General features: G+C 41.8%; 4 protein-coding genes across 13 annotated transcripts; 1 reads left to right on the top strand and 3 right to left on the bottom strand.

The window, feature by feature from the left end:
- Window positions 1-20,774: 20,774 nt before the first annotated feature.
- LOC140726245 (cyclin-dependent kinase-like 2) lies at window positions 20,775-73,286 on the bottom strand. Its single transcript, XM_073042356.1, is given in 14 exon segments — window positions 20,775-23,538; window positions 24,668-24,827; window positions 32,516-32,609; window positions 36,432-36,757; window positions 38,425-38,560; window positions 48,991-49,079; window positions 49,277-49,416; window positions 55,506-55,618; window positions 58,679-58,719; window positions 58,721-58,858; window positions 60,091-60,285; window positions 69,628-69,818; window positions 73,026-73,056; window positions 73,163-73,286. Coding segments are annotated over 13 exon segments (1,737 nt in total). The 5' UTR covers window positions 73,036-73,056; window positions 73,163-73,286; the 3' UTR covers window positions 20,775-23,434.
- A 10,340-nt stretch (window positions 73,287-83,626) lies between these two features.
- g3bp2a (G3BP stress granule assembly factor 2a) lies at window positions 83,627-122,423 on the bottom strand. Of its 3 annotated transcripts, none has more exons than XM_073042354.1 (12): window positions 122,114-122,423; window positions 118,709-118,827; window positions 100,278-100,359; window positions 97,909-98,082; window positions 96,889-96,976; window positions 94,709-94,811; window positions 92,369-92,549; window positions 91,883-91,984; window positions 91,413-91,515; window positions 88,906-89,034; window positions 87,797-87,915; window positions 83,627-86,590 (listed from the first exon to the last, which is right to left on the bottom strand). In XM_073042354.1, the coding sequence occupies exons 2-12, from the start codon at window positions 118,801-118,803 to the stop codon at window positions 86,321-86,323; spliced, it is 1,446 nt and encodes a 481-aa protein (XP_072898455.1). In that variant the 5' UTR covers window positions 118,804-118,827; window positions 122,114-122,423; the 3' UTR covers window positions 83,627-86,320. The 3 variants fall into 3 exon arrangements, with proteins under 3 accessions (XP_072898455.1, XP_072898454.1, XP_072898456.1); XM_073042353.1 differs by having other exon boundaries at window positions 122,207-122,422; XM_073042355.1 differs by lacking the exon at window positions 91,883-91,984 and having other exon boundaries at window positions 122,207-122,422.
- Window positions 122,424-143,746: 21,323 nt separating this feature from the next.
- On the top strand, window positions 143,747-251,730 carry uso1 (USO1 vesicle transport factor). 5 transcript variants are annotated; one of them, XM_073042344.1, is made up of 27 exons: window positions 143,747-143,903; window positions 156,693-156,779; window positions 158,910-158,974; window positions 164,084-164,163; window positions 170,374-170,388; window positions 172,398-172,501; window positions 175,657-175,759; window positions 176,668-176,723; window positions 181,852-181,972; window positions 186,075-186,253; window positions 191,040-191,180; window positions 195,697-195,785; window positions 202,894-203,048; window positions 205,590-205,795; window positions 211,059-211,079; window positions 215,389-215,499; window positions 215,892-216,010; window positions 218,959-219,140; window positions 220,753-220,874; window positions 221,234-221,369; window positions 224,242-224,420; window positions 227,248-227,328; window positions 231,752-231,838; window positions 233,976-234,092; window positions 234,771-234,986; window positions 242,855-242,952; window positions 251,478-251,730. In XM_073042344.1, exons 1-26 carry the CDS (start codon window positions 143,838-143,840, stop codon window positions 242,924-242,926), a joined length of 2,910 nt encoding a protein of 969 aa, XP_072898445.1. In that variant the 5' UTR covers window positions 143,747-143,837; the 3' UTR covers window positions 242,927-242,952; window positions 251,478-251,730. The 5 variants fall into 5 exon arrangements, with proteins under 5 accessions (XP_072898445.1, XP_072898444.1, XP_072898446.1 ...); XM_073042343.1 differs by lacking the exon at window positions 251,478-251,730 and having other exon boundaries at window positions 242,855-243,987; XM_073042345.1 differs by lacking the exons at window positions 170,374-170,388; window positions 251,478-251,730 and having other exon boundaries at window positions 242,855-243,987.
- A 171-nt stretch (window positions 251,731-251,901) lies between these two features.
- LOC140726243 (uncharacterized) lies at window positions 251,902-280,190 on the bottom strand. Of its 4 annotated transcripts, none has more exons than XM_073042348.1 (11): window positions 280,054-280,190; window positions 274,326-274,462; window positions 268,992-269,030; window positions 267,028-267,633; window positions 262,509-262,683; window positions 260,496-260,617; window positions 259,065-259,182; window positions 255,837-255,973; window positions 253,604-253,752; window positions 252,570-252,718; window positions 251,902-252,458 (listed from the first exon to the last, which is right to left on the bottom strand). In XM_073042348.1, exons 2-11 carry the CDS (start codon window positions 274,383-274,385, stop codon window positions 252,418-252,420), a joined length of 1,596 nt encoding a protein of 531 aa, XP_072898449.1. In that variant the 5' UTR covers window positions 274,386-274,462; window positions 280,054-280,190; the 3' UTR covers window positions 251,902-252,417. The 4 variants fall into 4 exon arrangements, with proteins under 4 accessions (XP_072898449.1, XP_072898452.1, XP_072898451.1 ...); XM_073042351.1 differs by having other exon boundaries at window positions 262,539-262,683; XM_073042350.1 differs by having other exon boundaries at window positions 274,326-274,395; window positions 280,054-280,140.
- Window positions 280,191-288,358: the final 8,168 nt, after the last annotated feature.

Here is a 288,358-nt window from a genome sequence, read left to right as displayed (position 1 = left end):
TGTGTGGATCGTCGACACAACCGATGCGTTTCGATGTCCAAAGAACAGGTGACAAATGAAGTTCATCTCTCTTTTCCATCGGTTTATTATTGTCACATGGACTGAGAGCGAGCGAAAATCTTTAGTTTGTGCACGATTTGGATGGAGATGTAACGTAAAGGTTTTTACTTCTCATGTATTCGAAGGACGTAACTAATAAAGTCAATTCAATTCAATTCAATTGATCCAAAAAGATCACGTGACTACATTGAGGAAGTAAAAAGGAATACAGAATACAGAATTCCGCATTACTGTTACGGAGGAAGTGCAGAGCAGCTACAGAGACTAGTAAGGTGCAAGAGCACAAAGAGACAGATTGGGTACCGGGATGGGATCTGTCCTTGAGCCTGTGGTACGTATATTCATGCTTTTGTATCTTCTGCCCGACTTGGGAGGAGAAAAGAGGACGATTGGGGAGGGACGGATCTTTGATTATGTTGGCTGTTTTTCTGAAGCTGGGGGAGGTGTGGAAAGAATCAGTGGCGGGGAGGCTGTGTTTTTTTGATGGACTGGGCTGGATCCAGAACTCTCGGTAATTTCGTGCGGTCTAGGGCAGAGCAGTCGCGTTATTTAAAACAACTTCAGTAAATGTATAAGAGAAAGAATCAGAATCAGAATCAAATGTATTTAACATATGGGCATCGAAATATGCAGTGAAATGTGTCATTTGTGTTCATGTGCGTGGGGCTGCCTGCAAGTGCTGTCACAAGTACCGGTGCCAACATACCATGCCCACAATGCTTGCGAGAACAACACAGAACACAACAAGACAACATCAACGCAAGTCCCTTTCCCCTCTCCCACACTCCGTGTCCTCCAACTCCAGTAAAGGCCTCCAGGCCTCCAGTTTACAGTCTTTGGGCAACAACTTCTAGACCTCTGATCGAACACCAGGCCTCAATCCTCGGCATCAACTCCCGGACTAGCCAATGGTGGGACCCTGAACTCCAGGATCAAACACCAAGTGATCTGACTGACCAGCACTTGTGCCCCCTCATTCCTTCTACTCACACAGACAACCACTGACCTGGAGCAGCCCATGGATGTTCTCTGTCCCAATGTCCAGATCTCTGGCCCCTCAAGCTCAGGGTGGATTCTGGACTCTGGATGTCCTTTGTTCCACGTCCACGTTGTTGAACTTTGCAGTGCAGAACATAGGCCTAGACTGTGGATGTCCTTTGTCACCTACCCACTTTGCTGGCCTTCAAAGATGGAGAATGGAGCAGAGCGGAGGCCTGACTTCTGTCTTCCCCACATTCCTGTCCACGAACTCCAATCTGACCTACTCCCCACATTCCTGTCCACAAACTCCAATCTGACCTCCTACTCCCCACATTCCTGTCCACAAACTCCAATCTGACCTCCTACTCCCCACATTCCTGTCCACAAACTCCAATCTGACCTCCCACTCCCCACATTCCTGTCCACAAACTCCAATCTGACCTCCCACTCCCCACATTCCTGTCCACAAACTCCAATCTGACCTCCCACTCCCCACATTCCTGTCCACAAACTCCAATCTGACCTCCCACTCCCCACATTCCTGTCCACAAACTCCAATCTGACCTCCCACTCCCCACATTCCTGTCCACGAACTCCAATCTGACCTCCCACTCCCCACATTCCTGTCCACGAACTCCAATCTGACCTCCCACTCCCCACATTCCTGTCCACGAACTCCAATCTGACCTCCCACTCCCCACATTCCTGTCCACGAACTCCAATCTGACCTCCCACTCCCCACATTCCTGTCCACAAACTCCAATCTGACCTCCTACTCCCCACATTTCTGTCCACAAACTCCAATCTGACCTCCCACTCCCCACATTCCTGTCCAGGAACTCCAATCTGACCTCCCACTCCCCACATTCCTGTCCACAAACTCCAATCTGACCTCCCACTCCCCACATTCCTGTCCACGAACTCCAATCTGACCTCCTACTCCCCACATTCCTGTCCACAAACTCCAATCTGACCTCCCACTCCCCACATTCCTGTCCACAAACTCCAATCTGACCTCCTACTCCCCACATTCCTGTCCACAAACTCCAATCTGACCTCCTACTCCCCACATTCCTGTCCCTAAATGCTAAATTGAACCTTACCTCTCCTCTCGGTTCCCAAAACTTAAACCACAGCAAAGTCTGAGCCACGTTCTCGATGGAGACCGCAGCTTGGCACCATCTTAAAAATGGAGAGACATGAAGGAACAGTTTAAGGTTTCCCTACCTCATGCAGCTTAGTACGTATTGTGGGCAGTGTGCCCCTACACCAGCGGCCTACATTATGACAGCTCAGCAAGTGGGACCTTTACTCCACAGTTGCACTTGGTGGGATTGAATGAGCACAATTTTCTCAGAGGGAATACGTATTCTGCTGAAAAAAGAGGATGGTGAACAAGATTTCTGTTTTTACCTGTTTTCTGCTAGACAGTATCCTTGTATTGTGAAGGAGAAAGATAAACCGTTGGAGGAACTCAGCAGGTCAGACAGCATCCGAATTTTGGACTTAGACCCTTCAAGACTGGACTTTCTCATCTTTTTTTTCCAGTCCTGATGAAGAGTCTTGGCCTGAAGTGTTGACTGTACTTTTTTCCATAGACGCTGCCTGATCCGCTCAGTTCCTCCAGCATTTTGTGTGTGTGGCCTCTTCCATTAGCTTGTGCTTTGCTCTAGATTCCAGCATCTGCCGTCCTGTGTGTCTTTTAGTGCTGTGAAATTGAAAGGGAATTTTCAGCCAGGGGCAAAATTCCTGACACCACAAGAATGTTGAGAGTGATTGTTACCTGTTATAATCTACTTGTCTCTGAAATGTGGCATCTATTGTGACTGAAAATGCATTTTGCTTTAATTCTGAGTCTAGTCTTTTGATGTAGATAATTGTAATACAGTATAATCATTGCCCGATACACCACAACAGGTTTGCAAACATTCTTTGTTTCTGACTTGTCTGATTATGTGTCAGTGCCAGTGACATGTCTTTTATGAAATTACGTACAGAGTCATCAAGCTGTACAGTTCAGAAACAGGCCGTCTGGTCTATCATGTCCATGGTCACCTTCTTATCCATCTAACTAGTCCCATTTGCCCATATCCTTCGTCATGATGCAGTAGATGAGACCATTCAGCCCATCTGTCTGATCAGTCCAGTCACCCTGGTCACTCTTCACTGCCCCACTGTCAGTGTTTCCTCAGACTCCTCCAGTGGAAAACTGGTGTTAAACCATCTCCCCTGGCATTTCCAGCACTGCGCTCCTGATCTAATGATATTCTCTGTCAAGGGCCATGCAGCTAGAATTATAAAGGGGGTTGCCTGTAATTACAGTGTGGAGACTGTGCCACCCTCACTCCCCTATCTTGAACTATTAAAGGCATCTAATCATCGTCACCGGGCTCAGTGGGACTGCTCTCCTGCTGGCACATTTCCCCACGGTAAGTCTTCTGAGAACAAACCCAGGAATGAAAGGGTTACTATATGAGGAATGTTTGATGGTGCTGGGCCTGTACTCGATGGAATTTAGAAGAATAACGGGGGATCTCATTGAAACCTATTGAATTGAAAGGCTTAGATAGAGTGGACATGGAGAGAATGTTTCCTAGTGTGGGGGAGTTTAGCACCAGGGGCACAGCCTCAGAATAGAAGGACGCCCCTTTAGAACAGAGATTAAAGTTCAAAGTTCAAAGTAAAACTGATTATCAGAGCACATATATGTCACCACATACAACCCTGAGATTCATTTTCCTGTGGGCATACTCAGCAAATCTATAGAACAGTAACTGTAAACAGGATCAATGAACAACAAACTTTGCAAATGCAGATATAATGTAAATAAGTAGCAATAAATAACAAGATCATGGGGTGTGTGATGGTTCCTCCCTGTTCTGGTGGTCAAAGTGAGCTGACTCAGAAGCGAAGCTCTGACGTCCCCTGTATCGGGGTTGATAGTTGCTGAATGAATTTGTGAACGTAGTGCTCAAGAAATCAGTATTTGTGCTTTGCTGACAACTGCTGGCTGGATATTGAGAAACCTCCCTGTACGTTCAAGCTTTGTGACCCCTCCCCCCCCCCAGTGGTGCAGTTAACTGCAAGACAAGAACTTACCCCCTCCCTAACAAGCCATGTTTGAAACCCACTCTCAGAAACTAGAGGAACAATTGTGCAATCACCAACAGCCATTTATCTTTGGAAATATCACTCCCGCAGACTGGAGCAATTCTGTAATTCAAGTGTGGCATTACTAAAGGTGATCAAAACTGAGTCACCCACCCACCACTTAGCACCACATGCACATGTTGTGCTTACTTTCGCTTATATGCTGATTACAGGATGCTGGAGCGCCTTAATAAGATGTAAAAGGGGACAACGTCATTCAATGTGTCTACAATTTTAAACGGGTTGCCATGGTACTTTGGGGAGGGTTGACAGCTTTAGATCCAGGTCACTTAGTAACTGAAAAGCAAAGGGTCGCTTGATTAAAGATTCAAGAGCCACATCGAGATCTGAGTGGCTGAGACCCATTATGTCTGTACTGGAGTCAGAAGTGCAGTCTTTCTGGATGAAATATTAAAGCAAGGTCTGAGCGGGAAAGAGGGAAGGTTCCCCCTGTCTTATCTGAAGAACAGATGGTCACATTAGTGACCACTACACTTTCCCCAGGAACACCCTCAGAGCCATACTCTACTGGCTCAGCTGGTTGCAGATTGCTTTCCTTGGAGCAAAGGAGAGGGAGGGGTGATCTTACGGAGGTCTCTAAACTCCTGAGGGGTGTACACAGAGTAGACAGTCTGTCTTTCCAGGTTACAGAAGACTACATGTAGAGGACACAGGTTTAAGGTGAGAGCTGAAAAGCTTACTGGGAACCCAAGGGGCAAGTTTTTCACACAGAGGGTGGTGGGTATATGGAATGAGCTGCCCAAGGAAGGGGTAAAAGTAGACACAATTACAACATTTAAAAGACATTTGGACATATATATGGATATAGAAGGTTTAGAGGGACATGGGCCAAATGGGACTGAATCAGGAAGTCAACACATTTGGCCTGTACAATTCTATGACTTTGGTCAAACTAATTTATATGTAACTTCATAGTAATCTACTTGCTAGAAAGTTATTAGACCCTGCAGCAGATACTGAGGTCAGCTGGGAAGATCTTTGGGGTCTCTCTTCCCACCATTACGGACATTTACACTACACGCTGCATCCACAAAGCAAACAGCATTATGAAGAACCCCACGCACCTCTCATACAATCTCTTCTCCCTCCTGCCGTCTGGGAAAAGGCACTGAAGCATTTGGGCTCCCACGACCAGACTATGTAACAGTTTCTTCCCTCAAGCTATCAGACTCCTCAATACCCGAAGCCTGGACTGACACCTTGCCCTACTGTCCTGTTTACTATCTATTGTAATGCCTGCACTGTTTTGTGCACTTTATGCAGTCCTGGGTAGGTCTGTAGTCTAGTGTAGTTGTTTTTTTTCTCTCTGTGTTGTTTTTTACGTAGTTCAGTCTAGTTTTTGTAGATAGATAGATAGATACTTTATTCATCCCCATGGGGAAATTCAACTTTTTTCCAATGTCCCATACACTTGTTGTAGCAAAACTAATTACATACAATACTTAACTCAGTAAAAAAATATGATATGCATCTAAATCACTATCTCAAAAAGCATTAATAATAGCTTTTAAAAAGTTCTAAGTCCTGGCGGTAGAATTGTAAAGCCTAATGGCATTGGGGAGTATTGACCTCTTCATCCTGTCTGAGGAGCATTGCATCGATAGTACTATGTCATGTAACACCATGGTCCTGAAAAACATTGTCTCATTTTTACTATGTACTGTACATAGCAGTTATGGTCGAAATGACAATAAAAGTGACTTGACTTGACTTGATTACATGTTACAATCCAGTTTTATTCCTTTGCTTCTTAGAATTTGCTTGGCCAAAGGGCATTTTTCTATGATGCATCTTTCTAAAACAGCTCAGGAGGTTACTCACATGTGCTGGTGAAACTCAATGGGTCAGGCAGCATCTATAGATTCTGATAAGCTATATGTCTGGATGAAATGTCCTGACCAGAAATGTTGACTGTCCATTTCCCTCCATAGATGCTGTCTGACCCTTTGAGTCCCTCTGGTGCTTTGTGTGTTGCTCCAGGTTCCAGCATCTGCAGTCTGTCCTGTGCCTCCAGCTCAGTAACGTATCTGTGGCCTCACCATTCCAAGGTCTTTGATGAGTATTGTTGGCTGTGGATGAGGCTGGAATAATTGATCAAAAGCACATGGGCTCCTATTGCTCCACACCTGGAGAATGGTGTGTTGTAGCTAGATAATTGGGCACCAGGGATACACCTCAACACTCCTCCAGGGTAAATTTATTTATTACTGTCATATGTACTGAGGTGCAGTGAAAAACTTGTCCTTTCTACAGATCAATTCACGACAACAGTCATTTGAGGTATTTCAAGGTAAAACAGTAACAGCATGCAGAATAATCTGTGAGAGTGCAGTGCAGTAGACAATAAGATGCAAGGTAGATTTCAAATCCAATTTGTCGTACTAGGAAACCATTCAATAATCTTACAATGATGGGATGGAAGCTGTCCTCGAGTCTGGTGGTATCTGCTTTCAGGCTTTGGTATTTTCCGCACAATGGGAGAGGGGAGAGAGGTAATGTCCATAGTAGACGGGGATCTCTGATTATGCTGTCTGCTTCACTGAGGCAGTGAGCAGCAGCGATAAGAATCCATGGAAGGGAGGCTGGTTTCCATAATGTGCTTGGCTGTGTCAATGACCCTCTTGCAGTGATGTGTAGAGCAGTTGTCATGCCAAGACGTGATACGTCCAGAGAGGATGCTTTCTGTGGTGCTCCAACGAACATTGATGAGGGTCAGAAGGGAAGTAGAGGTGGTGGTGAGATTTGCACCAATGTGGTTGGACCAGGACTGGCTATTGATGTTCATTCCTACGGAATTGAAGCACTCAACCCTCTTGACCTCAGTACCTTTGGTGTAACCGGGAGCACGCACACTGCTGCCCTTTCTGAAGTCAATGATCAGCTCTTCTGTTTTGACGACGTTGAGGGAGAGATTGTTTTCGTGACACCATATTACTGGACTCTGTCTCCTTCCTGTACTCCAACTCATCATTACTTAAGGTATGGCCCAATACAGTGGTGTCTTCTGGAAGCGTGTAGATGGGATTAGAGCAGAACCTGCCACACAGTATGGTAGCTCAATGCTTTACAGTACAGGCGATCTGGGTTCATTTCCCACCGCTGCCTCTAGGGAGTGGGTTTCCTCCCACAGTCCGAACACCTACTAGTGGGTAGGTTAATTGGTCATTGTAAACTGTCCTGTGATTAGGCTTGTGTTAACTCAGGGGTTGATGGGCGGCATGGCTCAAAGGGTTAGAAGGGTATACCCTGTGCTGTATCTCACTGGTGCCCAACAAGGACACAAACCTCGTTGAGCACCAGTGTTGAGAATAACCATGGCAAAGGTATTACTGCCTATCCTCAGTGACTGTGGTCTAGTTGCAAAGGGAGCCATTGTTTCTGAAATCATGGAGTTTGATGATGAGTTTGCTTGAAGGCTGAGCTGTCACCAGTAAATAATCTCTAGTGTATTCCAGATGCTCTAGAGATGAGTGTAGGGCCAGTGAGATGCCATCAGCTGTACACCCACCTCAGTTGAAGGTGAATTACACTGGTTTAGGATTGTCTAGGAGGTTCAATGTACATTTATTACCAAAGTACGTGCTCAGTATACAACCTTGAGATGCAGCTCTTGAGAACAGGGGAGGGGAGGGGAAGAGAAGGCGTAAGAAGGCAGAATGGGGAATGGAAAAAGAGTGAAATAAAACCACCAGCTGGTTTGGGACTTGATTTTGGACTGGTACTGTCTTTTGGCATCCCTGATAGCTCAACGGAGGTTACCTTGATTTCTTGTAAAGGTAAGGATCATCTGAATTGAATGCCACAGTCCTAAACTTCAGTAAGGAGTGGATCTCCCAGTTTATCCATGGGTTCCATTTTGGGAATACCTGGATGTCCTCTTCAATACACAGTCCTCAACACACTTGCTGATAAAGTCCACGATGGTGGTGACATACTCATCTAGGCTGTTCAGCATGGACAACACCTCACCATAACACATTCCAGGTGATCATGAGCTCGCAAGGAATGCCACGTCCGAGCTCCACAATGTGTGGATTAGGACACACACCCTCCACTTCTAACTTTGTCAGAGTACATCTGGTGAACTGAGAAACAGGTAAGGCACATTCCAGTCTCGTTCCATGCTGTACGGCTCTGTGACTCTATGACTATATGTATAGTCCTGCCTGTTTTTCCTCCGTCTGATAATTGTCGGAGTATCTTTCGATGACATTCTGTTGAGATCACACACATTCCGACAGGCAGTGTGGTTAACTTCTCAGCACCATCACCCTCAGATCACACGGTCTACAGGACACTGGGCCACTGAAGTCAAATGGCACTTCCTCTCACAACCCCTTCACCCTCTCTCACTTCAGAGAGCCAACGAAAAGATCAAGGAGCAAAATGTAAACTGCAGGAAGAGCTCAGCTAGTCTTTCTCCCTCTGCAGATACTGCCTGACCTACTGAGTTCCTCCAGCGGTTTGGTCTAGATTCCAGCATCAACTCTTGTGCTTTCATTAAGGAGATGACACTGCCGGAGGCTGTCTGATTACTCAACCACATCCCAGATCTGCATTTGGCTGCAGGGAGAGCGAAGTAATGGGTCTGCTGGTTTAGGTAATTACTGTAATGATGTTTAATCATCCCCTTGCATGCATCAATCATCAGCTGAAGGTAGTAGGGAGACCACAAGACTGATGTGTTGCTCAGCTCACGAGCAATGTGCTGTGCAGGGCATTAATCATCTGTACGTGATCATTGTGCACAGAACAGACACATCTGTCTTGTGGTCTCAACCTGGAGCAAAGGGGCAGGGCTGGCCCCATTAGTTTTAATGACAGTACTAAAAGCATTGGCCATGAATACAAGAGTGAAAAGGCATTGTACAGTTTATTCTCATAAATCACTTTTATTTGGAAAAAAGTTTATTTTTTTGTTTTAATAAAAAAGGGGGGTAGGCATGGGGGTAATTTCCCCAAAGCCATGGAGTCTCCACATCTCAGCTTCGAGGTGAGAAGCACTGTCCCATAAAAGGAGAGAGATGAGAGAGGAGGAGGGCTGAGGGAAGAAGAGTGAGGGAGATGGAGAATATGGGAGGGTGTGGGCGAAGGAAGGGAGAATACTGGGGGGAGGTAGGGAATGAGGGCTGAGGGAGGTGGGGACTGAGGCAGGTCAAGGATTTGGAGAAAGGAGAGGTGTGAAATGAGTGAGGTGGGGAGTTGGTGAAGGAGAGGACTGAGAGAGATGGAGAATGAGGGAAGCGAGATCTGAGGAGGGAGAGGTCTGAGGGACAGTGAATGTTTGAGTGATAGGCTCCTTTAGCTATCTGAATGCTTCAGCCTGAGCCTCAGGGTAGGGAGTCTACACTCAGGGTCAGTCAACCAGCCTAATGGAGCAGAAGAAATATTCCACATATTTCCACACCCAAGACCACAGCCTCCCCTCCCCTCCCCTTCCCAGTCTGCATCTCACAGTTCTGCAGCCTTCCAATTCCTCACACACCTCACCCCATTCCTCTCCCTCCTACAGCAGCACCCTGCCCCAGTATCACACTTTCAGACCAGGGCAACTAGTCCTTGACACAATCCTGACCTCCACTGTTGACTGTGTGGAGCTTGTACTGGTCCTCAGGTGCTCCATTCCCCCCCCCCCCCACCCCCCCACACATCCCAAAGACTCAAAGAGCTGTTGAGCATACATGCAGGCCAACACATCCATGCTGATATTTTTACATTTCTATACTAATCCCATTTGTTTGCTTTAGGTCCATGTCTTCTACACCTTGCTCATTCAGTATAAATTCTCTCCAAATATCTCTTAAACATAGTGATTGTATCTGATTCCACCATTTCCTCTGACAATGAGCGCTGGATCTCAACCACTCAGTGTAAAAAAAAAACTTGCCACTCAGATTCCTTCTAAATCTACCTCTCACTTTTGTTTTTAATAGCCCTACCAAGAGAAGAGCTTCTGACTAGGAGACACAAGAGGCCGCAGATGCTGGAATCCGGAGCAACACACAATCTGCTGGATGGACTCAGGGTGTCGAGCAGTGTCAGTGAGGGGGAAAGTGAATTGTCAAGGTTTTGGGTCAAGAGGATAGCTAAAGAAATTTTGACCGTATCTTATTTATACCTTCCATTTTATATTCCTCTATCAAGTTACCCCTCAGCCTCCTTTCCCCAGGGAGAACAAACCCAGTCTATCCGACCTCCCTCTCCATAACTAAAGTCCACCAATCCAGGTAACATCCTGATGAATTTTCCTTCTCTCTCCAGTCTAAACTCAGCCTCAGAGAATGTTAGAGGTCTCTTAGATTTGGCCACCCATTATATGTTCATCTCCTTGACCTTTCTGCCCCAGATCCTAATTGATCCACATTATGACCACATGCTGTCTTTCTATGCTCTGCCTAGTTATGCAGCTGTCTCAGTTATGACAGGCTCTGAGTCACCGGCAGCTGATGGAGAGCTCAGGGAGATTGAGAGGAACGAGCCTCAGTGGATCATGCTCTGCCACACTCCACAGCAAGGTCTCAGTTGTCCCATTCTCACCCACTCTCCCACTTGTACTACACATCGTCATTGGGTCCCTTGTTCATACTCCCCCTTACTGGCGATTCCCGGTCCTGTGCTCTCCTGACACTCGTGGAGGACCTGGTTCCCACAACCACCTGACACTCACCAGAGGCCCTGGAGTTCACTGGAAAATTTATTCACTTATGGCAAATGAAAATAGTGTTGCATTATTAATAGGGATAACATCAATAGCATGGAAAATCTGCCAGCATGGTTCCACAGTGTCCTAAGCCTGCTGGATTCACGTTTCTGCCACTAGAAGATTCCATTTTAAGGAGCATCTCAAGGCAGATTGAGATTTTGGGGGGAGTTCCAAGCCTGGGGGCTAAGTAGCTGAAGGTGCAGCCAGCAGTGTTAGAGAAACTACATTCAGGGAAGAACACAATACACGGCAGGTAGAGCTGCTGCATGCTAGCTCCAAGCGGTCGCAGTTCAATCCAAACCTCCACTGCTATCTATGTGGAGGATTCATCTTTCCCTTGTAACAGCCTGGAATTTCCCCTGGTCCTTCCATATCCCAAACACATGCGGATTGATAGATAAAATGCCCATAATGTGTAGGTGATCAAAGCCCTCCTCCCCCACCCTCCCCCGCACAAGATGATGGTTGATGGTCAGAATGGACAGTTTGGGCCGAAGGGCCTGTTTCTGTGCTGTGAGATGCTGTGGCTTGGGGGACTGGAAGAGTGGATTAACTGAGAGCAGGACACGTCCGTACTCAGGGATCCGTGCACCTTAGTGCTTGGGTCCACTTTGACTGAACCTCTGCTTGTTCCAGTTCATTTCCTGCTGTGTCTTTGTTCCAGATTGCAGTAACTCACTGGGCAAAGACATTCCCCTCCTCCTCCTCCTCTCAGATTCTTCAGCTGTTCCCATTCACTCTACGTCCTCTGGTCACCTACCCTTCTGGGAACAACTTCACCCCATTATTCCCAACAAAACCCTGGTGATTTTGAACACATTCATTCAATCTCCCCTTAACTCTTCCTGCTTGGAGGAGAAAGCTCACCTCTCTGGTCTGTCCAGAGCTGAAGGCTCTCAATCTCGGGGGAGTTTTTCCAGTGAATACCCCCTCACCCACTCCCACAACTCTTCTAGACTTTGCCCAGAACAGGTGGCAATCCATTTTAGGTTGAGATAGATTTCACCCCATTAAATTACAAGGAATTACATAGACATTTTCAAATTGGTAATGAAATTGGCCTCATACATCAGTGGGAAACCAGAGCGAATGTTTTGGAAGATAGTCTTCTGCTTAAACAGCAGACAACTTAGGCAATTTATTACATTTCCCACACCAGGTATCAAGTTAAAGTCCAATCCAAACAATAGTTCGCTCGATCACAAGTTGACGGACTAATACAAAGAGGATGAGCTGAACAGGGGTGGCTGGGATATCCTGATGCAGGCTCTCAACCCCAAACCTCAGTTGACACCTTTCACCTCCACAGATGCTTCTCTGCTCACTGAGTTCTTGCAGCACTTGCTGTTCGCTCCATATTCCAGCATCTGCAGTCTTTTGTTTTCAGAGCCTGTCGTACAGATGTGCTTTGACAGAGATCAGGATTATTAATGGACTGTTTGGTGATGGTCTCCTAGCGCTGAGAATACACATCCTCAAGCACCACAGGGACTCCATAAATGTGCCATCCATGGCCAGGGAGTGTCAGGTTGTGAAGACATTGCTCAAATTCTTTTTGGTTATGAAGGGTTCAGGCTAACCTTAAGCACTCCTTGTCAAGAGGGAGGGGTATCTCATGGTAGTGGTGAGACACAGGGAATGGGGAGACAGAGGCTGTCATAGAAAACAACAGACGGTCTGTGCAGGAATATTAACCTCCTCCGACAATGCAGAGTCCAATTTTGCAGTGAACAGAGATTCCTCGGGCCGTAAAGGACCCCTGTCCCAGCGAACAGACAGCACGCATACTCCCAAGAGGGTAAAACTAGCTTGGCCACAGATCCGTTGTGTTCAATGGGAACACTATGGGAAGCTTGTGACTGCGCTGGAGAGGGCGCAGTGGAGATTCACTGGATTCAACACTGATTGAATGATGGACCAGACTTGATGCTCTGAGTGGCCTCATTCTGCTCCTGTGTCTTATGGCTTTTAGTAACAAAGGGAGGTTGGATGTGCTGGGTTTGTTTTCCCTGGGGTGGAAGAGGCTGAGGTGGTATGGAAAATTACCAGGGGGTTGGATATGGTAGCTAGTCGGGATATTTTTCCTCCGGTGATGAAGTCCAAATCAAGATGGCACAGGTTTAAGGTGAGAGGTATGAGATGTCGAGGGGACCTGGGGGGAGGAAGGCATGTTTTCGCACAGTGAATGGCTGAAGTTGGGGTGTCCTGCCTGAAGAAATGGTGGAGGCAGAGACTTTCACAACATTTGGACAAGCGCTTGGATTGACAAAGCATGGAAAGCTGCAGTCCTGCTATGGGTAAGTAGATCGGAGTAGATGGATACCGTGGCCAGCATGAACACGATAGGTCGAAGTGCTGAACTACTACAGCTCTATAAGAGGGATTTCAGGCATAGATCCTGCACCTGAACAAAACAACTGACACTACATTGAATTTTCCAGATGGGTAGTCTACAACCCAGTTTCAGTAACCCATTCCCACCTATCCACTCAGGTCTCTCTCTGCTTGTTCATCTTTCCCATTTACATCTCCTCTCCACCCACACACTTATCCGCCTGTGCCCTGTCCCCTGACCCACTCCTCCAACCTTTCCCCCACCACTCCATCTGTCCATCACCCCCTCCACCTATCCCCTGCCTCATGTTCCCTTCACCTCTTTAAACTGACTACCACCTCCCGACACTGATTCAAGGTCTGGACCCTAAATGTTGACCATTCCCTCTGCCACCACAGGTACTGCCTGACCCAATGAATTCCCCCATGAGTTGTGCTTTGCTGCATATGATACATGCCGGTCCTCCTGCCCAGGCTCTCAGCTCGAACACACCCTGAAGTCCAACTAAACATGCAAAAAAAAAACAATTCAGAACAATCGAGATACATCTTCATTTCTCATGAACATGCTATATTTACTGCAGTTGATGCTCTACAATTGCCAGTTGTGATACCATTGATATATAAATTGAAGAGTTATGATGTAGTTGTACAGGAGACTATGTTCAATTTTGGTTGCTCTTTTACAGGAAAGATGTTATTAAATGGAGAAAAGTGCAGAAAAGGTTTACAAGGATGCTGTCAGAACTTGAGGAGTGGCTTATAGAGAGAAGTTGTACTGGGCAGGATTTCATTTCTTAGAGCATAGCAGATTCTCGATAGGTGATCTATCGAGGTGTATAAAATCAGAGAGGCATAGACAGGGTGAATGCACTTGTCTTTTCTCTCCCAGAATTGTGGAATCAAGAACTGGAGGGCATAGGTTGAAGATTAGAGAGCTAAGATTTAATAGGAGCTTGAGAGACTGTATCCATGTGGAAAGAGCAGTCAGAAGTGGTTAAGACAGATAAAATGACAACAAAGTATAAAGGACATTTGAACAGGTGCATGGATTGTAAAGGTTTAAAAGGTTATGGACCAGATACTGGCCAATAGGACTTGCTTCGATGGGGCATTGTGACCAGCATGGACCAGCGGGGCCAAAGGGTCTGACTATAATGATTTAGTATAAAGAGCAGACGAATGAAAGGTTTAGGTTAAAAGACCAGGTTTCACAGAGCACCCTGGGGTAGGTAAACAGAGAGCAGACCGAGGAGGTGAAGATTGGTTGGTGGGGTGAAGGGGAATGTATTTCCTCCAAGGTGGTAAGTCCAGAGTCCGACCACCTGGTTAACATCAGGACTTTACGAAGTCAGTTGTGGAAAAATGCATCTCCACAAAATCATTTTGAGTCTTCCCCAACCAGAAGCTCTGGATGAACAAAGAGGACCACAATCTGCTGCGGGTTAGGTCAGTGGCATTCAGGTCTGGTGACCAAGTAAAATGCAAGATGTCCAGGTACGACCTCCGGAAAGCCACCTCACATGCAAAGTGGTAATTCTGGACCAAACTGGAATCGCAGGAGAATGCTCGACAACTGTGGCGGAGCTTAAATGCTATCACCTCCTACAAAATGAAATTAAGTGACATGTGGCAAGAAGGTTTCATTCCCAGCTGAACAAAGTTCCTTCAATGCTTGCTTTGACTGACAAAACATGGAGGAATCGTCACAAACTCCGACAGACCCGATGACCCCTGTGATTTCAGTCTCTGAGGCTGATGTGAGAGCGTTCTTCAGGAAGGTGAACCCATGGAAAGCATCTGGCCCAGATGGGATACCTGGCCAAGTGCTAAAGACCTGTGCTGATCGACTGACTGGAGTGTTCACTGAGATCTTTAATCTCTCACTTCAGTAGTCTGAGGTCTTCAACTGCTTCAGTTATACCAGTGCCCAAGGAGAATGTGGTACCCTGCCACAGTGATCATCAGCAAGTAGCATATACGTCCACAGTGATGAAGTGCTTTGACACGTTGGTGATGTAACATATCAACTCCTGCCTGAGAAGCTGCTTGGATCCATTCCATTTTGCCTACCATCACACATCTACAGCAGATGCCATCTCATCGGCTCTTCACTCAATCCTGGAACATGTGGACAGTGAAGACGTATACGTCAGGATGCTCTTCATTAACTACAGTTCGGCATGCAATACTATCATTCCCTCAAAACTAATCAATAAGCTCCAATACCTAGACCTTAATATCTCCTTGTGCAACTGGATCCTTGAGTTCCTCACTTGCAGACCCCAGTCAGTTCAGATTGGCAACAACATCTCCTCCACAATCTCCATCACTCCAAGGCAGTGTGCTCAGCCCCCTGCTCTACCTGGTTTCTACTTATGATTAGGAGACTAAGCACAATTCCAATGCCTTATTGAAGTTTTCTGATGACACTATTGTCGTCGGCCAAATCAAAGGTGGTGACAAGTCAGAATTTAGGCAGGAGAATAACCCCTCACTCAAAGTCTGCAAAACCAAAGAGCTGATTACAGAGGCAGGAAACTGGATGTCCATGATCAGAGGATCGGAGACAGAGAAGATCAGCAATCTTAAATTCCTCAGCAATCATTATTTCAGAGGATCTGCCCTGGTCCCGGCTCATAAGTGCAATTACAAAGAAGCACGGCAGCACCTCCACCTTCCTGGAAGTTTGCTAAGATTCAGCATGACATCTAAAACTTTGACAAATTTCTACAGATGCACAGTGGAGAGTATACGGACCGCTTGCATCCAGCCTGGTATGGAGGCATCAACGTCCCTGAATGGAAAATCCTACAAAAAGTAGTGGATACGGCCCAGTCCATCACAGGTAAAGCCCTCCCACCACCGAGCATATTTACAAGGAGCGTTGTCGCAGGAAAGCAGCTTCCATCATCAAGGACCCCCCCCATCATCCAGGCCATGCTCTCTTCTTGCTGCTACCATCAGGAAGGTGGTACAGGAGCCTCAGGACCCACCCACCAGGTTCAGGAACAGTTAATACCCTCTACCATCAGGCTCTTGAACCAGAGGGGATAACTTCACTCACCCCATCACTGAACTGTTTCCACAACCTATGGACTCACTTTCAAGGACTCTTCATCTCATATTCTCCATACTTACTGCTTATTTGTTAATTATATTTTTTTCTCTTTTGCATTTTGGCAGCTTGTCGTCTTTTGCACACTGCTTGGGTGCAGCCTTTCATTGATTCTATCGTGCTTCCTTGTATTTACTATGAATACCTGCAAAAAATTGAATCTCAGGGTGGTATATGGTGGCATACATGTAATTTCATAATGAATTTATTTTGAACGTTGAGAAGCTCCCCCTTGCTGCTAGGGAAATGTGAGTCCAAGGTTTCTGCTGCAATGGATCTGTGGGAAATGTCAGAAATTTTCAAGGGAGGCTGCTGATTCTTGAGGAAATGGGGTGTGTTGGAAAATGGTGGTCAGGGTCAGTGAGATGGGGAAGCAGGGTAGAGAGAGCATAGGGTAATTAGGTTGGGTGAGGGTTGAGGCTGGTAGGGAGGGCGGGAGGAGGACTGGAAAGAATGAAGGTGCCAGAACCATATTGGATGGGAGTCCAGTGGATGAATAGAGAATCTGCTGGAGCTTTATTGGGTGAGACAACGTAGGAAACTGGATCTAGGCTGGAGTGATACAACTCCTGTATCGGTTACACTTTTTTCTGTACTCTTATATTTTTTAAGCTCACTCTACCTCAATGCACTGTGTAATTAATTGATCTGTGTAAACAGTATGCAAGAGAAGCTTCTCACTGCACCTTGGTACATGTGGCAATAATAAACTCACTCGGATCAGCCACACCTCATGGAGCAGCAGGCTGAATGGCCTCTTCCTGCTCCTCTGCAGTTTGACCAGGTTTGGCTTTGGGCTTTAATCTGTAGCGAGGTGATGGGGGTTCTGCCTCGGACCATTAACCCTGGATTATCTTGGGGTGTTTTATGCCAACAAGGTGCAGTGAAGATTAGGTCGACCCCACTTCACAGAGCTGAGGACAATACCCCGGTTGGATTCTGATACAGGACTCTGGGGTCACCCCGACAGAGATGTCAACTTCCAGATGAGATGCTGAACCGGAACCAATCGGCTCTCTCGGGGAGACAGAACTATTCCCAAAAGGAGAAGGGGAGTTTCTGCATGTCCCTGACGTGAGCCCTAAAGCAGGTTGTGTGCTCATTGTCACATTTCTAGGTGTGGGATCTTGCTGTGCATTGTGGAGAGCCCAGCACTGGCTTGAAGCACTGTGCAGTGCCCAGGCATGGCCAAGAGCAGCATGAAGGCAAGGGCCTTCTTCCTTCCCTCTGCATGGGCTCTGGCTGACGGAAAGGGGGAAGGACAGCCCAAGCAGCTGCTCTGGTTTTGGCCCCGAGGATGAGGACACTTCTGAACCTGTCCGGGTTATTGAAGGAACTGCGGTTCACAAACCACTGGTAGCTGTCTCCTAGGGAAGTGGTCACAAGCCAGGGAAATTACCCTCGGCACCTCGACTGGAGAGTTAAAGGAGGTCTGCAAGAGAAGGGATGAGAATGCATCAGTCTGTATGTGGCCCAGTCCTTCCTCTCTGCCCTTAGACACTACCTCACTCCTGCCACAGGACTGGAGAAACCAAACCCCAGACTCTCCAATCCCTGCTCAATGTCAGCAAAACAGAAGATAAACAAACCTCAGCCTGTGGCCAATCTCTCTGTCTGGGTTTCCATTTCCCAATCCAGATTCTGAAATGGAATGACTGGGCGTAGGTGGGGAGCGTGGTCACGCAACCCTTCTGTCCCCAGGTGGTTGTTCAGAGTTTCAAAGATAGATGTGGATTTCAACAGAAATCAGCGTGTCCCAAGGCTCCTAGTCCTAGCATCATGGAGTCAGAGTTTTACAGCACATAAACAGGCCCTTCAGCCCAACATGTCAATGCTGACCTTTTCACTCTTCTCATCTGCACTAATCCCATTTGCCCATATTAGGACTGTATCCTTCTCTGCCTTGCTTATTGAAGTGTTTGTCTAAATGCCTCTTAAACATAGTGATCGCATTTGGTCCCACTACATCCTCTGGTAGTGTGTTCTAGATATCAATCATTCTCTGTGCAAAGAACAACACCCTTCAGAATCCCGCTAAAACTCTTGGCTCTCACCTTAAAACTCTTCCCACGTATTCAAAGGTCGAATTTATTGTCAGAGAAATGTATACATCCTGAAATGCTTTTTCTTCGCAAACATCCACGAAAACAGAGAAGTGCCCCAAAGAATGAACGACAGTTAAACGTGAGAACCCCGAAGTCCCCCCCCCAGCAGGTAAGCGGCAGCAAAGGACAATCCCCCCCCCCCCCCACCACCAGCAAAACAAAAAGCGCACCAGCTACTGAGTCCAAGCGTGTGCTAAGCAATAGCAAAGACACAGACGAAAGTTACCCCAAAGGCTTCGCATTTCATCCAGCATTCGACAAACCACAGGTTCTCTCTCTCCCTGGCAAGGGAGAGGGAGGAGTCCCCCATTTTCACAGCGAGCGAGAGACATAACAACAACCTGCTGGCTTACAATGTTAAAAGTTCATTTCATCATTTTTTTCGAGCTGTGTCCAAAGATCGCAAAGACCTCAGATCTTCGGGCCCACAGAGAAAGATTTTCCGGCCTCCCCAACGACATAAGTCTCCGGCCGTTACACTGACCCTCGACCCGCCCATCTCCAGAACCCTGAGATCTTAGGCTTCCGAACACGATCGAGATTCTTAGGCCAAACCCTTGGCATGTCGAATAGCAGCCAGTCATGGAACCCCGAGAACAGGTCCCATTAGGCGCCATTATCCCTCCTAAGCTTTGCCTTATTTTGATATGTGCCATGGGAAACGATTTTGCCCAGCTACATACCTGTTCCTCTTGTAATCTTGTATACTTCCATCAGATCGCACCTCAGCCTCCTCTGCTCCATGGAGGAATCATTAGCCCATTTGGTCTTTCAATGCCAAGGTGTGTTTTTCACCAGCACTTCCCTTCCCAATCCCCACAAGCACTGAACCGCAACAACCCCTCAAGTCCAGCTTTGAACATTCCCATTGACCAAACACCAATAGCCCCTGAAGAGAGAGAATTCCAAATCCTCCAGCTCCTAGTGGAAAAGTTCCTCCTCTCCCACTACTGAATCTCTCAGCCCTCATCCTGAAGTCTCACCTTACTTGAGGGACCGACACTGTTACGATGTGGTAGATAGGGCAACTGACCTGTGCACAGCCAGATTCCACAAACCAGATCTCACCTGTGACAAGTGTTGGCTTTAACCTTGTTGGCTGATGGATTGCTATTGGCCAGAAAGGTGGTTTGCACTGGGTTACTACGTCCTTGCACTATGTATTTGGAAAAGCTCATGTCATTGTTCACTGCTTGTGGGAAAGAAAACCGAAATGGAAAGGTGATACTTTGGTTTCACAGGATATTGGTAGGACCACATCGAAAGAACGAAGTCCAGTATTGGGCTCCTTAAGGAGAATCTCCATCTGCTGGAAACAGCTCAGACAAAGTTTACTAGATTAGTACCTGGAGTGTAAACGAAACATAAAATACTAAAGCTGGCTCGTCAGGGTAGGTGTGGAAAGCATGTTTCCTCTGATAGGAGAATCTAAGAACAAGAGACAAAATTAACAGGGAAACACATACAAAATGCTGGAGGAACACAGCAGGTCAGGCAGCATCCATGGAAATGAATAAACAGTCGACATTTCGGGCCAAGATCCTTCTTCAGGACTGAGCAGGAAGGGGGAAGAATATAAAGGTGGGGGAGGGGAAGGAGGTGATTGGTGAAGCCAGGTGGGTGAGGAAGGTAAAGAGCTGAAGGAGGAGGAAGCTGATTGGACCATGGGAGAAAGGGAAGGAGTAGAGGCAGCAGGAGGAGGTGACAGGCAGATGAGAAGAAAATTAACCAGTCACACATTTAGGATGAAGGCCACTGAAACTTTTTGCTTCGGGGCAGTCTTTCGGAACCAGGAACACCGCTATCCGAAAGGCAGAGGAAGCAGAGCGTTAGAATATCTTTGAAAGATTCCTGCTACCATCTGGATCAACCTCTGTTCAGGCTGGATCTGGAGCACCGCATTCAATTCTGATCACCCCACTACAGGAAGGACGCGGGGGCTTTTGAGAAGGCTTGGCAGAGGTCTAGCAGGATGCTGCCTGGATGAGAGGGCACGTGCTTCGAGGAGAGATTGGACAAATTTGTGTTAATTTCTCTGGAACCTCAGAAGCTTATGGGAAGACCTGAAGAGGTTTATAAATTAATAAGAGGCATAGATAGATATCTTTTCCCCAAAGGCCAAATGTCTAACTGTAGAGGGCATGCACTTAAGATGAGAGGGGAGGTGGAATGTTCATTGGAGATGAAACAAGATTTTCACACAGACTGGTGGGTGCCTGGAATGTGCAGACACGGGTGGCACTGGAAGCAAATACTTCAGCAGTGCTTAAGAAATTCTTATGTAGGCACATGAATGCAATAATAGTAATAACAATAATTTATTTATAGAGCTTTCTTCATACAATGTAGTTCAAAGTGCTTTACAATGGCATAAAGTACAAACATGAAAATTAATGACAAAAAGATGTTAGTTAAAAGCAAGTTTCAATAAATCAGTTTTGAGCTGGTATTTAGTATCAACTGAGTCTGCATCCTTTATAGTTTCAGGTATTGAAATCCAGAGTTTAGGGATGGAGTTAAAAAAACTGACCTGCCAATTATCTTTTGAAGAGATTGTTTAAATTTAAGAGGCCCGTGGAAGAAGACCTGAGAGCTCGAGCAGGATTATAAAACAAAAGCGACTCTGTGATGTACTCTAGTCCCAGCAATTATAAAAATTACAGGAAGACAATGCAGAGCAGCTAGGACGGGAGTGATATGCTCTCTCACCCTGGTTTTAGTTAAAAGTCTAGGTGTGGAGTTCTGAATGAGTTGAAGTTTGTCAAGAGATTGCTTCAGAAGGCCAGTAGAAAGGGGATTGCAGTAATCTACTCAAATCTGAATCAAGGATAAGACCCAAACTTGTTACTTCTGATTTTACAAGGGGAGCCAAGTTCCCAAGTTGATCTCTTCTGGCTTTGGGTCCAACCAGAAGTATTTCAGTTTTATCTTCATTTAGTTTTAGGAAATTATTGCTTATCTATTTGTTTATTGTTGTCATACCAGAAGTCAGAGAAGATAGAGTGTTATCATCATTAGGCTCAACCAAGACATACAATTGTGTGTCATCTGCATAACTGTGGAAATGAAGTTTATGCTCTCGAATGATGTCTCCTAAGGAGAGCATGTGTAAGGAGACGAATGGGGGACCAAGACAGTTTCCCTGAGGAACACCAAAAGGTACATCATATCTCTTAGAAAATTGGTCTCCAAAACAGACACAAATTTGTCTCTCTTAGATGCATAAACCAAATCAATTAAGGGCATTAACCAAGAGGCCAAGCCAGCTCTCAAGGTGATCTGGGAGAATGTGGTCAATTGTGTCGAAGGCAGCTCCCTAGATCTAGAGGAATTAGAACTGAGACTCTTGGCATCAGTGGTGAGCCTAAGGTCACTGACAATTCTGTAAGGGCCATCTCCATTCGGTGGTTTACTCTAAAACCTGACTGAAAGTTTTCCATAATAATGTTCTCATTCAGAAAGTTGTTGAGCTGGTTCAAAATGAATTTCTGAAGATTTGATATCGGCCTGTAGTTAGCTAGTACCTCACTATCAGGGTTTGGGTTTTTAAGTAGGGGCTTAGCAGTTGCAATTTTGAAGTCATCTGGAAAAATTCCAGTTTCAAGGGATGTGTTGGTAATTTTCCAAACAGAACTGAAAACACTATTAAATGAGTCCTTAAAAAGTGTGGTAGGGACAGGATCGAGACAGCAAGTAGACTCTTTTTCACAATCTGAATTGGAAATGCTTGCAAATTTTGGCACGGTTACCGTTTTTTTTTTTACAAGGTTGGCTATAGAGGTTGCGAGTAATGGTAGCTATACTCTCCCTAATGTAAGTAATTATGTTGATAGAAAATGTGAAGAGGATGGAGGGATATGGACTTGTGTAGGCAGAAAGGACAAGTTTAGCTACGCGTTTAATCAATAGCGTAACTGGCTTAGAACAACAGCTTGTTCCTGTGCTCTGCTTCCTTCTACGTTAGGTCACTGAGGGTGGCTGAGAACGTGCAGCTGAAACTACAGTCAGCCACGATCATATTAAGGAGTAAATTGGATGGCAGACTGTCGTACAGCCGCACCTCATTCGTGCGGACGACTCTCGGCATTTGTTTGGAACAGTGCGGGGATCGTTTACAGGACTGCTCCAGTGGGTGGGAGAAACTCCAGCCGTGCCCTGCACCCTCAGAACCTCACAGGGGCGATATTGATGTCACAGTGATGTCATTACCGCCCTGGGATTGCGGCTCTGTTTTCCGGAGCGGGACTAGAACCTCTGGCCCCCTGACTAAGCAGGGAAGTGCGCCCCACTGAGCCACAGTTGGAGGGCGGGGAGCCATGGCCAGTCCCAGTGCTACTGGTCCAGGGTCACAGGGACAGAACCTGCCAGTGTGGGGGTCGTGAGAGTTGCAGCCTACCTCTGCGCCCCCATTCACTGCATTCCCCACATCACTGCCCCTGCAATGGATCAGGCCCTCCGTATGGAACCCTAGTGAGGCCACAATATGTACTGAAGCAAATACTCACTTTCCTCCCCATTAAACCTAACAAATACACCTTGACATCCTACAGACAGTAAAAAGAAATCACTGGTTAAATTGCTGCCCACCAATCCCTCTTCACTGAGTCAGATTCCCCCAACATTAGCATTTTAGTTAATGTAGGACTCCATTTCCACTTCAGTATATTGTGTACAAGTTTAAGTGTGCCACCGTGTATTAGTGTCTCAAAGTGAGCAGCTGTTTTTGCTGGACACGTACGTGCGGAAATTGGCTCGAGCTTTCTGTAAGAGGGAATGAGCAGATGACAGGATGTCAGACGGGATTCTGTGCAGGGGGTTGTGGTGTCTGCGTGTGTGGGTACAGAGGTGGTTGTGAATCTGGGAGTATGGTGCTGCTGGCGTATTAGTCTGGATGTGCCCATATGCACGCCTATGCGTGTGTTTGTGTGCGTGTCTTGTACACAGCGCCGTCCACCCGTGAGCTTATGTTGGACGGGTGGGCAGGTGAATCAACTCCACAGCTTCCAGGGAAGGAATTTTGGACTCGCGATGTTTCCAGGGGTCCCTCCTCACTCTGGAGTATCTGGCTGTAAAAGACGACACATCAGTTAGATTCACTGAGCAGGCACATGTCCAACTATCAGATGGCACGGTGGGACAGATGATAGTGAGGGAGTGCCGTGCTGTGGGAGGGGTGGCACTGAGAGAGCTCCTCACTGTGGGAGGGGTGATGATGAGGGAGTGCCTCAGTACAGGGAATGTCACACTGTGGCAGATCTGGATCCAAGTTCAGTAGATGAAGACAAGATATTGACCAACCATTATTGAATTAGTGAGAGTAGGGTCAGGGGTTGAATGACCTCCCTCTCGCCCCAGCCAGTCTTTGCCTCCTGTACCCGACTGGCTGTTGAGTTCAGGGGCAGGGAACACTGCTTTATTCTGGAGACCGTGATTGCCCAAGTCATATGATACGTCCCATAATGACGGTGATGGCCACACGAGGCCTCTCTGTACGTGCCCTGTTGGAATCTTTGTAATGTACATTTCCTCAAGCTCTTGGTTACAGGCAACTTATAAAAGCAGTTTATTAAATTATTTTTTTGTTTAAAATGAATTAAATTATTAACAAGCAACGCACACAAAATGCTGGTGGAACGCAGCAGGCCAGGCAGCATCTATAGGGAGAAGCGCTGTCGACGTTTTGGGCCGAGACCCTTCGTCAGGATTAACTGAAAGGAAAGATAGTAAGAGATTTTAAAGTAGGAGGGGGAGGGGGAAATGCGAAATGATAGGAGAAGACTGGAGGGGGTGGGGTGAAGCTGAGAGCCGGAAAGGTGATTGGCAAAAGGGATACAGAGCTAGAGAAGGGAAAGGACGTCGACAGTACTTCTCCCTATAGGTGCTGCCTGGCCTGCTGTGTTCCACCAGCATTTTGTGTGTGTTGCTTGAATTTCCAGCATCTGCAGATTTCCTCGTGTTTGCTTCTTAAATTATTAACAAATCCATGTCAAAGTGACCTGGCGAAAAACAAATGAAATAGTTAACTCATCCTAAAATAAAAGCTGAAAATACTGGAAACACTCAGCAGGTCAGGCTGCGTCTGTGGAGAGAAACAGTTATGGTTTCTGGTTGATGAGCTAACCTTGAAGAACTATACCTCATCCTCTGACAGGACACCCTCCAGTGCACAGGGCTCAACACTGAACACAACTTTACCTTCTGTGCTGATGGACTCAGCAATGTGACACCTGCTGCTGAGATCTGGGAAGTGGATTCGCTCCATCTCAGATCTCCAAGCCTCCCGCTGCTTCCTGCCCGACTCTCCCATTCTCTCCAGCTGGGCATAATTATCTGCCTTCTTGTGTTGGAGCTGAGACTAAGGGCAGAAGGTCAGGGAGGCAGGCATTAGTGAGGGAATTTACCCAGTAATCTCCAGCCATTTTGTGCACACAGCGTCCATTACACTACAGCAACACACTGACGAGCAGGAATGCTGTGAGGTATAACCCCACGCATGGGGAACACCAGCAGTACACCAAGGGGAGGAGACGTGTTCGAATAATGTATTCAGATCTCAGAGAGGGTGAGGAAGAGACTTACTGAGGCTATGTCCACATGACACTGGATAAATCTGTAACCGAAGCTTTTACTCTTAGTTGTTACCCTCCGTCCACGCTAAAACGACGTTTTTGTCCCCTGAAACCAGACCTTTCAGAAACGCTCTCCAGGGTGTGTAATTTTGAAAACGCTGCTTGGGCAGATCAGTGTGGACGGGGTAACCGGAGAAATCTAAAAACACTGTCATGTTGTGCTGGAACAGATGGTGACGGCAGCCGCCATTTCATTGTTTTCTTGAATACAACCCAACAATTTCAGAACAGACGGCAACGAGACTGAAGCCAGAAGAGTTAGAAATGTACTTACCAAATACTTTGACCCATAACTTACTGAATAAGTAAGTATAATCACTTTGCCCTGTTTTCAGTCCTTGCTTGTATGAAGGTGGTTTACCTATTTATGCAAGTACTTCTCTGACAATAGATGTGTAACAGCCTAATGTAACATTGTATGGAAATACAAGATAATACTGATGCAGACATGTTTTATACATTTAACAAGGTGCTTTATTAATGCAGAGTCAGCCAGTTTTTCAATGTTTGTTGTCAGCCGGGTCAATCTGTTCGTGAACTCCCTGTCAGTTGCCTCCATATGCTCCAGTATTTGTTTCTTTTTAACTTTTAAGTTCTCCTGCGCGAGAGCCAACAGCTGCTCGTCGTTTAAGTTTTTCTAGTCTGTAACTGAACAAACACGCACCATCTTTCACAGTGAGATTCGACACCAAACATGTCGCATGTTTTCGGTAGATGTGTCCTGCACATGCGCAGTAGGAGGAGATTCGCCAAAATATCCGTTTCAATGTGGACAGAGATATTTTTAAAAACACCTAATATGGACGCCTATCGTTTTTACATGAAACCGGCGTTTTCAAAATTATCCGGTCTAGTGTGGATGTAGCCTGAAACTGTCCAGGGTTGAGGGATTCTGGCCCGGCAGTGCTTGGCAAAACTAGGGATGTCCTCCTTTCCATAATCAAAGGAAGAGGCCATTTGGCCACGAGTGTATTCCACCTCCCAGAGCAGTCTAATTCCACTGTTAACTCTCCTCAAATTCCCACAAACTTTCCCCAGATTCTAAACCTCGTCGAGTGCATCTGAACAGCGAAGACACCTATATTAGCTTATTGTCTATTGACTGCAGCTTTGCCTTCAGTACTAAAATTCCAAACAAACTCGACCCCAAACTCCTCCATCTAGGATCGATACCTCCCTTTGCAACTTCCTGGCCAATTAATCACAAACTAAGGATAGGCAGCAGCACCTCCTTGGTGACAGTCCTCAGCACTGGCACTCCACCAGGCCCCTCAGCTCCCTACTCTACTGCCAACTCACTCACAATTACATGGACAGATTCTTCGCCAACTCCACATACAGGTTTACAGATGATAAGCACCGCAGTGGGCCGTATCTCAAGTAATGATGAGTTGGAGTTCAAAGAGGAGGTAGAGGGCCTAGTGACATGCTTTCATGACAACAGAATGGCAACAGAAGAACTGGTCATTGGCTTCAGGAAGGGAGGCGGTTCTCATGGTCCTATCTACAACATGGCTAAGCTCAGGTTCCTAGGAGTAAACATCACCAATAGCGTGTCTTGATCCAACTACATTGACTATGAAAGCATGCCAGAGTTTTCCTTCCTCAGGAGGCTAAAGAATTTTGCCATGTCCTCTTTAACCTTTGGGTGCTTTTGTGTGGAGTTTGCACATCTCCCTGCAACCCTGTGGGTTTCCCTCACATCGCAAAGGTGGTCAGGGCCAGAGAAATAAGCGGGCTCTATAAATTGAGGCCCTGATGTGTGGTTGAGGAGCAGAATTTGGGGGGGGGGGAATGTTAGTGCAATGTGGGGAGGAGAAACGTGTAGAGCTGTCACAGGTACCATGGAACAACTGGGCTCCTTCTGTGCTGCCCAAACGCCAGCCTGGTGCCCAATATTTGTGGAGCTGGCACCACCTGCTGGCTGGCTGAGATACAGCAGGTCATCCCGTTAACATCAGGGAAACGGGCTGATGTTGCCCAACTGGGAGGTAGGATGGAGAAGATTTCCCCTCTCACAAAATGGGCAGTACCACTCTGCTGCTTTAGGAAGCAACTTCAGAAATAATGCACCATTGTAATGACAAATTAATAAAGAGAACAAGTTTTTATTTTACTCGGGTACAAGTAGACCTTGTGTTGAGGTCCAGAACATTGAGCTTCATTTAGCAGTGCTTGTTTATGGGGTGACTATCCCAGTGCTTGTTTATGGGGTGACTATCCCAGTGCTTGTTTATGGGGTGACTATCCCAGTGCTTGTTTATGGGGTGACTATCCCAGTGCTTGTTTATGGGGTGACTATCCCAGTGCTCAGACCCACTCAATCAATTCTCAATTGATGGCTCGCAAGTTGTGCACAGGTTGACAATGGCCAAGTGTACAGGAGCTGGCCACTCAGCTCCTCAACCCTATCCCACCATTTAATGTTATCGTGATCTATGCCAGCCTCAACTCCTCTTTTGTGCAATTTCTTCACACCCCTCCATTCCTCAAATATTTCTCCACCTCCACTAAACACTCCTAAGGTGCAGCTTCTGAGAGCAGAGAAATCCAGAGATCCGCCACGGTCCGAGAGGAAGAAACTTCAGTTTTAAATGACTGGCCCCTTGTGTTGTAACCACGTCCTCTTGTTTGAGACTCTCCCTGGGTGAAAACATCCCAACATCAATCCTGTCAAGACCCCTTAGAATCTGATCTGTTTGAATAGAGTCACCCCTCATCCTTCTAAACTCCAAGGCATACAGACCCAAACTATTTAGTCACTCTCAGTAGAACAACCTTCTCATCTCAGGATGTAGACTGGTGAACTTACTTCGATCTGCCTCCAAGGTGACTATATCTTTTTTAAATCAGAGGAGTCTAAAACTGTTCACAGGTGTGGCATCTCCAATCCCCTGTAGAATTACAACAGAACTTCCCGCTTTTTTAACTCCAACTCCTTTGCAAAATCACTTTTACAAAACCAAAATCACTTTTACCTTAACTGCCTGCTAATTGCCTTGTCAATCTTATACCGGAATGTCTTGAATGCTTTGTACTTCATTCATTCACTTTACCAAACTCTCATACAACGTGAGGGCTTCTCAATTCTCCAAATGGACCATGCAGTACCTTCGGCCACAGCTGTAAGTGGACGGGTTTGCCTCCTAAACAAAACCTTGTGGTGTCTGCACATGAAGTTCCTGCTCACCCAGCTTCAAAGTTCAAAGTAAATTTATTATCGAAGTACATGTATGTCACCATATTCATTTTCATATTCATCACCCTGAGATTCATTTTCTTGTGGGTATACACAATAATTCCATAATAGAATAATAACCATAACAGAATCAATGAAAGACGTCAGTACACATGAAAATAATTAACAAATTTACCAATTTAGCGACAATCACCCTTTTGTTTTCTAGAGAATGACTTGTGCTAAGGACATAGTGATCCTGTACTGATTAGTCATTTCCTCTGATTGCAGACTCTAGCACCACGTCAACAATATCTATTATATCTAGAATATTATATCTGCCTTCCTCCTTTTCTGAACAAGGGGGTCATACTGTCTGTTCTCCCACCTTCCAGTTAATTTCCCCCCCCCCCCCCAGACTTGAGCGAGTTATGAAAAATTTCATCCAAAGGCTCCACCATCTCCACAACCGCTTCCGTTAAAGCCCAAACGTGCAGTCCATCAGATTCCGGCAATTTGCCTGCCATTGGCCCTTTGTTAGTTTCTCCAATACTTTATCCCTGATCATTGCGAATTTTGTAAGTTCTAGCATGTTATTTGAAGTCAGCCTATCAGATATATTAGGGATATTAGCAAGTCTTCTATGGCGAAGACTTATGCCAAAAATGTATTAATCATATCTGCCATTTTTTCTCCTGTTTATTTATTAATTTAGAGATACAGCACAGAACAGGCGCTTCCGGCCCAACAAACTGCACCGCCCAGCCACCCACCTATGTAGCACTAACCCAATCACAGGACAATTTACAATGAACAATCAACCTATCAACCAGCAAGTCTTTGGAATGTGGAAGGAAACCGGAGCATCCAGAGGAAACCCACGTGGCTACGGGGAGAACGTACAAGCTCCTTACAGACCGCGCTGGAATTGAACTCCAGACTCTGACACTCTGAGCTGTCATAGCATTGTGATAACCACTACGTTATCATGGCGCCCCAAGTACAAACAAGAGTAGGTACCAGTGATAGAAAACTAACACAGATTGGTAGGATTAACATGGATGGGTACAACAGGTGGCATGGACATGAAGGGTGAAGGGCTTGTTTCTATGTTGGACAACTTTATGCCTCCCTTGTTTACAAACCCTTCCTGTGGATATGCCCCCTCTTAGCTCTACGAGCCCCTGCAGCTCTTCAATCCTTGCAGGTGTCTGCATTCTTTACCATCCCGATTGCCGTCTCCTCAACACCAGCAGCTCTGCCCCTCACTGCCAAGCCCCCAGTTCTGGGCTCCCCTTCCCAAGCCCCTGCCCCTCCGATTTCACCCTTGGGTCCCTGATTGGAGCCAGACCGTAAACATTGCCCCATATCATCTCCCTCTGAGCAGGGACTGAGCAGCCTTTATAAGTACAGACACCCCTCAGGCATGTAAGAGTTCTGAGAACTTACACTGACCTAAAGTTTCTCTGAATCAGGAATGTGCTTGGCTGAAATCCGCTCAATACCCCAGTTGTATTGCTGGGTTAATTAGCTACAGGTTAGAATAGATCTTAGTTAATTTTCAATCCATTAACTAGTGTGGATCTGCAATACATATTCTAAGGATGCCAGAGCATGGGAGTTGCTGGACAGAGAATATTAGACCAGAGTTTGGTTCTGTACACACATAATGTGCTTATCCGTGACACAGAGACGTGACCTGCTTCTCTAATTCTGCCTGAATTGGTATATACAAGAACGTGAGACATTTCCTCTTGTAACAACCTGCTTAAAAACTATTTCTGTTTCGCTCAGTTTCAATGCTGAGGACTCTTGACTTGGGATGGTTTACATTGCCAATATGCATTTTTCAATTGTGATCAGTTTCTGTCACGCTGCTTTAGGAAAGATATTAATAACTTGGAAAGAGCACAGAAAAGGGTTTACAAAGTTATTGCCAGGAGTTATAAGGAGAGATTCAACAAGGCTATGGTGTCTTACATTGAAGCATAGGAGACAGGTAATCTTACAGAGGTGTATAAAATCATGAGGATTCAGTCTTTTTCCCAGGGGTGGGGGAACTGAACAGTACAAGTTTAAGGTGAGGGGAGAGATTTAATAGGATTTTGAGGGGCTGACGTTTTACAGAGGATGGTCCGTATACAGAATGGGCTGCCAGAGGAAGTGGTTGAGGCAGGCAAGTTTTAAAAAGCAGCTGGGCAGGTAAACATATAAGGAAAGGATGAGAAGGTTATGGGCCAAATGCCGGCAAATGAAGCTTAGATGGACATCTTGGTTGGCATTGACCAGAAGGTGCTCTTTTATTCTATAGTAGTGTTGATACTGTGTCTTGGTTGTAGTTTAGCACCTTTACAGCAGGTGGTGCTAAAGTCCACAGTATCTTCTTGTCTTAACCCTCTGCCCTCTAGTTCCTGATTTTCTTACCCTAGGATAAAGACTGCGTGCAATCACCTATGTCCCTCATGATTTTATACACCTCTACAAGACCATTCATTCTCCTCTGCTCCAATAAAACAACTGCGATCTGCTCAAATGCTCTCCATAACTCAGTTCCAGCAACATCCTCAGAAATCTTTACATTCTTTCCGGCTTAGTGGCAACTGCCCCACAGCGGGGTAACAGATGTATTCATTTCAGAGGGAGATGGGGTGCTGGCCTTTAGATGAATGAGTCACCGTGAGGCTCTGGGGCCAACATCTCTGACTTAAACAAGATTCCTAAAATAAAGACTATCTGGTCCTTCTCACCATGCTGCTTATGGGATCTTGTTAGTGAAGACTAAATGTTTACAGGGCTGCTGTGGCAGAATTAGAGTTTTAACACAGACACCGTGGTAGATCCTGGTGAAAGGAGCCTCAGGAATGAAGTGCTTCCTGCTGGGGAGTTGAACCCACAGTGCTCCCTGAGGAGTTGTTGGCAGCATCAGAACTTCATTACCATGGCAACCTGTGGCCAGGTTTTCCTTCATCTCCTCAGCCCCACACTCTGTAATATCTGGAGAGTGAAGATAGTTATATTAGACAACTGCTTATTCACTACAGCTCATACTTCAATACTATAATTTCAAGCAAGCTCACCTTTGGACAGCTGGGACTCAACACCCCCCTCTGTAAGTGAATCCTTGACTCCTCACCGACAGACCTCAGTCGGTAAAGATAGACAGCAACAACTCCTCCAGAATTATCTTCAACACCGGTGCTCCGTAGGACTGATCTGCAGCCCCCTACTCTACTCCACAGAGTCTCGTGACACTGTGGCCAGACTCTATCGCACTCCATCTACAAGTTTGCAGTAATGAGCCACAACTCAAATAATGTTGAGTTGGAGTTTGGGAAAGTGACAGAGAGCCCAGTAACACGGCGTCATGGCAACAACCCTTCACTCAGTTATGACAAAGAAAGAGAGCTGGGCATTGACTTCATCGGGGGGTGGGGGGCAGTGCAGAGACTCCTATTTGCATCCTGAGGTCGAGAGGGTTGAGAGCTTTGAGTTCCTAGGAGAGAACATCGACAGCCTGTCCCGGTCCAACCTCATGGCAACCAAACCAAGAGAGTTCACCTGTGCCTCTACTTCCTCAAGGGGCTAAACTTTGGCATGTCCTCTTTGCCCCCTCGACATGGAAAGCATCCTACCATGGCTTGGCAGGTCAAGTGTCTGAAACTGCAAGAAGCTGCAGAGAGTTGTGGACACATCACACAAACCAGCCTCCTGACCACGGCCTCTGTCCACACCTCTCACTGCCTTAGTAAAGCAGCCAACTTTATCAAAGGCTCCACCCACCCCAGACATTCTCCTTTCGTCTTCGTCCCATCAGGCAAAAGATACTAAAGCCTGAATTGTGTACCACCAGGCTCAATGGCAGCTCTGTCCCCATTGTCATGAGACCATTGAATAGTTCTCTGGTGTACGATAAACATAGAAATCTACAGAACATTACAGGCCATTCAGCCCACAATCTTGTGCCAACCATGTAACCTACTCTAGAAACTGACTTGACTTGATGCTGTTGGGTGCATCTTTTGTTGATTCTATTGTGTTGAATCATCTGATCACAATCCTTGTGTATGTATGTGTGTATATGTACATATAACAATAATAAACTAATTTACCAATTTACCTTTCTATTCTCCTTTACTTGGCAAGTGTGAGTTGAGGTCATGCATTACTGGAGTCAGGGGTTTGCCCATGCACTTGGTGGGGTTTGGCTAACTCCCCTGGACTCCTTGAAGATCTTACCTGGCTGTTTAAGAGCAGGTCGATGGGTCTGGTGTGAGGCAGCTGCTGAAGACTCCCCTGCAGGTTTTTGTGCCTCTTCATCTTAGGGTTGGACCTTCAGAAGAGCAAAGAGAATGAGCACAGTCATTGTGGCCAATCAGCAAAGCCCATTCATCCCACCCCTTCACTAGGTTCACCCATGTGACAACAACCCAGTCACAAGCACAGCTTCAAAGCAGAAAATCCATGGACATGATTAGAGAATTTGATTGTGCTAGAGATCATTCAGCCCATTGGACTTGTGCTGGCCCTTTACAAGAGCTCCCTAATCTGTTCCAAACTTCTCATCTCCACAGCTAGGTAAACTTTCTTGTCCAACTCTCTTGTGGAGGATCCTATTGAATCTGCTCCCTCCTTTCCCACAGTTCATTCACCCGTTCCTTTTGGTCACCAGTCTCCTGCCACAGAAACTCCCTCACCTCTACTTTGTGAGAAAGCTCGTGATATTTCATTTTGAACACCTGTAACAGAGCAGGTCTGCCCCAAATAATTTCTTCCTCCCCCGCCCCCAGGAGCTCTGTAATCTTCATTTCTGCTGTAGATGACCAGACACCCTCTCACCACCCTCAAGATTCTATGTACCCCCTCCATTAATGACAAATCTATTCCCAGTCTGGAAACTTCCAAGCTGGAACTCCTGGCCAGGCCACCATTAGGTAATCCGCAAATCCCTCAGACCATACTCCCACACACATTCCCTAGCTATCCGCCCAAACCATTTTCCGACTCTGTTAGTAACCCATTAAATCTGAATACATCAAATGGGAAGTTCCCCCACCCTACCATGGAAGCCCAGCACGCAAGGCTCAGTTTTCCTCTCCGCAGGACAAGAGGCATCTTGCCTAGTTCAACCCCAAGGCATCTCGAGGTGTGGTCTGGAATGCTCCACTTCAGATGCTAAGTGCCGTGGCCTGCAGGACATCCAACTTTTACAAAACTGAATGAGCTGCCTCCCCATGAGTCATACAACCATAGCCCAGACAAGAGTGCAGTAAAGCTTGATAAATTGTCAACAGCATACCCCAGAAGCTCCCCACTCATACCCAGCCAATCACTGCAGGAGGTTAATGACCAGCTTACATTTATCCTCCAAGAACTTTGTGTTCTCCAAGTCAACCTCGCATCCAGCCATAACCCCAAATATTTAAAGACGAGAGCCCTGGACAGCGAACACCCATACATGAATGCTATCCAGCCCATGTATCTGAGTATAAACCATATATTTTGACTTAGAAACAGAAAATTTAAAACCCCAGTTCAAAGATCATTCTTCCATTGCTGATAAGGCTGCTTACACAGAACTTACCATATAGGCAGCATTACAACCCCTTTTCCACAGAGCCCCATCATCAGCATACAAAACCAATCCAGATCAATGCCCAATACCATCAAAATATCATTGATCATCAGATTAAACAATATTGGACTAAACAATACCCTGGGGGTGTGGTCCTATTATCCACTGCAAACTCTGACACACTTCTTCACCCACCCTCACTCCAATCAACCCACCAAACAAAAAATCCAAAACCCAGCTGTAAAGCCTTCCGATCAATTAGCTTAATCAAAAGCCCCTCCCTCCATAGCATTCTATAAACTTTTTCTATGTCCAGAAACACTGAAACTACTGACTCTTTTACAGTAAAAGCTTTCCAAATTTCTTTTCCCAATCGTACAAGGGCATGATACATATATCTTCCTTTACGAAACCCGCAGTGGCAGTGACTAAGTAACTGTCTCTTCTCCAAAACAAACATCAGCCTAATTACTATCATTTTCTCCATTATTTTACGTAGTGAAGAGGTGAGAGCATAAGGCTGTAGCTTCTTGGCAGTGTCAGATCATTCCCAGATTTAACAAAAGGCAACACCACAGCCCTTTTCCAATCTCAAGCAATTTCTTCAAGACTGCCTGGGGCAGATGCTGGAGCTGATCATATCCTGTCCTGGGCCCTGTAGTGCTTGCACTATTGACAGCAAATTTCAGGTAAGCCTACATAAATTCATCATCCATGGCTCTCTCGAATGTCTCGTTTCTGACAAATCTTCCCATTCTTCATCAAAATACGTTGTTGTCTCTCAATATACTCATCCCCTACATTGTCTAGTCTACATAACTTTGTAAGCATGTTTCCCAGACATTCAGCCTTTTCTTTATCCATTGTAACCAAATTTCCATTCTCCACTCACACTGGAATCTGGTTATAAGGTCTGACACCATTCATTTTCATCACCATTCTCCACACCACTGTCCTGCCAGTTTCCCTCCCAAATGATGAGCAAAATCCCCTCCACACTTCCCTTTTAGCATTCCTAATAACTCTCCTGGCAATCACTCTTTTTTTCTGAAAGTTCAACAAGGCTTCTTGGCTTAATCTACATTTCAAAACATGAAAAGCCCATCTCCAGTCTCTGATAGCCTCTGTACATTCCCGTGGCCACCAAGGAACATATTTGTTACCAGCTCTCCAAGACACCAAAGGAATGGCTTGATGGGATGCCCCACACAAACTAGAAATTATACTCCAATAGTCTTCTTCAATGGTATCACCCGGAGACAAGTGATCAAATGATTTCTCACACTCAACAGAAAATGTTCCCCAGTTTGTCCTCTTAAAACACAATTAAATTATCAGAACCCAAATTCTGACAGTGAACCTTGATCCCAACAAATACACAGTACTGGGAAATGATCACTCCCCATACAATCAGTCATTAAAATCCCACCTACTAAGTCCAGCAAGTGGAGCAGAGATAAAAGCCAAGTCTAGACAAGAGCTCCCACTTTGAGGAATATCCACCTTGTCTTTCTTCCATTATTTAGACAAATTCACTCTAATTCTTCCTCTACTGACTTCCCATTATCATCTGTAGTCTTACTGCCCCACAAACCACTATATGCATTAAAGTCACCACAAAAAATAATTTTACCAGAATCATTTCCCACCATTCTCCCCAACCCTTCAACAGACTGGATTATAAAAGTTCACAATTTTGATTACACCCTGTGGATATAACAATTCAATAATTACACAGTTGGTATTCTCTGGATAAGGCAAAATTCTGGACAATAAACCCTTCTTCACAAAGGTGGCACAGCCTCCCCCACAGCTCCACGTGTCTTACAACCTCATCACGTGAATCTGAAATGATAACCCAGTTCTTTGTGCACAAATAACACTCGAGGGAACATGCCCATTATGTCACTGGTGGTCAGGGCAGCAATGAAGATCCTCAATCTCTGATGGTGTTCAGGGCTTCCTTCATACCAGTAGCTTCCTCTTGATTTTTACTACTATCAGTCATGCAAATCCCAGGTGGAGACTCAGGAATACTATCGAACTCAGATGCACAGGAATCTTCATTGCTGTTTCCATAAAACTATTTTGGACAACTGGACAACCGGTGGACCGCTCTTAGTCTGGCCTCTGCCCTTTGACCTGTTTGGCATTGGTGACCCTACCAAGAGCCAAAGCATAAAGCCCTGCTCCAGCCAACGTAGCTCTCCAGGTCATTGAGACACACAACCATATGACAAGGTTGTGGTTCTCTTGGAGGGTTTTACACAGAGAGTAGTTGATACCTGCAACTCACTGCCAGAGGAGGTGGTGGAATCGCTACATTTAAAGGATATTTGAATTGGGAAGGAATATTAGGATGTGATCCTAACATAAACAAATAGGACAAGTCAAAAAGGTCAGGATGGACAAATGTGTTGTACATCTCTATAACTCTGTCACCTCCCTTCCTGTAAAACCTCCTGTAACACTTGTCAACCCTTTGTTGCCAGTGCTGGGTGCTCGCCACATTAACAGAGCAGTAGAGATGTGTGGACGCAGCTATTTCCGAGCATACAGTGGCCTTTTGCTTAGCCTTACCAGAAGTTGGGTGGTCCTGAAGCTCCAGTCCAGGGGCTCCTTGCTAGCCGCAGGGCAGAGGGGTGACCCTGGCTAATGGGAGGGACGATAACAACAGCCGATGACTTTTGATAGTTGCTTGAAGTCGGCTCCTTGCCCAGACCCGGAGAGATGAGTTTCTGTGTGTTCTGGACACAGGGACTCCCACGGCAGCCAGCATCCTGACTCACAGCATCCTGGGCTCTCTCCAGTGTGGCAACTTTCTCACAGCCAGTTTGTGATGCTCTGTTCCTGAGGTCTTTACTGTCAGGTTTACCATCTCTGGTCTTCGGCTCTGCGTCTTCAACCTGTGCTTCAGAAAGGAGAGGAAACACCCTTGAGTTATCCTTCCTCAATTTACCAGAGGCAACAGTGTCCTGCCTCACACTCCACCATACACACACACAAAGATTCTCTAATGTCCTGGCTCTATCCACTAGACCTTGCTGGATCTAGAGACCCAACACCACATGCCACCCTCTGCAGGACTAACAATGGTGGCAGACCCAAGCCAAGCTTAGAATGATCAATGAGTCCGAACAAGGCAGGATAACTGCTGGAGCAACAAACACAGTGCCGGAGGAATTCGGTGAGTCAGGCAGCATCTGCAGAGGGAAATGGACATCAACATTTCCGGTCAAGACCTGTCCTCTGGACTACAGTATAAAGGAAAAGGTGAGAGAGCCAGTTAAATGTGGGGGGGGGGGGGGGAGGGGTGGCACAAGAGCTGGCAGGTCATAGATGGACACAAGATCTTTTACAGATGCTGGACATTCAAAATGCTGGAGGAACCCAGCAGATCAGAAAGCATCTATGGAAGAAATGAACAATGTTTCGGGCTGGTCATCAGAAAGGGATTTGGCCCAAAATATTGTCTGTATTTCCCTACATAGATGCTGTCTGACCTGTTGCGTTCCTGTAACAATTTGTGTGTGTGTCAGATTATATGGATCAAGGTGAGGGGGAATGATAGGCAGTTGGGGGGGGGGGGGTGAATGTGGAAATAATGACAGAGGCTGTGATACGTGGTGGTGACAGAGGGAAATGGATAATGGAATCTGATTGGAGAGGCAGGTGAAGCATGGAATCGTGAAGGAGGAGGGATGACAGATGGGAACTTCAGGGCAGAGAGACCAATGGGAGGACCCAATGTGTGGGTGATGGGCAGATGGAGTGTGTGGAAGAGGGTGAGAAGCAGGGTAACCGGGGTTGGATGAGTGTCAAAAGAACAGGGTAATTCAGGAGGAGAGAGAGAAAAGAGATACAAGATGGGGACAATTTACCAGAAGCTGGAGAAATCAATGTTCCTGCTTTTGGGTAGTAGACTGCAGAGGCAGAATATGTTTATTTGTGTTTAGCCTCACCTTTGCAGTGGAGGAGACCAAGGACAGGCAGTTTGATGCGGGAATGGGGAAGAGAATGAAAATGGATGGCCACAGAGATCTCCAGGCAGCCATCATGGACGGAATGGAAGTGATCACTGAAATGCTCACCAAGTTTATGTTTAGTAAATGCTAGATCATGAACAGAAAGTAAAACAGAGGGCGATAAAGCTGGGATGCAGAAATAAAATGCAGAGAAGTAACATTTTAATATTTAGTAATTAGTATCTGAAGATATTAGTACATTAATATTAGATACTAGTGTTGAGGCTGCATTTGGAGTACTGTGTATGGTTTTGGTCACCCTGTTATAGGAAAGATGTGGTTCAAGTGAAAACAGTGCAGAAAAGTTTGAGGATTTTGAGCTAAAGACCCTGCATCTGTGTTGTATTGTTCTATGACAAGGCTCATTGGCGGCTGAAGGTAACCGGGCCCCGGGTTCTGGGATGGACCAGGGCATTCCATAAGCCTCACTAACGAGAAATGACAAATTAGCAACAAGGTTTGGTTATATACTCTACATCAGTTAGTTGGTATGGCAACCACATAAGACTGACTGTGGCCACCGAGTCTCTTCACTACGTCCGAGTTACCTTTGAATCCACCTCAAAACTCTTCTGGCTTTCCATCACTTCCTCCATATCCTTCTTGCCAGTTTTTGATTTGTTTGGTATCGGAAGGTTACCTTTCCAGTCCTGCAGAGTGCGAGTCCCAAAGTCCTGTGCGAGTCTGGTCTCGGGCACAAGAGCAGAACAAGTGACTTTCCAAGTATTCCCTGAGAGCTATCACCACAACAGTCTGTAAATGCCAGACTCCTCTCCATCCCACACCTTTATCCTCCCATCATCTTCCCCTCAGCTCCTATTGCCTTCTCCCAGTGATGTGATGCTGGACAAAGTCCCCATCCGAGCTCGCGTGGCACCACTTTGAAGATGAACAGATGCCATTTTGCCAATGGATGAAATCGTGCAGAGGAGATTCGCCAGGATGCTGCCTGGACTGGAGGACTTTAGTTCCTTCCATTATTTTGTTTTATTTAGAAGTACTGCATGGTAACAGGCCCCACCAACCCAATTAGCCTGTGCCACTCAATGCCATGTGACCAACTACCCCACTAACCCATAAATCTCTGGAAGTATGTGACGGCCTACACTCAAGGGTTCTGAAAGAGGGCGGCTGAAGAGATCGTGGAGGCATTAGTAATTATCTTTCAAGAATCAATAGATTCTGGCATGGTTCCAGAGGATTGGAAAATTGCAAACGTCACTCCACTCTTCAAGGGAGAGAGGCAGAAGAAAGGAAATTATAGGCCAGTTATTGTGACCTCAGTGGCTGGGAAGATATTGGAGACGATTGTTAAGGATGTAGTCTCGGAGGTGCATGATAAAATAGGCTGTAGTCAGCATAGTTTCCTCAAGGGACAATCTTGCCTCAAAAATAACAAGCAGGATAGACAGAGGAGGATCAGTGGATGTTGCACACTTGGATTTTCAGAAGGCCTTTGACAAGGTGCCACATGAGGCTGCTTCACAAGTTAAGAGCCCATTGTATTATAGAATCAGAATCAGGTTTATTATCACTGGCATGTAATGTGAAATGTGTTAACTTAGCAGCAGCAATTCAATGCAATACATAATCTAGCAGAGAGAAAAAATAACAAATAAAATAATAATAAATAAATCGATTACATATATTGAAGAGATTAAAAAAACGTGAACAGACATAGTGTATATTTAAAAAAGTGAGGTAGTGCCCAAAGATTCAATGTCCATTTAGGAATTGGATGGCAGAGGGGAAGGAGCTGTTCCTGAATCACCGAGTGTGTGCCTTCAGGCTTCTGTACCTCCTACCTGATGGTAACAGTGAGAAAAGGACATGCCCTGGGTGCTGGAGGTCCTTAATAATGGACGCTGCCTTTCTGAGACACTGCTCCCTGAAGATGTCTTGGATACTTTGTAGGCTAGTGCCCAAGATGGAGCTGACTAGATTTACACCCTCTGCAGCTTCCTTCGGTCCTGAGCAGTAGCCCCCCTCCCCATACCAGACAGTGATGCAGCCTGTTAGAATGCTCTCCATGGTACATCTATAGAAGTTTCTGAGTGTATTTGTTGACATACCAAATCTCCTCAAACTCCTAATAAAGTATAGCCGCTGTCTTGCCTTCTTTATAACTACATCGATATGTTAGGACCAGGTTAGATCCTCAGAGATCTTGACACCCAGGAACTTGAAGCTGCTCACTCTCTCCACTTCTGATCCTTCAATGAGGAGTGGTATGTGTTCCTTCCTGAAGTCCACAATCAGTTCTTTTATCTTACTGACATTGAGTGCCAGATTGAAGCTGTGGCACTACTCCACTAGTTGGCATATCTGACTCCTGTACGCCCTCTCGTCACCAGCTGAGATTCTACCAATGATGGTTGTATCATCAGCAAATTTATAGATGGCATTTGAGCTATGCCTAGCCACACAGTGATGTGCATATAGAGAGTAGAGCAGTGGGCTAAACCCTGAGGTGCACCAATGTTTATCATCAGCGAGAAGGATATGTAATCACCAATCCACACAGACTGTGGTCTTCTGGTTAGGAAGTCAAGGATTCAATTGCAGAGGGAGGTACAGAGGCCCAGGTTCTGCAACTTCTCAAACAGGATTGTGGGAATGATTATATTAAATGCTGAGCTATAGTCGGTGAACAGCATCCTGACATAATTGTTTGCATTGTCCAGGAGGTCTAAGGCCGTGTGAAGAGCCATTAAGATTGCGCTTGCCGTTGGCCTATTGTGGTGATAGGCAAATTGCAATGAGTCCAGGTCCTTGCTGAGCAGGAATTCTATCTAGTCATGACCAACCTCTCAAAGCATTTCATCACTGTCGATGTGAGTGCTACCGGGTGACAGTCATTTAGGCAGCTCATATTATTCTTCTTAGGCACTGGCATAATTGTTACCTTTTTGAAGCAAGTGGGAACTTCTACCCGTAGCACTGAGAGGTTGAAAATGTCTTTGAACACTCCCGCTAGTTGGTTGGCACAGGAAAGATGCTAGCATGGATAAAGCAGTGGATAACTGGCAGAAGCCAAAGAGTGGGAATAAAGGGAACCTCTTCTAGTTTGCTGTCGGTACTCGCAGTGTCCCACAGGGATCTGTGTTGGGACCACTTCTTTTTACATCACATGTCAATGAACTGGATGAAAGAATCAATGACTTGTGGCCAAGTTGCAGATGATATGAAGATAGGTGGAGGGGCAGGTAGTGTTAAGGAAACACAGAGGCTACCGAAGAACTTAGATACATTCGGAGATAGAAAGGGTGTGCTGACATTGGAGAGAGTTCAAAGGACACTCACAAAAATTATTCCTGGATTGAACAGCTTATCATATGAGAAGCATTTGATGGATCTGGGCCTGTATTCACTGGAATTCAGAAGAATGAGAAGTGATCTCACTGAAGTCTATTGAATGTTGAAAGGCCTCGATAGAGTGGATGTGGAGAAGATGTTTCCTATGGTGAGAGAGTCTAAGACCAGAGGACCCAACCTCAGAAGAAAGGGATGTCCACTTATAACAGAGATGAGGAGGAATTTCTTTAGCTGGAGTCTGGTGAATCTGAGAAATTCTTTGTTAAAAGCTGCTGTAGATATACATTGGGTATATTTATGGCAAAAGGTTGATAGAGTTTTGATTAGTCTGAGCATGAAGGGTTATGGGGAGAAGGCAGGAGATTGGGGCTGATAGGGAAATGAATCAGCCATGATGAAATGGTGAAGCAGACTCGATGGGACAAATGACTTAATTTTGCTCCTCTTTCGTGTGGTCTTATAGTCACTGAAGGATGCTCGACAGCTGTGGCAGGGGTGAATGCCATCACTGCTTACAAAGTGAAACCAAGCAACATAAGTGACACCCAGGCTTTGCTCCCAGATGAGCTCAATGCCTTTTATGCTGGGTTTGACCATGAAAACATGGAGGCACCTTCACAACCTCCCACAGCACATGATTAGCCTCTGAGTTCAGTCTCTGAGGCCGATGTGAGAGCATCCTACAGGAGGGTGATCCCACAGAAAGCCCAGAAAAGGTACCTGATTGAGTACTAAAGACCTGTGCTGATCAACTGGCTGCAGTGTTCACCAATGTCTCTAACCTCTCACTTCTGCAACCACCTGCTTCGAGCAGGCTTCAGTTATACCAGTGCCCAAGAAGAATGTGGTAACCTGCCTCAATGACTATTGTCCAGTAGCACTTACATCCACAGTGATGAAGTGCTTTGAGAGGTTGTTGATGAAACAATCAACTTCTGCCCGAGAAGCGACTCCGATCTACTCCAATTTGCCTACCGTCACTACAGGTCAACAGCAAATGCTAATCGGCTCTTCGCTCAAACCTGGAACATCTGGGCAGTGAAAATGTGTACATCAGGATGCTCTTCATTGACCACAGTTGTTTAACATTCAATGCTATCATCCCTTCAATACCTCCTTGTGCAACTTGAACCTCTATTTCCTTACTCACAAACCCCAGTCAGTCTGGATTGGCAATATCATCTTCCGTACAATTTCCCTCCGTACAGGTGCACCACAGGCTGTGTGCGCAGCCCCTTACTCTATTTGCTAAGCACACAACCAATGGTATATTTAAGTTTTCTGATGATACCACTGTCATTGGCCAAATCAAAGGTGGTGATGAATCAGCATATTGAAAATTTGGCTGAGTGGTGCCACAACAACTCAATGTCAGGGCAATTATAGGTGGGGAGAGTCAGCAACTTTAAATTCCTCAGTGTTGACACTACAGAGGATCTGTCCTGGATCCAGCACGTAAATGCCATTACAAAGAAAGTACAGCAGCACCTCTTATGAATTTGCAAAGATTCAACATGTCATCTAAAACTTCAATAGATGTGTGGTGGCGAGTAATTTGATTGGATGTATCATAGTCTAGTATGGAACCACCAATGCCCTAGTGTGGAAAAGCCTACAAAAAAGTAGAGGATATAGCCCAGTTCCCCCCCCCCCCCCCACCACCATTGAGCACATCGACATGTTGTGTTGTCGCAGGAAAGCAGCATCCATCATCGGGGAACCTCACCACCCAGGCCATGCTCTTTTCTTGCTGCTGCCATCAGGATAAGGTACAGAAGCCTCAGGACCTACAACACCAGCTTCAGGAACAGTTATTACCCCCTCAACCATCAAGGTCTCGAATCAAAGGGGATAACTTCATTTGCCCCTTCAGTGAAATGTTCCCACAACCTAAGAACTCACTTTCTAGGACATTTCATCTCACACCCTTCATATTTATTGCTTATTTATGTATTGTTCCTTCTTTTTGTTTTTACACAGTTTGTTACTTTTTTTGCACATTGGTTGCTGTCAATTACACTCTGGCTCAAAGAAACGTTGTCTTGTTTCTATATACATTATATACATGAATATAATTAAATGACAATAAACTTGACTTGATTCTGTTGGGTGCATCTTTTGTTGATTCTATTGTGTTTCTTGTTTTTACTGTGATTGCCCTGAGAAAGTGAATCTCAGGGTTGTTTACGGTGACATTTATGTACATTACAAATAAGTTTACTTTGAATTTATGGGAGAGATTGAATCGGCTGTGCTTGTTTTACTTGGAGCAAATGAGGCTGAGAGGTGACCTGACAGAGGAATATAAGATTATGAGAAGAACAGAGAGAGTAGATAGTCAGAGTCTTTTCTCCATGGTAGGAGTATGACAAATAAGAGGACTCAGGATGAAGGTGAGAGGAAGAACCATCGAACCATAGAACATTACAGCACAGTACAGGCCCTTCAGCCCTCCATGTTGTGCAGACCCATATAATCCTTAAAAAAAGTACTAAACCCACACTACCCCATAACCCTCCATTTTTCTTTCATCCATGTGCCTGTCCAAGAGGTTCTTAAATACCCCTAATGTTTTAGCCTCCACCACCATCCCTGGAAAGTCATTCCAGGCAACCACAACCCTCTGTGTAAAAAAACTTACCCCTGATGTCTCCCCTAAACTTCCCTCCCTTAATTTTGTACATATGCCCTCTGGTGTTTGCTATTGGTGCCCTGGGAAACAGGTACTGACTATCCACCCTATCTATCTATGCCTCTCATAATCTTGTAGACCTCTATCAAGTCCCCTCTCATTCTTCTACGCCCCAAAGAGAAAAGTCCCAGCTCTGCTAACCTTGCTTCATATGACTTGTTCTCCAAACCAGGCAACATCCTGGTAAATCTCCTCTGCACCCTCTCCATAGCTTCCACATCCTTCCTAAAATGAGGTGACCAGAATTGAACACAATACTCTAAGTGTGGTCTCACCAGAGAAGTTTTAAATTAGATCGGAGGGATAGGTTTTCTACACAAAGTGTGGCTGATATCTGGAACTTGCTGTCAGAGGTGGCGGTGCAATCAGATACAATCACTATGCTTGAGACGTTTCGACTAGCACTTAAACAGAAGGAGTCACTCCTCATGTGGGCAACTGAGTTTAGTGCAGGGAGGCAAGATATCTGCATGGACGAGCTGGGCTATATGCTGGGTAGAGGCAGAAACATAAGGAACTTAAGAGACATTTAGATAAGCACATGAATGTGATGAAAATAGAACAATATGGATTTTGAGCAGGCAGAAGGGAAGTTTAGTTGGTACTTGGCTACTCATTTAATTGGTTCAGCACAACATTGTGGGCTGAAGGGCCTGTTTGTGTGCTGTCTGGCCCTGTGGCTCAGAAGGGTAGGGAAAGGAAGAGGGTGGCAGCAGTGATAGGGGACTCTATAGTTAGGGGGTCATACAGGAGATTCTGTGGACGCAGGAAAGAAGCACCGATGGTAGTTTGCCACCCAGGTGCCAGGGTCCAGGATATTTCTGATCACATCCATGATATCCTGAAGTGGGAAGGAGAACAGCCAGAGGTCATGGTACATATCTGTACCAACAACAAAGGCAGAAAAAGGGAGGAGGTCATGAAAGCAGACTACAAGGAGTTAGGAAGGAAGTTGAGAAGCAGGACCTCAAAGGTAGTGATCTTAGGATTACTGCCTGTGCCACATGACAGTGAGTATAGGAATAGAATGAGGTGGAGGATAAATGCGTGGCTGAGAGATTGAAGCAGGGGGCAGGGATTCAGATTTCTGGATCACTGGGACCTCTTTTGGGGCAGGTGTGACCTGTACAAAAAGGACGAGTTGCACTTGAATCCCAGGGGGATCAATATCCTGGCAGGGAGGTTTGCTAAGGCTACTGGGGAGAGTTTAAACTAGAATTGCTGGGGGGTGGGAACTGAACTGAAGAGACGGAGGAAGGGGCAGTTGGCTCACAAATAGAGAAAGCTTGGAGACAGTGCAAGTGGGTGGATAGGCAGGTGATAGAAAAGGGATGTTCTCAGACTGAGGGTTTGAGATGTGTCTATTTTAATGCGAGGAGTATCATGAACAAAGCGGATGAGCTTAGAGCAGATCAGTACTTGGAGCTCTGATGTTGTGGTCATTACAGAGACTTGAATGGCTCATGGGCAGGGATGGTTACTTCGAGTGCCAGGCTTTAGAGGTTTCAGAAAGGACAGGGAGGGAAGCGAAAGAGGTGGGGGCATGGCACTGTTGATCAGAGATAGTGTCACTGCCATAGAAAAAGAGGAAGTCATGGAGGGATTGTCTACGGAGTCTCTATGGGTGGAAGTTAGAAGGGGTCAATAACTCTACTGGGTGTTTTTTTTATATATAGACCACCCAGTAGTAACAGGGACATCGAGGAGCAGATAGGGAGACAGATTCTGGAAAGGTGTAATAATAACAGGGTTGTTGTGGTGGGAGATTTTAATTTCCCAAATATTGATTAGCATGTCCCTAGAGCAAGGGGTTTAGATGGGGTGGAGTTTATTAGGTGTGTTCAGGAAGGTTTCTTGACACAATATGTAGATAAGCCTACAAGACGAGAGGCTGTACTTGATTTGGTATTGGGAAATGAACCTGGTCAGGTGTCAGATCTCTCAGTGGGAGAGCACTTTGGAGATAGTGATCACAACTCTATCTCCTTTACCATAGCATTGCAGAGGGATAGGAACAGACAAGTTAAGAAAGCATTTAATTGGAGTAAGGGGAAATACGAAGCTATCAGGCAGGAATTTGGAATCGTAAATTGGAAACAAATGTTTTCAGGGAAGTGTACAGAAGAAATGTGGCAAATGGTCAGGGGATATTTGCGAGGAGTTCTGCATAGGTACATTCCAATGAGATGGGGAAAGGATGGTAGGGTACAGGAGCCGTGGTGTACAAAGATGTTGTAAATCTAGTCAAGAAGAAAAGAGCTTATGAAAAGTTCAAAAAGCTATGTAATGGTAGAGAGCAAGAAGATTATAAGGCTGGCAGATAGCTCAAGAAAGAAATTAGGAGAGCCAGAAGAGGCTGAAATTAGGAGAGCCAGAAGAGGCCATGAGAAGGCCTTGGCGGAGAGGATTAAAGAAAACCCCAAGGCATTCTACAAGTATGTGAAGAGCAAGAGGATAAGACGTGAGATAATAGGACCAATCAAGTGTGACAGTGGAAAAGTGCTTATGGAACCGGAGGCGATAGCAGAGGTACTTAATGAATACTTTGCTTCAGCATTCACAACGGAAAAGGATCTTGGTGATTTTAAGGCTGACTTACAGCAAACTGAAAAGCTTGAGCATGTAGATATTAAGAAAGAGGATGTGCAGGAAAGCATCAAGTTGGATAAGTCGCCGGGACTGGATGAAATGTACCCCAGGCTGCTGTGGGAGGCGAGGGGGGAGATTGCTGAGCCTCTGGCGATGATCTTTGCATCATCAATGGTGACAGGAGAGGTTCCAGAGGATTGGAGGGTTGCGGATGTTGTTCCTTTATTCAGAAAGGGAGTAGAGATAGCCCAGGAAATTATAGACTAGTGAGTCTTACTTCAGTGGTTGATAAGTTGATGGAGGAGATCCTGAGAGGCAAGATTTATGAACATTTGGAGAGGCATAATATGATTTGGAATAGTTAGCATAGCTTTGTGAAAGACAGGTCATGCCTTACGAACCTGACTGAAGTTTTTGAGGATGTGACTAAATACATTGCTGATAGTAGAGCAGTAGATGTAGTGTATATAGATTTCAGCAAGGCATTTGATAAGGTATCCCATGCAAGGCTTATTGAGAAAGTAAAGAGACATGGGATCCAAGGGGGCCTTGCTTTGTGAATCCAGAACTGGCTTGCCCACAAAAGGCAAAGAGTGGTTGTAGACAGGTCATATTCTGCATGGATGTCAGTCACCAGTGGTGTACCTCAAGGATCTGTTCTGGGACCCCTACTCTTAGTGATTTTTATAAATGACCTGGATGAAGAAGTAGAGGGATGGGTTAGTAAATTTGCTGATGACACAAAGGTTGGAGGTGTTGTGGATGGTGTGGAGGGCTGTCAGAGGTTACAGTGGGACATTGATAGGATGCAAAACTGGGCTGAGAAGTGGCGTATGGAGTTCAACCCAGATAAGTGTGAGGTGGTTCATTTTGGTTCATTTGACAGAATATAGTATTAATGGTAAGACTCTTGGCAATGTGGAGGATCAGAGGGATCTTGGGGTCCGAGTCCATCAGACACTCAAGGCTGACTCTGTGGTTAAGAAAACATACAGTGCATTGGCCTTCATCAATCATGGGATTGAGTTTAGGAGCCGAGAGGTAATACCAGATAGAGGTGTATAAGATGATGAGAGGCATTGATCATGTGGATAGTCAGAGGCTTTTTCCCAGGGGAGAAATGGCTAGCATGAGAGGGCACAGTTTTAAGGTGCTTGGAAGTAGGTACAGAGGAGATGTCAGGAGTAAGCTTTTTTTTTTATTATTACACAGAGAGTGGTGTGTGCGTGGAATGGGCTGCCAGCAACGGTGGTGGAGGTGGATACGATAGGGTATTTTAAGAGACAGGTATATGGAGCTCAGAAAAATAAAGGGCTATGGGTAAGCCTGGGTAATTTCTCAGGTAAGCACGTGTTCAGCATGGCTTTGTGGGCCGAAGGGCCTGTATTGCGCTCTAGGTTTTCTATGTTTCTATGTTTTGTATTGTTCTATGTTCCATGAAGGGCCCGTTTCTGCTCTGGATTGCTCTCTGACTCTCCGCCAAGGTGCATTTTTGAGTCAATGCCGCTGGATCTAATAAGTTAGACAATCCCATGATGTTTGCAAAGCAAAGTCTGTTAGGATTTTAATGTGGGTACTATTCAATAATCTGGGAAATGTGCCCAAGGATTCAAACAACTGGAGTTTTGCTGAGCACTGGAAATATAACAATAGAGCAGTCGCAATGATGAGGGCAGTGGGGGCGGGGGGTAGGGGTGAGCGGAGTCGGGGTGACAGTGGGGAGTGAGGAGAGGGAAGAGGGAGGGAAGGCAGGAGAGAGAGAGAGGTTATGGAGGTAGGAGAGAGATGTAAAGAGAGAGAAGGAGGGAGAGAGTGAGGGGTTGTCAGAGGGAAAGAGATAGAGGACAAGGGAGGGTGTGGAGGTGGGAGATAGGGCAAGGAAAGAGATAGAGAGAGGGAGAGAGAGAACCCAAATGGTGAGATTTTCACCCAGTTTCACAACAGATTGTTGTAAATATCAAATAAAAATTAACAGTAAACCTCAGAAAGAGACAAGTGACCACAGCTTGGTCAAAGAAGCTGATTTTAAGGAGCACCTTAGAGAGAGAGGTAGAGAGAAATCAACAGGGGATGAGGCTCAGGCGTTGAAAGACAAGGCCTCAAGTGGATTTGGGGGGAAGGAGGATATTATGAATGATCAGGGTAATATTAGAGGAGAACAGAAATCCCCAGGAAACAGAAATCGGGGCAAAGTGATCCCAATAGGAACAGATGTATGATAAACAGATACCAGAGATATCAGAGATCTAGGGTCACATGACATCCCAATGTTGTCATTCTCTCTAGTCACCGGTCTCCCAACATGCCCATCAGAATGATGCCATCCCTTCTTCTAGCTAATGAGTGAAATGAACAAGATTGTCATTATTAGAATGAATTATTCTTGAGGCTTAATCAAAAATTCCTCTCACCCCATGATCTCACCTCCCAGTACTTGAGTGGGAAAGCCACAATGTTTTCACCCGTGTAGTTTTCTTCCAACTAGAAGGAGTTGCAACCCAACAAAATGGACATTCACCTGTCAGGGAAGCTGTCCTTTGTGAAATACACATGCTCCAGCAACTCAGTACACGATGATCTTTTATTCGGATCAATGTGCAAACATTTCTGGAAACACATAAGAAACAGTTTGCAGCAATGACACAGTATAATCTACCCCTAGCAACAAGAACTAGAATCAGAATCAGATTTATTATCACCAGCATGTGACGTGAAGCTAGCATATGTATTGTGCCTTTAAAGACCAACTTTGAATGCCCTTGATCTTTGCCCTGTCCCTGACTCTAACAGAATCATGTACGTACCTTTACCAAATCAATTACCATCGGGGGTATTTTGGGATAGCGTTCTTCAAGAAGTTTGGTTTCCGTGATTATGGGAAGACGTAGTCCAGCAAAGAGGGGATTCTTGTAGAAAAGTTCCTGGTGTCTTGGAACTAAATTTCCTGTGACAGAAAAATTCCTGGAATTATTGGAGTAGGTGAAGGTTGGAAGTACAGGTGAGAGCCTCACTGGTATGTGTCATGTATGAAGATTTAGGAAGAGTTACCCTTTGTTAAGGACTAGAATGTGTTGTCTGTGAGCACGAATGCAGGTTCACAGGAAAGCTCTGGGCAACTATCACAGACGCCAGTCCCCAGCTGATTAATGTCACTCGATGGAATGTTTATTTATTTATTTATTTATTTATAACAAACTTTTTTAATTGAGTTTTCAAATAATTGCAGAAATAAAAGAAAATATATGAAAAAAATATATATATACCCTTCCCCCCTCCCCTTAACCCCTACCCCCTAACATCCTTATAGAAAAAAGGCAAAAGCAGGCAGCATCTGTAGCTGTCATACTGATGACCAGTTGTACCTCCAGCCAGGCTGTTCCAGGCCAGTTACAACACTGGCATCTACCCAGCAACGTGGTCTGTCACGTTCACCAAGAAGCAGGTCAAATCCAACGTGGCTATTCACATCACAATCAGTCGGCTCTCAGTAATCACAAAATGATAGTGCTATCCAGCAGCTTTTACTTACCCATAGCCTGTTCACCGATTGATACTTTGCACCTCACCAAGACCAGTGCAAACACACCCTTCCTCTGTCACCAGCGCAGTGGGGTATAGTGAGCACATCTACAATGTGCACTGCAGTTACTTGCCCAGAATATTCCGGCAACATCTTCTCCCAAATCCAGGACCACTACCACAAGGACAAAGGTAGCAGATGCAAGGGAGCACCGCCGCATGCAGGTTCCCCTCCAAATTCCATACAATTTCTGTCTTGCAAATATATCTGAACAGTATTGGATCAATTGTAAGAAAGTGACAAGTGTGTATGCGGCTGATTGATCACATGGTGAACCAATTGGTCTGTTTCGCACAGACTTTCGAGTGCAGGTTTTTGTCTTGGTGAGCTAGGTTAGTCAGTCCCACACAGTAAATTGCCCATGGCTAACAGGACTCAGTAACCACCCTAATGCAGTCATCTTCATTGAAGAATACACACAAAATGCTGGAGGACTTCAGCAAGTCGGGCAGTTCCGAGCCAATCAGGATTGGAAAGGAAGGGGGCAGAAGGCTGAATAAGAAGTGGTGGGGGAAGGAACACAAGTTGGCAGATGATAGGTGAAACCAGGTGAGGGGGGAAGGTGGGTGGGGGAGAAGTAAGAAGCTGGGAGGAAATCTGTGGAAGAGGTAAAGGGCTGAAGAAAAAAAAACAAATAGGAGAGGAAAGTGGGTCATGGAATAAGGGAAGGAGGATCTTCAGTGAACGATTAACACAACGAGGCTCCAGAATAACAGAGACACAAAGCACAGTCAGTCATGAAAGTTTAATGGAAAAGCCAGTAAATAATTAATGGGATATTAACGATTCAAGCAAAAGTTCAGCCAAAGTTGTTCTGGTACAAAATTAATCAGTGTTCATGTTGTGTCAATGTTGTGGTTGTCCTGAAGCTTGGGACTGTGTGAAGGTCAAGGGTGAAGCACAAGTTTGTACTGCTCAGAAGAGGTAATTTTGATCAGAACAATGGCCCAGAATCTTCCAGTGGTGCCCGAGGCGAAGCTGCTCTGAAACCCTCGTGTCACTGGCCCCATAGCAACATGTGGATAACTATGCTAATGCAACTTTAATACAGTCTCTCAGGCATTCTCTGACATCCCCCCCCCCACCCCCAACCGCCATTGTGCTTGCTCCACTGGAAGCTGCCAACTACAAAGCTTCTGCACGGCCATGCCAGTTCCTGGCCTAAACAAGCAGAGCTCCCTCAGCAGTCAGTCTTCAGTGTGCCCTCGCACCGAGAGTCCAGCCCGGGAGGGCCCACTGCTCTTGGCACCTCTCACAGAACCAACACCCACTCCACCAGGGATTGCGTGAGCAGGCTAGGCAATGACAACCCCACTCCGTTTCACCCATGAAGTGTAGCTCATCCCCACCCTCAAAGGACCACTCCCCAAGCTTAGAACAGCACAGGTAATGGTCAGTCAGTAGTGGTGGTGCTGGAAGCAGTACCTTTCACACACGTTCATCTCAAGTCCATCTCATTATCTGTCCCTCCTGACAAACACTCAGCATCCTCTCAGGCACTTTCAGATCACACTGAGCCATAGAGTGGCACAGAACAGGAACAGGCACTTCAGTCCCATTTGCCCATACCCACTTTACGTCTAAGACTGTATACAGGACTGTGTTTGTCAACATGGAGCTGAGCAATGGGAATGGTGAGGGGGGAGCACCGCAGGAGGGGTGTGGGACAGGTGGTAGAGAAGGAGTGCCAGGGGTGGGGGCGGGGGATGGTGCACACCCAGCCCTGAGACACCAGGTCAGGTCATTTGACTCCAAATAATAGGTTTATTGATTATTATAGGATGTCTCCCTGGTGCTTCCCACTCCCTCCTTCTTCCTTTCCCTTTTCTCATCCACAATTCCCTTCTCCCTGCCCCATTCCCACTCTCAGTCTACAACAGAGACCCATATCAGTATCAGGTATATCATCACTTGCATGTAATGAAATTTGTTTTCTTGCAGTACAGTGCAATACGTAAAATTACTACGGTACCGTGAAAAGTCTTTGGCACCCTAGCTATATATATGTGCCTAAGACTGTTGCACAGGACTGTACACCAATCCCATATGCCCACATTAAGCCCATTTCTCTCTATGCTTTGCTTATTTAGGTTTTGGTCTAAATATCTCTAACAAAGTGATTGCATCTGATTCCATTTCCTCTGCCAGTGAGTTCCAGATATCAACTGCTCCGTGGGTTAAAAACATAGCCCTAGATTCCCTCTAAGGCTCCTTCCACTCACCTAAAACTGTGCCCTCGTTTCTGATACCTCTGCTACAAAGCTGTAGAGAGATAAGGTACAGAAACAGCCCCCTCCGTCCACGGAGCCCACACCGACAAACTGCCAGCCATTTGCACCAGTCCTGCTTTCCCATCAACTTGCCCCAGGTTCTATCCCTCACCCACACACACAGGGCAATTCACAGCAGCCAGCTAACCACCAACTTACACATTTTTGGGACATGGGAGGAAATTAGGCATGGAAAAATGGGATAACATTTTTGTCCATCTACCCTATCTGTGTCTCTTGTAATTATATAATACCAACAGGTCACTCCAGGGAAAACAAGCCCAACATATCCAATCTCTCCCCATAACTAAAGACTTCCAATCCCGACAACATCTCCTCTGCACTCACTCAAGTGCAACCTCATCTTTCTCATAGTCTGGTGACCAGAATTGTACACTGTACTTAATGTGTGGTCTAAGCAGCAAGGTGCAACACAACATCCTAACTCTCACATGCTCGACACTGACCTGTGAAGGCAAGCATTCCATACTCATTTTTACCACCCTATAGGCCTGAGTTGCCAGTTTTAGGCAACAGCAAAACTGGACCTCAGGTCTCTCTGTTCATCAACAATCATTAAAGTCCTACCACTTACTGTATGTGCCCTACCCTTCTTTGAGTGTGCTGAGGAAGCAACAGCATATTGTTAATGCCAACAACAGATTCGACTTGCATAGTTCTTTTAACATTCTAAAGAGCCCAAGAAGCTTCATAGGAGTGTTGGAACAGCAAAAGGCAGTCTTGGTGATCTGCAACTTTTGGAAATTGAAGGGGATACAGTCCACTGTTCTACTTTTTGGAATCACACAATCCACAAAGGGAGATGGTAGTGATGGTTGGAAGTCAATCATGCCAGATACCGGACATCTCTGCAGGAGTTGATCAGGATAGTGTCGTGTGCCCAACCTACTTCAGATTCATCAAGGCTTTCATTCTATCATAAGGTCAGAGGTGTGGATGTTCACTGAGGTTTGCATAATATTCTATCCCATTCACCTGCTCAGCAAGTGAACCAGCCTATCCCTACATGCAGTAAGACTGGAGCATGGGTGTCAAGTGGTAAGTAACATCATAGCACATTACCAGGTAGCAATCATCTCCATCAAGGGAGCATCTAAACCATCAACATCCTGACAGGTTGCATCACATCATACTATAGAGTTTCCAGTACAAAGGATCACAAAATACTGCAGAGGATTGTCAACTCAGCTCGCTCCATCATGATGCAACCCTCCCCACCATCTATTGGAGGCTATGTAGTGTATATGGATTTCAGCAAGGCATTTGACAAGGTACCCCATGCAAGGATTATTGAGAAAGTAAGGAGGCATGGGATCCAAGGGGAAATTGCTTTGTGGATTCAGAACTGGCTTGCCCACAGAAGGCAAAGAGTGGTTGTAGACGGGTCATATTCTGCATGGAGGTCAGTCACCAGTGGAGTGCCTCAGGGATCTGTTCTGGGACCCTTACTCTTCGTGATTTTTATAAATGACCTGGATGAGGAAGTGGAGGGATGGGTTGGTAAGTTTGCTGATGACGCAAAGCTTGGAGGTATTGTGGATAGTGTGGAGGGCTGTCAGAGGTTACAAAGGGAGATTGATAGGATGCAAAACTGGGCTGAGAAATGGCAGATGGAGTTCAACCCAGATAAGTGTGAGATGGTTCATTTTAGTAGGTCAAATATGATGGCAGATTATAGTATTAATGGTAAGACTCTTGGCAGTGTGGAGGATCAGAGGGATCTTGGGGTCTGAGTCCATAGGACACTCAAAGCAGCTGCACAGGTTGACTCTGTGGTTAAGAAGGCATACGGTGTATTGGCCTTCATCAATCGTGGAATTGAATTTAGGAGGCGAGAGGTAATGTTGCAGCTATATAGGACCCTTGTCAGACCCCACTTGCAGTACTGTGCTCAGTTCTGGTCGCCTCACTACAGGGAGGATGTGGAAACTATAGAAAGGGCGCACAGGAGATTTACAAGGATGTTGCCTGGATTGGGGAGCATGCCTTATGAGAATAGGTTGAGTGAGCTCAGCCTTTTCTCCTTGGAGCGATGGAGGATGAAAGGTCACCTGATAGAGGTGTACAAGATGATGAGAGGCATTGATCATGTGGATAGTCAAAGGCTTTTTCCCCAGGGCTGAAATGGCTAGCACGAGAGGGCACAGTTTTAAGGTGCTTGGAAGTAGGTACAGAGGAGATGTCAGGGTTAAGTTTTTTTACGCAGCGAGTGATGAGTGTGTGGAATGGGCTGCCAGCAACGGTGGTGGAGGCGGATACAATAGGGTCTTTTAAGAGACTCCTGGAACAAGCACATGGAGTTTAGAAAAAAATGGAGGTCTATGTGTAACCCTAGGTAATTTCTAAGGTAAGGACATGTTCGGCACAGCTTTGTGGGCCAAAGTGACTATATTCTGCTGTAGGTTTTCTATGTTTCTAAAGTGGCATCCATCACTAAAGAACCTCATCTATCTGGGGCATGGTCTCTTCTCTTTACTGCCACTGGGGAGGAGGTAAAGCAGTCTGAAGACTCACACTCGACGATTGAGAAACAGCTTTTTCCTCTCCGCCATCAGAACCTATGAACAATAAGTGATTGACCATTTTTTAACTATTTATCTTTGTAAGTTTTGGTAATTCTATGTCTTTGCACTGTACTGCTGCTGAAAATTAAAAACTTTCACATCATATAATTTGCTGATAATAAATATGATTCTGAACCTGATCCTAATTCTTCTGATTTGGAAGGTAACCATCGACCAGAAACACAAGTAGAGTAGCCACAAAATTACTACAGCTACCAGAGCAGCTCAGGTCAGGATATCCTGTGGTGAGAGATTCTGACAGTACTTCCCAAAACCATGATCTCTACCAAAATGATGGGCAAGGGCAACAGGTGCAGGGAACACCATCTCCTGCAAGTGCCCCCTGCTGACCTGGAGATCAATCATTGGTCTTTCATTATCACAGAGTTGAAACTCACCAAACCGCACTGAGGGACACCTTCACCAGAGAAACTAGCTTGTTGAAGAAGGCAGTTCACCACTACCTTCACAAGGGCAGAAAGAGATGGGGGGTACATGTTGGCTTCCAAGAATATATATAAGAAAAGATGAACTGGTTTTAATTGTTTTAAATGACAATCCCCTCCACCAGCCAATGGAGTTGAATTATAACACTCACCAAGACACTTGATAATGAGATATAACTGATCAATATCAGAATCTCCAGGGAAAAGCGGCTCTCCTGTCAACATCTCTGTCACCAGGCAACCCACGGCCCAAACATCCACTGACCTGAGGACAACAAAATGTACTTGCATTTCACCATTAAACAGCAAGTGCAGATCATGTGATAGCTAAACGATTGGGATCCTCAGTTCATTATGGACCCAAGAGCAGGGAAAGTGAACTAAACCAGTACAGAACTCTTACCAGCCATAAACTGCACTGTAGTGGTTTTGCAGGGGTAGTTACAGGTGGTATAGATGGGGTGGGGGCATGAGGAGACACTTCTTTCTGCCACAACTGCCCAGTGAACCCCTGTGGTAATGTTGACCCCTTTCACATACCCCAGCATGAGAAGCAGGCTCCACAGCTGAGAGATGATGTGAAGCTACTGGTGTTCAATTTCTGGGAGTTGTTGCAACCACGACTTATCAGAACATTATATCCATGCAGGGAAATGGACAAAATTCTCACAGGTTTCGACAAGGAGAGCTTTTCTTCCAGCTGAGGAGACTAGAGCCAGTGTCACAATCCCAGACTAAGGATGTGTAAGAGCGAGGTGAGGAGAAATTGCTTCACTCAGGTGAACGTTTTGAAATTCCCAAGCTCAGTCACTGTTTGTCAAAATAGAGATGGGGTTTTGTTGATTTTCTTGGCAGGCGATCACTCAAGGCGCAGAGCTGGGACGGAGGTAGTTTTTAAATCAAAGTCATGGAGTCATACAGCATTGTTACAGGCTGGCCAAGTTACCCACCTGCACTTTCCCACTTGCACATTTTTGCTGCATATCCCAATAAACCTTTCCCATTATACTTTTCTATGAATCTGTCCAAATTCTTTTAAATATAAAGTTACCTACCTCTACCATCTCATTCCAAATATCCACCATCCTCTATGTGGAAACATTGCCCCACAGATCCCCTTTAAATCTTTCCACTCTCAGCTTAAACCTGTGCCATCTAGTTTTAGATTCTCCTGTCCATATCAAAGCATTACGAACGTCTAATTTAGATATGATCCCCTGTGATATTATAAACTTCAATGCATCACCCCTTAGCCTCCTTCGCTGCAAGGAAAACATGCATAACGCAAGCCCTCCAGACCAAGTAATATCTTCATAAATCTTTCCTGCACCATCTCCAGCCCAATCATATGCTTCCTATGCTGGCACTCGAAACTGCACACAATACTCCAAGTACTGTATGTTCTCACCAATGAGATGTCCACCTGTAATACGATGTCCCAACTCCTCTACTCACGTCACTGATATCCACCACCAACCACAATATTGTGACAATCCTGCACCCCGCCCTCTTGAAAGGACACCATGGATTCTCGGATAATGATCTTTAAAACCGATGTACAAAACATAGGAACTTTGCAGTAAGTGAAAAATGTGACATTCCTATAATTTTATTTTGAAAGAAACAAGACCTTTTGCATCATTAAGAGGGGCAGCTACAATGGGGAGAAATCTTGTTGTCGGAGTATTAATACTTTGTGGAGTCATAGAGCAAAGAATGCAAGGCCAGTCTAGTCCATTCCAAACCTGGTGTTCTGCCCAATTCCATCAAGTCTTCCAAACCCCTCTCATCCATATACCTATCTAAACTTTTCTTAAATTTTACAAATGAATCCTGCATCTGCCACTTCTTCTGGCACCTCATTCCACACTTGGACCACGCTGGGTGAAGAAGTTCCCACTCAGGCTCCCAACCTCCAGTTCCAGTCTTACCCAGCCTGAAGGGGAAAAGCCTGCTATTCACCCTATCTATATCCCTCATAATTTTGCTACTTCTATAAGATCTCCATTCATTCTTCTCTGCCCCAGGGAATACAGTCCAACTTACAATGAACCTTCATCGTTGGTGACCTCCACCCCCCTCAGTAACTCCAGTTGAAGGGTCAGTGTGTTCAGTAGGTGATGATCCAATTCAGGAAATGGTAGAGTGAAAGCCAAGAACTACCAGGGATTAGAATGAAGGGACACAATTTTCATGTTGGAGTTGTTCGCTGAGGGAGACAAACAAATAAAACTGAGTGTTTGCTTCTCAACAGCTGCTGTTCAAATAGATTCTGTTGTTCCACTAATAACCTTTACATTCTATGGTGATCTGCCCACCATCAACATCCCAGGGTCAATAAAAATCCAAAAAAACAAATTCAGGTTCTGAAGATCTGAACTAAAACCAGCAAGTGTTGAAAATACCCAGCAGGTCAGACAGCATTGGTGGAGAGAGAAACATATAATGTTTAGAGATTGAAGTCCTGTCTCTGCACCATTATTTGGTTCTGATGAAACATCCCTGACCTGTAACATTAATTGCTTCTCTCTCCATGAATGCTGCCAGATTTTCTGTGTATTTCCACCATTTTCTGTCAACCTCCTGGGGGTGGGGGGTCACAATTGACAGGGACTGGACACAGGAAGATTGTGACTGTAAGAACAGGTCAGAGGCTGGGGATCCTGTGACAAACGACTCACCTCCTGACACCGCCCATGCCTTTCCACAGCATTCAAGGAATGAAGCAGTTTCACACACACGGGGGGGGGGGGGAGAGAGACAAACTCTCTTCTACCATTCCTCATCTGTGAGTCAATTGAGGGGTTCTGATCCCAGTCTGACAGGAAGAGTCCAGTGCTGGGACAAAGGCAAAATACGAGTCTGGGATCCAAGGGCCCAGTGTCAGCATAAAGAGACATCCCTTTAAACTGTGCTGAAGAGAAATTTCCGCAGCCAGAGGGCGATGAATCTGTGGAATTTGTTGCCACAGGGGGCAGTGGGAGGCCAAGTAAGATCCCACTTGGAGTATTGTGCACGGTTCTGGTTACCTGCCTTTAGGAAAGATGTAGAAAAGATTCACAAGGATGTTATCAAGACTGGAAGGCAGAGATTAATGTTATTTATTGGAAAGGGGGTTAATGATAATGGGGAGAAGGAGGGAGAATGGGGATGGAAAAATATCAGCCATGATTGAATGGTGGAGCAGAATAGATGAGCCAAATGGCCTAATTCTGCTCCTATATATTATAAAGAGCAGCCATACTGAGCACACAGCCCTACTGGAAAGGTAGAATGGAACAGAGGTTTGAATACCTTCCCCCAGCTCCTGAATCATAATGCGTACTTGCCATACGTGGAGTCTCCCACTAGGAGTTCTGGTGCGCGGGTACCAACGGGTTGCTACGTACTCGGTGTGCGCCTCCCCCGGGGCTGCCAGGGTACGGGCAAAACCAAAGTCACACAGCTTGAGCACGCTGCCATCAGACACCAGGATGTTCTCCAGCTTGATGTCACGGTGTATGATCTGAAAGAAAACTTACAAAGTGACAAGGCAACAGCCTCCATTCTGTCCCCAACCCTCTCCGGTGAAGGGCGATAAACTACGTGAAACACACACGTTGCACACACTAACTGTGCTCCCTGTACAGACACCCAGGTGCAACCAGGTTACAAAAGGGACCTTGAAGGAAGAGTGGCAGAGAAGGAGGGACTGATCAAAGGCTCCCTCATAGCCTCATCCTGTGTGATTCTGCCTGGTGTGGCTAATGCAGTGTGTCAGCATGGAATCAAATCTAGTGGTCATGTAGAAAGCAAACGGTAGGAATAAATGGGTTCTACTCAGGCTGGAGGGAGGCAACGAGTGGAGGACCATAGGGATCGTTTCCTGGCCCTCAGCTATGTCATTCGAAACCACTAGTGCAAAATACAGCCAATGTACCTAACTAACTAATCCCAGTGGTCTGGAGCCAGCCGTTCCTTTCCGACATGCAATTCTTCTTCAATGGTGTTTGATTCTCAGCCTCCACCAGCCCTTCAGACAGTGCATTCTAGATTCCAACTACCCTCTGGGGGGAGTCATTCCCCCTCAGAACCCCTCTAAACATTTCGCCTTAAACCTGTACCCTCTTCCCTTAAGACACGCCAAACATAAGGAAAAGATTCTGACCATATACCCTATCTACTCCCCTTATACATTTTGGTCAGGTCACCCCTAGGCTTCCTTCAGTCCGAGGAACACAGCCCAGTCTATCCAGTCTCTCCTTAGTGACCAGCGTAGTTTCAAAGGCGTATCCTGATGCCATTCACAAACAAGAGACACAAAACGCTGGAGGAACTCAGCAGGTCAGGCAGCATCGGTGGAAAAGGGTACAGTCAACATTTCAGGCTGAGACCCTTCAGCAGGACTGGAGGTAAAATGCTGAGGAGTAGATTTTAAAGGTGGGGGGAGGGGATAGGTGAAACCTGAAGGGGGAGGGATGAAGTAAAGAGCTGGGAAGTTGATTGGTGAAGGAGATACAGGGCAGTAGGAGGAGGGGTCTGATAGGAGAGGGCAGAAGGCCATGGAAGAAAGAAAAGGGGGGAGGTGATGGGTGGGCAAGGAGAGAGGGGGAAAAGGAGATGGAGAATGGTGAAGTGGGTGGAGGACATTACCGGAAGTTGGAGAAATCGATGTTGATGCCATTAGGTTGGAGGCTACCCAGACAGAATACAAGGTGTTGTCCTGGTGCCATTGTTGAGAGGGTAGGTTGGACTCACGTTGTGGCTGTGACAGAAGGCCAAGCCCCGCAGGATTTGAAGCAGATAGCTCCTGACTCTGGTGTAGTCAAGCCCCTTGGGAAACTGCTCCAAGTCATCCAGGAGCGTGCGGTCCATGTACTCAAAGACCAGGAACCAGCGACCTTTCTTCTTGAAGACTTCCAACAGACTGACCAGGTTCTCGTGTCGAAGCCTCTGTTAAAAACAAGAAGAATAGTTGTCCTAGGTGTTACTGCAATCCCAGGCTACCAGCGAAGTCAGCAATTGTCGTCACACAGCCAGGCAACTAGCCAGATTTTATAAATAAAAGCAAGTCCTGGGAGAGAGTGGGACCTGGGCCCTTGGTGAATTCCACAGAGACTGAGACCCCGGTGAGACCTACGGGAGCAGAGGAATCTGTGTCCAGGTTTAGGTTGATTCACTTCTATGCAGAGATCCTTCCATTCAAATCATCCTCACAGGTTAAACACTTCTGCTGACTGGCACAGAGACCTGTGCTCCATCCTTTGAAAGGAGAAGGCCCTGTGGATCACCTGGAAGAGGTAGCTACAGCTCCCAGAGTTTCAGGAGAGAAGTGAAGATGGGAACAGAGAGCAGAAGGAATGTGGGACTTGCCACAGATGGAGGGGTCAAGGAGTGCAGTGGGGATGGGTTTAAAGAGGAGAGGGAGAGGGAGAGGGAGAGGGAGAGGGAGAGGGAGAGGGAGAGGGAGAGGGAGAGGGAGAGGGAGAGGGAGAGGGAGAGGGAGAGGGAGAGGGAGAGGGAGAGGGAGAGGGAGAGGGAGAGGGAGAGGGAGAGGGAGAGGGAGAGGGAGAGGGAGAGGGAGAGGGAGAGGGAGAGGGAGAGGGAGAGGGAGATATGGAGAGAAGGAATGGTTGACGTTAATGCTTAATGGAGGTCTTCAACCCCAAAACATTAACTCTGTTTCTCCCTGCACAGGTGCGATCTGAATCCTTCGAGTATTTCCAGCATTCACTGTTTTTATTTCAGTTTTCCAGCACCTGCAGTGCTTTTGCCTTTAGCAGGATGGGGAGGTATGGACTGGAATGGGAGGAGGTCACTGTGAGGTGGGAACGCCAGCACAGAGTGAAGGGTCTACTGACCTACATCAGATGTGTGTGAAATAAATCTTCACAGGAAGCAGCCCTCACTCCACCACGTCATTCAAGCACATCAAATACACAGGCAGACGTACATTTCCCTATCTCAGCAGGAACCTGAAAGCACGACTCTAAGCCAAAGCAATGGACAAGCTGCATTCCACAGCAAGCTCAGACTTGTCTGCTCACCCAAGGACATCGTAAACATAGGACTCAAATCAAAAACACATTGACCAGTGGAGGGAAGTCACTGGAGAATATTCACATATTCATTGTTAACAGAACAAAAGCTAATTTAAATATATCTAGTACTTTTTCATTTTTATATTAATCAGGAATTTTAATCATAGAGTGATTCTGCAGAGGCCATTCACTCCACTGAGCCAGTGACCACTCTTTGAAAGAGTTCCCAGTGAGTCTTCTGCCCATTCTCTCCCACAGCCCCACACTTCGTTCTCAACAATTTCTCTTGGCAGTTCCCACTTATTTTTTATTTTTTTAAGTTATCATCATCTGATTTTTTTGCAGGTATTTGCAGTTTGTCATCTTTTGCACATTGGATGTTTGTCAGTCTGTTTTTTTAGCAGTTTTCATTGATTCTAATATATTTCTTTGTGCTGCCGTGAATACCTGCAGGAAAATGAAGCTTAGAGTAGTATATGGTGATATACTGCAAATGTACTTTGATGATAAATTCACTTTGAATTTTGAAGATGCTTTGCCTTTTTAGGAGGTACATCCCTGATGTCCACCACACTGACCAAACCCACTCTCCTTCCCTCACTTCTTTCTGGAGTTACCAACCTACTGGTTATAATATCCCCTTTACACTTCTACTTTTCATTTAGTCATCTTTGTGAATGAACCATTAAGGCCAAAGTCAGCGTTCATTGCCCACCTTCAGTTGCCCTGAGAAGGTGGCGGTGAAAGGAAAATTATTTTCAGATTTGTTCTGTGTTCTTTTCTTATTCAGCTCAGGGCATTTGCATATGGATTCACAGACTAAGGAGACCTTGCACACGCGTTAAACCACAAGAAAATGCTCTACTGGGACCAGCATAAATGCAATACGGAAAGTGTCTACAGTATTAGCAGTACAGAAATCAAAATAATACTTGTTATCCACTAAACATGTCAGAGGGGTCCACTGACCCAACCATCCTACACACAGCCTGTTCTCCCCCAAACTTTAACTCAGACTTGAAGCACTTTTCCCTATCTTAACACCAACATGGCCGTAACCTAACCTAAGACAAAACTCTCCCACTTGCACGAAGAGAATGCCCCTTTTAAAACCCTTCGAAACCTGTTTCACAAGTATTTTTCTATTCCGTGGTGGTACCAGTTGCACCCCCTCATCTCTTACCACGCCAGACAACATCTTCCACCATTTCCCAGTTATGACTGTAGACTTGTATTTGCTTGACTTTCTCAAAACATTGCTGTGTACTGTTCCACTTGTACTTTCTCAAAACAATCCCACTCCAAGCTAACACCAATTTGTCTTACAGACTTCCATGATATTTTAGCATATACCAAGGAGGAATCATATTTAACTTTTTCCTTACAGGAGGTAAGCTGCCTTCATGAACTGCTTTAATCGTTCTGGTGAAGGCTGTCCCATGGTGATGTTACAGAAGGCGTTAGACCAGTGGTTCCTGAAGTAGGCAGTAATTTGGGCCATGGGAGTTTCTAAGGGGGTAATAAAGATAAAGGGGCAGTGGGGGGCACTCGATAGGAGGAGGCCAGCTGAGGAATTACAGGTCTAGTTTTAGAAATTAATGACTTCTTAGAAACATTTGATCCCCATTGCCTCATAAATGATTACAATGATCATGTAAGCACCTCATCTCCTGTTAACCTACTGTTCTCTTAGACTTTGCTCAAAGCATGACATATAGTTGAAAAGCAATGTGACACCTCTGTATTTGGCATATCATGAAAAATCTGGACTGAAGTCATCGTGTCACTTCCACGCTCAGTCCGCGCTCTGTTCCATTCACAACTGAACTACAGTGTTATCTCGTACCACCCCCATACTCTACTCACACAGTGACACGCCCCTGTGAATTAGGGCATGGCATTTAGAATCTGCTCTTTCTTGAATGTGATAGTAGCCGGCTTCACCACCATATCTTGTAATCTCATCATACCCTGTGATTCCAATTCTCCAATCAATGCCCTCACTGAGCATATTATGTATGAATTTATTAGCTTCATGGCAATGAGATTCGAATAGTGTGAATTGTATTATTGTGTAACCAGAACACTGACTGAAAACTCACTAGTATAGACTAATGGCCTAACTTGTCAGCAGAATACAGCCCAAGAGTACAAAGCTCCCCGTCATCCCTGCACATCATGTCCATTGCCGCCAGGTAGATATTCAGTGGTGATCAATTGGAGAACAAAGGGCACTGCTTCCCAAGGATCAGCTTTGCTGGCCATATATCCACATCGACATGTCTTAGGAATTTGCTGTGGTGTATTGGCGTAACATGCAACAAAAAGCAACAACATTCGACTATTATAGAGAATAAAGAACTACATTAAATAAGCTAAAGGTTAAAGTACAGATTCTGTCTGGAATAAGATGTTATAAATACATAAATGCCAGCAGATATTTACATTAACAAGTGCAATCTTCTTTTACTGAATCTGACTAATGCACCGGCTCACTTATCTCTTTACTGAAACTATTAGTCTTTCAGTAACCTGCTCATGATTTTAACTAACTGTTCTGCTTTAGGAGTTCTGACATTTAAACATACACCTAGACATAAACTGCTTACAATTTAAGAGTTAAATTAATCTCTCATTGTTGATTCCATCCAGATACCTCCATACCTGCTTTTACATAATCACTTTATCTCTAGGGATATGCACAGGTACGGCAATAATTCTTTATATGTAGCTACAGACCACTAGTTCACCATTGCCTGGCTCAACAAATACAACCCAGAAAGAAATCCAAGAGAAATTAAATTTTTGTCCCTTATGAACTTTCTATAAATGTAACTTTGTGGAATTGAATCCCACTTCTGGAATAATAAGACTAGAATATTTTCTCTGCCTTGGTCTTTATCATCTTATACTCCTCTATCAAGTCACCTGTTATCTTCCTTTGATCTATTAAGAAAAGCCATAACTTGCTCAGCCTATCCACATGAGACATCTCCCCAACTCCAGGCACCATCCTGGTAAAGCTCCTCCGCACACTCTCCAAAGCTTCCACATTCTTTCTATAATGAGGTGACTAGACCTGAACATCTTTAACCCTGTACTCTGTCCTCTTCATTTCACACTTCTCAGCAGAACAGAGAAGTGGGGGCCATTTAACATCTCTCACACCAGAGTCGAACAGAACTCCATCCCTGCTGCAGAGTAACGCCAGCCCAGGGTATGAGCTCTAGTCCTGGACTGGAACTCCTGCAGAGCTCTCACCACAAACACTTTTGTTACAGAAAGGAAGCAGGCAATGCTCATGTTTCTCACCTTTTGGTCACATTTTGCCCATCAAGTTCATACCAGCTCTCAGAGCATTCTCTCCCAGTCCCGGTCCCCAAATATTTCCCTATAACCTGTTCTCTCTCTCACAGGTCCATAATCTACCCTCCAACTCTCCTGCCAGTCACCTATACTAGGGGCAAGTTACAGTGGCCACTTTAATTACCAACTTAAACATCTTTGGAAAGTTCAAGGAAACGAGAGCAGCAGGTGGAAACCCACGCAGTCACGGGAGAACATGTGAACTCCACACAGACAGCAGAGGTCAGCACTGAATCCAGGTAACTGGATCGGTGAAGCAGCAGTTCAATTGCATATGCTGAGTGACTGTGTCTATAGTCGACCATTGCTTCTGCTCCTCCCACCTTCCTACCCTCCTTTCCCCTCACCCAACCCCACATGGACATCGTCCTTCCCCATTCAAGCTAATATTTATCCTATTTCACCCAAAGCCTGTGGAACCGAGAGACGTTGGGCTACAGGTACATATTTCCTTGAGAGTTGACACATGGGGCAAAGTGGCGAGGTGTTTGGCACGCTTGCCTTGATCTACCATGGCACAGAGGGCAAGAGCTTGTCAGAAGACCACACGTGGAGGGGACAGCTCCGATCAGCACACACTAGGAAGCTGGAGAACAGACAGGAAAAAAGTCACAAGTATGTTTGCCAAGACTGAAGATTTTAAATTATGAGGCGAGACTGCTTTCCCTGCAGTGTAACTCTACGGAGCATTCAATAGTCACACATGGTCAGTAAGGAATTACAGACCTGCTTCTGTGTATGTTCACGACTTGATGAGTTGTGGTGCCCAGGCTGGAGTCGGTGTTGCCGCCTGTGTTCGCTCGGCAGAAGACAAGCTGTACTGTGGTCGACTGCAGATTTCTGCGGCATTCATGGACTCGGTCCCGACTTTTTCTTTGCGTGGTTGCACTTCACATGTGCTTGCTACGCTGTTTGTGTGCTTTGTGCTGCGTGTGACTGTTGGTGCTGAGTATTGCACCCTGGCCCCAGAGGACACTCTCTAATTTGGCTGTACTCATGGTTAAACTTGAATCCAATTGAATGATGGATGATGTCATGCTGAAAGCATGTTTTAGTGTAAAGGGTCTCCATTAAACACAAAAGAAGCAGAATGAAATGGATCATTGAGGTTACCAACTCACAGTGTTCCTCATTCATCAAACTGTAGAGCGAAACTGTCAGAGTAATACAACAAAGGAAATACTGCCAATATTACAAATCGGAAATAAAGTTCAGATGAGAAGTCACCTTACTGAATATTTTCTCAGTTTGTCTCCCAACAGGTGCTGACTTGACTTGCTGAGTATTTGTTTTTATAATATGGGAATGTACAGATTTAATTTCTTCAGGAGGAAGAAGATGCAGGGCTCAGATGGAGGTCTCCACCTGAATAGCCGACTGTCCATTTCATTCCACAGATACTGCCAGACCCATTCCTCCAGCAGTTAGTTTCTTGTTTCAGATTCAAGCATCTGGATTCTCATATGTCTCCAACAGAGAAATAAAATTATCTGGGAATATATCCCTGGTAAGTGACACTAATTGCTCCACACAGTAGCACATCATAAACTGTCATTGAAATTTATCCCACTGCCCACTCAAAGTTTAAAACTTTAAAGAAGTATTTTCTGAAAATTGACAAACCAGTAAATCTTCTGCTGAGGGATTTTATTTAGTTAATGACACAGAGTTAACCGGTAGCAACTCAGGATACAATTGATGTGCTGGTCTTCTTTGCAAGGTGTGTTGAAAGTAAGGAAGCCATGCTAACGTACAGGGCTTGGTGAGACCATGCAGGAAGTAAGTTGGGAAGGTTGACTCTTTATCTGAAGGAAGGTTGACTGGTCTCAGAGTCAGTGAATCACAGATTCAGATTGGTTCACAAATTTGGCCCCCACAAAGCAAGAGAGATAGTTACACCCTGTAGTTTAGTAAAAAAAAATTTTAAATCACGTTGTTGTTCCCTTGAACCATCTCAAGACTGTTCAATGTAATGGACTGATGTGATGAAATAACCTGTATAACAAACATCTTCACTGTACCTCAGCTTGTAACAATAGTAAACCAATTTACCAAACACAAACAATCTCCCAGATGTAATAGTGGCCAAAGGAACTAGGGTAAAGGATGAACTGAAAGAAATTTATATTAGGCAAGAAACTGTGTTGGATAGACTGTTGAGTCTGAAGGCTGATAAGTCCCCGGGACCTGATGGTCTGCATCCCAGGGTACTTAAGAGGTGGCTCTAGAAATCGTGGATGCATTGGTAATCATTTTCCAATGTTCTATAGATTCAGGAACAGTTCCTGCTGATTGGAGGGTGGCTAATGTTGTCCCACTTTTCAAGAAAGGAGGGAGAGAGAAAACAGGGAATTATAGACCGGTTAGGCTGACGTCAGTGGTGGGAAAAATGCTGGAGTCAATTATAAAAGAGGAAATTACAACACATTTGGATAGCAGTAGAAGGATCAGTCTGAGTCAGCATGGATTTATGAAGGGAAAATCATGCTTGACTAATCTTCTGGAGTTTTTTGAGGATGTAACTATGAAAATGGACAAGGGAGAGCCAGTGGATGTAGTGTACCTGGACTTCCAGAAAGCTTTTGATAAAGTCCCACATAGGAGATTAGTGGGCAAAATTAGGGCACATGGTATTGGGGGCAGAGTACTGACATGGATTGAAAATTGGCTGGCTGACAGAAAACAAAGAGTAGTGATTAACAGGTCCCTTTCAGAAAGACAGGCTGTGACCAGTGGGGTACCGCAAGGTTCAGTGCTGTGACCGCAGCTGTTTACAATATACATTAATGATTTAGGTGAAGGGATTAAAAGTAACATTAGCAAATTTGCTGATGACACAAAGCTGGGTGGCGGTGTGAAATGTCAGGAGGATGTTATGAGAATGCAGGGTGACTTGGACAGGTTGGGTGAGTGGGCAAATGTATGGCAGATGCAGTTTAATGTGGATAAATGTGAGGTTATCCACTTTGGTGGCAAGAACAGGAAGGCAGATTACTATCTAAATGGAGTCAAGTTAGGAAAAGGGGAAGTACAATGAGATCTAGGTTTTCTTGTACATCAGTCAATGAAAGCAAGCATGCAGGTACAGCAGGCAGTGAAGAAAGCTAATGGCATGCTGGCTTTTATAACAAGAGGAATTGAGTATAGGAGTAAAGAGGTCCTTCTGCAGTTGTACAGGGCCCTGGTGAGACCCCACCTGGAGTATTGTGTGCAGTTTTGGTCTCCAAATTTGAGGAAGGACATTCTTGCTATTGAGGGAGTGCAGCGTAGGTTCACAAGGTTAATTCCCGGAATGGCGGGGACTGTCATATGTTGAAAGATTGGAGCGACTGGGCTTGTATACACTGGAATTTAGAAGGATGAGAGGGGATCTGATTGAAACATATAAGATTATTAAGGGATTGGACACACTGGAGGCAGGAAGCATGTTCCCGCTGATGGGTGAGTCCAGAACTAGAGGCCACAGTTTAAGAATAAGGGGTAGGCCATTTAGAACAGATGCGGAAAAACTTTTTCACCCAGAGAGTGGTGGATATGTGGAATGCTCTGCCCCAGAAGGCAGTGGAGGCCAAGTCTCTGGATGCATTCAAGAGAGAGTTAGATAGAGCTCTTATAGATAGCAGGGTCAAGGGATATGGGGAGAGGGCAGGAACGGAGTACTGATTGTGTATGATCAGCCATGATCACAGTGAATGGCGGTGCTGGCTAGAAGGGCTGAATGGCCTACTCCTGCACCTACTGTCTATTGTCTATTGTCATAACTTACCCATTTATCAAATAGAAGATGCAGCATTCAGAGAGGAACTGACAGAGTGGATGCAGAGAGTCCAGATTCACGGAGACACAAGATGCTAGGCAGGTAAGGCAGCATCAATGAAGGAAGGAGATATTTCCACGTTCCCCCAGCATTTTATCTGTGACAGCTCAGGTTAAGGGATGGGTCATCACAATTTAGATGAGGGAAATCTTTGGAATTCTCCTCCCAAGAGCTCTGGATGCTGTCAGCTACTCAGGGCTGACATCCATAGATCACTGGAATCGCTGGATATGGGAAGCAGAGAGGAAAGAGCAGATGGGGCAGAGATTCATGAACACAAGAGATTCTGCAGATACTGAAAATCTTGAAGTACGCACACAAATTGCTGGAGGAATTCGACAGGTGAGGCATCATCGGGTGAAGAATAAGCAGTTGACATTTTGGGTTGAGGCCCTTCATCAGGACTGGAAAAGAAGGGGGAAGAAACCAGAATAAGGTGGGGGAGTGGAAGGAGTGCATGTTGGCAGGTGATAGGTGAAACCAGCTAAGTGGGACAGTGGGTGGGTGGGGAGGGATGAAGCAACAAGCTGGGAAATGATAGGTGGAAAAGGTCAAGGGCTGAAGAAGAAAGAATCTGATAGGAGAGGACTGTAGACCATGAGAGAAAGAGAAGGGTGAGGGGGACCAGAGGGAGGTGAGGAAAAGAGAATGGGTAGGAGTGAGACAGAATGGGGAATGGAAAGGGAGGGGAGGGAGAAATTACAGGAAGCTTGAGAAATCAATGTTTATACTATCAGACTGAAGGCTATCCAGAATGATTACAAAGGTGTTGCTCTTCGAATCCAAGAGTGGCATTTGGGGCAGTAGATGAGGCCATGGATGGATATGCTGGAATAGAAGGTCGAATTGAAATGGGTGGTCCCTGGGAAATGTCACCTTTGTGCCAAATGGGGTCTCACCGATATAGAGGAGGCTGCACCAGAGATTCAGCCAGGACCTTATAGACGAGTAGAACAGGATGGAGGGGCCAAGTAGCCTGTTCCTGCTTCTATCTCACTTCCATCCCACCTCTGTAAAGGTTGATGCTTCTTACCATCTGTAACCAGACACCAACAGAAAGAGAACACTTACCTTTAACAACCTTATTTCCCTCATGGCTATTTTTTTCACAAATTTGTCATCATCACCCTCCAGGAATTTTTTGATGGCAACAATCCTTCCGTTTTCCTTATTCCTGCATTTTGTGACCATTCCATAGCTCCCTTCACCCAGCACGCCCAGATATTCGTACTTATCCATATTCCTTAATGTCCGTCGACGACCTGCACCAAGGAGGAGCAGATCATTCCGTTATCAGAAACTGCTGCAGAGCAAACCCTGACATCCAACAGAGAGCACAACAAACACAGCTTGGCCCACACCACACTGTCGTGTACAGCTCTCGTCCCATTTCACAAACAGGTACGAAAGATGGGAGAAGGTGCCGGCAATGTTTACAAGGAGAGTCATTGGAACTGTGAGATTAAACATCAGGGAAGGTCCGAGCAAGCTGAAAATAAAGCAGCTTCAGCAAGTCTGGATGAAAGAATGGCACCGCCGACAGAGCTGCCACTACACCGCTCCAGGGATGTGGGTTCAATCCTGACATCCGTGCTCTCCCCGTGACCAGGTGAGTTTCCTCCCACATAGAGTCATATAACATGTAAATAAGCCATTGGACCCAACTGGTCCATGGACTGAGACACCTATCTAAAGCTAGTCCCATTTTTCCAGTGTTTGGCCTATATCCCTCCAAATATTTCTTATTCATGTTACCTTTTAAATGCTGCTAATATACCTGCCTCAACCTCTTCCTTTGGCAGCTCATTCCATATACTAAGCATCAGTGTAAAAAAGCTACCTCATGTTTCTTTGAAGTTGCTCCAGATTCACATTAAACCATCCATTTTGTGATTCCTAAACCCTAGGAAAACAATGGTGATTATTCATCCTCTCTATTCCCTTTCATGGTCAGCAAGACCAAAGAGCTGATAACTTACTACAGGACAAAGAAACCAGAGATCCACGAGACAGTCCTCATTGAAGGATTGGGGTTGAAGAGGGTCAATAACTTTAATATTGTTGGTGTAATCATATCAGAGGATCTGTCCTGGGACCAGCACGCAACTGTAACAAGCCACAACAGCACCTCTACTTTCCTCGGTCTGTGTAGATTCAGCATCTCATATAACATTTGACAAACTTCTGTAGACATACTGTGGAGAGTATTTTCATTGATTGTATCATGGCCTGGTATGGAAACACCAAAGCCCATGAAAGAGTAACTCCTCAAAATGTAGTAGATACAGCCCGGTCTATCACAGGCAAATCCCTTCCTACCATTGAGCACATATGCAAGAGGTGCTGCCTTAAGAAATCAGCATCCATCATCCAGGACCCCCATCATCCAGACATGCTCTCTTCTTGCTGCTGCCATTGAGAATGAGTTGGAGGATCCTTAGGTCCCACACTAGCAGGCTCAAGTACAGTAATTAGCCTTCAACCATCAGACTCCTAAACCAGCCTGGTTAACTTCACTCACCTCAACCCTTGGACTTGCCTTTCAGGGCTCTACAACCCATGTTCTCAGTATTACTTGTTTACCTATTATTATTATGTTTGCAGTTTGTCTTCTTTTGCACATTGGTTTTTCAGTCTTTGTTTATGAGCAGTTTTTCATTGATTCTATCATATTTCTTTGTTCTACTATGAATGCCTACAAGAAAATGAATCTCTACATAATACATGGTGACATACAGTATATGTACTTCCATAATAAATTTACTTTGAACTTTGATACTTTTAAACTCATCTATTCATCAGTTCTGATTCTCCCAAGGCCCAATGAGTATCGCCCTAACCTGCTCAACCCCTCTTCATAACTCAGTTCCTCAAGACCTGGCAACAGCCTCAGAAATCTCCTCTGGGCCCTTTCCAGTTCTTACAGCAGGGTGACCAAATACAGAATTCCAAATACAGCCTCGCCAGTGTCTTGTACAACTGCAACATAATATCCCAACGTCTACACTCACTGCCCTGACACAAGCTTCTTCAACACCCTGTCTACCTGTAATGCCACTTTCAGGAAACCATATGCTTGTACTCCTGGATTCCTCTGTTCAACAATCATCATGTCCTACCATTCACTGTGGAAGTCCTACCATTTGTCGTCCCAAAATGCAACACCAGGCACTTATTGAGGATAAGCCATAAATAACCTCCCAGAATGCTCAAGTAGAAAATATTCAAAGGAGAGTTGATGGGCGGAGAAAGAGGAAACATTGCAGGGAGAATAGGGCTGATGGGATCATTCTCCTGGCTATCAGTGTGGACCCAATGAGCTGAACGGCCTCTTTCTCTGCCACAATTGACAGGTAGTATATGGATCAAAATCAAAGAGACTCTTTGTCCTGCAGAAGATACCAATAACCCCACAGAGTTCAGGAGAATGACAAACAAGAGAAAATCTGCAGATCCAGCAACAGTCTCAATGCTGGAGGAACTCAGAAGGCCAGGCAGCATCTATGGAAAATAGTAAACAGTTGACATTTGGGTCAGAGAACCTTCATCTGTACTGGGAGAGAAAGATGAGAAGTCAGGCTAAGAAGGTTGGGGGAAGGGAAGAAGAAGTAAAAGATGGTAAGTGATTGTTGAAACAAGGGGAGAAGTAAAGAGCTGGGAACTCGATTAGTGAAGGGCTAGAGAAGGGGAACTCCTCTGATAGGAGAGGACAGAAGAAAAGGAAGGGGAAGAGCACCAGAGGGACGTGATGGGTTGGTAAGGAGGTAAGGTGAGAGAGGGAATGGGAATGGGGAACAGGCAGGAGGGGGTGGTGGTGGCATGTTCCTGCCATCAGGTTGGAGGCGGCCCAGACAGAACATCAGCTGTTGCTCCTCCTGCCTAGGTGTGGCCTCGTCATGACAGTAGAGACAGTCACAGACTGACATGTCGAAATGGGAATGGGAAGTGGAATTAAAATGGGTGGTCACTGGGAGATCCTGATTTTTCTGGGGGACGGAGCTTAGATGCTTGGTGAAGCAGTCTCCAATCTGTGTAGGGTCTCGCCAATGTACAGGAGGCCACAACAGGAACACTAGACACGGTATATGACCCCAACAGACTCACAGGTGAAGTGTTGCCTCACCTGGAAAAACTGTTTGGGGCCCTGAATGGTGGTGAGGGAGGAGGCATAGGGGCGGGTATGACTTGCATGGATAAGTACCAGAAGGGGGATCAGTGGGGAAGGATGAATGGACAAGGGAGTCGCGTAGGGAGTGATCCCTGCAGAAAGGTGTCCTTGGTGGTGGGATCCTGTCGCAGAAGTTACGGAAAACTACGTATTGGACGCGGAGGCCAGTGTGGAACTGTTTCCTATAGGACGGCATGGGTACATAAAATCAACTGCATAAACTGGGAATGAGGATTGAAGGGATGGTGAGGGAGCAGGTGGTGTCGACCCTAGACTATCCCCACCCCTCCGGGTTACCCACCTGTTTCCATACTGGGACTCTACACAAGGCTCTGCAATAGAGGGAAATATCAGTTACCAAATAAAAATCAATGCACTTATGACAAAATATTTGCTTTAATGTGTACCGTCTGAAACACAAAGGTACTTTCATCTCACATTATCGAACACCTTCAGCACCACGGACTCCCGCTCTGATTCACGGCTGCTGCCCAGTAACATTCCAGACTGCGGTTGTTAGAAGGTGCAGGTAGGTACCAGTAAGTTGAAGCTCAGCCCGCCAGCATCTGAACGGAGAACAGGGGGAAATTCCCAAAGTTAGGATCAAGCAGTAAGGTCACCAGTGTGAGGAACTGGTGTGGGGACATTGGCCCCAAATACAATACAAAGTAGTGCAGAGATACGGAAGTGTTGGGGCCGGTGGGTGTTACAGAGACAAGCAGAGCTGTAGGGGCCGGAGAGGGTTACAGAGAAAGGGAGGGGTGTAGGGGCTGGAGGGGATAACAGAGATTGAGGGGTGCAGGGCCGGAGAGGGTTATAGAGACGGGTGGGGGAGTGTGGGCGCAGGAGAAGCTTATAGGAACAGGGAGGAACAGACCTGGAAATACGCGCAGTAACAGAGCAGGGTATTATAGTTATGGATTAAAACGGTTCACGTTTTCAGTCGTTTAGAAATATTCAGCGCAGCTGTAAATGAACTTGTCATTAGTTTGCAAGAAGGAAGTGTTATAGTTTGATGTGGCCCTGTGTAACTACGAGGTTTAGTTTGAAACAGATTCCTGCCCATCGTATCTCCTGTCTATGGGAGCGGCACCACCACAAAACATCAAGGCTGGAGGCTGAGTTCACTGACGGGAATGAACGACGTAGAACAGTCGTTTATAACCAAATTTTCAAACGGTGCTGAGTTCCCGCATTAACAATTACACCCTTCTGGAGATTGTTCTCAGGCCACCTACTCGGAGCTCAGCATTCCCCTTTTCACCAACAGGGGACCCTGGAACTCACACTCTGCTGCAGCTCTGACCGAACAAAGGGACTGACTTTCGGATGAGATATCAAACCGAGGAGTGAACAAAATTACCCCAAGAAAGATTTAATTCGGGAGTATAGAGTTGAGAGGTCTAGACAAGTCTACAGATGAAATTGATCTCCTCTGGTTGAGAGTACCAGAAGCGTACTGACAAAGGGGTGTAAAGGCTCTGCAATATGGGAATGCCATAGTAATAGAACCACGGCCAAATCTGTTCAATTCTGGGAGAGGGGGGAGAGAGGGGGGGAGAGGGGGGGAGAGAGGGGGGGAGAGAGAGGGGGGAGAGAGGGGGGAGAGAGGGGGGGAGAGAGGGGGAGAGAGGGGGGAGAGAGGGGGGAGAGAGGGGGGAGAGGGGGGAGGGGGGAGAGGGGGGAGAGGGGGGAGAGGGGGAGGAGGGGGGAGAGGGGGGAGAGGGGGGGGGAGAGGGGGGGAGAGGGGGGGGAGAGGGGGGGGGGAGAGGGGGGGGGAGAGGGGGGGGAGGGGGGGGAGAGGGGGGGGAGAGGGGGGGGGGAGAGGGGGGGGGAGAGGGGGGGGGAGAGGGGGGGGGGGGAGAGAGGGGGAGAGAGATAATTCAATAATACGTTTCCAGGACTGCAACGTGGGTAAATGAGGTGTGTTTTTTTTTCTCCAAAATAGCCTTGCACCTCCGTATCGCCTGGAAACCACAGAAAGGCAGGTCAAGATGGCTTTAGAATGGTGAGCATTTGTTTTCCCTGGGCTGGAGGACAGGAGGAGATAGACACCAGGGAGAACGCCGGGTCAAAATACACAGAGCGGTCAATCCGAGAACCGGCGAGTTGCGAAGGAGGATACTTCGGGTGGAAATCGCGTGTCTATGCTTCGTCTGATCCGTGTCGTCGCTCTTGCTCCAGAATCAGGGTCCAGTTTAAACCTTTGTATCGAATTAAATCTCAGCAACAATCTGCTGGAGGACTTTTTATGCTGAGCAGCAAGTGCGGGGGAAGGAGAGTGTCGAGATTTCGGGTCGGAACTCTATCGAGTCTGACCAGCTGACTTCCTCCAGCAGACGGAGGTGCTGCAGTATCTTGTATCACTCGGAGTCAACTTTTAACCCCACCATACACCATACCAAATCGGTGAGGATAGGACAACCTCCCACAGATCGCGTTGAGGAGCGAATATTCCCGGGAGTTGACCCCACGGCGGAATCGTTGCGATACTATACTCCTTGTCATGAACAAGCCCTCCCTCAACTTTACCTCCACGGTCAGAGTTCCTGGATTCCAGCGGCGCTTCGCATCTAGCTCCTGACCCATAGATAGCCGCTGCCGAACCTCTCCCCGCCCAGTCAGCCGGACATTGCGGTTGGTTCCATCGCCGGGAGAGGAAAGGGGACTTGGGGCTCTTAGATGCGGCACCGAGGACAGTTACTCGCTCAGCCAATGGGAGAGCCCGTGGCTCTGCCAGTGTCAGCCAATGGAAACGAGAGATGAAAGTAAAGCGCCTGTGGGACTGCCGGTCTAAGCCAATGGAAGAGCGTGACGCTGCAGTGCCCATTCTCGCCAGTGGTAGTAAGAATTAGGGAAAGGCGCGTCAAGTGTTAGCTCTGGAGCAATAACCCTAATCTCAATAAGAGAGCCCTATACTGATGTCTGGTACAGTTACAAGTTTGTCCCACTCCAACCCGGCAATAGAGGATCTAACCACCCCTAGCTGAGGGTCCATCAGAGAAACGGAGATCCTCCCCCCACAAATTCACACAGGGGATGTGGTTCCAGCCACAGCATACAGGGGGTTCATGGCCCCATCACCCATTGGCAAAGATGAACTTTTTTTGTCACATGTGCATAAACATACACAGTAAAAACCGTCCTGTGAATCAATGAGGAACAGAGCAATGATACGCACTTCAGGTGCTCCATAGCTTACTAGCCCTAACCCGCATGTCTTTGAAAAGTGGGAACAGACCGTGGTGGAAACCCACATGGTCACGAGAAGAGCGGCCATAATAACATCACGCTAACCGCTGCTCTACCGTGCCGCTCCACGGTAGGACCAGGAGCTTATCCTGAGGGGCAATTTTTATTCCGGGGGTTCAGTGTGTGGGTGCTGCAATGGCCCCACAAACATAGCCTGTGTGGTAGGAAAAGGGCTCAACATGGAGCTACTCTGCGTGAAGAGGTTTCCTCGTCTCTCAAGCGGATCTGCCAAGCTCCTTTTGTACGGTCAGCTAGCTGCTCCTGCTCAACCCACCAGGCTCCCCATTTGTTTAAGCCTCGAATAAATCTCTCTTTTGCTTTCACTTGCCTACACTCACCTAATTCAACTTTTCACACCCCAATCATTGAAAGCAGTAAATGATATCAACCTGTAGGAAATCTTCACGCCAAGTCTGGAAGAGCATCGACTTGAAACTGTTCCCATCTTCACAGATGAGATTTTTCATTACGTTGGCTTCTGTTCTACATGTTCAAATATTGGGAATTGATGGATTTAGACCGTGTGCAGACTAAATTGGCATCGTGCTTGACATAGATATATCGGAGTGAACAGCCCGTTTATGTGATGTACTGTTCTGTGTTCCACAGTAGTCTTACGGTTAGCGCGATGTCTTTACAACTCAGGATGTCGGAGCTCAATTCTGGCATCCTCTGTAGGCAAGTTTTTACGTTCCTTCCTGTGCGCGCGTGGTTGGCTCCAGTGCACCGGCTTCCTCCCACCGTCCAAAGATATACTGGTTAGTAGGTTAATTAATCATTGTTAATTATTCCCTGATTAAATCGGTAGGTCGCCTGTTATCAATCAATAAATTCCAGCACCCGCACACTTCGGGGCTGTAAAATTCTGTCTGCTCATTTCCAATGTATGGGACAGCTCGCAGCTGACGGATAGCCTCTAACATACTTCAGACACAAATAATCCAAGCTGTGACACAGCCCAGGATTATTAACTGACAACAGTTTCTCGTGCATAATCAGCCCCAGCAAGGAAAGAATTGGTCGTTGCTTCTGACTCGGGACTGAAAAATCTTCTTCGGTGCTGGTTTATCCTTTCACTTACCCTTGCGAATAGCCTAATTACCTATTGTAAATATTTCACATTTAAAAACTTTGATGTACCAAGTTGTAAATTTACTATTAGTGCTAATGGTCGGTAAATAATGAACATATTTATATTATTTTTCTACCATGTAATGAAGATTGCAGCCATTTTCCAAGGGGTTAATCTATAAACATTGACAAATATCATTTGTAGAACCTTGAGTGATTTCTTCCTCTTAATTCTCCTGCCTGTCCGTCCATCATTTGTTCTGCCCATTCAGTTACATTAATTCCCATTGCCAAACTGAGGGGAAGCTTCACTGTCACCTCTTCAGGTGAGATGTTAAGCCAAAGACCAAATTCTTAATTAATCACATTCTTCCCTTCAATTGCCTACAAGTCCTCACCCTGTCTATTTCTCTCAGATCCTCCTCACAGCCTGCATAAAATAATCCATCTATCCAAACCAATTCTATCTTGGCGACTATCCCAGATTTCCATCAGCAATAATCTCTGATCATCCTTAGTCCTAAAATACTTCTGCCCCAGCATTTGGCCAACTACCTTGTTAGTTTTTATGGCTCTGTATTAAAGTGTAATCTAAAGTGCTCCTATCAAGCTATCACATTAAAGGCCTTTTATAAATACAAGTCACTGCTTATGTTTTTGCAAAACCTGATCATTTTCCAGTTCCAGCAGGAAGGAAGGTCATTACATTGTTGAGTCTGGTCATTGGTCCAAAACGTCATGATCCAGCCTTGGACTCAGAAGGAAACAGAATTAGAAAGAAACAGTTTGGTAGAAGTTGGGATATTTCAGGACGGATGTGGCAGAAACAATGGAACTCAAAGTATACAATTGACTTTGTACTTAGTTGTTGAGTGCTGTTGAGTCATCGTCAACTCACAGCAGCCCCATGTGTGTTTGTCCATAGGATTTTCATGGCAAGATACAGTAGATTGCCAGGCCTTTCTTCTGTGCAGATACACTTGCTACCCAGGTTGGGACCCAGCCTGATTTGAACTCAGGACCATCTCCTCGAAATCCAGCATTGATGCCACTACACCACTGGCTGGCTTAAAGTACTTAGTACACCCCTGTAAACAGTCTCCCAACTACCCTGTTGCCCATACTCACATCAAATTCCATTCAGGCAAACCCCACTATTAACAACCCAGTCAATGCCCCAATTGGGTTGAATCCCAGACACCTCAAAGGGGACGCACAGTGACTTTGTCTCACAGCTTCTGGGTCCCAGGTTCAATCTTGAGCTCTGGTGCCGTATATTTGAGGTTGTATGTTCTCCCCAGGGGCTCCAGTTTCCTCCCCCAGCAGTCTGTTTTGTTACTGTAAATAACCCCCAGAATAAGAAGGTGATAGGAGAATCAGCATTGATCATGAACAAATGAGGCAGGCTAGGTTACAGGGAAATAAGTGAGCAAGCATGGACTCCCTATACCCATGTTGTAAAGTAATGTGATCATAATACAAAGTCCTAGAGCAAAATGTCCCAACTGCACAATTACAAAATGTAAAATATTTCTAATGTAAAGAAAGCATAATAGTCGAGTACTTCATTGAATTTTCTTCTGTCTGCAGATCACGGGGTTCTGGAAATTAGTCTAGACTCCAGATCAGTCCTAGAATGCTGGCTCTCTGTCCTTCCCCCAAAAACTGAAAGTCCAAGATTCAAAGTCCATCAAATGGATTGCAATCTCCCAGCAGGCTAGGATCTCAAGACACGACTTACTGAATCAACATCTGGGTTAACAAAAAACAAACTCTCACAATTCTCATATCTTCCTTAGTGACGAATTGTTGAAACTTCTCCCTTTCAGTCTAACCACTCAGACATCAATAATCCATATTTATAAAGCATCTTTAATATACCAAAATATTTATAAAGCATCTTTAATATAGCAAATCATCCAAAAGGGACTTCATAGTGGCATTTATTAAGCAATACCCAAGATGTGGGTCAAAGCTGCAGGTATTAAGGAGCACCTAAAGCAGGAGAACACACTAATGGCATAGCAGTTAAAATTTGGGCATGACAGATGTCAGAAATGGAGAGATGTAGTGTATGATAAAGCCATTAGCTGAGTTGTCTCCCTAACAAAGCAATCTCTGCTCAGTACTCCTCAATCTTTGTTTTTAATTCAGCTTTCTCACAAACATTCCCAATTACATTTTAAGAGTTGCTGACACAGTGATGTGTTGCAGCTGAGTACTGTGTTACTGCAAGGTTTCTGTCGTATCACTATGCACGATGATTCCAGTCTGGGTTTGTTGATGTTCACTAAGGGCTGCAGCCTGGCAACCAAACATCTTCATTCCCAGACGAGCTGTGGCGGAAGTGCTTAAGGTTGCTTTTAAGGAGGAGTAACAGCTTGGACTGTAAGATTTAATAAATTGCTAAGCATAACAAAGTTCATTTAATTACAGAATCTAGTTCCAGTACAGCATCATTTAAGTGGTACAAGGGAGAACTCTGGAACAGGCCATCTATCCATGTTTCTCCCCAAAATACTATCCTTTGACCCTCCCCACCTCCTACTCTTCACTTTCTTGGTCCCAGGGTTTATCCAACTTCTCCTTAAATTCCCCCTTTGCTGTTCACCCACATTCCTTTATCTCCCTGTGGAAGCTATCTGTGAATTTACTTGATTTTTTAAGTTCCCAATTTTTGTCTCCAACACAAGTTGAATCATCTTGTTTGTAACCACTGTCAAAACCCCTGTAGAATCTGCAAGCCGTGTCAGATCACTTCTGCAGATGAAATGGACCCATAGTTTCAGTTTTATCCTCAGTTATGGTATTATCTTTGAGAAAACTTTTGAACCTTCTCCAGTGTTTAAAAAACACAAATCGGGAATGTTTGGAGTCTACAGGTGATCTAACCAAAGTAATGTGTACCCTGGAGTCCATTTGCAGCAATAGAACTGATGCATTCAGTTCTTCAAGCCTATCTCTACTCAACGAGGCTGATGCTGACCTTGAAATTCCAAATTATATGATGCTCTGAGTAGAGAAATATCAGCCCCTTTACCTGAGGCAACCATTCCTGTTGATACTGGAGCCCATTCTGCTCTTAGTGTCCATGCCAGCTCCTAACAACCAATCCATCCAACCCTTTCATTCCAGACTGAGCCATTAAACTGAAAGATTAATTCTGCTCCAATCTGCAGAGATGGCAACAGTTGAGTATTTTCCACATTTACACTTGTGATGCACTGGGTGTTCATTGCTGGATTAAACATCAAGTCATTGTCCATCTTTCATCATTTCTACCACAAGGCCATTGAGTGCCTCCATCTCTTTACATAAAGAAATTTAATTAATGTTCAGCAAATACATGTGGAATTTTCCCTTACAATTACTTCAAGAAAGTTGCTCATTGGGAGGTCATTAACAAGAACCCAAGAAAAGACCACCATAAATGTGCCCCTTCATTGTTTCCTGTTAAGGATTTCAGTCTCGTCGTACTTTCATTGCCAAGTTCCAATGAGTTGCTACCAAACATCTTTTCCTTGAATTTTTAGTTCCAGTTCAAAAATAGTCAATGCAAACTATTTGGGGCAACATCGTAAACGCCTTGCCTGGTATTCCCATCCATTTCAGGAATTTGCACGTAGGGAGGCCATTTCAAAATCAAGCAGCAGGTGGGAGTCAATTCCACCTTGTTCTACAGTAAATGCATCACAGCAGCAAATTCCTCAGATCAGAAATTAAGAAAACAATCAGAGTAAGCATTTGGCCACTGCCACTCACAGAAATAAAATGCCTATCACTGTCTGAAACTTGCACAAACGGTAACGGGGCCGAACATGATTGCTGATTTGCTTAATGAATCCATTTCCATCAGATCACAATGGCACAATCCATAAACAGAGAGCCATTCTCAGTATAAAATTCCCCTCAGATACAAACTGATGCTGTAGGTTTCCTCGGAAGGCAACTGGCTTAAAAAACAGCCCTGTTGTCACTCCTGACTGCACGTCTTTACAGTAATGCAAAAATTTAGTCTGCAACTTTGTGATGAATGTTGGTTCAGTAACTGCAGACAAATGGTGAAAGGAGGACATTAAAAGTACGGGTTGGATATGAAATATAGGCAAGTGTAAATAGATGCCTCTAAGGTCTGTGTCAAGGATTATTAATCTAGAAAACACTGAGACTATGCAGAAAGTATTCTATACAATTTAAACAAGACAGGGGAAAATGTGCCTAATTCTTAAACAATTACATTAATTGAAATGAATTTTATGTAATTCAAGATCAAAAGATTGCTTTTATAGAACTATTAACACAGAACACTACCCCAAAGATCTTTCCAAAATCACAACATGAATTATTGGGAAACTAAGCAAGTTAATCAAAAGAGAATTAAAGAAGATTAAATGGAGAAAAATTCCAGAATTCAGGATATTTGTGTGGGCAAGCCATAAAACACAGAATCCACAAATGTTAGGGCTATGTACTTAATATATATGGATCATCTAACAGCTTCCTCTTTGCTTCAGCAGAAGTAATTTGTTTGCAAAGATTACATCAATATGCTTGTTTAAGCCTTGATCTATTTTTGAATTGTTAATTCCAACTTGTATTTAGTTGATCATTAATCAGGAGTAATTAGCTTTGTGGTCACACCTGACAAATATTTTAGAATTTTGCAAAAGGTAACTAAGGGGACAGTTGAAGATACACAGTGGATGAGTCTAGACTTTAAGGCCTTTGACAAAGTCAGCAATGGATGGCTGATCTGGAAGGTTAGGTCATATGGGATTCAAAGGGACTGATAATGTGCATTCAGAATTAGCTGAATGATAGGAAGTTGAAGGTTGATTCTCTAATTGGAGGTCTGTGACTGGTAGGGTGCCCAAGGGTCAGTATTGGGACCTCTACTCTATATACGTAAATGATTTGCATGTGAATGTTTACATGGCATCACTAGCAAGATTACAGACGATACTAAATTAGGGTGTCTTATTTTGAAACAGGCTACGACGAATTGCAAAGGGATTTTGATCGGTTAGTGGGGCGGGCAAATTAATTTCAATTTAGTATGAGGTGATGCATTTTGTGCATTCAAACATGGTGGGACTTTATACAGTGAATAAGGCATTGATAAGTGTTGTGGAACACAGGGATCTGAATGTACAAGTGCAGTTTGCTGAAAGTGGCTGTGGAAGTAGAGAGCGTGGTGAAAAGGACATTTAGTATGTTGGGCCTCATCAGTCAGGACATCGTGTTTTGGAACAGAGACATTGTGTTGCAATTATACAGGTTGCTGATGAAGATGCATTTGCAGTGCTGTGTACAGTTTTAGTTACCCTATGATGAGAAAAACATCATTGAGCTTGAGAGAGATTTAAGAGGATGCTACCTGAACTAGAGTGCCTGAATTACAGGGAGAGGTTGCCTCGATTAGGTCTTTATTCCTAGGGGTGTAGGAGAATGAGACGTGATCTCACAGTTAATAAAGTCATAAGGTTTGGATAAGGTGGATAGTCATAGACCTTTCTCCAGTGTTGGGGGTCCAAAACTAAAAAGGACAGATAAGACAAGAAATCAGAACTAACGTCTTTACACAGCGGATAAGTGAGTACCTGAAATGAGCTGCCAGAGAAGTAGTCAAGGTGGTTACAATAGTAACTTTGAAGCATTTGGATAAGTACATGGAGGGGAGGGGTTGATTGGAGTCTGGGACTAGCAGGGAAGATGCTTAAATCAGCAGACTAGTTGGGCCAAAGGGTCCGTTTCTATTTTGGAATGGGGAGCAACACCTCATATCCCATTTAGATAACTTCCAATCTGATAGCATGAACATCTATTTCTCCAACTTCCAAAAAGTTCTCCTCCCCATCTCTTCTTCAGTTCCTCACTGTGGCCTCTTACTACTTCTCTTCACCTACCTAACTCTTTCCCCTCAGTGCCCCCACTTCTCCTTTTTCCTCCCATGGTACGCCTCTCTTTTCTTATCAGATTCATTCTTCTCCAGCCCTTTACCTTTTCCATCTGTCACCTCCCAACTTCTTACTTCATCCCCTCCCACCCTCCTAGCTTCTCCCATCACCTTCAAGACTGTCCTCCTTCTGCTCTCCCCACCTCATCTTCTCCCTTAATTTCCAGCTCTGATAGCCTCAACCCAAAACATCAGCTGTTTATTCACTTCCATAGATGCTGCCTAACCTGCTGAGTTCCTCCAGCACATTTTGTGCATTGCTCTAAATTTCCAGAATCTGCAGAATCTCTCCTGTGTTTATTGTAGAATGTATGTATTAAACATTTATACTGGTAACTTCTACAAAGATGTGATTGAATTAATCTAGAATGGAATATATAAACTTCACTTTAACATTAGTTTGGACTTACCTCAGTAGGGTTCTTGTCATTCTTTTCCTTGAAACTTGCTGTACGTTAACTTGACCCAAAAGGGGAAAATACTGATTTGTTCAGCAAGTCTTTATTCACACAGAACGTGGTTTAACATACCTGTTCACACCTCCACCCCCCAACACAAGATGGAAATGCTAAATAAATGTAAATTGTTAAGCATGACACAGGAATTATAAAACTGAAAACAAATTTAACTGCTTCAGACATCAGTAGTTTATTGTATGTTTAGTCCAACACATTCAAAAAAGAAAATCAAATATGAAGACTTGCCACCTGCAACACGTGTAACTACTGTGCTCTAACAGCATAAGATGGCCAAACACAGATCAGCTTCTGAAGATGGCAAACCATTTATTATCTACAATACCCACAAAAGCTAAGGTGGTAAAGCCCATCTTATTGGTAAAAATGGAATGATATTGCTCCAAAAATGCAACATATCATTAGCTAGTGCCACCCAATAATACACATTCGTCGTGGAAAAGTCTACTAACTTCGCTTTGGGGGGTATTGAGTATTGTAGGAAGTAGGGAACCAGGACTACAGCGCACAATAAAATTCAGTGAACAGATCACCAGTGAGTAACCACATTCTGATGTTACCAGATTCAGTTTGTTTTTAACCAATGTTTATTGACAGTGAGAAGCAAGCCAGATCAAAAATGGCTCATCTGCCTTCCTCAAGTTAAGTAAACTTGTACCCAACACTTTCTGGAAATAGTCTCCAGTCTCCAAAGTGGTGTGAAATGAAATTAAAGTTAAATGCTGGTGAGGTGAAGCAATCAGCACAGCAGAAACTTGTGGAATTCTGGTAAACTACTTGGCAATGAAATTGTGCAAATGATACTGAAACCAAGTTCTGTGTCCAGGGGAGGGCTTCAAGTACATATGTGGGTGGGGGAGACGTTTAACTCTTCCTTGCCCGATGGAAACTTCAAGTACAATATTTCCAGGCCACATTAATAGATCTGATGTAGACATCAGTTGGAAAAAAAACTTTAAACAAGATTGAAAACACAAAAAACTGCTAATGTATCCCAGAATTTGAGAAATAGTGCAAGACTACCATCAAACAAGGAAGACCTCAGAAATTTTCAAACAAAGACAAAACCAACAGACACAATTATCCTTTCAATCAACGTCTACAAACAAGTAAACTTCACTGTCTCTGCTGGTTTTGCTCAACAGTCAACAAGTGACAGCCTCAAGCTGTGCGTGTAAACAAATTTCTGCTTCAAAAACCACTGCGCTACCAGTAAATGTGCATTGTTGCTAGAAGCTGTGACTTAATGATATTCCCACTCATCACCAACAGCTTCCACCCGTACCAAGCTAACGTGCGTATCATTACACTTTTGCTCCCTCTCAAAAACGGGGTCTAGGCCAAACCAACCAATGGTACGAGGGGAACGAGAAGCTGCGGATTTTGGCTTGAAAGCTGCAGTATCCTTGATGTTGGCCAACCTGTTTTATTTCAAAAAAAAAGAACCCGCAACAATTACTGTTAAGCTTTGCATAATGTAGCTTCCCCTTAAAGTTATATTTTATATGAACTGATCACAGATGACTACACATCTTTAAATAACCGTTTATGCAGTAAAGTATAGCCATAACCATGCTCTTTTGCATATCTCTCATAAAGGTAACAGTAATGGGTTTTAGTTTTTTTTTTAAACACCTAATTTTCCAATGTAAAACACAAAACACAAGCAAAGCAACCATGTGGTTACAGGAATGGTATAAAAACAGCTAAGAACAGGTGAACAGGAGATTGTGCAATTTTCTTTTCTATTTAATACTTCTGATTTCCCACACCCCCACACACAGAGCAAGGATGCTGCAGCTTTTTGCATCTTTGCATTTCATCAACATACTAGTGATTCCGTAAGGTATTACAGCTGTTCAGCTTTGTACTGAGTTAGTACAATCCATACAAGAGTTGCCAGCAAGTCTGGAATGACGTTATCAATAGAAGGCACCATCATGCTCTTTACACTTTGAAAGAACGAAAAACAGTAACATTTAGCTATGATTTTTCGCTGCACATTCACAACTGCACAGATCGAAGGGGAAGAAAACTGGTGTCAAGCAGCGAGGCATCCCTGTATTGCAGTGGGGTAGATAGAAAAAAGAGAGTAAGCCACCAAACTCTTGCGCTCAGGGCTGTTAATCCAAGTTCACAATTGCTTTTGTATATCAATTTTTAGTTCAAGAAAAAAAAAGTCCATCTCCATCAGAAACTGTTTCAAACATTGTCCATTATGGCTAACAGATGTGGGAAAACAGCGGTCACAGCAGGTATAAGATTCAAAGCCCACATCTGGTCAGTCAGCCTTCCCTGTCGAAGCAGACAGCACTGGATTTTCACCCGTCTCCTCCTGCAGTTGCCATGGCAAATGATGCTCTAAGAGTACCTATTAGTGCATTATGACGAGTGCATGAACGCAAGTTCTTGAGCCAAGTATTTCTAAAAGGAAAAATATCAAGGCAAGCTTCTCCAATTGCACCAATTTGTTTTCCTCAACAGAACTGGGCATAAACTTGACACATTTATAAAATAAAGCAGCCAAGTTGCAAAGGCCCATGGTTGTTTCTTTTTTAAACATATAAAGGGGTGGATCTTCAGACCTTTAAAATGGGTTCCAATTAAATTGAAGCCTTTTGCTCTATTTTCCAAGTCTTTAGACAATGGTTTTTGCTTTTTTTTTGCTTGAATCCTGTTCCAAAAATAGGGAAAAAGATCAACTGGTAAAAAGAAGGCTGTTTTCACAAAGAAATGAGAAAAAAAACAGGCCGTGTCACATTCCAAAGCCAAAATTAACAAAAATGCCAAAATAAACGAAGAGTATGGTGTCACCAGCAAGATATCAGGAACAATGAAGCCTTAGCGACGGGGTCCAGCAAAACGACCTTCACCAGACAAGCCCCCTCTGCCAGCCCCAGGGCCCGACTTCAGCGCCATACCACCTCTGGGTGGGGGACCCCGGGGATCGCGGTCTCGCATCATCCCACTGCCGATCATGCCTCGTCCAGAGCCCCTGTCGCTGCGACGGGTGTCCCTACGATCTTCACCCCCTCGGCGCTCTCCCTCTCGGAAAGCTCTCGTTTTCTTCTCCTCCACGTTCAGACGGACCTCACCACGGAACATGATCGGCTGCAGACAGAGATATCAGGTTAATAGGCTCCCAGACAAAAACACTCAAGCCCCTTTCTTTAGCTTTGGACTTTTCCCAGAAAGCATCAATGCTGGCTCAGTGGATGCCCCACCAGACTCAGAGTCATGTGTTTACAACATGCTTCTTCCCATTAACAAGCCAGTTATCCAGGCTGGTACTCACTACATGGCACTGTAGTATCAGAAATGCTGTCTTGCCGATGAGGTAACTAAACAATCCCCTGAATATTTGAGAAAAGGAGAAAAGATTTACGAGAATGTTGCCCGAACTAGAGGAGAGGTTGGCCAGGCTAAGTCTTTATTCCTTGGAATGTATGAGAATGAGGGGTAACCTTATATAAATGTTTAAACTCACAAGTGGTATAGGTAAGGTGAATGGTAACAGTGTTTTCTCCGGGGTAGGCGAGACTAAAACTAGTGGGCATGGATTTAGGGTGGGGAAGGGGAGGAAGAATATTGAAAAGACACCCAAGGGGCAACCGCTTCATGCGGAGGGTGGTGAGTATATGGTACAAGCTGCCAGAGGAAGTGGTTGAGACAGGTACTACAGTATCATTGAAGAAGCGCTTGAATAAGTAGATGCAGGTGCAGGACTTGAAGGGATATAGGCACAACACAGGGACTAGCTGCATGGGCAGCGTGAACTCTTTGGGCTGAAGGGCCTGTATCTATGCTGCACAGTGCTACAACTCTGACATGAATAAAAGAACAGCAATTCTTCACTTTCACTAACATCACATTTTCTAATCACATTATTCTCCTGGAAGTCTATTGTTAGCATATTGTTTCTTTTACAAATATTCATTCATTAGATTCAGGCCCTGCTGCCAAGGTGACAAATTTATTCGGCCTCAATTGATGGTTAAGAATTGTTAAGGAGGCTAACAGATCAGTAAACCAGATGGGTTTTCATGTCAATCTGTAAACTTCCTGTCAACATTTCCAATATTAGATTTATTTACTGTAATTTATTTAAATTCCCCAGCATCTGTGATGGGATTGGAACTCATGGCTCCACGTGAAATGTCTGGGTCTCAGATAACTGGACAAGTAATTTAACCACTCTACTACCCTTCCATGGCTTTCACCACCACAGCAATGACTAAATTTCAAAAGCATCTTAGCAGCTGCAAAGCACATTTATATAACACAAGCTTGAAGACTGCTAGATAGATTAATAATTACCTTGGCACTCAAGATTCTTTGTACAGGATCTGGATCATCAAACACCACAAACCCAAAGTTGGGCAGCTTCCCTCCACTGCTCTTTGTATTGATACGAAGCTCAACTACATTGCCAAAACCTACCAGGAAAAACAGATTTAAAACATCAAACTCTGTAACCAATCTATTTCAGAAAACTCAAGAAATAATTTGTAACTGACAAACACTGTACAATGATTTTGATTACCATCTAACTTAGAAGGATGTTTTTAAACTGAAATAAGTGCAGAAAAGATTCACAAAGCTGTTAGCAGGGCTTGAAAGAGAGACTAAAAGGGCTGGCTTCCCCTACCCCCTGGAGCGTAGGAGGTAGAGAGATGAACTTAGAGGTATGAGCCTCTCCAAAACTAGAGGGAATAGATTTAAAGTGAGAAGGGATACGAGGATCAACTTTTCCACACAGAGGCTGGTGGGGACATGAAAAAGCTACCTAAGTAAACAGGTATAATTATGATTTTTAAAAGACATTTACACAGGAATACTTTAGAGGAATATGGGCCAAACACAGGCAAGTGGGATAGGCTTAGGTAATAACCTCGGTTGCAATGTTCAAGTTATACCAAAAGGCCTATTTCAATGCTGTATTATTCTATGACAAGCAATACAATCACAGCAAGCAACAGATAAAAATCACTTTTGGCTCCCTCACACACCTATGCACCAAAAGAAGTTTGCCTTTCTCACACCAAACAAATGGTTATATAATTTTTGGACTGCTGTAAATGTGATACACCCTGACCACTTTATACCCTTCAATACTGGTTACCTGTCCCCTCTGCAAAATTAATACACAGATTACTGGTGCGATTGCACTGCGCTGGAGACTGATTAAGTGACCTGTGATGATTTGAACCTTTAGAGTTCTGGGACTAGGAGTAAAGAAGGAAAAATTAAGGGAATCAGATAACCAAGTGAATAAAATTAAATGAGGGTGTAACACAAAGATCAGCAACTCTTATTTCCAGGCAAGGTGGGAGATTGGTTATCCTTGGCTTAATTCCCTGTCCAGTTAATACTAAAAAGATATCTGGTTCACCCCCATGTTTACAGCTAATTCATGAAGTACTCACCCATGAAGAAATCTTTCAATTCATTTTCATCAATGTCATGAGGTAAGTTGCCAACAAAGAGCTGGTGACTATCTGGGTAACGAATGATTCTTCGATTCTCGACCTCATTTGTATCTAGATCTCCTCGACCTGCAACATAAAGATGGTATCTCAGTACAATTTTGAAACTAGTTTCATATTTTGGCATAGTTTACAGAGTTGGTGAAACAAACATTTAAAAATATATACCATAAATAACACACCTTCTCAACCACTTGTGTCTTCACGTTTCTATACTTTCACCATTATAACAGAGACTAGATTTTATAAGCATCTCAACAGCAAATATCACAGACTATATAAATTAATCATTACCATGTCAGTCAGGATTCAATGGATTATCAAATACCATAAACACAAAGTTGGGAACCTTCCAATCTGTAAGGGCCAACCCTCAGCTCCCTTTCCATCTGCACATCATCACTTGACCACAACAGCCAGAACTGAAGAGATTAGTTTCCATAAAGGCTGATGGTACCCTGTTTCAGCACTCCCAACATTCTGGCCCCTTCGCTATCTCATTACTGTCACACTGGCTACCAACCAAAATAAGCCATTGTCTTCCATCAGATAAACAGAAAATATCTTTACCCTTTTGCCATTGATTTCATCAGCATTCCTGGTCAATGACTCTTACACAGCTATATCTTCATTCTGTCTGATTCCTGTTTCATATTTCTTCTGTGCCAATTTGGTTATTGTTCAGACCCTCAAGAACATCTCTGTCATCTACAGATTAAGCTCAGTAATACTCTTTCTTTTAACCCCACACCCAACACAATTCTTACCTTCACATCACATAAAAATTCTGCCACGCCCTATACTTGGAGTGACCAAATCATGACTTAGAGTGACAGGCTGCCATTTTATGTTAAAAACACCTCTCAAATTTCACCACTAAGTACTGCTCAACAGATGACTATCAGGGATTTATGGTATCCCTCTGACCTTATTCCTGCAAGTAGCATCAGCCAGTGGAATGAACACATTTGGCATATTTGCAATTTCCCTGCAGAGTGTAGTGTCTGTGTATTATAATTCAAAATAAAAGTGACAGAGCCTCTACTCATTTTGAATTGTATAAGATCTTAAGAGAAAATGGCAGTAAGGATCATTAGAAGTATTTCAAGTGTGAAAGATCACTGGATTGAGGGCTATGGAGAAAGTTGTGCCCAGGGCAGACAGCCATAGCCATATTGAAAGGTGGGGCAGGCTTGAAATGTTGAGTGACCTACTCCTGTGTGGATGTTAATGACAATGGATTGTAAGAAACACAAGTATTGAGGAAAGAGCAGCTCAACCAGAATGACAGACAATTCTACAGTCATAGTAGAAGGCAGCACACTTCAGTGCTTTCTCATTACAGTTTTAAATGCCACAAGTTTTCATCTGATCATCCTCCTGGATCAGATTTGAGGGAATACAAGGTAACCATATTAAAATGGTGCCAAAGGTTGCTTCACAGGAAGCTCAGAGCTATCAAAGCTAGATTTGTTATTTCATGGAATACTGCTTATGCCAATCACTCATATTCCAAAGGGCAGTTGTTAAAAGTATTGCAAACCCTGGCTGCAATTCGAGATCCAAATCAAACAAAACTTCAGCACCTTTGTTTGCCAAAAGACTTAAAACCAGAATTGAGAATAACTAGGCTGTCAGCTCAAGCAGCAATTACCACGATGGATAGGTGGATTTCTATATTCCATAGTAAGCAATAAAAACTTAAACATTCTGTAAATTGGGCTGGTTTTGATCTTTTGAACGTTAGCACAAAATGATTGTAAGGGATCACCCCCTCCTGACACAACTGATCACCTAAATGTACTCTGGGACCCAAATCCAGTTCCAATTTATGGCATTAATCCAAATTACTCTTCACTTGCAGAATATCAACAATGGAGAACATCAAAATACATTTGGCTGAGGAGAGTGGTGACTCAGACCTCGCCATGGCCTTGCATCTTATTTGTCTACTTGCACAGTATTTTGTAACTGTAACACTATATTCCATATTGTTACTTTCCATTTCAACTACTTTGATGTGCTCACAATGAAATGATCCATCTGAATGACATGCACTTGAAAAGTTTCCACTGCATCGCGAAACGTTAGGGTGACATAATAGACCCATTAGCACTCCTGCCTTCCCATGTAGCCAGGATAAAACAACTACAGGACCAGAACAGAGCTATACCCTCCACCCCTCAGAGAGATGATCATCATCATGCATGAATCTGAAATGAAATGCAAGCCAATTGACCCATGTCAGTACTAAAATGGCACTACTTTAGTTCTCCTTGTGCTTCAATTTCACCAGATCTGCCAGGTTCCAGACCAAACTTTTCAGTTCTGTATCATCCTCCCAAGCCATCTCCCTCAACTCTCCCCCCCCCCCCCCCCCACACACCCCGCACCCTCTCCATTTTCCCCATACTGACTAGAAAACCACTTCAAAAATACATACACACCTGTTCTGGGTCCACGGGGCACAAAGCCCATCCGATCTCGAGGACGCTGGTCTCTCGGCCGGGGTGGCTGAGACTGGGTCTCGCTCTTTGCTTCACCTCGTGTCTGGAATGTTATTTGGGGGAAGGGGTGGTGGAAAGACAACAAAAAGAGAGTGAAGTTGCTACAATGGCTCATTGCACTCAATGTATACACATCCCTTTATATCTTAGTTCAGTGATGGAGAACATTTAACAGTTTTCACTACCTGACTAACAGAAGCCATTGCCCTGATTTTTGCTGACTGACAATATTACTTTATCAAGGGTTTGTGCTATGAGCTAACAATAACTAACACAAATATCTAAGCTTGTCATTTTCTTTTCAAATATAATTACCTAACCCAAATTGATAAACAGACAGAATTTCTAAGCTTTTCTTTTGAAGAAAAGCAATAAATATATATTAATAAGCAGGTCCATTCACAGATTACCTGTGAGGCTGGCGCTTTAACAACATGGGCAGGAATTCCAGAGGAAGCAACTGTACCACTAGGAGGCAGATTTTTACTTGTCACTGAGGCCCAGGAGAAAGCCTGCAGAGAATGCAACACATACCTATGCTACTATCAAGAAATAAAGCATTCCCTCAAATACAAAAAATCCTGAGCCTATGATTAGGGTATGTTTTTAGTTTGGCAGCATATTGGTGAAAATTATGTAGGCCAATTGCATTTAACATTTCTACTTCAAAGATGTAATGGTCAAATTCAAACTACAACTTACCAGTTTTCACTATGAGCAGCTACATTTCATTAGTAAATGTTGACTAACCCATTCATATTGTGTATGCATTTTTTTTTTGGAGCCCTGACTATATTTTACTACAAGTGCACTTCTATTTTTAATCTGGGCCAGATAAAGCCAGAAAGTATTGCCTGGCAATAAGAAACCTATATAGAGAAAATACTGGTATTAACCTTGGGAGGCTCTTGAGGTTGAGAAGTAGGTTCCACTGGAGTAGGTGATGGAGCCTTCTCCTCCAACTCTTCCGTAGTCTTCTCCACCAGCTCAGGTTCAGGCTTTACCTCCTCAGTTTTGGACTCCGGCTCAGGCTCAGGCTCAGCCGCTGCCTCCTCCAATGGTTCCTCCACACCATTACTTTATACAGAAACAAAGATGGGAAAATTCAGGACTAGCAAGATTTTAACAAAAGCCTGTGTGCGCGTGCATGCTTGCACTCAGTAGCAATTTACAGAGGACAAGTTGGAGAGGTAAATATATACAAGAGATCAGTTCATTTTGTATGCTAATAGTATCAGATTGTACAAACAAAAGCCAATTGAGAACACTGGAAGTAGCAGAATACATAAAACAGAAGCACAATATCACCCTGATACTTTCCCCACGGTAACTCACTTGGCAAACTACTTCACAACACTGCTCTATAAACAATATTAGAAATAACTTGAGACCGACAGGTGAATGGGCAGAGGGAACGATAACTTCAGTAAGAGTTTCAAAATAAATGGTAAAAAAATTTAGAGGAAAACAAACTTTCACCAGACTGGTAGGGATGTGGAACCCATTTTCTTAAAGGGTGCACAGGGAGAAAACACTTAACGCTCTTTAAGAAAGTACTGATTGAAAACCTGAGGTGCAGTAATCCAAAGACTGAAAGCTGGAAAGTGGGATTAATAGAATTTAAGAACACCATTAAGGCAATAATTTGAGGTGGGCTGGGGATGAGTTCTCGAAGATAGTCAATTTACTCAAAAATACAGATTCTATTTAGAGAACCACACTTCTCCCACAAAAATAGGACAGGAGAATGCCTCCAAAAGACTACAGTGAATGAAGGATGGCTAAATTATGTGCATCAGATCAATGGGTCACCCAAGTGTCGCCAGAAAGTTCAAACATCTTCGCTTTGTATGCGGCAGCCTTGCTTATTTTTGTTTTGACCAGCATGATTACAATAGGCTGCTCAACAACCTTCTGTTCTAAATTTCTTCTCATTAATAGTACTATTACCCCATTTAAAGAATTCTGATGGAAATGGTGGTACCAACAACTGCAACACAAGGGCCTCCATTGCAGCTGCATGTCCTTCAGCGCAAAGGCAAGTCACAACCCTGTTCCTCGTGCCAGTACAAGGAATGTAGCCCAACACGGAGCAAGGACTCTTGCATATTGAATTGTCATGCTTACACGTTAGGTTTTCATGGCTCATTGTACACTGTGCTCTGCAAAAATATTGGCTCATGCTGGCCATAGTGGCATTCAAAGTAGTCAACTTTAAACATTATCCTCTCCACCAATAATCACCTCATTCTACTCTCTGAAAACTTGAAGCCACGTGGAAGTCTACAACCTGCTAACCTATCACTCCTGTTCTTTGCTCTGCTGTAAAAAAGGAATGTAGTAAACAATGGACCATCAAGAATTAGGTTTATAATATCTCACAAAAATACAAAATCATCAGTGTCGTCAACTCCGATCCTCTCAACATATATAAAATTGAAACTGGAAAAACAAATAGGCTTGGAACAGGGTCATATTACATCATATGAAAATATTGAATAAATGGTCTCCATATCTTTTCAAATTTAATAGAAGTATCAAATACAACACCTCTAATTTTTTCCTAAATTTAGACATAACATAGTTTGAGAAAACCAATGAAATACGGTAGGAGGATTAATTTCTTTCCAATTCAACAAAATAGATCTTCTAGCCATTAATGTAAGAAATGCAATCATTCGACAAGCGGAAGAGGATAAATGGAGTGAGTCCATCATTGGTAAACCAAATTTTGTATTTTTGTGAGATATTATAAACAGCCCTTTTTTTTCCCCATTTTTTCTTTTGTTTTTTCCTTATTAGTTATTAGATTATTAGATCAGTTTTTTTGCATAATTTTTTTTCTTTTTCTTTTTTCTGTTTTTTTTAATATATATTATGATATACCTAGGTTTGCCTTGTTTATTTGTAAATTGTATCGTCCATGATTTGGGAATACTCATTTATACTGTAATCATTGCTTATGTATTTTTTCATGTTCAGTTGAAATGTGTATGCTTGTAATCCTATTATCTATGTATCAATTTTATTTTGTTGATATTAATAATAATAATAAAAAGATTGAAAAAGAAAGAAAGAATTAGGTTTAAAAATAACTTATTATTGCTTTCAAATATAATAATTATAAGACAATAAGATATAGGAGCAGAAGTAGGCCAGTCCGTCCATCGAGTCTGCTCCGCATTATATGTAATAGCTATCCTTATGTTGTGACTTACAAAGTGCAAGGTATTTACCTGACAGCATGAGCCTCATAATAGGTACTGTTTGTGTTTTCTTGCACGGGCTCGGGAGAAAGTTGTGGTTCTTCCGGTTCCTCCTCAACCTCCTCTTCAGATTCTATAAAGTGCAGAGAGATTTAAAGAGACAAACTAATTTAGACATACGTCAACACTGATGGCAGATTAAACCTCATTATTATGCTTTGGGAAGTAATATACAGAATAATACATCAAAACTAAGCTGCAACTAATTTTGAAGAATTAATTTTAGTTTATAATGAAGGATTATCCAAAGATAAGAGGTCAGCCAATGAATAAATCCCTTTCTTCATTCATGAGCCATAGACCTTTGGAACACTATACCAAGCAGTTGTGGATACTCATCCCTATTTAAGCTGGAGATTCCCTATTGCAAAACGTTGGCCATTTGACCAGCATTGAGCAGCACAGTATATTGCTGTGTCTCTGCAGCTATCATAACACTTCACCTTTGCTGGAGCCTCCATCCCCTTTGTATCAACTCCACCTTCCTCTCCCTGTAAAACTGAGTTCATCCACAACCCTACTGTCAGTAACACATGAACTTTACACTGCATTGCAAGCCATCACTAAAGTCACCCACTTCCACTTCCTTATCATCCAGCTATAGCTCATTAGTTGCTAAATCCATCATCAGTTCCTTTGTTACCTCAACATTTGATTATTCCACAGCTCCAGTCAACTTCAAATAATTTGTAAATCTAAGGTCATTAGAACTCTACACTATTTATGCAGAGTTCTGTCAACCCATCAACCATAATTTGATTGACCTACTTTAACAGCTAATTAGTGTTTTGATTTTAGCATTCTCATTCTTATTTTTAAATCCATGCAAGGACATGCCTTTGCTATCTCTAACCTACTCCTCGATACTTATTTTCCAAAATTGTTAAGTTCCTACTTCTTTCCAGATCTATTGCGTATCCATAACGGACAGGCAGGTCTTCAGCTGCTAAGAGTCTAAGATCTGTTATTTCCTCCATCAACCACATGTATTTTTATGGCATTGCTTACATGCATTCATAATCTCCACGTGGCTTGGGATCAACCCATGCTGAATACACTTCCATGGAGCATCATACAATGTTTTGCAATGTTAAAAGCACAATGACCTGCTGAACTAACTACACCTGAGAAAGTGGGTCACATACCAGAGGTGGCTGGATGCCTTCTCAGAGCTAGAGGTGGGAGGAATCGGAGGGTAAGGGCACAAAGGAGTGAGAGAGGAGGAGGAAGCAATGCCAAAGATAGAAGTAGGGGGGAAAGGGCCAGGTTCCAAGGAGAGAAGAAAGCACAACGCAAAGGTTTGATAATGTATGGGAGGATCAATATAAAAGACAGGCCACTAATAAAGAAAGCAGGCCTAGGACTGGAGGTATGAGAGGGACCCAGCCAGCCATGACAGTCTTCAGAAGCCGTCCTCAGGTTAAGTGTTTAAGGATGAAACATCAGTGTCCTGTTCTCTTATTCCAGAATTGATCTGGGAAGCTTTCTATACAACAGTTAGAGACTGTAAGTATGAAGATAAGCAGAAGCAAATTTTCTAGATGACAGATCAGACATTGTTTACTTGTTAACCCAAGTACACTACTGTACACAGTGGCAATAAATGGACAAAGAGTGATGTGTTGAAATCACCAAGTGACTACCCCTTAGATAATCAGCTAACAGTGACTGTGGCTGCTGTACAGGAAATGGGGCTGCAACTTGGAAGCAGGATAATTCCTACAATCTCAACTAGACCTTGAAAGAACTAACAAGTTTCATTAAAAGAAAGCTGCTATAAGCTGGAATCAGCAATTCCTAGAAAAGTATCTAGGCTGGTCGATCACTACTTTATACAGATGGATAGTACAAGCCCAGGGCACATTTAGTTTGCCTTTCAGAATTACAGGAAGTGGCACTGACTTTCATTTGGATATTGCAATGGATCTGTCCAAACATCTGTCCAAAGATCTCACACAAGCTGTGAGACATGAACAGGACCGTAAATTGACCCATTGCCAACTTCCAAGTAACAAACACCTTATTTGCAGTTGATATTCCAATGTTGAAAACTAATATAATTTTTGTTAAAAATGCAAAATGAAAATATTTCAGCTTGGAGCTTAAGTGACTCCAGTAAATTTGTCACCTACAATGTTTAAAACTCTCACCTTCTTCCAGTTCTGCATCAGAATCAAACACTTCATCTTGGTAGCGAAATATATCATTGTGGACATAGAACTTGTTTGGAACAGAACCCTGCAATTTTTAAAAGAACAAAATTTAGACTTCATGAACATCTTTAGTGGCATTGATGAATAAGAGTAATGTTAATAAACTCCACATGTATACTGAACAGCTCACTTTTATTTAGTACCAACATAATTTTCCAGATAAAACACTAATTTGTTCAAATGAATGCATCAATAATGCAAACAATATTAAAATTTAAACAAGAGATTAAGTCTATTTTAGAAATATTAGAATTATATTTAAATTTAAAGTCTCCGTTAACAAGAGGTCGAATTCCATAAGCGCTTTTTATCTGGTTGATTACAGTTATCATAGTCAGGGAAGGTAGTGTGGATAAGCTCCCACTACTTACTAAATGCATCCAACGGTGTGTATCTCAAATAGCCTCTGACAACTACAGGCCTTCACATGTGGCTTAGCTACCAAGCCCAACTGAAACATCTCTACTGACAGGAGAAGGGGCAAAGGCAGATTACAGCCACATTAAAACCATGAACTTCTAGCAGCCGGAACTTGTCAGCCATGATTGGCAGCTCATGTAGAAGGAAAACTCTGATTTCAAACCTCTAGTGCCTTGCAGCTATATCCACTAAATGGAAAGGCTTCAGGAGAAAAATACTGAGCTAGAGTCCCTAAGACAGTCCCTACATTGAGTTCAACGCTGACTGGCAACTTCTGCAACTCCAGTGGTACCGGACTCTGCCGTTCCTTTGGATTCATCAGCTGTGTAGAGAGGGCGGGCCTGCTACAAGGGCAACAACTTGCTCTCCATATTGTACTGCCTTGGCTTGCGGATCACGTAGGCCGCTAGGATGCAATATCCATAGGCAACTCCAAACAACAGAGGGCCTCAATGGTTGCAACAGAGTGAGTGCTACATCAACCTTGATTGCAATGCAACAAAACAATTGCCAGAAACATTTTGAAATACTGCATACCTCTGGTGCCAGGACAAATGTCTGCATGAATTTCCTCATTGGTTGACCATTGTTTGACAGCTCCCCCATCACCTGCACAACCACACCATCACCAAGGGTGGCATGTGCATCCACATGGCGAATCTTGGTATGGCAGTCACTGAACTGAAGGGACATAACCTTCTTGTGGATCTCCTGCAAGAAAGCAAGCACAGCTTATAATGAACTTGATGTGGAAATGCAGTTGCTGATTTGCTTAAATTAGCAAGATAAAATTTAGTAAATGAAAAGTTAATAGCAAATTCTGAAGCTTTATAGGAATGTACATGATCATTGCAAAAAACAGAACAAATGCATTAACTGGCCTGTCTGCTGATGCAGTAATTTACTAAATCAAAAAGGATTTAGAAGATTAATGGGAAGTACGTTTTGTAGCTCTGGTCACAGCTGTGAGGTGAGAGAACACAAGAGCAGGAACTGGACAAGTGCACCAAGACTGTATGGTTTTAATACTGGATTTTAACCACATAGATGAGAGCAAGCAACTATTTCACGTTAGGAAGACAGCAAAGTGCTTGGATGTTCTCGGGAATTTCTGCAAACAATATATCCTAAAACCAAACTTGCAGCTATGTTAAATTTAGGTGAGAATAATGAACTAGGTTTAGTTAGCTAAAAAGTACTTTAGCAATTATCCAGAAGGGATCAAAATGTAATTCAGCTCAGTGCAAAGGGAGAAGAACTAAGACCTTAAGCTTGGGTTTGAGTTCAATAGATACTGCTCAAAGTAAACCAGACAAATTTGTTTATGGGTAAAACAACAGAAAAATCACTAACAGGTGTATAAAAAAGAGAAGCTAACTATTTATACCTTGAGACCCTCTTCACCATTGCCGTTGACTTCAACCAGGCCAACTTCAGGAATACACTACCAAAATACTACCAGCATGTCTCCTGTCTCACTATGGGCCCTAACCATCTTGACCATTGCTACATAACCAAAGATGCATACCAAGTCACCTTCTCCCCACCCCCCCACCATCTACACTTGGCAAATCAGACATACAAATCACTCCTCTCTACATACAAATGGAAGAAAGCTGAAGATCCAGTACACAAAGTTGTGCTGGTCTGAGGAAATAGATAAGCTTCTATGTGACTGATTTGAGTCAGTAGACTGGCCCATGTTCGAAGACCCAGTTGCCAGCCTAGATGAGCATGTCACCACCACAGACTTTATCAGCATGTGTGTTGAGGACTGTATACAAAGAGGACGATCTGGGTGTTTTCAAACTGAAAACTATGGTTTATTAGGGAGATCCACTCCCTGCTGAAATCTTGATCTGCAGCATTCAAATCAGGTGAACCCAACCTTTAAAAGAAATCTAGATACAATCTCTGTAAAGCTATTAGAAATGTCAGGAAACAATACCAGTCCAAACTCAGTCCCAGACCAGCCATAATTGTGACAGTGCTTACATGTTTAATGGGCTACAAAATGAAGTTGGGCAGCATCACAGACAAGAGCACATCCCTTCCCAATAGGCTTAACACATTCTATCATGCTTTTAACAGAAGGGGATTAGAATGTCACCATATACCCCTACAGTCTCCAACGCACCTGAACCCAGTCAACATTGTAGATGCACTACTACTTTTCGCTTACACTCTAAACCTCATACCTACAACAGTCACTGTCCTGTGTTTCCATATGCCCTGATGCTGCTTAAGAGTTCCTCTTGCCAAGAGCCAGTTTGTCACTTTATCATTTCCTGTCAGTCTCCGAATGTTCAGATACTCCTGCGCCTAGCATCACTTTATGTACATACAATCAGTCCACATATATACAGTACACTAATCCTATTTATACATGGTCACACTCAGTTTACTCGAACATTGTGTCTCATTGGACTGCTTTTATATTTGTGCTTTTTATACTGTGTCAGATTAGGAACAACAATCATTTTAATCTCCTTTACACTTGTGTACTGAAGAATGACAATAAATAATCGTGATGGAAAAGTCAGCCCAAGTTTGCTTTCATAAAGATGGACATCACTGCAACCAGTATAAACATAAGCAAATTTCAGAATTCCATTAGACATTGAGAGACATACACTTTGGATTTAGATATGCCAGAACCTGACGTCATAGATGGAGAAAATTCAGAGACACTGGAGGTTTAGGTAAACTTGGGGATCCACATGAATTATTAATCAAAATAATACTTAGTAGTTCCTTTTAACTACTGCTGATGTGATACAAGACCAATTCACACCGCAATGAAATTGAAAGCAAATGTGCTCAGTGCACAAGTGTTTTGCATCAACACATCAACTATCACAATTATGTTAATTTTAATAATACTTCCAAGAAGTACAAATACTTACAGCCTGGCCATAAACTGCTTCTGTGGGTTTTCCACTGCCATCCAAGCCACCATGAACATAAGAGGAGGTCCTACCATAAAACCTGCAGGAAGAATTATTGAAAGTAAACAAACCTTCAGGGAACAAATTTAAGATACAATTTGGCACAACCAGGTTTCAAGGTTTTATGCAGTCAATTTCCAATCAAATTGCACTTAAATCATCCTGTTGTTCGTTGGATTGCGTCCACTAATATACAATTATATGGAATAAGATTATAGCTAGTCCCTCATGCTCAATCTTCAATGATTCTACATTATATATAAAATGACTAGTTTGCATCTGACTAGTTTACATCCATTACCAGGGATTCCATCTTGAAACTCTACAGGGACTGCTCTCCTCCATTAAACTCACTAGTCAAACAAAACCTTCAATGTAATGCACATGCTGCAAGTCTGAGATAAAATAAAATGCTGAAAACCCTTAACAGCATCTATGGAAATGGAAACATGAACACTTTCAGCATATTTTTCTCCACATTATCACTGATGCCAATCACAATTGCAAATCACAGGCTCTTTGACTTTATAACCAACTGACAGCAATCAGTAAGGATCGGCAACAATCCCTCTGCCACAATTATTCTAGTGCTCCACAAGGTTACAGCCTGCCCTACACCCTGTACACACAACTGCATAGCCAGATCCTGCTCTAACTTCATCTATAAGTTTACAGATTATATAACCATAGTGGGCCATATCTCAAATAAAAATAAGTCAAAGTACAGGAAAGAGATAGAGAGCATCATAAAAATATTTCCCTCAATGTCAACAAAACAAAAGAGCTGATTATCGACTTTAGGAAGGGGGGTGGTGCATATACTCCTGTCTCCATCCACAGTGTTGAAGTTGACAGCTTCAAGTTCCAAGGAGTGGACATCACCAATAGTCTTAGTTCAATAATACTGATGTCATGACCAAGAAAGCTCACCAGTACCTCTGCTTCCTCAGCAGGCTAATGAAATTTGGCATGTCTCCATCGATCCAACAATTTGTTATCAATGCACCATAGAAAACATTCTATCCCGAGGCATAATTGCTTGGTATGGCAACTGCAATACATGTAAACACAAGAAACTGCAGAGAATTGTGCTGAGCAGTGTTTGCGTCGTGGAAATCAGCCACCCTTCTACGAACTCTGTCTAAACACCTCACTGCCTTAGTAAAACATCACCGGAATAATTGAAGATTGCACCCACACCGGATATTCTCTCTTCTCCCACTTCCCATCCAGCAGGAGATAAATAAAACATGTACCACCAGGCTCAAAGACAGCTTCTATCCAAGTTTTCAAATTGTTGCCTAGATTGGGGAGGATGCCTTATGAGAATAGATTGAATGAACTCAGCCTTTTCTCTTTGGAGCAACAGAGGATGAGAGGTGACCTGATAGAGGTGTACAAGATAATGAGGGGCATTGATTGTGTGGATAGTCAAGAGGCTTTTCCCTAGGGCTGAAATGACTAGCACGAGAGGGCATAGTTTTAAGGTGCTTAGAAGTATGTACAGAGATGTCAGGGGTAAGTTTTCTTATACAGAGAGTGCTGAATGCGTGGAATTGGCTGCGGAAATTATAGGGTATTTTAAGAGACTCCTGGATGGCTACATGGAGCTTAGAAAAATAGAGGGCTATGGGTAAAGCCTAGGTAGTTCTAAGGTAGGGACATGTTCGGCACAGTTTTGTGGGCCAAAGGGCCTGTATTGTGCTGTAGGTTTTCTATGTTTCTTAAAACAGACCTCTTGTACAATATGATGGACGCTTGACTTCACAAACCACTTTGTTATGATCATGCACTTGGCTTACCTGCACTGCACTTTCTCCATAGCTTTTTACACCAATTATGCATTGTTATTGTTTTATCTTCTTCTACCTCAATGCACTGCAGAATGATTGATCAGTATGAACAGTATGCAACACAAGCTTTTCAGTGAACCTTGGTAGATGTGACTATAACAAACCAATACCATACAGGTTTGATATAAGTTTATCCTTCTGGCACTAAATCAGATGCAACCCTTCAGCTAAATTCTGCACTGTACTGGTTACCTTGGCCCAAATACAAGTCTAATGAAATGCTTCATTTATACCTGTATAGAATTTTTAGAGAGTGCTTGTTCATGGTAAGAGAAGGAAAAGGAATCATACGAGAGATTTAACACTAAAAGAAAGGGAGAGTTATTTCAGAATATCGAGAGGGTGAGGGGTGCTTAAACAAATATGAGAGCAAAAAGGCTCAATGAAATATCACAAGTGAATAAGATTAAGGAAAACGCCATGGTACTTTATAACTGTATCAAGAGCAAAAGGGTAACCAGGAACAGAATAAAATGCACTATGGATCAGAGGAGAAATACATGCATGCAGCACAGAACGACTTGGTAAATCTGGCAGGAACAAAGGATGCTAGGTATGACAAGGGTGGGGCACTGCAGGAGAGGTGCGGGACAAGTGGCAGAGGAGAGCCAGGAGTAGGGGCGACGCCGATGCAGGCACACCCAGCCTTGAGACACCGAGCAAGGCCATTTGATTCCAAATACAGTTGGCCCTCCTTATCCATTAGGGATTGGTTCTGGGACCCCTCTTGGATACCAAAAAACGCTGATGCTCAAGACCCTTATTCAACCTGTCACAATGAGGTGGACCTTAGGACCCAGCGGAACCCCACACCTTATTTAACCTGTCTCAGTGCAGTTGGCTTTAGGACCCGGCAGAACTCTGAATCCGCAGTGTTTCTGTTCACGAAAATAATCATGATTGAAAATAAAGTGGAAATAATAAAGCGACCGGAAAGAGGTGAAACACCATCGGTCATAGGAAAAGCATTAGGCTACAGTCGGTCAATGATCGGAACAATTTTAAAGGATAAAGTGAGAAAGGCCCTGCCGCAATGAAAGCTACAATTATTACTAAGCAACGCAGCGGTTTAATTATCGGGTTTTGGGTTTTTGATCCTCCGCATCAACCTGGCACGGTGGAGAGTGTACTTGATAGCGGTCTGTCACTGGATCGATCTCGGGAACTTCTGTTCCCGAGCCCGGCGCTAAAACATACATTCTTAAGTGTTTTATATGCATAGAAAGGTAAAATATATACTATATACTAAGACAAACATTTGACTGACGCTAAATAATATCAGGTGTACCTGTTCCGACTTACTAAGTAAGAGAACTTCTGATTTTTTTCTATCCCGATCCATGATAACCTATGCACATCCTCCCGTATACTTTAAATCATCTCTAGATTACTTATAATACCTAATATGATGTAAATGCTATGTAAAATAGTTGTTATACTGCATTGTTTAGGGAATAACAACAAGGGAAAAAAGTTTGTACATCCTTGAACAAGAAGTGCTGGAAGAGCACTTCCGGTTTTCGTGATTTGTGGTTGGTTGAATTTGCGCATGCGGAATTTGCAGATAAGGAGAGCTGACTGTAATTGCTTAACTGATCATTAGATTGTCCTTCTTGTGCTCCCCACTCCCACCCCTCTCCTTTTCCAAACCATGATTTCCATTCTCCCTACCCCCTTGTCAATCTCAATCCACAATAGAGACCCATATCAGAAACCAGTCTGTCACTCACATGTCATGGAATTTGCTTTTTTTGCAGCAACAGTGCAATACATAAAATTACTACAGTACTGTGCAAAAGTCTTAGGCACCCTAGCTATATACACATGCCCAAGACTTTTGCACAATACTGTAAATCTTCAGGGCTAGACAAGATGTATCCCCGATGCATAGAAGGCAAGAGAGATCACTGAGGCATTGACAGAGATACTTAAATATTTGCAGGTCACAAGCAAGGTGCCAGATTAGTAACTAGAGCAAACATGGTATCTTTAAGAGCAGCCTAGTGGTTAAAGCCCACATATCTATTGCCAATGGTAGAAAAAGTATCAGAAAAAAAATTGAGGGAAAGATTAATCTATACTTGGAAAAGTGGATATTGATCAGCAGTTTTATTGGTGGGAGAACCTACCAGACTAATATAATTGAATTTTTTTGGAGAGGTAACTAAATATATTTATATGTGGTTATATGGTTTACTCAGGCTTCAGCTTCACGAGGTCCATGTGGGTGGCTGATCTATAAAGTTACAGCTCATGGAAACGGAGGCAAGTTGGCAACATGGGTCAAAAATTGGCTTGGTGATAAAGAGCGTGACGATGGAGTGTTGTTTTTGTGATTGGAAGGCTCTAACAAACGTACTTCAAGGGGTCAGTGATGGAACTCAATTTTTATCATATACATCAACATATATATATAAGGGTATTCTTGCAAATTACATGAAAATTGGTGGTCCTATTGATAGTGAAGAGGGCACACTTGGAATGAAGTATAATACTGATCTGGTGATAAATTAGGTAGAGCAATGGTTTGATGGAATTTAGTTCTGGCAAGCATAGGTGATATAAATTGTGAGGAAAGGTGTAATAGGAATGGACATTTACCAATAATAGTAGGGCCTTAGGGAATACCAATGAACAAATACTTGGTGGAAAAGTGCAATGACCCCTGAAGATAACAGCATAGTTAGGATAGGTGTGAAGATAGTATATTTCCCTTCACTAGCCAGGACTTAGAATACAAGTACAGGGAGATCATGGTACAACTTTATAATACACCAGTTAGGCCCCAGCTGGAATATTATGTGCAGTTCTGGTTGCCACACCACAAGAAGGGCGTGCAGAGGAGATGTTGTCTGGGATGGAATGCTCCAGTTAAAGGAGACTGGACAAGTACCTGATGTGATGTACAGAATTACAAGCAGCAAAGGACAGGGTAGATAATAAGAAACTTTTCCTCATGACGGGACAAAATAGCTTTAGGTGAGGAATAAGAGGTTTACAGGAGAATCTGAGAAAAGATTTTTACACAGAGGCTGATTGCATTCTGGAACGCACTGCTTATGAAGGGCAAATTTAATCATTTCGATGAACATTTGAATTGCCAAGCCACAGACGTCTATAGAACCAATGCAAATAATTGTCTGCATAGATATGGTAAGCCAAAGAGCCTCTATTTACACTGTGTCTATGATACAATGCTTCATTCCAAATGTTTACGTCAGTGTTGATATTGTAGAGAACCACTGATAGCAACACGGTTAGTGCTTGAACAGATCACTTCTTCTGAACAAGCAGCAAAAAACCTCATGCAGGAAATCCAAAATTAAAAAACACATGAAGTGTTGGAAGCATTCAATATATCAAGCAGCAACGAGAAGCAGAGTCAGCATTTCAGGCTAAGGACCCTTCAACAGAAATGCAGGTGATAAACATTTTCTCACTTCCCCATTGACTCCAAAGGTGGTCAAGATGGTCCAAAATGTTGAATGTTTCTCTCCCCATTGATCCCGCTGTGTTTACATGACTTTGTTTTTATACTTCTGCACAACTTGGCCTCTTAACAACTCAAATTTGTATAATGCCCAAGGTGCTTTAAAGGAGTATCCCAAAACAAAATCTGACCGACACACAGGGAGGTATCAGAAACAGAGATTCAGAAGGAAATCTTAAAGCTTGGGGGAAATCAATAAAGTGGAAGCACATCTGTAAATAGTATTCTGCAAGTTGTCAGAAATGGAGCAGCAATGAGTTCTCAAAGATTATAAGACTAGGATACATTGTCAGGAAAAAGAGCTCGATTTCAGAAAGATTGAAGGATTCACAGAAGGAACAGGCCATTTGGCCCTTCTAATCTGTTTCAGCATTGAATGAGCTAACGCTGATCTTTTAACTGAGCACCAATTCTCTGTGCAACCTCCATATCCAAAGCTCGCCTTTTCTTAGAATCTCCACAGCATAGTTATGGCTGATCTCATGGATGGCATAAGATGGGGAAGCCAGCTAAAACTAGAATGTGGCACAATATAATATTTCAACTGTAGAGAAACAAAAGCAGGAATTAAAATGGTTTACTCTGGAAAACTTTTGCTACAGATAAACAAGAAGCAGGTAGGAATAGAAAAGGACAACAGCTCATGCTATTCAATCAGGGCAGGAATTCGCATGAGCAATATTGGAAGTTAATGAAAAGGATATCACTATCAACAAATGACAAGCAGTTCATACAATGAAAATTCAAGGATCAGCTACAACCATGTCTGATAACAGGCTTCCCGGGTAACAAATAGGTTCTGTTTTTAGAAGTACCTACAAGCTGATTTTGTCCACAAGACAGAAAATACGCCCAACTGACTGGTGTGACCATACCCTCACTATATTGTAGTAAGTAGCATCAAAAGCAAAACGACTGATAAAAGAAATTATTAAGAGTGGTGAGGAAACTAGCTCTGCCATTCATAGGAATAAACATCTGCAAGTTGGGCATTCCCAACTCAGGGATGATCTACGTTGTAGGAGTAGTTTCTGAAGACATTTAAAATCAATTACAATTTGTAGCTACAAGGAGCTTCTGTTTGTATGCTGCTGAAAAGAATGCTGGACATTTATTCAAGGGATAGAAGCACTAAGTCCATTGAAGTTACACGACTCCTGCCAGAACAATGCATTTGAAAAACCAAAAAAAATTCTGGGGTTATAATGTGCAACTTGTCTAACATGTATTGCAAAATATGCCAAATAACAAGGGCAGCACAAAATTAACCAACCAGGTACTGGAGTAGAATTAATATTGGCACAGCAGAGACAGTCTTGGCAAACATTAACTGATAATCACAAATAAAAAAAGACATTAACATTAAAGCTCTTGCTTGTGGTACAAAACAATTGGTTTCTTTGAAGGGGTGAAGCAATGTTTTTAAGGACAGCACATTCCAGTCTGCAATATCTGAGTGGCATTACTGAAAACGGACAGAGTTGATGTTGCTCAGCTCAACACTGTTACAAATCACATTTTAATGCAGAGACATTCTAGTTCATCACTATGGAAGACTCAAATGAGAGCAACTATAGAGAATGACAAGAAAATTTATGCTCAACAATACTACCGCTGAGGTCATGGAGATTATACAGGACAATAGATGTGATTTGCTGCAAAGGTATCGCAACTACTGCAGTACACTTACTTTTTTAAATACTCCATCATTGTGAAAGCAATTGCTGCACAAGACTCCAAAAGTCAGTAACATTAATTGCTAGGATAGCTTGGATCAATAAATTCAGAAGGAAGATAGGATTGCCCTTTTCAGAACTACAGCACCCTCTTTGGTAAGCTCAAAGTATGATCTTGTCATTATATTTTGTCTGTGAATTGTACACTATGAAAAGATGGAGCTATTGAGTTAACAGCCCCCCCCCCCCACCCCAAACATCCTGGCAAAATTGCTTTTGCATCTCAATTTTGCTCAATCAGGAAGAGGCCTAACTCAGTCACAATAATTTTTCCAGTTGATTTACACCAAGGAACTACACAATAATTCAACCTCAAATAAATCCTCATGGATGAAGAGAAGAAGACTCTCACAAACTTTGTATCTGTGATGTCATTTACACTCAGACACATCGAGTTACTGCTCGTCAAATTTATCCACACACCAAATGTGAGACAGAGTGACAGAGAGATTTTAAACTGGGTCAATGTCACAACATAGATGGGAAAAAAGAGAAAGCACAAAGGTCAAGTCCATTAGCAAACAGGAGCTAAACAACACAGGAGATGCAAGAGGCTGCAGATGCTGAAAATGTAGCGCAATGCAAAAAGCTGCTCTGATGAAGAATTTTGACCAGAAACATAAATTTTCTAAATCCCCTCCATAAATGTTGCCTAACCTGCTTAGTTTCTCCAGCTTTTTGTGTTACTGATCAACAAAGGCACCTGTTGCACTTCAGAAAGAGTCTAGCCTACATGGATATTAAATACCAAATTAATTTGGCATTCAATCACGATCCAAAGTCCTGGAAACCTGTAGCTTCCAACCACTATTACTCAAATTAGGTGATGTCAAAGGAACAGACAGATGGCAATGTAATATCTTGCTGAGTTTCTCCAGCTTTTTGTGTTGCCAATCAACAGAGTCACCTGTTACACACTTCAGGAAGTGTCATGGACATTAAACGCCAAATTAATTTGGCATTCAAGTTCAAGCCAAAGTCCCTGAAACCCGCAGCTTCCAACCACTATTACTCAAATCAGGTGATGACAATACATCTTGGTTGAATTCACTGCCTCACAAACAGAAGCATGATACATTAAGCAAAGTTCCCAAACAATTTATAACATTCAAACACTGTCCACATACAATGCCTTTCAGAAAATATTTGAGTCAATGACACCTTAGCAATAGAATCACAAGGCAATTAAATAGCTGAAGAACTATTAATACTCAAAACTCATAAATGGACATTTCTTCTCCAGAATATTGTTTTTTTTTGCAGTAAACTGTTCTATGTTCTATATTGCCTGGAAGATTGGAGCAGTCTCTAAATGACATACAAACGGTGAATTGAAGAAGTAAGCAAAAACATGATTGTAGAGAAAGAGTAATGGAATTTCTTTCAAGCATCCAGCACAGGAATGAAAGATGAAATGGCCCCTGGTTGTGCTGTGATTCTCTATGATTCTAATAGGATCTACGTATCTGGTAATTACAAACACAGTAAACTACACACACAACACACACAAAAAGGCCAGGCAGCATCTATAGGAAGAAGCACAGTCGACATCTAGTCCTGATGAAGGGTCTCAGCCCAAAACGTCGACTGTGCTTCTTCAGCTGCCTGGCCTGCCGCGTTTCACCAGCATTTTGTGTGTGTTGCTTGAATTTCCAGCATCTGCAGATTTCCTTGTGTTTGCTGCATTACGTATAAAGGTTTTTCCCCTCATAAATTCCATAAGAACAGACTTACGCTCTGCATCTCAGACTCCTTGATAGTAATCTGTGAATTCTACAAGGGCAAATTTCCATTATCTAAAATGATGTAATGCAGGGATTGGCCGTACTCTGCACTTCAGCTATTATAGAATAACATTCCAAAACTCCTTCGATCCTCTATAAATCACTCAACATCCTCCAATTTTATTCTACATTTACTTGCTATGCAATCCCAAATTCACTTGGGATTAATTTCCAAGTGCCACCTAGTCTAAACATTTCCTTCTCACTATCAAACAGAGTCAAATCTATTGTTACCTTCAAATGTCTTTATAATCCCCCCCCAAAAAAAATTGAGTCATTATTATAAAAAGCTGAGTATTGAGCCTTATGGAACCTGTTGGTAGTAGTTTTGCAGTGACATGTACATCCATCAAAAGCTACCCCTTAATTCTAGCCACCAAGGCAATTTGTGTCCAATTTCTCATTCTTGCTTGGATTTCACGTGGGTCTTATCTTTTTAAGAGAAGCTTGCTATACACAATCTTATCAACAACCTTCCTAAATGTCCATATAGATTACTAAAAACTGAAACCCTTCATCTACTCTAGTTACTTCCTCAACTTATTTTAGTTAGTCAGACACTACCTTCTTTTAACAAAAATCAAAAGAAAAATGCTGGAAGACTCAGCCAATCAAACAACATCTGTGGAAAGAGGAAGCAGTTAAGTTTTGGGCGAGGGACATTACAACAGAACAGATCTATTTGACTGGTTGAGTTCTTCCACCATTTCTCATTTAGTTTCCAGCCTCTGCATTTTTGTTTTCTTCTTTAATAAATCTATGCCTTTTCAAAGTAAGAGACATAATGTCCCTCAGAAGTGATCCTATTAACATGTCCACTAGAGGCTCTAGGTTTGATAGTCCCATCTGTGAAAGCATGTTAGCCCTGAACCCTTTAAATATATTCCCCATGGCTTCATGATGTACATTCAAGTTCCAGTCTGCTGTTATTAAATCAAATCTTGATCATACTAATATTAGTCTTGCCCCAATTTTAAACCCTTACCCATAATTTATCTTTGTCCCTTGTCATGACTAAGTTATAAATTATTGCACCAAACCAGCTTCATTCCTAAAGTTTTCACATCCTTCCTACAATGAGGCAACCAGAACTGCCAAGTGTTGTCTAACCAGTATGTTATAGACCTGCAACATTACTTTGTGGCTCTTGAACTCAATCCCCTGACTAAAGGATGCCAGCATAACATATACTTTCCTAATCACCTTCTTCCAAATCAGACCATCTTCCTCCAAATGCTCAAATTCTACCTTGAAGAGTCCTCTCCATTAATTTGCCCACTACTGACATAAGACTCAGTTGTCTACAATTCCCTGGGTTATCCCTTTTTCCTTTCTTGCACAAAGGAGTAACACTTGTCACCAAATCTGCTGGTACCACTCCCATGGCCAAAGAAAAGAGGATTCAAAGATCATCGCCAACGACACAGCAGTCTCCTCCCTCACTTGTTGTAGTAAATTGGAATATCCTGTCCAGCCATGGGAGATTTATCCATCTTAATGTTTTTCAACAATTCCAGCACATCATCTTTCTTAATATTGGAATATTTACACAAACATCTCAAACAGACATCAAACATCTCAACATCAAGACTGAAGCAAAATAAGTCATTAAGGACCTCTCCAGCTCTTCTGACTCCAGGAACATGCCCCTTCTTCTATCCCTGATTGGTCCCATCCTCACTCTAGCATCCTCCTGTTTTTCTATCTGTAGAATGCCTTGGGGTTTTCATTAACCTAAATTGCCAAGGCCTTCTCATTCCCCATTCTAAAGCCCCCTTCTTGGCTACCTTGTAACTAACTCTTGCTTCCTAAACCTTAAGAATGCTTCTTTCTTCTGCTTGACTAGACATCTGACATCTCGTTAACCTCTTCACCCTATCACCTTCTCCCTACCTCAATGGGTCAAACCTATCCAGAACCTCATGCAAGTACTCCCTAAATAACCTCCACATATCCATAGGGCATTTTCCCAAGTACATCTGTTATCAATTTACACTCCCAAATTCCTACCCAATACCACCAAAATTAGCCCTGCCCCAATAAAATAATTCGAGAATTAGAATCTAATACTTAGAGAAATTTTGTTTTGTAGTAGCAGTACAACACACAATAATAAAAACTATAAATCACAATAATTATATTAAAACATACTCATATTGTATGTATATAATGAGTGCAAAAAGAGAGCAAACAAAATAGCGACAGTGTACACTGTCCATTCAGAAATCTGATGGCTGACGAGAAGAAGCTGTTCCTGAAACAAGTGTGTCTTCAGGCTCCTGTACCTTGATGGTAGCAATAAGAGAGCACATCTTGGGTGATAAGGGGTCCTTAATGATGGATGTTGCCTTTTTTGAGGTATCGCACATTGAAGGTGTCCTCAATACTGGAGAGGCTAGTGTCCATGGAGCTGGCTGAGTTTATAATTTTCTGCAGCTTTTCCCGATACTGTGCAGTAGACCTTCCACACCAGATGGTGATGCAAATAGTTAGAATACTTTCCATGGTACATCTGTAGAAATTTGCGTGTGCTGTGACATACCAATTGTTCCCAAACACCTAATGAAATATAGCTGCTGTTGTGCCTTTCTTATAATTACAGCAATATGTTGGTCCCCAGGATAGATTCTCAGAAATGCTGAAAAACAGGTATTTGAAAATGCTCACCCTTTCCACTGCTGATAGCTCAATGAGGCCTGGTGTGTGTTCCTTTTACTTCCCCTTCCTGAAGTCCACAATTAATTTTCTGGTCTTACTGACATTAGGTTGTTGCTGTGACACCACTCAACCAGCTGATCTGTCTCATTCTTGTAACCCTCTTTATCACCATCTGAAATTCTGCCAACAATATAGTTGGGTCCTTGGCAAATTTATAGATGGCATTTGAGTTGTGTTTAGTGTGGGTGCAGAATAGTGGGCTAACCATGCATCCTTAAGGTGCGCCAGTGTTGACTGTCAGCAAGGAGATATTTCCATCCGCAGACTGATCTCCTGGTTAGCAAGTCAAGGATCCAGTTGCAGATGGTGGCACAGAGGCCCAAGTTTTGGAGTTTGTTGATTAGAACTGGGGGCATGATTGTGTAACATACTGAGCTGTAATCAATAAACAGCAGCCTTACTATTTTGGTGATATGCAAGTTGCAGTGGGTCCTTCCATAGGCAGTTGATTCTAGCCATGACCAACCTTTCAAAGCACTTGATCACAGTAGATGAGAGTACCACCGGGCGATAGTTGCTGACGAGCTCACCCTGCTCTATTTTGGCATTGGTTTGATTGTTGTCCTTTTGAAACAGGTGGGAATCTCTGAGAGGTTGAATATGTCCTTGAACACTCCCGCTATTTGGTTGGCACAGGTTTTCAGAGCCCTACCTGGTACACGATCAGGACCTGACATTTTGCGAGGGCTCACCCTCTTGAAAGACGTTCTGAAGTCAGTCTTCGAGACAAAGGTCACCAGATGCTGCACAGGTGTAGTTTTATTCCCTCTTTCAAAGTGTGCATAAAAGGTGTTAAGAACAACTGGAGTGAAGTATCACAGCCATTCATGTTGTTAGGTTTCACTTTACAGGAAGTATGCAATGGCCTGCAAACCGTGCCAGAGCTAACCTGCTGATTCCCTCTCTAAGCTCAACTGGAACTGTTGTTAAATAGCCTTCTGTAGGTGGTACCTAGACTTCTTATATAGTTCTGGATCACCAGTCTTGAATACTACAGATCTAGCCCTTAATAAATCATTGAACTCTGGTTCATCAACGGCTTTTGATTTGGGATGTCCAGTCTGTTCTCAAAGGCACACACTCATCCACACTGGTCTTGAAGAAGTCAATGACAATTATGGTGTAGTTCACACCTAATTCCGCTCGATCTAAAGCTTTTGCGCTGAGGCGCCAATCAATATTTGGGAAGTCAAAGTCAAAATAAAAACCGTTACATTTGCACCTTTCCAAAACTACCTCCCGACTACCTACCTACCTCCTTGGTGTTTCCGTTTCTATTGGGGAGGAGGTGTCTATAGAATACACCATATCCTCGTTATATGCGTCTTCAGACTATTTGGATTCATAGTTATGCAAGTAACATATTTCTAGCAACATCTCCTTATATGGTTCCAAAACTCACAATTATGCGAGGAGCACCGCTTTCCCGCCAATACAAGTCAGGTGTGCGCGCCTCACAATCTCACTCCCACTAGTCTTGCATTGGTTTTGGCAAGGTGTGGATGTGCGATCTTGCGCTCTTAAACTTTTGTTGCTTTTACCTACAGAGCAGTGATTTTGTGCTTGAAATATTTAATTATGCTTCCTAAGCATCTGACGTCATGTCCTGGGTCATCAGCTGAGTGGCAGAAAACTACTTTAACACTTGAAAAAAGATTGGAAATTATAAACTGCGTGGCATCAGCTGAAGGTAACACAGCCCTGGGACGCTACTTCCAGGAACGGAACCTTGCCTTTAAAGTTCTTTTGTTGCTTGACAATGCACCAGCCCATCCTAAACATTTGGACAGCATTCCTCCTAACGTAACCTACCGCCTCATACAACATCACTGATTCAGCCACTCGACCAAGGTGTGATTCACATTCAAGGCGTATTTTTTTTTACGGCGAACTATCTTTCAGATGCTGCAAGGAACAGACGATTTTGAAAATCCTGGGAGTTTACCAACGGTGAGGGAATGGTGGAAGTTGGAACACTTGCCACAAATAGCAATGGACATGGACCCAAGTTTAGAACGGAGTCAGCATTTCCGTCGTTCTCTGCCGTCAAACCTTCCCTACAAGCAAATTTATGCTGAAAAACAAAATGCTGCCAAGCAAACAACCCTCACCACTTTCTTCAAACCGGTGTCATCTCCTGCTGCCGGCAGTTCTAAGAGTTCTGTGAGTCTTCCTTCACCCCTTGCTGTGCTTGATATGATCCCGACACCACAACATCCACTCATCTCCCAGAGCGAACACACCTGCCACTGTTGGTGAGTACTGTACACCCTAGTATGTTAACTTTCTATGATTTATTACATTGAATATTACCTTAAATTGATGAAATACAATACAAATATTGCCTTGTGGTACTGCTTTTGTGTTGTATTGGTAAGAAAATGTGAATAAATTACAGATAAAACATATTTAGGAAGCCCTCTGGATCGCATCCTTATTTTCTCCATTTAAATAATTATTCACATTATGCGCCGACTGCGAGGAACATATCCCCCGCATCTGACGAGGATAGGGTGTACTCCCTATAGAGTGAATGCTCCTTTGCACCTAAGAATGTGAAGAGGGTAAGGGGTACGTGTAGAAGGGGGGGGTCGAGGGGTAAGTGTAGCAAAGTATGCATACCAGACTGGAGACAGAGTATGTCATTGGGGAAGTGTCGGAGGACAGGGAACATGTAACTAAAATAGGATGCCAGATGAATATGGCAACAAGGAAAGGGGAACCTTACCACCACAAGACAATGTGTTTGGCAAAGTATCTGAGCTATATACCTATTTTGAGTGTTTTGCTTGTGTCTATACTTATTCCAAGTATTTCGCTTGCATCTATGCTCATTCCGAGTATTTCGCATGCTTAACTATGCGATAGCCAATCAATCGATGAATTTGAATCGGTAACATATTTGTGAATGTCGTACCCTGCTTTTGGGTATAAGTATGACCTTTGTAAACCGACAAATTGGGAGTTGGCTACCTTACACCCGAAGTGCGTGTGGCTGCAAACTCCTCTCTGAATAAAAATCACTTCAGAGGTAATTTTGTGTCTCTGGTGTTTTTTCCTCAACTGAGCAGGTTAATAATTTCAATTGAACACACCCACACTGACTCAGTAGACAATCCCTCCACAACAACTTCCCCTTCTGATTTGGAGTACCACTCCCACACCTCTTACCTCTACTTGAAACATCTAAACCGCAGAACATTCCTACCTTTGAGACAGCCAAGTATCTAATGGCCACAACTTCATAGTTCTTTGAAGTGATCCATACTAAGTTCATCACCTTTGCTCTTGGTATTTCTTGAACTAAAATAAACACTTCAACCTATCCCACTGACTGCAATTTTGCTCTATCCATTGCCAATCCTTCCTCTCAGTCTTCCTACATGCTGCATCCACTTTTATACAAATGGCCCATCTCCTGGCCTGTCACTCTTGTTCCCATACTCCAGTCAAACCATTTTTAACCTTCCCCAACAGCTCTAGCAAACAATTACACAAAGATATTGGTCCTCCTTAAGCTCAGGTACAAACCATCCCATTTGTACAGGTCATACCTTTCCCCGAGGAGATCCTAATGACCTAAAAACCTGAAACACTACCCACCTACATCAATTCTTCAGCCACACATTCATCTGCCAAATCAGCCTATTCTTACTGGCGCATGGCACAAACAGCAATCCAGAAATTACTACCCTTGAGGTCCTGCTTTTCAGCTCCCTATATTTCTCTCTTCAGGACCTCATCCGTTTTCCTACCAATGTCATTGGTAGCAATATATACCATGACTTCTGGCTGTTCACCATACCCCATAAGAATGCTGCAAATCTGATCAGAAACATCCCTGACCCTGGCACTTGGGAGGCAATATACCATTCGAGCCTCTATCGTGGCCACAACATCTCCCGTCTGTTTCCCTATCACCAACACTCTCTTCTCCCTACTTCCCTTGAGCCACAGAGCCAGACTCAGTCTCTGCAGCTTTCCCCTGGTAGGATGTACACCCAACAATATCAAAAGTGGTATACTCGTTATTGAGAGTAATGCCAGAGGTGCTCTGCATTAACTGCCTATTCCCTTTCCTTCTCCTGACAGTCACCCAGCTACCTGCCTCCTACAACTTACTGGTGACTATCTCTCTGTAGTTCCAATCTATCAACTCCTCATTCTTCCAAATGAGTTGAAGGTCATCCAGTTCCAGCTCCCTAACATGGTCAGATATTATATGCATTGGATTCTGTGCATTCTATATGTTTTTGATTGTATTCTATTCAGACTTTGTTAGAGAGCTGCCTTTCTGAAAGTAGATATCACCTGCCCCAAGGAGGCTTATTTTTCCCCACAGAAAATAAGCCTCATTAGTACTCCCAGTAATAGCTTCCAACACAGCACCTAACAGAATCAAGGCAGCTTAACAGCAAAACAGATGGCTGTTCACATTTATACCGCACTGACGGAGTTACTTGATGAATTAACTTAGATTTTGGATAAGCCACTAGAACAGTCAAAAATTATCAAGACAGAAATGGCTTTCATACCAAAGGTGCCCAGGGCATGAGGTACATGCTTATTGAAATAACCATTCCCAGTCCACATTTGTTAAACTACCCAGGTCTAGTAAATGTGGACACTGAACTAGCTAAACTAGCCGAAACAAATGGATATCTCTCAGGCTAGTGTCAACTCTATTAAACACTCAGCTGAATATAAAAGTAGGTTTAACAGTGTCCAACCAGCTGATGAATATTAAGATAATGCAAAAAGCAACAAATTTCTAAATCTCCAGATCTTGTTCATTAACCATGCTGATAAGATAAAAGATTTAGGAGCAGACCACTTGGCTCCTCAAGCCTGCTTTGCCTTTCATCAAAAATCACAGCTCATCTTCTATTACAGTTCCATTTTCCTACATTATCCTAACATCCATGTATTCCCTTAATATCCAAAAGCTTATTGACCTCTGTTTGGAGTTAACGCATGGCTGATTTCTACAGATTTCCAGAGTAGAGGATACCAAACTTTGAATAAAGAAACTTCCCATCTCACACACAAATTACCCTCCCATTATCCTAGGGCTATGACTTCTCAACATCTTCCTGCACCCTCCCTGCCAAGCCCTGAAAGATTTTGTTTTGAAGTTTCAGTGACATTACTTCTCATTCTTCTAAACTCTAGAAAACACTTCCCTCATACATCACTTCAAGAACCAAGCTAGCAGACTGGTGGACCTTTCTTGCACTCTCTCTTTTGAGACAAGGATACCAATGTGTCCAACTTAAATTAAGTCATTTGCTCTGTCTGTCTCAGAACTGGCCTTTTTTGTTGCAACTCAGCCATCCTCAATTTTTCCTCTCTCCATCAGCCCACCATGAGCTGCTGCAATATTTGCAACACGCTGTCACTCAATGTCAACAAGCACAAGGAATTGATTGTGGACTTCAGAAAGGGAGGTTGGGAGAACACACACCAATCTTCATTAAGGGATCAGCAGTGGAAAGTATGATCAGTTTCAAGTTCCTGGGTGTTAACATCTTAGAGGATCTGTCCTGGATCCCACACACACTGATGCCACACCAGTAGTTATACTTCATTGGGAGTTTTAGCATGTTATTAAAGATTCTTGCAAATTCCTACTGATGAACGATGGAGAGCATTCTGATTAGAGCCTCAGGCAGCAACACAACCAAGGTATACGGACAAAAGAGCCTGCAGAGGCTAGACTCAACAAGCTCCATCCTCCCCATAAGAGCATCTTCAAAAGGTGGTGCCTCAAGAAGACAACATACTCTCACCATGTGGGACATGCCCTCGTAACCAGTACCGTCAGGGAGGTGATACAGGAGGCTAAAGACACACACTCAACATTTTACGAAGAGCTTCATCCCTATACCTTCAAATTTCTACATGACCCATGAACACTACTTCGCTGCTACTCTTTTGCAATTTTTATGTCTTGCTGTCTCACAATGAGAAGCATTGATCGTGTGGATAGTTGGAGGCTTGTTCCCAGGGCTGAAATGGCTAGCACAAGAGGGCATAATTTTAAGGTGCTTGGAAACAGGTTCAGAGATGTCAGGGGTAAGTAGTTGTTTTTTTTCCCCCCAGAGTGGTGAGTGCATGGAATGGTCTACCAGTGGCAGCGGAAGCAATGGGGTCTTTTAAAAGACTCCTGGATGGACACATGGAGCTTAGAAAAATAGAGGGCTATGGGTAAGCCGAGGTAGTTCTAAGGTAAGGACATGTTTGGCACAGCTTTGTGGGCTGAAGGGCCTGTATTGTGCTGTAGGTTTTCTATGTTCTATGTTTCTACAACAAATATTGGTGATAATAAACCTGATTCTGTATAATCACCCTAAATTCCCTTTAACTCACTTAAGTGGAGCTGCAACTTTTAAGATTTACAATTTATTGCCACGCCAATCATGGCTTCATAAGATTGCAAACATGCTCTCCTTTCTGCCACCCTTCCCTGTCTTCTCTGCAATTTAATAATACTTGTTTTCTTGTTTCAAACCTGAAAACGTGACCTGAAAACCTTTGTTTCAGAAAAAAACTTTGTTTCTCCCAAAAATTTTGCCTCATTGCTGAATGATTTTAGCATTCAGTTTTTATTTCAGACTTCCAGCACCTTCTGTTTTTACTTGATCTTGGCTATAAAAATGGTGAGAGTTGCTATAGAAATACAAGTCCCCCCCCCCAACAGGAGAAAATAATGGAGCTAAAACATATGGCTCAACTCTGTAGCATTCAGCATTATGGAAAATATCTTTTGAAATAATTCAGATAACAAGAATAAGTTAAAAATAAATACCTGTGCAAGAAGTCTGGTGCCTTGTTCAGCAAGGTATAGTACTGCCTCACAAACTCCCGCCCGACAAGCAGGGGACTTGGCTTCTCCATCACCATTTCTTTGGTACACAATGACGCTTACTGAAGAAGAAAGGTGTTAATTGTTTACTTCCTTTTCCTGTAAATGTGCAACAAATCAGCATGGTTATCTCATTTTCCCCATTCTATGTGCCCTGAAACCCATTACAGAGACAAAGAAAGCACATCCTCACTGATGTTCCAGTCTGAAGACATCTCTATTCTAAACAAAACTTATTAACAATGTGAAACAAAAACGGAAGGGTGGACCCAACAAATTCAATATACTTTAATATGTATTTAAAGTGTAAACAGAAACTACTGCAAAAGCTCCCAATAACAACATTTAGAAAAACGCTGCAACAAATGGAAAGCAGTTGCAAGTTATGAAAAGAAAATCCATGCACAATTCTCTTTAGTGGTCCCTTGAGCTGAGAGTGAAGTGCTTCCACTCCAGTTCCTTGGTCACTGAAGTGATAAAGCTCATATGATACCCACAGACTCAGGCGGTTGGGCTGAAAGTATTAGCATGACAAGGGAGCAAGATGGTAGCATTTACAGTGCGCTTCTCTGAACTCCAAACAAAAGGACTCAACGTTCAAGTGTTAGCCCAAATGTTCTTTCTTATTTGCAATACTCATGGCCAGTGATTCCCATCATTCATTGCCTTTGGTCTACATTGCCAAGAAAGCTTTGACCAATTTCTTCTGCCACCTAAAAAAAAAGTATAGATTAGGGTATGTACGTTAAGAGTCCAGGGTCAGGCATATGAATAACATGGTCTGTACATCTGAACCAAATTAGTGTAATATTGTTTAGGAGAGGACACTGACTTTGTTCTATTTATCCGGCCAGTGGATTTGGAAGATTTAATGGAACCACTGTTGATGGTATTTCCTTAGCCTTTTAAGATGCCTGGCTAGTCCATCTCTTAAAAGCATATTGGATGGCAAAAATCAATGTTGCCTGATAGATTACAAGTTTTGTACCTGACCTTGACCTACAAAGACCCCATTTCTCAGACATCCAAAGACTGCGCCATGCCCTGAATGCAAGGGTGACTTTCACCAATGTTTCTTTGACTTAAAGGCAGCAAACATCAATTGATCTTGATTGAGACTGGGAAATAGTCCAATTTTTCAGGATCACATCATGGATCTTTAGTGAAGGGCAGTGCAGTTCAGCAAAGGGAAAATTGATATAGGATTTTGTTTTGCAAATGTTAAATGAAAGGCTCATTCTCTTAAACACTTCAATCATTGATACTGGCTTGAGGCTTGGCCTCCAAGTTTGCACACACACATGCAACTATAACTTTCATACAGCAGCTCAATGGGATTGGGGTGTTCTTAATCCAGGAGTGAAAATGTTATAATTTGAACAGTTTCCCATTGTTCTATGGATTACATCCACTATTGGCAATCGTATTGGAGAGGTACAGTGTTGCAGACAGAGAAATTGTGGAAGTTTCAGTGATGGTGCACCCTTGCTGAATATAATCTACGATGAGCCGGTGTCTTCTGTCGACCAGGTCTAAAAGACTGCAGTAAACCAAAATCCTTCAAGCAATAACATATTGCCAACCTAACTGATTTTGATTTTCCATTTCAAAGATTATCTAATTTGATACACACTACACAAGATTTAAATTATTTTAATTATACGACCTGAAATAAAGTTTACACTGGACAAGTAGACAATGTCATGGATGTGAACCGAACTATCAGTTCACTTTTCTTGCAAAATGCACTTCATAACTATTGATGATCTCACTCTTCAAGCACAGCACAGTCACAAAAGGTAATTGTCCATTCAAATTCGGTGTTATGAGGTGATAGATAAAGCTAATGTGGAACCTAAAGACAATGGGACAGATGTGCAGGTACTTAAGATGGTGGGAAACCTGATGGTTTGGCAAATCACACACTCGCGTGTCTTTTACACTAAGCTTCTGTATGCTTTTGACGCCTGGACTTCAAGTTCTTAGACCCAACTCAGACTCTTTCGTCAATTTATGGGGTCATAGGCCAAAAGAATGAGTGATGCGTTTTTTCCAAAGAGGCTTTATGTATAACTTTGAATCTTTTCCTCTTTCCATCAGGTATACTCTTACTATAAAAGAACTTAGAACAGAGTGTCTCTCTTTAGGAGTCTAGTGCCAGGCATGCAAATAACATGGATGCTCAAAAGAGGCAACTGACTGTAATTAAGGTCTGTGCTGAGAACATTGGTGCTAATTTGCTTTCCTACCAGTGGATTCAGTGGGATTTGGGAAAATTAGCATTTGTTCCCTTATGAGTCTTGACACCTGCTGTTGTCAGCCCAAGAAACATTCCTAAGAAATGCACAGCAAGTACTAAAGTCCTAACCAAGGAGAAATAAATAGGCACATGTGCCTACCTGTAGTTTACAAAACTAGGCACTGGAACAATTCCATAAAAAATCTACTTATTACATTATTTTAAAAACACAATGAACAAACTAGAATTGCTCCACATGGGTTTCCCACTGTTGGGCAAGATTGTTTTCACAAAATTATTCAATACGTTTTCAAACATTATTGAATCTGTTTCCACCATTCTTTCAAACATCACATTCAGATCACAAATCAATGTGTTTTATGCAATTTACAAGTCTTCTCTCTGTTACATATTATGAGAAACATTTCTCATTTAAAAAAAACAAAGCCCTATATTTGGAAAAGATTTATTAAATCTCTCCTTAAGCTTCAATGGTTTAAGAATACCAAATTTTATTTCCTAACGCGTTCACCTCTAGATTTTATAGATAAATGTAAGCACTGAATTCAAATAATTGTAGCACAGAAAGAGCCGACCCTGCTGCAGGCGCGTCTCCACACCTCTCCCCCCCCCCCCCCACCCCACCCCACCCCATCACCCTCGTGTGTTATCCACCTTTAGTCTAACCTTCCGTTCTCCCCAATCCCCCCGACCAGGAAAGAGACCCACATTGGGAAGGGGAAGTATCTGCGGGTCTAGTCTCTGCAGGACTCCACGCAAGGGAGAGGCCGCCCTCATGAGGGAGAGCCAGAGCTGAGGAGTTCCCGCCGAACCACTAACTACTCATTCCACCGCTGGTCGGGCTACACGCAGGGGCGAGTCGGTGCGCAGGGCTAGGCCAAGCACACGGAGGGGATTAAGCTGCGTAAAGCCTTGGCCCGACCACGCTCCCGCCTCATGGCCGCCCAGCACTGTGGCTAAAGACCGCCTGCGATCACCGCATGTTCCCAGCGCCGTCCAGAACCAGCCCGCCTCCCGTCGAGGTGGACATCGCGGCATAGTCCGACCCCGGCCCCTGACCGTCTCCCCGGCCCTCCACACCCACGCACCGCGGGGCCCGGGTCTCAGGCTGCGGCAGGCGAGGAGCGGGCCCTCCCGTTGGGTGCGGCCAAACCATTTCCGCCACCGGCAGCCTCGGGTACCTGCGCTATCCGATCCGACCGACCGACTGACTGACCGAGAACCACACCGGGAGGCCGCCGTTGCCGTGTGCGTCACCAAAAGAGTCCGACTGGTGTCCTCGCAAAAACTTTCCGGATGCGTGGAGTCCCTGTCTATCCGGTCCGGGGACCTAGTGTAAACGATTCCCGGCGGAAGGTATCAAAGGGTAGCCGATCCTCTTGACTTGCTCCTCTGATTTCTGTCATGGATGCCCAGTAGATCGCCTCTCTGAAGTAGCCAATCCCTGACCCAGTCAGCTGATTGACCATGAGTGAACCGAATGGCAATCATCAGTGGCAGTACACACAAAATGCTGGAGAAACCCGAAACATTGACTATTTATTCTTTTCCATAGATGCTGCCTGACCTGCAGAGTACCGCCAGCATTTTGTGTTTATTGCTCTGGATTTCCAGCATCTGCAGAATCGTTTGTGTTTACAAGGCCATAGTACCTTGGAAATGTCCCACTGACTGTGTCTGCGAAGCAAGACTAGGCAAGGCATAACACCAAAGATGCTGGAGGAATTCAACAGGAATTCAGCATCTGTGAGGGGAAATAGACTGTCGAAGTTCCAGGATGAAATTCTTCATCAGGACTTCCTCCAGATCTATTTCTAAGCCAAGAGACGCACCCACCTGACCACATTTTTGCTGGTCTTCATGTGGTAGCAACCACGTAGTAGAACATACTTTGAATGGTGGGGCACTAAGGAGTGTAATGGAAAAGACAGACAGACATACTTTGTTGATCCCGAGGGAAACTGGGTTTCGTTACAGCCGCAGCAACCAAGAATAGTGAAGAAATATAGTAATATAAAACCATAAATAATTAAATAATAAGTTAATCATGCCAAGTGGAAATAAGTCCAGGACCAGCCTGTTGGCTCAAGGTGTCTGACACTCCGAGGAAGGAGTTGTGGAGTTGTAAAGTTCGATGGCCACAGGTAGGAATGACTTCCTATGATGCTCAGTATTACATCTCGGTGGACGAGATGTAGAAAAAGAATCTCGGAGTACAAGTGCAAGGATCATTGAAGGTGGCATCACAGGTAGACAGGATGATGAAATCTTATATTTAGCATACCAGCCTTCAATCAGAGCACCAAGATAAGAAGCTGACACATTATGTCACACCTGTGAAAGTAGTTGGTGAAGAGACACTTGGAGCACTATGTACAATTTTGGGTCATGTTGTTGTAGGAAAGATGTGGTTAAACTGGTTAGAGTGCTGAGAAGATTTACAGGGATGTTAACAGTACTGGAGGGACAGGACTACAGAAAGAGGTTGTACCCCTAGTTTTGGACCCTCCTACATTGGGGAAGAGACTGTCACCATTCACCTTAAGGATGACTGTCATAATTTAAACATTTCTATACCCCTCATTGCAAGAAATAAGAACCCGAGCCTGGCCAAGTTCTCCCTGAACCTGCAGTCACCGTTATAGGTGTAACATCAGTCTGCAGAGATTCAACCCGCAGGAAGCATCTGTCCCTGCACAGGTCAGCTGGTAGGTGTACTTGTATCTCCCTGCCTAAGTCTGTGGTTCTCACCTGCCTTAGGAAGACCACTATCATCCCGATACCAAAGAAAAACAGGGGTAACATCCCTTAACAACTACAGGCCACTAGTTCTGACATCTACCACCATGAACTGCTTCCAGAGGCTATTAATGTACAGCCTCCCAGACAACCATGATCCACTGCAACTGCTGAAACAAATCTATGATTGTCCACATCTCCACTCACATTGAGGCATCTGAACAATAAAGACACCTATATCCACTCTTTAAGATGGGAGGAAGGCAGCAGAAAGGAAATTATAGACCAGTTAGCCTGACCTCAGTGATTGGGAAGATGTTGGAGTCAATTATTAAGGATGAGGTTATGGAGTACTTGATGACATGGGACAAGATAGGACAAAATCAGCATGGTTTCCTTCAGGAAAAATCTTGCCTGATGAACCTGTAAGAATTCTTTGAGAAGATTACAATTAAGATAGATAAAGGGAATGCAGTGGATTTGGTGTATTTGGACTTTCAGACGGCTTTTGATAAGGTGCCACACATGAGGCTGTGTGGTGAACTACATATACCTGTCTGGACACGCCCCCCCCCCCCCCCCGCTGACTGCTCCTGTGGCTCCTCCCACTGACCGTGGCTCCTCCCACGGACCCCGGTATAAAGGCGATTGGAGACACAGCCCCAGCCTCAGTCTCCAGGATGTAGTGTGGTGGTCAATTGCTGCTTGTTCTTTCTTCCAGCCAATAAAAGCCGATATCTCGCCTCACGTCGCCGAGAGTTATTGATGGTGCATCAGGCTGCTTACCAAGTTAAGAGCCCATGGTGTTACAGGAAAGTTACTAACGTGGTTAGAGCATTGGCTGATTGGTAGGAGGCAGCTTGTGGGAATAAAAGGATCCTTTTCTGGTTGGCTGCCAGTGACTAGTGGTGTTCCACAGGGGTTGATGTTGGGACCGCTTCTTTTTCTGCTGTATATCAATGATTTAGATGATGGAACAGATGGCTTTGTTGCCAAGTTTGCAGATGATACAAAGATTGGTGGAGGGGCAGGTAGTTTTGAGGAAACAGATAGGATGCAGAAGGACTTAGATTAGGAGAATGGGCAAGAAAGTGGCAAATGAAATACAATGTTGGAAAATGCGCGCTCATGCACTTTGGTAGAAGAAATAAATGTGCGGACTATTTTCTAAATGGGAAGAAAATCCAAAAATCTGAGATGCAGAGGGACTTAGGAGTCCTTGTGCAAAACACCCTAAAGGTTAATGTGCAGGTAGAGTCAGTGGTGAGGAAGCCAAATGCAATATTAGCATTAATGTTAAGAGGTCGAGAACACAAGAACAAGGATGTGATGCTGAGGCTTTATAAGACACTAGTGAGACCTCACCTTGAGTATTGTGAACAGTTCTGGGCTCCTTATCCAAGAAAGGATGTGCTGGCATTGGAGAGGGTTCAGAGGAGGTTCACAAGGATGATTCAGGGAATGAAAGGGTTATCATATGAGGAACTTCTGATAGCTCTGGGTCCGTACTTGTTGGAACTTAGAAGGATGAGGTGGGATCTCATTGAAACCTTTCAAAGGTTGAAAAGCTTAGACAGAATAGATGTGGAAAGGATGTTTCCCATGGTGGGGGAGTCTAGGACAAGAGGGCACAGCCTCAGGATTGAGGGACATCCTTTTAAAACAGAGATGCGGAGTAAGTTCTTTAGTCAGAGGGTGGTGAATTCGTGGAATTTATTACCACAGGCAGCTATCATTGGGTGTATTTAAGGCAGAGCTTGATAGATTCTTGATTGGACACGGCCATCAAAGGTTACGGGAGAAAGCCAGGTAGTGGGGCTGAGTAGGGGAAGAAAGGATCAGCCATGATTGAATGGCGGAGCAGACTCTATGGACAAATGGCCTAATTCTGCTTCTATGTCTTATGGTGTTATGGTTTTATATCAGACTATTGGAAATGAATAAACAGCCAATGTTTCAGGTCAATAACCTTCATCAAGATTGGAGAGGAAGGGGGAGAAAGCCAGAATAAGATAGTAGGGAAAGGGAAAGGGGGACGAGTACAGGAAAGAGATAGAAGAGAAAGAGAGCACAGTAACATGGTATCATAACAACCTTTCCCTTAATGTCAGCAAGACAAAAGAGCTGGAAATTAACTTCAAGAGGAGGGGCAGTGCACATCCTCAAATCTACATTAACTGTGTTGAGACTGAGAGCTTCAAATTCCAAGGAGTGACCATCACCAACACAAAGTACACTGCAGATGCTGTGGTCAAATCAAGACGTGGGTCTCAACCCAAAACGTTGACTGCTTCTTTCAACAGATGCTGCCCAACCTGCTGAGTTCATCCAGCTTTTTTGACCATCACCAACAGCCAGTCCTGGTCCAACCATATTTATGCCATGACCAAGAAAGCTGACTAATGCTGCTACTTCCTTGGGAGGCTAAAAGAAATTTGGCACATCCCCATCAAGCCTTACAAACTTTTATCAATGCATCATAGAAAGCACCCTGTCTGGCACCTGGCTCAGTATGGCAACTGTAGAAAGTTTTGGACACAGCTCAGCTATAGCACTCTGTCTACATTTCTCTCTGCCTCAGTAAAGCAGCCAGCATATCAAAGTCCCCAGCCATTCTCTCTTTTCTCACTTCTATTGGGCAGAAAATAAAAAGGGCTAAAAGCACATACCACCAGGCTAAAGGACTGCTTTTGCCTTACTGTTATAATAGACTATTCCCTTGTATGGTAATATATAGACACTTGACCTCACAATCTACGTTGTTATTAACTTACACTTTAGTGTTTACCTGTATTATGCTTTCTCTGCAGCTTTTACAAGTTATTTTGCGTTATTATTGTGTTACCTGTACTACCTCAATGCACTGTTGAATGATTTTACTAGTATGAACAGTGTGCAAGACAAGTTTCTCTCAGTATCTTGATACATGTGACAATAAACCATTTCCAGTTGCACTTCTTTAACTCGGGCCTTCTAGTCCTGACAACAACCTCATACAGTGAATCTTTTCTACACTCATTCCTATAATATTCTCTTTGTTCTTGCCACTCCTCCTAATCCCTGCAGTTTAAGACTCACTCACTTTTTCATCTTTGCAGTCCATCAATCTGACACATCAACGTTTTCTTCTCTCCGGGGATTCTGTCTGATCTGTACTTTATGATTTTATAATCAATCTTGCACAAATTGACTGCTAATGTATTGATATTAAAATAGTAAACAAAATGAAACTTTCTTCGACGATTTTTTTAACATGATGTTTCTGAGCAATGGTACAATTTGAAAATACAATTACTTTTAGTTTTTGCAATTCCTTCAAATATATACATTATATACTGGGATCTGTTTTGGGATAGGGATGAATTGTACAAAAGGGACAGGTTGCACCTTAATAGGCGGGGGACCAGCATTCTGGCAGACAGGTTTGCCACTGCAACACGGATGTGTTTAAACTAAGTAGTGGGGGGGAGGGGAAGAACTGGAAATATAAGGATGGAGTTAAGGGGAAGGTGAAAATAAGAAAAGTTAATAAGGACAACAGAATCAATGGAGTAGAAAGCTCAAGAAGAGATCATACAGTATGGCCAAGTGAAATAGGAATTGATTTGAAAGGAGAGGGGAGTACTGAATTAAAAGTATTGTATATGAATGCACGAAGTATAAGGAATAAAGTAGATGAGCTTGAGGCTCAGTTGGAAATTGGCAAGTACGATGTTGTGGGAATAACTGAGACATGGCTTCAAGCGGACAGGGCCTGGGAAATGAATATTCAAGGATATACATCTTATCAAAAGGACAGACTGACTGGGAGAGAGGGTGGGGTGGCACTGTTGGTGAGGAATGATAATCAGTCCCTTGCGAGGGGGGGACATAGAATCTGGGGATGTAGAGTCAGTATGGATAGAACTGAGAAATTCTAAGGGTAGAAAGACCCTAATGGGAGTTATCCTCAGGTCCCCAAACAGCAGTCTGGATGTAGGGTGTAAGCTGAATGAAGAGTTAAAATTGGCATGTTGCAAAGGTAATGATACAATTGTCATGGGGGATTTCAACATGCAGGTAGACTGGGAGAATCAGAATGGTACTGGACCCCAAGAAAGGGAGTTTGTGGAGTGCTTCCGAGATGGATTCTTAGAACAGCTTGTACTGAGGCCTACCAGGGAGAAGGCAATTCTAGATTTAGTGTTGTGCAATGAACCGGATTTGATCAGGGACCTTGAGGTAAAGGAACCATTAGGAGGTAGTGACCATAATATGATATGTTTTAACCTACAATTTGAGAAGAAGGGAAAATCGGATGTGTCAGTATTACAGTTGAACAAAGGGAACTATGGAGCTATGAGGGAGGAGCTGGCCAAAGTTCAATGGAACAATACCCTAGCAGGGAAGACAGTGGAACAAAAATGGCAGGTATTTCTGGGAATAATGCAGAAGGTGCAGGACCGGTTCATTCCAAAGAGGAAGAAAGTTCCTAAGGGGAGTAAGGGGCGGCTGTGGCTGACGAGGGAAGTAAAGGGCAGTATAAAAATAAAAGAGAAGAAGTATAACATAGCAAAGATGAGCGGGAAACCGGAGGACTGGGAAGCTTTTAAAGAGCAACAGAAGATAACAAAAAAGGCAATATGCCAAGAAAATATGAGGTACAAAGGTAAAATAGCCAAGAATATAAAGGAGGATAGTAAAAGTTTCTTTAGGTATGTGAATAGCAAAAAAATAGTTAAGACCAAAATTGAGCCATTGAAGACAGAAACGGGTGAATTTATTATGGGGAACAAGGAAATGGCAGATGAGTTGAACAGGTACTTTGGATCTGTCTTCACTAGGGAAGACACAAACAATCTCCCAGTTGTAATAGTGGCCAAAGGAACTAGGGTAAAGGATGAACTGAAGGAAATTTATATTAGGCAGGAAACGGTGTTGGATAGACTGTTGAGTCTGAAGGCTGATAAGTCCCCGGGACTTGATGGTCTGCATCCCAGGGTACTTAAAGAGGTGGCTCTAGAAATCGTGGACGCATTGGTAATCATTTTCCAATGTTCTATAGATTCAGGAACAGTTCCTGCATATTGGAGGGTGGCTAATGTTGTCCCACTTTTCAAGAAAGGAGGGAGAGAGAAAACAGGGAATTATAGACCGGTTAGCCTGACGTCAGTGGTGGGAAAGATGCTGGAGTCAATTATAAAAGATGAAATTATGACACATTTGGATAGCAGTAGAAGGATCAGTCTGAGTCAGCATGGATCTATGAAGGGAAAATCATGCTTGACTAATCTTCTGGAGTTTTTTGAGGATGTAACTATGAAAATGGACAAGGGAGAGCCAGTGGATGTAGTGTACCTGGACTTCCAGAAAGCTTTTGATAAAGTCCCACATAGGAGATTAGTGGGCAAAATTAGGGCACATGGTATTGGGGGCAGAGTACTGACATGGATTGAAAATTGGCTGGCTGACAGGAAACAAAGAGTAGTGATTAACAGGGTGCTTTTGGAATGGCAGGCTGTGACCAGTGGGGTACTGCAAGGTTCGGTTCTGGGACCGCAGCTGTTTACAATATACATTAATGATTTAGATGAAGGGATTAAAAGTAACATTAGCAAATTTGCTGATGACACAAAGCTGGGTGGCAGTGTGAAATGTCAGGAGGATGTTATGAGAATGCAGGGTGACTTGGACAGGTTGGGTGAGTGGGCAAATATATGGCAGATGCAGTTTAATGTGGATAAATGTGAGTTTATCCACTTTGGTGGCAAGAACAGGAAGGCAGATTACTATCTAAATGGAGTCGTTAGGAAAAGGGGAAGTACAACGAGATCTAGGTGTTCTTGTACATCAGTCAATGAAAGCAAGCATACAGGTACAGCAGGCAGTGAAGAAAGCTAATGGCATGCTGGCTTTTATAACAAGAGGAATTGAGTATAGAAGTAAAGAGGTCCTCTGCAGCTGTACAGGGCCCTGGTGAGACCCCACCTGGAGTATTGTGTGCAGTTTTGGTCTCCAAATTTGAGGAAGGACATTCTTGCTATTGAGGGAGTGCAGCGTAGGTTCACAAGGTTAATTCCCAGAATGACGGGACTGTCATATGTTGAAAGATTGGAGTGACTGGGCTTGTATACTCTGGAATTTAGAAGGATGAGAGGGGATCTGATTGAAACATATAAGATTATTAAGGGATTGGACACACTGGAGGCAGGAAGCATGTTCCCGCTGATGGGTGAGTCCAGAACTAGAGGCCACAGTTTAAGAATAAGGGATAGGCCATTTAGAACAGAGATGCGGAAAAACTTTTTCACCCAGAGAGTGGTGGATATGTGGAATGCTCTGCCCCAGAAGGCAGTGGAGGCCAAGTCTCTGGATGCATTCAAGAGAGAGTTAGATAGAGCTCTTATAGATAGCGGGGTCAAGGGATATAGGGAGAGGGCAGGAACGGGGTACTGATTGTGTATGATCAGCCATGATCACAGTGAATGGCGGTGCTGGCTAGAAGGGCTGAATGGCCTACTCCTGCACCTACTGTCTATTGTCTATTATTTACACAGACTAATAATTGTTTTTACAACTCTCTTTTATGTTAAACTACTAACAGAAAAAGTTGAAATAAGCTGGGCAGGTAACATGGTGAGAATAGACAATTGATGAAGTGTTTGATGAAAGGACAAATAAGTAAGAAAATAAGTTGTGAAGATGACATGGGGACTTCAATGAGATATGAAAAGTTTAAGCGAGAGAGCAAAAATAAAACCATTAGACATAGGAGCAGAATTAAGCCACCTGGCCCATCAAGTCTGCTCCACCATTTCTTCAAAGCTGATTCAATTTTCCCTCTTTGCCCCAATCTCCTGCCTTCTCCCTGTATCCCTTCATACCCTGACCAATCAAGAATCCATCGACCTTTGCCTTAAATATACATAAAAACTTGGCCTCCACAGCTGAATTCCACAAATTCACCATTCTCTAACTAAAGAAATTTCCCCACGTCTCTGTTCTAAAAGAACACCCTCTATTCTGAGACAGTGTCCTCTGGTTTTAGACTCTCTCACCATAGGAAACATCCTCTCCACATCCACTCTATCAAGACCTTTCACCATTTGATAGGTTTCAATGAGGCCACCCCTCATTCTTCTGAATTCTAGTGAATACAAGCAAAAAAGCCATCAAACACTCTTCATATGACAAGCCACTCAATCCTGGAATCATTTTCATGAATCTCCTTTGAACCCAGTGTCTCTCCAGTGTCTGCACATCCTTTCTAAAATAAGAGGACCAAAACTGCTCACGATACTCCAAGTGAGGTCTCACCTGTGCTTTATAAAGTTTCAACGTTACATCCTTGCTTTTATATTGTAGCATTTTTGAAATGAATACTAACATCACATTTGCCTTCCTCACCGTAGACTTAACCTGCAAATTAACCTTTAGGGAATCCCGCACAAGGACTCCCAAGTCCCTTTGCACCTCAAAATTCCAACAGATTTTTCAGGTGGGATTTTCCCTTGAAGAAACCATGCTGACTACGGCCTATTTTATCATGTGCCTCCAGAGATCATGCAAGTGGGGTGTCAGTGGAGTGGTATTCAGGTCTCTCACATAAAGGTACCATAGCAACAGAGCAGTTAGGGGTACACTATTGATGCACCATCAATAACTCTCGGAGACATGAGTTAAGGTAGGCTTTTATTGGCTGGAAGAAAGCACAAGCAGCAAGCGACCGCCACACTACATCCTGGAGACTAAGGAAGGGTCTGTGCCTCCAATCGCCTTTATACCGGGGTCTGTGGGAGGAGCCATGGTCTGTGGGAGGAGCCACAGGAGCAGTCAGCGGGGGGGTCCAGACAGGTATATGTAGTTTACCACAACTATTACAGCTCGGGGTGTTCCAGAGTTCAGAGTTCAATTCCGGCACTGGTGTGTAAGGAACCTCAATGCGCCCTTCCCCTTTCCCCAGATCCTCCAGCTTCTTCCCACAGTCCAAAGGCATTCTGGGGAGGTTAATTAGTAATTGTAAATTGTCCAGTGATTAGATTAGGGTGAATTGGGATTGTGTAGTTGCTGGGTGACATGGCTCAAAGGGTTGGAAGAGTGTGCTCAGCACTGTGTCGCTAAACAAAATAAAAATGGCCCATCCTCCATTCAATAAGATCATGACCGATCTGCCCATGGACACAGCTCCACCTACCTTGCCTTTTCCCCATAACCCTTAATTCCCTTGCTATGCAAAATCTAAAATATATTTGTCTTAAAAATTTGTCTTTTATATTTGTCATATGTTTTATGTATATTTAATGAAATAATTTTTTCGAACAAATGCAATATTTTATCACTTTTCTCAATAAATAAATGAACAAGTATAATGTTTTGTGCTATTTATTTAATTGGGTTCTCTTTATTTAGTCTTAGGTCTTATGTGAAGATCTGATCACATTTTAGGTCATATTAATGCAGAAATAGAAACAACTCTACAGGGTTTACAAACTTTCTAGCACCACTGTAAATCTATTCCTCTTATTGCCGAGGCTATGTCCTCACCTACTAGTGGAAACAACTTCCGTGTCTCTATCTCTATCACTTTTTCTATAAGATCTCCTGTTATTCTTTTGAATTTTTGCAAGTATTGTCCCCGGCAACTCTATCTCTTAGGCCTAACCCCCTCATCTCATGCATCAACCTTGTGAATCTCCTCCATACTGCCTCCAAAGCTAGTATGCCTCTTCTCAAGTAAAGAGGCTAGAACTCCAGGTGCAGTCTCACCAGTGCCATGTTCAGTTGCAGTATAAGTTCTATGCTCCTTAATTTCACAGAAAATGGGCAGGGTCCTCAATAAATATTTCTCCCTTGTTTTTACTGTGATTTGAATTGACTTTATTTCCTACATCTTTCACACATGAGGAGTAAAAATCATTACGGTGCTTCTCCGTTTGAATGTATAATGCGCAAATTATAGTAATTTGTAATAAACGGTATGTACAGTAAGATGTACAACAGAACAGTCAATATCGCTTAGAAATATAATTGTGTCAGTGTGAATTACTCAGTCTGATGGCCTGGTGGAAGAAGCTGTCCAGGAGCCTGTTGGTCCTGGCTTTTATGCTGCAGGACCATTTCCCGGATGGTAGCAGCTGGAACAGTTTGTGGTTGGGGTGACTCAGGTCCCCAATGATCCTTCTGCCCTTTTTGTGCACCTGTCACTGTAAATGCCCTGAATGTTGTGCCTTATTTAAGAAAGGCTACAAAGAAAAAAAATCTGGAAACTATAGGCCAGTAAGCCTAGCACTTGTGGCCATTAAGTTACTGGAGAGGATTCTGAAGGATAAGGTGTACATGCACCTGGGAAGACAGGGGTTGATTAGTTATGCAGGTAGAAGGACAGCTAAGTGATCCGAATTACTGAAATGCAAGCTAGGCAAGAAGCGGCAGGCGTTCCTTGTCTTAGTATAACACTGGTCTAGTGTTCAGGGACCGTTGGTGCTACAGGTTATACGCTGATGGTAATTGGGCATGGTTTTCTTCAGACAAGCCTGGTTGAAGTCCCTGACTATGATTTGAATGTGTTGGGATGGACTGTTCCTGTTTGGAGATGGCATCATGCAGCATCCCAAGCACTTGATTATAGTTGACCACTGGTGGTTTGTAAGCTGTAGTACACAGTTCCCTGAAAGTGGCATCACAGGTAGGCAGGGTGGTGAAGAAAACTTTGGCATGCTGACCTTCATCAGTCAGTGCATTGAGTATAGAAGTTGGGAAGGTATATTGCAGTTGTCTTGTTATAAAGTTTAAGGGGGTAGATAGAGTGGGTAGGGGAGGGGGATTTAACTATAGAGGGTACATGTTTAGAGTGAAAGGGAAGATGTATGAAGGGGGTCTGAGAGGTAAGTTTTTCATCCAAATGCTCATGAATATCTGAAGCAAGTTGCCAGAGGAGATTGTGTAGGCAGATACAATTAACAATGTCTAAAATGTGATTTGATGGGAAAGGCATGGAGGGATATGAACCTAATGCAGGCACTTGGGATTAGTTCAGGCAGACATCATACTTGTCATGGGCAAGGTGGGGGAAAGGCCTCTTCATGTACTGAATACCCAGTAAGTCAGAATGTATCTGTGGGTATTTGATCTCCAAATACCTGGAAACTCTAATAGTGAAGTGTTGGATCGGTATCTTTTGGAATGTAGAGGTGTGACAAAGAGCTATGAGAGCTTCAGCAAACATAGATTGATCCCTCTGTAAGTCGAAGACTGAGGGGATACCTGATAGAAATTTATAAAATTATGACACACATAGACAGAGTAGATACAGTCTTTCTCCTAGGGTGGTAATGTTAAAAGTTAGTGGACATAGGTTTAAAATGAGAGAGGTAAAGTTTAAAAGAAATTTATGAGGCAAATTTATTTTACATAGAGAGTGGTAGGTGCCCACGCAGAAGCACGGGAAGCAGATATGTTAATGACGTTTAAGTGGCTTTTCGAACAGACCATGTGCAGACATGTTTCAGTTTGAAAAAGGTGCCCGGAGGAACTCAGCAGCTCAGACAGACCACCTGACCTGCTGGGTTTCTCCAGCAGCTTGTGTTTTGCTCCAGGTTCTAGCATCTGGAGTCTTCTGTATCTCCAGATGTGCAGTTTAAATTGACAACACAGTGGGCTGTACCTGTGCAGTACCCTACTGGAACATAAAACAGTACAGCAGATAAATAGGCCCTTCAGCCCACAATATTGTGAATCATACCTAATCCCTTCTGTTCTATGTCTAATGTCCTGTTTAGACAGGAGTGTGCATAGTCAGACCAGCAGTGATTGTATTAAATGGCACAGCAGGTTCTGCTCAGAATTGCAAGTTCAAGTTCAAGTCATTCAACCATACGTGAATACCTATGAATACAGTCAAACAGTGTTACCCTGGGGCCAAGGTGCAAAACATAGTGCCAACAGCCACACACACCTAACACATAGAAGATAGCAGTAAAATACAGTCATACAGAAAGACATAGTCCAAGCCCCTGAGTCCATGATGTTGCACCAGTCGGCAACTGAACACAATACAGCTTACTTTCTGCACTGACTCCAGCACAGACACTGTGCCACACTGCCTCCAGGACTCTGGTGGAGCGCCCGACTCTGATGCCTCCCCCTGGTCTGCTGCGAACAGGCGATGCCAGGGCTTGAGGCCTAGTCCTCAATACAACCAAGGCCAAACAGCTCCCTTGGTGTCTGCCCTCGCAATTCACCAATAAACCAATTCATTGGACCTGCAGCATTCCACACCACCGGTGCCCAATAGGGTCTTGCAATGACAGATAAGCGACTAAGACAATCAATCACAGTTAGACTGCACACATCCTTTGTGCACTGATGCCTCTCTGTTGCAGGCAGCACCATGGTCCACACCAAGTCCAAATACTTCAGGTTCTCTGCCAATGAACAACTTGCTTGATGGGGTATGCTTACGGTACTTTAATTTCCTGATATCCAGCAGGGCCTTGCAATTGTAAAAAATATGTTTAAAGAAAACAATAACACTTTTGATCAATCCCATAGAGGCCACTGCATCTGAGCACACCGCCATCTTACTGGAAGGAGAGCACGTTTATACGGCAACTGCTCTGCTCGAGACTGCAAGAAACTGCAGAGAGTTGCTGACACAACAGAGCAAACGTGAAAACTAACCTCCCTTCCAAGGACATTGTCTACATCTCTTGCTGTCTTGGAAATGTAACTATAAGACTAATAGATATAGAAGCAGAATTAGGCCATTTGGCCCATTGTGTCTGCTCTGCCATTTCATCATGGCTGATCCAATTTTCCTCTCAGCCCCCATCTCCTGCCTTCTCCCTATACCCCCTCCCACCCTGCACTGTTTCTTTTCTTCCCCTTCCAATTGGACTGAAGATAGAAAAGCCACCTGGCTCAAGGACAGCTTCTATCCTACTGTTCTATCCTACTGGTGCCCTAGTTAGATAAGATGGACTCTTGACCTCACAGTCTACCTTGTCATAGTCTTGCATCTTATTGTCTGCCTGCACTGCATTCCCTCTGGAACTGTAATACTATATTCTGCTTTCCATTGTTGTTTTACCCTTGTACTACCTCAACATACTGATGTACTAAAGTCATCTGTATGGATGCTTGCAAAATTAAGATTTTCCCTGTACCTTAGTACATGTGATAATAATACCATTTATGAGGGGCAATTAGACTGGCACATGAGCAGGCAGATACAGAGCAGGTGCACACAGATGCACGGTTTAAAATGATCTGCTGATGCTGCCTGGCTCACCGAGTCCCTCCAGCAGATCAGTTTTCTTACTCTACATTTCAGCAGCTTCAGTGTTTCATGCCAGCAGGTGTGCAGTATAAATTGGAATCATCGTGGGCCTGTTCTTGTGCTGTGCTGTTTTATGTCCTATGTTCCTGGTTAGAAAGGGATATCATGACAATCAGATCTGCTGTGATCTTAGCAAAAGGCACAGCAGCCTGAGAGATGGAGTGAGTACTCCTGCTCCTTTCTTGCATGGTTTTGATGGTCAGCATCTGGGGCATACTCCAAGTCAGCATACCATCAGGATATGCCCTCTTCTTGCTACTGTCATTGGGATGGAGGTACAGGAGCCGGAAGACATACACTTAATTCAGGAACAGCTTCTCTCCTCTATGAAAACTACATTGTTATTCCTTTTTCGCACTACTTATTTTTGTAATTTATGGTAATTTTATGTACATCTTTGCACAGTACGGCTTTCGTAAAACAACAAGCTTCATGACATCAAAGTCAGAGATAGTGAACCTGATTCTGATGTTACTACATGCCAGTTATGCTGCATAACCTTCAAGGCCAAATGAAAGAGGCAGCATCCATCACTAAGGATTCTCACTAGCCAGGACATGCTCATATGTATTGAAGATGCATACATCAAGATGTTCTTCATTGACTACAGTTGAGCATTCTCCTGCCAGAGAAGCAACTTGAATCCACTACTAATTGCCTACCAGAGCAATAGGTCCACAGCAAATACTATCTCATCCACTCAACCCTGGGACATCTAGATACCAAAAATGCATGTATCGGGATGCTCTTTGTCAAAAGCAATTTAGCATCCCCTCAAAGTTAATCAATAAGCTTCAAGACCTTGGCCTCAATGCCTCCCTGTGCAATTGGATCCTCAATTTCCTCACTTGCAGACTCCAGTCAGTTTGGATTGGCAATAACATCTCCTACACAATCTCCATTAGCACAGGTGCATCACAGGGCTGTGTGCTTAGCCTCTGCTCTACTCACTTCACACTGTGTGGCTGAGCACAGCTCCAAGGCCATGTTCAGCTTTTCTGAAAATACCGCTGTCATAGGCTGAATCAAAGGTGGTGATAAATCAGCATATAGGAGTGAGATAGAAAATCTAGCTGAGTTGTGCCATAATAACAACTTCTTACTCAATGTCAGCAAGACAAAGGGACTGATTATTGACTTTAGTAGGAGGAAATCAGAGGTCCATGAGCCAGTCCTCATCGGGAGATCAGAGGTGGAGAGGGTCAGCAACTTTAAATTCCTTAGTGTTATAATTTTGCAGAACCTGTCTTTGGCCCAGCATATAAGTTCAATTATGAAGAAAGCACGGCTGCACCTCTATTTCCTTAGGAGTTTGCGAAGATTTGGCATAACATCAATAACTTCGACAAACTTCTATAGTCTGTGTATCTGTGTATAGTCTTCTATAGTCTGTACAACTGTGTAGTGGGGAATATTTTGACTGCCTTCATCAGAGCCTGGTATGGAATCATCAATGCCCTTGATTGGAAAATGCTACAAAAAGTAGTGGATACAGCCTATTCCATCACAGGTAAAGCCCACCCCACCATTGAGCGCATCTCCAGGAAGTGTTGTTTTAGGACAGCAGCATCCATCATCAGGGACTTCCACCACCCTGGTCATGCTCCCTTCTCACTGGTGCCATCAGGAAGGTGGTACAGGAACCTCAGGATTCACATCACCAGGTTCAGGGATAGTTATTACCCTCAAACATCAGATCTTGAACCAAAGGGGATTACTTCACTCAACTTCACTAGTCCCATCATTGAAATATTCCCATGACCAGTGGATTCACCTTCAGAAACTGTTAATCTCATATTCTTGATATTGATTGTTTGTTTCTTTCTATTATTATTTCTTTATTTTTGTATTTGCACAGTTTGTAATCTTTTGCACACTGGCTGAATGCCCATATTGGTGCAGTCTTTCAGTGATTCTGTTATGGTTATTATTCTATTATGGATTTATTAAATATGCCTGTAAGAAAATGAATCTCAGGGTTGCACATGGAGGCATACAGTGGTGCTAGAAAGTTCATGAATTTTCTCTATTTCTGAATAAATATGACCTAAAATGTGATCAGATCTACAAGTATGTCCTAAAACTTGATGAAGAGAACCCAATTAAATAAATAACACAAAATCATTATACTTGTTCATTTAATTATTGAGAAAGATTATCCAATATTACATGTATTTGTTGGAAAAAGTATGTGAACCTTTGCTTTCAGTAATTGGTGTGATCTCCTTGTACAGCAATAACTTCAACCAAATGTTTCCAGTAACTGTTGATCAGTCCTGCACATTGGCTTGGAGGAATTTTAGCCCATTCCTCTTTACAAAACTGCTTCAAAACTCTGGGATGTTGGTGGTCTTCCTTGCACGAACTGCTTGCCTCAGGTCCTTCTGAAACATTTCTATAGGATTGAGGTCAGGACTTTGAGTCCGCCATTCCAAAACATGAATTTTCTTCTTTTAAAACCATTCTGTTGTTGATTTACTTTTGTCTTTCGGATCATTGTCCTGTTGCATTATCTAACTTCTATTAAGTTTTAGGTGACAGACTACTACCCTGACATTCTCCTGTAAAATGTCTTAATACAATTGTGAATTCATTGTTCCCTCAACGATTGTAAGCTGTCCAGCCCTGAGGCAGCAAAGCAGCACCAACCCATGATGTTCCTTCCACCATTTTCACAGTAGGGATGAGGTTTTGGTGTTGATGTGCAGTGCCCTTTCCCCTCCAAACATTGCAATGTGCTTTTCTGTCAAAATGTTCAACTTTTGTCTCATCTGTCCACAGAACATTGACCACAAAGCATTGTGAAACGTGGAGGTGTTCTTGTGCAAACTTGAGACATGCAGCAATGGTTTTTTTTGGAGAGCAGTGGTTTCCTCCGTGGTGGTCTTCCATGAACACCATTTTTGTTCAGTGTTTTCCTTTTGTGGGCACATGAACAGAGACTTGCGCAAGTTCTGAAGGTCTTTTGTGGTTACCCTTAGGTTCTTTTCACCTCTTTCGGTTTAGTGCATTATAGTCTGGGTGTGAGCTCTGCAGGATGCCCACTCCAAGGGAGAGTAGTAACAGTACTGAATTTCCTCCATTTCTAGACAATTTCTCTTACTGTTGACTGATGAACACTCAGGTATTTAGAAATACTTTTGTAGCCTTTTCCAGCTTTGTGCATCTCTACAATTCTTCTTCTAAGGTCCTCTGAAAGTTGTTTTGATTGAGGCATGATGTGCATAAACAGGCCTGTCTTGAGAAGAGCAGGCTCTGTCAGTAACCTGACTTTGTGTGTCTTTTTTATAGGGCAGGGCATCTCTACAGCCCACACCTCCAATCTCATCTCATTGATTGGAACACCTGACTCCAAACAGCTTTTGTAGAAGGCATTACCCTGGAGGTTCACACGGAATATTAGATCATTGTTTTCAATAAACTAATGAACAAGTATAATGTTTTTGTGTCATTTATATAACTAGGTTATCTTTATCTTGTTTTAGGACTTGTGAAGATCTGATCACATTTTAGGTCATATTTATGCAGAAATTGAGAAAATTCTACAGGGCTCACAAACTTTGTAGCACCACTGTAGGTGTACTTTGATAATAATCATCTTTGGTACGTTATCACAACACAGCATCTGTCCTGGAACCAGCAGTAAGCGCCATCATAAAGAAGGCACAGCAGTGCCTCGACTTTCGTAGAAGCTTGTGTTGATTCAGTGTGTCATCTAAAACTTCGACAAGTAGATGCACAGTGGAGAGTATCCAGCGGGTTGAATCATGGCCCAAGAATGGAAAAATCCACAGAAGGTGGTGGACACAGACCAGTCCCATTACAGCAAAAGCCCTCCCCACCAATGAGCTAAATTGGAAAGAGCGCTGCCATAAGAAAGCGGCATCCAAATTTCCTTATCAGGCACCACGTGCTGAAATCGCCTATATTTATTATTTCAATTAATAATTCAAGTCAATTAAAATGTTGTCCATAATATAAACTGAAAAGTTTACTACCTTCAGCAAACACTAGGAAATCTGCTGGAAATTCAAGCAACACACACAAAATGCTGGTGGAACACAGCATGCCAGGAAGCACCTATAAGGAGAAGCACTGTCGACGTTTCGGGCCGAGACCCTTCCTTGTTCAGGCACGCCAGGGCTGCTTTGGCAGAACAGGTTCTAGAAAAGCTGTATAGCCTCACGCACACACTGTTCTATGCATTGCGTTTATATATCGGTTTGCGACCACACTGACGCGCTTGCTCTACGGGCATGTTATGCGTACTCATTATAATAAAGTAATTGTATTTTCAGGAGTATTTCTGATAGCAAAATGTCTCGCCAATGTTGCAACAGCCATGAAATTTTGTGGAGAGTATATGCTTAAATCTAAAGACGGAGCAATACTCTTTATTAAAGAAAGCCTATGAGCTCTTCTTTGGGTGTGAAATTGGGGCCCACGATAAAGCCTGAGCTCCTCACATTTGTTGCGTCACATGCGCAGTCGATCGGCTCTGAGGTACCCGGAAGTCAATGCCATTCGCTGTCCCGATAGTATGGTGATAGTGGAAGAATCGTATGACAGACTGCTACTTCTGTGTGTCTGGTTTCTCTGCGAAAAACAAGAAATCCATTGAATACCCCGATCACCCTTCAGCCAAGAGACCTGTGCCACATGATGATAGACTTCCAGTTCACGAGCCAGGAACGGAAAACGACACCGATACTGAGACATACATTGCAGCCTTTATTCCAGTGAGCCTCATCTGACCACAGATCTGAGTGAAATGACCTGGTCAGAGTCTTGGGTTTGTCAAAGGCGAAAGCAGAATTAGATAGATAGATAGATAGATAGATAGATAGATACTTTATTCATCCCCATGGGGAAATTTAACTTTTTTTCCAATGTCCCATACACTTGTTGTATCAAAACTAATTACATATAATACTTAACTCAGTAAAAAAATATGATATGCATCTAAATCACTATCTCAAAAAGCATTAATAATAGCTTTTAAAAAGTTCTTAAGTCCTGGCGGTAGAATTGTAAAGCCTAATGGCATTGGGGAGTATTGACCTCTTTATCCTGTCTGAGGAGCATTGCATCGATAGTAACCTGTCGCTGAAACTGCTTCTCTGTCTCTGGATGGTGCTATGTAGAGGATGTTCAGAGTTTTCCATAATTGACCGTAGCCTACCCAGCGCCCTTCGCTCAGCTACCGATGTTAAACTCTCCAGTACTTTGCACACGACAGAGCCCGCCTTCCTTACCAGCTTATTAAGACGTGAGGCGTCCCTCTTCTTAATGCTTCCTCCCCAACACGCCACCACAAAGAAGAGGGCGCTCTCCACAACTGACCTATAGAACATCTTCAGCATCTCACTACAGACATTGAATGACGCCAACCTTCTAAGGAAGTACAGTCGACTCTGTGCCTTCCTGCACAAGGCATCTGTGTTGGCAGTCCAGTCTAGCTTCTCGTCTAACTGTACTCCCAGATACTTGTAGGTCTTAACCTGCTCCACACATTCTCCATTAATGATCACTGGCTCCATATGAGGCCTAGATCTCCTAAAGTCCACCACCATCTCCTTGGTCTTGGTGATATTGAGACGCAGGTAGTTTGAGTTGCACCATATCACAAAGTCCTGTATCAGTTTCCTATACTCCTCCTCCTGTCCATTCCTGACACACCCCACTATGGCCGTGTCATCAGCAAATTTCTGCACATGGCAGGACTCCGAGTTATATTGGAAGTCTGATGTGTACAGGGTGAACAGGACCGGAGAGAGTACGGTTCCCTGCGGCGCTCCTGTGCTGCTGACCACCGTGTCAGACCTACAGTCTCCCAACCGCACATACTGAGGTCTGTCAAGTAGTCCACTATCCAATCCACCATGTGCGAGTCTACTCCCATCTCCGTTAGTTTGTGCCTTAAGATCTTGGGCTGGATGGTGTTAAAGGCACTAGAGAAGTCAAGGGAATGTAATCCTCACAGCACAACTGACCCCATCTAGGTGAGAGAGTGATTTGTGCAGCAAATACGTGATAGCATCCTCCCCTCCCACCTTCTCCTTATACGCAAACTGAAGAGGATCCCGGGCGTGCCTGGTTTGTGGCCTCAGATTCTGTATTATCAGCCGCTCCATGGTCTTCATCACGTGCGATTACTGGGTTCAAGATGGCAGAGAAGGAATCAGGCACAAAAATGTTCGTGAGGGATTTTGATATTTGAGGCAGATGTTTCACAGAATAACTGATGCCAAGATTAAGGAAGGCATTTTTGTTGGTCCACAGATCAAACAGGTCATCAGTAACAAACAATTCAAAGAATGTTTAGTGAGACTGGAGAAAATCGCATTCAAGGATATTGTTGAAAATTTACTTGGCAACCACGTGCAGCTGGTTGACAACATGCTTCAAATATACAAATCCACGAACTAAACACGTCTCCTAAGATCCATTTTCTGAATTCCTTTTCAGACTTCTTCCCTACAAATCTTGGCGCTGTAAATGACGAGTATCGTGAAAGGTTTCACCAGGACATCGCAGACATGGAGAAACGGTTTCAGGGCAACTGGAATCCACCAATGCTGGCTGGTTATTATTGGACACTTAAGGAGAAGCCTCAAACACATTACTGTACTGTATGTATAGTAGCGGTCCGCGGAGGCGGGTCCGTGGCCGACAGCTCGCCCCAGCACTCCTAGTGGCCAGCGCTATTTATTGTTTTTTTTTAATGCTTTCGTGGGATTATGGATGAGATGTTCAAGTTCATTTATTATTACAATTCACCCTGGGTCATTCGCAGGTGTGCTTGTGGGTCACCTGACTGTAACCGGGTGTGTGATCCTCACCTCCCCCGTTTGTAAGAGTGCATTCTCTCCCGGGTCATAGTGCCCGGTCTGATTTTTTGCTTGTCGCAATTAAAACAGCTGTTGAGTCAAACAAGCTATCATCATGGACCGAATGCACGCTGCAATATTCAATATAAGTTAATTTCTTGCTCCTCCAAATTCCCACGTGATACAAGTAGTTTGAAATTGTGTTCAAGCGGTCTATCATGAACAAAAAAATCTGAGGAAGCAACTTTAGAAAAAAAATTGTTCTTCAGTGTAACTTCTATACTATTTATTTATTTGTGTAATTCATGATAATTTTGTCTTTTCGCTACACTGCTGCAATAAAAGAACAAATGTATTCTCACATAAGTCAGTGACAATACATCTGACTTCTGTTCTACGACTTGTCAGCGATGCCTCTGCAAGTTTTTCATTGTACTTCCACCTTAAACGTGTGTACACGACATAAGTTCAACTTTTCTTAACATTGTGGTTAAGTGATTTTTCATCAGTCAGTTGGTTTATTAGTGTCACATGTATCTTGTACAGTGAAAAACTTTGTTTTGCATACCATCCATATAAATCACTTCATTACATCAGTACATTGAGAGAAAACAATAACATCATGCGGAATGGTTCTGTTGCGCAAACTGTGCCTGCTTTACTGTTTCTGTGAATGTTCCAGCATATTAAAATAATCACTTTCAATGAACCTAGCACTGTATGCACACCACACCTGTAGCCCAGTCATAAACGAGGAAATGCAGCGGGTGATGCGGACCTTTAACTAGCTGACGCGATATCTGAGTGGCCACGTGTGTTGCCACGTCGCCGCGCAGGCGCAGCGGGGCCGACGACGGCTCCGCCTCCCTCCCCGCGGCCCCTCTGCGTCTGTGTGGGATCGCGAGCCGTGTGTGACAGTTGGCGGCCATGAATTTCCTCAGAGGGGTAATGGGCGGCCAGAGCGCCGGCCCGCAGCCCAGCGGTGCCGACACCGTGAGTACCCGGTCGGGGGAGGCGGGGGCCCTGGGGCTTCTGGGCCCCTTCCTATGTCGGGCCGGGAGCCCTCCGGGCCTGACTGTGCCTGGGCCTGGATTTCTGGACTCCGTGGGGAGAGAGTGGGAAGTTGTGGTTGCAGGGTGGCTTTGAGCTTTTATGGAGATTGACGGGGAGCCACAATCGGAGATGTGGGTCGGCAAGCAACCCGCCATAGAACAGCAGGTGCTGCGGGGACAGTAGGTTGGGCAGAGTCTTTTGGGAGCGAAACAACATTAATATGTTGGACCCGAGCTCTGCGTCGGCACTCTGGTGGAGGGACAGTAAACCAAAGCTCTGCTGAAGAGCGAGGCTTTGCAATCTTCCCAAGGACGGAGATTTATCCAAAGGGAAATTAGGGTAGGATCCAACTTGGATTAAGTTTCGAGGAAGCTTTGTTGCGGTAATTCCCAAGTTTAAACACAGTGGAAAGCAGGGCGGTTAAAATGAGGGACACAATATATTGCAAGTGTTTGAATTTGGAGCAGCAAACACTCTGCCGGAGGAACTCGATGTTCAAGCAGCGTCTATGAGGAAAATGAACAGTTGGCTTTTAAGATCGCGGCCCTTCATCTGGACTGGCGGAGTTTCAAACTGAATTGTCAACTGTCCATATGATGCTGCCTGATCTGATTTTAAAGTTGGGAATGTTTGAGAGTAGGATTAGAGGAATGCAGTGATCCCATAGACTAGAGATGAGATTGACGTTAAAATGGAAGCCTAGATAGCTCAATCCCTCTGGTACAGACCTGGAGTTTGCACGTCCTTCTTTGTGACAGCATCCATTTCCTCCATGGATGGTTAGTTGGTTGTTGTAAACTCTATAATGTGTTGGTGTATGGTAGAATCTGGAAGGAGTAGATGGTAATGTAGGGAAAATAGGAGGATTGATGTTAGTTGTTGGATTGGTGTTAATGATAGTTATGGTATCAGAAGACCTGGTTCCATTCTGTGTCTTTACAGATCTCACCTGCACTCTCTCTATACATATAGTGTGTATCCTTTCTTTAGGCAGGGCACAAAACATAGATGTGTTTCACCAGGACCTTATTATAATTGTGCAAAGGCATTCTTGTTCCTGTACTCAGATTTTCCACTTAAAGCCATTCGACATGCTCATCACCAGAGTAAGGGAAGCACAGCACTGAAACAGGCCCTTCAGACCAGAGTCCATTCCACTTGCACCAATCCAACACTAATCCCATATTTTATTCTCCTTACATTCCAGTCAATAGTCCCCAGAATCTGCCCAATGAGCTTTTCATCTTTGGGATGCAGGAGGAAATGAGAGCACTGGGAAAATCCACACAGTCAACAGGAAGCATGTATAAACTCCATACAGATGGAACAGAAGTTAGAATTGAACCTGGGCTGTGAGGCATTGGCTCTACAAGATCAGTGTCTGTGCCTCCATTGAATATTCAGCAACTGAGAAATTTTACCTTTTTTTCAAGTCAATTTGATAAACATTCAGTAGCCACCTTGTTAGGTACAGGAGGTCTTCTGGTACTGTAGCCCATCCACTTCAAGGTTCAGCACGTGTGTTCAGAGATGCTCTTCTGCCTACCACTAACGTAACGTGTGGTTATTTGAGTTATTGTCACCTCCATGTAGGCTTGAACCAGTCTGCCCATTCTCCTCTGATCACTCTCATTAACAAGGTACTTTCACTTGGAGAACTGCCGCTCACTAGATGTTTTTTGTTTTTTTTCACTAGTCTCTAAATGCTAGAGAATGTTTGTGAAAATCTGAGGAGGTCAGCAGTTTCTGAGATACTCAAATCACCCTCTGTGGCACCAGTAATCATTCCATGGTCAAAGTAATTTAGATCACATTTCTTCCCCAATCTGTTTGGTCTGAACAACAACTGAGCCTCTTTACCATGTCTGCATGCTTTTATGCGTTGAGTTGCTTCCACATGATTGGCTGATTAGATATTTGTATTAACAAGCAGGTGTACTGCTGCACCAAATAAAGTGGTCACAGCATGTAGGTCCATACAGCATACCTCTCTAAGTTAGTCCTATTTGCCTGTGTTGGCCCATATAATTCAAACCTTTTCTATTCATGTATCAGTGTGTTTAAAAAAAAAAGTATGAGAAGGAATCATTTAAAAAAGTTGGCACACAAGCAAGTCTTTCTTCAGTTCCACACTTGTTCTCAATCTATATTAAGCGTTTGGCTTTGGGGACCAAATGTCATGTTGCTGATGGTACAAATTAAGGTGGGATTTTTTGTGATGTAGTAATCATTCCAATGTTTAGTCTCTTGAGTACTTTCTGAATAAATTTCAAACCTCATGAAATCACTTCTTTTCTCCTTGAAGTGCATGGACTGTTTTCTGGCCTCATCTAAATCTAAAGCCTTATCAAGCACCTTGACTTTAACACTGTCAAACTTTTACATTTCATTTCCAGCAAAGGTGTTGTGATATTGGAGCACAGGAAATGACAGATGTTGGAAATCTAAAATTAAAGTGTTGGAAAAGCTCAGTGGCATGTGGAGAGCTAATGTTAAATGAATATTGACCTGAAATGTTACCTGTCTCTCATTCTGTATTTCAAACTCCTATTATTTGGCATGATTTAAGCCTGGAATACCCACAAATGTCAAAGCCTGGATAACTTCCCTGTGTTATCTTACCAGCTGCCTTGAACAACTTCAACTGCATCTTGATGCTTCTCTGGTGCTTTTAAAAACAAAAATTTTAAATGTTGATGTAAACAGTGCATTTAACAGCCAACGTCACCTGTTGTGTGCACAGTTGGCAAAATATGAAATGTCTATTTACTCATGCTAAATCACTGAGCATCGTAAAAAAAAAAAATTGGTATCTTCATTGTACCAAATAAAATACTTCGCTTCCAGTTCACTATGAACATCTTTTGTTGCTGAGCTAAACCTTGTTAACATGTTTTAGGGCTAGCTTGAAAGTTACCAGATCAATTCACTTTCTATAGAGAGCAGCTATCAGGAAGCAACCTCAGCTGATCATGTGAATTTTAGACATTGGAAGTAAAGGTCGATGAAACTGAAAATCCACAGGAGGTTAATGTTTGGATAAGATTGGTGTTCTAGTTTGGTTGATAAGATAATTGCATATATGGTGTTTCACTTGAATCTAAGTTGATAGACTTTTTTTTCTTTTGGTGTGTCATTTTACAGAATAAATAAGAGCTTTTTCTGTCCTCAAAGTTGAGAAACATGGTATATGTAGATTCAAAGTGACTGAATTTTGAATAAGGTAACAGATCATTAGCAGATAGAATTCCCAAACTATGTGGCTACTTTGAATAATTGCTGGATGTTGCTCCAGGGATGAGTTTTAAACATTTATTTGATTTGGTATATTAGTTCTAATGCATGTTAGATTCAGAGTTGTTGCAATTATCATGTAAATTTCCTAAATTGTATGTGGTCAAAGTCTATTCACGTCAACGTTGTAGTTTTGAGACCAATTGTATTTATTTAACAGCTCTTACTTTTATACCCATTTAGAGATACTTTGCAGTTCCCTTAGATTTTCAGGGATTTCGTCCAATCCATTAAATTTAGTTGGAAGGAAATGTTTTTATTTATTTTTTAGCTTTGTGAAAAATTTAGTGATAACTGGTAATTCAATGGTTAACTTGGCTAGGGGTGTGGGGACATTTTAGGAATAGTTGAGTCAAAGTAGCTTACAAGACTACACACTGAGTTGGAAATTGGGAGAATTAAAGAACATTTCAGTAGCTGATGTGATTGCATAAGCTCTGCATTCTGTAAGATTCTATCACTATGTACAGGTGCTCCCCCCCCCCCCCCCCCCACTTTCGGCGCGGCCTTTTGGATCTGGATCTAGTGTTACTTTAATTTAGTTTTTTAAAATTTAATGTTAAAGTACAATTAGGATTCAGGGCAATGGATAACAGAGCGACTATCTTCCATCGCCAGTTACTGCTACAGTACAGAGATCGCCCAAAAACAAACTTTAATAAAAATCTACTGGTTAGATTGCGCGACTTCGGCTTGCTGAGGGAATCGGGCCTGCGGTCTTCCGAGTTGCCTGATGCCAGTGACCGGAGTTGGGGACGTCGTAAGCGGTGTGTGAGGAACCGGAAGCGAGGCGATCGGGCAGGTGTCCGTGCCAGGATAAAAGCAAGCCCTAGCCGACTGGCTCTCCCGTCCATTCTGCTCTCCAGTGGACATTAAATTGGATTACATCTGTGGCAGCGAAATACTCGGCGGGAGTACAGAAACGGATAGAATTCTGGACGCCGCCATTCAGCTGATTATTTATGTAACAGATTTTGCCGTAAGCCACCGGACTACCAACCTACTGACCTCTTCTGTGCCTATTGTCTTGTTTATTATTTATTGTAATGATTGCACTGTTCTGTGTACTTTATGCAGTCCTGGGTAGGTCTGTAGTCTAGTGTAGTTTTTGTGTTGGTTTAGGTAGTTCAGTGTAGTTTTTGTATTGTTCATGTAGCACCATGGTCCTGAAAAACTGTCTCGTTTTTGTATGACACCTGAACTATGGTGCATGAAGAGAAGACATGGAAGAAGTAGTAAATTTAATATAGGGTGTTAGAAGTGAATAAAATTATAGGGCATTGATTTAGGGTAAAGGAGAAGATATTTAGATCAGAATCAGTTTATTATCACTGGCATGTGACTTGAAATTTGTTAATTTAGCAGCAGCAGTTCAATGCAATACTTAATATAAAAGAAAAAATAAACAAGTGAATCAATTACAGTATACATATATTGAATAGATTAAAAACATGCAAAAACAGAAACACTTATATTAAAAAAAAAGTGAGGTAGTGTCTAACAGTTCAATGTCCATTTAGGAATTGGATGGCAGAGGGGATGAAGCTGTTCCTGAATCGCTGAGTGTGTGCCTTCAGGCTTCTGTACCTCCTACCTGATGGTAATAGTGAGAAAAGGGCATGCCCTGGGTGCTGGAGTTCCTTAATAATGGACGCTGCCTTTCTGAGACACTGTTCCCTGAAGGCATTCTGGGTGCTTTGTAGGTTAGTACCCAAGATGGAGCTGACTGGATTTACAACCTTCTGAAGCTTCTTTTGATCCTGTGCGGTAGCCCCTCCATACCAGACAGTGATGCAGCTTGTCAGAATGCTCTCCACAGTACATATAAAGAAGTTTTTGAATGTATTTGTTGACATTACAAATCTCCTCAAACTCCTAAAAAAGTATAACCGCTCTCTTGCCTTCTTTATAACTACATCAATATGTTGCAACCAGGTTAGATCCTCAGAGAACACAAAGTACACTGCAGATGCTGTGGTCAAATCAAGACGTACAAACAAGCTGGATGAACTCAGCAGGTCGGGCAGCATCCGTTGAAAGGAGCAGTCAACGTTTCGGGTCGAGACCCTTCGTCAGGACTGAGATCCTCAGATCTTGACATCCAGGAACTTGAGGCTGCTCACTTTCTCCACTTCTAATCCCTTTATGAGGATTGATATGTGTTCCTTTGTCTTACCCTTCCTGAAGTCCACAATTAGCTCCTTCGTCTTATTCCACTAGTTGGCATATTTCACTCCTGTACGCGCTCTCATCACCACCTGAGATTCTACCAACTGTGGTTGTATCATCAGCAAATTTATAGATGGTATTTGTGCTATGCCTAGCCACACAGTCTTGTGTATATAGAGAGTAGAGCAGTAAGAAGAACTCTTACCCAGAGCATACTAAATGCACTGTTTTAGAGAATGGTTGAAAATGGATCTCTGATAGCATTTGTGTGTAAATGAGCACTTGAATTACTTGGGCATAGAACGCTATGGACCTACTGCTTGGGATTAATAAGGGAGGCTGCCTGTTGGTTGGCATGGGTGGGTTGGGCTGAGCAGCCTGTTTCCATACTGTATGATTCTCTGACTGTGACAGTGGGCTGTCTCTGCATGTCTTCCAATGCAACAAATACTTAGTGAAATATGCAGAGCAAAACTTTAGAGTATACCAGGAAAGGCCTTGAGTGTACTGTATATTTGCATTAAAATATTCCTTCTTTAATTCTCTATTCTTCTTACAATAAAGGCAAATCTTCCTTTTTTATTTGTGTACCTCCCTACTAGCAATCTCCTGTATTTTATACACCAGGACCCCTAGAAACCTTTTGTAGCGCCATGTGTTTTTGTCTTGCACTCTATTTGTGCAGTTTGTTTTCCACCCTTATAAAATGGATAACTTCATGTTTTCCCACATGCTTCATTACAAGCTTCTTTCAATTCACTTAACCTATCTGTACCCCTTTTCAAGTTCTTTGTGTCTTCACATCTTGCTGAACCTACCTCTTCCTTTCATCAGCAAATGTGGGTGCAGTGCACTAAGTTCCTTAAGCCATGAATGCAAATTGTAGATTGTTGAGGCTACAGAACTGATCCCTCTGGCATCCCACTAGTTACTGATTGTCAGTCTGCTAACTATTTATTTTGGCTGTTAGCTGCCCAATGGTCTAACCTTGCCAGTACCGTATATCACTCGAACCACATGCACTTGGTTGCAACCATCTTGTATGTGGCACTTCAACCAAATAGTTTCTGGAAATTAAAATATACCTCATATACTTCCTGTATATTAATAAGTTCCTTTTGTCCATCCTGTTTGTTATAGGATTTGAAGTATCTTGAAACACCAACTCTTTTGGTGACAGGAGGCAGGGGATAGTGTTGGATGAGGTTTTTTTTCCTGACTGTAAGTCTGTAATAAGTGATGTAATTCAGGAATTGCTGCTGGGACCTTTGCTGTTAATATATAAATGACTTGGATTAGAATGTAGATGACCTAATTAGTAAGTTTGCAGACGACATGAAAGTTTATACAGTCATAGATAGTGAAGGTTGTCAAATTTAGGGATACAGAATGACTGTTAAGTTGCAACTTCTAGCTCAAAGTTGTGCAGTGAGATGGGAGATAGAATTTATTTCTGGCTGTGTTTACTATAACTGGAAAATAGGAAGCTATTTAGGATGGGTGACCTCATTGGGGTTTATAAAATTATAAAGGTATGCGAGTCAAGAACTCGAGAGCACAGGCTTAAATTAAGTGGGGGAAATTTAGAGCAGATCTGAGGGATAAGATGTCACACACAGAGTGGTGAATATCTAGTAGGTGCTGCCAGAGAGATGATGGAGGCAGATATTGTGTTTAAAAGGCGTTTGAACAGGCACTGGGATAGGAAGGTTTGACCAAATGGGATTCGGGTAGATTGGCATCATGGTCAGCATGGACAAGATGAGCTGAAAATGTCCATTTCTGTGCTGTTCTGTATTCCAGCAAATTTTGTCAACATTATTTCCCCCTCCAATAACTGTGTTGTATTTGCCTGATTGTCATATGAATTTCTGAGTGTCCAGCTGTTATTTACTTTATAATGGTTGGTTGGCATTAGTTGGCATTGTACTTTTTCTTAAGTGGCAGAGAGGTTTTAACTTCCTCTCTCCCTCTAGCCTATCAATTAACTTTTATCTTTGTGATGAATTCAGTTGTCTCATCTCATGAAGACCAATCAAAATAATGATTTTGAATCTCCACCACTTCTATTTCCATTTATTAATTTTCAAGTTTTGTCTAGTTACTCTCCCTCAATACATCTGTAGATCTGATGCTTGCTATTTTACTCTCACTGTCTACCACCTGCTATTTTTGTTTACTTATCCATTGCTGGTTTCTAAGATTATTAGTCTTGTGGGTCTGCCACTGTGTTTTTCAATATTGCAAGTCTTTTTCAGTTTGATGTCACCTTATTATCTTAGTTAGGATAGAAACAGAGAACATAGAATACCTACAGTGCAATACAGGCTTTTCGGCCTACAAAGCTGTGCCGAACATGTCCTTATCTTAGAAATTACCTAGGGTTACCCATAGCCCTCTATTTGCCCAGAGTCTCTTAAAAGACTCTATCATATCCGCCTCCACCACAGTCACCAGCGGCCCATTCCACGCATTCACCACTCTGTGTTTTTAAAAAAAACAACTTACCCCTGACATCTCCTCTGTACCTACTTCCAAGCACCTTAAAACTGTGCCCTCTTGTGCTAGCCATTACAGCCTTGGGGAGAAAAGCCTCTGACTATCCACACGATCAATGCCTCTCATCATTTTATACACCTCTATCAGGTCACCTCTCATCTTCCGTTGCTCAATGAAAAAAAAAGGCCGAGTTCTCTCAATCTATTCTCATAAGGCATGCTCCCCAATCCAGGCAACGTCCTTGTAAATCTCCTCTGCACCCTTTCTATGATTTCCACATCCTTCCTATAGTGAGGCGACCAGAACTGAGCATAGTACTCCATGTGGGGTCTGACCAGGGTCCTATATAGCTGCAACATTATCTCTCTGCTCCTAAACCCAATCCCACAATTGATGAAGGCCAATGCATCGTATGCTTTCTTAACCACAGAGGCAACCTACGCATCAGCTTTGAGTGTCCCATGGACTTGGACCCCAAGATCCCTCTGATCCTTGACACTGCCAAGAGTCTTACCATTAATACTATATTCTGTGATATTTGACCTACCAAAATGAACCACCACACACTTATCTGAGTTGAACTCCATCTGCCACTTCTCAGCCCAGTTTTGCATCCTATCAGTGTCCTGCTGTAACCTCTGGCAGTCCTCCACACTATCCACAACACCTCCGGCCTTTGTGTCATCACTTCCCATTGAACCTATCTTGGTTGCATGCTTCAGAGTATGAAATCTACTTAATTGTCTGACTTTATGGCGTTAATCTATTTTAGCTGTCCTTTTTACCCAATTCTGATTTCACACCATCATAATTCCCTTTATTCACACCCAAGTTTTTCCACACACAACTGAATTTTAAATTCTATCATGTTATTATTATTCTTTCCTAGATGATCCTTTACTATATTATTATTTATTATCATATTTTGCAATAGCTCCTTGATTGGTTCCTCTGTGTCTTGCTCTAGAAACTATTGAAAATACACTCTATGAGGCTACCCATTTTGATTTGCCCAATCTATATGTTGAAAGTCTTTAATTATTGCAGTACCTTTCTTACAAGCCTCATTATTCCTTGTATCATAGTCTATCCTACAGTATAACCAATGATAAGTGGTCTGTGCACTTCCCTACCTTTTTAAAAAAAATTAATATTTCTTTCTTCCACACAACCAATTTCTGCAGATAGAATTTTTGAGGCATTGTCATTCTACACCACTGCAGTAATTTCATCCTTTATTAATAGAGCTATGCTGCCTCGCTATTCCTGTTTCATAATGATTTTGAAATGTTAAATACCCTAAATATTAGCTTTCAACATCTTGCAGCCATGTCACTGCCATGGATATCTGATTATACCTATTTCTATTTATGCTATCAATCCACTTGTTTGTCATGAATGCTGCATGTATTTGGATAGAATTTCTAATTTTATCAATTTTCCTTACTCTGACCCTGGTCACGTGCATGCCTGCCCATTCCTAATGTACTTCGGTTACTTTGCCCTTTTCTGCCATCCTATGAACCTCTTTAGTTGAGTCTAATTTGTACTTTCACCTTGTTTTTTTTTCTCTTCCCTTCTGATTCTACCTCCGTTTCTGTTCTGCCGAGGTGGTTTAAACTCTCCCAACAACTCCTGCAAGCCTACCACAAGGATTCTGGTCCTGTCCAGTTGACCTCACAATGTACCTTGTTAACATCGACCTGCACTACACTTTCTCTGTAATTGTAGCAGTTTAATTCTGCATTTTGTATTGCTTTCCTCAAGGCACTGTCATAATGAATTGATTGGTACGTGAGATGGGTTTTGCAGGGTACCTTGGTACGTGTGGTAATAGACCAAATTACCATTTTGCCAGCTTGTGTGTAATCTGTCTGGCTTGTGGAGGTTGCATCTGCTCCAGAAATTGTTCTAATTCCTCAGAAATAGTAAGCAATTCCTCTTGCCATTATCTCCAGTGTCACTCTGTCTTCCTCTTTCTGAACTCACTACCACATGTAACTGGAAGCAACTCAGAGATTACCACTTTCATTTTCCATAAATTTTGCTTGCAGGACCTCAACCCCTCTTGCTGCTTGTGTTGTAGATAACATGATTTCACCATCTGTTTACCCTTTACCTTTAAAATAACCCTCATCCATTTGGTTTCCTTGTTCCTGGAACTATTGAGGCAAAATACCATTCTTAATCATGCCTATGGCTGCAGAAACACGTGTCTGCTCTCAAATTGCTGTGCACTTGACTTTGGCTGTGATCCCTATAGAAAGTATCATTTTCACCAATGTTGAATACCTTTTACTGGTTGGTAAAATCTTTGAGTTTATGGTTCCTGCCTTTGCCTAGTGGTTCACTTCACTTCATATACCTTCCTGCACAATGTAGATAAATGTACAATTTACATAACCCTCAGCTTCACACGAACAGCAAAAACTGTAGCTGGCATTTAACTTCAAATAAGTTGATATAGCTTGTGACACTTCCCATATCTGATTGTCCAGGACACAGAAGGGATGCAGGGATTCCCATAGTGCCATGGTATGTGGAACCCATGAGTGAGCTGCCCTTTCATACTTCTGCTAACAAACAGATGCTTTATTTATCCATCTGGAAGTTCACCAATCAGCTCCATCCCTCTTGCTAATTTATTATTCTGACTTCTGATATCAAAACCTCTGCCAAGATTGAGTTTGTACTGCCAATCCTCGGAGATCTTTTGTTAACCTGGCTCACTGTTGTAGTATCTCACTGAAGTCTCCTTACTCACCAAAACCTGCCCTTTGGACAATGCAATCCAAGGATTGCTGTGTCCAAATCATTAAATTACTTCATGTTCAAGGTGCTTCTTTTGAAGTGCAGTCATTTGATGAGGGTGTGCAGTACCTCACCCACATTTTACATTTGGCCAGATGTGACAAACTTTTGCCATTTTTGTTTACAATAAGGGTCAACAATTGGTAATTGTAAACCAAAAAAAGTTTTAACTTTTGTTAAAACTTGTTAAAATTTTGTTAAGACTTTGTTAAATATTGGAGATAACATTTATTCAATTGCATTGTCAATGTGAATTAATTCTACAGCTTCCAGTTAGACATTTGCAAATCTGCTTATGTACATTGAAACAATTGACAAAAGCTGACTATATTTGACTGAAGGTATACATTGTGCAAGTGACCAAAATAATTTTCTGTTCCATTTAAAGTGAACATTCAGCTTGGATCTATTATCAATATGCTAACTTGTGCAATGTGACAGCATAGTCAAGAGACTTCTCAGCTGTGTTGAGTACTCTGCTTATTTGTGCCCACTTTTAATTGTCATTTCATGCTAATTCAACATTTTTTTGTAGATTTCAGGTGTTTCTTATTTTAGTTAGATCTAAATTATGGCACTTTTGGTCTTTGAGCCATTATCGAACTTTGAACCCTAGTTTTATGAAGTGCAGTAATTTATAATAGCTTATCAGTATATGGATCAAATTTATTGCTCGTAGGATGACAGATTAAAAATATGATTTGACCATAAGCCCATAAGACATGGGAGCAGAATTAGGCCATTTGGCCCATTGAGCCTGCTGCACCATTTCATGGCCGATTTACTATCCGTGTCACATCCATTCTCCTGCCTTTTCCCCGTAACCTTTAGCACCCTAACCTATCAAGAACCTATTAACTTCGACTTTAAGTATACCCAATGATTCTACCTCCATAGCTGCCTGTGACAATGAATTCCATGGATTTGCCATCCTCTGGCTAAAGAAATTATTCCATAACTCTGTTCCAAAGAGACTTCCTTCTCTTCTGACGCTATGCCCTCTTGTCCTAGACTTCTCCACTAGGAATCATTATATCTACTGGTACGTCCACTCTACCCAGGCCTTTCAGTATTCCATAGGTTTCAATGAGATCTCCATTCATTCTTTTAAACGAGAGAGTACAGGCCCAGAGCCATCAAGCACGCCTCATATATTAACCCTTTCATTACTGGAATCATTCTCGTGAACCTCCACTGGACCCTCTCCAATATTAGCACATCTTTTCTTAGGTTAAGGGTCCAAAACTCACAATACATCAAGTGTGGTCTGACCAATATCTTATAAAGCTTCAGCATTACATTCTTATTTTTACATTCTACTTCATTTGAAATGAATGCTAACATTGCATTTGCCTCGCTACTGATTCAACCTGCAAGGAAGGAATCCTGCATGAGGATTACCAAGTCCCTTGCACCTTTGATTTCTGAATTTTCTTCCCATTTAGAAAATACTCTACGACTTTATTCTTTTTGCCAAAATGCATGACCATACGCTTCCGTACATTATATTCCATCTGCCAGTTCTTTGCCCATTCTCCTATTCTGTCCAAATTCATCTGTAGACTTCACTGCCTGCCCCTCCACTTGTCTTTGTATCGCCAGCAAACTTCACCATGAAACCATCAATTCCATCATCCAGATCATTGACATTTAACATGAAAAGAAGCGGTCCTAACCCCTGCAGAATGCCTCTGGACATCAGCAGACAGTCAGAAAAGGCCTGTTTTTATTCACTCTTTGCCTCCTGCCAGTCAGCCAATCTTCTATCCATGCTAGAATCTTTTCTGTAATACCATGGGCTCTAATCTTGTTTAGCAGTCTCATGTGCGACATTTGTCAAAGGCCTTCTGAAAATCAGAGTAAAAATTTGAATTTGATCCTTGAATGTTATTTTGCAGTAAGTTATCTGGACTGTGCTCAGCATTCGGTAGTTAACTATTTTATCTTCTTGAACAGGTTCAGAAGCTATGTGACAGAGTAGCTTCTTCTACACTGCTGGATGATCGTAGAGATGCTGTGAGAGCACTCAAGTCACTGTCAAAGGTATGATCTTGACTGTTTCAAAATTTGGCGTAAAAGGAAGAGGGAAATTATAGTTTAATCGTAATGGAATTTATTTATTTAGAGATGCTGTGTGGAATAAGCCCTTTTGGCCCTTTGAGCCATGCCACCCCAACAACCTTCAACAACCCTGATTTAACCTGAACCTCGTCATGGGACAATTTAGACTAACCTATTAACCTACCCGATACATTTTTGGACTCTGGGAGGAAACCGGAGCATCCAGAGAAAACTCCCACATTCCACAGGGAGGATGTACAGACACTCCTGTCAGAGCATGCTGGGATTGAAATCTAAACTCTACCCTGAGCTGTCATAGCATTGCGCTAACCGCTAATCTACCATGGTGGCCAACTCTGCAAAACTCTACAAGCAATTTAGCTCACCAGGCTCTTGCTTCCACACTTCATTCTGCTTCCAACTCCCTGTCCTCTCCCTGCACCATTGGCAGTTCTTCTACCCCAATCTTGTGCTCATCCAATTTTCCCTTGAGCGTATTTTCCCAACTTTGTTAACACTCTCACCACTCCAGGAACTTCTAGGATTTATTAGTGTATTTATGTCTATTGGTATAATATTTTTAGTTCTGTACATCTTCTGTACTGCATCTGTTCATAATTTTGAATATCTCTATTCTATTGCATTCTGTCTTTTTCTTGAGATGGCAGTCCTGCTTTGTTAAAGTTTACCTCATAAATATGCTCCTTCAGTCCTGTGTCTTTGTAAATTTTTTTTGAACTTACACCAGTGCTACAGCATTTTTATACTATGCATGCTAGAAATGTGTACATTGCTCCATTCTAACCAAGACAAGGTTATAAGTAGAAATACACACAAAATGCTGGAGAAATTGAGTCTCATCCAGGTCTCAGCCTGAAACGCTGTTTACTCTATTCCATAGATGCTGCCTGGTCTAGATAGATAGATACTTTATTCATCCCCATGGGGAAATTCAACATTTTTTCCAATGTCCCATACACTTATTGTAGCAAAACTAATTACATACAATACTTAACTCAGTATAAATATGATATGCATCTAAAATCACCCTCTCAAAAAGCATTAATAGCTTTTAAAAAGTTCTTAAATAGTTTACTAAAATACATTGAATAGTAACTTAAGCTCAGTCCTAACCCCAGCACTTTAACATATCTTACCCCGGCGGTTGAATTGTAAAGCCGAATGGCATTGGGGAGTAATGATCTCTTCATCCTGTCTGAGGAGCATTGCATCGATAGCAACCTGCCGCTGAAGCTGCTTCTCTGTCTCTGGATGGTGCTATGCAGAGGATGTTCAGGGTTTTCCATGATTGACCATAGCCTACTCAGCGCCCTTCGCTCTGCTACCGATGTCATACTCTCCAGTTCTGTGCCCACGACAGAGCCCGCCTTCCTTACCAGCTTATTAAGACGTGAGGCGTCCCTCTTCTTAATGCTGCCTCCCCAACATGCCACCACAAAGAAGAGGGCGCTCTCCACAACTGACCTATAGAACATCTTCAGCATCTCACTACAAACATTGAATGACGCCAACCTTCTAAGGAAGTACAGTCGACTCTGTGCCTTCCTGCACAAGGCATCTGTGTTGGCAGTCCAGTCTAGCTTCTCGTCTAACTGCACTCCCAGATACTTGTAGGTCTTAACCTGCTCCACACATTCTCCATTAATGATCACTGGCTCCATATGAGGCCTAGATCTCCTAAAGTCCACCACCATCTCCTTGGTCTTGGTGATATTGAGACGCAGGTAATTTGAGTTGCACCATATCACAAAGTCCTGTCTGCTGAGTTCCTGTAGCATTTTGTATGTATTACTTTGATTTGCAGCACCAGCAGATTTTCTCAAAGTTGAAAGCAGGTTTAATGTAATTCTTCTTTGCTATAGAAGAATATAAGAGATTTCTTTTTTTTTAATTATTCTTTCATTAATCTTTGTTGCTACCTGTAACAATTTAAGACTTGCCACGGACCTATTTAGAATGCAGAAGAATGGGGAAATTCAAAATTACTTAGTTCATGGGAAGGGACGAAATTAAAAATCTTTATTCAATAGTTAAAAGATTTTTTTTGTAATTTTTTATCTCTTAAGTATGTACACTTGAAATTTCTTTTAGAAATATCGGCTCGAAGTTGGTAGTCAAGCTATGGAACACCTTATTAATGTGCTGCAGATAGATCGGTAAGTGCCATATTTGAATTAACTTGGAAAGTGTCTAAACTCGACCAACTGTAGTAGAACTATGGAATCATCTGACTAAATGTTGGGAAATGGGTGTTAACATAAGAGCTTGAAAGGTTTCTTCAAGACTCATCAGACCTGTATCCATTTAATTTTGTTCTCTGATAGATGGACATTCCTGATTGGTTCAGATCAGGCACATCTCACCCAGGTGCAAGAAACATGTAGGATTGCCACATGGGCTAAGATACTGTCTTTCAGGGATTTTGAATCCACTCAAGTAAAAATGAAAAATTATAGCTCATGATATAAGTTAAGGGAAAAGCCTGCATAATTAAACGGATTTCTTCAGGAAAGAAATGCATGGGATACAACAAGATTTTTGGAAAGTTTAAAAAAAAAACTGCACATGCTGGGAATGTATGTATGTTTTTGGAATTTGTTGTTTGGTCCAGTTCAGCAGGTTGTTCATGACTATCCACCTGAATGACTTGGATGGAAAGTATCAAGGAGACTGAACTTTGCATTCAATTATCCCTAATTATTTCAAACCCAGTCTGAATTATCTAATGGTGAAGTGTTGTCCACACTACCTGCCACGAGAGTTCACTTCAGCAATCCTGACAGCAGTCTCCATCCCACCTCAGAAATGAAGACAAAGTATGTACTCAACGAATTATACTCTGTGCTGAGCAGCCTTGAAACGGGATAACCAGAGGACATTTTCATCATTGCCATTGACTTCAACCAGGCCAACTACAAATGCGTGTTACCAAAGTACTACTACCAGCAATTCTCTTGTCCCAATAAAATCTCTTGTTACAATAAAATTGTATTTTATACAGTCATTAAGGATGCTTACTAAGCCACTTCCCATCTACACTTTAGTAAATCGCACTACCAGACTGTGTGCCAATTTCCTGCATGCAAACAGAAGCTGAAACTGGAGGATATGGAACATGCAACAATGCTGGGCTAAGGAAACATATGGGCTTCTGCATAGCAGCTTTGAGTCAGCATACTGGTCCACGTTCAAAGACTCAGCTGCCAGCCTCAATGAGCATGTCACTTTATGGACTTCATTAGTAAGTGCGTTGAGAACTGTGTGCCAAAGAGGACAACTCTGGGTGTTTCTGAAATGGAAACCATGGATAAACCAGGAGATCCACTCCCTAATGAAGTGTAGGCCTGCAGCATTCAAATCAGGTAACCTTGACATTTACAAGAAATTGAGCTGCAACCTTTGTAAAGTTAGCAGAGATGCTAACAGACAGGACCAGTCCAAAGTCAAGTCTGAGACCAGTCATCAGTTTTGGCAAGACTTGTATGCTATAATGGGCTACAAAACAAAGTCAGGCAGATTGCCAACAGCAACACATACCTTCCTAATGAGCTTAATATATTCAATGCATGTTTTGAGCAGAAGGGTATAGTTATGTAATCACCCAGAGCCTCCAGTGCACCTAAACCGCAGTCACCATTGCAGATGCAAGACTAATCTTCTGGACATTGAACCTATAGAAAGCATTTGTCTTGGCCATGTCCTTAGATCCTGAGTAAATCAGCTGATGTGAGTATTTGCAGACATATTTAACCTCTTCCTGCTTCAAGAAAACTATGCTCATCCTGGTACCTAAGGAAAACAAGATAGCATGCCTAAATGACAACTGTCCAGTGACCCTACACTTATCCATGGAGCATCTGGACAGTAAAGTCAGCTACATTAGACTATAGTTTATTGACTACAACTCCACTTCAATGCTATTAATTTCAAGCAATCTCTGGATGCTGGTATTCAATGCCACCCTCTGCAACTACATCCTTGACTTCTCGACCAACAGACTGTCATCAGTAAGAATAAGCAGCAGCACTTGCATCACGGTTATTCTAAGCATTAGTGCTTTAAGTGGTTGTGTTCTCAACCCTTTACTCTCTGTACATTCTTGACTGCATGTCCAGATTCTAGTGGAACTCCATCTACAAGTTTGCAGGTGATACCGTAGAAGAGGGCTGCATTTCAAATAACGATGAGTTGGAGTACAGGAAGGAGTGAGTGTCATGACAGCAACCTTTCCCTCAATGTCAGCAAAACAAAGGGGCTGGTCATTTACTTCATGAAATGGGGCTGGTGCATGTGCTCTTGTCTACATCAGTGATGTTGAGGTTAAGAGCTTCAGTTTGCTAGGAACAAATATCATCAATAGCCTGACCTGATCCAACCACATAGATGGCCATAGCCAAGAAAGCTCACAAACACCTTTATTTTCTCAAGAGGCTTATGGAATTTGGCATGTCCTTGTTGACCATTAAAATTTTTTATCGATGTGTCATATAAAGCAGAACAACTTGGTATGGTGACTGGTCTGCCATTGACTGCAAGAAATTTCAGAGTTGTAGATACAGCTCAGTACATTGTGGAAACCAGCCTTCGCTCTATGGACCCTATCTATACAGTTGCAAGAAAAAGTTTGTGAACCCTTTGCAATTACCTGATTTTCTCTAATACTTGTAAAATGTAGTCTGATCTTCTAGGCCACAATAGTAGACAATCTGCCAAAACTAATAACACATAAACAGTTGTACTTCTAGACAATACTGAGTGCACCGTTTAAACAATCACAGTCTTAAAAAAAAAAGTATGTGAACCTCTGGGTAATGCCTTATACAAAAGCTATTTGGAGTTGGATTTTCCAATCAGTGAGAGGAGATTAGAAGTGTGGGTTGTAGAGGTGCCCTGCCCTATATATAAAAAAAAGACACATAAAGTTACTGACTGAGCCTGCTCTTCTCAAGACAGACCTGTTTATGTACATAATGCCTCAATCAAAACAACTTTCAGAGGACCTTAGAAAAAGAATTGTAGAGATGCACGAAGCTGGAAAAGGTTACAAAAGTATTTCTAGAGAGCTGAGTGCTCATCAGTCCACAGTAAGAGAAATTATCTACAAATGGAGGAAACTCAGTACTGTTGCTACTCTCCCTAGGAGTAGGCATCATGCAAAGATCACACCAAGAACACAGCGTGCAATGCTGAAGGAGATGATAAAGATCTCAAGGGTAATAACAAAAGAATTGCAGATATCTCTAGAACTTGCTAAAGTCTTTGTTCTTGGGTCCACTATTGTGGCGACCCACTTCCCAGCGCACTCGAACCGGCTCACAACGTGGCACGCGCCGGCATTGAGGCCGGTCCTAAAAAGGGCGCCAGGCCTTCTTCACCAGCAAAGGGAAAAGCCCGCGCGCAGGATGGGACTGTGAATATGCACCCCCTACAGCATTCCCGCCTGGGGAGGGCAGGAACAAGAAGGCTTTAAAGCGAGGCTGCGAAGTTTGAATAAATCTCTTTTGCAACTGCAACTCACCGACTGTATGTCGTTATTTCAGTGCTGTGTGTAGCACACCGCTACACTACAAGAAAAACACTGAACAAGAATGGTGTTCATGGAAGGATACCACGGAGGAAACCACTGCTCTCAAAAAATAAAACTGCTGCATGTCTCAAGATTGCAAAAGTTCACTTGGATGTTCCACGATACTTCTGGGGCAATGTTCTGTGGACAGATGAGACAAAAGTTGAACTTTTTGGCAGAAATGCAAACTGCTGTATTTGGAGGAAAAGGGCACTATTGTCCCAACACCAAAACCTCATCCCAACTGTGAAGCATGGTGGAAGGAGCATCGTGGTTTGGGGCTGCTTTGCTGCCTCAGAGTCTGGCTAGCTTGCAATCGTTGAGGGAACAATGAATTCAAAATTGTATCAAAATTTTTTTACAGGAGAATGAATGCATTAGCTGAAGCTTAAAAGAAGTTGGATGATGCATCAAGACAGTGATCTGAAACACAAGACTAAATCAGCAACAGAATGATTTAAAAAGAAGAAAATTCATGTTTTGGAATGGCCAAGTTGGTAAGACTGTAACCCCATTGAGATGCTGTCGCATGACCTGAAGAGGGCTGTTTATGCAAGGCATCCCAGAAATAGTGACAAACTGCAACAGTTTTGTGTGGAGGAATGGTCTAAAATCCTTTCTTGCCATTGTGCAAGTCCAATTAGCAGCTACAGGAGACGTTTGGTGGAGGTTATTGCTGCTAAAGGATGTTATACCTGTTATTAAATACATATTTTTCCAGCCTGGACTGTGAATGATTAAACAATTTATTAATTTAGATTGTCTATTATTAAGGCTTGGATGAATATCAAACCACATTTTCTGAGTATTTAATGCAGAAAACCAGGTCATTGCAAACGGTTCACAAACTTTTTCTTGCAACTGTCCTTCTCTCTGCCTCGGTAAAGCAGCCAATCAAAGACCCCATCCACCCTGGATGTTCTCTCTTCTTTCCTCTCTGTTGGGCAGAAAATACAAAACCTGAAAGCATGTACTGTGAAACTCAAGGACAGCTTCTATTGCACTATTATCAGACTCTTAAAATTGTCCTCTTATATAATAAGACAGACTCTTGACCTCACAATTTAACTCGTTATGATGTTGCACCATATTGTTTACCTGCGTTGCATTTTTTCTGTAGCTTTGAAACTTTATTCTGCATTGATATTGCCTTGTTTTCCCTCAATGCACTGTATAGTGATCTGAGCTGTATGAACAGTATGGAAGTCGAGGCTTGCATTGTATCTTGTACATGTAATAATAAAACAATTTCAATAATAAACATCTACTTCATTATTTGTACCTACTTACTGACTCAGTTATGCCTGGTGTCACAAGCTACAGTTCTCAACTGACCTCAAAATATCCAGCTTGTGGCTCTGACAAGATCTAGACCAAGATTATTTATTGAATAGACTGGAGAAACTTGAATGTGTAGGAACGGCAACATGACGATTTTTATACATCAGAGATGATCTCCACCTGGATGTTAGTAGGGCAGTAATTGTCTTGAGTGATGTTTTGTGGTTTTGACTTTGTGACCTGGTTGGTCATTCTTCTGTAAGTAGCTCTCAATGTCATAAATGGGCTTAAACCCATGCATGTATTTCTGTTGATTTTTAAATTGTTAATTAATGATCAAAATTAAAAAGGCAATGTTTTAACTTCAGTTCTGTGTCTAGATGTCAAAGTATATTTAAACCTTATTCTTTTCTTATAGCTCAGACTCTGAAATAATTGGCTATGCATTAGATACGCTTTACAATCTGATCTCTAATGAAGTGGAAGAAGAGGAGCCAGGTACAGTAGAGCATTTCAAAGCTTAAAATCTCTTCACATTACCATTCCCATTATGAGTTTACCTTAAATTCATTTGCTTATGCTGCGCTTTTCAATATGCTTCACCAAAAAATCTGAAGAGGTACCATTTTGAACACATTGATTATGTCTGCTGTATGAAACAAGATTGTTAAAGTTGATCATTGAATGCCTACCTTTAGTCAATGTAACATGACTGAAATCTTATGCAGCAATGGTGATGAGATTGAGCCAAAATACTGAGGTTATTTTTTCCCTGGTGGATCAATTTTCTTTTCCCCCCACAGGTGATGTCTGGTCCAGTATTTTTCATTTTCAATACAACTTGATACATTAGAACATTAGAAAGATTTTGACAAGAACAGAACATTAGACCCAACAAAGCTGGCCAAATTCCTATTTACTTAGGGTGTTGAAATAACTATCAAGTTTAGATTTGAAAGTCTCTAAGATAGGGGAGGACTTCCGGTAAGATGGCGATTGCTTAGCTGCTCCGAACTTTTGTTCCGTTACTGTCGCTACCTTTGCACTAAATGTCTCCATTTTATAAAGCTTAGATAGGAATTATTTCAGTATCTCTTACTTGCCTGTGAATATATCTAACCTACAATGTCTAGCAAGAGTTCTAAATCCGGGAGAAAAGAAACTACGACTTCGTCGGGCGTGACGATGGAGGCGCTTGCAAATCTCCGAGACGAAATCTTAAAGGAAATTAAAACCGCTTTCAAACAGTTAGAAGACAAACTGGATCGGATCAACGATAAAGTGGACAAACATGCTGAACACTTATCTCGCATCGATTCGACTTCTGAAGCTTTAGAAAGTCGGGTTCGATACTTGGAGACTCTCTGTTCCAGCTTAGAGGAAAAATCTAATAAACTTCTTTCCAAAATGGTGGATCTCGAAAATCGCAGCAGACGCTGCAACATCAGAATTCTGGGATTACCAGAGGCAACTGAGAAGGGGTCAACCGTGAAGTTTTTCGCCGAGTTTCTCTGTGAGATATTCAGGAAGGATCTGCTTCCAAACCCGCCCGAGCTCGAACGGGCACACAGAATCTATGTCTCTCCCGGAATTCTGGGATCCCGTCCACGACCAGTAATCTTGTGTTTTCATCAATACCAGGTAAAACACAGTCTGATTGTGGAGGCACGTCGCAGAGGCTCTTTTTCTTTCCAGGATACAACCATTCGCTTTGAGGAAGATTTTGCACCCCAGACTTTAAAGATGCGCGCTGAGTATAAAGGCGTAATGAAAGTGCTTTTTGATCGTGGTTTCAAACCTTCCTTTCGTAATCTTGCTGACCTAAGAATCAAGTTTAATACCGGGGAATTCAAGTGGTTCAAATCAGCGAGGGAAGCCGAAGCGTTTGTGGCAAGTCTTCCGGCTATCCAGTCATCTTCAGAATCTGATCGGACCTCCTAAAATGGTGGATAAGTACTCGTAGTAAAATTACTTTCTCTGGACTCGGAATTCACTTGAATCACTCAGACATTATTCACTGAAACTCTAAAGGCTGTTGACAATCTCTCCCGGGATTTGGTGTGTGTGTAATCTATTTTCACCTCTGTATAACTTTACCTACAGAGTTCTACAACTAAATCTAACTTGTTTTGGAGGTTTGAAGTCTTTAGTGAAGGCCTCCCTGTTTGTCGGTTCACAGTTCAACTGCTGATTTATTTTTCCTCTGTTTTAAATACTTATGTATTTTATCTTTTTCTTTTCTTCACCCCCTTTTTTTTCCATTCTCTGAATGTTTTTTTCTCCCTTCTTGGTAAACGGTTGATAAATACTCATCTTGAATTTACAATTTTCCCCTTCCTCTCTTTTTTCTTGTTCCTTCTTACCTTTTTTTCCCTTTCTCTTACTTTATCCTTCTATAATATTTCGCGGGTGTATTAGTTTTGGTTTTCTTCTGATTTTCTCTGTATTAAGTTGTATATCTCGGCAGAAGGTGTTCTAATCTGTAGTTATGTTTCCTAGTGCATAAACTAGTTACTGTTTGTTATAGCATTTATACGGAACTGCTGTCAATGACACAGATCTGGAAGTTGTATTTGGGTTAATTTCTTTGGTAGAGCTAGCTACTTGTTTTGGTAGCCGTCTAGTTTGGGTTGTGTGGGTGGGATGGGTTTTCCAGTTCCAACATTTCTTTATTGGTTAGGACATATTTATATTTTGACCTTACGAATCTATGTTTACATCTCTGCTCCCAGACTGCTATTGTACCGCTTGATTTTTTATATGCCTGCTGCCTTTTATGCATTAGTAATTGATAATGGCTAGTGCACTTAAATTTGTGAGCTGGAATGTAAAGGGACTGAACCACCCTGTTAAAAGGAGGAAGGTATTCTCACATATTAAACAACTCAAAGCTGACATTGCTTTCCTCCAAGAAACTCATATTCGTTCATTATTCAGTTCTCAATTCGGATTTAAAGTTCCATAAGATCTGGGGGCCTTTTATCGAGTACTTTCATAACCTTCCTCTTGACTAGGGTTTTTTTTTTGGTCCCTTGCTTTCAGCTCCCTTTCTTTTCTGGTAGTAGGCATTATTATCCTCTGTTGCTAAGCGTATTCACAGTCTGGGAGTTTGACTGTCCGGACTTATACTCTCTATATTGTGTGGTGGTTGGTCTGGAATTGTTGTTTTTTTTTCTTGTGTTGTGGGGTTTGGGGAGGACACTAAGCTCACTTGTCTTTAATTTAGGTGCTTTTTTGTTAAATTCTCTTCCTCTGTAGCATATTGATATTGTATGCTTAACCTTGCTCTGTATTAATGCTCCTCATTGGGATTTGGGGTTTTTAATTTTGTAAAATGTTTTGAAAAACTAATAAAAAAAAATAAAAAAAATAAAAAAAGTCTCTAAGATACTACTCTCAACTACACAACTAGGTAGTTTGTTCCATGTGTCCACAACTCGCTGTTTAAAGAAATGCTTCCAAATGTTAGTCTGAAATCTTCATTTAACTAGTCTCCACCTATGGCCCCGTGTCCTTGTTGATGGATTAATTTTCAAGTAGAAGCCAGCATCCACCTTACTTATACCCTAAATGATTTTGAACACTTCTATCATATCTCCTCTCATTCTACGTCAACTTAGCCTAAAAAGATTTAATTCTTTCAATCTTTTTTTCATAGTTCATGCCCTGCAAACCTGGAATGAGTCTTGTTGCCCTTCTTTAAACTCTCTCTAGTGCCTCACAACCCTCACAAAATATGGACACCAAAATTGTACACAGTACTCAGGCGTGGCCTCATAAATACATTATACAGCTAAAGGAGAACGTCTCTAGACTTGAACTCCACTGATCGCGTTATATAGCCCAATATTCTATTAGACTTTCTATTTGTTTCTGTGCATTGTCTAAATAATGATAGTGATGAGTCTACCAGGACCCTCAAATCCTTCTCATACAGTGCACTTTCTAACCCAAGGCCCCTCATTGTATATTTATAACTAACACTTCTGCTTCCTATATGTAATATTTTACATTTACTTTATCTGCCATATATCTATCCAGATCTGGATTTTGTTTAGATCTAACTATTGATTCGACTGCCTGAATGTTATCAGTGCGTCCCCCTAATTTTATGTCACCTGCAAACTTTACTAGTTTATTTGTTATGTACTTATCCAAATCATCAATGTAAATTGAAAACAGTAACGGTCTCAAAACTGATCCCTGCAGAACCCCACTTCTAACATCTTCTAGGTGTGAAAATGAACCTCTCACGATAACTTGTTTTCTGTTTGTGAGCCAATTCTGCACCCATTTGTACACTTTACCCTGAATCCCTTCCTCCTGTAATTTGGTTATTAACCTCTCGTAGGGTACTTTGTCAAAAGACTTCTGAAAGTCCACAAGTGAATTATATCAACTGCTCTATTGTTATCATAAATTTAACTTGCCTCCCAGCATAATATTAAAACATGATTTCCCCTTTCTGAACCCATGCTGGCTTTCTGTTAACATGCCTGATCTTAGCAGCTGCTTTTTCATCTCATTCTATATTAATGTTTCCATTATCTTACCTAATATACACATTAAGCTTACTGGTCTATAGTTACCAGGGTCAGTTACCATCCTCCTTGTATACTGGGACAATGTTAGCTCAATTCCAGTCCTTGGGGATTTCACCAGTCTTTACTAATTTTTTTGAAAAATACCTATTAGAGGTTTGTATATATAATCACAGACTGCTTTAAGTACCCTTGGATATATATTGTCTGCCCATGGAGATTTATTAACTTCCAGACTTTTCAGTCGAAACAGGACCTCACTTTCTAAGTTCTCTAAGTAACCTAAAACAACCTTGTTTTTCTCTACACTTGCATATTACTAACATCTTTGCAGATGAATACTTCAGAAAAATATGAATTAAGACTATTTGCTATTTCCTTCTCTGCATAATTTATTACCCTGTGGTGACCCACTTTCCAGCGCACTTGAACCGGCTCACAAAATGGCACGCTCCGGCAGAGAGGCCGGCCCCAAAAAGGGCGCCAGGCCTTCTTCACCAGCAAGGGGAAAAGCCCGCGCGCGGGAAGAGACTGTGAATATGCGCCCCCTACAGCATTCCCGCCCGGGGAGGGTGGAAACGGGAAGGCTTAAAAGCGAGGCCGCGAAATTTGAATAAATCTTTTACGCAACTGCAACCCACTTGACTATAGCTGTCATTTTCATATGCCCTATGATTAACATCATGACTACGTTTTTCGGAATTCTTTATCTAGTTGTCTTCTTCAATAATTTTTATGACTATCTTTATTCATCCACGTGGTTGATTTATTGATTCTGGTGCTTTTCCCGACCTTGGGTATGAACATTTCCTGCACTGTGTGTATTAACTCTTTAAATAGACTCTATTGGTTCTCAATTGACTTAACATCAAGCAGCTCTTTCCGGTTTATCTTCTGAAGTCTTTGCTGCATCTGCACAAACTTCGTCTTTCTGAAATTCAATTTAATGGCTTTGGTTTTTACTAATATACTCTCCCAAAAGATTTCTCCCAAAACTACATGTGACTAAAGGGAAAAAAGTGTCTAAAGCTTTGCTATGTAATGTAAGACATTGGAGAAGTTATAGTATTTGAATAAATGTGTACTTGGTGAAAGATACACAGCAATGTTGTTCACGAGCTGGAATTTTGATGCTTAAAAATGTGACAACATATTGACAGAAAATTAGCATAAACAAAATCTCTTCGAATTAAAAGGCTTCTTATTGAAGGCATTTGAAATCAGAACTGTACTTACCATGATGGGATTCAACCTGCTTCATGCAGTCATATCAACACACACAAAACGCTGGAGGAACTTGGCAGGCCAGGCAGGATTTATGGAAAAGAGTATAGTCGATGTTTTGGGCTGAGACCCTTTATCCTTAGGACATGTAGCTTGTGACCTTTTTCTATCTTTAAGCAATCTCATTTATCACTATGTCCAGTTTTTCATTAAACCTTTTATCTATCTTGGTTCCAAGGTTCCAAGTGGTTATTGTCATTGTAATGATCCACATTGTTGATGGCTTCGGACATTGCAGTGGGTTAATCATAGCCTGTGTTTTCTCAACTTGTGTTGATAGCCCTTCTAGCAGTTGTATATTTCTACATAATCTTAGTTATGTATGATGGCAGTCCAAGATTAAAGAAGATGCAGTGAGATAGACAAGTAATAGCTTCTCATTTTCCATCCAGCTTTAATTCCATTTTATTAAACATAATAAAAGCTGGTAAATGTATATCTTTCAGTTCCAGCAAGCTACATTCAATTGTGACCTTCCCCTATGCTATCTCTGTGGAGTTGGCACATTCTCTGTTGGAGTTGGTAGGTTCATTGGTCACTCTGAATTGCTCTTTTGTGTGTGGTTTGTAAAATCTAATGGGAGCTGATGGAAGTAGGTCACAAGGAACTCAAAATTAGTGGGAAAATTGGATTGCACTGTGAGCTAGAATAGATGCAGTGAACCAAGTGGCTTCCTAGATTATGAGGAAATCTTAAAACATCAGACTAAAAGTTGTAAACAATGATTTTTCTCCAAGCTGTCATTGCTTTTTTCATTGCATGTTTTAATATGTTATGTTGTGAGTGCAAAGCTTTAGCATGTCAGTTGCATAGAGTGCTTTGCATTTACGGTGAATTGTTCTGTCTCAGTTAATGTCTTTCTTCTCTTTCATGTAAAATTCAGCAGAAGGATCTGAAGGTAAAATTTTAATTACTATTGCATGGCTCAGCTTCAAGTAAGTTTACAAATGGAAAATAGTTCATATTTCAACAGTCTTGGATGTTTAGCAACTAGATTAACTGCAGATTTTTTTTAAAGTTGAGAATGAAGAGGCAGTTAATTACTTTGATAGAAATTCAGCTTTAAACTAACATTGGTAAATGCATGTCTTTATAAAAATGCATGATTATTTTTTCTAGTTTAAAAGGCTTGATCAAGCAGCAAATTAGTCAGTTTCAGGGACATCTGTTGGTTTCGGGAATATTTTTAAACAAAAATATTTTGTCTCAATGTGATAAATCATACAGAGGTGCTTCAGAAGAACATTTTCAAAGATGTTGAACTGCGTGAAGTGTGTCTTAGGGAAAGTGAGAGACAAATTCAGTGGTCAGGGCTTAGGCAACAATTGCTAGTGGTGGAGATCATATTTGGAAAATTACATAATTATAAGAGCAAAAGGCAAATGCTTCAATAGTAGTGTAGCAGTTATTCATTTGTGACCTAATTTATCTCAAGTATTAAAATAGTAGAACACTTATGATAGAGAAAGCCATTTGCTTATGTCTATGGCAGTTGGAAGAAAAAAGATCCTACTTTTCATATACATTACAGGTAGGTCTTCCCTCAGCCATCTCTGTTCAAAAAGAGCAATCCTTGGTTATCCAGTCTTCCTTCTACTTAAAATCTTCCAATTCTGCAATGTTGTACTTAAAGGTGCAGGCCCATTTGTCCATTGAGTATGCAAATAAATTGCAAGTATCGATTTTTGTATCTATATCTATCAATGCGCGCGCACACACACACACGCCCCCCCCCCCCACCCATATCCATTGTAGGCTACTGCTTCACTTCACTACTGCGACGTCTCTACTGAACTGAGGCCTGTGGCCTGCAACTAATGGTCTCCTGGACCAGCTGCAGTGATGACGGGCTTCATGGCCGTGTACTCACTTTCATGAACATCAGTTCTGAATGTTATTTGCTTACTTTTGTTGAATGTTATTTGTTTTTTCTGCATGTTGGGTGTTGGGCGGTCTTTTTTAATGTGTTCCACTGGGTTTCTTTGTTTTGTGACTGCCTTGAGACGAATCTCAAGGTTGTATATGGTATACATACTTCGGTAATAAATGTACTTTAAACTACATTCCATCAACTCTAACCCCAACTCACAGTAATATCATTTATCTGTATGCGAGAAGCAATTGACAGTGACCAGATGGTGACCTGACTTGCACATTTAAGAACTTTTGGCTAGTAGAAGAAGACTATACTGCCCAGGAAGAATGTGCAAACTCCACACATCGAACATAGAGCTGTGAGGCCGTAGCTCTATAAACTGTTGAATAAGATTCTGGCCCAGCTTCCCTACTCCTATGCTCCGTATCTTGCCTAATGCCCCCTGCATTTAATTCCAGATCTTATGTATATTGCAATAAGCAAGGGATTAAGTCTCTGAAATTGCATTGATAATAGCCTTCCAGTCACAAAAGCATCTAGCAACCAGTACATTTTACTTTGAGTAACTTGAGCCAATTTTAGATCCATTTTCAGTGTCCATCAGATCTTATTATATAAAGAAAAAATTCTCTCCTTCTTGCATTACTATGTTTATATTAAGTTGAATAGCCCTCTATTGCAGTGGGAAATGCTTAAAAAAAACCTCCTGTCTATACCATTATCTTTTTGTTGTGTTTCGTGACCAGAATCAGTCAAAATTGATGTTTATAACTAGCTGCCTTACTTGAAAGACTAATGGGATCATAGCCAGCAGGTTGGGATAGCACAACTTTGGGATGCCTATTTTAATAAAAGGCAGTGGCATCATCCACTGAAGCTTGAGGAGGTTTCTCCATTTGTTGATTTTACAGAGCTTATATCAGGAATTGAAAAGTGTATTTTTCTAAACAGTTTTTACTGAAGTTTTCAAAACCATATTTCAAGAAATTGGACATCTATGAAAACCAATGACTTTGTTTTTGTTGTTGCAGAGGAAAATGTTCAAAAGTCTAGTTCTGATGATCTTGCAGTGCACTTCACAGAAATTTTCATCAAGCATCAGGAAAATGTAACTTTGCTGTTATCATTATTAGAGGTGAGTTTTTGGTTTCATTTATGTGAAGTTAAAAAAACTAAGTCTGAAAATTGCATAATTTTTCAATATTGTACAGTTGAAAAAAGCAAGGAGATCAAAGTTTTCCCTGTTAGTTGGACACTCTTTGCTGGCATGGAATGTAACTTGCTGCTATGCATGTAATGGCCACAGTAGCTAATGAAAATAAACTTCATATGTTTCGTGGTGTGGTGATGAAGGGAGTAAGAAGAATGGTGGAAAGCTCAATTGAAAGTATGCATTATTGTTCTAAGCTTAAAATCAGAAATTTAAAAATCTGCATGATCCATTTAGTGTGGAGGCATGAGCTGTGGGGATGGGGACACATGGACATGGAAGATGTGGCTGAAAGTTGCCTTGCCTTGAAAGTGGCTGAAAGGAGCCATGGCCAAGGGAAAATGATGACTTAAATGGCAGGCTGGTTCATAAGATTGGTGTATTCACGATGTTTTGGCAGTCCAAAATTGCCTTGGTGATAGGAGGTTGAAGATTGTGATGGAGGGTTGTTTTTCTGATAGGGAAGTCTGTAACCTGTATTGTACTGCAGGGATCAGTGCTGGGAGCTTGGTTGGTTGCCATGTAATTAAATGACTTGGATGAAAACATGTATGGGCTGATAAGCGCGTTTACTGATGACATGAAGATTGCTGGAGATGTACATTAGATTGTGTGGGATCGTTGCCTTTGGACACGGAGGGGCATAGGCCATAGTTTGACACAGTGTTTGGCTGATAGAATTTAGCTCCAGTGTAAACTAATATATTTAGGGTTGTTTAATAATGGCTGTACATGCAGATGAAATGGCAGGACCCTAAAAGATTGTGATGTATGAGATACCTTGGACTGAAAATGGTGACAAGGGTGGATAAGGTCATAAAGAAGACACTTAGTTTGCTTGCCTTCATAGGTGGGTATTGAGTAGCAGTAGTGAGCATACAAGATGATGCTTGGAAAAAAGAACTTCAGTTATGAGAGTGATTGAGTAGGCTGGGATCGTTCTCTAGGCCCTGCTCTCTTCTTGCTGCTACCAGCCAAAAGGAGGTACAGGAGCCTTAGATACCACACCATCAAGTTCAAGGACATTTTACAATTCAACTATTGGGCTCCTGAACCAGTGTGGACAACTTCACTCACCTCAACACTGAATTGATTCCATAACCTATGGGCTTACTTTTGAGGACTCCACAACTCATGCTGTATTATTTATTTATTTATTTATTTCTTTTGTATTTGCACAGTTTGTCTTTTCTGCATTGATTGTTTATCTGTCTTTGTAGTTTTCCATTGATTCTATTGTGTTTCTTTGTATCTACTGTGAATTCTCACAAAAAATGAATCTCAGAGTGACATATTTATTTTGATTAATTTATGATTAATTTATTTTAATCTTTGATCTTACAGGAGCACAGGTGGCTGAAGTATGACCTTGTAGAGAGTTATAAAATGGAGGGGCTTAGATATGGTCAATGGTCACATTCTTTTTAAAGGGCAGGAGAGGCTAGAAAAAGAAGACCTACAAAAGTTTTCAGAGAGGAGTCCTGATGAGGAATTTTTTCACACAGATGACGGTCATTTCAAAAAGCTGCCAAAGCAGGTGTAGAGATGGGTACATTAATGACATTTTAAAAGCACTTAGACAGGTATATGGACAGGAAAGGAATAGAGGAATAAGGGCCAATTGCATGAAATAGGAATAGTATAGTTGGGCTTCTTAGTTTGGACAAGTTGGGTGAAAGGTCCTTTTTCCTGTGCCATGTGGCCATGACTAACAAACCAGAGGTACACCTATAGAAAGAGTTGACACATGTACAGGTCTGATACAAATTAAATGGAATCATGCAGGAACTAAGATGGAATATGTGTAGTCAAGATAACTGCTTGCAGTGGATATTGTTGACTAACCTATACTCTAAGATGGAGATAGGCCAAGAAATTGAAGAGAAGAATCTGATATGGACAATGTTAAAATGAGCACAGGTTGGAAATTAATAGCAAAAGTAATAGCATTTTGAGTTCTTTGCGAATTGAGTAAGAGATGCTAATATTTATGTCCATGTATTGAAAACAGAGTTTAGGTAGGAGTGCTGCATTAGGACTGAGCAAGGACTATTTCTTGTAGCCTACAAAGATATACATAGGTTGGATCAATGTGAGTTCTTAAACCTTTGACATACAGAGAGTGAGTGACTTTGAAAAAGTTTCTAATGTAAGAACAAATTCAGCAGGGTGTGGCTATGTCTCCGTTCAAGGAAGAAGATTCTTTTCAATTTCCATCCTACACTGGGTTTGTCTGAAGACTCTTCATTTTCTTGGAGATCCAACCAAGATTCACTCTTCCATCTCCAACAACCACTTCTCTTCTTGCAGAGAAAATTACAGGAGATTCACCTTCTCTTTTACCTGTTCCCACTTTCCAGAAACCCAAGTGGTTTGTCCAAATGAAGTAGTAATTCACTTGCACTTCCACTCTACTACATTCAGTGCTTATGATGTGGTTTCTTCTGTATTGGTGAAATCAGATGCTGATTGGGTGACCACCTCTGTTTAGTCTTTGGGGCTGATGTTAAGCTTCTAGTGAAAATTGAAAACAACACTGTAGATGCTGAAAATCTAATGTAAAAACAACATGCATGTGTTACACAGGTCAGGCAGCATCTGTGTAGGAAGAAATTTTTCAGATGAATTATTTGTATGTTTCTGATTGTAACAGCTGATTAAAGATGTACAATAGAGACTATCAGTGTCACATATCCATAGAAAATAATGAGTATTTACTTGAACAAAATTAAACCTTGGCTTACTGTCCATTTGTAAAATATACAGGAAAATGAAGTTGGTTGTACTGTGAACTCAAGGTGCATTTAATTTTTCCCTTCTCCTCCTCCTCCTCAATTCATTAGCTGTTATTGTCCTTTTCCTTTACTTTCCTTTCTTTGCCACTTCCCTTCCACCTGTCCCTGCAGCTCCTCTTGAACATCTACCAGATGTGATTGTTGTCTTTGGCATTTTGTTATTATGCCACTAAAGCAACTTGTGTCTGCTCAACACTTAATTTGGCTTCTTAACACTGTGTGCTTTGCCATTGATCACATGATATTTGCACATTTTGTCCTGTAAAAACTATCCTTTCCTTGCAGGAGTTTGATTTTCACGTGCGTTGGCCAGCTGTGAAACTCCTAACTGCTCTTTTAAAAAATCTCGGATCACAAGTTCAGCAAATCATTCTTGTCAGTCCAATGGGTAAGAAAGTGATTTATTCTGATAGTGCGTAAGATTAACAATAAATGACATTCACTAGAAGTGTTCAGCAGGCCAGGTAGCATTTTTGAAGAGAGAAGTACCTTGCTTCAGGTTAATGACCCTTCATCAGAACTGGGTATTGTGAAATCATTGACCTAAAACATTGAAGTTAACTTTTAAAAGTTGCAATACTCCACACCTAATCTCTGCGACAAGCATAGAAGGCCGAAATCCCAATTACTCTCTCTTAACATGTTTAGCTTGAGCACAAGCATGTTTTGAAAAGATTCTTTTAATCACAGTAGGGCTTGACTCTTTTGGTTCTCAAAGATTCAGAAATATTGAAGAAAAAGTGCAGAATTTATTTTTGTCATTTAGAACATGACGTCTCTGAAAAAGGTAGATAACAAAGTGCTTAGGAAATATCAATTGGATTAGACAAAGGACTGTCCTTTTATGAAAAGGGAATAGATTCTGATAACTGGAAAGTTTGAAGATTTAATTAGAAAATATATAAAGGAGAATTTGGATTTCATACATTAGGATTTTTGAAGGCCTTTGAAATCTCAAAAAAATTAATGAACAAAATTAAAGCACATAGGATTGAGTCACCATAGTGGCATGGATAGAAAACTGGGAATAAATGTATTATTTTTATAGTGATTGGCAGGGATCAGTGCTTATGGTCCAACTATTCATAATATGCATCAGTGGTTTGGAGGAGGAAACCATTGTGTTATTTCTAAGATTACTAACAACATAGATCTGGCAGGGATTGATGGTGATCCAGAAGCATTGGAATGATAAAATTAAAAGCAAAAGTTATTGCATTACAATAAAGATGTTTCCTGCAGCTTAGAAATCTTGATCATACAAGAAATGTTTACATTTAACTTTTAATTGTACAGGAGTATCCAGGATGATGGATTTGCTTGCAGACTCCAGGGAAGTGATTCGCAATGATGTAAGTACATGCTCTTATTGAACTAATAATGAATTAACAAAACGTGATCCATTGGCGAATGGTTTGGGATAACTTTTCCATTTCTAGAAGACTTGTATTAAGTATAATCATTTGAGGTAATGGGGGTGTATGAGAAAACAGATGGTAAGCAAACTTGAGCTATTGTACATTTCTGCTCAATCGTTCCTGTGGGTCTTGATTAGTTAGTTGCAAAAGGTTGGGGTTTAAGAATAAGGAGGTTTGTTACAGTAGAGCAGGGTTCTGGTGAGGCCACACCTGAAATACCACAAATAGGTTTGGTCACCTTACCTTAAAGGGTATAGTAGCATTTGAAGTAAACCAGAGGAGGTTCAGCAGGTTAAATCCAGGGGTGACAGGGATGTCCAATTATAAGAGACACAAGTTTCTGTCATGAATATCATGAGTTTCTATTCCTTGAAGTTTTGAAAAATGAAAGGCAAATGTAGAAGATTTTAAGGGAGCTTGATAGGGTAGATGTTGAGGCATTTCCTTCAGTGGGAGAGTCTTGAAGAAGGGAACAGAGTTTTACATGTCCAGACTCTTATTTTGTTACTGAGGTTTGTGGATTTCACTAGCCCTGAGGGTGGTGGAGACAGGATCATTAGTTAAGGTACAGATGTTTGAATATATGAAAGATTGAGGAATTAAGTGTTAAAGGGAATTGGCACAGAAGACAAGTGGTTGTTAACATAGATCAGCTATTATCATATAGAATAGTAAGGCAGATTTGAGGGCCCAGATGGCCTACTCCCATTTTCTCATGTTCTAGTTTATCTTTGTATAAGGGAACAGGATATGTCAAACGATCAGAATTAGGTTCATTATCACTGATACAGTACAGTACAGGCTCTTTGGCCCACAATGTTGAACAGACCTTTTAACCTACTCCAAGATAAATTTAACAATCTTCCACACAGCCATCCATTTTTCTTTCAACCACGTACTTGTCTAAGAATCTCTTAAATATCCCCCCCCCCCCCCACCCTACCATGTTTTCCACAAACATGAACATTTGCTCTTTGTATTAGTCTTTGGCACTTTGGGGAAAAAGGTGTCGGCGGTCCACTCTATACCTTTTATCATCTTACATGTCTATTAAGTCATGTCTCATCCTCTTTTGTTCAAAGAGAAAAGTCATAGTTTACTGAGCTTTTCCTAATAAGACATGATCTCTAATCCAGGCAACATTTTAGTAAATCTCCTCTGCACCTTCTCTAAAGTTTTCACATCCTTCCTATAATGAGGCAACCAGAACTGAACACATTACTTCAAATGTGTTCAGTTCTGGTTGTCAATATGCTCAAAAAGCTTGAGCATTTAGACAATAAGAAAGAAGATGTGCTGGAGCTTTTGGAAAGCATCAAGTTGTAGAATTCTCTGGGACCGGACGAGATGTACCCCAGGCCACTGTGGCAGGCGAGGGAGGAGATTGCTGAGCTTCTGGCAATGATCTTTGCATCATCAATGAGGACAGGAGAGGTTTCGGAGGATTGGAGGGTTGCAGATGTTGTTCCCTTATTCAAGAAAGGGAGTAGAGATAGCTCAGGAAATTATAGACCAGTGAGTCTTACCTCAGTGGTTGGTAAGTTGATGGAAAAGGTCCCGAGAGGCAGGATTTATAAACATTTGGAGAGGTATAATATGATTAGGAATAGTTAGCATGGCTTTGTCAAAGACAGGTCATGCCTTACGAGCCTGATTGAATTTTTTGATGATGTGACTAAACACATTGCTGAAGGTAGAGCAGCAGATGTAGTGTGCATGGATTTCAGCAAAGCATTTAATAAGGTACCCCATGCAAGGCTTATTGAGAAAGTAAGGAGGCGTGGGATCCAAGGGGATCCAGAATTTGGCTTGCCCACAGAAGGCAGAGAATGTTTGCAGACAGGTCATATTCTGCATGAAGGTCGGTGACCAGTGGTGTGCCTCAGGGATCTGTTCTGGGACCCTTTTGCTTCATGATTTTTATAAATGACCTGGATGAGGAAGTGGAGGGATGGGTTAGTAAATTCACTGATGACACAAAGGTTGGGGGTGTTGTGGATGGTGTGGAGGGCTGTCAGAGGTTACAGCGGGACATCGATAGGATGCAAAACTGGGCTGAGAAGTGGCAAATGGAGTTCAACCCAAATAAGTGTGAAGTGGTTCATTTTGGTAGGCCAAGTATGATGGCAGAATATAGTGTTAATTGTAAGACTCTTGGCAGTGTAGTCCATAGGACCCTAAAAGCTGCTGCGCAGGTTGACTGTGGTTAAGAAGGCATATGTTGCAATGGGCTTCATCAATCGTGGGAGTGAGTTTAAGAGCCGAACGGCAATGTTACAGCTATATAGAACCCTGGTCAGACCCCACATGGAGTACTGTGCTCAGTTCTGGTCACCTCACTACAGGAAGGATGTGGAAACTTATAGAAAGGGTACAGAGGAGATTTACAAGGATGTTGCATGAATTGCGGAGCATGCCATATTAGAATAGATTAAGTGAACTCGGCCTTTGGAGTGGCGGAGGATGAGGGGTTACCATAGTAACCTGTGGTATAACCCGTCCAGCCCCAGGGACTTATCTGTCCTACTGTTTTTCAAAAGTTCCAATATATCCTCTTTCTTAACCTCAATTAACCTATTCTACACTGACCTCATATTTGTCAAGGTCCCTCTCACTGGTGAATACTGAAACGAAGTATTCATCCTTTACCTCCTCCAACTCCAGACACATTTCCTGTTTTATCCCCAATCAACCTACACTCACTGTAGTTATCCTGCTGTTCTTCCTGGCTTCCTTACACTTTTCAAGGCTCTCTCTGATCTTTTCTTCCTAAAACTTAAGTATACAGTCGTCCCTTCTTATCCGCGAATTGAGAAAACCCGGAAGTGCTCTTCCAGCACTTGTTGTTCGAGCATGTACAGACATTTTTTTCTTGTCATTATTCCCTAAACAATTCAGTATAACAACTATTTTACATAGCATTTACATTGTATTAGGTATTATAAGTAATCTAGAGATGATTTAAAGTATATGGGAGGATGTGCATGGGTTATCGTGGATCAGGATAAAAAAATCAGAAATTCTCTTACTAAATAAGTCGGAACAGGTACATCTCATATTATTTTCTGTCAGTTAGTCAAACATTTGTCTTAGTATATAGTATATCTTTTACCTTTCTATGCATATAAAACGCTTAGAGCGTATGTTCCTGAATTCAATCCAGTAACAGACCGCTCCCGAGTGCGCTCTCCACCGTACCAGGTTGATGTGGAGGATCAAAAACCCAACTCCCAAAACCCAATAATTAAACCACTACGTTGCTTAGTAATAATTGTGGCTTTCATTGGGGCAGGGCCTTTCTCACTTTATCCCTTAAAATTGTTCCGATCGTTGACTGACATAGCCTAATGCTTTTCCAATGACTGGTGTTTCACCTCTTTCTGATCGCTTTATTATTTCCACTTTATTTTCAATTGTGATCGTGATTATTTTCGTGAACAGAAACACTGCGGATTCAGAGCTGCGCCGCCGGGTCCTAACGTCCACTGCACTGAGACAGGTTAAATAAGGTCTGGGGTTCCGCTGGGTCCTAAGGTTCACCGTATTAAGACAGGTTGAATAAGGGACTTGAGCATGTGCGATTTTTGGTATCTGCGAGGGGTCCCAGAACCAATCCCTCGCGGATAAGGAGGGCCGACTGTAGTTCCTTCTTCCTCTTGACTAGATATTCCACCTCTCTTGTCAACCATAGTTCTTTCACCTTACCATTCTCTCCTTGCCTATCCAGAATCTTATGTAAATGCTCCCTAAACAACCACCACATTTTCACTGGATATTTCCCTGAGAACATCCATTCCCGGTTTAAGCTCCCAAGTTTCTACATAATAGCATCATAATTAGTGCTGCCCCAATTATATACTTTCTGTTCTTATGCTTATCCAAGGTTATACTAAAGCTCAAGGACCTGACTAGGTTCATTGCCAGTATTAGATCCAGAAAGGCCTCTTTAATCCACTTGTCTTTGCTGGACATACCTAACAAATTCTGTCCTACCTATACTGCTTGCACTATAGTTCACATTAGGGAAGTTGAACTCATCCATGACAACAGCCCTCTTATTTTTATACTTTTTCAAAATCTGCCTACTGGTCTAATCCTCAGTATTCCTGTTGCTAGTGGGGTCCTATAGAACGCTCCCAATGGTGATTGCTCCCTTCCTACTCCTGAATTCCACCTCAAGTGTCCAGCAATCATTCCTGCTCTTATGTCAGTTAAGTCCCTGTAATGGCCACAATGTCATAGTTCCATGTACTGATCCATGCTCCATTTGCATCACCCTTCTTTCTGATTCTTCTGGCATTAAAGTGTGTTGTGTGTAGGCCTCCGTTAGTCTCAATAGACCATGGATTTGGGCCTTTGGAAAGTTTCCAGGGCGCAAGCCTGGGCAAGGTTTTTTTAATGGAAGACCGGCAGTTGCCCAAGCTGCAAGTCTCCCCTCTCCACGCCACCGATGTTGTCCAAGGAAGGGCATTAGGACCCATACAGCTTGGCACCAGTGTCGTCGCAGAGCAATGTGTGGTTAAGTGTCTTGCTCAAGGACACACACGCAGCCTCAGTCAAGGCTTGAACTAGCAACCTTCAGATCACTAGATGAATGCCTTAACCACGCGCCAATACTCGCATTAAAGTAAATACATTTCAACTCATCCAATATGCCATGAAATTTGTTGTTTTGTGGCAGCAGCACAATTCAAGATATAAAAGTAATGTTAAGTTACAAGGCTGTTTAGTGCAAAGACAAATAACAAGGTAGTGTTCATGGACCGATCAGAAATCTGATGATGTAGGGAAAGAAATTGTCCAGCATTCTGGATCGGGGCAGTCTCATTGTGAAACAGCAGGCTTTTTGCAATTTTGGGATTGCACAGAAATGTGAAGTCTAAATGAGGGCCATTGATGACTAATTCCACACTTTCGTAAAACACATTTAACAGTTTATTAAATAGAAAAATCTATATACTTTGACTCAATGATACTATCATCTTTCAGCCTCTTATTTCAAGAGAATTCATAATGGAAGAATCTAATAAGCCAAGGCAGTAAAAGTTTCTTTCTGTTCTAGGGGCTTTTGCTACTGCAACAATTAACAAAAGGCAATGCAGCCATTCAGAAGATTGTTGCATTTGAAAATGCCTTTGAGCGACTATTAGATATCATCACTGAAGAAGGAATGAGTGACGGAGGTATTTTCTGCAATTAGTGCAATTAGTAAATGAGTATTATTTTTGTTTTTAATCCTTAATTGTAAAATGAACATAACTATACTGGTGAGTTGGTGTATGTTCAAGTTCGAGAACATATCTCGTTAACAGCTAAAAGACATAGCAATAGTAATGTCTTCTTTCTATTTCAATGTTTCATTTGACTTTTGGAAAGGAGATGTTGGAGATGCAGCTGTTCACAATGTGACTATTTACAGACGTACCAGAGTCTGCAGATGCTGGAAATTGCAGCAATAAGTATACTGCTGGAACTTAGCAGATCAGGCAGTGGAAGGAAATGACAGGACGGTTGCCAGTATAAAGAAATATCTCCCTTCTATCTTTCAGACCAGATGAAGAGTCTTGACCCCAAACATCAACTGTCTATTTCCCTCCACAGGTGCTGCCTGACCTGCTGAGTTTTTTTTTTGACTATTTATGCAATTGTTACTGCACATTTAGTGTTGGATGACATGATTACCAGATAACTTACCAACTTCAGATGTATTTTAAAAAAATTGATCACTAGGTGAGAACATCTGCTAATTTTTGGGATAATCTGGTAGTAACATTGCAAAACATCACAAGTACAGTAGGTATAATAGTGCTGGTAGAAGTGATGATTTTCAGGTAAGTGTTGTTAAATAATCTACTAAAATGCAAGCGTGTTACAAGTATTTGATCTTTTGTACCCAAGAACATCAGAGTAAAGGAGAATGTGACTGTAATTTTCTAACATCCATTTAAAAGGAAGTTGCTTTTCAAAACAAAAGTTAAGGATAAGCTAGACTTTACACATAGTGGCTATTTTATTAGGTAAAACTGTACATGTGCTTGAAAATACAAATATCTAATCAGCTAATCATGTGGTAGAAATTCAAAAAAACAAGTGTATGCAACATGGTCAAGAGGTTCAGTTGTTCAGATCAAGCATCAGAATGGGGATTCACAAGGCCAGTGATGTTGTGGGGGTGGAACTGGGCTCTCTGATGGTGGCGTCTGAAAAGAGGATGCTGTCCAAGTTGCATGCCATCTTGGACAATGTCTCCCATCCACTCTATAATGTACTGGTTAGGCACAGGAGTACATTCAACCAGAGACTCATTCCACCGAGATGCAACACTGAGCGTCATAGGAAGTCATTCCTGCCTGTGGCCATCAAACTTTACAACTCTTCCCTCGGAGTGTCAGACACTTTGAGCCAATAGGCTGGTCCTGGACTTATTTCCACTTGGCGTAATTTACTTATTAACATTTAATTATTTCTAGTTTTACTTTGCTATATTTCTACTCTATTCTTGGTTGGTGCAACTGTAATGAAACCCAATTTCCCTCAGGATCAATAAAGTATGTCTGTCTGTCTGGAAGACTAAGTGACTTTAACCTTGGAGTTATTTTTAATGTTATACACGGTGGTTTGAGTATCTCAGAAACTCCTGATCTCCTGGGATTTTCATGCACAGCAGTCTCTACAGAGAGAATAGTGTGAAAAACAAAAAAAAAATCCAGTGTATGACATTTCTATGGGTGAAAACGCTTTGTTAACGAGAGAGGTCAGAGGAGAATGGCCAGACTGGTTCAAGCTGACAGGATGGTGACAGTAGCTCAAAGTGACTACTGAGTATATGACAAAATATTCCTTGAGACCATTTGGTATCGATTTTTGAAGTAAGTCCTAATAGAAGTTTTGAAGGAACAAGGTATAGCTGATGCAGCGTTAGGAAGTGTATGGCATGCTCTTTGGTAGGAGCAATAAAAGGGTAGACTGTTTTATAAAAGGAGAGAAAAATCGAATATCTGAGTCGCAAAGGGTCTTGGGAGTCCTTTTGCAGGATTCCCGAAAGGTTACCGTAGATTCCGGACTACAGAGCGCACCTGATTAAAAACCGCTGGCTCTAATTTTAGAAATAAAATCAATTTTTTACTTGTAAAGGCCGCACCGGATTTTAGGCTGCACCGGATTTTAGGCCGCAGGTGTCCCACATTGTAATATGAGATATTTACACAGAAAGATATTACACGTGAGGATTTTTTAACTTTTAATTAAATCCATATGGTAACAAAAACAAATACATATTGCAAATGCTTTTTTTCGAACCGTGCCCGTAACGCAGCTACTTTTAAATATACGTTGCGTATACTTCTTTACTGAACAACATTCCAATATCTCCTAACGACTGGTAAAAAATATATATACTGCAGCCTACCAGGAAAAGTTATTGATCGCCTTTAACTTAAAAGCAGCGTTTTCGCTCCGCCGCTCGACCCCCTCCTTCCCGTTTATCGCAAACTGGTATCCCACAAGACGCGGCGAAACCGGGTGTGACGTCATAGCATCCCGCGATGTAGTACAGAAAACAAATATAGTTAAAACTCTTCTAACTTTAACTAGAAAATGAATTACTAAGCGAAAATATTATAAACTAAATAACTGCCATAAAGGCAGCACAATGCTTTTCTTCGAGTGTTTTCCATGTTGATGAGGGTGAGTACAAATGACTGATTTACAATAATTTAATTGTGAAAGTGCGCTTGATTTATCGTACAATTTCATTGGACCTCTGTGAACTACTCATCAATTTTATTGGTCTACTGTTACGAGGCAAAATGTTTACGAGGCGGCATGAAAAAAATAATGTATTAGCCGCTCTGGATTAAAGGCCGCAGAGTTCAAAGCTGTTCAAAATGTGGGAAAAAAGTAGCGGCTTAAAATCCGGAATCTACGGTAATTTGCAGGTTGAGTTGGGGATGAGGAAGGCAAATGCGATGTTAGCATTCATTTCAAGAAGACTAGAAAATAAAGGATGTAATGTTGAAGCTTTATAAGGCACTGGTGAAGCCTCACTTGGAGTATTGTGAGCAGTTTTGGGTCTCTCATCTTAGAAATGATGTGCTGACACTGGAGAGGGTTTAAAGGAGGTTCACAAAAATGATTCCAGGATTGAATGGCTTGTCATATGAAGAGCATTTGACGGCCCTGGGCCTGTATTCACTGGAATTCAGAAGAATGAGGGCTGACCTAATTGAAACTTGTGGTGAAAGACCTTGAAGAATGGATGTGGAGTGTATGTTTCCTATGGTGAGAGAGTCTAAGGCTAGAGAACACAGCCTCAGAATAGAGGGGTGTCCTTTTAGAATGGAGATGAGAAGGAATTTCTTTAACCAGAAAATAGTGAATCTGTGGAATTCTTTGCCACAGGCAGCTGTGGATGCCAAGTTTTTGCATATATTTAAGGCAGAGGTTGATAGATTCTTGATTGGTGAGGGAATGAAGGGATATGAGAAGAAGGTAGGAGATTGGGACTGAGAGGGAAAATAGATCAGCCATAATGAAATAGCGGAGCAGACTCAATGGGTCAAATGGCCAAATTCTGTTCCTACGTCCTATAGTCATAGATGGTGGCACTTGTATCAAAGTTACTATTAATATTCCCAAAATGGAGCTGAACTTGGGAATTGTAAGAGAAATAATGAAATTTGATGCTGTGGAGATGGTTGGTATATTAAGTGAGGCTTTTGTTGGGCTTGGTTGGCAATGGTAAGTCAGAAGGTTCATGGAAATTTGAGATACTATATTGTGACTTGAAAGAATCAGGGTAACTATTTGAAGGAAATGAAGAAGGAATGAGTGATGGTAGCTTTTTAAGCATACATGATTAATAAATAAGCAGTGTCATTGAAACTGATTATTGGGATTGCATGAATTGTAAAGCTGAGATATTATTTGCATAACGAGGAAAAAAATTAATCTACATTTCCTGCACACTCTGTAATTTTAATAATTTCCAAAATAATTTAATTTGATCTGATGATATCTAGCAAGTAATCTGAAGTATAGCTGTTCTTGCTTTCTGGTCACTTCAGTATTTTTAAAATCTGAAATAATTGGTGAATGTTAATTGAACAGCAACAAGTAATTTCATCAATTTAACTAGCAGTACCAAAAACCCAGCAGAGTTTTGTGTCAAAAATCAGACAACCCTTAAAACAATCATGTTCGTTCTCTAAAATTAAGTGCATAAATGCTTGGATGCCCTATTTCAAGAAAATTCTGGTAATGATTTTAAATGGTTTTGACTTTTAGGTATTGTGGTTGAAGATTGTCTTTTACTGCTACTTAACTTAATGAAGAACAACAGTTCAAATCAGAACTTTTTCAAGGAAGGTTCATACATTAAGCGCATGAAACCTTGGTTTGAAGTTGCTGAAGAGAATTCTAGTTGGTCTGCACAGAAGGTGACGAATCTTCATCTGATGCTGCAGGTATTATTTCTGGGAATGGATGACTGAAACAAGAATGTACAAGTAAACATTTTTGCAGCACGTTTAGCACCATCCAGCATTTCATAGTCAACTTCAGAGCCAATTAGCTGCTTTTTAATTAACATCACTCTTCAAGTTTGAACAACTTTGGGAGCATCTTTGGTATCCAGCAAGAGAGTGGCACAAATATCCTGTATTTACATTTTGATCAAAAAGCTGATAGAGATCTGACTTTAGCCAAACCTGAGGAGGTCATTTATCCAATATCTGTTGGGCTCAAGGTTAACTTCAAAAGAAATGCAACAATCTGTCATTAAAGAACTGAAATTAAATATTGAGCTCTTGCTGTGAGATAATACCATAATAGTTTGGCTCATCCTTACTACTGTTTTAACAAAGTTATTGCATCTCATTAGAAGACATTTGAGGGACAATGTATTTTTTTAAACAAAAGTCCTTTTCCTTTTATCTACTTTGGTATGGTATGCAAAGTTGGATACATTACCCATCCACCTAAACTAATTTTCAGAATGTTCCACTGTAACAGTGATTGTAGATGAGCTTATTTACTGTTATGTTAAAACAGATTATTTTGGGATATATTTATGGAAATGTGCAAATGTTTTGAATATTCATTCTTCTAATGCACCCAAGGGCACATGATTCCTTAACAATATTTGTATTTAATACTTCTAATTTGTGTCACTTTTCTATAAATCGGGACATTGTCAAAAATCCAATTCATTGCTAATCCAGTGAATTTAAGTAGTAACTCAGTACTATGCTATTAAAAATATTCATGGGTTTTTTGGAATTTATTGCTGCTGTGTGACACTGTCCCCAGTTTAGCTGTTCAGAGTTCTCATATCACACCGCAGGACTTACTTGTACATTGCCCCAGGGAATAAATTACTGCGATTCTTTGCAAACTTTATTCCACTGATTTACAAATCCTGACCTAAATCAGACTGTCCTTGGAATGTTCCAACTAATACACAATAAAACTTTTTAACGGTGTGAATTTGGACAAGTTATAACTAATACAATAGAAATGTTTTCAAATAAATGCGATATCATTAAAAAACAACTTTGTTGTAATGTTGATGTTTCTGTCTCTGATCATTCTCTTTATAATGCTTAACTGATTTTTGATAAGAATGATCTGCAAGAGGCTTCTTGATGAAACAGTTCAATTGTCATTGGTGGGTAGTCCCCAGAGCATCTTTGTTTAATTTGGCACATAGCTTTGCATTAAGTACTTGTCCTCCTTACGGCAGACAGAGTTTCTAGTCATTTGTCTTTGTGACATGCTCTACTTTAATGTGGCTGCAATTATCAACAGATTTGTTTCTTAGTATCACTGGAATGCACAAACAGAAGATTTCTCATGGTATGTTGATTTTATCCCCTTCCAGCCCCAGTATTAGTAATTAAAATTGTCAGTTATTTCCTCCTAGCAACAGTGATCTTGGTTTTACCCTTTATGCCAATATTTTATTAACTGCAAGAGAAATAAATAGGTTCACAGTAGCGCAATGCTGTTATAGCTCAGGGTGTCAGTTAGGAGTTCAATTCCAGTGTCGTCTAAGAAAGTTTGTATGTTCCTCCTGTATGTGTTTGAGTTTCTTCTGGGTGTTCCCACATTCTAAAGACCTACTGGTTAGTAAATTAATTGGTGATTGCAATTTGTCTTGTGATTAGGCTGAGGTTAAATAGCTGGGTGCTGGGTGATGCAGCTCAAGGGGTCAGAAGGGCCTGTTCCATGCTGTATCTTTAAATAAAATATATATAGCGCCTACAAAAAGTATTCACCTGCCTTGGAAATTTTCATGTTTTATTGTTTTACAACATTGAATCACAGTGCATTTTTTGACAATGATCAACAGAAAAAGACACTTTTGTATCAAAGTGAAAACAGATCTCTACAAAGTGATCTAAATTAATTACGATTATTAAACCCAAAATAATTGATTGCATAAGTATTCACCCCCTTCAAGTCAGTATTTAGTAGATGTATCTTTGGCAGCAATTACAGCTTTGAGTCTATGTGGATAGGTCTCTATCTGCTTTGCACATCTGAACTCCGCAATTTTTTGCCCATTCTTCTTTTCAAAATTACTCAAGCTCTATCACATTGCATGGGGATCGTGAGTGAACAGCCCTTTTCAAGTCTCACCACAAATTCTCAATTGTATTGAGGTCTGGACTTGGCAACTCCAGGACATTAACTTTGTTTTTAAGCCATTCTGTAAATATTTGGCTTTATATTTGGTGTAATTGTCTTGCTGGAAAACAAATCTTCTTCCAAGTTGCAGTTCTCTTGCAGTCTGCATCAGGTTTTCCTCCAGAATTTCCTTGTCTCTTGCTGCATTTGATTTACCCTCTACCTCTACAAGCCTTCCAGGGCCTGTTGCAGTGAAGCATCTCCATAGCACAATGCAACCACCACCATGCTTCATGGGAGGGATGGTTTGTTTTTGATGATGTGAGGCGTTTGGCTTACGCTAAACATAGTGTATAGTCTGATTGCCAAAAAGCCCAATTTTTGGTTTCATCAGACCATAGAACCTTCTTCCAGGTGACTTCAGAGTCTCCCACATGCCTTCTGGCAAACTCTAGCCAATATTTCATGTGAGTTTTTTTCAACATTGGCATTCTATTTGCCACTCTTCCACAAAGCTGCGAATGGTGAAGCACCCAGGCAACAGTTGTATGTGCAGTCTCTCCCATCTCAGCCACTGAAATTTGTAACTTCCAGAGTTTTCGTAGGTTTCTAGGTGGCCTCCCTCACAACTCTCCGTCTTGCATGGTCACTCAGTTTTTGAGGACACCTGCTCTAGGCAGATTTACATTTGTACCATATTCTTTCCATTTCTGGATGATAAACTTAACTGTACTCCAAGGGATATTCAGTTACTTGGAAATGTGCTTTTCAGTAATCTTTTTGCGGAGTTGCTTAGTGCGTTCTTTTGCCTTCATAGTGTAGCTTTTGCCAGGATACCTGCAGTTGGATCTTCCAGATACAGGTGTATTTTTACTACAATCAATTGAAACACCTTGACTATACAAGGTGATTTCCATTTAACTAATTCTAAAACCAGTTGGCAGCACCAGTGATGATTTGATGTGCCATACTAAAAGGGGCGAATACTTATGCAATCAATTATTTGTGTTTTATATTTGTAATTAATTTAGATCACTTTGTAGAGATCTGCTTTCAGTTTGACACAATAGTCTTTTTCTGTTGATCAGTATAAAAAAGCCAAATTAAATCCACTGTGATTCAATGTTGTAAAACAATAAAACATGAAAACTTCTAAGGGAGGGGGGGGTGGGGGAACTTTTTATAGGCACTGTAAATATGTCTGGTGCAGATTATGACCTAGCTAGAGATGAGTTTTATAAGTGGTGATGTTTGTTCATAATGTTTTGTTCAGTTGCAGTCTTGTTCCTTGGGTTTTGGTTGAAACACTGAGGAAAGTAAGTTTGAACACTTGAGATTGCTCCAGGCTATTCAGATTAGTGTTTAATCATATTGGTTTATTGCACATGCCATCTAATACCCTTCCTGGCCTTCTTTACTAGGAGCAATTGGAATATGCATCATGATTTCCAACATAACCTAAAAGGACCTAAAAGGAAAAGAACAGAGCACCTTCTAAAAGATGAAAAATTTGGAAGCAGTGCAGCTGCAGAGACTTTGTAGTTGTTGGTCTGTGTACAGGAATGATTAAAGTGTTATGGGCATAGACAGATAAAATTAAAAAGGGGTATTTGGAATGCTGAATTGGTATACAAGTTACCCCACACCTATATGAAGCCTTGGTTGGACCTCACCTGAAGTACTGTGAGTGGTTTTTGGTTAACCTGTAAGAAAGATGTGTTGGCATTTGTGAGAGTACAATATAGGCTTATAGAATGATACCTGGTCTTGAAGTGGGTTAAGTAGTAAGGAACTGGTATAGTTACTGGAATTTAGAAAGTTTGAGATTGATTTTGATTGATTTTCAGGATAATTAGGTAAATGGATAAATAGGTGACAAGTCACTGTTTCTGTTGGTTGAGGAATCCAGAAGTAGTAAATCTAAAGTTGCAGCCTGACCTTGTTGGAGTGAATTAAGATACATACACAGTAGTAAAACAGTAGTAACTCCTCCTTAAATCAGTTTATAATACTTCAGTTGTCAAATTTAAATCTATTAAACAAAGATGTAAAGGGAAGTTGACCAAAAAACTGATTGGTTTAGTTTCCTCGGCAGGCGTCTTTGTTTATTATTACTATTGACTGTAAGGTCCTGCCTAGTTCTAAATTAACTTTAACATCAGTAAAATCTTGTAAATTCTTGAAATATGCATTTGCTTTATTAATTTCCCATCCACACAATCGTTTGCCAAGGTTGAACATAATGTTCAGTATACTGTTCAGTACCAGGCTAATACATAGATGTACCCTTTGCAAACAAATGTCTCACATGGCTGCATCATAAGATTTAAGCTGTCCACCAACTCCAGTGGCAGATTTTTCTGATTAGTTAAGTTGATGCACACAGTAATACATATAAGGGAAAATAATTCTTGAACTACTTGTGCTTGGCAAGTAATATTCAGATATACAAACTTGTTAAAACCTCATTAACTTGTATATAATGTACTGCATCTGAATTTACAATGCACATTTTCTCTATGGTTGCAAGATGGGACAGGTTGAAAACAGAGTTCTGGATGTGAATTGTTTTATGTTCTGCAAAACTGAGTAGATTTTGTGTGTTTTTGTTTTAATCTTTAGTTGGTTAGAGTGCTGGTGTCTCCAGTGAATCCACCTGGAGCTACAAACAGTTGTCAGAAGTCAGCATTCCAGTGTGGCTTACTGCAGCAATTGTGCACCATCCTAATGGCAACAGGAGTTCCTGCTGATATTCTCACTGAGGTGAGTTGCATGCAATTTTATGGTAGAATTAGACCATATGGCCCTGCAGGTCTATGCCCATCTTTATGCTCTACATCAGTATGTTTCAACCTTGAATCAGCATAATAGATATTCTTTTAATTTTATTTCTCTCGTCTGGTGGATTCCAGTTAATTGGGCCATTGGTTAATTGAGGCAGCTGCTTATTCGGTACAATTCTTAAAGAACAAATACTAATCGAGTAAATAGCCGGGATTCCCTTCATTGATTTGGGACAGTATGCCACTTAATTTGGGCAGGAGACGGTTGCTAAACAGTTTCTAAATAGCGTTAGTCACATGCATTAACGTGGCCGTTAGGTTCCATACCATGCTTCAAACTAGCAGTTTTTAAATAGCATCAGTTATGTGCATTTATGTTTAAAAAGCAGTGATTTTTGTCACTGGTAGTTGGTGAGAAATGAAGCAGTAAGACAATTTGGAACTGTAATGCTAACTGTGGTTTCAAGCATTCAGGCCTGGAGATGCCAAAAACGGTCAAGAGTGAAAATGAAACAATTCCACTGCTTCAAGTTAGAAAGTATTAAGAATTTGAAATTATTGATAATCATCTTGAATATTGCAATGAAAATAAAGATTTGGAAGATGCAATCATTGAAAGCTTTGTACAAAGGCAGTTCATTATCTGCACTAGGGGTCTCTGCTGATTTTGTTTATTTACAGGCAATCAAAAGAACATGGCAGTATATATTGCATGAATTCCTCTGATAACTATTAGTAACTAATACACAGTTTTGTAGTGCTGTAGATGTATTGATAGTATTCTAATTTGTTCTGCATTTCATTTAACTACATAAATTGTTACTCAGTTAAAAGGTGGTTTGTCTTTTTTAAAATTTCATTTTCTATTTCCATGAAATTTCAGCTAAGTGGGCCAGCCACTTAATTGGGCTAAAATATACTGGCCCCAGTATGTCTCAATTAACTGGAATCCGCAGTATTTCTACATAAATTACTTGTTGAAACAGTAAAACAACACATTTTGTTTCTAAATAACCTACAATATGAGGCATGTTGCTATAAAATGGTTTAGATCTATTTGTTATTAACAACATATATAACTTAATATGGCCTTTGTGTTACTAAAATTGTTCCAAATGTTGTGCAGATGTTGCAGCTCCATATTTGTAGTACTTACAATGCGGACTAGTCCAAAGCAATTGAATTGAAAGAAATTACCTCAAACCAGCCAGGTTATTCTTTGACATTCACAAAGAGTTTGAAATGGTGTTCAATTTAAAGCAGATTCTGGAGATCAGAAAATAGTCCAGGAGCTGAAAGAGGAGAATTTGAGCAGTGACTGTGTTGGCATGAAACTAAATGAGAAAATTGCCTTGGTTTAGGTTCGTGTCAGACTGGCCCCAAAGCACACATTCACTGTGTGGAATTGCTGCTTCATGCTGATATACTAGATGCTCTGAATTTAAAGAGGAATTGTTTCTTTTAGATTAGAATTAAGAGCTTTATTTTGGCAGTGATATGTTTTTGAGCTGGGACTGCTTGCTGTTAAAACTGGCTGGTTGGAACAGATGTCCCATTGCATTTTACTAATGTCAGTTGTGTCTATAAATTCTTTGTTTATAAATGTCCAATGTCCCAAATTGCTGTTACGTTAGCAACACACACAAAATCCTGGTGGAACGCAACAGGCCAGGTAGCATCTATAGGAAGAAGCACTGTCAATGTTTCTGGCTGAGACCATTCATCAGGACTAACTGAAAGAAAAGATAGTAAGAGATTTGAAAGTAGTAGAGGGAGAGGGTATGATCCAAAATGATAGGAGAAGTCTGGAGGGGCAGGGGTGAAGCTAAGAGCTGGAAAGGTGATTGGCAAAAGGGATACAGAGCTGGAAAGGATCATGGGACGGGAGGCCTAGGGAGAAAGAAAGGGGAAGGGGAGCACCAGAGGGAGATGGAGAACAGGCAAAGAGTGATGGGCAGAGAGAAGGAAAAAAAGGGGGGGGAAATAAATAAATCAGGGATGGGGTAAGAAGTGGAGGAGGGGCATTAACAGAAGTTAGAGAAATCAATGTTCATCCCATCAAGTTGGAGGCTAGCCAGACAGAATATAAGGTGTTGTTTGTCCAACCTGAGTGTGGCTTCATCTTGACAGTAGAGGAGGCCAGGGATAGACATATCAGAATGGGAATGGGATGTGGAATTAAAATGTGTGGCTGCTGAGAGATCCTGCTTTCTCTGGCGGACAGACCGTAGGTGTTCAACGAAATGGTCTCCCAGTCTGCGTCGGGTCATTCCCATTCTGATATGTCTATCCATGGCCATTCCATGGTAGTGTGCAGTGAGCTGCCAGATGAAGTGGTAAATGTGGGCTCACTTTTAACATTTAAGAAAAACTTGGACAGGTACATGGATGATAGGTGTATAGAGGGATATGGGCCAAGTGCAGGTCAGTTGGACTAGGCAGAAAACAGTTTGGCACAGCCAAGAAGGGCCAAAAGGCCTGTTTCTGTGCTGTAATATTCTATGGTTCTATGTCAATCAGCAGAATGTAGAAAGTTGCTATCAGTCAGAATCAGAAACAGGTTTAATATTGTTGTATGTCGTGAAGTTTGTTAATTTTATTGCAGCAGTACAATGAAATACATGATGAATATAGATAAAAAACTGAGTTACGTTAAGTATATATGTCTATTAAATAGTTAAAGGTAAAACAATAGTGCAAAATAATAAAAAGTAGTGAGGTAGTGTTTGTGGGTTCAAACTCCATTTGGAAATCAGTTGGCAGATGGGAAGAAGCTGTTCCTGAATTGCTGAGTGTGTGTTTCAGGCTTCTGTACCTTCTTCCCAATGGTAACAGTGTGAAGAAGGCATGTCGTGGGTAGTGGGGATCCTTAATGATGGATGCAACCTTCCCACGGCACAGGATGTCTTGGATAATACTGAGGCTAGTGCCCATGATAGAACTGACTGATTTTACAAGTTTCTGCAACTTATTTTGATCTTGTGCAGTTGCCCCCCTCCCCCATACCAGACAGTGTTGCAGCCAGTCAGAATGCTTTCCACAGTACACTTGTAGAAGTTTTCAAGTGTTTTAGTTGACAAACCAAATCTCCACAAACTCCTAATGAAATATAGCCGCAGTCTTGCCTTCTTTATATCTGCATCAATATGCTGTGTCCAGGTTAGGTCCTTAGAGATATTGACACCCAGGAACTTGAAATTGCTCACTCTATCCACATCAGATCCCTTTGATGATTGGTTTGTGATCCCTTGTCTTACTACTCCTAAAGTCCACAATCAGCTCTTTGATCTTGCTGACGATGAGTGCAAGGTTGTTACTGCAAATCTACTCAACTAACTTGTATATCTCACTCTTGTACGCCTTTTTATCACTATCAGATATTCTGCCAACAATGTTAGTATCATCAGCAAATTTATAGGTGCTGTTTGAGTTATGTCTAGCCACATAGTCATGGGTGTAGAGAGAGTAGAGCTGTGAGCTAAACACACATCCCTGTAGAGCACCAGTGTTGATTGTCTGCAAGGTGGACATGTTATTTCCATTCATTACAGATTAAGCCCTTTTGGTTAGGAAGTCGGGGATCCAGTTGCAGAGGTGGGGTACAGAAGCCTAGGTTCTGTAGATTTTTGATCAGGATTGTAGGAATGATGTTGTTAAATGCTGAGCTATAATCAATAAACAGCATCCTGACATGGGTATTTGCATTGTCCGGGTGATCCACGGCTGCATGGAGAGCTGTTGAGATCACATCTACTGTAGACCTGTAGACCAAATTGCAGCGGGTCCAGATCCTTCCTGAGACGGGTGTTAATTATGGCTATGATCAACCCCTCAAAACATTGAATCACTGTAGATGTGGGCGCTACTGGGCGATGGCCATTGAGGCAGGTCACACTGCTCTTCTTGGGCACTGGTATAAATGTTGCATTTTGAAGCATATGGGAACTTCTGACTGTAGCAGTGAGAGATTGAAAATGCAGTATTTATTTGTCAATAATCTGCTCAGCAATGTTCAGTTCTAGTTCTTCCAGAATCTTTTAACATTTACCAGACCTCTTTACAATCTTGCCTCAAACGTGGACACCAGAATTGAATCTTGAGGCAAAGGTTGACCTATTATCAACATCCAAACAACATTTGAACCAATAGTGGGGTGTGAGAGAGCCCTGGCAAAACTGATCAATGAGCATTAGCAGAAACCACTTTACTAACTGTCTCACCTCGCATGAGGAAAGTGGTTTATAGTTAGAGGTCATACCAGTCTTTCCCTGGGACAGTTAGGGATGGGCAATAATCTTGATAGTGATGTCCTCACTGTAAATGAGCAAAGAAGAAGCACACCCAATTTGTATAGTGTGATGCCATAAGATGCCATGACATAATTTTCAGCTTTTCTGTTTTAACCAAATTAGAAATGAGTGTTGTTTTTTCCAGTTATATTCAGCACTTATTGCTGTGACCTCTGATTTTTGCCTTTGATTTTCATGTTTATATAGACCATTAACACAGTATCTGAAGTTATCAGAGGGTCCCAGGTAAACCAGGATTACTTTGCTTCTGTGAATGCACCTTCTAATCCACCAAGGTAAGATGAAAGAAGAAATATTTTGTATTGTGTGCTCGTATGCAATCTGTGAATATCGATCCCTACACAAGAGAAAACAGTTTAAAACTACTATTCTTCCATAATGTTATTAATTGAGTCATGAGGCATATAGTGGCCACTCTATCAGGTACAGGACATATTTAAAGTGGGCACTGAGTGTATGTTCACAGTCTTCTATTGCTGTAGCCCATCCACTTGAAGGTTCAACATGTACACACCCCACTGTTCTAGTGCGTGGTTATTTGAGTTACTGTTGCCAGGCAAGAGGTGTCATTACTAGTCAGGGAAAATGCCACAGTAGTGCACAGTCAGGATGGACTGAAGAACTCATCTAGTGAGACTTTATGGGTGGAACTGAGGAATAAGAAAGGTTAATAGGGCTATAGACCACCCAACAGTCTGCAAGATTCACAGAAACAGATTTGTAGAGAGATCGTAGGTTGTTGTACTGTAATAGGTGATTTTTACTTTTCATATATTGAGTTGGACTCCCATCCTGTAAAAGAACTGTTTGGGAAAGAGTTTGTCAAGTGTGTTCAGGAAAGTTTCCTGAATCAGTACACAAGTCCCATTGAGAGCTTGTGTGAAACTTGATCTGCTTTTAGGAAATGAAACAGGGCACATGACAGAAGTTTGTGTTGGGGGAACACTTTGCATCTAGTGATCATAATGTCATTAGTTTCAAAGTAAATATGCAAAAAGATAGGTCTAGTACGTGGTTGAGTCTGGCCATTTTTGATGGTATTCAGATTCAGATTCAGTTTATTGTCCTTTATCAGAAGGGATCTGGCAAGTATATATTTGGGCAGGCTGTTTCTGGCATGGGTGTATTTGGTAAGTGGGAGACCTTCAAAAGTGAAATTTTGAGAGTATTAAAGGTTGTATGTGCCTGTCAGAATAAAAGGCATGGATAACAGATTTAAGGAACCTTGGTTTTTGAGAGATATCGAGGCCCTGGTTAGGAAAAAAAGGAGGTGCATAGCAGGTAAAGGGAGGTAGGAACAAATGAGGTACTTGTGTATAAGAAATGCAAGAGAACACTTAAGATAGAAATCAGTATGGCTAATGGGAGGCATGAGGTTACTCTAGCAGACAAGGTTAAGGAGAATCCTAAGGACTTCTGCAGATATGTTGAGAGCAAAAGGATAGCAAGGGACAAAATTGGTCTTCTGGAAGACCAGAATGGTAATCTATTTGTGGAGCCAAAAGATATGGTGGAGATCTTAAATGGATTTTTTACATCTGTGTTTACTTGGGAAATGCATGCAGTCTTAGAAGTGAGGCAAAGCAGCAAGGTCATGGACACCATACAGATTATAGAGGAGGAAGTGTTTACTATCATGAGGCAAATCAGGGTGGACAGATCGCCAGGGCCTGACAAGGTGTTCCCTTGGACCCTGTGGGAGGCAAGTGCAGAAATTGTAGGAGTCCTAGTAGAGATATTTAAATCGTCGTTAGCACCAGCTAAAGTACTGGAGGATAGCTCATGTTGTTCCGCTTTTTAAGCATGGCTCTAAGAATAAACGAGGAAATTATAGGCCAATGAGCCTGACATTAGTAGAGTCATAGAAAAGTACAGCACAGAAGCAGGCCCTTCAGCCCATTTAATCCATGCCAAAAATACTTAGACTGCCTACTCCGATCGACCTGGACAGGACCATACCCCTCCATACCCCAACCATCCAGGTACCTATCCAAACTTCACTTAAACGTTGAAATCAAGCTTGCATTCATCACTTGCACTGGTAGCTTGTTCCAAATTCCCATGACCCTCTGAACGTAGAAGTTTCCCCTCCTGTTCTCCTTAAACTTTTGACTTTTTACCTTAACCCATAATCTCTGGTTATAGTCCCACCCATCCTCGGTGGAAAAAGCCTGCTTGCATTTGCTCTATCTGTACCCCTCAAAATTTGGATACCTCTATCAAATCTCAATCTTCTACATTCTAAGGCATAAAGTCCTAACCTATTCATTCTTTCCTTATAACTCCAGACCTGGCAACATCCTTTTAAATTTTCTCTGTACTCTTTCAGCCTTAATCACATCTTTCCTGTAGGTAGGTGACCAACGCTGCACACAATACTCCAAATTTTCAAGGAAGTTACCAGGAAGCCGGATGAAAGCAAGGCAGTGATTATTGTCTTCATGGACTTCAGCAAGACATTTGACAATATCTCACATGGGAGGTTGATCAGAAAGGTTCAGTTGCTTGGCATTCAAGATAAGGTAGTAAATTGGATTAGACATTCGCTTTGTGCGAGAAGCTAGAGAGTGGTTACAGATGGTTGCTTCTCTTACTGGAGGCCTGTGACTGGTGAAGTGTGGCAGGGATCGGTGCTGGCTTCATTGTAGTTTGTCATCTTTATCAACAACCTGGATGGTAATGTGGTTAGCTGGATCAGCAAATTTGCAGATGACATCCAATTTGGAGTTGTAGTGGGCAGTGAGGAAGACTATCAAAGCTTGCAGTGGGATATGGGCCAGCTGGAAAATGGACTGATAAATGGCAGATGGAATTTAATGCAGTCAAGTGCACTTTGGGAGGACCAACCAGGGTATGTATCACACAGTGAGTGGTAGGGCACTGGGAAGTGCGATAGAACAAAGTCCATAATTCATTGAGCATGGCATCACAGGTAGATAGGGTTGAAAAGAAAGCTTTTGGCATATTGGCACAAAGTTTTGAGTAGAAGAGATGGGATATTTTGTTGAAGTTGTGTAAGACTTTGGTGAGACCTAATTTGGAGTATTGTGTGCAGTTTTGGTCACCTGCCTACAGGAAAGAAGTAAATAAGATTGAAAGAGAAAATTTATAAGGATGTTGCCAAGACTGGGGGGACCTGAGTTGTAAGGAAAGATCAAATGGTTTGGAACTTTATTTCCTAGAATGTAGAAGATTGAGAAGAGATTTGATAGAGGTATACAAAATTATGAGGGGTATAGATAGGGTAAATGCAAGCAGGTTTTTTCCACTGAGCTTGGGTTAGGCTACAACTAGAGGTCATGGTTAAGGGTGAAAGGTGAAATGTTTAAAGGAAACATGAGGGGAATGAGGATGATGAGAATGTGGAATGAGCTGTCAGCACCAGTGGTGAATGTAGTTTCAATTTCAACATTTAAGAGAGGTTTGGATAGTTACATGGACGGGGAGTGGTATGGAGAGCTATGGTCCAGGTGCAGGTCGATGTGACTAGGCAGATAAATGGTTCTGTACAGACTAGATGGGCTGAAAGGCCTGTTTCTGTGCTGTAGTTTTCAATGACTCTGTAACCTCAGATCACACAGTAAACTTTTTATCTTTTGTACAGCAATGGACTTTGCATTCCTCGCTAATCCCTGCACATGACTCTGAGACCTGGAAAACTTACAGCAGATATTTCAAAAGCACTAGGGAAAATACCTTCAATGCTGTCTTCAAAATCCTCAATTCACTGGATGGACAAGTGAATCAATGTCAGTGTCCTGTGATAATATTGAAGCCCTACCTCCACTAAGTTGTTTGAGTTGAGTACGTCACATCATTCACATGTTTGACACTGGACCTCTCTATTTAGATACTATTCTAAGCTCTTCTTGGGAAGAAATTACCTCATGAACAAGAGGATGTTTTATTGCTTCAAAGCTTCCATGAAAAACAACATCCCCACTCATGCAAATCTCTGCCCTGTGACCAGTCAAAATGGCAAAGGAACATTCAGGACAGTATTGAGAACCTGTGGAGTCCACGCATCACGAGTCCAGAGGCCCTGACTAGTGGAAGAAATGTACCATTTCATGAACTATTCACCCACCTAACCCATGATTGCATGGTTCTCATATATGCCTTATCAGCCAGCTCAGTTAGTCCATCACCCATCACCCCTACTAAGGCATTGATAAGATGGTGATCGGTTGGAGCTTAAAAGAGTTCAGAAGGAACTCAGAGTACAGATAAGGGGGGCAAAGGAGCAGTATAGGAGAAAGCTAGAACAAAAGCTGCAGAAAAAAAGCATGAAGGAGGTGTGGGATGGGATGAAGATCATCACCGGATGCGGTGCAAAGCGGGGGGCGAACATAAGTGGAGATGTGGAGAAAGCGAACCAGCTGAACAACTTCTTCAACAGGTTCGACAGCTCAATCTCATCCTCACCACAGAAATCCACACCAGGCTTACTTCCCTCACAGGAAAATAGCCACTCACAGGAGACATTGCCCACGCCCAGGATTACGGCTGCACAGGTGGAAGGTCAACTGAGGAAGATCTGTACCAGCAAGGCGGCTGGACCGGATGGAGTTTCCCCACGATTACTGAGGGCCTGTGCGACTGAGCTGGGAGAACCACTACAGCGCATCTTCAACATGAGCCTGGAGCAGAGAAGAGTACCCAGACAGTGGAAAACATCCTGTATTGTCCCGGTACCGAAGAAACCACAACCAAAGGAGTTGAATGACTTCAGACCTGTTGCTTTGACGTCGCACGTGATGAAGACCATGGAGCGGCTGATAATACAGAATCTGAGGCCACAAACCAGGCACGCCCAGGATCCTCTTCAGTTTGCGTATAAGGAGAAGGTGGGAGTGGAGGATGCTATCACGTATTTGCTGCACAAATCACTCTCTCACCTAGATGGGGTCAGTTGTGCTGTGAGGATTACATTCCTTGACTTCTCTAGTGCCTTTAACACCATCCAGCCCAAGATATTAAGGCACAAACTAACGGAGATGGGAGTAGACTCTCACATGGTGGATTGGATAGTGGACTACTTGAAAGATAGACCTCAGTATGTGCGGTTGGGAGACTGTAGGTCTGACACGGTGGTCAGCAGCACAGGAGCGCCGCAGGGAACCGTACTCTCTCCAGTCCTGTTCACCCTGTACACATCAGACTTCCAATATAACTCGGAGTCCTGCCATGTGCAGAAGTTCGCTGATGACACGGCCATAGTGGGTGTGTCAGGAATGGACAGGAGGAGGAGTATAGGAAACTGATACAGGACTTTGTGATATGGTGCAACTCAAACTACCTGCGTCTCAATATCACCAAGACCAAGGAGATGGTGGTGGACTTTAGGAGATCTAGGCCTCATATGGAGCCAGTGATCATTAATGGAGAATGTGTGGAGCAGGTTAAGACCTACAAGTATCTGGGAGTACAGTTAGACGAGAAGCTAGACTGGACTGCCAACACAGATGCCTTGTGCAGGAAGGCACAGAGTCGACTGTACTTCCTTAGAAGGTTGGCGTCATTCAATGTCTGTAGTGAGATGCTGAAGATGTTCTATAGGTCAGTTGTGGAGAGCGCCCTCTTCTTTGTGGTGGCGTGTTGGGGAGGAAGCATTAAGAAGAGGGACGCCTCACGTCTTAATAAGCTGGTAAGGAAGGCGGGCTCTGTCGTGGGCAAAGTACTGGAGAGTTTAACATCGGTAGCTGAGCGAAGGGCGCTGAGTAGGCTACGGTCAATTATGGATAACTCTGAACATCCTCTTCATAGCACCATCCAGAGACAGAGAAGCAGTTTCAGCGACAGGTTACTATCGATGCAATGCTCCTCAGACAGGATGAAGAGGTCAATACTCCCCAATGCCATTAGGCTTTACAATTCTACCGCCAGGACTTAAGAACTCTTTAAAAGCTATTATTAATGCTTTTTGAGATAGTGATTTAGATGCATATCATATTTTTTACTGAGTTAAGTATTGTATGTAATTAGTTTTGCTACAACAAGTGTATGGGACATTGGAAAAAAAGTTGAATTTCCCCATGGGGATGAATAAAGTATCTATCTATCTATCTATCGGCTATCAATAGCAGCTTGCCAGAGTCCTCTGTTCTAGGTCAGTACTTTTTTTCCGGTCAGTACTTTTTTTCCCCCTCTCTCAGGGTTGAGGTCGTTAGAGCTTCTGGTCGTGTTTCTGCAGCACTAGGTATTTGCGGCGTGGGGTTGCTAGCCCCATACCCATCTTTCCTATTGCACTTGGGCTTGGGACCGTCTGTGGTGGAGTTCAGCCAGCACAGAGCCACAAAAATGGATTGGAAGCAAGTTATCCTTTATCTTTGGGATTGCCTAGGAAAAGTTATTGCAGTTTAGAGACCATTTAAAAAAATTTATAATATCCAGTTTACAGCCCCCTCTTACTGAATTTAGACACCCTATATTAGCATATACCGAATGAAGATTACAAGTGTATTGCTGGTGTGCGAATGCAAAAAGAAAACACGAAATGCTTGAAATGCTCAACAAATCAATCTTGAACTATTGATGAAGGCTCTGAACCTGAACTATTAACTGTTTCTCTCTATCGATGTTGCCTGACCTGAACACTTTGCTTTTTTTTTTGTATTCAGCAACTGCATTCTCTGTATCTGGGTGCATTTTGCAAATAGCATTAAACCAACAGTTGTGCATTTTGTAATTTTAAAAAATAGTACTGTGCACTTACGTGCACTTACATTTTGAATTCTGATTGCCTTTAATAATATTTCATTGCAAAATACAAAAAAATGGTCAGAAATGAATCTTATGATATGCTGAATTTTGCAGCATCAATACAGCAATCGTTTATTGCCTTACTGAGCCAAGAGCTCAAATTGTTTATTGAGCTTTTGTGGTGAGATAATCCCATAATCCTTTGGCTCATACTTAACACTGTATTAACAAGCTATTGTGTCTACTAATTATTTGAAGGGCAATGTTTCTCTTTAAATTTGTCCTCTTCCTTGATCCTGGTATAGTGTATAAAGTGAAAATGTTATTTATCTACCTCGAATATTTTGCAAATGTCTTTTGAAAAATGAAAAAAATGTATTTTCGTACAAAATGCAAAAGATCCTGTTTGTCATGCATGTTAATGATTTATGCTGACTTATTTGCATACGAATGGAGGAATCCCATAATTTCACATTGGTGAAATGTGCAAATCTTTGCCAAAAATTTCCAGTTCTGACTTTGCCTAAATATTGAGAGCAGTACCCACCTTGTTCACATGTTATTGAAGCAGAAGACTCCAGAGGGAGATATTCTGACCATGATCAGTTTTGATTTGCTAAATCTCAACATGTTGCCGATTTTAGTTATTAAAATCACCCTTTCTGAAACTTTTTGACACAGACCTGCAATTGTAGTACTTCTGATGTCCATGGTCAATGAAAGGCAGCCATTTGTTCTGCGCTGTGCTGTACTGTACTGTTTCCAGTGCTTTTTGTACAAAAACCAGAAAGGACAAGCGGAGATAGTGGCCACTCTTCTGCCAGCAACCATTGACGGTAAGTTTTCCTGTTTAGAAGCTACTTTAGTAGAAAGTTAGTATGTACAAATCATACTCAAGTTATTCACTGCAATTTTAAAATGATATTTGGAAGACTATGTTTTAATAATGCAAGCATGAAATAAAATTCAAAAGGATATTCCTTCCATTAGGCTGGCGGTACACTTGAATGCTGCGGCCTCTCAGGGCCAACCAAAGGTATTTTTGTTTTTTTTTTAAAGTCTTTTTACAATGATAAGACAATGCTAGTCTTTAAGAATTTTGGATACTGCAGGTATACTCCATCAGCGAGCTGGTCTTGGTCTGGGCTATGTTGCTTCCTGCCACAGGAAGACATCAGAGTTGGTGTGCAAAGCTGGCGTGCAGTATAACAGTGTGTCAGGTGATTGTCTTGAACATTTCTCTTGCAATCACAAGACCCTGTTGGACATTGATAATGTAAGATGCTGCAGGTCAGTTTCCCTTGTTTGTTAACGTGACAGACGGCGAGGGAGCTGCATGGCCTTGGTTGTAGCAAGGACTAGTCCTCAAGCCACAGACTTCCCTGCAGCTGCAGTCCAGGAGAGGTGGTGTAGCGTGGTGACCTTGCTTGGTTGGGGGCTGGCCTCCAGTATTTGATTGGTGGAACAACAAGCTGGATTGCATACTCATCTGCAGATTGCTGGGTACTGCATCATCATTTTGCAGTACATGTCACTCAGGGACTTGGGCTATATGTATATATATTTTGCATGACTGTATGTTGCTTGCTACCTTAAATGTATGGTGTGTGTCTTGTGCTGTGTATGTTTTGCACCTTGGCTTTGGAGGAACATTGTCTTGTTCGGCTGTACTCATGTATGGTTGAATGATAATTAAACTTAAAATGTTAGACCATAAGATGTTAGAGTAGAATTAGGCCATTCAACCCATCAAATCTGCTCCACCATATCATCATGGCTGATCCCAGATTCCTCTCAACCCCATATACCTGCATTCTCACCATATCCTTTGATGCCCAGACCGATCGGTAAACTATCAACTTCCACCTTAAATATACCCACGGACTTGGCCTTCACTGCAGTCTATGACAGAACTTCCCACAGATTCACTTCTCTCTGGCTCTCTTCCTCCTTACCTCTGTCCTAAAAGGTCACCCCTCAATTTTGAGGCTATGCCCTCTAGTTCTGGATAACCACACTTCTCTAAATACTTCGAATCTTTAAGTCATAATATAGTATCTCAAATTTCCATGAACTTACTGAACCTGCCATTCATCTGTTCAGTTGGCTGTTTCAACCAAGCCCAACAAAAGCCTCGCATATCCCTGCTTAATATACCAACCATCTCCACAGCATCAGATTTCATTATTTCTCTTACAATTCCCAAGTTCAGCTCCATTTTGTGAATATTATTAGTAACCTTGACAAAAGTGCCAACATGTAAGACCATAAGATCTAGGAACAGAATTCGGCCTTTTGGCCCATCAAATCTACTGCACTATTTCATCGTGGCTGTTTCTTTTCCCCTAACAGCCCCAATCTCTTACCTTCTCCCTTTGTTTCCTCACCAATCAAGAATCTATCAACCTCTGCCTTAAATATAAGTAAAGACTTGGTCTCCACAGCTGCCTGTGTCAAAGAATTCCGCTCACTGGCTAAAGTTGTTCCTCCTCATCTCTGTTTTAAAAGGGTGCCCCCCTATTCTGAGGCTGTGTCCTCTAATCTTAGACTCTCCCACCATAGGAAACATCCTCTCCATATCCACCCTGTCTAGTCCTTTCAACATTTGGTAGGCTCCAAAACCTGTGTCCTGCCTCAACTTATCTGCTTATTGAATGATGTTAATGCTTCTGGGTAGGATTTAAATCTATGTAATTATGAGGGAAACCATGGGTATGTCTGTTAGAAAGCAAAAGCACACAAGAAATATTTCAGAACTGCTCACTTAGTAGCCACAATCTTTCCACAGCATTAACTTCAGTTAAATGTCAAAAAGATCAAGTATTTCCTTGGTCAAAGGATTATTGGAACAAGAGTTGCTGTATTCTTCAACCATTCTGGGAGCTGTCCTGAATTACGTTTAAAAGTGACTTGGTTGACTGCTTGAGAAGAAAGAACTCAGACCAAAATTGCTCAGTGATTTTTGTAGATTTACAAATTTGCTGCTCAGGATCGTGAAAATTGCATCACAGGAATAGGTCAGTCGGATTATTCTGGCTCTTCAAATTGAACAGTTTTCTCTAATCCCTATAGGTTTCAATTATTTCCACATTTTAATGTTGGCTATGGTAATCCATGCAGCTGATTGTGCAGTCAAGTAGTAATTTCAGTGCAGTTTTTAAAATTAATGTTTCGGTTGCAAAGCTAATGCAGATGGAGATTTGAATCTCTAGAAATTAGTTAGATGAAAAGCTTTTTTCCTAATTTCTCTTCAGAAAAGTATTTATTAACATTGCAAGAATTATTTATCCTCCTGAAGTAATGGTGTTCCTAGTCTGTTTGATTATCCAAGCAGTCTGTGCGTTACTTTAAATTGATGATACCTTGTCTTTGTTTAGCAAATTCCATCTCAGCTGGCCAGCTGCTGTGCGGAGGCCTCTTCTCTCCAGATTCACTCTCAAATTGGTGTGCTGCTGTTGCACTAGCTCATGCTCTGCAGGATAATTCAGTCCAGAAGGAACAGTTGCTCAGGGTCCAGCTGGCCACCAGTCTTGGAAATCCACCGGTGTCTTTGCTCCAACAGTGCACCAATATCCTTTCACAGGTATGACACTGTGGATGTAATTGACTGTATTTTGAATTCCAGGCTTTCACACACTAATCCAGGTTTGGTTGAAGCTGTCTATTTCTATTATTGGTTGTTTTAGAAATTCTCAGTCATAGTAGAACAGAGTTGGTATTGCTCTGTTGCCTTGCGGTGAGTAGATTTACTTTAACTCCAGTGTAAGCTTCTGCTGTAACTAATATTTCTTGGAAGTTGGCAGATTTTTTTTATTTTCTCACTGAATTTCAGCAAGAAATGGTTCAATGGTTCCATTTAATATCAGAGAATGTATACAGTATATGACCTGATATTCTTGCTCTTCGCAGACAGTAAAATGTTTAAAAACTCAAAGTCCCTTCTCAGGCACAAGGAACAACAATGCATCGACCCTTCCCCTCCCTTACTTATTTCAGCAGAAAACATCAGCACCTACCACCCACCAAGCAAGTAATGGCAAAGCTCCCAGGAACAGACCATGATTACAATCCAACAAAAACTAATTGTTTAGCCGACAATTTGATATGTCCCAGGCTCTCTCTCTCCCCACCCCCCCAACAAGGGACAGAGAGGTGTTGCCCCTTTTCCATAGTGAGAGGGGAAACCAGCAAAACAAAACAACTGACTGATTGCAATTTTACAGTCTGCTGCAACACTTCTATTGTGAGTTCTTTGGCTCAAAAATTGGCAGCAGACTTTCCCACCATCGAGAGGGGGAGAGAGAGAGAGAGAGATTGCACAAGTACAGAGGCTTCTGACAGCTGATCTGATGCTCACGATGTTCTGCTTCTCTTGCAACGGCCTTGTTGATGACACTGGCATAAAATTGGCTTGTCCACAGGGATGCAGAGCCTTATTCTGTCTTCCAGGCTCCATCCTGGGGCTATTGAAAAACGGCTGATTGGTAAGCTCTGGGACCAGGAACCACTACCGTAAAGAACTGTAGTTTGAGTGCAGCTGTAGATCATAAAAATGAAGGAGGTATAGATCCTTTGAATGACTTAAGTATAAATGGGATGTTCAAACGGGGCAGTTTTTGTGAGGTGCATTGCTAAGATCAACTCCCATCAATTTTAGACCTCCAACATTTTGTCTCTGGTTGCCGTTAAGCTTCCTGGCTGTCAGCCCTTTTTCATATGGTTGATAAGATGAACCTTTAAGAAATCAAAAATATTACCATCATTTGAGTGGTATTTTGGCATTATTCTGTAAAGCAAAAATGTATGAAGCCTGTAAGTGTTGTTAAACCTCTTTTATTCCTGGCAATCAGAGTTTTTAAGAATATACAGTCGCAATGAAATCTGAGCATTCATGAATGATGGCTGTTCATGGTTTTGGTTCAAAAGCCTTGGAACTTTATGAATTATCAAACCTAATAGCACATTCACTACACAGGTTCAAATAGGTGGTCATAATCCTTTTAAGGCACAGCTAGAGATCAGTAGACTCCCAAATCTTTGTGATTGAATAAAATATACATGCTATGTGTTTTATCTGGGGAATCTGTGCAAGTAATTAGCAATGACATCAAATGAATATTTTGTACATTTTACCCACCCTAAATTACTTGGGAGCTGAACTACAACAGTGCTTGCATTCTTGTAGTTTGAATGTGAGATTTCTTTTAATTGATTATTCTAGAATAATTAATTTACTATAGGCTTATTGTAAAATTCATTCCTTTTAAGATCCTTTAGGTTTCTCAGGCTTCAATCATGCTGAACATGTAATATTTTCATATGTAGCTTTTAAATGTGATTAACAAATTAGAAGTCATAATGAAGTTCATAGAGCACAGATTTAAGAGTCCATTATTATAGATGAAGTTTCAGGATGCCACACATGAAGTTGTCTAACAAGGTAATAGCCCACGATATTACAGTAAAGAAACTAGCTTGGATAAAAGATTGCCTGACTGGTGGAAGGCAACGTGTGAGGGGAAAAAAGGGGACCTTTTCTGGTTGGTTGCCAGTGTTCTGCAGGGATTGGTTTTGAGTCTGCTACTTTTCACGTTATATGTTAATGATTTGCATGACAGAATTGATGGCTTTGTAGCCAAGTTTGCAGATGATCCAAAGATAGGTGGAAAGGCAGGTATTGTTGAGGAAGAAGGGAGCCTGTGAAGGAACTTGGGCAGATTTAGAGAACAGGCAGAGAAGTGGCAGATAGAATACAGTTCATGAATTGTGTGGTCATGCATTTTGATGGAAGGAATAAAGGTGAAGACTATTTTCTAAGTGGGGAGCAAATTCAGAAACTGGAGATACAGAAAGACTTAGGAGACCTTGTGCAGGATTCCCTAAAGGTTAGCTTGCTGGTTGAGTCAGTGATAAGAAGGAAATTGCGATGTCAACATTAATTTTGAGAGGACTGGACTATAAAAGCAAGCATGTAATACTGAGGCCTTATAAGGCATTAATCAGGCTATATTTGGAGTATTGTGAGCAATTTTGGGTCCCATATATAAAAAAGATGTGCTAGCATTGGAGAGAGTCCAAAGGAGCTTTACGAGAATGCCAGAATTGAAAAGGAGCATTTGATAGCTCTGGGCCTGTACTTGCTGGAGTTTAGAAGGATGAGGCGATCTCATTAAAACCTACTGAATATGGAAAGACCTAAATAGAGTGGATATGAAGAGGATGTTTCCAATAGTGAGAGTGTCTTGGGCTAGAGAGTGCAGCCTCATAATAGAGAGTGTCCCTTTAGAACTTGGGTGATGAGAATTTTTTTTTTTAGCCAGAGAGTGGTGAATCTATGGGATTCATTGCCAGAGACAGCTGCGGAAGCCAAGTCATTGGGTATATTTAAAGTGGAGGTGACAGGTTCTTAATTAGTAAGGATGTCAAGGCTCATGTGAAGAAGATAGGAGAATGGGGTTGAGAGGGAAAATAAATCAGCCATGATCAAATGACGGAGCAGACTCAATGGGCTAAATGGCCTGATTTTGCCCTATGTCTATGTGGGGAGTTGCGGTAGTGTAGAGGACACTGTATGCTTAACAGTGCCAGTGAAAGGGGTTCAATTTCCATCTCTAAGGAGTTCATATGTTCTCCCTTGACCACAAAGGTTTCCTTTGGGTACTCTGGTTTCCTCCCTTATTCCATAGTCATATGGAGTAGTAAGGGTTAGTAAGTTGTGGGCACCCAGCAGATCTACAGACTGTTGGTTATTGGCACAAAATGATACATTGAAACATACAGTGAAATATATGTATGGTAAATAAAGCTAACCTATGATCTTAATCTTTAATCAAAGAAACTTCTGCTCATTGTTCCTCTGGCTGTTTTTAGAAATGTTTTTAATTATTCCAATCCATCAGCTCTTTCCAATGCCTCTATGTGTTATCCTCTAATAATTTGAAGCAAAGTATTTTAGTTTGACTGTATTTTAAACAGTGTATATAATGATTTAAGGTGCCTATCCAATTTCAAGAAGGAAAATCTAATTGTCCTTTAAATGGATCTTTGAGTCTGCAACAGTCCTATTTACTTGTTTGGTCCCAGAGGAGAAGGTGTGATGGGAGATGGATGAGATGCATCAATCACTTTTTATTTACAAAAGTAAAAGGAGAGCTATGATTTATCCCCTGTGGCTCATCTCCTTTATCACTCCACACATTCTCTATCCCCTCCTCGCCTCTGCCCCCCCAACAGACACACATACCTGTAGCTTAAAAAGTTTTTGTCTGCTTCCCAGTTCTGATGAAGGGTCGTTTACCTTAAGTGTTAACTCCTTCTTCCCACAGATGTGGCCTGACTTGTGTGTTTTCAGCATTTTCTGTTATTTCAGAATTTCACCATCTAGTTTTTTCATCTGTTTCATGATTATCTCCCAGTTTATCCTGAACTACTGTGGACTCTGTTGAGCATTGTTTTCTTTTTCAATTCATTTAACTTGCCATTTCTGAAGAGGCATATGCCCCTTTCCAAACAGGCAGAGTAAATATTTTATTTCACTATCTGCTTTGAGTAAATATCAGTCCTGGTGGATCCAATTTATCACACCAAGTAAATTTAGATTGCCTTTTCTTTTGAATTAGTATTCATTTCTAGGTCTGATATACTTGTAGTAACAACCTTGACTTAATACTCCAAGTTAAGATCTGTCATTCTATTGCATAGGATAATATCCCAAAAATACCATTTTGATAGCTGGCTGGATAATCAGTCAGCTAATGTTGGTACAAAAGTTCATCCTGTCTTGGAACAGTGCTAATTCAGTTCACAAAAGTTTAAATAATTATGGATATATCACTTCCTGTAGGTTTCATGTATTTTTTAAAATCTTTAATTTGCCATTGACCAGTGCCTTTGATTACTGGAGCAGACAGCTCTTCGGATAACATCTTTCTTTAGCTTCTAGGTAGCTTGCAGGACAGAGCAAGTGGGGGTGGGAAAACCCTTGAAAAAGAAAAGTGGCTTGACAATTGTATCTATCTTCCTCTTTTTCTATTTTTTTTATTTTTCAAAGGTTTTTATTTTGCATCTTGCGAACACAAATCAAACAACATTGTCATGTTGAGTGCTCTGCATAATTATTGTGCAAATGTATATTGTCACTATACATATAACTGTCCTGTTTACCTATTACATTGTTGTAACCAACTGTCCATTAACATAAAGCCATGTTATAATTTTTGAAAAATTTGATCCATTGAATTTTCTTTTACTGGAAGCATTAAAGAATTGAGCAGTAAAGCTCTCATTAATGGAAAGGCTTACATGGAAAATCACTGAAATTTTTATGAAAAAATTTCAGTGATTTTCAGCTGTGATAGCTTTTTGTAAATTGAGGCTAATTAATATAAGAAGGAATGTTATCCTGGTCCAGGTTGTCTGTACTGTCCATTAAGATGTTATAACAGATATTCCTGTTATACGTAAAGTTCTGATAAAGTTGTTGCCATTTCAATTTTTTGCTTTCATAAGAATAATGTGAATGTGATTCTGATGGGAAAGATTTTTTGATATTATCACTGAGGAATATAGGTATTTGTGATACCTCTGTAGCCTTGGTCAATGCTCTCAGAAGAAATATAACATTTGAAAGGAGCTTTTTATAAAGCTAAAGGGCAGGTAGAAATTCTCAGTAGCTCACAGACATCCATGAAGATGTAGTTGTTAATCAAGCTTCATCAACGTTGGGAGAAAAATGAATAGATCTCACCTTTCTAATTAAACATTGATCAATATTCTGAAGTTATTTTTGGATAAAGTGATTGTTCTGAGCATCTTTTTATGACTTACTTTTGCTGTATAATTTACAGGGAGATAAGATCAACAGACGGGTGAGTTATTTGGACAGATGTTTGCTTGTTGCAGCAGGGTTCTTTTATCTTGCCTTGGTTTCAGCTTTTTTCCTTTAACTGCATTGACTGACTCAAGTGCTGATCTGGGTTCCTCTTTCATGTTCAGTTAGCTTCTACTATAATAGGGAATTTTTCCCATTTAGTTTAATTTAGATTGTGGCATCAAGCAGATGGATGTCTCTGATGTTGTTTCCTCAAAGGTTTGGTATGTTGATAAGAAATCATCACTTTCTTTGAACTGTCAAATAGTGAAGCTTATGACCTACAAAACTATAAAATATTGAGATTCTGGCCTATTTTCTTATCCCACTCAATACATTGATCTATAATGTCCTGAGCTGGCTTCACCTGCCCTTTTCATGTGGTCATTATTAGTTTTATTTTCACTTCATGTGGGTATTGCTGGAAAAGGCAACATTTATTTCACATCCCTTCAATTGCCCTTTTGAACAATTTTTGTTCTGTGCAAACTGCTGAAACTTAGACAATTTGCAAAATCAAAGTGAATCTCAAATTATTAATCCAAAGTTGCGGTTATTAATTAATCACAAGTTATGTCTACTCATTCTCTCAAGTGAGCTACTGTTTCCTTCAAGGTCCATTAACTGTAATCAAAGATTCAACTCCAGGTGATAGTGAAATTCCATTATTTCTGTTCCAGATTTGTAACAGAGGGTGTCCAAGATTTGGTATCGTCAGTGTTTCACATAGAAATTGTAGGAAGTCCTGCCTTTGGGTTGAATGCATGCTGTGGTTAGTGTGTGGTGAAATAATATTCTTAACCCATGCACCTGAACATATAAGTGCTTCATAAAAGTATCTCGTCTCAAAGTTGGAAATACTACTTTTTAAGTGAGCCCAATATAGCTTCTTCCACATCCTTCGGTTAATCCTCTCTCTTCCTCCCTTCTCTCTGTGGCTGAGCATGCAGTTGTGCTTCGGGAAAGCTCCTGTGATTGCTTTTAACCCTTGATTGCTGGATGCCAGTGTGCATTTATGTCACCTGTGGTGCAGTTTTTTGAGGAATGGTGGTTTGCAGGCTTTTTGCAGCTTGGAGTTGTTGGTGGTCACTTGTGTGCAAACTGTTGCTGCTTCAAATTCATGAGTCTTGGATTTTAGGTTTATCAATTCTGGGATACCACTGTCTTGTTAATAAATGCTACTTGGAATAAGTTGTCACAGTCTTTCCAATTTACTTTTACACCCTGTGTAAATACCTAGTAGAAAAAAAATGGAAGAACTTAACCCATAAGGTCAGTGCAGAAGACATCTGAAATATCTGGAAACATGGAGATACTTTGCTGCAGGAAAAGCTGGGCCATGAATTTTTGATTTGTTGGCTGCCAAATAGTTGAAGCTGGTGATATTAAGGATTAAATGTGTATCATAGTTTAATTTTGGACACTTTATTACTACCAAAGGTTTCTCCAAGCACATAATTACTCAGTTATATTTTGCAAATTAACTTACTAGTATGGTTAGTTAAATGTAGTCTTTAAATACTCTCTATTAATAACCATGTGCTTATAATTCAAATAACTGTTTTCTCAAATCTTGTGTCTTGTATCATTTACACTGTTGAACTAAAGTAATAAATATGTAGCTGGATGTTAAAACTAGATTGGTTACTTTTTTAAAATTCCATTTGATTTTTTTTGCTTTGGTCTCTGTAGTTGCAAGTAGAGAATATGAGGAAAGATGAAGGGTTAGTAATGGTTTCTAAGATGTTTAAACTTGATCTAGTTGCGTAATTGTATGCTTGGATAATGCTTGCTTTCTGCTATCATAACTTAAGTGGAATATTGGGGAAAAAAGAGTTATTTTGGGAAAGATTGAGAGTTATTTTGGCTTGGATTCCAGTGCTGTTTAAAATGAACTCTGTACCTCTTGGTACATTTGAATTCAGTGACCTGTAAAGAAGTATTGTCTGGGAGCTGCTAGTCTCTGTTATTAAAGTTTGTAGGGGAGATTCCACTCTTGAATTTTGTGGTCTAATCACAAATATTCAATGTGACCATTAGGTAAATTTGGGACTTGCTATACAATTGAGTAATTTAATCCTTGATAAAGTCTTAAAGTCTTTGAATCAGCAATTTTGTAATTGGGTCTTAATTTTAAAATGGTAAAATATTGTGTTGCCTTAAAATGTCTTTCTCATTGAAAGCACATACTGGGTTAATGTTTAGGTAATCATATCTAACAGTAAACCTCTTTTGCATTGCATCATTTATTTAAAAAGGAGCCAGCTGGGTGGAAGATGTGTAAAGCGAAATAGGTACATGTTTCTGGCTGAATGCGCTTGGGTTCTCTCTTCACAGTGCTGCCTGACTTTCTGTGTGTTTCCAGCATTTTCTCCTTTTCTTTCAGATTTCCAGTATCTGTAGACATTTCTGATTTTCAGAGCAGACTGGTGCCCTCATTTTGAAAAAGAACCGATGGGTGATCTGTTTGAAATTTAAATTATGGAAGAATGTAGCCAAGAGAGTTTTCATCTTGGCCAAGTTCAAGACTAGATATACAAATTACTAATTAATCCAAAACAGATTGCTAGGAAAAAGTCTACATATTTTATAGTATCCCATTTTAGTGTTTTGGGTGCTGCCTTCCATAAGATATGGTCCTCTGGAGGGCACTTCAGGGTAAAGCTTTGTCCATAGTAATTGGATTTTGCAAGTTTTTACCACAAGCAACAGTTAAATAATAGATCTTATTTTGAGGAAATAATTAGAATAAGGAATAGATTCAAATATTGAGGAAAGATAACAATTCACCAAGGCTGCTTCAACAATAGTTTCAAACCTTCAAATCTTATTGTCTGGAGGGCAATGTCAACAGATGCATGGGGACACCATTACCTTCAGGTTCCTCTCCAATTGCAGCAGTGAAATATCTCCATTCAGATGATTTGACCTCCCTTCATGAAAACTGCTACTATCATTTATGAAGATGACATCACCACATTAAGATTATTCAGGGATGGGCAATAAATGCTACAGCACCCACATTCCATAAGTAAAAGAGGGGGAGTAGGCTCATGTGAAACAAAGCATCAGAATAGATTAATAGCTTATCTCAGTATAGACTCTGTATCACAGCATTCTTCTGAATGCTATTCCATCTGTAGGCATCCACTAGAGCTCTTCCCATTTTAATATTGGTTACTGTTTAAATTTTGTATGTTTATGATATGTATTTAGTTTTTGCTGACTCTTGGCAAGATCCACAACTTATTGTTCTAGAGCTTTAATTTTATGAAATGTTCCATAGTGCTTGAGTAACAAGAATCTACCATTTACTCATCAATAACCATTTATACTTAAGTTTCTCCGCAGTGGAGATCAGGAAGTCACTGCAGCGAAACTTAAACTTAATTGCCCAAGTCTCAAATTTGTCTAACCTTTACCTTAACATCTTTAACCTAATCATTTGTAATTTAAAGCACCAGTAACATTACTACTTTGATCACAAAAGTCTGATCCACTGCTTTTTCTCTAATGCAATGGATTGTGGGTGTCAAACAGTGAAATACTAAAGTTCTAATAGCTTAGGGGTTAGAAATCGTTCCTTCAATGACTATAACCAGTGAACAGTTTGTTAACTGGGGCAATAATATATCAGTCCTATTGTTAGGAGGTAAGTATTCCTGAACACAGGGAGGAGTTTTACCAAAGTCTCCCTTTTCTGGATGTGAAACTGGAACTAAAGGCAGTTCAATAATCATTCATAAAGAAGTGACATGGGTTACATCAGATAGTTATATTGTAGAAATACTGTTACAAAAGATTTGGCAAACTGATCCACTGATACTGGAAAGAGTAGGTTTATTAGTGTGTATTTATGCACAAGTTGCACTGTGTATAAAATAAACTTGATTACACCTGGAACTCAGTTGTAAAATTAAAGCAACTTATTCCATTTTGAGTATGGCATGGTCTCATAACTCTGACACAGAGGGACAGTATAAGCCTTTGATCTGTGTCAGGAGAGGTGCAGTGAAACCCATGATACACTATTCCAGTAGTACTGGGGTTTGAGACAGTATACTTTGCAAGATGCTTGTACACTACCTTCAGACAAAATCTAAGGCTATATCCATATTTGCATTGGATCCCTTGCTATGATCAACTTAGAATCAGTGTTTTCCAGATGAGTAGTATTTTTGTATGTGTTCATCATTAAATGCTACAAATTATATGAACTGTATACCAAGCCCAATTAATATTTAGGTTTACAGTTAAAATTTGGCATCAAAATGTAATCTAATTAATATTTTGCATTTTAAATTCAGGGCAGCAAAGTACAAACGCGGGTTGGCTTGCTGATGTTGCTGTCCACCTGGATGACAAACTGTCCCATCGCGGTCACTCACTTTTTGCACAACCAGACCAATGTCCCCTTTGTATCCTTTGTTTCTGTATTGGTTCCTCATCTGAAGAGAAAAATGTAAGAACTAACCTTTTAATACAAAAATGGTGCCTCTATCAGTATCTGGTCTGAAGTCCTATGAGATTTATTTCAGTTTTTTTAATTTTTAAGTTCTTGACCTTGATAATTTGATTATGTGCTTTGAGTACTTTGTTATTCAATTCATGAAGCTTGTCAGCAAAACACTGTTGCACTATGTATTCAAATTGCAGTAGGATGACATCCAATGTGAAATTAGAGCTCCATTTTGCATACTATTTGCTGAATAGAAAGCTTATGAATAAATAATTCTAGTAAGTTTTATTTTCTGAGCTATTTTGTTTTCAAGTTGTTGGTTTTAAAGATGCCCTTGACAATATTCTTCAGTTAACTGCACAGATATCAGAGAACCTTGGAGAGGAGGAACAGCTTGTGCAAGGTCTCTGTGCCCTTTTATTAGGCATCTGCATTTACTACAATGAAAACTCTTTGGAGAACTCCACTAAGTAAGTTACTAGCATTCAAAACCAGTTCAGAGGTCCTATTTATTTGCAAAGACCCTGTGTAGAAAACTTCCTTTAAAAACAAATAAGGTTACTATCTGAAAAGATTGATTGACAAACTACATTTGAATTTGGGATAATTTTCCAAGGTGGGAATATGGTTTCTGATTGTTTTCTATAAATTATCAACCAAATATTGATCCCAATACATTGTGACAAACTCTTTGCCTATGTTTTTCTATTTTCCTCCACTAAGTAAGAGGATACTTTCAAGCACTTGAGAGTAGACTTGGCAGTACTTAGTGTGATGACATTGATTCTGCTTTTTTTTTGTAATCTGAAAGCATCTGGATAATTCTCCACATTGTCAGATATTACCAGTGTTATAACTGTACATGGCTAGTCAGAGAGCAGATTATTGATATTGCAGTCCATATGTCTGATTTCATGCAAAACTTGCCAAATACGACCTTGTTGTCAAAAAGAGCACTTGGTCATTTCTGATGGTTTATGGTAGTTCATTCTTTGCTCCCTCTTCCTCCAAGCTGGTTGCATTATCTATCACCCATTCCATTGTTGCCTAGTTGTATGGAGTCTTGAATTACTCCAGCAACATAATCTTGTGTCTTGGCCTTGGTGCTCTCTTCTAGGTTATTCTGTGTCCTCTTCAGTGATAAAATGTATTTGGGTGGCCTGTGCTTTATTTTTGTGCATAGAAGTAAATAAATTCTTCCTTACTATAAATATTTCCAATCTTGAGGGTTGTGTTCATTGTTGTAGATCCCCCGTGACCCAGATTTTGAAGAGAAATCAAAGCCTCATTGATTCCTGCATTAAGCTTTTCAACTATTGGCATTAACATTGATCCAGATAGTTGCTGAACTTTAGAAGTTCCCTGAGAAAGCAGCATTTATTGCCATCTTAATGTTGATAATGATGATAAATTCATGAAGAACCTTCTGGGAGTCTCTTAAGTCTTCATTAATTACAGATTGTAGGAGAAATTTGTCTTTTAAAGCATAAATTTACATGATAATGGTCATATAATTACTTCTAATTCAAATCGATACCTGTAGCAAAAGGAATTAAAGCCTTAATCCCTGTCTCATTGTCTCAGATTCATGTTATAAAGATTCGTAAAATATACTGTACAGAAAGGCACCCATTAGAAACTGTTAGAGATGTCTGAATCCATTAATGTTTTATTATATTTTGAGTTCAGGTTACCTTTTATTCATTAATTAAGAAGGATCTCGTGATGAACAAAACATCATTAAGTTTAATCCATGCTTTGAATAATGCAAAATAACACCCTGGGTCTGGACAGTAGCATACGTTTGTCATTTCAAATGAATATTGCCTAACACTGTATTTTAAATAGAAACACTTTCTCAGTGCCAAAATTATTTTTTGGCCTATTCTTTGAATTAAGTGGTAGGTTGTAGTCATCTTGTGATTCGAACTTGTTTGCTTTCTTCATGCTTATTGTTATTTCACCCTTTCTTTGCATATTCCAACAGCTTTAACCATATGTGATGGCAACTTTAGCATTACCAATACGATGTGTAAGAAACTTCTACCTAGTTTCTTTCAGCTAACAGTGGATAGTTAGTCATTGGTCAATTCAGTGCATTCTCCAAATCTTCCATCTTGTTGTCCAAAGAAAACCACAAAATGCTGGCAGAACTCAGCAGGCCAGACAGCATCTATGGGAGGAGGTAGTGATGACGTTTCAGGCCAAAACCCTTCATCAGGAGGGTTGTTGTCCAAAGACTTGTGTCTTCACTTCCTATGACAAGTGACTTGTACTGTTGGCCACTTTCTTCCTACAAATACCAGGCACGGTATTCAGGTTGAATGATGATAGCAACTCAAGCTCTTTTTTTCCCCCCCATCTTCCTTATCGTTCCTTATAGTATTAGCTGACTTCTTAGCTCCTTGATTCTCTCATTGCCATCTTCAAATGTGCTCTTAAAACATAATTTTTTGTTTTATTCTGTTTTCCTTTTGTTTTCTTCTGATCAGTGACAAGGTTGTTCCTCCATAAATAAGCATAATGCTTTGTCAGTGCCTCCACCCACACTTGGATCTACTAGAAAAACTATATTGTCATTTCATTCAAAATTGTAGTTCAAAAATACAGGGCATTCGTTACAAAAGAATATAGAACATTGAGCAATCTGGCATGACGGTAACTGGCCATTTAGATGCTCAGGATGAAACTGTAGTGCATCTGATCAGTTCTGCACAAGCATTATGGGAGTAATGGATTTCTGGGGATTATGCTGAGGCTGATTTGTTAAGTTCTATTCACTGATTGGAAAGAGGCATCTCAGTGCCAATCCTTGGAGGACAAGATGGAGGAGATTTAAACCCAAAATATTCCTTTGGCCTAGGCAGTGACTTTGTGAAGGAAGCACAGGTTCAAGCTCAAAAATGAACTTTACTATGGACACAAAGTTTTTTTCTGTGCAACCTGGGTTAATTAACTAGTATGGCCCATCTGGGAGAAGAGAAACAATATAATTTGTAAACATAAGGAAAAAAAAGTGTGAATTTGCATTGGTGGTGGGACATTTCAAAGCCTCTGGACATCAACAAAGTAACTTTTGAAGTTTCCTATAGACTTGCAGGCTTTATGGTTAGTTGATTGATGTTCAAGCATGTTTTTTTATATATGTATGATCAAATATAACAAAATGAAACCTATGGCAAAAGGGAGTCTGCTGATAAATATAATTGAGTATTTGAACACTATCAAGAATATTCCTGTGTTTGTGTTGGTAAAAACTGCATTTTCTTTGGGGTAAAATTAGATAAGTAATAACATCAGTATCATTTAATGGGATTAATAGGACAAATTAAGGCAGCACAAGACAATTTTGTTTGTGGTTTTCCTTGGGTATATCTGCAGTATACCGAAAGATGAAGTACTCTTTTACTCTTTATAGGGAAAAGCTAAAACAACTAATAGAGAAGAGGATTGGAAAAGAAATTTTCATTGAGAAGTTGGCTTATATTAGTAAGCATGAGCTGTACTCTCGAGCTGGCCAGAAACCTCAGCCCAATTACTCCACTCCAGAACAAATGCTATTTGACCACGAATTCACCAAGCTAGTTAAAGAACTGGAAGGTAAGTTTCACAGCATAGTTTTTAAAAAAATCTTTTTTGAATACATTTTGATGATAAGAGTTAAAAGTAAGATACAAGCTGAAATAGGTAAAGAACAATGTGGTTTTGTGAAAGATAAAGGTACGAGAAACTCGATATTGATGTTAAGGATACTATCAGAACAAGCTATTCAAGTGCAAAAAGATTTGTTTGTTTTATCGACTACACAAAAGCATTTGATAGAATGAAGCACAATAAGTTATTTGAAATATTACAGGAAACTTTAGATCTAGATTTGAAAGACCTCCGCCTAATCAGAAATCTATCAGGAACAAACTGCCGCTGTAAGAATAGATGGAGAAGTGAGTTGGTTTACGAAAATCAAGAGAGGCGTTAGACAAGGGTGTGTTTTCTCCCCTGATTTGTTTAATGTGTACAGTGAAACAATATTACAAAAAATATGAGACATCTTGGGATTCAAAATTGGCGGTGAAAACATCAATAATTTCAGATATGCGGATGACACTGTGTTAATTGCAAGTTCAGAGGAAGAACTACAAAAATTAATTGATAATAGTTGTAAAAATGGGTCTATCAATTGCAAAAAGACAATGTATGGTGATATCCAAAAAGAAGGAGAATCCTATCTGCAGGCTGAGAATAGACGGGGAAGACATAAAACAAGTATAGAACTTTTGCTACTTAGGAAGGTGGGTGACATCAGATGGCAGGTACGACATGGATGGCAAAAGACACCTTTACGAGAATGAAGAGTATACTGACCAACACTAAACTAGGCATGACAAACTGCGTCAGAGTACTGGAATGTTATGTTTATCCAGTTATGTTATATGGCTTAGAATGTTGGACGTTATCTAGTAACATGAGGCAATGAATTGAAGCAGCAGAGATGTGGTTTTTGAGGAGGATGCTAAGAATATAATGGATGAAACAAATATCTAACGAGGATATCATGAACAGAGCAAGCACAAAAAGAGAAATAGTGTATGAGATCATGAAAAGGCAACGTAATTTCATTGGACATGGGATTAGGAATGAGGAGTTAGAATTCATGGTAATTATGGGAAAGATTGAAGGGAAGAAAGCAAGAGGAAGGCAAAGACAAATGATGATGGAGACAGTAGCCAGAGAACTGGAAATGAATACCAATGAATTCATCCACTTGACCCGAAACAGGAGTGTGCGGGCCATGGCAGTCAAAGCTCAAACTGGGCATGGCACCTGATGATGATGATCGAATACAAGCAATTAAATTTATTTAAAAAAATTACTTTATGCATTACTGATCAATCCCACTGACATCAAGTACAATTTGACATCGGTATTTAAATGGAAAGAAGTAGTCATACTTGCATTTAGTTAATTGTGTTTTACAGCTTCCTGAGTCTGAAACACACTACACATGTTTCTTTTTTAAGACCATAAAGCATGATCAGAATTAGGCCATTCAGCTCATCGAGTCTCCTCTGCCATTCTTTCATGGTTGATTTATTATCCCTCTTCCCATTCTCCTTGTCTTCTCCCCTTAACCTTTGATACCCTGACTAATGATGAACCTATCAACCTTCCTTAGAGCTGAGTAACTTTGTTTCCATTACTCTCTTTCTTTCAGTCCTAATAACAAAGGCTGTTCAGAAATCCAGTGAGGATGAGAAGAAAGAAGAGGAGGTGAAGAAGTCTCTGGAACAACATGATAGTATAGTCAATCAATACAAGGAACTTATTCGTGATCAGGTAGAGAGAACTGCATGAATTTCTTTTTAATGTGGAAGTACATTTTTAATATGATTGAAAGAAACTTGAAGTTTTGTTTTCAAAACACAAAGGAAAAATGTGTGAGTTGGCTAAATTAGTGTTTTGTGTGGAGTAACGGTGATGGCTTTTTCTGAGTGATGGTTAATTTGAGAAAATGAGTATTAGTTATGAAATGCAGTTTCTGAAAATGTAGCCTTCAATGTTAGCTGTTACATGTGAGTTGGTGAGTTAACTAAAGAAAAATGTAAATACAGGGACTGGAATTAAATGGATATTAACCATTAACTGTCTCTTTGCTGAATTAGTCATTGGAGTATGTCTGCTTCCTTGAAATGCAGGATATGCAGCTGAATGATTTGAAGAAACATGTAACTGCCTTGACTAATCAAAATGAACAAAGTCAGGCAACAATAACACAGCAGGCATCACAGATTCAGCAACTAAAGGACCAGTACAATCTTCTCAAAATACAAGGTAGTTATTTCTAATATTTCTTTGCAACATGGGACACCATTTAGCCCATCAAGTCTGTGTCAGCTCTCAGACCAGTTGCATCAATCAATTTTGGAAAACTTTTTGACATTCCTTCTCCAAACCCCCTCCCCCAACAGATTCTACAAATTCTTCAGCCGTTATTTGTATAACACAGATTTGTAAAATTAGTAAGCAAATCTGGCTTGACAGATATGAAGTATGATTGTTTTGACAAAGTGATTTTCATTTGTTTTGGCAGTTGTTGAGATTTTTGAAAATGGAATCACTTTTTAGCATTGTGTAAATTTTACAGAATTGCCAATATAAATGTACACAACTGTAATGATCCCCTGTTGACATTGCTGTTTACTACCTTAAAACTATTTGCTCTCTGTTAAGTTCAATCTGCCCAATGCTCATTTTTTTAGATATCTCCAAATTAGACACTTCATTGCTCCTTTAATTCCTAACTTTCCTGAAATGCCTGCGAAAAATGCTATGGACTTATTTCTTTCCATTAATCCACTAGGTAAAGGTTTAGTATCAATTATTTGAGATAAATTAGCAGCCTTACGATGGGCCCCTGTGGATAAAATTAAAATGGCTTGGGAGCAGGATTTAAATACCTCCTTATCCGATGAGAGCTGGGACTCGATTCTCAAATCGGTTAACTCAACCTCTCTTTGATCTAGCCATTGCCTTTTACAGTTTAAGATTGTTCATAGAGCCCATATGTCTAAATCTAAACTATCTTGATTCTACCCTAACATTAGTCCGCTCTGTGATAAATGCAAGAGGGGCGTGGCCTCTCTCATCCATATGTACTGGTTCTGTCCTAGCTTGGAGAAATTTTGGAAAGATGTCTTCACTACGTTATCGTGTATTCTGAATCAGCACCTAGAACCAAACCCTTTAATTGCTTTGTTTGGTTTCTGGGGCGAGACAGATTTACGTCTGAGTCTGACCAAATGCCGAATATTATCCTTTGCCTCTCTCCTGGCTAGATGCTTGATCTTCCTTAGATGGAGAGATGTTGCCCCGCCCACTCATGCTCAATGGCTTAACGACATTATGGCCTGCTTGGACCTCGAAAAAATTCATTATTCAGTTCTTAATTCGGATTTAAAGTTCCATAAGGTCTGGGGGCCTTTTATTGAGTACTTTCATAACCTTCCTCTTGACTAGGGTTTTTTTTTCTTTTCGGTCCCTTGCTTTCAGCTCCCTTTTTTTTCTGGTAGTAGGCATTATTATCCTCTGTTGCTAAGTGTATTCACAGTCTGGGAGTTTGATTGTCCTGATTTATACTCTCTATATTGTGTTGTGGTTGGTCTGGAGTTGTTTTTGTTTGTGTTGTGGGGCTTGGGGAGGATACTAAGTTTACTTGTCTTCAATTTAGATGCTTTTTTGTCAAATTCTCTTCCTTTGTAGCATATTGTCATTGTATGCTTAATTTTGCACTGTATTAATGTTCCTCATTGGGATTTGGGGTTTTTAATTTGTAAAATGTATAGAAAAACTAATTAAAAAAATAATATAAAAAAAAACAAAAAAAAACTATTTGACTGGTTCCTTTTATTTTCTCCATAGAAATTTGTACTTACGGAATACGAAACTATTCGGAGAGACTTCTTCCCTCAGAAATGTTGCTTTTTTTTCTAGGCATTTTTTATTCTTTGGCAATATTTTAAATTAATACCCATTTTCAAAGTGTTAACTCAAGTAAAGGAAATATCACAATAAAAACGTTTGAAGATTCTTCAAATGCTAATCTGATAGTTTTTCAAAGCTTGCTGGTCAAAAAGAGAGTGAAAACAATTGAAATGAAAATGCATTTCTGCCCTTCAGAATATTTGTACAAGGCATCGTAAATTGTAACTGCTAATATCACTTGCAAAGCTACATGATGAAATAAAGGTGTTCATGTACACATGCGGGCATAGAAACTACGAATTAGAGTAAACTATCTGGCACTCGTGCCTAACTGCTTTTCAGCAAGATTATAGCTGACCTCATTGTAAATGTATTCCTATTTATACTTTTTCAGCACAGCCCTTTGTTTATCAAGAATCTAGTTATTTTCATCTTAAAAGCATTCAAAGACTTGTACTGCCCTCAGAGGAAAAGCTCGAAAGACCCTTAACCCTCAGAAATTTCATTTCATCTATGTCGTAAATAGGCAACTCTGTATTTTTAAACTGTGGGTTTTTGATCTTGATTCTCCTACAAGGAGAAACATCAATCTTGCAAATTCTCTCAGGGTCTTGTGCTTATATCAGCCCCTTTCTTGCTCTTCTATCTCTAATGGATGTAAGTATGCCCTCTCCAACCTTTTGCCATAGGACTACATACCATCCAGTAAACCTTCAGTTCAGTAAACCTTCCGTGATCTACTTCAACATAGTATTCGTTTTAAAGACTGCAGTACTGTCTGTACATATAGTATCCAGATGTTATCTCTCAATGCCCTAAACAACTGAAGATTAACCTCCCTACTTTGTATTCATTTCCCTTCCTTGTAAACAGCATTCTGTTACTCTTCCTAATAAATTGTGGTACCTGCACTAACCTTTTAAAAATCGTGTACTAATATATCCTAATTCCATTCAATACTTTCACCATTTTTATAATTTGCCTTTAAATATTTCATACAAAATATGCACCCGCACACTTCCTACGTTATACCCCATATGCTAGATCTTTAAAATCTTCAATTTTTAGAAAGTTGAAGCCCTAGTACTGATACCTGCAGCACATTGCATCTAGCCATTAGTGAAAGATTCATTTGTGCCTACTGTTATCCAGCTAATCTTTCTCTATGCCAAAAAATCTTACATCAATAGGTCCAGTAACTGAAAGTGTCTCTTTTCCTTAGGAAAACCTCTTGACAGTCATCATCACATTCATAATGAAGAAGCGCAGATCAATGGCATCCAACCCAAGGCTGATGTGGAAGAAATTGGAAGATTACAAGAAGAGCTAGAAGAGCTGAAAAAGCAGCGTGCCATGTTAGAAGGACAACTGACTGAAAAAGAGTCCATAATTGAAAAATTGGTACACGCATTTTAACATATGTAGTTAACAAACATTTCTTTGGACTGAGAATGTGATTACATACTGTACATGCCAATACTCAAAAGGAAAATCGCTTTCAAACTAGGAACCAGTGGACCAGTGATGTTGTCAGATTTAGGTATTAAAAACACAAGCAAATAAGAGCCGGAATGGGCCACCAGGCTTCTCAAACCTGTCCTGTCATTCATTACAATCATGGGTGCTCTATGCTAATCTTAATTTTTATTCTCTCTCAATTCCCTACAACTTTCAGTCAATTTTTCTCAACCTGTTTCAGATTTAAACATATCTAATGATCTGGTCTCCACTCTCAGGGCAGAGATTTCCAGAGGTTCGCTATCCTCTCAAAGAAATTTATATGCAGTCCAGTTTTAAATGACTGCCCCATATTTTGTAACTTGTTCCCCTTATTCATGATGCTCTTATTAGTGAAAGCATTCAGCTTAACCGGACCATGATATTTGCACTCCACGCAGGTCACCTCCTCCAATTGATTTTACCATGTCAGGATATATATCTATTTTTTCACATTTTTAAAAAAGTTTTCTTTAAATGTATCTGTGCTCTGTACATGAATTGCTCCTTGTAATTGTGAATTCAACATCCTCAACAGCCTGAGTAAAGAAGTTATTTTTGGAATAGTTCCTATTTATTATGGTTATCTTGGGAGTGGAAGAAAAGTAAAAAGATTTCTGTGTAGGAGGGATGCAGGAGAGAAAATTAAGAGGATGTGTGCAAAAGAACACTCCTGAAAAGGAGTAAATGGAGAATAAAGGATAATAGGAAACTACCATAAGATAAATCTGAATTATTAAAATTTGAATTAGAAATGCTAATTGTTATTGTTAAGCAGGGTTGAATCTGGGTGACTGTATTATACTCAGGCAGAAGTTAAAGTGCATATCTGCAAGTAATTGAATTTAAAGGTGTTTCCACTTTCCTGATGGTCTTAACTCAATTCTTTCAAAGATTCAGCTGTCCCATTTTTTAAAAAAATAGTAGTTTTGTTATCATGCTTTTATTTTGCCATTTTTCTTATTTTTTTCCCCCTGAAGTTAGTTCTGTTAATGCAGTTATTGAGATTTAATACTGGGCAGTTCATCCTGGTTAAAAAGAGACTCTAGGTAAATTCCACTTCCATGTTTCTGTTTCATATCTCTTGCAGTTGCTTTATTGTGGAGAGTTTCATTTGATGACTGCTGTTAAGCTCTTTTTATTTCCAACTTTCCCATATCTTCTACCAAATAACCTAAATCTCTGCTCCTCCCTCCTCACTGCTGATCTCACAAAGCAAAATAACTCTCATCATTTTGCTCAATCTGGCCTGTCACTGTTCACTCACAATTAAAGTCCCATAATTGTCCTCACAACATTCTGTAGTCCTCTTCAATCTCACACTCTGTATCCTGCTCTGATGTCAGTCTTCCTGTAGTGATCAAAACTGTATTCCTTGCTCTAGCTGCAGCCCACATTGTATAGATTTGTTATTAAAACTTGGGTCCATTGTGTTGCTAGACAATGGAAAAACATTATAATGAAGGGAAGACATGAGAAATCAATTGACACGTTCTCTTCATTTCTGCAGGTGCATATTTAGGTTTGTCACTGAATGGAAAACAAGGTGGATAAGGAAGCAAAAGGAATATTAGGAGGATACAATATAAAGTAGTACTGATGTTCCCCATGTCACTGATGAGATTCATTCTAAATGCAGAGCTTAGCTTTGGGCACCATTTAGAAATTATTAAGTCTGGAGATTTCATAAAAACTTACAATGGTCATGGAAGTCCAATCACAAGCAAGAGAAAATCTGGAGGTGCTTCATGAATGGTTATGTAAGGGCCACGTTATGTTATATGGTGAGATTAGAAAAAGATGATCTTTACTCAAAAGAGAGTAATCTTGAAGGGAGTTTAATAGAGCAATTCTGTTTTGCTACAGCAAGTGGGGATAAGCTGTGTCTTCTGCCAAGGTAACTATATATAATAAAATAGAATGACATGTAAAAGAAACAGTGAGAGGGGAAATGTGAAAACTTCCACACACACATTGGTGACAATCTGGAGCGTGTGACCTGATAATAGATTATAGTTGAACTTTAAAATTAAATTAGATGTGCATTGAAATGGATTTAATGGAGGAATTTTGAAGAAAAAGCTGGAAAATAGATTTAGATGCTGTTTTCACGCCTGCCAAACATTCTCTTGTGGTTTAAGGAACTAGAGGGTTGGTTGATGTATCTTCTGTGCTTCCTGATCTCTAAATTATGACAGTGAGAAATGTGCAGATAGCAGGACTTCCTTGCTATTAAGCAGGGAAAACATGTATTGCACCACTTTATTTTGGAATTTTAATTATTTTTATGATATTGCCAATAGCTAGTTTTATGATTTAAGGTATTAGCCTACTGGATATTTGTCCGTAAGAGTCTATAGTAATAATAATATTTTCCTTTTATCAATCTGTGTGAAATTTAGTACAATGGGCTTGTGATAATTTGAAGTTCAATGAAGATTTGCGGATCAGTCTCGTTATACAAGTACAGACTACTTTGAAATATACAATGTGAATGACTTACAGTGCTAATATGTGGTCTCACTAAATACTGCTTTCCCTCGCAAAGATGCCTGCCTGGTTGCTGAGTTGGGAGCAAAGATTAATTTATTTTTGTGATTTTTAAAAAATATATATATTCATCATTTCAAAAGCATTTAAGATCTATCTGATTTTTGTGCTTGTTTAGTTTGAACTGTAGCTCTGTCAGAAAGTGGGTAAATAACTGAGAACTGATATGGTTTTTGAACAGAGAACTAATCAGACGACAGGAAACAAAGATACGGAATTTAGTATGGATGACACTGGAGAACCAACAACAGAACTTCGCAAGGTGAGGTTTTTGTTCTTATTTGTAAGCATACAGTTTTGTTATAAATTTGAAAGCCATAAAGGGCATAACACAGTTAAGTATTTTATCAGTAAACGAGTTTATTGTCATATGCACAAGTACAAAGAAAAACTTGCAGCAACATCACAGCCACATTGCATCATATAAGCAATGTTCACATCAAAATAAGTTAGACAAATACTATGACATAATTTAAACATGAATTATGCACATTTTTTTAACAGAAGAGAACATAAAAATCCATTTTAGAGCGAAGTGATCAAAACGTTACTAAATTGTGGTGATTAGGGTTTTGCTACTTGGTTTAAGAACCAAATGGTTGAAGTAACTGTCTTGAACCAGGTGATGTAGGATTTCAGCTGTTTGAGAGCAGCTACTGTACATCCTGCCTAATAGTAACTGCAAAAAGATGCATGGTGGGCTTCTTTGATAGATGTAGAACTTACAGAAGTACCCATTTGTCTCCTCTGTCAGCTGTTTCCATGTCTAGCCTCAGATCTCCTATTGAACTAATATTACTTTGATACTTCTTCAAATGTTGTTTGCTCCTTGATACAGTCTCTTTATGCGTAAATAATAGAACACCCTTCAGAGAAGGGTATAATGTATATTTAGTCACTGAAATGATAGCACGTTTCCATGATTATGTAGCATTAGGATTGTCTTTTACTCACAGTTAACTAGTGTAATGAGCAATTTAATATTTTTGCTTACTAATTTTCTTAATTCCATTGATGTTAAAACTAGATTTTCATTTGCATTGTTGTATAAAATCTGCTTTGAAATTCTTTATTTTGAAATCCTTTGAAATCTCCTCTTGAGTCCTGATGAAGGGTCTCGACCTGAAACATCGACTGTTTATTCTTGTCCATAGATGCTGCCTGACCTGCTGACTTCCTCTAGCATTTTGTGTGTGTTACTCTGGATTTCTAGCATCTGCAGCATCTCTTGTGTTTATGAACCTGAATGCATGCTGTCTGTTTGGTGATTTGCTAATCATATTCTGAGTTAGTCATTGTGGGATACAAAGGAGCTGTCAACTGGTCACTTGCACATATGGAGAATGGAAATCTGTCATTTCTAAGCCCATTTCACTATCACATTGATGTCATCCTGTTGCTTAAGACTACCTTCCATGCTGTCAACAATGCCACCAATCTACAAACTTCGTCATCATGTCCCCAGCATTCACATCCAAACAATTTTTGTATTTCAAGTAGCAGTCTCCATGAACATTACTAATCAAAGGCATCCAGTCAAAAAAATAACATTCTACCATCACCCTTTGATTCCTGTTGTTAAGCTAATTTTGGATCCAATTTGCTAACTTCCATGGACTCTTAACTTTTCAGACTAGTCTCTCATGTGGAACATTGTCAAAGGCATTAATGAAGTCTATGTATAAAGGTGCTATATTTTGTGAACCCTGTAGAATTTTCTCAAAATTCTAAATTGACTTAAAATCTGATCAAGTCTTCATGTGTCCTAAAACTAATTAAAGAGAATCCAATTAAATAAATAACACAAAACACATTATATGTATTTATTTAATTGAGAAAAAATGGTCCAGTATTACATGTATTTGTTGGAAAAAGTATGTGAACCTTTGGGGTAATGCTTTCTACAAAAGCTATTTGGATTTGGATGTTCCAATCAATGAGATGAGATTGGAGGTGTGGGTTGTAGAAGTACCCTGCTCTATAAAAAGACACACAAAGTCAGGTTACTGAAAGAACCTGCTGTTCTTAAAACAGATCTGTTTATGTGCATCATGCCTCAATCAAAACAGCTTTCAAAGGACCTTAGAAAAAGAATTGCAGAGATGTATGAAGATAGAAAAGGCTACAAAAGCATTTATGAATACCTGAGTGTTCATCAGTCCACAATAAAAGAAATTGTTTACAAATGGAGGAAACTCAGTACGGTTGCTGCTCTCCCTAGGAGTGGGCATCCTGCAAAGATCACACCAAGAACACAGTGTGCAATGCTGATGGAGATGGAAAAAAACCCAAGGGTGATAGCAAAAGACCTATGGATATCTCTAGAACTTGCTAAAGTCTCTGTTCTTGTATCCACTATTAGAAAAACATTTGAACAAGAATGCTGTTTATGGAAAGACCACAGAGGAAACCACTGCTGTCCAAAAAAAACATTGCTGCATGACTCAAGTTTGCAAAAGACCACCTGGATGTTCTACAATGCTTCTGGGGCAATTTTCTGTGGACAAATGAGAGAAAAGCTGAACTTTTTGGCAGAAGTGCACATTGCTATGTTTGGAGGCAATAGGGCACTGCACACCAACACCAAAACCTCATCCCAATTGTGAAGCATGGTAGAAGGAGCATCATTGTTTGGGGCTGCTCTGCTATCTCAGGGCCTGGACAGCTTGCAATTGTTGAGGGAATAATGAATTCAAAATTATATCCAGACATCTTACAGGAGAATGTCAGGGTAGCAGTCCGTCACCTGAAACATAATAGAAGTTGGATAATGCAATAAAACAATGATCTGAAAGACAAGAGTGAATCAACAATAGAATGGTTTTAAAAGAAAGAAGAAAATTCGTGTTTTAGAATGGCCGAGTCAAAGTCCTGATCTTAATCCTTTAAAGATGTTATGGAAGGACCTGAAGCAAGCAGTTCCTGGATTGGATTTTGAATCCATTTGAAGTACAACCCACCCAAACTGAGGCAGACATTTAAGAGAGTTTGATTGATCTTCAGAGTGATATAACTGCACGTTGTCAGTTCAGTCAGTTTCAAAAAGATTTTTGGATCAAGAGTGATCTGCGGAATAAATTTACAACACTGTGGGGGAGAAAAGCCCAAAGATTTTTTTATTGCCTTTCCCTCAACATATTTGGTTGAGAGCGGATTCTGCAAGGTAGCTTCCTTGACAAAGTTCAGGAACAGAATTGATATTGCAACAAGAGGTGACCTCTGACTGTCATTGTCTAATTTGAAGCCCGATATCATGAAACTTGCAGAAAAGCACCAAGCTCAGGGATTGCATTAGGCCTGATGGATGTTTAATTTCAGACAGTCTTTTTTAAAGCTTTGTCCAGTATGTTGGAATGTTCAAGTTTTCTTGGTGTTCTATAATAAATGATTTTCTGTCTATCTGCTCATGTTATATCCCTGTTTGAAAGGGGGGCCCTGGAACCTGAGAAGAGCTCCTAAGAGGGCCGTGGCCAAAAAATGGTTGAGAATCACTGATTAGAGCAACTTCAAGAGTTGATGTTTTAAGAAATCAGCCCATCATTAAGGACCATTATCATAGAGGATGTACCTTCTTATTACTACTATCAAAGAGGTGTTACGGGAGCCTAAAGACTCACTCAACAATTCAGGAATAGCAGCTGTCTCTCAGCCTTCATATTTCTGAACAGTCTATGAACCCATGAATACTATCTTGTTACATTTTTGCACTATTTACTTAATCCTGTAATTTATGGTAATATTATGTATTTGCACTGTACTGTTGTCAAAAAACAACAGATTTCATGTCATGTAAGTCAGTGATAATAAATCAGATTCTGATACTAAACTGCCCTGTCAAAGTACTTCATTACATCACCAAAAAATTGGTCAGACAAGATCTGCCTTTAACAGATTTTCTCAGAATTTTCTCTGATTAGTCCTTGCCTTTCCAAATGGCCATAAATCCTGACCTCAGATTTTTTCCCATTAACTTACCTACTACTGATGTTAGGCTCACAGGTCTTTTCCTGCAGTCCTTCTTGAGAAGGGGATCACATTTGTGCTCCAATCATCTGATGGCTCACTTATATTACTTAATGCTGTTAGGGTATAGGCTGCTGGTGGTAGCTTGCCAGAATCCTCTGTCCTGGGCCAGTCTTTCATGTTGTCTCCAGGTGTAGCCCATCTTGGTGTTTTCTTTCTCTCCAAGGGATGAAGGCTTTGGAGCTTCTGTTGCACTGGGTTTTTATGGTATGGGGTTGCTAGTCCCATGCCCAACCCTCCTCCTTTCACAGCTGGGCTTGGGACCATCCATGGCACTCTTAGGTGATTTATCCACCTTCAAGCTTGCCAATGCAATAATTAATTCTTTATTTATAGAAATGTGGACTGGTAATAAATTAACCAGAGAATAAAATCATGCATGAGTCTTCTATATATTATGTGGAGGTAATTAATGCATTCTTACATTATGAGCAGTACTGACATAAGAATCTATTTCTCTCTTGCCATCATTGGTGTATGTAAATAAGCCAACACAGTGGTAGGTTAAAATAGTTGAGAGCAAACTCAGTTAAAATAAAAGCAATCTAAGTCATTTGTTTAAACTGAAATGATTACAGCAATCTCTTGTGATTATGCTGACTTCTGTACCTTTGGAAAAAATTGCATTAACAGTATGTCTAAATTTGCATACTTTCTGAAAGGAGCTGGAGACCTTGCGGACCCTTGTACAGACACAGGCTGCAGAAATCAGCCAGCTTCGGTCCAAGAAGCAAGAGCTGGAGAATCAGGTAAGAGATGATGCTTTGTCTTTCCTGGAAAGTTATCTTGCTTGGTTCAAACTATTAAATTGTTACCAAAAGGCAAACTGCTATAAGAGCACAGCAGGCTGAGCAACATCTGTGGAGGCAATGAGATGGTTGACCTTTAAAGTTGAGACAGTGCATCACTGATGCATCAGTTCTAATGCAGGGTCTCAGCCTGAAACATTGACCATCCCTTTGCCTCCATAGATACTGCCTGACCTGCTGAATTCTTCCAAGCAGTTTGCTGTCTCCTCCACATTCCAGCATCCGTAGTCTCTTGTGTTTCCGGTAAAATCCTTTTGGCCTGCTTGTTTAATGATAGCTCCCATGGAAAGCATATTTGTGGACAGAAGACATGGGCCAGTCTAGTCTCAAACAAGACATCTCTGTTATTTAATAGCCCACCACCCAGTGCTTTTTTTTTTGTTTGTGTACAGAAATACCAAGCCTCATTTTTGGCCAAAGCATTTCAGTATGATATCACTCTAAGTACAGGTAACACTTGTCTCATGTATGAGGAATTGTTCAAAGGTAAAGATGCTTATCCACAAGATGTAATTTAGAGTTAATTGCCCCTCTTCGACCATAGAAACCCCAACAGCATTTCATAGTGTATGACCATAATAAACAGGTTTGGAGTTCAAGCTTGCTTTGTAATTTAGATGATTTTTGCAAAGTAGGCGTTGGGTGAGAAAATTCAGCATTTTGCAATATCACGAAACAAAATAAAATCAGCAAATACTGGTTATCAGAGATGTCAATAGACAAGTATCAGTCCAAACTTGAGTCCCAGGCTAGCCATCAATTGTGGCAGGGGATACTTGTTATAACAGACTACAAAACAGTCAGGCATCATCAGCAACAATATATCCCTTCCCGATGAGCTTAAACATCCTATGCACATTTTTATCAGAAGGAAATGAGTATGACAGTACCTACCCCGACAGCCTCCAGTGCATCTAAACCCACAGTTACCTAGTGGACCTAAGATCAGTATTCCAGAGAGTGAACCTGCGGAAAGCATCTGGCCAAATGGTGTCCCTAGCCATGTCCTTGTATCCTGCAAATTAACCTCTCCCTGCTTCAAGCTGTGGTTCCACCTGCTTAAAGAAGACTGCTATCGTACGGTTCCCTAAGAAAAACAAAATAATATGTCTTACTGACTTTGGCCAGTGGCTCTGACATGTACCATCATGAAGTGCTTTGAGAGGCTGGTCATGGCACACATTTACTGCAACTTCAACCCACTGCAATTTGCTTACCGTCAAAATAAGTCTGCAACCAATGCCACCTCCTTGGGTCTACACTCGTCCCTGAAGTTTCTGCACAGTACAGGCACTCCACCTTCAGTAATTTTAAGTCCAAGCAAACTCATTTCCAAATTCTGGACCCTGGGAATCAATACCTCCCTCTGCAACAGGATCCTCGACTGTGACCAATAGACAACAATCAACACCTTCACAATTATTCTAAACACTGGTGATTCACAAGGTTGCATCTTCAGCCCCCTACTCTGCTTCCTGTACACTCATATTTCCTGGCCATATTTCAAAGTAATGAGTCGAAGTACAGGAAAGCAATATAGAGCTTCGTGGCATAGATTTAAGGCCGCAATCTGCCCCTCAATTCCAATTCCCGAAACATTCAGCAGGAGAAAGGAAAATAGGTGGATGGTGTAAATCTGAAATAAAAACAAATGCTGGAGATACTTGAATCAAACAGCATCTTTCAGAAGTAATTAACATTTCAGTTTAAAGACCTATCATTAGGATTAGGAAAGTTTAAAAAAAAATAATTTGCAGAAAAACTAGGGAAGAAATCATCATCAATTTTTTTTAAGACTTTTCCAGTATGATGAAAGATTACCTGTCAACCAAATTCAGAGGTTCCCCAATCTCCAATATTTTCTGTTTTTTAAAAAAATTCTAGAGTATTTTAGAATACATTCCCAAAAATGTATGTTATATAAGAAAATAAGCTATTATTGTATCTGTGAAGTAACATTTCAGTATAAATTGAAGATTAATGTTCATTGCTACCAGGCCATAAAGAAAGATAATTATGCAGCATCCCTTTGTGAATTACATGAAATTTAAAAAATATTTTCACTTTCTACTTAAAGCCTGTAACTGTGACTGGGGCAGGATCAGGAGATGTTGACAATGCTTCTGCATTAACAAAGATTACACAGATGGAAAATAGAGTATCGGCTTTGAATGATGAAAATCAAATGTTAAAGGTATGTTTTAAATTGACCTATTCTAACTTGTTTTACCGCTCTACAGAACTACAGTGTTCTAAAATTGCAGTAAGTTTATAGGTTGAGTGCTTCATTGTACGTTATTCCTGTAGTCTAATTTTATCAAAATAAAATCATTATGAATGTTAAGTATAATTAGCCAATGCTACATTCAATGTTATGTGGTGCTTTTCACTGTAGAATAGTGTAGAAAGTTTTAATTTGTGCAAGCCGGTACTAAATTGCTGGAGCTTAGCATCTTGTAATTTTTGATATTCAATGCACTTTGAATAAGATTGCCAATGTAGATTAACAAAAGTGTTGCACAACACTGGTGCAATTTTATGTTTCTGTGATAATGGGTGAGAGACTTTAACAACACAGAAGAACCAGTTCAGTTCATAAGCATTGGTTTTCTTAGCTCATGGGTCTTGCAACTTATTGTTCAACATCCACATTTTTCAGGTCATTGATGTTTTGCAAAATTTGAGTATAGTTTCCCTGTTCAGACAAAAGGTTATCAGCCTGGAATGTTAACTCTTGTTTCTCTCGAAGTATAATTTTATAATGCATTTTCTAGATCTTTTTACTTTATTTTGGATTTCCAGAAACTTTTATTGCTGTTGGTGTTAATTGATGAGCTTTATTTGGACTTCAGATTGTTGTTTCTATGCACAGAGCCAAATAAAGGGCTTGACCGAGGAAAGGAATTCCCTGGATCAACAGCTAACTTCGGCAAACAGTACAGTAGTCATTCTTCAGACTGACAAAAGCAAACTCCAGCAAGAGGTGATGGAATCGAAGAAGGAGCAGGATGATCTATTGGTGCTGCTTGCAGACCAGGACCAGAAAATTTTCACACTGAAAAACAAACTGAAAGAGCTTGGGGAACCGGTTAGTATGATGCAACAGTGTGATATTTTAAAACAGCCTTTTTAATGTGAGTCTACAAACAGCATGCCTATTTTATAGAATCCTTCAGTCACTATAGAAAACTTCAAATTAGACTGGTATAGGAGGATATGTTCATACTAATGAAATGCAAATAACTGTAATTCTCATTGCATTTAACTGAGATAGCTGTCATTTGCTGGTTGTAACTTGAAGATGCATTTAGGTTACTTAGAAATTGAGAGTGAAGTTATTAAAATTTAACTGTGAATCAGAACCTGCTCTTCCCTTCCACAAGGTTGTAGCCGATCCCTGCACTACTTGTATACGCTGATCAGATATTCTTTAATTTGCATACCATCTAAGAATCTATCAACATTGGGTAATAAGAAAATTCATGAAGGCAGACCGGTAGATTTGATTAACATAGATTTTATTAAAATTTTTTACATTGAACATAGAACAGTACAGGCCTTTCAGTTGTGCTGAACTATGTTGTGCTGACCCTTTAACCTATTCCAAGATTACAGACAGACAGACGTACTTTATTGATCACGAGGGAAATTGGGTTTCGTTACAGCTGCAGCAACCAAGAATAGTGAAGAAATATAGCAATATAAAACCATGAATAATTAAATAAAAATAAGTTAATCATGCCAAGTGGAAATAAGTCCAGGACCAGCCTATTGGCTCAGGGTGTCTGACACTCCGAGGGAGGAGTTGTAAAGTTTGATGGCCACAGGCAGGAATGACTTCCTATGAAGCTCGGTGTTACATCTCGGTGGAATGAGTCTCTGGGTGAATGTACTCCTGTGCCTAACCAGTACATTATGGAGTGGATGGGAGTCATTGTCCAAGGTGGCATGCAACTTGGACAGCATCCTCTTTTCAGACACCACCGTCAGAGAGTCCAGTTCCACCTCCACAACATCACTGGCCTTACAAATGAGTTTGTTGATTCTGTTGGTGTCTGCTACCCTCAGCCTGCTGCCCCAGCACACAACAGCAAACATGATAGCACTGGCCACCACAGCCTCGTAGAACATCCTCAGCATCGTCCGGCAGATGTTAAAGGACCTCAGTCTCCTCAGGAAATAGAGATGGCCCTGACCCTTCTTGTAGACAGCCTCAGTGTTCTTTGACCAGTCCAGTTTATTGTCAGTTCGTATCCCCAGGTATTTGTAATCCTCCACCATGTCCACACTGACCCTTTGGATGGAAACAGGGGTCACCGGTGCCTTAGCCCTCCTCAGGGCCACCACCAGCTCCTTAGTCTTTTTCACATTAAGCTGCAGATTCTGCTCGCACCATGTGACAAAGTTTAACCTAACTCTTTCCTCCCACATAGCTCTCCAGGAATTTTAACAAAGTTCCACATCTTACGCTGGTCCAGAAGGTTAAGATACTATGGATCTGAGGCGTGTTGGCCAAGTGAATCCAAAATTACCCACATGATAGGCAGAGGGTAGTGATGAATTGGTCTTTATATGACTGGATAATCTATGACAAGTTGTGTATCACAGCAATTGGTGTTAGGGCCTCTGTAATAATTTGCAAACTACATGAATATTGATAGAGTCATAGATAGAGAAGTAGGTTGTCTAAGGATGCAATGGGACACAAATCAGCTGGAGTTGCGCAAAGCAGTTGGGGAGGGTGGCTGCAATTTAATCCAGACAAGCATGAGGTGATGCACTTTGGGGTCATTAAATGACAAAGACATTAGTGTTGATGTACTGATAACTCATTATGGTTTGATGTTTTGTATGATGCGGTGTAACATCTTATATGGGTATGGTTTATTATTGTAACATGTATTGAGATATTAGTAGATAAGAGAGAACGCGAAGCATTTGGTCTCCTTGCTTTCATAGGCAAAGGCATTAATTTTAAAGGAAGGAGGTCGAGAGCTTAGTTGTATGGTATCATAACAGTCTTTTTCTCAAAGTCAGCAAAACAAAGGAGATAATTGACCTGGGTGTGGGGAGGGGGCTCGGTTGGGTAGTGCATATGCTGTTGTCCGCATCAGCTCGATTAAGGTTGAGAGGGTCAACAGTAGGCAGAGGGAGTGGGATGGTTCTGTTGATATAAAAAAAAATGAAATCAACAGAGGTGACTTAGGATTAGAAGTGTGGAATCCTTGGGGGTTGAGTTTAAAAAAACCTCAAGAGAAAAGTGAGCCTGATGGGAGTTATATACAGACCTCCAAACAGTGGCCAGGCTGTGGGCTACAAATGACACTGAGAGATAGAATAGGCGTGTAAGAAGGGCAATGTTGTGATAATCATGGGTGATTTCAATATGCAGGTAGATTGGAAAAATCAGGTTGTTACTGGATCCCAAGAGAAGACATTCGTAGCTTGTTTTTAGAGCAGCTTATGGTTGAGCCCATTAAGGTACAGCAGTTCTGGACTGAGTGTTGTGTAATGACCCATATTTGATTAGAGCTCTTAAGGTAAAGGAACCTTTAGGAGACAGTGATCATATTATGATAGAATTCACCCTCCAGTTTGAGAAGGAGATGCTAAGTTCAGGTTTTGAGAACAAGGTACTAAAATTGGATATATCAGTAGTACAATCGAGTTAAAGGGAATTACAGAGGCATGAGAGAGGAGCTGATGTAAGTTGATTGGAAGGGGACACTAACATGGATGATGGCAGAGCAGCATTGGTTGGTGTTTCTGGGGGCAATTTGGAAGGCGCAGGAACGATACATCCCAAAGAAGTATTCTAAAGGGAAGATGAGGCAACCGTGGTTGACTAGAAGTCAAAGACAGCATAAAAGTAAAAATGAGGGCTGTAAAATAGCAATAATTAGTGGGAAGGTAGAGGGTTGGGAAGCTTTTTAAAAACCATCAGAAGACAACTAAAAAAGCTATAAAGAGAGAGAAGATTAGATATAAAGGTAAGCTAGCCAATAGTATTAAAAGGATACAAAAGTATTTTTCAGATATATAAAAAGTAAAAAGAGTAAGTTGTTATCAAACCACTGGAAAATGATGCTGGAGAAGTATTAATAGGGGTCAAAATTGGCAGACAAACTTGTTAAGTATTTTGTGTAAGTCTTCACTGCAGAAGATGCAAGCAGAAGCCAGAAATGCGAGAGGTTCAGGGTGCAGAAGTGAATGTCATTGCTATTACTGAGGATAAGGTACTTGGGAGGCTGAAAATTCCAAAGGTAGATAAGTTACCTGGACCAGATGTATTACACCCCAGGTTTATGAAAGAGGTAGCGAAGACATTGTGGAGGTACAAGTAATGATCTTGAATAGTTCCTGAGGATTGGAAAATAGCAAATGTCACTCCTCTCTTTAAAAAGGGTAGGAAGCAGTTGAAAGGAAATGATAGGCCAATTAGACTGATCTCAGTGGTTGGAAAGAGTTTAGAGTCTATTATTAAGGATGTGGTTTAAGGGTACTTGTAGGCATATGGTAAAATAGGCCAAAGTCAGCATGGATTCCTGAAGAAAAAATCTTGCTGACAAATCTGTTGAAGTTCTTTGAGGAAATAACAGGCAGGATAGACAGAAGTAGAGTCAGTGGATATTGTTTATTTGGATTTCCAAAAGTCCTTTGACAAAGTGCTGCACTTGAGTCTGCTTACCAAGATAAGAGCCCATATTATTACAGGAGTGATACTAGCATGGATAGACTGGAAGGAGGTAGAAAGTAGGAATAACGGTGACCTTTTCTGGTTGGCTTCCGGTGACCAGTGGCATTCCGCAGGGGTCGGTGTTGGGACCATGTCTTTTTGCATTATATGTCAGTGAAGGAATTGATGGCTTTGTGCCCAAGTTTGCGGGTGATAGGAAGATAGATAGAGAGGCAGGTAGTGTTGAGGAAGGTAATCGTCTGCAGAAGGATTTGGGCTGATTGGGGAAATGGGCAAAGAAGTGGCAGTTGGAATATATGTAGGGAATTGCATAGTTATGCACTTTAGCAGAAGGAATAAAGACATGGACTATTTTATAAATGAGAAAATTTAAAAATCAGATGTGTAAAGGGACTTGGGGATCCTCATACAGGACTAAAGATTAACTTGCAGGTTGATTCGGAGACAGTGAAAGCAATGTTAGCATTCAGTTTGAGAGGACTATACAAAAGCAAGGATGTAATGTACGGGTATTGAGAAAACTCACCAATGCCTCTACATCCTCAGGAGGCTAAAGAATTTTGGCAAGTCCCTGTTGATCCTTAGTAATTTTTTTTGATGCACATTAGAAAGCTTCCTATCTGGATGCATGATGGCTTGGGATGGCAACTTCTCTGATTGTGACTGCAAGTAACTGGAGAGAACTGTTGATGTAGTTCAACACATCATGGAAATCAACTGCCCCTCTATGGACTCTGTCTATATGTCAATATGATGTCTATATGTCTCACTGCCTCAGTCCCACCCTGCACCATTCTATCTTCTCCCTTTTTTCATCGGGCAGAAGATAGAAACCATGAAAGGACATGCCACCGGACCCAAGGACAGCTTCAGCCCCATATAGTATGTCTATTAAATAATTCCCTAGTACAATAAGATGGATTCTTGACTTCACAATCTACCCCCATTATGAACTTGCACTTTATTTTTTGCCTGCACTGCACTTTCTCTGTGGCTGTTACACTTTATTCTGTCTTGCTATTGTTTTACACTGTTCTGCCTCAGTGTACTGTGTCGTGAGCTGATCTGTATGAACAGTATGCAAGACAAATTTTTCACTGTATCAAGGTACATGTGACAATAATAAACCTATACCCCAATGGCAGTTGTATACAGGCCTCCAACAGCAGCCGGAATATGGATTACAAATTACAGCAGGAAATAGAAAAGGCGTGTCAGAAGGGCAATGTCATAATAATCATTCGGAATTTTAACATGAATGTGGATTGGGAAAACCAGGCCAGTACTGGACCTCAAGAGAGAGTTTGTCTAAGGGACGGCTTTTTAGAACAGCTTGTTGTTGAAACTAGTAGGGGATCAGCTGTGCTGTATTGGGTGTTGTGCAATGATCTGGAAGTGATAAGAGAGCTTAAGGTTAAGGAACCCTTAGGGAACAGTGATCATGACATGATCGAGTTCTCTTTGAAATTTGAGAAGGAGAAACTAAATTCCAATGTGTCGGTATTTCAGTGGAATTAAGGAAATTACAATGGCATGAGAGGGGAGCTGGCCAAGGTTGACTGGAAAAGGACACTAGCAGGAAGAACAGCAGAGCAGTAATGTCTGGAGTTTCTGGGGAAAAATGAGGGAAGTGCAAGACAGATATATTCCAAATTAGAAGAAATTTTCGAATGGAAGAAGGACACTACCATGGCTGACAAGTGAAGTCAGAGCCAAAGTAAAAGCAAAAGAGAGGGCATACAAGGAAGCCAAAGCTAGTGGGAAGATGGAGGATTGGGAAGCTTTTAAAAGTTTGCAGAAGGAAACTAAGAAGCTCATTAGGAAGGAAAAGATGAATTATGAAAGGAAGCTGGTGACTAATATCAAATAAGATACTAAAAGCTTTTTTAAGTATATAAAGGGTAAAGGAGAGTTGAGGGTAGATATAAGACCAATAGAAATGGCGCTGGAGATATTGTAATGAGAGATGCAGAGACGGTAGAGGAACTGAATGCGTACTTTGCATCAGTCTTCACAGTGGAAGACATCTGCAGTATAACGGACATTTAAGAGTGAAGTAGGTGCAGTGAAAATTACGACTGAGAAAGTGCTCAGGAAGCTTAATGGTCTGAGGGTGGATAAATCTGGACCTGATGGAATGCACCCTCAGGTTCTGAAGGAAGTAGCTGGAAAGATTGCGGAAGTATTAACAATGATCTTTCAAGAATCTATAGATTCTGGCATTGTACCAGATGACTGGAAAATTGCAAATGTCACTCCGCTGCTTAAAAGGGTGGGAGACAGCAGAAAGGAAACTATAGACCTGTTAGCCTGACATCAGTGGTTGGAAAGTTGTTGGAATTGATTGTTAAGGATGAGATCATGGAGTACCTGGAGACACATGACAAGATAGGCCAAAGCCAGCATGGTTTCCTGAAAGAAAAATCCTGCCTGACTAACCTACGCAATTTTTTGAGGAAATTACAAGCAGAGTAGACAAAGGAGATGCAGTAGATGTGTTGTACTTGGATTTTCAGAAGGCCTTTGATAAGATGCCACACATGAGGCTGCTTAGCAAGATAAGAGCCCATGGAATTACAGGGAAGTTACTAGCATGGGTGGAGCATTGGCTGATCAGCAGAAAACAGAGTGGGAATAAAGGGATCCTATTCTGGCTGGCTGTCGGTTACTATTGGAGTTCCACAGGGGATGGTGTTGGGACCGCTACTTTTTACGATGTATGTCAATGATTTGGACTATGGGATTAATGGATTTGTGGCTAAGTTTGCTGTTGATACAAAGCTAGGTGGAGGACTGGGTATTGTTCAGGAAACAGAGCCTGTAGAGAGACTTAGATAGTTTAGGGGAATGGGCAAAGAAGTGGCAAATGAAATACAATGGTGGAAGAAATAAACAGGCAGACTATTATTTAGATGCGGAGAGAATTCAAAATGCAGAGATGCAAGGGAACTTGGGAATCCTTGTGCAGGATACCCTAAAGGTTAACTTCCAGGTTGAGTCAGTTGTGCAGAAGGCGAATGCAATGCTGGCATTCATTTCTAGAGGTATAGAATTTAAGAACAAGGATGTGATGAGGCTCTATAAGGCACTTGGGAGTATTATGTGCAGTTTTGAGCTCCTTATTTTAGAAAGGATATACTGACGTTGAACAGGGTTCGGAGAAGATTTACAAGAATGATTCCTGGAATGAAAGGGTTACCATATGAGGAACATCTGGCAGCTCTTGGGCTGTATTCCCTGGAGTTCAGGAGAATGAGTGGGAATCTCATTGAAACATTCCGAATGTTAAAGGCCTGAACAGATTAGATATGGCAAAGTTATTTCCCATGGTAGGGGAGTCTAGGACAGGAGGGCACAACTTCAGGATTGAAATATGTCCATTTAGAACAGAGATGTGGAGAAATTACTTTAGTCAGAGTGTGGTAAATCTCTGGAATTTGTTGCCACTTGGAGCTGTGGGGGCCAAGTCATTGGGTGTATTTAAGGCAGAGATAGATAGGTTCTTGATTACCCAGGGCCTCAAAGGGTATGGGGTGAAGACAGAGGAGTGGGGATGACTGAAATAATTGCATCAGCCCATGATTTGTGGAGCAGACTTGATGGCTGAATGGCCCACTTCTGCTCCTATATCATATGGTTTTAAGATGTCACACTGTAGTTGTACAAAACATTAGTTGGAGTATTATGTGCAGTTCTGGTTACAATGCTGCAGAAGGGTGCTGAAGAGATTCGTCAGGGTTTATTCTCGCAACTATCCTCATTTCATCCAAAGGTAGTGGCTTACTATTCTTTATAACATGTCCATCATCCTTCCCTCGATTCTCCTTCCACCTACCTCATCTAGGGACAACTTGGGCTAACTTTCGCCATTGATATTTTGAGGATGTGGGGCTACACTGGAACTCTAGTGTGAGTCATTTAGTCACATGGAGAACATGCAATCTACACAGTACACAATATGCTGAAGCTGTGTGACAGCAGCACTCATCACTTCATGAAATTAACTGCAGCTTTTATGTACAATGATGTTTCTGTATTCTTCAGGCATATTCACCAGCATTGAGTTTAAAATACTGGGGTTTCAATTTTAGAAATGTGAAGTTCAGATTATAAACTGAGTTTATTGGATTTGGATACATATTTCTTTAAGTGAGTGTACTGATGATTGTGTTTGGACTCAACATGAAGTGTTTTTGTAACAAAATAAGAGATTAATTTCATAGTACAGAAGCATTAAGCCACAAATCTGTCTTTTGCAGGTTGAAGATGAAGATGACATGGAGTCTGGTGATCAAGATGATGATGACGATGACGAAGATGACGTAAACTAGTTGAATCTCACTTGCATGCAGGCAAAGTAGGGAAATAAAACAGAATGTGGGTCAAAGCTTCTAATATCACAATGCATAATGTAGAAACAAGGTTATAAATGTTCAGGATTCTTTTTTGGAAGGGGGTTTTGAAATATCTGCTCATTGTATCTACCCATTACTGAAGTTCCTCATCACGTATTACAAACTTTTAACTCTTAAGGTATTAAAAGTTTTAGAAAAACATTTATTTTTCTCCATTTAAAGGAAAAAATAGTGTCCTTTCTCCAACCTTGAGTACAGCAAGCAGAGATTCACAGTTGTGCTGGTATAGCCTGCACCATCATGGGCATGTCAACTCAACCAAGTGTTGTGACAAGTACTTTCTACAGAAATGTGTTGTGGGAGGTTGTAGACCTAGCTGCAAATTAAAAACATCGCTTTGAAGAAAAAGATCGTTCAAGAATTGAGGCAAATGGATGTTCCATATTGAACCTACTTGAAAAGTCGAGTCATGAAACTCGTTACTCTATTCATTTGCATCCTACTATACCCAGCTAGTATAAGAGTAGTATGCAGCAGGAAAAAATGTTGCACATCTGTATGCCATCCTATGCATTGGTGGTGGGAGGGGGGCATCGTATTTTCACTTTTGTATCTGCAGGAACACCAAAGTTGAATGGTCTTTCTGAACTGAGGCCATGTGCTGGGAATTGTCCGTCTGAGCTGGTAGCCTCCCTGATTTCTGACAGTCCATCACTCATGGAGGATTTATTGTGCCTTCATATTGTTCAAAGCTGTGTTCTGTCCCTCCAAATTGGAACTTGTAAAGTTAATAGCGGCACAACATTTGGACAGTTTGGTATTACAGATATTTAAGTGTAATTCTTATTGTCAATTTATTATTTGTAAACAATACTACAAGCAAAGATTTATTTCTACATCTGGCTGTATTGATGAGATACAAGATCTGTATGACTTATGTAATTTATTGGCTGTTAGGCCAAGTCAGAATAAAATGAGATAATACACTTTATAAAGAGAATTTAATTGATCTGGAAATAAAATTCATATCTAGGAAATTTCAGATACAGATGTTTTCACTAATTTCACAGTGAAATATAGTACACAATATTTAGTTCTATTTTTAATGAGAATTGAATCAAATGATTGTCTGCTTCATTAGTAAATAACACCACAATAAGATATCTATTGAATGTTGTGTATGATATCTATGACCAGGCTTTCTGGTTCTGAAGTATTTAGTTGGTCAAAGATACCTGCTGACTCCACACTTCATCTACCTTAAATCCAATTACAGGTTGATATCACTCCTCTGAAGCAGCCTTGAATGTTTATCAATAGACATAGTTTTAGAATGCAGAAGATAAGTCTTTCAAAGTTAATGTGTGCTTCCCAAGAAAATTCAAGGTTTACTAGAGGTGTGAATTTTTTTTTCTGTAGTTTAACAATGAAGTTTTGCTGCTTTAGGTAGGTAACTTTAATGTGGTACTTGTTACAGTTTCCAAATAGTAGGGAATAGTTATCTTGCTTCATTTAAGTATGTTGTTGTCATTGAGGGGATTTGGATGGAAATGAAGAATTTTCAAACTGCATGTAAGACACTTGCAATGTACAACCCATTTTTAGGGTTGTCTGATAAAGCCCCATTTTTCTATGAGTGATAGGTTTATAAGCTGTTGGGTAGACAACGTCATGTGATTGGCGATGGGGAAATAAAAAGGGCCAAGATATGAAGGAAAAGTAGACGAGGAGAGTTGTGGGACAAACTAGCAAACATGGTGGTGTTTGGACTTTCAGAGGGCACCATACGAGAAAATATGAAACAAGCTTGTAGTGCACAGTACTGGCAGGAATATAAACAGTATAATAAGATAATTAATGTATAAGCTCTTCTCAGGCTTCCAACCCGGTCCAGGTGTCGATTTTAACTGACGTTTTTGATGACAAACTCCATCATCTTCATCAGGAATGATGCCTAGGTCTGTGTAGTCCAGTGGTATTTATACTTCTGTCATCCATCCCTCCTGATTGGTTAACTCTCAATATAAGCATAAACTTGGATTTGAGCTTCCTCATGGGTTGAGCTTCTTTATGGGCAAGCTTCCTTTACAGCCAAAGGTGATCTGGGACTTGGGATGGCTGGCGTTTATAGGATCCCCTGTGAATATGGAGCGGAGTATATCGGCCAGACCAGGTGCATGGTTGAAACTACTGCAAGGAGCACAGGAGGTATATCCATTTGGATTACCCAGAGAAATTGGAGGTAGCAGAACTTTGCATATACATTGACCACAGGATTGACTTCGATGGCACAAAACTACTGTCCCATGCCAATGGTGTTTGGGATTGCCTGGTACAGGAAGCCATTGAAATAAGACTGGAGAATAAGAAATTCAACAAAGACCAAGGTCTCACTCTAAGTAAGAACTGGAATACAATTTAAAATCAGGCAGGACAGCAGAAACCTGATTGGTTGAGGACTAACCAATCAGAAGGGAAGGACTACGAGGGTTGAGAATATATATTATTGAACTAGACGAGCCTTAGCATCATCCCTGATGAAGATGGCAGAGTTTGTCATCGAAATGTCGGCTAAAATTGCTACCTTGACCTAGCTGGAAAATTGAGAAGGGTTTATGTGTCATATGCACTGGGAAAGCACTAGATCCTGTTTCAAGATAATTAATCTTGTTACACCTTGTTTATCATGTAAACAGTTTGCACTAAGAGCTTCACATGAGCAAGGAATTTCATTCCACTCTGGCATATATGACAATGAACTAAACTGCGTGAGAGTCTTTAGGAAGAGTGATTATTATATGTTAACAATTCCCTGTTCAATTCCATATCCTTTAATATTAGACTGCCTTTAGTATCTTCAAGTTTCCTTTGTTTGGAATGAAAATGTTTGAATTCTGCAAAATTCTATTCTATCTGAAACTAAGATTTTCATTTCAAATGAAGGTAGTCTAACATTAAAGAATATGGAATTCAACAGGCAATTGTTAACATTTGAAGAAATAAATTTGCAACAAATATGCATTTCTTCCAGGCATAAAAACATAAATAGAGAAGCATTCCAACCATGGATTGTAGGTGAATTTAATCAAAGGGCAAAGACTTGCAGTACGTACCAGGAAAAGTTGCCAGAAAAAGCATTGAGTGTATTTAGAATTCAAGAATGATGTAGAATTGATAAGGGGAGAGTAGAGAGAGAATAAACTGATAGAAACCAAATATGGGTCAAGTACTCACCATGACTAGTGAATTTATAATGGGATTTAAAATATTGTGGTGAAACTAAGCATTCTTTGTCTATCTTCATTGAAGAACACACTGAAATACTGGAAGACCTAGGACCCATTGCAAATGAGGAAATAAATGGGTTTTATTAAAAGCAAAAATACTATTAGATATTGCTGTTTAAATACCAAATAACTATCAGTCTACACCATAATGGTTTTGGAGACACTGGAATCTCCCAAAATTCTGCAAACTTCTCAGGGTTGAAGGTTAATAGATATGATCTTAACATAAAAGGTTAGCAATGGACACAATCTCATTGGTTCTGCACTCTGCTTTAGAGCACCTAGACAACAGCAGGACATACATCAGGCTGCTGTTTATCGATTTACAGCTCAGTGTTCAACACCATCATCCCCTCTGTATTATTAAATAAGCTTCAAAATTTGTGCTTCTGTACCTCCCTCTGCAACAGGATCCTCTACTTGCTTATCAAGAGACCACAGTAAAAATAGATCAGTAATAACATCTCCTCCCTAACAATATAGGTTCACCTCAAGGGTGCTCTACTCTGTCTACACATGACTGTGATTAAGCACAGCTCAAATGCTACCTACATTACTGTTGTTGATAAAGTTTCAGATGGTGACAAAGGCATGCAGGAGTGAGATAGATTAGCTAATTGAGTGATGTTCACAACAACAACCTCACACTCAAAGCTAGCAAGGCCCAGGATTTATGGTGGACTTCTAGAAGGGAATTTTGCGAGAACACACACCAGTTCTCATTAGCAGTGAAAAGCTTCAAGTTCCTGAGTGTCAACATCTTGGAGGATCTATTGTGGGCCCAATGCATTAATGCAATCACAAAGAAAGCACACCAGCAGCTCTACTTCATTAGGAGATTGAAGTGGTTTGATATAACCAAAGTCTCTTGCAAGTTTCTATAGATGCACTGTGGAGATCTATCTGACTGGTTGCATCACTGACTGGTATAAAGACTCCATGCAGAGGATTGCAAGAGCCTGCAGAGGGTTGTTGACTCTAGCTGAGTCATGGACACTATATCTTCAAGATACCTATCAGGGAGGAGATACTGAAGTCTGAAGGCCAACACTCAATTTAGCAACAATTACTTGCGCCCTGCTAAATCAAGCTAGTCAGGATTCTGAATGGACCATGAAGACCACTTTTTTGCATTATTTATTTATTTTGTAATTTATAGTGAATTTTAGTTCTTTGCACAGTACTGCTGAATTCTGCCATGGATGGTCCCAAGCCCACCTGTGAAAGAAGGATTGGGCATGGGACTAGCAACCCCTTCCCATAAAAACCTAGAGCTACTGAAATGCTAAAAGAAACTCCAAAGCCCTCATCCCTAGGAGAGGAGCGATACACCAAAAAGATGATCTACACCTGAGAACAAATTGAAAGTCTGGCCTGGTATAGAGAATTCCTGCAAGCTGCTGTCAGTGGCCTATGTCCCATTAGGGACAATGGGCTTAAGAAGAAGACTACTACTGCTGCAAAACAACAAATTTCACATTATATAAGTCAGTGATAATAAATCTGATTCTGATAAGAAATAAGCAAAAGGAGAAAACAAGTAACTATTAACCTATTAGCCCAGATTTTATCCTTCTAAACTCCAGAAGTCAAGCCAACTCAATCATTCCTGTGGTCCCATTAATCACAATCTACTAACTCAAAGACTTGTTTATTTAATTGCTTTTTTGTTCTGTTAACTGACTCTTAATCCATGTTAGTATGTCAATGTCAATCTGAGGCCTCCGTCAGAGTTGACCATGGATATTGCGTACTAGCTGTCTAGATACACAAGCCTGGGCAGTACGATATGGAGAGCAAGCTTGCTCTCTCCACGCATCTGATAAACTCAAAGGAACAGAAGAGACCAATACAATTTGGCACCAGCAACATTGGAGGAGTTGCCAGTCAACATTGAATTCAATGTCGGACTGCCTTCGGGACTCCAGCTCTGGATTTTTCCCTCGGGGTTTACTTCTGAAGCCTCCCCCATGAATGGGTATAGCTGCAAGGCAGCGGAGGTTTGAGATCACAGTTTTCCTTCTCCTAGTTGAGCTGCCAGTCATGACTGATGAGCCTCGTCTGCCCAAAGTGATTGATTTTAATGCACCAATAACCTGCCTTTGCCCCTTCTCCTATCAGTAGAAACGGTTCTGCCGGGCTTAGTAACTAAGCCACACTTGAGGGCCAGGAGCTGGACTTCATTGTCAGAGGCTATTTGAGGTGCATGCCATTGGGAGCATTTAATAGGTAGTGGGAGATTGTTTCCATTACCACCTCAACTATAACAACTTTAACACCATAACAACTGGGCGTTATCTACATTGACTTTAATAAGGCATTTAACAAGATCCCATATAGGAGGCTAGTCAAGAAGGTTCAGTCACTCAGCATTCAGGATGAGATAGTAAATTGGATGAGAGATTGGCTTTGTGGGAGAAGCCAGAGAGTGGTAATAGAGGGTTGTCTCTCTGACTGGAGACCTGTAACTAATGGTGAGCTGCAAGGGTCGTTGCTGGCTCTTTGTTGTTTGACATCTATAACAATGATTTGGAATATAATGTGGTTAACTGGATTAGCAAGTTTGTGGATGACACCAAGATTGGGTGTGTAGTGTACAGTGTGGAAGGCTATCATGGCTTGCATAGGGATCTGCATCAGCTGGAAAAATGGCAGATGGAATTTAGTCCAGACAATTGCGAGGTTTTGCACTTAAGTAGGACCAGCCAGGGCAGGTCTCACACAGTGAATGATAGAGCACTGAGAAATGTAGTAGAACAAAGGGACATGAGAATACAGGTACATAATTTATTGAAAGTGTTGTCACAGGTAGATAGAGTCATAAAGAATGCTTTTGGCACATTGGCCTTCATAAATCAATGTGTTGAGTACGGAAGATGGGATGTTATGTTAAAATTGTATAAGTCGTTGGTCAGGTCTAATTTGGAGTATTTTTGGTCAACTACAGGAAAGTGGTAACAAAGTTGAAAGAGTGTGGAGAAATTTTACAAGGATGTTGCTGGGTCTGGAGGACTTGAGTTATAAGGAAAGACTGAATAGGTTAGAACTGTATTCTTTAGAATGTAGAAGACTGAGAAGAGATTTGATAGAGGTATACAAAATTATGAGGGGTATAGATAGGGTAAATGCAAGCAGGCTTTTTCCACTAAGGTTGGGCAGGACTACATCCAGAGGTCATGGGCTAAGGGTGAAAGGTGAGAAGTTTAAGGAAACTGAGGGGAAACTTCTTCACTCAGAGCATTGTGAGTGTGGAATAAGCTGCCAGCTCAAGTGGTGCATGCTAACTCAGTTTCAACATTTAAGAGAAGTTTGGATAGGTACATGGATAGTAGAGATGTGGAGGGTAATGGTCCTGGTGTAAGTTGATGGGAGTAGGAAGTTTAAATGTTTTTGGGATGGACTGAAATGCCTATTTCTGTGCTGTACTTCTCTATGACCATCTCCCCTCTAACCTTGTTCATGAAGCTATGTGGGATCTTCTGGAATACCTGGAAATACTGGCTTCTAAAGAACTGTAAAATGGTTGATAGCTTTCTGGATGATATGGAATGGAGGGATATAAGAATAGGATAGGAAAATGTGTTTGAGGTGGAAAATCAATCATAAATCTGTCAACTGGCAGAGCTGGCTGGAGGGAAGGAAAGGCCTCATCCTCCTATCTTAGATTCCATGGAAAGGCAAGATGAGTGGTGGAGAATCCATGGAGGGCGGTGAGAAACTTAGACAAGATGAGAGACCCTGTTTCCCCAACCCCATCTGTAGAGTTTTAATTATTGCATTTTGAGGTGAATGGCTGTGCTTTCCAAGCACTGTGTTTGTGATCCCTGAAATACAGAGTCCCTGGGGTGTCACCCTAATATTATTCATGAAACTGTGAGAAAAGAAGACATAAGACTGGTGAAAGTTTGTGAAAAGTTGGTGCTAAGACAATGCAAGAGAGCAAAAGTAGGTAACTGGAGAATTATAGTGATATGGCACAGTGCACAGTGAGTTCGACTGTGAAGCGAAACTCAGCAAGAAATAATAAAACTCAATTTTGGAAAAGTCCTTGCAGAATTTGAAAAATTGCTGCTCTTTTTAAAATATATTATCATACTCCTACTTTGTAAGTAGCAGATCATTCTGCCTGAGCAGACTACACAGCTTTTAATATTCTGCTTGTCTCTTTCCATCTTTCCCCACCTCAGGCTATCAGTAAAGTTATTCTGGAATTTTAAAAAGTTCTCAGTTCACTATTTTGTAGAGATCATGGCGTCTGATTTTTCTTTTTCCCCATGAGTTGACACACTGTGGTTTGATAGTTATACCTTCAACCCTGCAGTGAAAAAGAAGACTCTGCTTTCCTGCTTTAAGCACTTTGCAGGTTTAATATCAATCAAGTAAATTTTACACCACCTCTTCTGGTTTTATCTTACACTATGACTTATCTTCATAGTGTAACATAAGAACTAAGGTGTGGACTAAGATTCAGGGCCACTTGTATTTTAGGATTAAAGATAAATCATAGTACTTACTTTACCTTTCTATGGCCATATTATCTTTAATCAGTGATCTGTGTGTATATATGCTCCAAGATCTACCAATTTTCGTTGACAATCCCTTTGCCCCCATAGATGCTGCTCGACCCACTGAGTTCCTCCCGCAGGTTGTTGCTGCATATGCCAACATTTGCAGTAATTTTTCTCTCTAAGGACTTCTGAACCCATGTTCCAGATCTCCGTGCTGCTCCAACACATTAAGAATCGTATTTTCCAAGTAATATGGGATCTCCTTATTTTTCTTACTGAAATACCATGACTTGCATCTTTTCCATAGAATTTAATTATAGCCATTTGGTATTTTGCAATTTGTTAGATTATTATTCATCTCTCCTACTTGTTTATAAAACTAGAAATGTCCATTTTTATTCCAATGTCCGATTGTTCAAAATTGAGAACAATTGTGGTAGTAAAGGCTCCACTTATAAATGACCTTCTGTCATTTTGAATAGGTACAGTTCTCTTATATTGTGGTTCCTGTAGGGGGAATTCAGTGGTTCGAGCAGTTATACAAAGCTTGTTATTCGTCTGTAAACTAGTACTTTGGGAAGCCTTTGGAAAAGTTAAATATGCATTCTATTACACATGCCTGCTCTTCATCACATCTCTAAAGGCTTCAATTAATTTGATCAGTATTTGATTTTTCTTTCAAGATCCATATTGACTGCTTATTATATTTGTTTTTATAATGTAATTTTGCAGCCATATCAGACTGCCTACATTGCTACCCTTTGTGGCACAAGTGAATGAACAAGGACCAAGGACCATCAAGGATGGCACTGGCCAATGTAGCAAGACTGTTCCAGAGTATCCATCTACTGAATGATTGTGGGAGCTTCTTGTACCATACGTGTCATTGAACACATAACCCTGGCATGTGTATGGTCTTTTAAATTGGGTGATCATTTCTGGAAATATTGTAATCTTACCATGCAATTAAATCACAACTGAGAGAAGATTTTACAGCTTCTTTATTGTTTGGAAGTAAGTAGATTTATCAAGAGCAGAACAGGATTTTAGTGAGGAATTGTCCAACATTTGTATGCTGTTATATATAACCCCAGGAAATCTTAAACCCAAAATGAAATGATTTTTGGAGTAAACTAAAATTTATATGCATCCATTTCTAATATATCGATTGATCATGGATGTCCATGGGTAGTCAAAACTGCCCAATGCATCGTGAGTACCAGCCTACCTGTCATTAAAGCCATATATGCAGAAAGGTGCTAGAAAAAGACCAACAGCATCATGAAGAGTCCACCCACCCTACTCATGAACTGTATGTCCCACTTCCATCAGGGAGGAAGGTACATAGCATCCATGCTTGGACCTCCAGACTCAAATTAACACCTCCACCACTAAGCCACTGCACTACACCACCACTGCCACTACTTTATCATTCCTGTCAGAGCCACCTAATGTACAGACACTCCTGTGCCTAATGTCAATAGGATCAATATATGTATAAAAGATTTATATTTATTGTGTTTTTTTAAATTATTGTGTTCCTTATGTTATTCTGCTTTTTTTGTGCTGCATCAGATCTGAAGCAACAACTATTTCATTCTCCTTTACACTTGTGTACTGGAAATGATATTAAACAATCTTGAAATTGTGTCAGAGATGAGGTCCAGTATCTTCAGTATTCATGTTGAAAGATGTAATTAGGGTCAATATCCTCTGTAACAGAAAAGATTAATTTTCAAGAAAAATTAATATTGAAATGTTTTGATCCTGAGCTCCATTGACCTTCTCCCCCATAACACTTAGTGACCTAAGCAAATGTCTCACCTTCTTTGAGGCCAAAGCACTTGCCCCATTCTCTCAAGGAGAGATTCCCGTCACCATCAGCATCACATACTGTGAAAAAGCGAGATGTGCAGTGTTCCAAGGGAATTAATGGAATATGCAGAGGGGCCAGTTCAGAGTGGGTAAGGTAACTAAAATGAAATTAAAAACATCAAAAGAATTATGTTAAGTGTCATAATAAGATCAATTTTCAGTATTGTGAACCTTCGAGGCTTGGGGGTGGGATTTGGTCAACTGAAGTTTTCCACAGTACTTCCCCAACAACTAGAAAAGAGGGCTTTTGAACTGACTATTCACATAGTTAAGAAATCAAACTGAAAGTGTCAAGGACAGCCAGTAGGTCATCCAGCCTCTGTGGCAAGTGTAATAAGAGTTAATGCTTTGGGTCCTTGATCTTAGCTTAAGTTTCTTCTCCACAGATGCTGTCTGACCTACTGAGTATCTTCGGTGTTTGAATTGTAGTTCAGATTTACAACATCCTTTTTTGGCTTTTCTGTAAGAAAAGGTTGGTGGCAAGGAAAGAAGGGCAGAGTAAATGAGCTGCCCCTAACATTCTAATGACCCAAAGAGGAAGTTACTAACTCCTGGCACATAGGTTTGAGGTTCACTGTGAATAAAATTAGAATATATTTTAGAAAGCAAGTAACAAAAATATTGTTAAGGGCAGCACATTGGCACAGCTAGTAGGGCCCCTGTCTTACAGCTCCGTGATCCAGGTATGATCCTGATCTCTGGTACTGTTTGTGCTTAGTTTACACATTCTCCTTTTGGCCTCTTTAGTTTCCCCTGAGGGATTTGGTTTCCACTCACATTCCAAAGACATGCTGTCTGTGTGTTAATTGGCTACTGTATATTGCTCCCAGTGCATGGGTAAGGGGTAGATAGAATCTGCAGGAAGTTATTAGAAATGTGGGGAGAATAAAATGGGATTGTTGTAAATGGGTAGTTGATGTTTGGCATGAACTCAGTGGGCTGAAGGGCTTGTTTCCGTGATGTATTACAGAAGCAGTCCCTACCCATCCATGGGATACTGGTCAAGCTGCTTGAACTGCCGGTGAATTGGGTAGACGAACAGGTGGTAATTGTCAATGAAGTCATTTCTAAACAGCTCCAGAGAGCGGTCACTGGAAGGGAGCTGAATCTCATAAGTATAGATGTCCTTAATCTGGAAAACAGAACACAAGAAATGGGAGCACCAGGCTCAAACTTTCCCCACCATTCAATATGAGCATGGCTGATCTCTGCTTGCCTCAGTTTCTCTTCTGTCTTCCACCACACTCCATACTCTAGCGGCAAGAGAATTTCAGAGTTTGCCTCACTCTGAGAGAAGAAATATCTATACCAAAGATCAGCCCCTTATTTTTAATCATGGCCCCTTCATGAATCACCCACTGGTGAAAGCATCTCAAAATCTCCCCTGTCAAGTCCCCTTAAGTTCTTATGTTTGAATAAGATCACCACTCATTCTTCTAAACTCCAAAGAAGGTAAGCCTGAAATGTCTAACCTGCCTCTTGTGCCAAGAATGAACTTGGTGAATTTCCTTTGGACTGTCTCTAATGTTACCATATCCTTATTTAGGTAGGGGACCAAAACTGCACAGGTATGGCCTCAATGACGGCTTGTACAACTGGAATGAAACCTATCTCTTCTTAAACTTCAAACCCTTTTCAATAAAGGCCAACATGTATTTTGCCTTCTGAAGCACCTACTAGACCTGCCTACTAACCTTTTGTAATTCATGCACTAGGACATTTGGACCCCCTGGACTTCACTCTTGCAGGTTCTCTTCAGTTTTATAATAATCCATCTTTTAGGAAAACTCAAGCAGTACTGACATTAGGTTCCATTAAAGTTCAGGAACAGTCTCAAGATTTTTTAGGATTCTGAAAGCCATCGTCACTGTTCGCACCTGTCACAAGATCCGAATCCAAGGTTGTGGGAAGGTGAGCTTGATGAATGTTGGATCAGCGGTGATCCCTTTGAATAGTGGAGCAGGTTTAAGAGACCAAATGGTCTCCCCCTGTTTCTTTTTCCTGTGGTTTCATGGTCCTTGGTGGATGATAGAACAGATACAAAACGTGAATTCTAGACAAAATCAGATAGAGAATGTCAACAAAGGTGACCCTTAGTGATCCTGGCTGACTTCGTACAGACATGGTGGGAGGAGTGCATTATTCTCCAACCCACCCCTCTCCTGTTGTCGCAGGAGCAGTTCTGAACAGAAGGATCTTTAAAGGATTTGAGGGTGGCTTTGGTCTAGACTTCTCAGTGCTTCATTATCAACCTAGTGCCAGCTGCATTCTAGAAGCCAGAAGAAAAATACCTTCATTTTCTTATGGTGGGACAAGGTAACAATAATTTGGGGCTCTATCGCCTAATTTTTTCCCCTGAATGCTGTCAATGTACAGTATTTAGCTGATCATTCCTGGACTGTCCAAATAGCCCCACTGCTCTCCTCCCATAAATCTGCACAACCTTCCTTTCAAATATTTATCCTGTTCTCCATTTCTCCACTATTCTTTGGTCCTGTGTGTACCAGGAAACAATGTTAGAGGAGATCTGATTTCCATCCCTAATAGAGTTCTCTCTCACACTTGTCTCTTGGGCTAAGGACATTTGATGTTCTTGATGAGCCTCACCAATTTAAGCCAATGCCTGATAGCATCCTGTCCAGATACATCGCAGATTGGTATGACAACTGCTCTGCCCAAGACCACAAGAAATTGCTGAAAATTGTGAACACGGCTCAGTCCATTGTAAAAGATGTCCTCCCTGCCATTGATTATATATTTACATTTCCTACTGCCTCAGGCATACAGTCAACATATTCAAAGACCCCTATGATCCTTGTCATTCTCTCCTTTATCCTCTCCCATCAGACAAACAAAACTAAAGTTTCAAAAAAAGTATAATCAGGTTTAAGGAAAGCTTATGTCCCACTATAATAGACTCTTGAATGAATCTTTTTTACACTAAAAGATGATCTCTTGATCTCCCCATCTCCCTCATCATGGCTCTTGGACTTTTATTGACCAAGAGCACTTCTCTTTCTCTGTAGCTGCTACATTTCATGTATTTTTCTTTCCTTTTTATTACCTCAGTTTAGTTATGTAAGCAAACAAAAGCATTTCACTGTACCTCAGAACATGTGTCAATAATAAAATCAATTTCAGTTTCATTGTTCCCATTCCCAGTATTGTCCTTTCATGTTGTGTCCTGACTCCATTTATTGACAATGTAAATCTTACTGCTGCATGCTCTCTCTGAGAAAGTGTGCCAGGAGAATTCAGATCTTGCTCGTGCAACTGCATCAGGATGTTCTTCAGCCAGTCACGTAGATGCGATGGGAACTCATCCAGTTCATCATTCAGGCATGGAGTGATGTCTGAATAGAACCAAAATAAATCAGTTACAGCTGAACGTCCATGAGAAGCTGCAGAAAGGAACCTACCCACCCTGACTGTACCATAGTATGTCCCAAATCCAGACAACACTGCACTAATTTACTGATGTTTCAGAGGCATAATGGCCACCACAAGGAAGGGCAGCTGAAGGACGAATAGGAGCTCTGATCTGTACCAGATCTTCACCATGTCACATCCCACACTGACTTGAAATACATTACTGTTCAAGCTTTGTTGCTGGGTCTTAAACCTGGATCTCCCTCCCCAGTAGCAGTGTGGGTATGCCTTCAGCCCCAGGACTGCCACCTTCTCAAGGACCATGAGGGTGGAGTTGCCTCACCAGCAACAATTACATAGAATTAAAAGATAGTTAATCTTAAGGTTGAATCATAACTTTGCATAATAACAGATTGAAATATATTGAAAAGATAATTATATGGCAAGTCTGTGACAGGGAAGATAGCTATTGTGTCTACATTGGTTAACAAAAGCCACCCAGATTAATCCCAACTTCCAACACTGGGTCTGTCGCCATGCAGATCACAGCTCATCAAGTCCACATTTAGGTGTTACATAAATGAGATCTAAGTTCCTGCTTCCTCTACCCTTCCAGACATTGAGCTCCAGACATGAGGAAAATATTTCTTATCTCCTCCCTGATTCTTCCACCAATTACTTTAAACTTTTTGGTTTTGACCATTCAGTCAAATGAAACCATTCCTCCTCTATCTCCCTTCAACTTCCTCTATTCTCCATGGCATCTCCAAGCTAGAAAGTTTCCAGTCCTGGCAAAATCTCTACACTGTGTGGATCAGCAGGTCTGTTTAATTACCTTTTGGCAATGAGTGTGGGTGTTAAAGGCAAAAAGCATCAGCTGGCTTTAGAATACTGTATACTGGATGGTAAAGGGTATGCATTTTATCACATGACCTTTGTTTTAAGAGGCAAATGTTTTATTTCTAAGCTGATGGACATACTTGGTACAAAGGCTATATTGCAAATGAATAATAGATAGATAGATAGATACTTTATTCATCCCCATGGGGAAATTCAACTTTTTTCCAATGTTCCATACATTTGTTGTAGCAAAACTAATTACATACAATACTTAACTCAGTAAAAAATATGATATGCATCTAAATCACTATCTCAAAAAGCATTAATAATAGCTTTTAAAAAGTTCTTAAGTCCTGGCGGTAGAATTGTAAAGCCTAATGGCATTGGGGAGTATTGACCTCTTCATCCTGTCTGAGGAGCATTGTATCGATAGTAACCTGTCGCTGAAACTGCTTCTCTGTCTCTGGATGGTGCTATGTAGAGGATGTTCAGAGTTATCCATAATTGACCGTAGCCTACTCAGCGCCCTTCGCTCAGCTACCGATGTTAAACTCTCCAGTACTTTGCCCACGACAGAGCCCGCCTTCCTTACCAGCTTATTAAGATGTGAGGCGTCCCTCTTCTTCATGCTTCCTCCCCAACACGCCACCACAAAGAAGAGGGCGCTCTCCACAACTGACCTATAGAACATCTTCAGCATCTCACTACAGACATTGAATGACGCCAACCTTCTTAGGAAGTACAGTCGACTCTGTGCCTTCCTGCACAAGGCATCTGTGTTGGCAGTCCAGTCTAGCTTCTCGTCTAACTGTTCTGTGGACCCTTTGTATAATGAAGACATAGAGGAAATATGTGGCAAACACGAGGAAATCTGCAGATGCTGGAAATTAAAGCAACACACACAAAATGCTGGTGGAACACAGCAGGCCAAGCAGCATCTATAGGGAGAAGCACTGTCGACGTTTCGGGCCGAGAACCTGATGAAGGGTCTCGGCCCGAAACATCAACAGTTCTTCTCCCTATAGATGCTGCCTGGCCTGCTGCATTCCACCAGCATTTTGTGTATGTTGAGGAAATATGTGGGTTAAGTTGCTAATAAATCCAATAGAAAATGTAAGTAAAGTTTCTTTTATGCAGGTAGTGGTAGAAGTATGGTATTTACAGTTGAGTTCGATGTGCTGATAGAATAGAGAACAGTACCTCACAGGAACAGGCTCTTCAGCCCACTATATGCTGACTATAATGACAATCTAAACTAATCCTCTGCCTGTTCATGTGTCTGTTTAAGATGAGTCTGTTAAACATTACTATCAGATACAGAGTTGCCGGCTGGTGGCGTGGTGGCATCAGCGCCAGACTTCGGAGCGAAGGCTCCCAAGTTCGAATCCAGCCGGCTCCCTTGCACACTTTCCATGCGTGCTGGGTTGAGCGTCAAGCTAGCAACTCGGCCTCATAAAAACAAGGAAGCCACTTGAAAAAACACTTGGAGTTAAGGGCTTTCTTCTTCTATACAGAGTGCTTCCATCACCTCCCATGGCAACATGTTGTTCCAGGCACTTACCATTCTGCACAAAACAAAACTTAGCTTATAAGTCTGCTTTATTTGCACCCTCTCACATTAAAGCTATGATCTCTAGTATTTGGCATTTCCACCCTGGGAATAAGATGTTGATTATTTACCCTTCTATGCCTCTCATACTTATATCAGGTCTCCCCTCATCCTTGGATACTACAAAGAAAACAATACAAGTTGATCCAGAATTATAGTTAATACTGTCAAATCCAGGATACATCCCAGTGAACCCCCTCTGCAGCTCCAAAGACTCCACCTCCTTCCTGTAATGAAGCGATCAGGATGACACACAATATTCCAAATATGGCCTGATCGAAGTCTTACACAGCTGCAACATGACTTCTCAACTTTTACAGTCAGCACCCCAAATGATGAAGGAAAGTATGCTGTATGCTTTCTCTACCACCCTGTCCACATGTGTTACCCCTTTCAGAGAGGCTGAGGCAAAGTGTTATGGGAGGAAGCTTGGATGGAACATAAAATGCCAGCCAAGACTAGGTGGGCTTTAGTGGCCATATTCTGTGCTCTTTGCAATTATACAATATAGCAAGCTTGTTTTCTGATATGAAAATATTCAAGCAATATGCTTCCTTAGAATAGTGATAGGCCCTACAATCATTAATCAGATCACACTTTAAATTTGCTAAAAGATCAAGACTTACATTTGCAGGGTCCTACATAATCCAGATGAATCCTCTGTGCTGTGGTGCTTTCAAGCTGACACTTCGAGACATAAAATTGGCAGTGGTTTTCATAGGTCTCATTGTTGGTACCACACACCTGGAAAATAAATTGAATAGGAATTAGATGCAAGATAGTAAAGAAATCTAGCATCTATGTTCAAAATCTTTGTAAAGTGAAGACTTGGTCTTACACTCTAGGAAGGATATTCAAAGAGGGCTGTGAGGAGATTTCTCAGAATGTTTCTTGGGAAAAAAAACTCAATCAGGAGCAACAGCTGAAGGGACAGAGATAGTTCTTTCCAAAGAGTGAAGATTAAGGAGAGAGTTACAGGGCTGTTCAAAATTGAAGAGCTTTTTTAATAGAATATATATGAAGGGAAATGTTCCACTGTTGGGATGTTCAGAAGACAGAAATTTTGAATATCATAAATGTACGATAGTGATGAATGAGGGAGTTGTGAATGTTTTCAGATCTAGAATAGGATGCTTGAAAAGGATTTAGGAAACAGATCAAACAGTAACTTCCAAAAGAACTGAATATATATATATATATGGAAAAAGTAACTGCATCCCTGAAGAAGGGCCAGAGACAGGGGACCAGTCTGATATCTCCATCAAAGAGCCAGCAGGTTCAGAATCAGCTGACTGATTGATTATATGAAAAATTGTTTAATCAAGTGTAGAATTCTGTGCTTTACATGATTTATGTTAGAGTTTAGTTAAGGGATGGATCAGAGTGGTATTAGATATTTTATTCCTGTTTCTTTACCAATTCTCTCTGTGGTTTACCTCATTCATTAAAATGGCAATCTATAATATTATTTCAAACTTATTTGAATAATGTGGTAAAACTATAGAGTTAGAGGACAAGTTAGAAGTAGGATATTTTCATAGATGTGATAGGGTCATTCTGCACAGAAACAGGCCCATTGGTCCAACTTGTCCATGTTGACCAAGGTACGACTGTGAGCTAGTCCCATTTGACTCTGTTTGGCCCATTTTCCTCTAAATCTTTCCTATCCGTATACCTATACCTGCCTCTTCCACTTACTCTAGCAGTTTTTTTCATACACCCACCACCCTCTGTGTGGAAATCTTATCCCTCTTTTCCCCTTTAAATTTTTCCCCTTTCACCTTAAGCCTATGTCCTCTCATTTTAGACTCCCCCCCACCCTGGGAAAGACTGCAACATCCACCTTATATACACCCCCGATAATTTTTTAAACCTCTGTAAGGTCACCCTTAGCCTTTTTCACTCTAGGGAAAATAGTCCCAGTCTACCTAGTCTCTCGTTATATCCCTGTGTTTACGTAAATGTACAGGTAGGTAAGTCCATCGGGCATCACCCACTCTTCAGAAATGGAGCTGAAGTGAGTCGCCTTAGACCCTGAGGGACTGCCCTATACTCACATTCTGTAGATCTGGCATGTCGGTGGGGCAGGTTGACATATCTTGGCAGATACAATAAGGATTTCCATTCTCACTGAGCTCACAAACTTTCCCGTGTCCACAGTGGAAGTTCTTGCAAGAGTCTAAACATAGAATAAAACCAGTGAATACGCCAGATACTTTGGTCTCCCCTCAGCTTTCTCGCATAGTGGAAAATGTTTAAACATGATTTTTACTGTGATGTGAGAGGACTTGTGTTTTCCAACTATCCCCCCCCAACCCCTCAGCCCCACTTTCCCACCCACTGGAGCTTACCTAATGTTTGCCAGCATATACTCTTTACTCTCCCCTCTTCCTTCTTATTTTGTCTTGTCCTCTTCCTTTCCAGCCCTGGTGAAGGGTCTTGACTCAAAACATTGACTGTCTATTCCCCTTCATAGATGCTACCTGACTTGTTAAGTTCCTCCAGCATTTTGTGTGTTGCTCAATATTTCCAACATCTGCTGAATCTCTTGTGCTTAAGACTTGTGTTTAAACTTCACTCATTGGTACTTAGCTCTTACCAGTATTTGAAATCTTTACACTGATATTTTTTCCTTCCCCTTATTGTTTTGCAATTTTGGTCACGTGTCTATGGGAAAGATATAAATAAGGTTGAAAGAGTACAAAGAAAATTTATAAGGATGTTGCCGGGAGTGGAGGACCTGAATTATAAGGAAAGAATCAATAAGTTAGGACTTTATTCCTTGGAACATAGAAGATTGAGGGAGAATTGATAGAGGTATACAAAATTTTGAGGGGTATAAATAGGGTAAACACAAGCAGGCTTTTTCCACTGAGGTTGGGTGGGACTAGAACTAGAAGTCATGGATGAAGGATGAAAGGTGAAAAGTTTAAGGGGAACACAAGGGGAAACTTTATTCAGAGAGTTGTGAGAGTGTGCCAGCACCAATGGTACATGCAAGCTCAACTTCAACATTTAAGAAAAGTTTGGATAGGGACATGGATGGCAGGAGTATGGAGGTCCATGTGCAGTTGATGGGAAAAGGCAGTTTAAATGGTTTTGGCATGGACTAGATGGGCTAAAGGGCCTATTTCTGTGCTGTACTTTTCTATGGCTATGACTCTAATTGTCAGAACAAGTACCTGCCCTCCAGCACCTTCCTGTGAGCCTCCAATGTAGCATTCAAATAGTGACCCATTCTCTAATCTCATATTTTCAATGCCCACACTTCAAGAGTCAAGACCACGCATTTTAAAACCATAAGCATCAATGTTTGCGGAATACTCCCAAGCTAAGAATGCAGAGAAAGGAGGTATGTAGAACATATGCAGGCAGAAGAGATCCCTTCAATTAAGCATCATTATGTTAGTTTGGCACAACATTGTAGGCAGGAGGGCCTACTCCTGTGATGTACGGCTCTATGCTTTATATTTGAAGCTTATTACTCAGTCGTTTGTGTACCTGCAGAGTCCTACTCATCTGACCAAAGAAGTAATTTGGAGTGACATCTATTGACTCAAAATCAGACCAAACAAATGAGGAACCAATCCTTCCAACCACTGCGGTAACATCTACTCTACTGGGGAAAGTTGTTAATAGAACTGTGCAAGCAATGTTTCTCTGCAGGTACTCACTGATGTAGAAAAATAGGATGGGGAGAGTTCTGGTAAGCCAATCCAGACACTTATTACAATACAGAGGGAGGCCATTCAGCCCATTGGTTCCATGCCAGCTGCTAGTAGAGCAAACCCACCAATCCTATTCCCCCTTCCTTATTTCTTTGCTGTCCTGCAACTTATTCTCTCCCACACACCTAATGCTCCTTTGGTTATTTTACCACTTGCCTACATTAGAGTCAATTATGGAACTGGAGTACACACATGGCCACAGGGAGAATGTGCCAACTAGACACAGACAGCCGTTGAGGTCATAGAGGTGAACCTGACTCCATGGAGGTGTGAGACAGTGGCTGTACCCGTTGCACACTAATTCTGCCTGGTATTACCCAGTATTACAGAAATGATACTCACTGATTTCATTTTTGATGTTGCCAAGGTTACCTTGAATGAAACTGGCTGCATTGTCACTCTCACTCTTGGATCCTGGTGTGCCTCCTTTAATTAAGCCAGCCTTGTTGCCGGTATTGAAGCTCGTGCTGTCTTCATAATCCATTGCAATGTCTTCTTTGGAATCCACTAAATCAACCTGAAAATGATCAGTTTCATTGGAGGCTGGGTTATCATCTTCTAGTAACTCTGCCTTGTTGAAGTTGGAGGTGATCAGAATCTGAATCAGAATCAGGTTTAATATCCCAGCATTCATCATGAAATTTGTTAACTTAGTGGCAGCAGTACAATGCAATATATCATAATATATGTACTGCCCTGGTTAAGACTTCTACTGCCAGTGCTGTGGGGCATTTCATTTAGAGGTTTTCTGTAAAAGCAGTGTGTCCTGCTGGTAGAATGTTTTGGTTTTGGCTAATGATAAGGAGCTATGATGTTCAACTTAGGAATGTTGTGTCAGCCAATCAGGATGGTAGAATTGGGAAAGGTTTCTAGAGAGAGCTGGGCAGAGAGAGATTTGTGATGGACACTGGTGGGGTTCATGGTCTTTTCGCGTGAGATGCGGGGAAGAGAAGATCAGGAAAGACGCTTGTAGGATTCGATCTGACAGGAAGACATAGTTGCAAGGAGTGCTACGCAAGATGAAGGAGTCCAAGATAGGAAGCTCTACCAGTGGTTGGTGATGAGAATTCAACACCATGACTAACGGTTATACCCAGCTTTTGGAAGAGTTGATCTCCAACGTTTATGCGCACATTTAGACTGGTCTAACTGTAATGGGCACTTTTATTTTTTCTTTTCTTTCTCTTAATAAAACCGAAGTTAGTAAATATACTTGCATTATAATTTTATGCGGTGTATGATCTGTTATTTCTTGCTGACCGATAATTGTGTATGGACAGTATTTATACAGCATTCGCTCAAATTGGGGTTCCGTTAATTTTAACATCCCAACTTTCCTGATTGGTTGAACCAATATCTTATACAACTTCAACATAACATCCCATCTCCTGTACTCAATATGAAGGCCAATGTGCCAAGAGCTTTCTTTATTACCCTAACTACCTGTGACACCACTGTAAGTGAATTAGATCCTATATTCCCAGATCCCTCTGTTCTACCACATCCTCTGTGCCCTATGTGTAAAGAAATTACCTCTCAGGTCTCTTTTAAATCTCTCCCCTCTTTTATATCTTAAATGTGGGCACCACCATAGAGTAGTGGTTAGCGCAATGTTATTACAGTTCAGGACACTGGAATTCAGAGATCATCTCCAATATCCTCTGTAAGGAGTTTGAATGTCCTCCCCATGGAATATGTAGGTTTTCCTTGTGTGTTCTGGTTTCCCTCCATAGTCCAAAGACATACCGGTTAGTAGGTTAACTTGTTGCTGTAAACTGTGGAAAAAGACAATGGTTGTCCACCTTATCCATATTCCTCATGATTTTATAAACTTCTATGAGATCACTCATCATTCTTCTGAGCTCCATGGAATAAAGATCTAGTGTCATCTATCTTTCCCATAAGTCAGGTCTTCTATTCCAGGCAAAATCCTTGTAAATTTCTCTGTACCTCCTCCAGGTTAACAATGTCTTTAATATAACAGGGTGACCAAAACTGCACACAATACTCCAAGTGCAGCCTATCCAATAATTTATATGACTTTGATATCATGACCCTACTCCTAAACTGAATGCCTGATGAAGGCTAGCATACTAATTGCCTTCTTCACCATCTTGTCTACATACACTTCAGAGAACTGTCCACTGTTGTCAGTGCACTGCCATTAATTATACAGGTGTATGTCCTTCCCTGGTTTGACTATCCAGAATGCATTATTTCACATTTATTTAAGCTGAAGTCTGTTTGCATTCCTCATCCCATCTCCATAACAATTCAAGAACATTTTGAAATTCGCTATCAACAAGACACACTAATTTAGTATCATCAGCAAGATTGCTAACCATGATATGTACATTCACATCCAAATCCTTTACATAAGTAATGAATAACAGAGGTCCCAACACTGATGCCTGGTGCACCCTGTAGTCACAGGCTTCTAGTCAGAGAATCGACCTTCAGCTATCACCTTCTGCTTCTTATTATTGAGCCAATTCTGAATCCACCTCACTAGCTCCCCCAACTCATGTGAACTAATCTTTCAGATCAGCCTGCCATGTGGCTCCTAAAATCCATATAGACAACATCCACTGCCCTGCAATCCCCTTTGTTAGCTCTTTGAAAACTTCAAAAGGTTCATCAGACACAGCCTTCCATGCACAAAACCATGTCGACTCTTCCTGATCAGCCCATGACTATCCAAGTAATGGTAGATCTTGTCCCTTAGAATTCCTGCAGTATCTTCTCTACAACTGAAGTCAGGCTCACTGGCCTGTCCTTGCTACCCTTCTTAAACAATGGAACAATATTAGACACACTCCAGTCCTCTGGAACTTTGCCAGTGACTAATGATGAAACAAATATCTCTACTAGAGCCTCAGTCGTTCTTTCCCAAGGCCCAGGGGTGCTCCTGGTCAGTCCCTAGGGATCTGCCCACCTTTAAGGGCTTCAAGGCTGCAAACACCTCCTTGCTTGTTCAATCCATATGATCCAAGACATCATTACCTATTACTCTAATTTCTTTGACGTCCATGATATTCTCCTTAATAAACAGCAAGGAGAAATATCTCCTTCAACTCCACGCATATATGGTCCTGATGGTCTTTAAGAGGACCTAATCTCTCTCTAGTCACCCATATTATTGTTAATATAACTGAAGAATCTCTTGAGATTATTTTTAACCCTGCCTGCCAAATCCATCCCATACCTTATTCTTACCCTCCTGATTTTCTTCTTAAGCTTGGTCTTAAACATCAAGGGACACATTTGTACTCAGTTGCCTAAATGTGATGTAGACTCCCTTTTTTTCCCTTACCAAAGCCTGGATATCTCTTGTCAGCCAGGTTTCCATGATGTTGGTGTGTCTACCCTTTACCCCAACAGGAACGAGCTGCCCTGGACTCTTGAAGTTACTCTTTTTAAAGCCTCCCACTTGCTAACTGAATAGAGTGACCCAGTTGACCCTAGCTAGATCCTGCCTAATGCCTTCAAAGTTAGTCCTGTTCCAGTCCAGGACTTTAACCTGTGGACCTGTTAACCTTTTTTCCATCGCTAGTTTAACATTACCACAATTGTAGTCACTGTACCATCTGCCACTTCAGTTACTTGGCAAGACTCATTCCATATGAGAAGTTCTTTCCCAAGTAAGCACCTCTATATTGTGCTCTTATTTTGTAAAAGCTGTGTATAATTTTATGTTTTTCTTGTAAATACTGCTTGTCTGACGCGACATGCCTGTGGTGCAGCTGCAAGTAAGTTTTTCATTTCGCCATTTCATACAAGTACTTGTGTTTATGACAATAATCTCGACTTTGACTTTGGAGCTTTACTTAGTCAATTCCTGTGAAGCTGGTTTTGTTGAATGAGAGAAGATTAAATCTACCTAATGTGGGAGAATGTGGAGAGAACTCTTTGAAATATACCATATTCTTGCAGGGTTTGATAGGGTGGATAATGAGCCAATGTTTCTCATGGTCTAGGGTAGAGGGAAGCAATTTAGAACTTGGAATCCAGGGACCACCGTAGTAAAATAAAGATTGGATGTTTAAGACAAAGCAGAGAAGAAACTTCTTTACCCCTCAGTCTTCGGAATTCTCTTCCCAATGGATTGTGAAGGCTCAGTTGCTGGCAAGAAAGGGATTAACAGATTTTAGGTACTAAGTTATTAAGGGAAATGGGCTTAGTGCAGGAAAGTTTGCACCAAGCTAAGAGGTCAAGCTTGATCTCATTGGATGGTGGTCAGGCACAAGAGGCTGAAAGGCCCACTACTGCTCTTATTTACACCATGGCCACTTTAAGAGGTACTCCTGTGTACCTGCTCATTAGTGCAAATATCTAATTAGCCAATCACGTGGCAGCAACTCATTTCATTAGAACATGCAGACATGGTCAAGAGGTTCAATTGCTGTTCAGACCAAATATCAGAATGGGGAAGAAATGTGATCTAAGTGACTTTGACTGTAAAATGATTGTTGGTGCCAGACGGGATGGTTCGAATATCTCACAAACTACTCCTGGGATTTTCACGCACAACGCTCTCTAGAGTTTACAGAGAATGGTGGGAGAAACAAAAACCATCCAGTGAGCAGCAGTTCTGTGAGTGAAAGCACCTTGTTAATGAGAGAAGTCAGAAGAGAATGGCCAGACTGGTTCAAGCTGACAGGAAAGTGACTGTAACTCAATTAACCACATGTTACAACAGTGGTATGCAGAAGAACATCTCTGAACACCCAGCACGTCGACACTGAAATGGACGTGCTACAGTACCAGAAGACCATGTATAAGAACATACAGAAATATGTTTCAACCAGCAGAGAAAAGGATTATATTGGTGGGCAGTAGTTTGACAAAAAGGAAAACATACCTCTGCAATTTGTGATTCCTTAACCATGCCTCCATTGGACTCTTGCTGATCCACAAGTTCCTGGTTGAAGTACAGTCCAGTGGGTTTATTGACTGCTTCATGGAGACCAGCAGTCTCATTACAGCCTTTGATCATCTGATTGTCCGCCAGGTTCAATCCAAATGAGTCCATGTTCTCCACATACTGTGGAATTAATGCTGGCTCCTCCACATTAACTACTTCAGTCAGTGGATATCCTGAGTTTTTGTGGTCAAATCCAACCACATTCATATCTACCCCTGGTCCAAAAGGATCGTCAAATGCTGTGATTACAGGTAGTTCATTTTGGGGTATGATCAGTGGTACTTGTTGGAGTTGATTGTCTTCAATGCTGTCTGTGTCTTCCATTGACATCTCCATATTGAGGGGAATTGTTTGTGGATTACTCTGTTCCAGAATGATAACTCCATTTCTCATCATACGGCGTAAGAGGAATGGATTCCTAAATGTTCTTGCAATAACAGGATAGCTTACCCCAAGATTATTGTAGATGGGGTTTATTGGTCGAATTGGAAATACACGTCTATAACCAAATGGATTGTTCAGTGTATTTAAAGTAGACATTAGCTGAAATTAATAAAAGGTCTCTTAAATCATACACTGTAATTATACTGATACAGTATGTAAAAATCTTACAAATCTCCATACATAGCTTATGTACCTTAAAAAACAGAAATACTTCAGAGATTTGATCAAAAACTGCCTTCCCAACTATCAGCCCAACGCTACTGGAGTGAGCAACTGACAATGTTGGACAGGTTCCCTCACTCCTAAGTTTGGATCACTCTGAGATTACTTCTGGGAGCTCCAGACCACATGTAACCACTAGATCAACGGGAATAGCGTTCCTACTTAAGCCAAGAGAAACAGAAAACACTGAGTGGGTTGAGACAGAGAAATGGAGACAGGAGTGGTTTATAGGAGAGAGAAAAAAGCAGCAAATGTTGGAAAATGATAGATACAATTACATCTTATGATGTCTCCATCTGCAATTTTCTCTGAGTAGGAATGAGACTTTGCAGATTAAACTGTCCCCAATGGAGATGTTGACTAAATTAGTAATCCCCCTGCTTGTTACAAGTGTGGACAGGTACATCACCCCACTTCCCATTGGACAATCAATAGACAATCAAACCGCTGAGCTTCTGTCTCTGGTTCTAGCTCATCTCCTCTGTGGAGTTCTAACAACAGCACAAAAGTAGGGAAGACTTGGGCTGAAGCTACACTGCCTATTCTTGGATTTCCCCCTTGCCTTCTTGGTCAGTTGGACCTGCTCTCCCACCCAGCACAATGCCACTTAATCAGACAAGTGGCCAAAGGCATTGATTACTCAGAAGGGATCATTTACAGCAGCCACTTAACCAACCCACATGGTCACAGGGAGAACGTACAAACTCCACACAGACAGCACCCAAGGTCAAGATCAAATCTACATCACTGGAGATGAGAGGCAGCAGCACTACCTGTTGAATTACTGAGCTGCCAGCCAGCACAACATTTTCATTCTTTGCCTCAGCTCAGTGGATGCTGAGTTCCCTGCCTACAGCCACTGCAACTAGAACTGCTTCTTCAGGCATCTCCAGGACCACGTCCCACCCTCCACCCTCCACAACCTTATCCACATCCATCCATCAACATTTCCTTAACCCACTCAACACACAAACTGCACTTCCACCCTCCATAAATCCACAGGCAATCCATCAGATACCCATTCTTTTCAATGGACCCTTCAGTCTGCTGCTCCCTCTCACACTGGTGACAATTTAACGGACACCATCCACACTCAAGCTCCCACCCAAACCCAGCTGTCCAACCAGGCTGTGCCAGACCCCTCCTGTGGCTTCATATCAACTTGCTGTCACCCCTGTTCTACTTTCCAGAGTAACCGAGCTGGTCTTTACTATTAGAGATAGTGTCAGACTTACCTCATTGCTGCCACTATTCAAACCTCTGGCTTTCCGCACCTGGAAAATTAAATGTGGAACAACTATTGCCATTTTGTACGTGATGATGGAGATGCCTGGTCACCATTGCTACAAGTAACATACTCTCTAACTCCTGGTTCATTCTCTCTGTCCCACCCCTCCTCCCATTCACCTCTTCCTACCATCCAGGGACAAAACAGTCCTTTCAAGTGAGATGGTGATTCACTTCACCTCTTCCAATCCAATGCACTGTAGCTGGTTTTCACACCATGGTCTCTTATCCACAGGGGAAACTAACCACTGACTTGCAGAACACCTCAGTTCAGTCTGCACAGGGGATGCTCAGCTTCCAGTTACCAGTCACTTCAGTTCTCTGCCCTACTCTGACCTCCCGCTGCAGTGTTCCAGTGAGGTAAGGAACGTGATCTCATCTTCCAACCAAGCACAGGGTGACGCCCAAGAATCATCAAATCCAATAGATTCAGGTCACCTATCATTCCGTTCTCAGACTTCACTCTGACATCATTTAGAGTATTTCTCCCTCTTGTGCTCTTTCAAATTTAATTCCAATAGACAGCGTGTTGAGTTGGCCCCAAGTGCTTGTTTTCTTGCTGTAAAATTCCAGGAATCAATGAATAAATTTAACTTATCTCATCCTAGCTAAACTTCCTGCAGAGGCACCTTCACTAACTTCTCTTTCTCTTTCTTTCTCTTTTTCTCTGCCTGTCTCTCTACCTTCCTTTGTCTCTCCTTGACTTTGAAGTTAACTATAATTATCTGAGTCAGTCAAATGGGAATTTTCTGCCTGGCCCTCAAGCCAACTCTGGCATTCAGCACAATCCCACACCAGATAGCAACTTCCCTTGATTTATCAGTTAAAAATCTAGCAGGCTCAGCCTTGGGCATTCCAGGGAGTGACTCTCCACAGCCTTCCTGAAAGACTGGTTCCCACCTTGAGTTATTCTCTCTTTGTTCCAGACCCAGGAAACATTTCCACAGCATCTCCTGTTATCCCCCTTACAACATGTACTCTACATATGTATATCTCAGATGGTTTTCTTTGTATTGGTTCTGAGTCAATGGGCCATTTTGACCATCGTTTGGAACTTCATACCCTATAGAGTCATACAGCACAGAACAGGCCCTTCAGCCCAACTTATCCATGCTGATGAAGGTGCCATCTAAGCTCGTCCTATTTGCCCACGCTTACCCCATTTTTCCTCTCCATGTATTTATCCAAATGTCGAGGCACAACTGCGCAGGTGCGTGGACGTCAGCGAGTTGGACCGGCGGGAAGAATTTAAAAAGAAGACAGCTTTATAGAGCCGGCGTCGGAGTAGAGGAAGTCAGAGCAGGAGGCCTTCGGCTCAAAGGGTCGAGGCAAGGTAAGTTACTTGTGAAGAATAGGAAGTATGTCTGTGAGACTGGTTCTCTGAACTGGGTGTTGGATGTGGGATGTCCAGGAGACTTCCAGCCTCCCGGACAGCCTCACCTGCGCCAGGTGCGTCGAGCTGCAGTTCCTTAGGGACTGTGTAGGGGAACTGGAGATGTAGCTCGATAACCGTCGTCTGGTCAGGGAAAGTGAGGAGGTGACAGAGAGGAGCTACAGGCAAGTAGTCACTCCAGAGCCTCGGGAGACAGATAAGTGGGTACCAGTCAGGAGAGGGAAGGGCAAGAGTCAGATACTAGAAAGTACTCCTGTGGCTGTCCCCCTTAACAACAAGTACTCATGTTTGAGTACAGTACTGTTGGGGGAAGCAATAGTGGCCACGCCTCTGGCACAGAGTCTGGCCCTGTGGCTCAGAAGGGTAGGGAAAGGAAGAGGATGGCAGCAGTGATAGGGGACTCTATAGTTAGGGGGTCATACAGGAGATTCTGTGGACTCAGGAAAGAAACGCGGATGGTAGTTTGCCTCCCAGGTGCCAGAGTCTGGGATATTTCTGATTGCGTCCACAATATCCTGAAGTGGGAAGGTGAACATCAGAGGTCATGGTACAAATTGGTACCAACAACGTAGGTAGGAAAAGGGAAGCGGTCTTGAAAACAGACTGCAAGGAGGTAGGAGGGAAGTTGGAAAGCAGGACCTCAAAGGTAGTAATCTCGGGATTACTGCCTGTGCCATGCGACAGTGAGTATAGGAATAGAGTGACATGGAGGATAAATGTGTGGCTGAGGGATTGGAGCGGGGGTCAGGGATTCAGATTTCTGGATCATTGGGACCTCTTCTGGGGCAGGTGGGACCTGTACAAAAAGGACGGGTTGCACTTGAATCAGAAGGGGACCAATATCCTGGCAGGGAGGTTTGCTAAGGCTATTGGGGAGAGTTTAAACTAGAATTTCTGGGGGTGGGAACCGAACTGAAGTGACGGAGGAAGGGGCAGTTGGCTCACAAATAGAGAAAGCTTGGAGACAGTGCAGGAGGGAGGATAGGCAGGTGATAGAGAAGGGATACGCTCAGACTAATGGTTTGAGATGTGTCTATTTTAATGAGAGGAGTATCATGAACAAAGCGGATGAGCTTAGAGCGTGGATCTGTACTTGGAGCTATGATGCTGTGGTCATTACAGGGAGTTGGATAGCTCAGGGGCAGGAATGGTTACTTTGAGTGCCAGGCTTTAGATGTTTCAGAAAGGACAGGGAGGGAGGTAAAAGAGGTGGGGTTGTGGCACTGTTGATCAGAGATAGTGTCACGGCTGCAGAAAAGGAGGAAGCCATGGAGGGATTGTCTACTGAGTCTCTGTGGGTGGAAGTTAGAAACAGGAAGGGGTCAATAACTCTACTGGGTGTATTTTATAGATCACCTAATAGTAAAAGGGACATTGAAGAACAGATAGGGAGACAGATTCTGGAAAGGTGCAATAATAACAGGGTTGTTGTGATGGAAGATTTTAATTTCCCCAATATTGATTGGCATCTCGCTAGAGTAAGGGGTTTAGGTGGCGTGGAGTTTGTTAGGTGTGTTCAGCAATGTTTCTTGACACAATATGTAGATAAGCCTATAAGAGGAGAGGCTGTACTTGATCTGGTATTGGGAAATGAACCTGGTCAGGTGTCAGGTCTCAGTAGGAGAGCATTTTGGAGATAGAGATCATAATTCAATCTCCTTTACTGGAGAGGAATAGGAACAGACAAGTTAGGAAAGCGTTTAATTGGGGTAAGCAGAAATATGAAGTTATCAGGCAGGAAATTGGCAGCATAAATTGGGAACAGGTGTTTTCAGGGAAATGTACGACAGAAATATGGGAAATGTTCAGGGGATATTTGCGTGGAGTTCTGCATAGGTATGTTCCAATGAGACAGGGAAGTTATGGTAGGGTACAGGAACCGTGGTGTACAAAGGCTGTTGTAAATCTAGTCAAGAAAAAAAGAAAAGCTTATGAAAGGATCAAAAAAAATCTAGGCAGTGATAGAGATCTAGAAAATTATAAGGCTAGCAGGAAGGAGCTTAAGAATGAAATTAGAAGAGCCAGAAGGGGCCAGAAGTGGCAAATGATAGACCAATGAGTCTTACTTCAATAGTTGGTAAATTGATGGAGAAGATCCTGAGAAGCAGGATTTATGAACATTTGGAGAGGCATAATACGATTAGGAGTAGTCAGCATGGTCTTGTAAAAGGCAAGTCATGCCTTATGGCCTGATTGAATTTTTTGAGGATGTGACTAAACACATTGATGATGGTAGAGCAGTAGATGTAGTGTATATGGATTTCAGCAAGGCATTTGATAAGGTACCCCATGCAAGGCTTATTGAGAAAATAAGGAGGCATGGGATCCAAGGGGACCTTGCTTTGTGGATCCAGAATTGGCTTGTCCACAGAATGCAAAGAGTGGTTGTAGATGGGTCATATTCTGCATGGAGGTCGGTCACCAGTGGGGTGCCTCAGGGATCTGTTCTGGGTCCCTTTCTCTTCATGATGTTTATAAATGACCTGGATGAGGAAGTGGAGCAATGGGTTAGTAAATTAGCTGATGATACAAAGTTTGGGGATGTTGTGGATAGTATGGAGGGCTATCAGAGGTTACAACAGGACATCGATAGGATGCAAAACTGGGCTGAGAAGTGGCAGATGGAGTTCAACCCAGATAAGTGTGAGGTGGTTCATTTTGGTAGGTCAAATATAGTATAGCAGAATATAGTATGAATGGTAAGACTTTTGGCAGTGTGGAGGATCAGAAGGATCTTGGGGTCCGAGTCCATAGGACACTCAAAGCTGCTGCGCAGGCTGACTCTGTGGTTAAGAAGGCGTATGGTGCATTGGCCTTCATCAACTGTAGGATTGAGTTCAAGAGCTGAGAGGTAATATTACAGCTATATAGGACCCTGGTCAGACTCCACTTGGCGTACTGTGCTCAGTTCTGCTCAACTCACTACAGGATAGATATGGAAACTACAGAAAGGGTGCAGAGGAGATTTACAAGGATGTTGCTTGGATTGGGGAGCACGCCTTATGAGAATAGGTTGAGTGAACTTGGCCTTTTCTCCTTAGAGCGATGAAGGATGTGAGGTGACCTGTTAGAGGTGTATAAGATTATGATTGTGTGGATAGTCAGAGGCTTTTTCCCAGGGCTGAAATGGCTAACAAAAGAGGGCACAGTTTTAAGGTGCCTGGAAGTAGGTACAGAGGAGATGTCAGGGATAAGTTTTTTATGCAGAGAGTGGTGAGTGCGTGGAATGGGCTACCGGTGACGGTGGTGGAGGTGGATATGACAGGGTCTCTTAAGAGACTCCTGGATAGGTACAGGGAGCTTAGAAAAATATAGGGCTATAGATAACACTAGATAATTTCTAAAGTAAGTACATGTTCGGCATAGTATTGTGGGCCGAAGGACCTGTATTGTATTGTAGGTTTTCTATGTTTCTATGTCTTTAAATTTCATTATTGTACCTGTTTCCACTACTTTCCTCTGGCAGCTCATTCCATATACCCGCCAACCTCTATATGAAGTTGCCCCTCAGATGCCAATTAAATATTTCCCCTCTTATCTTGAACCTATGCCATCTGGTTTTTCGTTCCCTTACTTTGGGAAAATAAACAGTGTGCATTCACCATAAAGCCCTTTATGACTTTATACATCTCTAAAAGATCACTCCTCAATCTCCAATGCTCCAAGGAATTAAGTACTTGTTTGTCCAGCCTCTCCAGATAATTCAGGCCCTCATGCACTCCCTCCACTTTAATAACGTCTTTCCTGGAACAGGGTGCCCAAACTGTATATAATTCTCTAACTACTGCCTCACCAATGTCTTGTACATCACCTTGTGTGTGAAATATGAGTGAAGAGGTATGTTTAAGTTACTCTGGTTCTTTTTTTCATAAAAGTAGTGATTGCTTACCGGGCTGGCTGAGGCCAAGGCGAAGAGGCAGCTGCTGAGTATCAGCACTTTCATCCTCATGAAGAATCTCCTGCAAAACAGCAATTCTCCTCGTCGGTGGATAGAGCTGACTGACGATGGGCAGCACTGAAATGCAACTATTAGTCAGACAGGTTATGTCCAACATACAGACTCTTGTACTTCAAACAGGGGCATTCAAATGAGAGAGAGTGTTAAACACATTCCTACCTAGGATAAATTGAAGTTGAGAATACTGTGCTTGAAAAAGTAGCAGGGCTGATTCCTGACTAACTTTTAAAGGAAGATTCGCTTTATTTGTCACATGTCCTGTACATTGAAACGTACATTGAAATTCATCATTTGCTTCCAATCAAATTAGTGAGGATTGTACCGGGCAACCTGCAAGTGTTGCCATAGTATTAACTCTTCAATTGGGCAGGATATCTTGACAGTGAAAATTTGCTCATGTACTGTGCTTCTGTGCAGTTGTACAAATTATTGGTTAGATTGCAGTTGGAGTACTGTCCACAGTTCTGGTTAATACACTGCAGGAGGGATGCAGTAGCAATGGAGAGAGTGCAGAGGAGATTTGCCACCATGACTGCTTTATGGCATTTGAGCAACCGATCTCACTGAAGAGGTTGGATCATTCTGCAATGTAAAAAGTTGGCTGCAGGGATAACCAGGGAGAGAAAAGTAATATCGGGAGTTATCCAGTTATAGAACAATGAACAAACCTTGCCCCAATGAGGAATCTGTACAGGACTCAGTGTCCCAGAGCAGCTGATTAACCCGGTTAGTGTTTCCACAAATACTAATTCCAAAAACGTCATCAAAGACCTTAAGACATTAAGAAATAGGAGGAGAAATCAGCCATTGGCTCATCGTCTATTCCACCAGTTATTTGATCATGGCTGATCCATTTTCCCTCTCAGCCCCAATACTAGAAGACGTGCATTTCAGGTGTGAGTGGGAAAGTTTAAAGGAGTAGTGTGAGTCAAGTTTTTTTAACAGTTGGAATTGGAATTGGTTTATTTATTTTCACATGTGCTAAGATACAGTGAAAAGCTTGCCTTGCATACTGTTAATACAGATAAAATCATTACACAGTGCTTTGAGGTAGAACAAGGTGAAGCAATAACAGAGTACAGAATAAATTGTAACAGCTACAGAGGAGGTGCAGTGCAGGTAAGTAGTAGGATGCAACAATCATAACAAGTTAGATTATGAGGTCAAAGTCCATGTCATCATATTCATTAGTCTTATAACAGCAGGTCTTTGAATATGCTGGCTGCTTTACTGAGGCAGAGAGAAAAATAGAGAGTTCACGGATAGGGGGCTGGTTTCTGTGATGTGTCCACAACTGTCTGCAGGTTCTTGCAGTCACGTTCAGAGCAGTTGCATACCAAGTCGTTATGCATCCAGATAGGATGTTCTCTGTGGTGTACTGATAAAACTCGATAAGGCTCGACAGGGATATGCCAAATTTCTTTAGCTCCTGAGAAAACAGAGGCAACGGTGAGCTTTTTTGGCCATGGTGTCTACGTGGTTGGACCAGGACAAGCTATTTGTAATGATCTTAAAAGCCTGAAGGTCTCAATCCTATAAACCTCAGCACTGTTGATGTAGACAGGGGCATGTGCACTGCTTTTTATATGAACACATCAAGATGCAGGGAATGGAGGGATATGCATCACATTCAACACAAACATTGTGGGACAAAGTATCTGTCCCTGTGCCAAACTGTTCTACGTCTATGTTCCAAAATATGACAGACATAAAATAATGTTTTCTTCTAGGCAAGTCCATGCAGTGACAGTGGGTTTACAGGCTGCATTGACGACGTCTCCGTGAACTGGATGTACTTAGGGTCAGTTGCCACAAGGTGTCACAGACACTGTGCTTACACCTGATGATCAGGGCGAGTGGTCTTGGTCATCAGGTTACAGACAGGCATTGGAATGAACCAGTATTCCTGCCAAAATTCATACATTTAACTTAAAACAATTTGCTTTGTTAGTGCTTGTGGCTTGGAGTCAAATGATGGGCACTGAATTCCTCACTTGGGTGGAGAATGGGATGAAGATGAGAGCAGGGACTTTGAAAATTCAAACACTGTTTCCCATTCACATACAAATAACCTACAAGTAGATTCACCAGTTTTGGAAACTCTGTACGGCAGATTTTCAAAACTTTACAGTTTAAAGCAATAATGTAGAATACAAGACCTATTGGAATCAATGTGACCCACTGCTTTAGACTCACATTTCACTTACATCATGGTCATCTGTATCATAATCCCCGGACCTGTGTCAGATCTGTAATCATCAACCCCCTTGCCATACAAGCACTTGAGATTCCAAGTTTGACTTTTTCAGGTGATCTAAATTCAAAATGCCACAGGATTTGGCAGATGCCGGAGTCTGGAGCAACAAACAGTCCGCTGGAGGAGCTCAGCAGGTCGAGCAGCATCTGTGGGGGATAGTAGATACTTTGTGTTGAGACCCTTCACCTGGACTGAAAGATAGAGCAGAGATAGCCAGTATAAAACACTGAAAGGAGGGGGTGGAGCAAGAGCTGGCAGGTTGTAGGTGGATCCAGGTTAGTGGGATGATAAGCAGATGGAACAGGGGCATGTGTGGAGAGTGACAGAGGCTGGGAGGTGATAGGTGGAGGCAATACAGGGCTGCAGATGATGAAATCCAATAGGGAGGGAAGGTGGAGCATGGAACCAAATAAGAGAAGTGGGGAGGGCAGATGGGAACAGTGGGTGGGGGTGGGGGTGGAGGTGAACGTGTGTAGTGGGTCTAGAGCCGAAATGAAGTTGTCCATTTTCCTCCAGAGATGCTGCCTAACATGCTGAGCTCCTCCAGCTGTTTTGTTATTGTAAACACCTGGCAGCTCAAGACACAGAAACTAATACAAGATTAGAACATAAAAAATTCACTGACAGACCAGGACAGACAGCCCCTCAAGCCAGCTCCACCAGTGATCGCAATCGGGGTTGTCCTTTGACCTCAGCACCATTTCCCTGCACTGTCCTCTGATCCACCTGAACATCCAGAGATCTTTCGCTCTGGAAATACTCTTAATGATTCACCTCCCTCTGAGTGAAGAAATTGCTCCTCATCTCAGTCATAAACCTTACCCTGAAACGGTGCCCCTGGCTCTAGACCAGGCATGGGCAAACTAAGCTTTTTAATCCGGCCCGCAGAACTTGATGAAATTATATTAATAAACCTTGTTAACACCTCAGATCCATCCTGAGAATCGCCACAACAAAACTAAATCCAGACTTTGATGCACTGGCTAAAAAGGGAGACCAACAACACTGTTCCCACTGAAATTAAAAATAAGTTTCTTCGTTGTGTTATGTAAAAAATGCATTTGAAAATATTTTTTTCAATAAGCCTTACATGTTACATGTCATTTCTGTTAAGTGATGGACATGAGTAGTGCGCAGGTGCACGTACGTTCTCAAAATAAAAAATGCGCTCCAGATCAAATAACGCGCTCCGCATACTGGCGCGCTGTCACTGTTCTGTCCTTGTGCTGGTTGTTGTTGAGTTTTGGCACAGGGGACAATTGAATAAGAAGGAGCAGGACAAGTAGACCTGCATCTCCTACAGTTTTTGAAATAAAGACAGTCAGGAGGAGAGTGATGATGATAATATCTTGAAGGATAACAGAATTTTCAGTGCTTTAAAATAATAACTGTTACTATTAAAAAAAGCTGTATTTTATTCATTTAATTTTCAGTGTTTTAAAAGTCATTTCAATAAATAGCTAAATACCATGGGACTTCAAAGACAGATATTTTGTTGTAATGCATTTGTTCATTTTCAATTGAAATTAAAGCACATGTTTTCTACATATCCCATGATATTTTATTTTCTCTTATGAGGTGTATTACCAAAACACTCCGTCCATCTGCTCCTGGTCCGGCCCCCCTGTCAAATTTTAGAACCCTTTGTGGCCCACAAGTCAAAAAGTTTACCAACCCCTGCTCTAGACTCTTACAGTCCTGTCAAATCCTTTAGGAACTTTACATTTCTTGATTATATTGCCTCTTCCAGAGAATACAGTGCCAATCTACACCATTAAAACCAGAAACTGCAAAGTATTCAGCAGGTCAGTTCTTGGAAAGAGAAACACAGTTAATGTTTTAGGTTGAAGATGCTTTGTCAGAACTGGGAAAGAGAGAAAGTAAGTTAAAGACTGTGGACGCTGGAATCTGGAGCAACAAACAATCTGCTGGAGGATATCAGCAGGTCGAGCAGCCGCTGTGAAGGGAAAGAATTGTCAATGTGTTGGGTCAAGACCCTGTATCAAGTCAGGATGTTTAAATTGGCAGGGATGGTGGGGTCAGATAGCTGGAGGAAAGGACATATCTCTGATAGGGTGAGCAGCATGTCTCTGGGATGACATTTTGATTGAGTGGTTTGATGAGGGAGAGTGAGGAGGTACAGGAGCCTGAAGACACACACTCAGTGTTTTAGGAGCAGCTTCTTCCCTTCTGCCATCAGATTTCTGAATGATCAATAAATCCAGGAGCACTACCTCACTACTTTTGCTCTTTTTTACACTACTTATTTATTCATTTAATGTATATTTCTTATTGTAATTTATAGTATATTTTACGTATTGCATTGTACTACTGCTGTTAAACAACAAACGGCCAGACATATTTCACTGATGATACATCCGATTCTGATTTTGATACTGGTTCTGAGATAGAGAACACCATCAAAGGAAGGTTCAGGGATGACAGCTCATTCCACATACCATTTACCTGTGTGAAAAAATCACCCCTCAGGTCCCCTTTAAACCTTGTCCCTCTCACCTTAAACTATTCCTTAAAATCTTCAACACCCCTGGACGGGAGACAGACGTTGACAATTTATCATATCTGAGCCCCTCATGATTTTATACGTCTCTACCATGTCCAGGGAAAGCAGGTGCAGCCTATCCAATCTCTCCGTATAACCCCTCCAGTCCAGACAACATCTTTGTGAATCTTTTCTACACCTTTCTCTACAGCGTGGTGACCAGAACTGGATATCATACTCCAAGTACAGCCTAAGCAATATTTTGTACAACTTTAGCACTAGAGGTGACCCCCACTTTACAAAAGTAGAGCGTTCCTATGAAACCTTTCTTAAGCTGAAATGGTGTAAAGCGAAGAACCATTAATTTATATGGGAAAGATATTTGTAAAAGCGAAAATCCTCTTTGTAATGCGAAAACAGGTTACTAATGTAGGTCTTTTGTAAAAGTGAAGTGGCGTAAAGCGAACATTCATAAAGCGGGTGACATTGTATGTCCCAACTCTGTACTCAATTTCTTCTCTATAGGTCAGAGGTTCCCAACCTTTTTTATGCCATGGGCACCTACCTTTAACCAAGGGGACCATGGACCCCAGGGTGGGAACCCCTGCTCTAGATGATTCCAACCAAATCTCAGATAAGCCTCTTTAGGTGGCTGGTTACTTCCAGTGATCAGTAACTCCTCTCCCAGGACAGTCACTGACTGAGTCTCAGGGTGAGAAACTCACCCCACCTTTAACAAACCACCCACCGGCTGTTCTCTGATGCTCACCTCTTACATCTTCAGTAAACGGCAAAGATGTCACCCACCCACCCAGCATCCTCAACACTTTAAAACGGACATTCCAGTCTCTGAGCTGTCAGTCTGGGCTCGATAAGTTGGCAGAGTTTAACCTCATTACCTGTCCACCGTGGAGATGCTGGGTTGCTGGAGTGAAGGACCTTCTCGCTGCTCTGAGGGAACTAAATCCCAGCTGAGCTCGAACTCTCCGACAGTGAACAGGGACCTCACTCCCCAGGAACTTATCCTCCATCCGCTCCTGATCACAGCCAATCGCTGCTCAGGGCAGGGGTGGGAATGGGCTGATACAGTCATCACTCCCCTCCAGAAACTGTCGCTCGGAGAAACAGCAGGATTCACCCCAGTTTGAACTTGTTTATGGTCCATACACTAATTATGTTTGTTCACACTTGTTTCATCAGAACAACATAATTTTGCAATTTAGAAAGGCTTTTACTGGCAATCTTTCAAAGTTTAGAAAGCTCAGACTTCTTCAGGAATTTGTACGTCCCCCCACCCCTGACCGCATGGTTTCCTCTGGGTGCTCTGGCTTCCTTTAACATTCCAAATTCACACAGGTTAGGGTTATTAACTTGTGCCAATGCTATGTTGGCACTGGAACCAGGCTGCGCCAGCACATCCTCGGACTGTATTGGTCATTGACGCAAATGACACATTTCACTGTATTTTTCCATGGCCTGATGTACATGTGACAATAAAACTAATCTTTACTCAGTAACAACAAGTATTGTGTTCAGCTTTGGTCACCCTGTTACAGGAACAACATGATTAAACTGGAAAAAGTGCAAAAACAATTTACAACAAAATTGCCATAACTACAGGGATTGAGTTAGAAGGAGAGGTTAGACACACTGGGACTTTACTCCTTGAAGTGTAGGAGACTGATGGGTGATCTCATCAAGTTATATAAAATCACGACAGGTATATTTAGGGTGAGCGATCCTTTCTCCAGGGTTGGAGAATTGAAAGCTAGATGACATGGTTTTAAGGATAGAGGTGAAAGTTTTATTAAGAACTTAAGGGGTAACTTTTTTACACAGCAGGCGGTAGATATATGGAACAGCTAGCAGAGGAAGTGGTTGAAACAGTTACATCAGATACATATAAGAAGCATCTGGAGAGATTAAATTAGAGGAAAATGGGCTAAATGCTGGACATGAGATTAGTTTGAATATACAGTATATCTTGGTTGGCATGGACCAGTATGGCTGAAGGACATTTTATCTGTGCTATACACCTCTATGATATCATTCATATCTCTGTATCATTATGACATCTTTATCCACTCGTGCTGATCATATTCATGAGGTCTGCCATGTGATATGCAAGCTGGGGCAGAACGATATTGAGAACAAGCCATGTAGTAGGCCCACCCCCACCCATGCAGCTGATGAATACAAAGGAATGGCAGAGACTGATACAATTTGGCACTAGTGGCGTCACAGTAGTTGCCAGTCAGTGTTGAACTCAATGTAGGACTGCCTTAGGGACTCCAGCTCTGGATTTTTCCCTTGGGGTTTACTCCTGAAGCCTTCCACGTGAGTGGGTGTAACCGCAAGGTAGCGGAGGTTTGAGACCAGAGTTTTCTTTCTCCTAGATGAGCTGACAGGCCCCATCTGCCCAAAGTGACTGGTTTTAAGATGCCGGTAACCTGCCTTCACCCCTTCTCCTGTCAGGAGAAATGGATCTGTTGGGTTTCGTAGTGAAGGCCAGGAGCTGGACTTGGTTGTTGGAGGTTATTTGAGATGCACGCCATTGGGAGCATTTATTAGGTAATGGGAGCTTATCCCGGCTATAACAACCTTAAGGAATCAATCGTATTCTTATTAATTGAATTACCAGACCATAAAGTCAGTTCAGAATCAGAATCAGGTTTATTATCACTGGCATGTGACGTGAAATTTATTAACTTAGCCGCAACAGTTCAATGCAATACATAATCTAGAAGAAAATCAATCAATCAATTGCAGTATTTGTATACTGAACAGATTAAAAATAGTGCAAAATCAGAAATAACATATATTAAAGAAGTGATGTAGTGTTCACGGGTTAAATGTTTATTTAGGAATTGGGTGGCAGAGGGGAAGAAGCCATTCCTTGTTCATTGCCACTTTCCATGAATGGGAACTTCCAAAGTTTCAGAGTGTCTGTAAAAGGGATTACCTGTGGTCTGACACCAGATTACTCCTCTGTCCACCTTCCACAGAGATCCATGTTCATCCCCCACCCCTGCCAGCTTCTTATTTTGAAACGTAACAAGTAATTCCAAGGGTCGCCCTAACTGTAGTCTCAGTGAACCACAGTAAAACACAACATTGAAACCAGCCTTTCAGCTGATTAAATCTGTGCTGACCAACAGCCATCCACTCAACCCAATCCTACACTGATCCCATTATTTATTCTCCCTACGTTCCCATCACACCCCCTGGATTCTACACCAGAGGAGCAACTTCCAGCAGCTAATTAACCAGCCAGCCTGCAGGTCTTTGGGATCTGGGAGGCAACCAAAGCACCCAGGAGAAACCCACCTGGTCACAGGGAGAACATGCAAACTCCACATAGTCAACACCAGAGGTCAGGTTCGAACCCGGGTCTTTAGAACTGGAGGGCAGCAGCTCTACCGTCTGTGCCACCGTGTTCCTCTTCCCGCATTACCTCTTACTTTTAACCTTCATTTCCCAATTATGCTGTAAATTCCAAGTCACTCCATGGGCTTGATTGACTTCTTCATTGTCGATGCTGAAACCTAAGAAGCTAGGAATGAGAAGAATGTTGTTTTTTATTTACTCTGGATGTGGGAAGCAAAGCCTATATTTATTGCCCATCCCTAATTGCCCATGAGTGGGTGACATAAGAAAGTGTGCCCATGGAAGGAGTTGCAGGGCAGGTGGTTTATTTCCAAATCAGGGTGGTGTGTGACTGGGTGGTGTCCTGCTTTCTGCCCTTGTCCTTGGTGGTGGTGGAGGTGGGGATTTGGGAGTAGCCTGCGGTGGTGGAGCGGGTGAACATTCAGGGAGGTGGGTGTGAGCTGATTTGTCCTGCAAAGTGTCGGACCTCTTGAGAATGGTGGAGATGCTCTTATCCAGAGAAAGGAAATATTCCACCAGGAGCCTGGCATCTGCCTTGTATTCGGTGGCACCACTATCAACAAATCCCTTCTCACCAGGTCAATAGTGACCACAAACTCCACCAGACCAGCCACGTAGTAAGTCAGAGTTTGGGTTCTCAATTCCTGGCACTCAAAGGCCTTTCTACCATCTACAAGGCTCATCAAGAGCATAATGTAGTGTCAGGGCCTGCTGTATGCCTCCAGTGTATGCCAATACCTAGTGATATCAGTATTTGGTTCCACCCGTACCTAGAGATTGTAGTACATACCTGCTGATACTAGTACCTGGTAATTCCAATACCTGGAGCCCACATGCTTACTAGGAGGACCTACAAGCTCCACGCAGACAGCACCAGAGATCAAGTGTGAAGCCAGGTCTCTGGAGCTATGAAGGAATAACTCTGACCACTGCACCCCTGTGCCAACTATTGTTGTGCATTTAGTATTTAAGTTATCTTGTATATATATTGGTTTATTAAGCATTCTTGTTTGTTTAAATAATTCATTACAGGTTATATGTATACCTACGTGAATTGCAAACACCATCACGCTACCATGTGATATGTGCGCGCCTCACTTAAAGAAAACACCAAGTTAGACCCTCATTTTGGAATTCCAAGTCTTCCTTTGAATTAGTTTAATGTTTTGAAGTTACAAATTACAACACCTGTATTCTCCTTTCTCTATTATCTTTTAGATTTAGCCTTCATTTCCCAATTATGCTGCAAATGACAAGTCATTCCATTGACTCCCTTATCATTGTTTTTGAAATCAAAATCAGGGTTGTCATTACCAATGTTGCAAATTGCCCTTCTTTTGTACAATACAATCTTCTCAAGGCTTACTTTGTCCTTAGCCCTGGCCAGAATTCCCATGGCTCTGAAGCCATTTGTCCAACTACTGTCTGAACAAGACACATCTGCTTTAACCATCCTAACTCACAGCTGGGCCATCACGTTTCAGCACCCTTTACAGCTGACATTCTAGGATGGGGTAGACAAGACACACTTGTTTTCTTATCAGGCTGCGGTTGTAAGGGTGCCAGATCATGTGTTGCAACTCATCAGATTGTCCCTTTCACGGGAAAGCATTTCCAAAAGCATGTTGGTCAGCAGGATGGAGTTGGGCCTAAGTGTCTACCTATCTACCTAAGGGAGTGTTCTCCCAAACCTCTGTTGAGAGACATGATATCAGACCTTCAGCCGCACCGTTAACAAAGAACAGAGTGAGGCCAGTACCTGAAGATGCCAAAATATGGAGGTTCCAGTTTCTGTCTGTGCCATTACCTGGTGATGTGGGTGGGGGTGATGTCAGTTCTTGGAGATGCCCATATCTGAAACAGCCAGAAAGCACATAGTGTTCCCTTGCAGGGTATAATCAGTGCCTATTGATGAGAAAAGTAAGTGAAAGCTGATGGTTCTGTTTTCTGGAGATGCCACTGTCTGGTAATACCAGTACACAGTGAATGATAAAAACTGAAGATTAGCTTTATTTGTCATATGTGCATGGAAAGATGCAGTGAAATGCATTGTCTGCGTCAATGAGCAACACAATCTGAGGATGTGCTGGGGGCAGTCTGCGAGTGTCACCGTGTTTCCAGCACCAACGTAGCATGCCCGCATCTCACTAACCTACTAACCCATTCATGTGGGAGGGAACTGAAGTCCCTGGAGGAAACCCCACACAGTCACGGGGAGAATGTACAAACTCCTTACAGACAGCAGCAGGAATTGAAATCTGGTCACTGATCACTGGCGTAAAGTGTTAAGGTAGCCCCTACGCCACCGTTCAGTGATGATGATAGCTTGATAGACCAGTGTGGTGATACCAGTACCTGCTGATGTCAACGTCTGGTGATGTTAATGGATGGAAGTCCTAATTACCGATGATACTAATGCTTAGTAATGACAATGTTTAAAAGATATCGGATAGGTACATGGATGGGCAGATTTAAGGGGATATCAGTCAAACACTGACAAATGGGACTAGTATAGACAGGCACCTTTGGTCAAGATGGATGAGTTGAGCCAAGGGACCATGCTGTATAACTCCATGACTGTATGAATCTATCGGTATCTCCAGGTGTTGGTATCATGTAGCTTGGTTTTACCAGGCATGGGCATCTCCAAGTATTAGCATTTGTAGCTATTGGCATCAACTGGCATTGGCACTGCTAGATATTGACATCTGTGTTAGTAGACTCTCAAAGTACTGTTGTTGCCTGGGCTTTATGCAATCAGGTGTTAACGGTCAAGTATTTGCATCTGCTGCTGTCAGTATCTCCACGGGTAGGTATCAGCTGATATTCCTGACATTACATGGTATACACTCAGCGACCACTTTATTAGTTGCAGGAGTGGAACCTGGTGTGGCCGTCTGCTGCTGTAGCTCAACCACTTTAAGGTTCATTCCGTGCATTCATTGATGCTCTTTCTGCACACCACTGTGGTAACATGTGATTATTTGACTTACTGTTACTTTTCTGTCAGCTTGAACCAGTCTGACCTCTCTCATTAACAAGGCATTTTTGCCCACAGAACCGCCACTCAACGGATATTTTCTTTTCGTACCATTCGCTGTAAACTCTAGCGACTGCAGTATGTGAAAATCCCAGGAGATCAGCATTCCACAGTCAAAGTCAGTTTGATCACATTTCGTCCCCATTCTGCTGTTTGGTCTGAACAACAACTGAATCTCTTGGCCATATCTGCATGTTTTTATGTATTGAGGTGCTGCCATATGATGGTCTTTATTTTAATAGGTTCTTTTGTGTTTCTTTGTTTTGTGGCTGCCTGTAAGGAGATGAATCTCACGGTTGCATAATGTGTACATGCATTGATAATAAATGTACTTTGAACTTTGATTAGATATTTTCAATACCGAGCAGGTGTACTGGTGTACCTAATAAAGTGGCCACTAACATGGTGGAGTAGCAGTTAATGCAGAGATCACCAGTCGATGTCCACTTCCTGCCACTGTCTGTAAGGAGTTTGTATGTTCTCCCTGTGACTGCGTGGGTTTCGTCTGGGTGCTCCGGTTTCCTCCCACAGTCCAAAGATGTATGGTTAGGGTTAGAGTTAATTTGCAGGCTGCCACTGACCATCACTATATATTTCAATGTTTCAATGTACATGTGACAAATAAAGATAATCTTCAAACCTCTTGATCTTTATTCTATCATTACCTACAGAGATCAGAAGGTACTGGTGTCACCAGCCAATGTTTCTGAAACCAGTGTTATCACACTGTAATACTACGTGTGGAGATACTGATGGCAAATACTTGACCGTTAACACCTGATTGCATAAAGCCCAGGCAACAACAGTACTTTGAGAGTCTACTAACACAGATGTCAATATCTAGCAGTGCCAATGCCAGTTGATGCCAATAGCTACAAATGCTAATACTTGGAGATGCCCATGCCTGGTAAAACCAAGCTACATGATACCAACACCTGGAGATACCAATAGTTTCATACAGTCATGGAGTTATACAGCATGGCCCCTTGGCTCAACTCATCCATTTTGACCAAGGTGCCTGTCTATACTACTCCCATTTGTCTGTGTTTGACTAATAACCCCTTAAATATTTCCATCCACGTACCTATCTGATATCTTTTCGACATTGTAATTGTATCCATCTCCACCTCATTCCATACATACTCACCACCCTCTGTGTGGAAAACTTACCCCTCAGATCTCTCTTAAATATTTCCCCTCTCACCTTAAACCCACGTGCTCTAGTTGTAGACTCCCTACTCTGGGAAAAAAAACTGTGCCCGTCCATCTTATCTAGGACACTCATGAATTTATAACCATCTATAAGGTCTTCCTCACATCAGCTGTGGCCGGACAGAGTTCCTGGCAGGAGAAAGGGGGACCATCCTTGCTGACTCAGCATTCTGTGCACCGAGCGGTGTGTAAAAGACACTCAGCCTATCAGGAAGAGATGTGGCACTGTCATTGATGCACAAGGTGGACTTGTAGTCCATTATGATCAAAGTCAAAGTAGATTTATCATCAAAGTAGACATATGTCACCATATACAACCCTAAGATTAATTTTCCTGCAGACATACTCAAGAACTCCAAAATAGAATCAATAAAAGGCCACTCCAACTTGGGCTTTCAACCAGCATGCAAAGGAAAACAAACTTTGCAAATACAAAAAGAAGGAAATAATAATAATAAATAAGCAATAAATATCAATAACATGAGATGAAGAGCCCTTGAAAGTGAGTCAATAGGTTGTGAGTACAGTTCAGTGATGGAGCAAGTGAAGTTGAGTGAAGTTATCCCCTCTGGTTCAAGAGCCTGATGGTTGAGGAGTAATAACTGTTCCTGAATCTGGTGGTGTGGGTCCTGAGGCTCCTGTACCTCCTTCCTGACAGTTGAGGGGTAATAACTGTTCCTGAATCTGGTGGTGTGGGTCCTGAGGCTCCTGTATCTCCTTCCTGATGGCAGCAGCGAGAAGAGAGCATGTCCTGGCTGGTGGGGATCCCTAATGTATGTGCTCGATGGTGGGGAGGCTGTATCCACGAGGAGGAAGAGGGGGATGGGTTCTAAATGAGGAGAAAATTCACAGGACTTGGGAGCCCTTGTGCAGGATTCCCCATGGGTTAAATTGCAGGTTGAATTGCTGGTGAGGGAGGCAAATGCAATGTTAGCGTTCATTTTGAGAGAATTAGAATAAAAGAGAAAGAATGTAATGCTGAGGCTTTATAAGGCATTGGCCAGACTGCATTTGGAGTATTGTGAGCAGTGTTGGGCCCCTTATCTGTGAAAAGATATACTGCCATCGGAGAGGGTCCAGAGTAACCTTTGGTTATGAGAATTAATCCAGAAACGAAAGGGTCTGTACTTGCTGAAGTTCAGAAGATTGAAGAGGGATCTCACTGAAACCTACTGAATATTGAAAGAATGGATGTGGAGAGGATTCTTTCCTATAGACGGGCAGTCTAGGACCAGAGGGAACAGCCTCAGAATAGAAGGACATCCATTTAGAACAGCAATGAGGAGGAATTTCTTTAGCCAGAAGGTGATGAGTCTGTGGAATTCATTGCCATGGATAGCTGTGAAAGCCAATTCATTGAGTAGATTCTATATGGAGGTTGATGAGTTCTTGATTACACTGGGTGTCTAAGAGAAGGCAGGGGAAAGGGTTGAGTGGGATAATATTTCAGCCATGATGGAAAGGTGGAGCAGACTCAGTGGGCCGAATGGCCTAATTCTGCTCCCATGTTTTATGGTCTAATATAAGACATTGCTCCTCTAACCTAGTGGCAGTAGAGGAGGCTT

The sequence above is a fragment of the Hemitrygon akajei genome, chromosome 4 (assembly GCF_048418815.1).
Source record: "Hemitrygon akajei chromosome 4, sHemAka1.3, whole genome shotgun sequence".
NCBI lineage: Eukaryota > Metazoa > Chordata > Chondrichthyes > Myliobatiformes > Dasyatidae > Hemitrygon > Hemitrygon akajei.
This window is presented reverse-complemented; position numbering and strand designations above follow the sequence as displayed.

What these genes read in the sequence shown, in the direction of transcription:
- g3bp2a (XM_073042354.1), bottom strand. Translation starts at nt 118,803, where the DNA reads ATGGTGATGGAGAAGCCAAGTCCCCTGCTTGTCGGGCGGGAGTTTGTG. An exon ending in AAGCAGTTTATGGCCAGGCT is followed by an intron (nt 98,083 to 100,277) that starts GTAAGTATTTGT and finishes GCTTTCTTGCAG; the next exon opens with GAGATCCACAAGAAGGTTAT. An exon ending in ATTGAAAGATTTCTTCATGG is followed by an intron (nt 87,916 to 88,905) that starts GTGAGTACTTCA and finishes TTTTCCTGGTAG; the next exon opens with GTTTTGGCAATGTAGTTGAG.
- uso1 (XM_073042344.1), top strand. Translation starts at nt 143,838, where the DNA reads ATGAATTTCCTCAGAGGGGTAATGGGCGGCCAGAGCGCCGGCCCGCAG. An exon ending in AGGAACTTATTCGTGATCAG is followed by an intron (nt 220,875 to 221,233) that starts GTAGAGAGAACT and finishes CTTGAAATGCAG; the next exon opens with GATATGCAGCTGAATGATTT. An exon ending in CAATCTTCTCAAAATACAAG is followed by an intron (nt 221,370 to 224,241) that starts GTAGTTATTTCT and finishes TCTTTTCCTTAG; the next exon opens with GAAAACCTCTTGACAGTCAT.
- LOC140726243 (XM_073042348.1), bottom strand. Translation starts at nt 274,385, where the DNA reads ATGAGGATGAAAGTGCTGATACTCAGCAGCTGCCTCTTCGCCTTGGCC. An exon ending in TGAATAGTGGCAGCAATGAG is followed by an intron (nt 267,634 to 268,991) that starts GTAAGTCTGACA and finishes TATTAATTTCAG; the next exon opens with CTAATGTCTACTTTAAATAC. An exon ending in CAACATCAAAAATGAAATCA is followed by an intron (nt 260,618 to 262,508) that starts GTGAGTATCATT and finishes TTCTATGTTTAG; the next exon opens with ACTCTTGCAAGAACTTCCAC.